At 46.1% G+C, this 208,888-nt stretch overlaps 3 protein-coding genes across 7 annotated transcripts; 1 reads left to right on the top strand and 2 right to left on the bottom strand.

Annotated features, from left to right (window-relative positions):
* The first annotated feature begins 18,558 nt into the window (after positions 1-18,558).
* NDE1 (nudE neurodevelopment protein 1) lies at positions 18,559-41,296 on the top strand. Of its 3 annotated transcripts, none has more exons than XM_038763582.1 (9): positions 18,559-18,619; positions 26,865-26,992; positions 28,991-29,144; positions 31,654-31,802; positions 32,087-32,223; positions 33,259-33,438; positions 34,687-34,778; positions 38,130-38,281; positions 39,611-41,296. In XM_038763582.1, the coding sequence occupies exons 2-9, from the start codon at positions 26,907-26,909 to the stop codon at positions 39,702-39,704; spliced, it is 1,044 nt and encodes a 347-aa protein (XP_038619510.1). In that variant the 5' UTR covers positions 18,559-18,619; positions 26,865-26,906; the 3' UTR covers positions 39,705-41,296. The 3 variants fall into 3 exon arrangements, with proteins under 3 accessions (XP_038619510.1, XP_038619511.1, XP_038619512.1); XM_038763583.1 differs by lacking the exon at positions 18,559-18,619 and adding an exon at positions 23,356-23,456; XM_038763584.1 differs by lacking the exon at positions 18,559-18,619 and adding an exon at positions 23,356-23,456 and having other exon boundaries at positions 26,763-26,992.
* An 840-nt stretch (positions 41,297-42,136) lies between these two features.
* On the bottom strand, positions 42,137-168,084 carry MYH11 (myosin heavy chain 11). 3 transcript variants are annotated; one of them, XM_038762299.1, is made up of 43 exons: positions 168,016-168,084; positions 155,472-155,833; positions 146,378-146,534; positions 123,454-123,481; positions 109,826-109,928; positions 107,911-107,931; positions 104,854-104,946; positions 102,477-102,540; positions 97,568-97,666; positions 97,152-97,295; positions 94,179-94,274; positions 92,354-92,472; positions 91,619-91,771; positions 90,635-90,808; positions 89,471-89,644; positions 84,794-84,908; positions 83,044-83,237; positions 81,905-82,026; positions 81,729-81,798; positions 81,421-81,581; positions 80,347-80,455; positions 79,081-79,212; positions 77,447-77,653; positions 75,651-75,788; positions 74,550-74,673; positions 73,983-74,154; positions 71,669-71,881; positions 69,122-69,266; positions 67,062-67,268; positions 64,719-64,823; positions 64,468-64,620; positions 62,901-63,149; positions 61,574-61,786; positions 60,690-60,902; positions 58,716-58,877; positions 57,600-57,728; positions 55,494-55,582; positions 54,339-54,462; positions 51,905-52,113; positions 49,967-50,075; positions 49,705-49,877; positions 47,529-47,561; positions 42,941-43,023 (listed from the first exon to the last, which is right to left on the bottom strand). In XM_038762299.1, the coding sequence occupies exons 2-42, from the start codon at positions 155,814-155,816 to the stop codon at positions 47,537-47,539; spliced, it is 5,832 nt and encodes a 1,943-aa protein (XP_038618227.1). In that variant the 5' UTR covers positions 155,817-155,833; positions 168,016-168,084; the 3' UTR covers positions 42,941-43,023; positions 47,529-47,536. The 3 variants fall into 3 exon arrangements, with proteins under 3 accessions (XP_038618225.1, XP_038618226.1, XP_038618227.1); XM_038762297.1 differs by lacking the exon at positions 47,529-47,561 and having other exon boundaries at positions 42,137-43,023; XM_038762298.1 differs by lacking the exons at positions 47,529-47,561; positions 107,911-107,931 and having other exon boundaries at positions 42,137-43,023.
* Positions 168,085-179,606: 11,522 nt separating this feature from the next.
* Positions 179,607-194,376, bottom strand: CEP20 (centrosomal protein 20). The gene is made up of 5 exons (XM_038763359.1): positions 194,313-194,376; positions 190,977-191,174; positions 187,510-187,594; positions 182,017-182,156; positions 179,607-179,834 (listed from the first exon to the last, which is right to left on the bottom strand). Exons 1-5 carry the CDS (start codon positions 194,338-194,340, stop codon positions 179,758-179,760), a joined length of 528 nt encoding a protein of 175 aa, XP_038619287.1. The 5' UTR covers positions 194,341-194,376; the 3' UTR covers positions 179,607-179,757.
* Between the last annotated feature and the right edge of the window lie 14,512 nt (positions 194,377-208,888).

Raw genomic sequence — 208,888 nt, 5'->3', positions numbered from 1 at the left:
TACCTTGTGAAAAATTTGGGGGGGGGGGTGTACTCATTTATATTAGAATTAATGCTTTATGATCTACTGAGTGAACCTGGTGAGACAGAAAATAAAAGACTCCGATGGCCATTTTGCGGCTCAGTAGTTCCACCGCTAACTTTGACTAAGCAATTACAAATTTTAGCTCCATAAGACAACACACCAACAGCTATAAAAATACATAAATCAACGAAGAGTCAAGGGCCAGGTTCCCTTCCAGGCCCCCAAAAGGCTCCGAGGGGAAAGAGCCCGGGCTTGGGAGTCAGAGGTCGTGGGTTCTAATGCCAGCTCCGCCACTTGTCTGCTGTGTGCCTCGGTTACCTCACCTGTCAAATGGGGATTAAGACTGCGAGCCCCACGCGGGACAACCCTTGTATCTACCCCAGCGCTCAGAAAGGTGCTGGGCACACAGTGAGCGCTTAACGACTGCCATCGTTATTAAGCGCCGAGGTAGGAACGCGATAAACGGGTCGGACACCGTACTGGGCGATCGTTCCTCGGACCTCTGAATTCCCAAAGAGCCGCAGGCAGGTTTGAGGGGTGAATGTGAGCCGTTGACCCCACTGACTTCAGCCCTAGCTTTATTTATTTATTATTTTTTGGACAGGGAGACGGTCAACCCTGCTCTTTGGAGCCAGACAAGGAGCCACGATGGCAGCTGCCCTTCCTGCCCTCCAGCTGGTGGGCTGCCACTCACCCCTGCCAGGCTGGAAAGTGGCACGGCTTAGTGGATACAGCACCAGCCTGAGAGCCTGGGGGCTCTGGGCCCTAGTTCCGACTCCGCCGCCGCCTGGGCAAGGCACTTTACTTCTCTGGGCCTCAGTTTCCTCACCTGCGAAACGGGGACTGAGACTGTGAGTCCCACGTGGGCCAGGAACGGTGCCCGACCTGATTCGCTGGCACCCACCCCGGTGCTTGGCACGGCGCTTAGGGAAGCGGCGTGGCCCAGTGGAAAGAGCCCGGGCTTCGAAGTCGGAGGTCATCGGTTCAAACCCCGGCTCTGCCGCTTGTCAGCTGCGTGACTTTGGGCAGGTCACTTCATTCATTCATTCACTCGTATTTATTGAGCGCTTACTGTGTGCAGAGCACTGGACTAAGCGCTTGGGAAGTACAAGTTGGCAGCATATACAGTCCCTACCCGACGACGCAACGACGCTTCACTTCTCTGGGCCTCAGTTACCTCCTCTGGAAAATGGGGATTGAGACTGTGAGCCCCACGTGGGACAACCTGATCGCCTTGTAAATTCCCCAGCGCTTAGAACAGTGCTTTGGACACGGTAAGTGCTTAATAAATGCCATCGTTATTATTATTATTATTAGTAACAAATACCAGAATTATTATTTTTTTTGCTGGGACAAGCCAGGGCTCTGGACACTAGCTGGGAGCCGCTTTTCCCTCTGGCCTTGCCAGGCAACCTGGAGGGGCCTCTGGGCACGATCCTCTTGCCTTGCCAATTTGGGGAATGGGCTGGCCCACTCGCCGCAGCCCCCGGCAGATTCTCCACCCTCTGTCACGGGGCTCCGGTGCTGGCTACCCGGGGCATTCCCTCCCTCATTCATTCATTCAATCGCATTTATTGAGCGCTTACTGCGTGCACAGCACTGTACTAAGCGCTTGGGAAGTCCAAGTTGGCAACATCTAGAGACGGTCCCTACCCAACAGCGGGCTCACAGTCTAGAAGGGGGGAAGCCCTGCTCGCCCTTACTGCAGTCCAGGTCTGACGGTTTTCTCTCTTGGGCTTTTAGCAGCCCCCACATTCGTCCCTGGGCTCCCAAGGAAAAGTTTTCCCTCATTCAATCGTATTTATTGAGCGCTGTGTGCAGAGCACTGTGTTAAGCGCTTGGGAAGTACAAGAAGGCACTCCCGCCTTGAAATCGTGCCTCAACCTCAAATACGCCTTTTCGGGTTCTGGCAGAGGGCTGGATTTTAACCACTGCGATTCTTAAAAGGGAAAAAGAAAGCATACACTCCCAGCATCAATCCCCGCAGCTACAGAAAAGCAGCGCGGCTCGGTGGAAAGAGCCCGGGCTTTGGAGTCAGAGGTCATGGGTTCAAATTCCGGCTCCGGCAACTGTCAGCGGTGTGACTGTGGGCAAGTCACAACTTCTCTGGGCCTCAGTTCCCTCATCTGAAAAATGGGGATTAAAACTGTGAGCCCCCCGTGGGACAACCTGATCATCTTGTAACCTCCCCAGGGCTTAGAAGTGCTTTGCACATAGTAAGCGCTTAACAAATACCATTATTATTATTATTATAATACAAAAGCAGCTATCTTGGCATTCCTGAGACGCACATTGGGCAAATTCTTCATTTTACAAATCAATTATCTAGTATCCAGGACAGAGCTCTTAAATGCCTATTCAATTCCAACTTTCTGGCGCCCTGCATTTTTAATTTGGAAGACAACCAGAAAACACTCAATATTTGACTGCTGGTTTTATCTTGTTCGCCACCTGCCCGGGCTCGGGAGTCCGAGGTCATGGGTTCCAATCCCGGCTCCGCCACTTGTCAGCTGTGTGACTTAACTTCTCTGTGCCTCAGTTCCCTCATCTGTAAAATGGGGCTAAAGACTGTGAGCCCCTCGTGGGACAACCAGATGACCTTGTATCCCTCCTAGCGCCTAGAACAGTGCTTTGCACATAGTAAGCGCTTAACAAATGCCATCATGACGATTATTATCTGTCCCGTCTTTTAGGCAGGAATATGATCTGCACTGACTACTGAATTCAACCACGGATGATTTCTCTCCCTATTTCTTGAAAATTGGGACTCTCAGTGGAGGTAGGAGCTAACTTTAATAAGCTTCCCTCCGGTGCACTTTTCAAAGTCCGATCTGCGTTGTGTACACACACTGCTCACAAATATGACAAAAGTGGATTCCAAAGTGTGCCTAAATCCTCTGCTGGCCCTTTCTTAGCGTAAAACGCCTCGGCAAGCTCCGTAATGAGCTCCAAGCCGCAAGAGCGATGAGCTCGATGTGTTAGCAACTTAATAAATGCCATTATTGTTATTATTATTATTATTATTCTTAATGCCACTCAGTGCCACAGTCAAAAGCAGGAACAGAACTGACGAGGAGGATGCTGCTATTTATTAAGCGCTTACTATGGGCCAGGCACTGTACTAAGTGCTGGGGTGGACACAAGCAAATCGAGTTGGGACAGTCCCTGTACCACGTGGGGCTCAGAGTCTCCAAACCCATTTTACAGATGAGGGAACTGAGGACCAGAAAAAAAAATAATAATAATAGTATTCATTAAACATTTACTACATGCCAAGCACTGTTCTAAGCCCTTGGGAATAATAATAATAATAATGATGGCATTTATTAAGCGCTTACTATGTGCAAAGCACTGTTCTAAGCACTGGGGAGGTTACAAGGTGATCAGGTTGTCCCTCGGGGGGCTCACAGTCTTCATCCCCATTTTACAGGTGAGGTAACTGAGGCACAGAGAAGTGACTTGCCCAAAGTCACACAGCTGATAAGTGGCAAAGCCGGGCTTTGAACCCATGACCTCTGACTCCAAAGCCCGGGCTCTTTCCACTGAGCCACGCTGCTTCTCTGGGGAAGATGCAATAATAATAATAATAATAATAATAATGATGGTACTTGTTAAGTGTTTACTACGTGCCAAGCACTGTTCTAAGCGCTGCAGTAGATATACAGTAATTAGGTTGCCCCACGAGGGGCTCACAGTCTTAACCCCCATTTTACAGAGGAGGTAACTGAGGCGCAGGAGTTAAGTGATGTGCCCAAAGCCACCCAGCTGAGAAGTGGAGCCGGGATTAGAACCCACAACCTCTGACTCCCAAGCCTGGGCTCTTTCCCACGTGGGGCTCGCAAGTCTCCAAGCCCATTTCACAGATGAGGGAACTAAGGCCCAGAGAATAGTGATAATAATGGTATTTCTTAAGCGCTTACTAGGTGCCAAACACTGTTCTAAACACTGAGGTGGATACAAGGTAATCAGGTTGTCCCACGTGGGGCTCCCAGTCTTCATCCCCATTTTACAGATGAGGTCACTGAGGCACAGAGAATAATAATAATAATGGCATTTATTAAGCGCCTACTATGTGCAAAGCACTGTTCTAAGCGCTGGAGCAGATACAAGGTAATCCGTTTGTCCCACATGGAGCTCACAGTTTTAATCCCCGTTTTCCGGGTGAGGCAACTGAGGCCCAGAGAAGTGAAGCGACCTGCCCAAAGTCACCCAGCTGACAATTGGCGGAGTGGGGATTTGAACCCAAGACCTCCGACTCCCAAGCCCGGGCTCTTCCCACTGAGCCACGCGCTGGAACATCACACAGTGATAGAAGAAAACGTTTGTTTTCACACTGCAAAAATTTCCAACTTTACAGTTTGGAAAGCCAGATTCGGAGGACGGAGTGGTTAATAAGAAGAAGAATGACGGCATTTATTAAACGCTCAGTATGTGCAAAGCACTGTTCTAAGCGCTGGGGAGTTTACAAGATGATCAGGTTGTCCCACGGGGGGCTCACAGTCTTAATCCCCATTTTACAGGTGAGTTAACTGAGGCACGGAGAAGTGAAGTGACTTGCCCGAAGTCACCCGGCTGGGAAGGGGTGGCGCCGGGATTAGAACCCATGACCTCTGGCTCCCAAGCCCGGGCTCTTTCCACTGAGCCATGCTGCTTCCCCAAATGATGGTGGTTGTTAAGCGCTCGCTACGTGCCAAGAACTGTTTTAAGCGCTGGGGGAAATACGAGGTGATCAGGTTGTCCCATGGGGGGCTCACAGGCTTCATCCCCATTTTCCAGAGGAGGTAACTGAGGCCCAGAGAAGTGAAGTGACTTGCCTAGGGTCACTCAGCAGACAAGTGGCGGAGCCGGGATTAGAACCCATGACCTCTGACTCCTTCCACTGAGCCATGCTGCTTCTCAAAGGAACTTGGGGGTTTCCTGGGGGGAGAGGGCGGCCTGCCCGGGGTGGGAAGGATGGAGGGATGGAGGAGGGAAGCATTTAGAACAGTGCTCTGCACATAGTAAGCGCTCAATCAATAAACTTCCCAAGCGCTTAGTACAGTGCTCTGCACACAGTAAGCGCTCAATAAATACGACTGAATAAATGAATGAATGAAGAAGCGTGGGCTTGGGAGTCAGAGGTCGTGGGTTCCAATCCCGGCTCTGCCACTTGTCTGGTGTGTGACCGTGGACAGGTCACTTAACTTCTCTGGGCCTCAGTTACCTCATCTGGAAAATGGGAATGACGACTGTGAGCCCCGCGTGGGACAACCTGATCACCCTGTATTCCCCCCCCAGTGCTTTGCACACAGTAAGCACTTTAACAAATGCCATCATTATTACTGTTACTTCACTTCTCTGGGCCTCAGTTTCCTCCTCTGTAAAATGGGAGCGAAGACTGTGAGCCTCACGTGGGACAACCTGATCACCTTGTAACCCCCCCCAGCGTTTAGAACAGTGATTCACACATAGTAAATGCTTGACAAATACCATCATCATTATTATTATTACTTCACTTCTCCGGGCCTCAGTTCCCTCACCTGTAAAATGGGGGTGAAGCCTGTGGGCCCCACATGGGACAACCTGATCGCCTTGTATAGTCCCCAGCGCTCGGAACAGTGCTTGGCACATAATAAGCGCTTGAGAAACGCCATCGTTATTATTATTACTTCCCTTCTCCAGGCCTCAGTGCCCTCACCTGTAAAATGGGGATGAAGATTGTGAGCCCCACGTGGGACAACCTGATCGCCTTGTATAGTCCCCAGCGCTTAGAACAGTGCTTGGAACACAGTAAGCGCTTGACAAAAATCATCATTATTATCCTTTTTCCGTCACTTGTCAGCTGTGTGACTTTGGACAAGTCACTTCCCTTCTCCGGGCCTCAGTTCCCTCATCTGTAAAATGGGGATGAAGATTGTAAGCCCCATAAGGGACAACCTGATCACCTTGTCTAATCCCCAGCGCTTAGAGCAGTGCTTGGCACATAGTAAGCGCTTGACAAATACCATCATCGTTATTATTATTACTTCCCTTCTCCAGGCCTCAGTTCCCTGACCTGCAAAATGGGGATGAAAATTGTGAGCCCCATATGGGACAACCTGATCACCGTGTATAGTCCCCAGCGCTTAGAACAGTGCTTGGCACCTAGTGAGCGCTTGACAAATACCATTATCATCATCATCATCATTAATATTACTTCCCTTCTCCAGGCCTCAGTTCCCTCACCTGTAAAATGGGGGGGGTAAAGCCTGTGGGCCCCACATGGGACCACCCGATCGCCTTGTATAGTCCCCAGCGCTTAGAACAGTGCTGGGCACCTAGTAAGTGCTTTATGAAAACCATCATTATCATCCCTTTTCCGTCACTTGCCAGCTGTGTGACTTTGGGCAAGCCACTTTGCCTCTCTGGGCCTCAGTGCCCTCATCTGTAAAATGGGGATGAAGCCTGTGAGCCCCACATGGGACAACCTGATCGCCCTGTATAGTCCCCAGCGCTCAGAATAGTGCTTGGCACATAATAAGCGCTTGAGAAATACCATCATCGTTATTATTATTACTTCACTTCTCCAGGCCTCAGTGCCCTCATCTGTAAAATGGGGATGAAGCCTGTGAGCCCCACATGGGACAACCCGATCACCTTGTATAGTCCCCAGCGCTTAGAACAGTGCTTGGGACATAGTAAGCGCTTGACAAAAAACATCATCGTTATCCCTTTTCCGTCACTCGTCAGCTGTGTGACTTTGGGCAATTCACTTTGCTTCTCTGGGCCTCAGTTCCCTCATCTGTAAAATGGGGATGAAGACTGTGAGCCCCACATGGGACAACCTGATCACCTTGTAACCTCCCCAGCGCTTAGAACAGTGCTTTGAACACAGTAAGTGCTTGACAAACACCATCATCATCATCATTATTATTACTTCCCTTCTCCAGGCCTCAGTTCCCTCACCTGTAAAATGGGGGTGAAGCCCGCGGGCCCCACACGGGACCACCACTTGTATTTCTCAAGCGCTCATTATGTGCCAAGCACTGTTCCGAGCACTGGGGACTATACAAGGCGATCAGGCTGTCCCACGTGGGGCTCACAGTCTTCACCCCCATTTTACAGGTGAAGGAACTGAGGCCTGGAGAAGGGAAGTAATAATAACAACAACGATGGCATTTCTCAAGCTCTTATTATGTGCCAAGCACTGTTCCGAGCGCTGGGGACTATACAAGGCGATCAGGTCGTCCCACGTGGGGCTCACAGTCTTCATCCCCATTTTACAGGTGAAGGAACTGAGGCCTGGAGAAGGGAAATAATAATAATAACGATGATGCTATTTCTCAAGCACTTACTATGTGGCAAGCACTGTTCTGAGCACTGGGGACTATACAAGGCGATCAGGTCGTCCCACGTGGGGCTCACAGTCTTCACCCCCATTTTACAGGTGAAGGAACTGAGGCCTGGAGAAGGGAAGTAATAATAATAACATTGATGGTATTTGTCAAGCGCTTATTATGTGCCAAGCACTGTTCTAAGCGCTGGGGACTATACAAGGCGATCAGGTTGTCCCACGTGGGGCTCACAGTCTTCACCCCCATTTTACAGGTGAAGGAACTGAGGCCTGGAGAAGGGAAGTAATAATAACAATGACGATGACGTTTCTCAAGCACTTATTATGTGCCAAGCACTGGTCGCAGCACTGGGGACTATACAAGGCGATCAGGCTGTCCCACGTGGGGCTCACAGTCTTCACCCCCATTTTACAGGTGAAGGAACTGAGGCCTGGAGAAGGGAAGTAATAATAACAACAACGATGGTATTTCTCAAGCGCTTATTATGTGCCAAGCACTGTTCCGAGCGCTGGGGACTATACAAGGCGATCAGGTTGTCCCACGTGGGGCTCACAATCTTCACCCCCATTTTACAGGTGAAGGAACTGAGGCCTGGAGAAGGGAAGCAATAATAATAACAACGATGGCGTTTCTCAAGCGCTTATTATGTGGCAAGCACTGGTCGCAGCACTAGGGACTATACAAGGTGATCAGACTGTCCCACGTGGGGCTCACAGTCTTCATCCCCATTTTACAGGTGAAGGCACTGAGGCCTGGAGAAGGGAAGTAATAATAATAACAACGATGGCGTTTCTCAAGCGCTTATTATGTGCCAAGCACTGTTCCAAGCGCTGGGGACTATACAAGGCGATCAGGTTGTCCCACGTGGGGCTCACAATCTTCACCCCCATTTTACAGGTGAAGGAACTGAGACCTGGAGAAGGGAAGTAATAATAACAACGATGGCGTTTCTCAAGCGCTTATTATGTGCCAAGCACTGCTCTAAGCGCTAGGGACTATACAAGGCGATCAGGCTGTCCCACGTGGGGCTCACAGTCTTCATCCCCATTTTACAGGTGAAGGAACTGAGACCTGGAGAAGGGAAGTAATAATAATAACGATGGTGGTATTTGTCAAGCGCTTATTATGTGCCAAGCACTGTTCCGAGCGCTGGGGACTATACAAGGCGATCAGGTTGTCCCACGTGGGGCTCACAATCTTCACCCCCATTTTACAGGTGAAGGAACTGAGGCCTGGAGAAGGGAAGCAATAATAATAACAACGATGGCGTTTCTCAAGCGCTTATTATGTGGCAAGCACTGGTCGCAGCACTAGGGACTATACAAGGTGATCAGACTGTCCCACGTGGGGCTCACAGTCTTCATCCCCATTTTACAGGTGAAGGCACTGAGACCTGGAGAAGGGAAGTAATAATAATAACGATGGTGGTATTTGTCAAGCGCTTATTATGTGCCAAGCACTGTTCCGAGCGCTGGGGACTATACAAGGCGATCAGGTTGTCCCACGTGGGGCTCACAGTCTTCACCCCCATTTTACAGGTGAAGGAACTGAGGCCTGGAGAAGGGAAGTAACAATAACAACAACGATGGCATTTCTCAAGCTCTTATTATGTGCCAAGCACTGTTCCGAGCGCTGGGGACTATACAAGGCGATCAGGCTGTCCCACGTGGGGCTCACAATCTTCATCCCCATTTTACAGGTGAAGGAACTGAGGCCTGGAGAAGGGAAGTAATAATAACAACAACGATGGCATTTCTCAAGCTCTTATTATGTGCCAAGCACTGTTCCGAGCGCTGGGGACTATACAAGGCGATCAGGCTGTCCCACGTGGGGCTCACAATCTTCATCCCCATTTTACAGGTGAAGGAACTGAGGCCTGGAGAAGGGAAGTAATAATAACAACAACGATGGCATTTCTCAAGCTCTTATTATGTGCCAAGCACTGTTCCGAGCGCTGGGGACTAAACAAGGCGATCAGGTTGTCCCACGTGGGGCTCACAATCTTCACCCCCATTTTACAGGTGAAGGAACTGAGGCCTGGAGAAGGGAAGTAATAATAACAACGACGATGACGTTTCTCAAGCACTTATTATGTGCCAAGCACTGGTCGCAGCACTGGGGACTATACAAGGCGATCAGGTTGTCCCACGTGGGGCTCACAGTCTTCACCCCCATTTTACAGGTGAAGGAACTGAGGCCTGGAGAAGGGAAGCAATAATAATAACAACGATGGCGTTTCTCAAGCGCTTATTACGTGCCAAGCACTGGTCGCAGCACTAGGGACTATACAAGGTGATCAGATTGTCCCATATGGGGCTCACAGTCTTCATCCCCATTTTACAGGTGAAGGCACTGAGGCCTGGAGAAGGGAAGTAATAATAATAACAACGACGGCGTTTCTCAAGCTCTTATTATGTGCCAAGCACTGTTCCGAGCGCTGGGGACTATACAAGGCAATCAGGCTGTCCCACGTGGGGTTCACAGTCTTCATCCCCATTTTACAGGTGAAGGCACTGAGGCCTGGAGAAGGGAAGTAACAATAACAACAACGATGGCGTTTCTCAAGCGCTTACTAGGTGCCAAGCACTGCTCTGAGCGCTTGCATCCCCCCCAGCGCTTAGAACAGTGCTTGGCACCTAGTAAGCGCTTGATAAATATCATTGTTATTATTTTGCATCCCCCTTTGGCGCTCAGTACAGTGCCTGGCACGTAGTAAGCGCCTGCCGAGGCCCCCCCCTGACGACGCTGCGGATGATTCGGAAGCGCGAAGGGACGAATGAATGAATGAATGAACGAGGGGCTGAATGAATGAGTGAATGGGGGGGCTGAGGGAGGGCCGCGCGCGCGCCCGACTCCCAGGAGGCTTTGCGGGAGGGGAGGCCGAGGGGGCCGCGGCCCGGACCCGCCCCCCCCACAGACACACACACACACACACACACACACACACACACACACACACCCTTACCTCCTCCTCCTCCTCCTCCTCCTCCTCCGGCGGCGCCCCCCGGCCCTCACATCCCGGCCCCGCCGCCCTTTGTTCGGCTTCCCCGACTCCGCGGCTGCCGCCGCCGCCGCCGCCGAGCGCGCCCCGCACTTCCGCTTCCGGGTCGCGCGCCCTGTCGCAAACGGCCGCCGTCACCTACGGCCGCGCCGCGCGCCCCGCCCATCCGTCTGCATTCATTCATTCATTCGTTCCTAGGCACTCGTTCGCGTCCGTTCGCTCTTCCGTTCGCGTTCATTCCTTCGCGTGTCTCCGTTCACGCCTTCCTAGTCATTCCTGCGTTCATTCATTCATCGGTATTCATTCCTGCGTTCGTAGTCATTCATTCATTAGTATTCATTCCTTCGTTCGTATTCGTACGCATTCATTCGTTCCTAGTGATTCGCTCATTCGTTCGTAGGCATTCATTCATTCATTAGTATTCATTCCTTCGTTCCTATTCGTTCGTTCGTTCGTACGCATTCATTCGTTCCTAGTGATTCGTTCATTCGTTCATAGGCATTCATTCATTCATTAGTAGTCATTCCTTCGTTCATATTCGTACGCATTCATTCGTTCCTAGTGATTCGTTCATTCGTTCATATGCATTCATTCATTCATTAGTATTCATTCCTTCGTTCGTATTCGTACGCATTCATTCGTTCCTAGTGATTCGCTCATTCGTTCGTAGGCATTCATTCATTCATTAGTATTCATTCCTTCGTTCGTATTCGTACGCATTCATTCGTTCCTAGTGATTCGCTCATTCGTTCGTAGGCATTCATTCATTCATTAGTATTCATTCCTTCGTTCGTATTCGTACGCATTCATTCGTTCCTAGTGATTCGCTCATTCGTTCATAGGCATTCATTCATTCATTAGTATTCATTCCTTCGTTCATATTCGTACGCATTCATTCGTTCCTAGTGATTCGCTCATTCGTTCGTAGGCATTCATTCATTCATTAGTATTCATTCCTTCGTTCATATTCGTACGCATTCATTCGTTCCTAGTGATTCGCTCATTCGTTCGTAGGCATTCATTCATTCATTAGTATTCATTCCTTCGTTCATATTCGTACGCATTCATTCGTTCCTAGTGATTCGTTCATTCGTTCATATGCATTCATTCATTCATTAGTATTCATTCCTTCGTTCATATTCGTACGCATTCATTCGTTCCTAGTGATTCGCTCATTCGTTCGTAGGCATTCATTCATTCATTAGTATTCATTCCTTCGTTCGTATTCGTTCGTTCGTTCGTACGCATTCATTCATTCCTAGTGATTCGCTCATTCGTTCGTAGGCATTCATTCGTTCGTTCACTCGTATTCACTCATTCATTCCTAGTCATTCGTTCGTATTCATTCATTCATTAGTATTCATTCCTTCGTTCGTATTCATTCATTCATTTGTATTCTTTCGTTCGTATTCATTTATTCATTTGTATTCATTCATTCATTCATTAGTATTCATTCCTTCGTTCATTCATTCATTAGTATTCATTCCTTCGTTCGTATTCATTCATTCATTCGTATTCATTCATTCGTTCATTCATTCATTAGTATTCATTCCTTCATTCACTCATTCATCAGTATTCATTCATCAGTATTCATTCCTTCGTTCATTCATTCATCAGTATTCATTCCTTCGTTGATTTTCATTCATTCATTCGTCCATTCATTCATTCATTCATCAGTATTCATTCCTTCGTTCATATTCATTCATTCATTCCTTCGTTCATTCATTCATTAGTATTCATTCCTTCATTCATTCATTCATCAGTATTCATTCCTTTGTTCATTCATTCATCAGTATTCATTCCTTCGTTGATTTTCATTCATTCATTCGTCCATTCATTCATTCATTCATCAGTATTCATTCCTTCGTTCATATTCATTCATTCATTGCTTCGTTCATTCATTCATTAGTATTCATTCCTTCATTCATTCATCAGTATTCATTCCTTCGTTCATTCATTCATCAGTATTCATTCCTTCGTTGATTTTCATTCATTCATTCGTCCATTCATTCATTCATTCATCAGTATTCATTCCTTCGTTCATATTCATTCATTCATTCGTTCGTTCATTCATTCATCAGTATTCATTCATTCATTCGTTCGTTCCTTCATTCATCAGTATTCATTCCTTCGTTCGGATTCATTCATTCATTCGTTCGTTCATTCATTCATCAGTATTCATTCCTTCGTTCGGATTCATTCATTCATTTGTTCGTTCATTCATCAGTATTCATTCCTTCGTTCGGATTCATTCATTCATTCATTCATCAGTATTCATTCCTTCGTTCGGATTCATTCATTCATTCATCAGTATTCATTCCTTCGTTCGTGTTCATTCACTCATTCATTCGTTCATTCATTCGTTCGTTCATTCATTCCTTCATTCACAGGTATTCATTCGTTCGTTCATTCATTAGTATTCATTCATTCGTTGTCATTCATTCGTTCATTCATTACTATTCATTCATTCGTTCATTTGTAATCATTCATTCGTTCATTCATCCACTCATTAGTATTCATTCGTTCGTTCATTCATTCATTCGTTCGTTCATTCATTCATTCGTTCGTAGTCATTCATTCGTTCGTTCATCAATTCTTTAGTATTCGTTCATTCGTTAGTGTTCATTCATTCGCAGTCATTCATTCGTATTCATTCATTCATTCGTAGTCATTCATTCATTCGTAGTCATTCATTCGTTCGTATTCACTCATTTGTTCGTATTAATTCATTCATTCATTTGTTCTTAGTCTTTCACTCATTCAGCATGGCTCAATGGAAGAGAAGCAGCGTGGCTCAGTGGAAAGAGCCTGGGCTTTGGAGTATATACATATACCTGTATATATGTTTGTACATATTTATTACTCTTTATTTATTTATTTATTTATTTATTTATTTTACTTGTACATATCTATTCTATTTTATTTTGTTAGTATATTTGGTTTTGTTCTCTGTCTCCCCCTTTTAGACTGTGAGCCCACTGTTGGGTAGGGACTGTCTCTATATGTTGCCAGCTTGTGCTTCCCAAGCGCTTAGTACAGTGCTCTGCACAAAGTAAGCGCTCAATAAGTACGATTGATTGATTGATTGGAGTCAGAGGTCATGGGTTCAACTCCTGACTCTGCCACTTGTCAGCTGTGTGACTTTGGGCAAGTCACTTCATTTCTCTGGGCCTCTGTTACCTCATCTGTAAAATCGGATTTCATTCATTCATTGTCAGTCGTTTTTATTGAGAGCTTACTGCGTGCAGAGCACTGTACTAAGCGCTTGGGAAGTACAAGTCGGCAACATATAGAGACCGTCCCTACTCAACAGCGGGCTCACAGTCTAGAAGGACTCGATTGAGATCAGAGAAGCAGCGTGGCTCAGTGGAAAGAGCCCAGGCTTGGGAGTCAGAGGTCGTGGGTTCTAATTCATTCGTTCATTCATTCAATCGTATTTATTGAGCGCTTACTGTGTGCAGAGCACTGGACTAAGCGCTTGGGAAGTCCAAGTCGGCAACATATGGAGACGGTCCCTAACCAACAGCGGGTTCACAGTCTAGAAGGGGGAGACAGACGACAAAACCAAACATACTAACAAAATAAAATAAATAGAATAGTAAATATGTACAAGTAAAATCAATAGAGTAATAAATCTGTACAAACATATATACAAGTGCTGTGGGGAGGGGAAGGAGGTAAGGCAGGGGGGATGGGGAGGGGGAGAGGAAAAAGGGGGCTCAGTCTGGGAAGGCCTCCTGGAGGAGGTGAGCTCTCAGTAGGGCTTTGAAGGGAGGAAGATCTCACCTCTGCCCCTTGTCAGATGTGTGACCTTGGGCAAATCACTTCACTTCTCTGGGCCTCAGTTCCCTCATCTGTAAAATGGGGATGAAGACTGTGAGCCCCACGTGGGGCAGCCTGATCACCTTGTAACCTCCCCAGTGCTTAGAACAGTGCTTTCCACATAGTAAGCGCTTAACAAATACCATCACTTCACCTCTCTGGGCCTCAGTTCCCTCATCTGTAAAATGGGGATGAAGACTGTGAGCCCCACATGGGACAGCCTGATCACCTTGCATCCCCCCCCCCCAGCACCTAAAATGGTGTAAACGCTCAACAAATACCATTACTATTATTATTATTGATTGACACCTTGGCTCAGTGGAAAGAGCCTGGGCTTGGGAGTCAGAGGTCATGGGTTCTAATCCCAGCTCTGCCACTTGTCAGCTGTGTGACCTTGGGCAAGTTGCTTCACTTCTCTGGGCCTCAGTTGCCTCATCTGTAAAATGGGGATGAAGACTGTGAGCCCCACATGGGACAACCTGATCACCTTGTAACCTCCCCAGCGCTTACAACAGTGTTGGGTAGGGACCGTCTCTCTATGTTGCCAACTTGTACTTCCCAAGCACTTAGTACAATGCTCTGCACACAGTAAGCGCTCAATAAATACGATTGATGATTGATGACTGCACCTAGTAAGCGCTTAAAAATACCATTATTATTATTATTATTGATTGATTGCTTGACACCTGTCTACTTGTTTGGTTTTGCTGTCTGCCTCCCCCCTTGTAGACCGTGAGCCCGTTGTGGGGTAGGGACTGTCTCTATGTTGCCGAATTGTGCTTTCCAAATGCTTAGTACAGTGCTCTGCAAAGCCCTACTGAGAGCTCACCTCCTCCAGGAGGCCTTCCCAGACTGAGCCCCCTCATATATATATGTATATATGTTTGTACATATTTATTACTCTATTTTGCTTGTACAAATGTAGAACATATTACTTGTACATATTAGAGAAGCAGTGTGGATCAGTAGGAAAGAGCCTGGGCTTTGGAGTCAGAGGTCATGGGTTCAAATTCCAGCTCTGCCAATTGTCAGCTGTGTGACTTTCGGCAAGTCACTTCACTTCTCTGTGCCTCACTTACCTCATCTGTAAAATGGGGATTAAGACTGTGAGCCCCCCGTGGAACAACCTGATCACCTTGTAACCTCCCCAGCGGTTAGAACAGTGCTTTGTACATAGTAAGCGCTTAATAAATGCCATTATTATTATCATTATTATTATTATTATTATATTTATTATATTTATTTTATTTTGTTAATATGTTTTGTTTTGTTGCCTGTCTCCCCCTTCTAGACTGTGAGCCCGCTGTTGGGTAGGGCCCGTCTCTAGATGTTGCCAACTTGGACTTCCCAAGCGCTTAGTACAGTGCTCTGCACACAGTAAGCGCTCAATAAATACGATTGAATGAATGAATTATAAGTCTTTATTACTCTATTTATTTTACTTGTACATATTTATTCTATTTATTTTATTTTGTTAATATGTTTTGTTGTCTGTCTCCCCCTTCTAGACTGTGAGTCCTTTGTTGGGTTGGGACCGTCTCTCTATGTTGCCAACTTGGACTTCCCAAGCGCTTAGTACAGTGCTCTGCACACAGTAAGCGCTCAATAAATACAATTGAATGAATGAATGAATTGGACGTCTTTATTACTCTATTTATTTTACTTGTACATATTTATTCTATTTATTTTATTTTGTTAATATGTTTTGTTGTCTGTCTCCCCCTTCTAGACTGTGAGCCCGCTGTTGGGTAAGGACTGTCTCTACATGTTGCCGATTTGTTCTTCCCAAGTGAGTAGTCCAGTGCTCTGCACACAGTGAGCACTCAATAAATACGATTGAATGAACTGAATGAATGAATTGTACGTATTTATGACTATTTATTTTACTTGTACATATTTATTCTATTCATTTTATTTTGTTAATATGTTTTATTTTGTTGTCTGTCTCCCCCTTCTAGACTGTGAGCCCGCTGTTGGGTAGGGACCGTCTCTCTATGTTGCCAACTTGGACTTCCCAAGCGCTTAGTACAGTGCTCTGCACACAGTAGGCGCTCAATAAGTACGATTGAATGAATGAATGAATATCATGACAGCTAAGAAGGCCTACGGACGCTTTTGGAGAAATAGTTTAATCTTTTGTAAAAGTGAGTTCAGGTGATAATTTATACTGATGGAAATTTAATGAGGGGTCAAAATGATTTTATGCAAATTCAGTCTACAGTTTGGATTTGGAATGAATTTAAAATTAAAAAAAATGCACATCTTTGGCCAAAAAATATTTTGAAAAATCAGGCTCTTACGAATGATGTTAATTCGTTCAATCGTATTTATTGAAACTGGATTTGGAATGAATTTTAAATTTTTTTTAAAAAATGCACATCTTTGGCCAGAAAATATTTTGAAAAATCAGGCTCTTATGAAAGACATTAATTCATTCAATCATATTTATTGAGTGCTTTCTGTGTGCAGAGCACTGTACTGAGCGCTTGGGAAATCCAAGTTGGCCACAATTCAATTCCACCTGAATAGAAAGTGCAATTCTCAGCCAAATTTTCTGAAAAGAGCGACGTGCTCCTGATTGGATTCCGTCTGATTACAAAATCAGAACAATTTCCATGTCATTCATTCATTCAATCGTATTTATTGAGCGCTCACTGTGTGCAGAGCAGTGTAATAAGTGCTTGGGAAGTCCAAGTTGGCAACATATAGAGACGGTCCCTACCCAACAGTGGGCTCACAGTCTAGAAGGGGGAGACAGACAACAAAACCAAACGTATTAACAAAATAAAATAAATAGAATAAATATGTATAAATAAAACAGAGTGGGCTCACAGTCTAGAAGGGGGAGACAGAGAACAAAACGTATTAACAAAATAAAATAAATAGAATAAATATGTACAAATAAAATAAATAGGGTGGGCTCACAGTCTAGAAGGGGGAGACAGACAACCAAACAAAACGTATTAACAAAATGAAATAAATAGAATAAATATGTACAAATAATATAGAGTGGGCTCACAGTCTAGAAGGGGGAGACAGGCAACAAAACAAAACATATTAACAAAATAAAATAAATAGAATAAATATGTACAAATTAAATAGAGTGGGCTCACAGTCTAGAAGGGGGAGACAGACAACAGAATAAAATGTATTAACAAAATAAAATAAATCGGATAAATATGTACAAGTAGAGTGGGCTCACAATCTAGAAGGGGGAGACACAACAAAACAAAACGTATTAAAATAGAATAAATATGTACAAGTTAAATAGAGTGGTCTCACAGTCTAGAAGGGGGAGGCAGACAACAAAACAAAACGTATTAAAATAAAATAAATAGGATAAATATGTACAAGTTAAATAGAGTGGTCTCACAGTCTAGAAGGGGGAGACAGACAACAAAACAAAACGTATTAAAATAAAATAAATAGAATAAATATGTACAAATTAGAGTGGGCTCACAGTCTAGAAGGGGGAGACAGACAACAAAACAAAACGTATTAAAATAAAATAAATAGAATAAATATGTACAAATTAGAGTGGGCTCACAGTCTAGAAGGGGGAGACAGACAACAAAACAAAACGTATTAAAATAGAATAAATATGTACAAATTAGAGTGGGCTCACAGCCTAGAAGGGGGAGACAGACAACAAAACAAAACGTATTAAAATAGAATAAATATGTACAAATTAGAGTGGGCTCACAGTCTAGAAGGGGGAGACAGACAACAAAACAAAACGTATTAAAATAGAATAAATATGTACAAATTAGAGTGGGCTCACAGTCTAGAAGGGGGAGACAGACAACAAAACAAAACGTATTAAAATAGAATAAATAGAATAAATATGTATAAATTAGAGTGGGCTCACAGTCTAGAAGAGGGAGACAGACAACAAAAACAAAACGTATTAATAAAATAAATAGAATAAATATGTACAGATAAAACAAAATAAAATAAATAGAATATGTACAGATAAAATAAATAGAGTAATAAATACATATATACATATATACAGGTGGTGTGGGGAAGGGGAGAGGAAGGAGGGGGCTCAGTCTGGGAGCGCTTAGTACAGTGCTGTGCGCACAGGAGGCGCTCAATCCACAGGCCTGAATGAATGAATGAATGAGTGACCGGTTGATTGACGGGCGGCCGGAGCGAGCGCCGGCTGCTCGGCGGAGGGATCCGGCGCGGCGCGGCCCGGCGCGGACGGTCTCGCGCGCGCTGCGGCCCTCTAGAGGGGAAAGAAAAAAAAAGTTTCCAAAAGGCGCCCCGAGGCTCCGATTGGTGGAGCCGGGAGACGTCCCGCGGGGCTGCGGCCAATGGGGGGGCGCGGACGGCGAAGGGGGCGTGGCCTCCGGCGTGCGCGCGCAGCCGGGGCCCGGCCCAGGACCCGGAGCGGATCGGAGCGGAGCGGAGCTGAGCTGGAAGCTGGACCGGCAGCCCGGAGCCCGGAATCCCGGTAAGTGCGGACCGGAGCAGGTGACCCCCACTCTCCCCCCTGCCCCTCTGGCTTCCCCCCCACCTCTTCCCCAAGGCCACGTTTCCTCCCTGGCCCTCCCTTCCTCAGTTTCCCCTTTTCATTCATTCATTCATTTATTCATTCATTCATTCAATCCTATTTATTGAGCACTTACTGTGTGCAGAGCACTGTACTAAGCGCTTGGGAAGTCCAAGTTGGCAACATCTAGAGACGGTCCCTACCCAACAGCGGGCTCACAGTCCAGAAGCGGGAGACAGGCAACAAAACAAAACATGTGGACGGTCATTCATTCATTCAGTCGTATTTATTGAGCGCCTACTGTGTGCAGAGCACTGTACTAAGCGCTTGGGAAGCCCAAGTTGGCAACATAGACGGTCCCTACCCAACAGCGGGCTCACAGTCTAGAAGGGGGAGGCAGACGACGTTCATTCCTTCAATCGTATTTATTGAGCACTTCCTGGGTGCTGAGCACTGTACTAAGCGCTTGGGAAGTCCAAGTTGGCAACATAGAGAGACGGGCCCTACCCAACAGTGGGCTCACAGTCTAGAAGGGGGAGACAGACAACAAAACATGTGGACATCATTCATTCAATCGTATTTATTGAGCGCCTACTGTGTGCAGAGCACTGTACTAAGCGCTTGGGAAGCCCAAGTTGGCAACATAGACGGTCCCTACCCAACAGCGGGCTCACAGTCTAGAAGGGGGAGGCAGACAACATTCATTCCTTCAATCGTATTTAGTGAGTGGTTACTGGGTGCTGAGCACTGTACTAAGCGCTTGGGAAGTCCAAGTTGGCAACATAGAGAGATGGTCCCTACCCAACAGCGGGCTTACAGTCTAGAAAGGGGAGACAGACAACAAAACAAAACATATTAACAAAATAAAATAAATTGAATAAATATGTACAAATAAAATAGAGTAATAAATATGTACAAACATATATACATATATATACAGGTACTGTGGGGGGAGGAGGTAAGCCGGGGGGGATGGGGATTCATTCATTCAATCGTATTTATTGAGCGCTTACTATGTGCAGAGCACTGGACTAAGCGCTTGGGAAGTACAAGTTGGCAACATATAGAGATGGTCCCTACCCAACAATGGGCTCACAGTCTAGAAGGGTAGATACAAGCTACTCAGGTTGGACACAGTCCGTCTCTCACACAGGGTTCACAGGCCAGCCCCCATTTATAGGTGAGGTACCCGAGGCAGAGAAGTGACTTGCCCAAGGTCACACAGCAGACACGTGGCGGAGGCAGGACTAGAACCCAGGACCCAGGCCTGTGCTCTATCCACTCCGTTATGCTGCTTCTGAGGTGGAGGGGAATCCCGTCTTCTGCAAGACCCATCCTCCTTGATGTGAGGAATAATAATAATAATAATGTTGGTGTTTGTTAAGCGCTTACTATGTGCAAAGCACTGTTCTAAGCGCTGGGGAGGTTACAAGGTGATCAGGTTGTCCCACGGGGGCTCACAGTTTTTATCTCCATTTTACAAGGGATGCGATATTCATTCATTTCATTCAATCGTATTTATTGAGCGCTTACTGTGTGCAGAGCGCTTACTGTGTGCAGAGCACTGTACTGAGCGCTTGGGAAGTCCAAGTTGGCAACATATAGAGACGGTCCCTACCCAACAACGGGCTCACAGTCTAGAAGGGGGAGACAGAAGACAAAACAAAACAAATGGACAGGCGTCAAGTCATCAGAACACATAGAAATAAAGCTAGGTGCACATCATTAACAAAATAAATAGAATAGTAAATATGTACAAGTAAAATAGAGTAATAAGTCTGTACAAATGTATATACTGGTGCTGTGGGGAGGGGAAGGAGGAGAGGAAAAAACTGTACCTCAAAACTGTGGGTTTTTTCTCGGTGCCATTTCAGAGTGTCAGTAGAATTTAAGGTGCCTTAGATCTCTTCTTCACAGTTTGCCTGAGGAGGCTGGTTCTTTTTAGCTTGGGGACGATGACCTTTTTCATCTTCTTTTAAACAAGTTGGCCTTTGCAGGGGCTGCTGATTTGGAGTTTGTTATGTGTTCCTTTCTGTAGAGTGCATTGGGATGCCACATTGCAGTAATGGGGAGGGTTTTGGGTGATTGACGGGGCTTCCCGGTCTGTTTGTTTTTCCCATTTGCTAAAGAGCTATCTTTGACATCTGGCAGTTTTTCAGTCCAAGGTTTCTCCTCCCCTTGGGCTCTGAAGTTAGTTTCAGGCTTAGATGAAATGTACTTAAGAGTCTTGCTGGGAGAGAGAGAGGAGAGACAGAAGAGAGACAGACAGAGAGGGGAAAGAGACAGAGAGAGACTGACAGAGGAGACAGATGGAGAGGAGAGGTAGACAGAGAGGGGAACAAGGGAGAGAGAGGAGACAGAGAGAAAGGAGAGACAGAGAGAGAGGAGAGAAAGAAACAGGGAGAGGAGAGACAGACAGCGAGAGAGATGGAGAGGAGAGTCAGACAGAGAGAGGAGAGACAGACAGCGGGAGAGATGGAGAGGAGAGTCAGAGAGAGGAGAGACAGACAGCGAGAGAGATGGAGAGGAGAGACAGACAGCGGGAGAGATGGAGAGGAGAGTCAGAGAGAGGAGAGACAGACAGCGAGAGAGATGGAGAGGAGAGACAGACAGCGAGAGAGATGGAGAGGAGAGACAGACAGCGGGAGAGATAGAGAGGAGAGTCAGACAGAGAGGAGAGACAGACAGCGAGAGAGATGGAGAGGAGAGACAGAGGGGAGAGACAGACAGTGGGAGAGATGGAGAGGAGAGTCAGAGACAGGAGAGACAGACAGCGAGAGAGATGGAGAGAAGAGACAGAGAGAGGTGAGACAGACAGCGGGAGAGACGGAGAGGAGAGTCAGAGAGGACAGTCAGACAGAGAGAGGAGAGACCATCAGCGGGAGAGATGGAGAGGAGAGTCAGAGAGAGGAGAGTCAGACAGAGAGGAGAGACAGACAGCGAGAGAGATGGAGAGGAGAGACAGAGAGAGGAGAGTCAGACAGGGAGAGAGGTGGAAAGGAGAGACAGAGAGAGGAGAGACAGACAGCGGGAGAGATGGAGAGGAGAGGCAGAGAGAGGAGAGTCAGACAGAGAGAGGAGAGACAGAGAGCAGGAGAGATGGAGAGGAGAGTCAGGAGAGTCAGACAGAGAGAGGAGAGACACAGTGAGAGAGATGGAGAAGAGAGACAGAGAGGGGAGACAGACAGCGGGAGAGATGGAGAGGAGAGTCAGAGAGGGGAGACAGACAGCGGGAGAGATGGAGAGGAGAGTCAGAGAGAGGAGAGTCAGACAGAGAGAGGAGAGACAGACAGCGGGAGAGTCGGAGAGGAGAGTCAGAGAGAGAGGAGAAACAGTGAGAGAGATGGAGAGGAGAGACAGAGAGGGGAGACAGACAGCGGGAGATATGGAGAGGAGAGTCAGAGAAAGGAGAGACAGCGGGAGAGATGGAGAGGAGAGTCATAGAGGAGAGTCAGAGAGGGAGAGGAGAGGAGAGACAGAGAGAGGGGAGACAGACAGCGGGAGAGATGGAGAGGAGAGTCAGAGAGAGGAGAGACAAACAGCGGGAGAGATGGAGAGGAGAGTCAGACAGAGAGAGGAGAGACAGATAGTGGGAGAGACAGACAGCGAGAGAGATGGAGAGGAGAGACAGACAGCGGGAGAGATGGAGAGGAGAGTCAGGGAGGAGAGACAGACAGCGGGAGAGATGGAGAGGAGAGTCAGAGAGAGGGGAGACAAGACAGTGAGAGAGATGGAGAGGAGAATCAGAGAGAGGAGAGACAGAGAGTCAGAGAGAGGAGAGACAGAGAGAGAGAATGAGAGAGAGGACAGACACAGAGGGAGAGACAGAGAGACAGTGAGAGAGGGGATGGAAAGAGACAGAGGGGAGAGACAGCGACAAACACTGAAAGGAGAGAGAGAAGAGACAGAGTATGGAGACATATGGCAGGGGGGAGAGAGAGACCGGGAAGCAGCATGGCCTAGTGAAAAGACCACAGATCTGGAAGTCAGGAAACCTGAGTTCTAATCCTGGCTCTGCCACTTGTCTGCTGTGTGACCTTGGGCAAGTGACTTCACTTCTCTGTGCCTCAGTTACCTCATCGGTCAAATGGGGATTACAGCTGGGAGCCCATGTGGAACATGGACTGTGTCCAACCCGATTAACTTGAATCTACCGCAGCTCTTAGAACAGTGCCTGGCACACAGTAAGGGCTTAATAAATGCCATTTTAGAAAAAGAGGGGGGGGGAGAACGGCTTTCATGCCCCGCCGGGCCCAGTCAAATGACCCGTTTGGGAAACCACAGCACATCATTCTTCCGGGTATATTATTATGTTTTCACTTGGCTTGGTTTGTCGCTATCCTGAGCGAGGGGTGTTGCCCTCCCATCGCTCGCAAGACTATTTCGTAGGACTCTAAAAGTCATGCGAACAGAAAGCTTGTGCAGATGTTCATCTGCTTAAAGCTTTGGAAGTACACACACATTCGAGTTAGCTTTCCTCCAGAAGCCGGTCTCGCCCGCTCTGAGCACGTTTGCTCCGGTGATATCATTTTTCCAGGATGTGAGGCTTGCATCATAATCGCAAAGCTGCAGGAGAATGTGCTGATGCTCTTTGGCAACTTCTTTTTGGGCGATTCTGTTTTCTCTGCTGGTCAGGAGGGGAGGAGGAGGAGAGGGAGGAGTGTGTAACATCAGTTCCTGTTGGCTTCGTGGGTTTTTGTAATGCCTGAGACTAGCTGTGCTGGCGGATTGCTTGAGCAAAAACCTCAACAAGAGTGTTCTGCTTTTTCTGTGAATTGAAATCAGAAGAACACCCCAAGTGAGTATTTCTAGGGTAAATTTTTTTGTTCTAATTGGCCTTCTGAAAGTGAAACGACAGAATTTTATAAGGGATGTACTTGTCTCCTGTTCGTGTGCGATTGGTTCCAGTTTTACCCCTCCTAAGCTTGCATGTTGGGGCAGATATTTCTAATGCATCCAAACCCATCAATTTTGCGTACGGATTACGTCTCTTTTCGAAGCGGCGATAGAGGGAAGAAGCTGGGACATGCATTTCTCGCTAATCGTGGCCCTGGCAGGCGTGTACCTGAGGAATAGGATTAAAGCCAGGAAAGCAACCTTGCCGAGAACATTTGACTTTGGCAAATGCTGGCTTCTGCCTGAATAAAATATGGGAAAGAGGCAGGTGTGAGTGTCAAGGTGACAAGCTTAGTTGCTTTTTCTTAATGCTGGTCCCTGTTTGCCCCCAGAAGCAGTGGGATGGTAGCAGTAATAATAATTGTGGTACTTGTTAAGCGCTTACTCTGTGCTGGGGTGGATACAAGCAAATTGGGTTGGACATAGTCCCTGTCTCGCCTGGGGCTCACGCTCTCAATCCCCATTTTACAGATGAGGCAACTGAGGCCCTGAGAAGTGAAGTGACTTGCCCAAGGTCACACAGCAGAGATGCGGCAGAGCCGGGATTAGATTCCCAGGCCTCTGCTCTATCCTCTACGCCATATATTTTTCATATATACGAGGAGCAGCTAGAAGAAGCGAGAAAGAGCGTGGCTTAGTGGGAAGAGCCCGGGCTTTGGAGTCAGAGGTCATGGGTTCAAGTCCCGGCTCCACCAATTATCAGCTGTGTGACTTTGGGCAAGTCACTTCACTTCTCTGGGCCTCAGCTACCTCATCTGTAAAATGGGGATTAAGACTGTGAGCCCCCCATGGGACAACCTGATCACTTTGTAACCTCCCCAGCGCTTAGAACAGGGGTTTGCACATAGTAAGCGCTTAATAAATGCCATCATTATTATTATTACATATCCCATTTCAGGTTGTAGGTGCAGGGGTGGGGCTCTCTCTCTCTCTCTCTCTCTCTCTCTCTCTCTCTTTCTCTCTTTTTAATGGTATTTGTTAAGCGCTTACTATGAGGCAGGCACTGTTCTAAACCCTGGGGTAGCTATAAGGTAATCAAATTGGACACAATCCATGTCCCTCATGGGGCTCACCGTCTTAACCTCCGTTTTACAAATGAGGTAACTGAGACACAGAAGTGAAGTGACTTGCCCAAAGTCACATCGCAGACAAGTGGCAGAGCCGGGATTAGAACCCAGGACCTTCCAACTCTCAGGCCCATGCTCTATCCACTAGGCCAAGCTGCTTTTATCTGTTGTTTCCAGTAGAGAGGAATTGGCAAATTGGCAGGCACTGTACTAAGCGCTAGGGTAGATACGTACTAATCAGGTCGGACACAGTCCATGTCCCACAGGGGGCTCACAGTCTTCATCCCCATTCTACGGATGAGGTAACTGAGGCTCGGAGAAGTGAAGTGACGTACCCACGGTCCAACAGCTGACAATTGGCGGAGCTAGGATTAGAACCTAGGTCCTTCTGACTCGCAGGCCTGTGTACGGTTTTTATTTGGACAATGATAAATGTTGTTTTGGGCACCCAAGAAAATACAAACGGGGGAAGGCGAGACATCCAGCCCTCAGGATGTTCGATTCCCAGGGCAAAAGCTTTGAAATGTTTTTAAGGGGTGCTAGAAAACCAAACTAATGCCATAGTTGTGTGGTAGCAAAGTGAAGCTCTTGCTTAGCTCTGCCCCTGAAGTGATGGTTGAATTCTCCTGAAAACTTGCTTTTAAGGTAGAGGCATTTAGTCTGTAGTCAATTCCTTCCCTCCAACATTTGTCTTCTCGATTTAAGTCTTGAGAAATCGTGCTGATTTCCTTCATTCGTTCAATCGTATTTATTGAGCGTTTACTGTGTGCAAGGCAATGTACTAAGCGCTTGGGGAGTCCAAGTTGGCAACATCTAGAGACGGTCCCTACCCAACAGCGGGCTCACAGTCTAGAAGGGGGAGACAGACAACAAAACAAAACATATTCACAAAATAAAATAAATAGAATAAATATGTACAAGTAAAATAGAGTAATAAATATGTACAAACATATATACGTATATAGAGGTGCGGGGAGGAGGGGGAGAGGAAGGAGGCGGCTCAGTCTGGGATAAAGAGGTGAGAGAGTCTGTGTGACTTTCCTTCCTCTCCCCCTCCTTCCCACCTTACCTCCTTCCCCTCCCCACAGCACCTGTATATATGTTTATATGTTTGTACGGATTTATTACTCTATTTTATTTGTACATATTTATTCTATTTTATTTTGTTAATATGTTTTGTTTTGCTGTCCGTCTCCCCCTTCTAGACTGTGAGCCCGCTGTTGGGTAGGGACCATCTCTATATGTTGCCAACTTGGATTTCCCAAGCGCTTAATACAGTGCTCTGCACACAGTAAGCGCTCAATAAATACGATTGAATGAATGAATGAGAGAGGTGAAAGATGAGAGATAGAGAGCAGAGAGATGGAGAGAGACAAAGAGGGAAGAGAGAGATGAAACAGAAGAGAGAAGAGAGACAGAGAGGAAAGATGGAGGCGGAAGAGATGAAGAGGTGAGAGAGAGGTGAGAGAAGAGATGGGTGATGGCAAGCAGAGAGATGGAGAGAGATGAAACAGAGAGAAGAGAGATGGAGAGAGACAGAGAGAGATGAAAGATAGTGAGCAGAGAGATGGAGAGAGACAAAGGGGGGGAGAGAGAGATGAAACAGAAGAGAGAAGAGAGATGGAGTCACCTGCTCTACCAGAGACAGAGCATCCACAGCATTGCTTTAACCTCTTGAAGGCGATCCCGGCTCCGCACCTTGTCTGCTGTGTGACCTTGGGCAAAACACTTAACTTCTCTGGGCCTCAGTGTACTCCTCTCTAAAATGGGGATGAAGACTGTGAGCCCCACATGGGACAACCTGATTAACTTGTATCCACTCCAGCACAAGAATGGTGCTTGACGCATAGTAAGTGCTTAACAAATACCATTATTATTACTATTATTGTCATTATGAATGATCCCCATTATACAGGTGACGTAACTGAGGCCCAGAGAAGCGAAGAGTCCCACAGGTCCTTCTAACTCCCGGGCCACGGCTCTATCTACTAGGCCGCACTTCTTCTCTAATGCTTCGTCACACAAATGTCTGTTTTTTCCCTCTCCCTAGTCAGAACTTCTGTTGTGGGGCTGGTTGTGTCAGGGTATGTTTTGCTTTTTGTTCTTTAATATCGATCCTTTGGCATGATTTCACTTTGAAGGATAAGAAGAACGGGAATGATGTGAGATCAGGGAACCTCATGACTGAAGGTTGAGTTTTTTGGATGTCAGATGTGTACGCCTTTTTGTGCCCCTTCCTTCAGACACCATGAAATGAGCGCCTGAGCTCACTCCACAGTTTCATCATGGAAGACTCGGGAAGAAATAGTTTCAGCCGTGTGGAGGAAGAAGCTAGTGATTGGAAAGACCTGGCTATGAAATATAAGCAACGGTGAGTTCAGCAAATGCCAACCATTCTCCTCCACCCCACCACTTTTCCCCCTGTGGATTTTCATTCAATCGTATTTATTGAGCGCTTACTGTGTGCAGAGCACTGTACTAAGCGCTTGGGAAGTACAAGTTGGCAACATATAGGGATGGTCCCTACCCAACAGTGAGCTCACATTAGATTTCATCAATCAGTGTTTTTTATTGAGTACTTACTATGTGCAGAACCCTGTACTAAGTGCTTGGGAAAGCATTCATTCATTTATTGAGCGCTTACTGTGTGCAGCGTACTGTACTAAGCACTTGGGAGAGTACAGTATTCATTCATTCATTCAATCGTATTTATTGAGTGCTTACTGTGTGCAGAGCACTGTACTAAACTCTTGGGAAGTACAAGTTGGTAACTTATAGAGACGGTCCCTACCCAGTAGCAGGCTCACAGTCTAGAAGGGGGAGACAGACAACAAAACAACACATATTAACAAAATAAAATAAACAGAATAGTATATATGTACAAGTAAAATAAATAGAGTAATAAATCTGTACAAACATATATACAGGTGCCGTGGGGAGGGGAAGGAGGTAGGGCAGGGGGGAGGGAGAGAGGAAGGAGGGGGGACCCATGGCACTCTGCTGGACTCCACTGGGTCTTTAAACTACTGTTTCACCTGTGGCCACTTTGCAGGATGGCAATAAACAGACGCATTCCCTGCCCACAGAGAGCTTACAGTCGAGAGTGGGGAAACAGACATTAATATAAATAAATAAATAAATGACAGATAGATACTTAAGCACTTTGGGGATGGGCCCGGGTGGATGAGCAAAGTCAGGGCAAAACAGAAGGGAGTGGGAGAAGACTGTGAGCCCACTGTTGGGTAGGGACTGTCTCTATATGTTGCCAACTTGTACTTCCCAAGTGCTTAGTACAGTGCTCTGCACACAGTAAGCGCTCAATAAATGTGATTGATTGATTGATTGAGAAGCAGAAAGGAGGGCTTAGTCAGGGAAGGCGTCTTGGAGGAGATGGGCCTTCAATAAGGCTTTGAAGGGAGCGGGGAGAGTCATTGTCCATCGGATTTGAAGAGGGAGGGTGTTCCATGCCAGAGGCAGGACATGGGCGGTGAGATAGATGAGATTGGGGTACAGTGAGAAAGTTAGCGATAGGGTGGCTAAGTGTATATAACAGAATTGGTAGACATGTTCCCTACTCACAAGGAGCTTGCAGTCTACATGTATCCTGTAATCGCGAGAATCAACAAAAGGGCTCTCTCCCCAGGCTCAGCATGGTGGGTTTCTTTAATCATATCTTGTTTTCAGGGTGACAGCACATCAGTGTCCAGACAAGATAGCTTATGGTCTTGAGTTGCCCTTTTTTATTTTTCTTATAACCTCAAAAGCATGGTATCATTCCAGTGGTTTTTTATTTTCTGTAAATATGGATTTCCTTCATTCAATCATATTGAGTGCTTACTGTGTGCAGAGCACTGTACTAAGCACTTGGGAAGGACAAGTTGGCAACCTATAGAGACGGTCCCTACCCAATTAAAGTAGAATAGGATTTGGTGCTACCCCTGTAAGTTATTTTGTATTTATTGTGGTATTTGTTAAGTGCTTACTGTGTGTCAAGCACGATTCTAAGCTCTGGGATAGATCTAGTTAATCAGGTTGGACACAATCCCGGTCCCACATGGTACTCCGAGTTTAAGTAGGAGGGAGAAGAAGTATTGAATCTCCATTGCACAGCTGAGGAAATTGAGGCACAGAGAAGTTAAATGAGCTGCCCAAAGACAACTGGCAGAACCAGAATCAGTACCTAAGTCCTCTACTTACTCGTGCTCTTTCCACTGAGCCTTGCTGCTTCCCAGGAGTTGGGGAAATGAAGCGGGAATTGGGGGAAAAGGGGGAGATTCAAGAAGTGGCATTTTAGAGGGTGTTTATTAAGTTAACCGCAATTGTTCTTGAACACCAGGAAGTAATTTGGGGATCGGGTAATCCGTTTTAGGGCAGAGAATTCAGAGGAGGAACTGCGTGAATTTCAAGAAGGAAGCAGAGAATATGAAGCGGAACTAGAAGCGCAGTTGCAACAAATGGAAACCAGGAACCGGGATCTTTTGTCAGAAAATAATCGCCTCCGCATGGAACTTGAAACAATTAAGGTAAAGGAGACTTGACAGAAAATTGAATCATGCGTGTTCGTGGGGTTCTATCTTTCAGGTGATAGGGCAAGATGTGGTAAGGAAATTTTTTTATGATTTCCTAATTTTTGGTAGGTCAAAGCTACCTGTGTCTAGTTAAAACAGCATCACAGGCAATCCTCTAGGATCGATCAGTGAATCAGCCATATTTATTGAGCACTTACTGTGTGCAGAGCACTGTACTAACGTAACAGAGTTGGTAGACACTTTCCCTGCCCACAGTGAGCTTACAGTCTAGGAGGGAAGACAGACATTAATATAAATAAATTATGGATATGTACATAGGAGTGCTTTAGTGCCTGGAAAGTCCTTGGGCCGGGAGGGGAAGCAACCTTGATCAATTAGTCATAGACTTAATTTTCCCCCTGGGCCTTCAAAGGGAAGCAGAATTGCCTCCATTTCTTCTCCAAGGCTACAGGTAAATAGAAATTTGAAACTATGAAATCCCGTTAAGATGACGGTTATCCTTAGATCATAAACTCCTGCACCTTCCTCTTCCCCTTCTTCCTCCTCCTCCTCTTCTCCCCCCGTCCCCACATATTTATTAATTGCCTGTTATATTCAGCACCCTGTCTAAAGTGCTTTGGGAAACATGCAATAGGAGAAGGCTCAGTCTCTCCCCTCAGCGAGTTTTCAGTCTAATGGATCAGCACTTAGCACATTTTGGAAGTGCAAGCAGTATCACTAATGGTGGAAGATTAGTTCTTCAAAACATCCCAGAAGCTCCTAATTAGGAAAGGGATAGGGAGATACAGTAGCGGAGCAAATTACAGCTGAAAAAACCCTCTCACAAAAATACCCAAACATGTATTAAAAAGTAAGTATCCAGGATAAAAAAGATTTCATTTTAACACGCTTCGTTCCAGTACGCTCCTCAGAGAACGGCTTGTTGACAATTGACTCATTCATTCTGATCCGACTATAAAAGCCTGTGTGGGAAGAGACAGAGAATCCATTGAGACTGCATCAGCTGACGGTTTATTATAATTAACAGAAAACAAAAGCGGAACATCCCAGCGATGGTTTTTCTCGCCCGACTGTCCGAGAGGAGATTTGAAATCTCGAGTGTGTAAAGAAGTCGGATAGCTTTGCTTTCAGGACCTGGGTCTAAATTTAGGTCAATTTTCAAAACCACCCGCTGTGCGTGGCTCATCCACCTCCCTAGGTATTTGATTGCGAGTTTATAGAGAATCTGTAAATAAATGATGTAATACTAGCAAAGCCTTGCCTAGGGCGTCTGGTATGAACATAGGAGTGTTACTGGGAAGTGACATCTCCTCTGCTTCCTTGTTTGGTAGCTTTTTATCTGACGTTGATAGCAGGGTCTCAGGGCCAAGAACCAGAGCTCTGAAGGGAACAAAAGCTGAAAGAATAGAGAATGTATTTGCTGCTCCCTCCCTGTAATTAATATGCAAGTTTCTTGGATTTTTTTTCCATGCTCCAGGACTCTGTTACATCATTTACTGCACTTCCACTGACTGCCTCGTATTTAATTCTACAAATGGCTTTGTTTACACAACCAGTAAAGAAAAGGAGTGGTACTTTTTTAGTTTTAAATTAGACCTTCATTTTCCCAAATGAAAGCCCCTGGTCTGAATAATAATAACAATAATAATAATAATAATAATAATAATAAGACATTTGTTAAGTGCTTACTATGTGTAAAGCACTGTTCTAAGCTCTGGGGGGATACAAGGTGATCAGGTTGTCCCACGGGGGGCTCACAGTCTTAATCTTCATTCTACAGATGAGGTAACTGAGACACAGAGAAGTGAAGTGACTTTCCCAAAGTCACACAGCTGACAACTGGCGGAGCCGGGATTTGAACCCATGACCTCTGACTCCCGAGCCCGTGCTTCAGTCCATTTTAGTTAGACTCCGGCAAAAAATTAATGATATTCTACCACTGATATTTAGAAAAATCTGAGGCAAGATTCTTTTTCTCTCTTTTTAAATTTTTCTTAGTTAACCGATCTGTAATCTGAATTGCTAGTTTCATACAAGTCTTCAGAGGTCATCTTGTTCATTTCTCCTCTTTCTGAACAGATAAATAACCCCCAAGGTTAACCTCCATAAATCATTTTTTATGTTGAACATCTTCCCAACATTGAGCATTCAATACTTCTGTTTCCTTCTGGCTGCGGGGAATATGCTTTTGTTGTCAAGAACACACATTAGAAAGATATGGGGGGAAAAGAATCCAATCAAATAGGCCCATTCCTTGAAATGTATTTTCCAATTAACAAAAATAATGGCTCCATATTAATTGAGTGGGTAATCCTTGAGGTGTCTGGTAAGGTAAGAAAATCTTGTCCTTCTTTAATGGATAGACTCAGTGAGGAGACTCTAGGTAATTCAGGCAATAGCTGGGATCCAGATTTTAATTTTGTGAGGCAAGAGGGAGATTGGGTAAATATGCACATGAGAAATACCGGACCACTCATGTGGCATTGGTTTTACTTTTGATCAGGAAAAGTTTGAAACGCAGCATTCGGAAGGTTACCGGCAGATCTCCTCATTAGAAGATGACCTGGCACAGACTAAGGCAATTAAAGATCAACTGCAGAAATACATCCGAGAGTTGGAGCAAGCTAACGATGACTTGGAAAGAGCCAAGCGGTAGGATGAAGAAGAGAAAGCTTTGGTATTGCAAACTGTAGGCTGGTTGACACTGGATTGGGTGGCAATAGGCAGGCAACGTGAGATGGATGTGCTTTCTGTCCTCATTCTTTCTCTGGCCTCTCCAGAAGAGAGAGTGGCGGCGATTTCTCGAGAAAAGCTAAAACCTTGGTTTTCTCCGAGAAAGGGATTCTTTATCCGCTTTGGCCAAAGACCTTTCCTTTTGTCCTTTGGCACGGTGGGATTTATAGCTTGAACTTCCGGGTCACTCTTCTCCTCCTCAGGGCCACGATCATGTCTTTGGAAGATTTCGAACAGCGGTTGAATCAGGCCATTGAGAGAAATGCCTTTCTGGAGAGTGAACTGGATGAGAAGGAGAATCTCCTCGAGTCTGTCCAGCGATTGAAGGATGAAGCCAGAGGTGGGTGCAGTTAGAACGGCGCTTAAGACAGTATTTGATACATAGTGAGCGCTTAACAACTACCATCATTATTATCATTTAGCTGCTCATACGATCACGCCAGGGATGGGAAGAGGGACCGACTTACTAGGTTGTAGCCACTCAGTGCCATTTTGAGGGTCTGATGAGAGAAACTCTAGGCGTTGGTGCTAGAAAAAGCCTTTTGTAGCTTTTCACGATCCATTCCATTTCCCAGGATGGGGATTCAGATATGGAAGGACCAACTCGGGATGGTGGATGGTCCCTAAATATGATTGAATGAATGAATGAATGATGGATGGATGAAGGAATAGATGGATGGATGAGTGGGGGGGATGGAGGGATGGATGGTGGTTGGATGGTCCCTAAATATGATTGAATGAATGAATGATAGATGGATGGATGGATGAATGGATGGTGGATGGATGGAGGAATAGATGGATGGAAAAGTGGGGGGATGGATGGTGGATGGTCCCTAAATATGATTGAATGAATGAATGATAGATCGATGGATGGATGGATGAAGGAATAGATGGGTGGATGAGGGGGGGATGGAGGGATGGATGGTGGATGGTCCCTAAATATGATCGAATGAATGAATGAATGAATGATAGATGGATGGATGAAGGAATAGATGGATGAGTGGGGGGGGGGATGGAGGGATGGATGGTGGATGGATGGTCCCTAAATACGATTGAATGAATGAATGATCGATGGATGGATGGATGGATGGATGGATGGATGGATGGATGGATGAATGGATGGTTGGATGGATGGTGGTTGGACGGTGGATGGTTTCCCCCTTCTAGACTGTGAAATCATTGTTGGGCAGGGATTGTCTCCATTTGTTGCTAAATTATGCTTTCCAAGCGCTTAGTACAGTGCTCTGCACATAGTAAGCGCTCAATAAATACCATCAAATGAATGAATGAATGAATGAATACCCTTCTCTCCTCCTTTCTCTCTGTCTTTCTCGTTCTCTCGCTCTCTCCCTCTCCCCACCTCCCAACCCTTAAGACTTACGACAGGAGCTGGCAGTTCAGCAGAAGCAAGAGAAGCCCCGAACCCCCGTACACACCTCGCAGGGAGCAGAGAGAACGGACACAGCCGTGCAGGCCACCATGTCCGTGTCTTCGACGCCCGTGGGAAATCGGGGACCTGGCGCCAGTATAAACACACCTGCGTCCCTAAGGAGAGGTAAGAGTCCGAAGAAACAAGCTTCCTGGGCTGGAGAGATGGGAAGCTGCGGGTAGAAAATGATAGTTTCGGAACAGTTGAAACGGCTTTGACGTCGTGGACTAGGCGGTGTTTTCCGACACTGCCTCTACCTGACTGTTGTGACTCCACAGAAGGCAGAAGCCACCCTCTGCCTCGGTTTCCCCATCTTTAGATATCAGCCAGTCAGGTTAATGACAGTCCTGAATAATAATAATAATAACGATGGCATTTATTAAGCGCTTACTTTGTGCAAAGCACTGTTCTAAGCGCTGGGGAGGTTACGAGGTGATGCGGTTGTCCCACTTGGGTTTACAGTCTTAATCCCCGTTTTACAGATGAGTTATCTGAGGCACAGAAAATTTAAGAGACTTGGCCAAGGTCACACAGCAGCAGACAAGTGCCCGAACTGGGATTAGAATTCAGATCCTCTGACTCCTAGGCCTGTCCACTAGGTTACATAGGAAAGCCTCGGTTTCCCCATTTTTGAGACAGAGCTAGTAGTAATAATAATAATAATGATGGTATTTAAGCGCTTACTATGTGCAAAGCACTGTTCTAAGCGCTGGACTCCTCTACTTCCCAGAATTAGAGCGAGAGTAAGCAACAAATAAGATTCTCAAACATCTGCGGATCCTTTTCTCTATTATTAACAGCTTGTTGGCTTTGTAGAGTTTGTTAGACTTAAATGCGAAAGGATACTATGGGAAGACGTGGCTGATCTCCTTAGGAAATGGATCTCGCGCAGAGAGGCCCGCTTCAAATCAACTGTTAGTGGTGGTGATAAGGTTGTGGATCACGGCTTCTGCCTCTCTGGGACCCTACCAAATGCTTAGATACTGAGGCCTGACTGTGTACACAGGACGAGAAGCAGCGTGGCCTGATAGAAAGAGCACAGGCCTGAAGGACCTGGATTCGAATCCCAGCTTCACCATTTATCTGCTGTGTGTGACCTTGGGCAAGTTGCTTAACTCTTCTGTGCCCTCAGTTACCTTATCTGTAAATGGAGGATTAAAACTGTGAGCCCCATGTGGAACGGGGATTGTGTCCGACCTGATTAGCTTCTGTCTGTGTGCCTGACACACAGTATGGGCTTAACAAATACCATTTTTTAAAAAAGGAGGCACTCAGTAAATACCACTGGATGAGCTCTTCAGAATGAAAACAAAAAGGGAAAACATAATTTGGGAACTGAACTCGCCTCCGTTCTTTCCTCGCTCTTATCCGAAGGTTTGGATGAGTCCTGCAGTGGGACTCCTCTGACACCGGCAGCCAGGATATCTGCACTCAACATTGTCGGAGACTTGCTCCGGAAGGTGGGGGTAAGTTCAAGGAGGTGCTTTTCTCCTGCGTTCTTGATGAAATCCCTCCACCCTGTAGGCATTAAATAAATGTCGGATAACAGTACCAGAAATTGGATCTCTGCATGGGCAGATCGATGGAAGGAATTTGTGAAGCTAAGGCTTGGATTTAGCCCTTTCTGCAGCCCATTTTAAATTTATTCCTGCTTCTCACTAATCCAAACAAGCCATTTGGAGGGATCGAACAGTTTAGCTTTGAAAAGAAAGCGGTGCGTAGCATTAATGTAACCATCTCATCGATGTCCACACAGTTTTTGGAAAGAACCAAGTGAGACAAATCTTTACTTCCCTTTGATAACCTGAATCCTGTAGTTTGCTCTGGATCACAAAGCCCTTCTAGCCCTTTGCCCAGTGAGGTTGGGTGGTTTAAGCGTTTCTTCATCCAGATGCAACGTCTTTCCCAAAGTGCATTTTTCAAATGCAACCGACAGATTTTCTCAGTGGAGAAAATGAGGGAGACTGGCTTACCATTTTAGAGCCAGATCCTCTTTACCTCTTTTTATCCATCCAGGGGTTAATTTCATGAACGGAAGCAGAGGCCAATTCAGAGGACTTGACCTTGCAGGTTTGAAATTAACTACAGGGAGGGCTACCTTTGTATTCAGGGAACAATGTAGATATTCTTTCTCATTTTTTATAATGCCCTGAAGGTGATGAAATTTAAGCACAGCCTGTTCTCTCTCATACCAACAGTTAGAGTTTCTTGGAAACTTGGAATTAATGGTTGGTGATGCTGCTTTAATTTATGAAGAAGAAAAAATAACCATCCTCACAACCTTTACTTGTGGATACATTTTTAGTGTCCCGGGTTCTTGGCAGTGTTGCAGAAAATCTGATGCTCTCCGAGTGCCATTTTGCTTTATTTTCACAGAGGCAAAACCTTTGCCTTGGTGAGCCTATTTAAGTTCAGTGGTGGATTTCCTGTAGGCCACAGCCTAGAGCGGCAAATTTTGGAGGAGGAGGCATGGAAATGTCTCAGGGAGAAAAAAGCGAAAGGAAAAAAAAAGGCCGAGCAACATTTACATGAACAGCAAGGAACTGATAAACATTTTTCAATTCATTCATTCCTTCCATCGTATTTATTGAGTGCTTACTGTGTGCAGAGCAATGTATTGAGCCCTTGGGAAGTACAAGATGGCAAAATATAGAGACGGTCCCTACCCAACAAAGGGCTCACAGTCTAGAATTGCAACGTGTGCCTTACAAATGATATAATCATTTTATAATTATGGTATTTGTTACATCCCTGTTATGTGCAAACACTGTTCCAAGCACTGGGGTAGATACAAGTTCATCAGGTCGGATACAGTTGCTGCCCTATAGGGAAGGTGGAGGGAGATCAGGTATTGACTTTCCATTTTACAGATGAGGAAACACGCCCCGGGAAGTTAAGTGACTTGCCCAAAGTCACATTCTTTCAATCATATTTATTGAGCGCTTACTGTGTGCAGAGCACTGTACTAAGCGCTAGGGAAGTACAGGTTGGCAACATATAGAGACGGTCCCTACCCAACAGTGGACTCACATAGGAGCCAACTGCCAACTGTGAGTTGCGTGACTTTGGGCAAGTCACTTAGCTTCTCTTTGCCTCAGTTACCTCATCTGTAAAATGGGGATGAAGACTGTGAGCCCCCCGTGGGACAACCTGATCACCTTGTATCCTCCCCAGAGCTTAGAACAGTGCTTTGCACATAGTAAGCGCTTAATAAATGCCATTATTATTATTATTATAGGTAACATGGCAGAGCTGGGATTAGGTAGAATCCAGGTCCTCTGGAGCCCAGGCCTGCACCCCTCCCAGTAGGCCATGCTGATCTGAGCACTTTTTAAAATTATTTTTTGGGGTGGTTTTTTTAAAATTTATTTATTTGAATTTAAATGCGTACTATTTGCAAGGCACTGTACTAAGCCCTGGGGTAGATATCAGCCAGTCAGGTTAATGACAGTCGTTAATAATAATAATAATGATGGCATTTATTAAGTGCTTACTATGTGCAAAGCACGGTTCGAAGCGCTCGGGAGGTTACAAGGTGATGTGGTTGTCCCGCTTGGGTTTACAGTCTTAATCCCGGTTTTACAGATGAGGTATCTGAGGCACAGAAAAGTTAAGAGACTTGCCCAGGGTCACACAGCGGCGGACAAGCGCCCGAACTGGGATTAGAATTCAGATCCTCAGACTCGTAGGCCTGTCCAGTAGGTTACAGAGCAAAACAGAGGCGCAGGGTCCAATGTGGCAGGATTCCCTCTACAGCTGCAGCGTTTGGGGAGTGAGTTCGGACAGAGAGGCATAACTGTGTGTGCCAGAGAATGCCTTTTTCGTGTAAACTCAGAGTGAGAGCAGTAAGAGTTGAACTCAGAGTGAGAGCAATAATAGTAATGTTGGTTAAGCGCCTGCGTGACAGAATGGCAAATCCACTCCTGTCCATTTGCTTCAGGTGTGGCCTGTGGAAAGAACACAATAATAATAATAATGATGGCATCTATTAAGCGCTTACTATGTGCAAAGCACTGTTCGAAGCGCTGGGGAGGTTACAAGGTGATCAGCTTGTCCCACGGGGGCTTGGGAGTCAGAGGACCTGGGTTCTAATTCCTGCTCTGCTGCTTTACCTGCTCTGTAACCTTGGGCAAGTTACTTAACATCTCTGTGCCTCAGTTCCCGCGTCGGCAAAAAAGGGGATTCGGTACCTGTTCTCCTTCCTTAGACTGTGAGCCCCACGTGGGACCTGTTGATCTTGAATTTACCCCAGCTCAAACTACAGTGTTTGGCACATAGCAAGCGCTTAACAAACACAATTATTATTATTATTATTATCATCATCGTCATCTGGGAGTTTGTTGAAAATGTAGATGGAGACCGAAGGATTTGAAAGGCTGCTCGGCTTATTCCATTATGTGACAGATTCTCACCTCCGCAACCTCCTTCCCCTCCCCACAGCACCTGTCTCTATGTTTGTACAGATTTATTACTCTATTTTACTTCCATTTATTTTGTTAATGATGTGCATTTAGCTTTAATTCTATTTGATGTTCTGACGACTTGACACCTGTCCACATGTTTTGTGGTCTGTCTCCCGCTTCTAGACTGTGAGCCCCTTGTTGGGTAGGACCATCTCTCTATGTTGCCACCTTTGACTTCCCAAGCGCTTAGTACAGTACTCTGCACACAGTAAGCGCTCAGTAAATGCAGTTGAATGAATGAATGAATTGGAGAGCCGATTGAATCCCTTTGGCCAACAAGCACCTGTAGACCTGCCAGCAGATGAGGTTCATTCTTCGAATTTTTTGAACTGAAGTGAATCTATTTCTCTTTAGGCCTTGGAGTCTAAACTGGCATCTTGTCGAAACTTTGTGTACGACCAGTCTCCGAACAGGATAAATGCCTCATTCTCGGGGCGAGGGAGCAAGATCAGAGACAGCGGCGACAAAAGGCCAGCCGGTACCAGCGTGCCTTCGGGAGATAAAGGGTCAGTGCCATCCGACAAATTTCCTTTGTAGCTGTAAGAGAGTTCAGCTTGTATTACAGGCCGTGTCTCTAGTTGTGCTGAACCAAGGTGACAGCTATGGAAAAAAGAAAAAGAGCAAACAGGCATCTTCCTTTTCCACCCGGCTCCACGTGGGTAGTTTTTCTAGTGGCTTGACACTTGCTGGGGACAAGATTTCTTGTTTGTTTGGATAATCCGATTTCTTGTTCGGATAATCCAGTGTGATTCCCTGTTTATAATGGATTTTCTCAGAGCTGGCAGCTGCCACTCCAGGCAGCAAATCCAGCCGAAATCTGCCGTTGATTCTTCAGGCTTCAGACCCTGGTACCTTTTCCCAATAAGTGTATTTTGGGTTTTTTTTAGAGCTTCAGGAAATTGGACTTCAGTGTAGAAATAACGATTGCCGCTCTCTGCCATCTGCTTCTCTTTTCAAACGAAATAAAACACCAGATTTAAGTTGTTTATTCAGAAATGGACTTGCTGCTTGCTTGGGGCAGGATGTTTTGGTGCATCCAGGCCAGATCTTAAAAAACCCAACAAACCAGAGGCTTAAAGTTTTGATTTGTTTTCTTTTTTTTCAAGTCATGCTTAGGTTGTAATTTCAGAATTGAGAAGCAGCTTGGCCGAGTGGAGAGAGCCTGGGGTTGGGCGTCAGAAGGATTTGAGTTCTAATCCCGGCTCTGCCACTGGTCTGCTGTGTGACCTTGGGCAAGTCACTTCTCCGCCTGTTAATTCATCAAAAATTGGTGATCGACTCGGAGCCCCTTGTGGGATAGGGTCTGCATCCAACCAGGTTAGCTCGTATCCGTACAGATTGCCGATTTGTACTTCCCAAACGCTTAGTACAGTGCTCTGCACACAGTAAGCGCTCAATAAATACGATTGAATGAATGAATGAATCCGTCCCCGTCCTTAATTCGGTGCTTGACACATAGTAAGTGCTTAACAAGTACCATAAGTAGAAATTGATAGGAGGCGATAGTTTTCTAACCATGAAACTCTCATAAATCTCTGTCCAAGCATTTATTCGTTCGTTCATTCCATCAATCGTATTTATTGAGCACTTACTGTGTGCAAAGCACTGTACTCAGCACTGCCCGGCAGGAGAACGGCACGTGTTTCCTTTCCCATCCCAAACATGTGGAAATGGACTCCTACAGGTTGAGAATTGTCCCGGGCCCCAAGCTGTTCCCCGCGGGAATGGGGAGAAGGGGTTGCTCTCGTAGCAGACTGCGTTCCTGTCACGTTGGGGAGGGTTATTAATCACCGTCCATCATTTCACCCTCTCACACTGGTCCTTTCCGTCTGCAGGTTGGGCAAACGGCTGGAATTCGGACAGATGCCTTCCAACGGCCCCCCACAGTCGCTGCCGTCGCCTCAGGGGGTGGTTAAGATATTGCTCTGAAAGGATCCCGGGAGCGGAAGGCCCGGCTGTCCGTCCAGTCCCATCACCTTATTTGTAATTGTTGAAACAAAGCGGCGTTTTACAGTCTGAGCAAAATAAGCCAAGCAGCCCCGGTAGCCTAGCGTTCTGGGAGCCGAGAGGAGCCGGCAGAGACGGCTTGGGATAGAGAGCTTCCTCCCTCAAATTCAGTTTGGTGTGCTGGGTTCTTTGCTGACCTGCTTCTTCGGGCGATACCACTGACAGCTTTTCGGCCTTCACTGCGTGTGAAAGTGACTCCAGAATCGGACCGTGACGAAGGCCGGGTTGGATGCCTAAGTTATCCTGGCGGTCATGGAGGCCCCAAGAGCCTCATTCTGATCTAACTGCTCGGTTGCTAGATCCCGCTAGCGGTGATGTTTTTCTCCAGAGCTTCGAAGGGATGGGTGAGCTCACTTTCCTCTCTGCTCCTTCAAGAAGAAGCTTAGCGTAGTAGGGTGCTCTTCCTGGGTTGAGGTAGCTACCCGGCGACCTACCCCCGGAGTCCATCTCTCGGCCCGTCCCGCTATCGAGGTTGCGACTCTCCTGTCCCGACGCTTCTCGTTTTTTCGCTCCTGGGTAAAATTTGTCCTTCGACTACGGTCAGCCAAAGTGTCTTCAGTTCGGCTTAAGCGAATCCCCAGCCTCCCCTGTCCGAATCCCCCGAGGGATCATTTCGGCCTTGAGCTTTGTGAGGTGCCGTCAGGCTAGAAAACTGTGTATGCCAGCCTGTTTTTCTTTCGGTTGTTGGTTTTTTGTTTTTCAGGGAGGGTTTTATATAACAGGGGCCGGCTTTAAACCGGCCCAGCCTTTGAAAAGGGAAGACTTCTTTTTGGAAGCCATCCTAGCCGGCATAGAGAGAGAGAGAGAGAGGCCCCAAGCCACCAATTCCTTCACAGACATTCACAGCGGCCGATCCGTCGCTCTCCCTGTCTTCAAATTGGATGGGGGAAAGAGCACCAACTTCAGGAGCGTCTCCTTAGCTTGATGCGTTGAGAGTTTTGGCCGACAGCCTTCCTTTCGTTATTGAACTTTTAGTGGGAAAAGGGGGAGAGAGGCCCAATCTTTCCTTTGAGTTGGGTTTATGGTCCTTTTTGCTACTGAAATTTTTAAGTGAAAGAATGACCACTGATAATGTTTTCTAACCTAAGGAATATTCTTAACCTGTATCAGAAAGTACTTTATTTTTCTAAAAAAGATTTTTTATTCGAGAAAGTAATACTACAGCTTGTCTCTAAGTAGTGCTGTTTTAAACGCCATTATAGACGTCATACTTCACAAGTGTCACGTGTGATTTAAAGGGTCTTTTTTTTTGTCCTTTTTTTTTTACCAAGCAATTAAGTAGGAAATTTCTGCCGCATTATTTTTTAAAGAAAGCGTTATTTCCACACAGGTAACCTTTTTAAAAACGTGGTATTGGACGGTGGGGGCCCTGATAAGGGGGTTCACGTTATATCATTTTATCTGGGACATTTAGTTTTTATTCTCGGAAGTGACCATTGTCTCTAATTCCCCTCTCTTGAATCTACCATATCTGGCTGAGTCCGTATACCGAATAAAGTTGGATCTGAATGGAATTTGTGTGTGCAAACTGCTCTGTGGCCAACTGATATCCTTAAAGGAATTTATTGCCACCTTGAGTTCGTACCCTCCGCGGACACTGCATCAGCTCCTTTCATGCAGTCGTGTTTATTGAGTGCTGACTGTGTGCAGAGCACTGTACTAAGCGCTTTTAAGTGTTCCGTGGTGCCCAAGCTTGGAGATATGCTTGGAAAATTAGGCACTTCATAGTTTTCAATACTAATAATTATGGTACTTGTTAAGCGCTTACTATGTGCCAGACACCGCACTAAGCACTGGGGTAGATACAAGCTAATCAGGTTGGACACAGTCCCTGTCCCACATAGGGCTTACAGTCTTACTCCCCATTTTACAGATGAGGTAACTGAGGCAAAGAGAAGCGAAGTGACCTACCCAAGGTCACACAACAGTCAGGTGGCCACGTCGGGATTAGAACCAGGTCCTTCTGAAACCCAGGCCCGCGCATCTTCCACTGGACCAGGCTGAAACCTACCCACGTTCAGCTTCTCGTAGATTGTGAACCATCCCCTACCCCGCGCAAGGGGCAGGGACCTTGTGTAATTCCGACTATTTTCTCTTCCAGTGCTTAGTAATAATAATGATGGCATACAGTAAGCGCTCAATAAATACTACCTCTACTCATCCCATCAAATCGCTTGGTCCTAGGCCCTGCCCTGAGGGTCGCCACCAAAGCTTCTTGGGGGACAAAACTTTCCCCCGAGACAACTGTCTCAAATCCCACTCCTCCACCGGCCCCTCAGAAGTTCTCCACGGCTCCTCCGGACTACAGAAATGGCCTCTTGAGGGGAAAAAACAATCAAAACCAAACACTCCACTCTGGTGATTTATAGCCTTTTATTAGTGAAAGTGTCCTTAAGCACAAAGTGCGTATAAAACAGTGTAACGTTTCCGCTTTATTACTTTGAACAAATCATATTTCATTTTTTTTTTAATACACGTGGCTGATGAAGGAAGGCACTTGTTGGTTTGGTGAATGGTGCGTCAGAGGTGTGGGAACCAGAAAAAAACCCAGCTCCGATTAAAGGGCTTTCTCAAGACAAACAAAAGGGATGGAGGCTAGGGAAAGAACTGGGGGGACTGGGCAGAGGCCCCTGCTTAGGTGACTATCTCCCCTCTGCATGTAAACTAAAGCCCAACTGGGATGGAAAATTGCCACTCGTATTCACTGAGCGCTTACTATGTGTGGAGCACTGTACTAAGCGCTTGGGAGAGTACAATACAACAGAATTAGCAGACACGTTCCCTGCCCGCAACGAGCTTACAGTCTAGAGGCGATCCTAATGCCATGTTTGCGTTTGCTTTCTAAAAACTCACATCATTGCACACTTCCAAAAAAAAAAAAACCAAAACAAACAAAAAAAAACCCCCAAACCAAAACACCACATTTTCCCAGGAATGCTTTTCTTTTAGGACATCAGTGGAACACATCAGTTTATGACCTGGGTTGTGATCTGTCTGGTAAGGGTGTTGGGTGTTGTTGGTGGTATGAGAATCGGAAGTTAAATTATACAGTGCTAAATATTGTCCTTTGGGAATTTCTTGGTGCAGTGAGGTACGCAAGCAGGTTGTTTATTCACTGGCTTTGGTTCCATTGAAATCTGCATCTCTCGCATTGGCTTCCTCATCTGAGCCTTCTGCGTTTTCAATTATTCTGCGACCTCCGGATCTTCGAGCAGGAGCGAAAGATGTATCATTCCCTCGCCTGTGGGTTTTAAGAAAATGAACAGATTTGAAAGGAGCTATCTTTCTCAAGTGAGGCTCGTGTTGAAGGGTGGGGGGGCGGGATTAATATAAAACTGTTTCAAGTGGAGAAGTGTATCTTAAAAAAAACTCAGCCCTGTCGATCCAGAAGTAGTCATCTGACTACTCTGGGCTACTGGAATGTCCAATTTATACTCTGAAATAGACCCTTCCTGCCTTTTATGTTAAAGTTGACTTAACTGGGGACTGGTGTTAAGTTCATTAGCCTCAAATTTTCACATTCAATTCCCGTATATGACTTAAAAGGCAAGTCTGCTTTGGGCGAGAATATTTTTAGAAAGGCTTTTGAGTAGAAGCAGAGAAGGAACGTGGCCCAGTGGAAAGAGCCCGGGCTTTGGAGTCAGAGGTCGTGGGTTCAAATTCCGGCTCCGCCACTTGTCAGCTGCGTGACTTTGGGCAAGTCACTTCACTTCTCTGTGCCTCAGTTACCTCATCTGTAAAATGGGGATTAAGACTGTGAGCCCCACGTGGGACAACCTGATCACCCTGTAACCTCCCCAGCGCTTTGAACAGGGCTTTGCACATAGTAAGCGCTTAATAAATGCCGTCATTATTATTAGAAAAAAAATCAATTGTCGACCTCAACTTGGTCTCTAAGCGCACAGTAGCAGGGACGTCTCTATGCAGGTAGTTAATATTTTGGCATCTTGGTTTCCATCCCAGAAACCCTGACGTCCTCCGAAAATGCTGCACTTTTACCCTGTCGGGGCAGGGAATGTGTCTGTTACACTGTTCCAGTGGACTCTCCGATGTACTTGCTATGTGCAGAGCACTGTACTAAGCGCTCAATAAAAACAATTGACCGACTGACTCTGAGGAGGTAGTGGACGGGGGTGGGAGGAGGGCGGGGAGAAATCCGGACAGACAGTGGTAAGGTGGGAGTAAGAGAAACATTGCTTCTGAAGCAAGATAGGCTGCTGAAGCTGCTGCCACTTCCGCCCTTTTCCCTAACATAAAACATAAGAACAGCATGAGCTATTGGGTTTACTATTATTATTAATAATAATAGCACTTGTTAAGAACTTACTATGTGCCGAGCACAGTTCTAAGCACAGGGGTAGATTCAAGTTCATCAGGTTGGACACAGTCCCTGTCCCACAAGGGGTTCACAGTCTTAATCCCCATTTTACAGAGGAGGGAACTAAAGCACAGAGCAGTGAAGTGCTTTGTCCAAGGCCACACAGCAAACGTGGTGGAGCCGTGATTAGAACCCAGGTCCTTCTGGCTCCAAAGCCTGTGCTCTATCCACTAAGCCATGCTGCTTCTCAAACTGGGCTTGTCCACGAGTGTCTCTATTCACAAGTGGAGGCTGCCACAAAACCCAGTTTGGCAAGCGTTTGCGGGCAGGAAAGAATCAGCAGTGGGTCCACTAGGAATGGGCCAGAAGACCTGGCTTACAGAAAATACAAACTCTGTAGGCCCCTAAACCGCATGAATTTCAGCCATTCTGTGCTACCTAAAACCTCTGGTTCCATTTCCTTTTGTTGGGTTGAAAACAAGGCTCTATCCATTTGTAAGATGAAATCTGATTTTATTTTTATTTATTCCCCTCCCCTGCAAAAAAAAAAAAATGGTAGGCTGTGAAGCCCACTTCACTTCCAGGAGAAATCAATAACTACTCCGATGGGAGGGAATGAGTATACTGTGCTCAAGCGGTATTTCCCATCATGTTCTTCCCTGTCCTCAAGGACATGGCCTGCTCTTCTCAGGAAACTCAAGCACGGGCATCCTGGGCCCGGACCCAGGTTCGATTTTGGAAAATGGAAGTCTACCATCCCTACCACTTAGGACACAGCTATGTATTCCGAAAGTTCTCTGAAAGGAGCACCCCAAGAGAGGGAAGACCACAAGCAGAGAGGCAAGGCCCCAAATTCATGATCACTGAGGACGGAGGCACAGAAGTTAGAGACCATAATCACACCAGAATGTCTATGAGAACAGTGGCAAGGAAATTTCACCAGAGTTTGGAACGGAACGGTGTTTTCTGAAGTGCAGCAATCATGACTAAATAGTTAAAGGTGTATCGTGTCCCTGCCAAAGAGACTAGGCCAGTTTCACTCACTTCACCCGGTGTGGGTTTGGTACGCTTTAGATAGCCTTAGAAACTGAAGGGCTCAGACGGGAGGCCTAACCAGCAGTTAGAAGAAAAGGACAGTAACTTTTCTAATGAGGAAAGATTCCCCAGCTTCATGTTTAAATTCTATTAAAACTCTCCCAGGCCCTTTTCTGCCTGAGGCTCCTTTCACCGTTGTTCCCGATAAAGCCATTTGAGTCCCCCAACCCCTTTCAGAGCCTTATTGAAGGCACATCTCCTCCAAGAGGCCTTCCCTAAGCCCTCATTTTCTCTTCTCCCACTCCCTTCTGCAGCGCCCTGACCTGCTCCCATTATTCATCCCACCCTCCAGCTCCACAGCACTTATGTGCGTATCTGTAATTTATTTAATTATATTAATATCTATCTCCCCCTCTAGATTCTAAGCTCATTGTGGACAGGGAATGTTTCTGTTCATTGTTAGATTGTACTCTCCCAAGCACTTAGTACAGTGCTCTGCACACAGTTAAGTGCTCAATAAAAACACGGTTGATGGACTGACTGGAAGAGTCATTACTTGCTAAATTGATGGGCAGGTGGAGAAAATTTCATTTCTAATTAGTAAGCTTTGACTGCCTCCCTGATTACCTGATCTGTTCCTCATTTCCCTAACCTCAGGAAGCCCGTCATGACCCTGTCTGGGGTCATAGTTCATGGAGATTTAAGGAACTAGCCAAATTTGGGTTCTAATATAAGGCATCCAGGTTGGCTGTTCCTATAAAAAGGGAGATGTTGTAACCCCTTAGGTGAATTAACTAAGGATTTAATCCCGGGAGCTCTGTTCTCTAGAGAAGCAGCGTGGCTCAGCGGAAAGAGCCTGGGCTTGGGAGTCACAGGTCGTGGGTTCAAATCCCGGCTCTGCCGATTGCCAGCCGTGTGACTTTGGGCAAGTCACTTCACTTCTCTGGGCCTCAGTTAACCTCATCTGTAAAATGGGGATGAAGACTGTGAGCCCCACGTGGGACAATCTGATCACCGTGTATCCTCCCCAGCGCTTACAACAGTGCTTTGCACTTAGTAAGTGCTTAACAAATGCCATTATTATTCTCTATGAGTCAGTGGCTCAGCCATAGATGGTTTTAATCCTGCCCAACAAGGCAGGCTCATTTTTGGCCAATTTCCAGCACCCCGGCGCCTGGAGGGAGCCCATCTCACTCCTACAGAGCTCACACAGAGTTCCTTTCTCTTTCCTACAAGCTCCAGTATCAGACTTATCCATGGCATGCCAGAATGCCAGGCCAAAGCTGGGTCCTTGAGCCAATCAATCAGCTGTATGTATCGGGCACTCACTGCATCCAGAGCACTGTCCTAAGCGCTTGGGAGAGTAAAGTACAACAGAGTTGGGGGACACGTTCCCTGCCCGCAAGAACCCGTGCGTGGGTGTGCAGGGGAGGATTCTGTAGAATTGGAAAGTGAGATGTGAAACCGACACCAAGGCCCTTCGCCACGACACGATTCATCTTTAAGTATTTGGGTAGCGCAGCGAAGCAGAGAGTTTCCAAAAGAGAAGTTGATGCAAATATTACGACACAGGGGTGGCTTGGCCTCTTCCGGGCTCTGGAAGAAACAAGGCTACCGGGGAGGTCATCACGACAGAGCGTCGTCTTTGCGGGGAATCAGCGTTGTCCTCGCTACCTCTGGAGAAGGAGGGTGCCTAGGCCGTGGCTTCCCTGAAGGCAGGGGTGTCTTCCCATTGTGCCATTTGTGGGCCCGGGGCACAGCTCTGCTGTGAGGCCTGGGTTTAGAAGGCAGGGGGGCTCACTCCAGGGACAGCTATTCTCACGTCAAAAGCATTCTCAGGCTCATGCAGTTCAGACACTCATCAGGTGAGATGTCCATTCTCTCTACTCCATTCAGGCATTCCTGACTGTGCAGCCGTGGCCGTGTTGGAACGCTTTCCTCAGCTAAGACCCCCTTAAACGCTGGGCCTTTGCTACATTCGAGGCGAATTACAGGAGCCAGACAGAGCTGAGGGAATATTTTCCTCCTCGACATAACCGCTGCCTGGTGGCCAAACACTCGGCTTCATCTCAAGGTGTCTTAGCAATGCAGCAGAAAGGACTTCTTCATGCAGATGGGAAAATTCCAAGCAACTCGCTCGACATTCCTAAGCCCCAGCTGTGGAAAAGTGACATCGTAACACTGCTCGGCGTGGAATCACATGCCAGGGTTTTGCCTAGAGGTAGGGGAGGACAGTGACTCGAGGGTGGCGGATAAGGATGTCTTGTAATATTCGCCTCTTTTGATAAAGGACAAATTGGGGTACTGAGATATCCAAGCCTTCAGATTTTGCAGGAATAGAAAATGGAAACTTTGGGCAACATGAATGAGCTGCAAAGTTGAAGGCATGATACCTGTCGAGTCATTGCGGAGGTTCCTGTGGCCCTCTGAAATAGAGAGAGAGAGTCCCTGGTGGTTACCATCAGCAAACGGGAAGGATTCCGTTCAAGCGCGCTACTTTTAAAAAACTTGAAGGCATGAAGTACATCAGTTTACGGATACCCAAGTCCCTGAGGTCATTAGAAAGGAATGCTGATTTTTACATCATTTACTTTCAGTAGCAAAGGCTTGGAGCCAGGAAAGGTGTAGGGGAAGGATGGTTCGGGGCTAGTGAATTTGGGTTCTTAGCTTCACGACTTAAATGGTAGCGTCAGCTATAAACTCTACAAAATGCTTTCCGAAACAACCCACCTTTCCGCTTGGCCACTTAAGGGAAGTATTTGAGTGACCTGGCTTGAAAGCCTGATTTTTGGAGCAGAGATAAAAGCACTCTACTTAGGGATCTATGGTTTGCTACTGAACCTATTCCACCTTGATCTGAGTCCTCTGCGTTAAGAGAATGGCGTATAGATGTCCTTTGCCCACAGTTTAAAGACAATTGGGAAGATGCGATCTTTGTCAGACGACGGCAGAAGGGAGGGGGTCGCAAACCACCACTGTCCACGATCCTCTATTGAGATCCTCCAGCTTGTGAGAAGGTAGACCTCTGTTCCCCTTTGAGGTGACGCCTTTCTCTGGGCAACTGGCATACTTGTGATTTCTGTCATGGACAGGAACCTGGACTCCCCAAATTTCAGGCTTCTGGTTCCCCTTTCACTGTTCTTCCCACCCCCACCTCCACTACAAGAAACCAAATTGGAGCTATTCAGGGAGGAGAGGTGTGGAACATTGCCACACGTCTGTCCTAGGCATTTGTGTTTCAGTTCTTAATCTCCTGGATATTGAACCATTTTGACCAGGTGCTGTCTTTCTTGTCTAGACTCAACTCAGTGTTTCCTGAGGGCAAGGACTGTCTTCTCCCTGTACTGTCCTCTTATTCCATTGTGCTTAGTCTAAGTTCAACACGAGGTACTTTGTGGGCATTCTTGGTTTTTTTTAATGGTATTTGTTAAGCACTTCCTATGTGCCAGGCACTGCACTAAGCGCTGGAGGAGATACAGGATAGTCAGGTTGGACAGAGTCTACGGCCCACATGGGGCTCAAAGTCTTAATCCCCATTTTACAGATGAGGAAACTGGGACACAGAGAAATTAAGTGACTGGCCCAAGGTCAAACAGCGGACCAGTGTCGGAGCCGGGATTGGAACCCAGGTCCTTCTGACTCCCAGACGGATGCTCTATCCCCTGGGCCACGCTGCTTCTCTTACATGTCCATTAACTAGTAAATTGATGTAAAGTAGAAGTAGTAATGGTATTTATTTAGCACCTAAGTACAATGTACTGTCCTAAGCACTTGGGAGCTATCAGTTGATTTCTTCTAGATCAAGAGACGAGGGCTAAGAACTCTTCCAACCAACCATGTGCTACCTCGAGCATTTAAGAAACCGTTACTATTAAGCCTGGGGCGGGTGATCTCTGCTACTTTTGAATGCTCATCTGAATAGCTGAGACTAGCATTAGGCCACCTTGCTCCCTTAGTCTAGGAGTTTGGGCATCTTAAGTGGCAGAGCTGCTCCCAGGGCACTGCTTGACCACAAGAAGGTGAACCATGGTTTGCTTTTCTTCCTGAATGCGGTTGATTCGGAAGCCTGCTCTTCCCTCTCGTCAGTCGGTCACACGTGGCTCCTTCCCGGAACGACCTGAGAGAGCCCAGTTACCAAGTTCACACCCAAGTGACAGCTAACCCCAGGCCCCGCTCTCTGGGGAGAACGAGGTTTTTATCGGAAACGTGGCTAACTCTTTGATGCCTTAGAGTTCCTCACTGGTCAGCACACCTCTTCCTCCTCCTAGAGAATAAGGCGGGGGAATTTCAAAGGTGCAGCAAAGGAGGGAACTCAGGGAATGATAGAGCAGATGGTACTAGTTGGCCATCAAGTAGCTGAGGAAACAAAACGATTACCCCCTCCGCCAGCCCTCCCCTCTCCTTCTCTTTCCCTGAATTCCCTACCGGAAGTATACCTCATCCCTTCCCCTGGGAATGACAGTTCTGGAAGACGGGCTGCCCCTTGGCTTGGGTCCGGTTGGTTGTCTCCCCCAGCACAGAGCCAACAGGACATGATTTCCTCCAATCCCGCCCCCGCATTTTCTTTACCTCAGTTTGCTCTTGAGGGCGGTCACTTCCCGGCCCATGGCCTCATTGCTCTCGGTGGCTTCATCCAGCTCCCGCTGGAGCTTCCTGCGGTTGGCATTGATGCGCTGGGACTCCTCCTCCGCCTCTTCCAGTTGCCTCTTGAGCTGCTTGACCCTGGTGTTGCCCTTCTCGGCCTGAGGGAAGAGGAAGGAGTCAGGGACCAAAGGGACAGTGCGTCAGTCATGACCCCCATCACGGCGGGGAGACCCTGGAGCGGGGTTACCTGTTCTCTGTATTGCTCTGCCTGCTTCCTTTCGTCTTCCACTTGCAACAGAACCTCCTTCAGTTTCTTGTCCTTTTGTTTCAATGACTTGGCTGCTGCCTGTTTCTCTCTGCAAATAAAAGGAGCAGATGGGAAGGGCATTTCCAATCACCATCACCATCATCAATGGTGTTTATCGAGCGCTTACTATATGCAGAGCACTGTACCAAGCGCTTGGGAGAGTACGGGACAACAGAGGTGGCAAATGTGTTCCCTGACCACAATGAGGTAACAGCCCAGAGGGGGAGACAGACATCATTGTAAATGATGTATATATATGTATATATATATATATATATACCTGTATATATGTATATATGTTTGTACATATTTGTTACTCTATTTATTTATTTATTTATTTTACTTGTACATATCTATTTATTTTATTTTGTTGGTATGTTTGGTTTTGTTCTCTGTCTCCCCCTTTTAGACTGTGAGCCCACTGTTGGGTAGGGACTGTCTCTATGTGTTGCCAACTTGTACTTCCCAAGCGCTTAGTACAGTGTTCTGCACACAGTAAGCGCTCAATAAATACGATTGATGATGATGATGATAAATAAACACTATAAAATTTAAAGATGTGTACGTAGGTGCAGATGAGGCTCCGTAAAGCCTGGTTGCATTCGACCCAAACGCTGCCAGGACCTCCCCGCTTGAATCAATCAATCAATCAATCAATCAATCGTATTTATTGAGTGCTTACCGTGTGCAGAGCGCTGTACTAAGCGCTTGGGAAGTCCAAGTTGGCAACATATAGAGACGGTCCCTGCCCAACAGTGGGCTCACAGTATAAAACCATTCCCTTCTGCTTATAGAAATGCTGTAGTGTTTGCAAATCACTCCATGGGGATCGAGGGGAGTTTCAGAAAAAATCTGAAGCAGCGTGGCTCAGTGGAAAGAGCCCGGGCTTTGGAGTCAGAGGTCATAGGTTCAAATCCCAGCTCCGCCAATTGTCAGCTGTGTGAATTTGGGCAAGTCACACAACTTCTCTGTGCCACAGTCACCTCATCTGGAAAATGGGGATTAAGACTGTGAGCTTGAACTGCCCGGTTGGGTGGTAAACGTGTCTTGGAGGCGCCCCCAAATCCCCGGTCATCATCATCATCATCATCAATTGTATTTATTGAGCGCTTACTATGTGCAGAGCACCGTACTAAGCGCTTGGGAAGTACAAATTGGCAACATATAGAGACGGTCCCTACCCAACAGTGGGCTCACAGTCTAAAAGGGGGAGACAGAGAACAAAACCAAACATACTAACAAAATAAAATAAATAGAATAGATATGTACAAATAAAATAAATAAATAAATAGAGTAATAAATATGTACAAACATATATACATATATGCAGGTGCTGTGGGGAAGGGAAGGAGGTAAGATGGGGGGATGGAGAGGGGGACGTTAATAATAATAATGATAATAATTGCGGTATTTGTTAAGCGCTTACTACGTACCAGGCACTGTACTGAGCGCTGGGGTGGATACGAGCAAATCGGGTTGGACGCAGTCCCTGTCCCACGTGGGACTCACAGTCTCAACCCCCATTTTACTGATGAGGTAACCGAGGCCCAGAGAGGTGAAGCGACTTGCCCCAGGAGCCGGGATTCGAGCTCATGGTCCCCTTCTAGACTGTGAGCCCACTGTTGGCTCTCTATGTTGCCAACTTGTCCTTCCCAAGCGTTTAGTCCAGTGCTCTGCACACGGTAAGCGCTCAATAAATACGATTGATTGATTGATTGATCGGCTAAGTGGGGATACGCTCCCCCTGAGCTGACTTCCATACTGTATTGCTTTGAAAGTCTTCTGGGGTGACGGAGGCTTCGGCTACTTGCCGACTTCGGCTACTTGCTGACCGTACAGCGGCGCAGGCTGACCGGTGGGGAGAGGGGCGGCCAGTACCTGGCTTCCTGTTCCACTTGCTCCTCTAGCTGGGCGATCTTGGCCTCCAAGGCAGCGATGTTGGCCTTGAACTTGGATTTGATGGTCCCCTCCATCTCCTGCAGCTTGCTCTTGAGTTCCTTGTTCTGCCTCTCCAGTTGCTGCCGGGCGCTCTCGTTCTTCTGGGCAGCACTGCGCTCCGTAGCCAGCTCGTTGCTGAGCTGTTCCGACTGAAATGGGATGGGGAAGGGGGAGGAGGAGGAGGAGGAGAAGCATTTACTGAGCGCCCATCGTACTGGGCGCTCGGGAAGTACAGAATAAAAAAGTGGCATGTGTTTTTCCCACCAGAAACCTACACTCTAAGAAACTGGGAAAGAGAGAGAGGCGCGGGGCCCTAGGTGAGAGGGAAAGGAAATCAGTCTGATCATTTCGCAGTCCCATCGTAATAATAATAATAATAATAATAATAATAATGGCATTAAGCGCTTACTATGTGCAAAGCACTATTCTAAGCACTGGAGAGGTTACAAGGTGATCGAGTTGTCCCACATGGGGCTCACAGTCTTAATCTCCATTTTACAGATGAGGTAGCTGAGGCACAGAGAAGTAATAATAATAATATGAATGAATGGCGTTTGTTAAGCACTTACTATGTGCCAGGCACTGTACTAAGCGCTGGGATAGATGCAAGACAATAATAATAATAATGATGGCATTTATTAAGCGCTTACTATGTGCAAAGCACTGTTCTAAGCTCTGGGGAGGTTATGAGGTGATCGGGTTGTCCCACATAGGGCTCACGGTCTTAATACCCATTTTACAGGTGAGGTAGCTGAGGCACAGAGAAGTAATAATAATAATATGAATGAATGGTGCTTGTTAAGCGTTTACTATGTGCCAGGCACTGTACTAAGTGCTGGGATAGATACAAGATAATAATAATAATGACAGCATTTATTAAGCGCTTACTATGTGCAAAGCACTGTTCTAAGCGCTGGGGAGGTTACAAGGTGATTGGGTTGTCCCACATGGGGCTCACAGTCTTAATCCCCATTTTACAGATGAGGGAACTGAGGCACAGAGAAGTAATGATAATAATATGAATGAATGGCATTTGTTAAGCGCTTACTTCTAGACTGTGAGCCCACTGTTGGGTAGGGACCGTCTCTATATGTTGCCAAATTGTACTTCCCAAGCGCTTAGTACAGTGCTCTGCACACAGTAAGTGCTCAATAAATATGATTGAATGAATGAATGAATGTGCCAGGCACTGTACTAAGCGCTGGGATAGATACAAGATAATAATAACAATAATAATGACGGCATTTTTAAGCGCTTACTCAGTGCAAAGCACTGTTCTAAGCGCTGGGGAGGTTACAAGGTGATCAGGTTGTCCCACGGACTTTGGAGTCAGAGGTCATGGGTTCAAATCCCGACTCCACCACTTGTCAGCTGTGTGACTTTGGGCAAGTCACTTCACTTCTCTGTGCCTCAGTTCCCTCATCTGTGAAATGAGGATGAAGACTGTGAGCCCCAACTGGGACAACCTGATAACCTTGTAACCTCCCCAGCACTCAGAACAGTGTTTTGCAAATAGTAAGCGCTTAATAGATGCCATCATTATTATTATTAATCCCCATTTTACAGATAAGGGAACCGAGGCCCAGAGAAGTTAAGTGACTTGCCCCAATTCGCACAGCTGACAACTGAGGGAGCTGGGATTTGAACCCATGACCTCTGACTCCAAAGCCCAGGCTCTTTCCACTGAGCCAGTCGGGTTGTACACAGTCCCTGTCCCATATAGGGCTCACAGTCTTCAACCCCATTTTACCAGGTGAGGGGACTGAAGCATGGAGAAGGGAGGGGACTTGTCCAAGGTCACACAGCAGACAGGTGGTGAAGCCAGGATTCGAACCCAGGTCCTTCTGATTCCCAGGCCTGTGATCTAGCCACTAGGCCATGTTGTCTCCCCCTTCTAGACTGTGAGCCCGTTGTTGGGTAGGGACCGTCTCTATCTGTTGTCGACTTGTACTTCCCAAGCGCTTAGTACGGTGCTCTGCACACAGTAAGCGCTCAATAAATATGATTGAATGAATGAATGAATGAATGTTGCCTCTTGTGGGAAAGGCCTCGCAGAATGCTCTGGGAATGGGGAGAGTGGGTCCTAGACCTGGCTCAGCGGAAAGAGCCCGGGCTTTGGAGTCAGAAGTCATGGGTTCAAATCCCGGTTCCGCCAACTGTCAGCTGTGTGACTTGGGGCAAGTCACTTCACTTCTCTGTGCCTCAGTTTCCTCATCTGTAAAATGGGGATTAATGTGAGCCCCCCGTGAGACAACCTGATCACCTTGTAACCTCTCCAGTGCTTAGAACAGTGCTTGGCACATGGTAAGCACTTAATAAATGTCATTATTATTATTATCATTATCAACTCGGGAGCTCGTAGCAAAACTCTCACCTGCTGGGTGGCTTTCCTGGCACGATCACTCATGACCTCCGTGTTACTTTGCTCCTCCTCCAGCTCCTCCTCCAGTTGCGCGATCCGGGCCTCCAGGCGACGCTTATCATCCTGGAGGGTGTTCCTGAGTGACAGGGAGGGGGGAAAAAAACCCATGATCTCTTTCCCGAGGGGGTTTCCACGGCTCCCTCACCATAGGCTGGGAGAGAAACCCAGAAGGGTTGGCTCATCCTGTTGACGACATTAGCCAACAACCTATTTCCCAGCTACTTCTCCCTCTGTCCTGGGGGGAATTTGCTTTTTAAAGGCAAGGCAAACCTCTCTGTCCTCAGAGGAATTTGCTCTTTAAAGGCAAACTGCCAAAGGACACCCCCCACAACAAATTTATGCCCCAAATGATACCCTCTAGACTATCCCCCCTGCCTTACCTCCTTCCTCTCCCCACAGCACCTGTATATATGTTTGTACAGATTTATTACTCTATTATTTATTTTACTTGTGCATATTTACTATTCTCTTTATTTTGTGAATATGTTTTGTTTTGTTGTCTGTCTCCCCCATTGTAGACTGTGAGCCTGCTGTTGGGTAGGGACCATCTCTCTATCTTGCCAACTTGGACTTCCCAAGCGCTTAGTACAGTTCTCTGCGCACAGTAAGCGCTCAGTAAATACGACTGAATGAATGAATGACTATAAGCTTCTTGTGGACAGGGAATGTCACTGTTTATTGCTGTACTGTATTTTCCCAAGCACTTAGTACAGTGCTCTGCACTCAGTAAGCGCTCAATAAACACGACTGACTGGCTGAACGAATGAACGCACATTGCCAAAATCCTCCAAACTGGGCTTGTGATTTGACACGCCAATCGCAGTTGAGGATGTTCCCAGAGCTGGTTTGCTTCGACGGAACCGACTGTGTTTAATTCATTCATTCAGTCGTATTTATTGAGCGCTTACTGTGTGCAGAGCACTGTACTAAGCACTTGGGAAGGACAAGTTGGCAACATAGAGAGACGGTCCCTACCCGACAGCGGGCTCACAGTTTAACGACCCGGGAGGCCTCAGAGGCAGAGTTCAGCAACCGCCCCCGGGGTGGCCTCTTGGGTTTTGATCCCTCTCACCCCCTGACCCCGCAAACCCGCTCATCCCTGCTCACCTCCCGGACACACTGCTGGCCAATTCCTCAGAAAGTTCCTCTTTTTCCAGGTCGGCTTGCTTGCGAGCCCTCTCTGCGGCGGCCAGGTCCTGCGGGATGAAGAAACCGAGAGTGGGACACTGGGGGGTGACGCCTTCAGAGGCCGAGACCCTTCTTCGGATCACCACCCAAATACAGGCACAGTTCATCCAACCCTCACAATTTTTGCTCTAATAATTAATTCACTAATAATAATAATTACTTCCTCATAATAATAATTACTTCCTCTTAGACAGTGAGCCCCAGGTGGGACAGTGACTGTGTCCAACCTGATTGACTCATATCTACCCCAGTGTTCAGAATGCTTGGCATATAGTAAGTGTTTAACAAGTTCAATCAATAATAATAATAATATATATCACATTATATTTTATTATTATATTATACTATTATCATTAGGCTAGTGGAAATGCTTGCTCATTGTTGTTCATTTCACTCTCAGTGAAACCTCTTGGGCAAGAGCCTGCAGGAAACGTTTCCTAGGGTCCAGTATAGTGTTGTCCTTATTTTCAACGCTGCAAGTCGTTACTTAAAAACAGGACATCCCCAAACCCAGCCTCTTAAAAATAATAATAATGATGGCATTTATTAAGCACTTACTATATGCAAAGCACTGTTCTAAGCACTGGGGAGGTTACAAGGTGATCAGGTTGACCCATGGGGGGCTTACATTTTTAATCCCCTTTTTACAGTTGAGGTAACTGAGGCCCAGAGAAGTGAAGTGACTTGCCCAAAGTCACACAGCTGACAGTTGGCGGAGCCGGGATTTGAACCCATGACCCCCGACTCCAAAGCCCAGTCTCTTTCCACTGAGCCATGCTGCTTCTCTTAGAAGGGGGATACATGGAATAGGTCTATCACTTTGAGGGCAGTACTCGACTGTTCTGTACTTTTCCAAGTGCTTAGTACACAGTAAGCACTCAGTAAATAGCAGTGATTGAATATTTCAAAGTCAATTTTAAAATTTCAAGTCAACCTCTTCATTCCTAACAAGGCCAACAACCATGGGCTGATTCAGTAAAGAATGTTGAGTTTCTTGGGCTATATATCTTGCAAGGGAAAGGATGGGAGGTGGGATGGGCTGGGATGCCGGGGGGCAGTGAAACCCCAATCTAACACCAGTTGGAAATTTGTTGAATATCTAGGTGCGGGGGACGACGGGGGTGGGTACTGGGGGATGGAGACTACTGGTAAAGCACAGTTCTGACTGGGTGGATGGATCTTTAAAACACCTCCTGCCCGTTGCAAAACAGAATATGCTTTTTTCATCATGACTTTTAGACAGCTAAAGTGGCATGACGAGAGTTTTGCTCCAGTTGGTACTGGAACTGAGGCCTCCGCTGCTCAGCTCACACTGCTGAGTCACAGGCCGAATGATGGTGAGAAATGGTGGACACCTGCCCTGGACATCCTAAAGGGACAGCGGGACCTGAGGCAGTATAAGGATGAAAATCAAGCTTGGGCCAAATTGTGTCTCCGGGCCAGATCTGGTCCTCCCCACATCCAGAAGCTCTGAGCATCGTGACGTGCAGTGGTGCTACTGGCTTGGAGCCATTTAGGACCCAGGTTGGGAGCAGAACTGTCTCCCACCCAATCGTTCTTGAACGTGACAGCTAGAAGTTCTTCTTCTTCTTAATAATAATAATAATAATAATAATAGTGGTATTTGCCACGCACTAAGCACTGGGGTAGCTACAAGCTAATCAGGTTGGATGCAGTCCCTGTCCCATATGGGGCTCATAGTCCTGATATCTATTTTACAGAAGAGGTAACTGAGGCACAGAGAAGTCAAAAGTCTTGCCCAAGGTCACACAACAGACATGTGGCAGAGCTGGGATTAGAAGCCATATCCTCTGACTTCTGGGCCTGTGCTATTTCCTCTAGGCTACGCTGCTTCTCAGAGGAGGTTTCACTGGCAGTGGGTAGTTCCCAGTTTTCCATCCTGGCATCCATTATAAATTGAGCCCCTTATATTTTGTGAGTGTGGCCCCCAACTTGGGAGCAGATGATCTTTGGCGGACCCACCGACCCCCGACCGAGGATTTTATCCACCCTGGGCCAATATACCTCTTGGAGTTGCATGAGGTCTGCTTCCAAGCTCTTGGCTTTCTTCTCGTTCTCCTTGGAAGTGGCAAAAATCTCTTCCCTAGAGGCCCGGGCATCTTCCAGCTCTCTCTGGTAGTCCTTCATCTGAGCCTGGATTGAGCCAGTGGGAGAGGAGAAAGGGAAATCCATGTGTCCCGGGGAGGACTTGCTCTTCACTTACTCCAGTAATAGTTACTGGCCTCTGTCTTCACCCGGATCCTTCCAGTCTCCCCTCTGTTCTCTCCTGATCAAATGCACCTGTGGCCTGGACCCATCTTCAGTGTGCAACCAAAATGCCATGCTTCATTCACTCAATCACATTTATTGAGAGCTTACTGTGTGCAGAGCACTGTTCTAAGCGCTTGTGAAAGTACAATATAACAAGAAACAGATCCATTCTCCGCCCACAACAATCTTACGGCCTAGAGGGCGAGGTGGACATTAATATAAATAAATTACAGGTACAGACAGAAATGCTGTGGGGCTGGGAGCAGGGATGAATAAAGATAGCACATAAGGGTGACACCGAAGGGAAAGAAGAAAAAAGGAGGGCTTAGTCAGCGAAGGCCTCTTGGAGGAGATGTGCCTTCAATAAGGCTTTCAAGGGGGTTGGGGGGAGAGTAATTTTCTGTCAGATTTGAGGAGGGAGGACATTCCAGGCCAGAGGCAGGACGTTGGCGAGGAGTTGGCGGTAAGGCAGATGAGATTGAGGTACAGTAAGAAGGTGAGCATTAGAAGAGCAAAGTGGGTGGGTTTGGAGAGAAGTGAGATGAGGTAGGAGGGGCCAAGGTGATTGAGTGCTTTAAAGCCAATGGTGAGGAGATCGTGTTTGATGCGGAGGTGGATGGGCTTCCGAGGGGTCCCTTTTCAAGGTCCAAACCCTGTGGGTCTCCCCCCAAGGGCTATCATCTTATACAATCTGCTCTGGGAGGGCCGGGATATGGGCCTTGTCTTGGACTCACCGTTGAAGCCTCTGAGGTGCAGTCCACATCAGACAGACCCTCCCGAGGACCAACGGGACCTCCAGGTTCTCCTCCTCCTGGGCTGGGAGAGGGCAGCAGTGCCCTGATGCCAGGCCGAATGGGGACAGCCACTCACCTGGAGTTTGCGAAGCTGCTTGATGGCCTCCTCCCGCCCCTTGTTGGCCGAGTCGGCCTGCAGCTCTAGATCCTTGAGGTCAACTTCTAGCTTCTTCTTGGCTGCGGCTGCCAGGGCCCGCTGCTTCCGCTCGTCTTCCAGTTCCGTCTCTAACTCGTGGAGCTGCGAGAGAGAAGTGAAGCTCACCTTCTCTCCCGCTAAACTGTAAGCTTCTCAAGGACAGGGAGCGTGTCTTTTAACTCTACTGAACTCTCCCAAATGCTCAGTACAATGCTCTGCACGTAGCAGGTGCCTCAGTAAACACTACTGACTGAGAGATTGCTCCTCCCTTTTAGGTATACATCCAGAATCCCGAGGATCCTGCTTGTGGGATCCTTGGTTCAAGCAGGCCAATCCAGGCCGGAGGCTCCTGCAGCCAGGGAAAGGGAAAAGCCCACGGAGCACCTTAAAGCCTGTAAGGATGGCGTCTAAGCCACGCCACAGAAGGGACTGTCCGAAGATCATCTCTGGCCCTGCCGGCCTCAGTGGGCAATGGGGAAGCAGCATGGTCTAGAGGCTACATCATAGGCCTGGGATTCAGAATTATAATAATAACGATGGCATTTATTAAGTGCTTACTATGTGCAAAGCACTGTACTAAGTGCTGGGGAGGTTACAAGGTAATCAGGTTGTCCCTTGAGGGGGGCTCACAGTCTTAATCCCCATTTTACAGATGCGGTAACTGAGGCCCAGAGAAGTGAAGTGACTTGCCCAAAGTCACACAGCTGACAGTCGGTGGAGCTGGGATTTGAACCCATGACCTCTGACTCCGAAGGTCATGGGTTCTAATCCTGACTCCATCGCTTGTGACCGTGGGCTTCTCTGTGCCTCAGTTCCCTCATCTTTCAAATGGGGGTTAAGACTGATGTGGGACAGGGACTGTGACTATCTTGGATCAACCCTAGCATTTAGAATAGTGCCTGGCACAAAGTAAGTGATTAACAAATACCATAGTAATGGTTATTATTATTGTTCATGGATACATACTGGCAAGGTCACAACTATCCAGCACAGGGCCGTCTAGGTTTGAGAATCAGCGGGGCCTAGTGGATACAGGACAGGCCTGGGATTCAGAAGGACCTAGGTTCGAATCCCGGCTCTGCTGTGTGATTTCGGGCAAGTCGCTGTGCTCCTCTGAGCCTCAACTCCCTCATCTGTAAAACGGGGACTGAGATTGCGAACCCCATAGGGTCTGTGTCCAACCCGATTATCTTGTATCTACCCCAGGGCTTAGTACAGTGCCTGCAACAGAGTAAGCACTTAACAAATCCAGTGCTTAGAAGAGTGCTTTGCACATAGTAAGCGCTTAATAAATGCCACTGTTATTATTATCATCTGTCATGCTGTTGAGTCGTCTCCGACCCGTAGCGACTCCATGGACACATCTCTCCCGGATTGCCCCATTCTCCAACTGCAGTCGTTCCGGTAGTGTATCCATAGAGGTTTCTTGGTAAAAATACAAATACCATTTAAAAAAAAAGAATCCGAAGATCCAGTTTTATGTCCTAATTTTGCTTCTAATGTCTGTATAGGCCACTTAACTTTTCAGAGCCTTGGTTTTCCTGGCCGTAAAATGGGGAGAATCGTAACTGCCTCCCCCTCACCATGCTGTTGTGCAGATAAGATAAAAAGTGCTGTGGAAATATAACAGTTCCGGCTCAAGGAAGACACCCCTGAATGTGAAATTCACCTGTTTCTGTGGCCGAAAAGGCTAATCCTGATCCTGAACAAAACCGCTTGCTTTCGAGGGCATTGAAACAGCTCTCAAAATGGAGCTCCACCCAGGCTGGCCTCAGTGAGCTCAGAGGATGCTTTAATGCCAACGGTGAGCGGCGACGAGATTTTGGCCGGGTTCTGGGGCGGGCACTTGCAGCAGCCCTGGTTTCTATCCGTCCTCCTCACTCTTCCCTCTCCCCCCGGCTTCGGGCACGTTACCTGCTTCTGGAGCTGCCTTCTCTTCTCCTCATTCTGCTCATCCTTGGCTTGAAGGTCTCTCTCAAACTGGCCCTTCAGGGCTTGCATGTTGACTTCCAGTCGCAGTTTGGCATCCTCGGTGGCCTGGAGTTCGTCCTCCAACTCCTCCAGTTGCGTCTTCATCTCCTCCATCTGGGTTTCCAAGGCTCTTTTGGACTTCTCTAGTTCATGGACCTTGCAGGTTGGAGGAATCCAATCACATCATTATGATATACAATACTGCTCCTCAGGCATTGCTTTGGACTCTGTGCGATCCCAATATCCAAGATTCAATCTTTCCCTGGGAGAGGGAGTCACCCCGGCAAAACCTGTCTGCCGAACAACTTCTCTGGAGTGCCGCGGAGCTTGGAGGAGGAGAATCAGGGGTCTGTCTTCCCCTACAAACTTTCCTCCTGGGCCACAGTTCCCCTTCTGCTGCCATCTCCACTCCCTTCTTCCAGGACCAAAGGAGGGACTCAAATAAAATGATGGCTTCAGCGGGGAAGAGTGGTGACCGTGGAGAGTAGGGGCCAAACACTTCTAATAATGACTCCATGCTCATTTTCTCTCACAACTCCCCTCTTCCCCCTCCCCTACCGCCACACGCACATCATCACCATCAATTTCCTCCTGACAGGAAATTATGGGGCTCAATTTAGGACCACTGTGGTCCAGCCAGATTGTAAACCCCTGGAAGACAGGAATCTTGTCTATTAACTCAATTGTGTTCTCTCAAGGGCTTAGTACAGTGTCTTGGCAAACAAAAAGCCCTCAATAAATACTTCTGCTTGATTGATTAGGGGAGTAACCTGTACAGACTGGGTTGGAGGCTATAGAGATACCATGAGCTCTTTAAGGGAACTTACATTCTTGCCCACATCATCCTTGGAGCTAACCAGGTCTTCCATTTCTGCTTTCAACATCTTGTTGGCTCTCTCAAGTTCCTCCTTGGATTCCAAAGCTTCCTCGAGGGCCCGGGCTAGGGACAAAGCTTTAGTTTCTTTTTCTCGTGCTTCCGCCTCAGCTCTGTCCCTTTCGTCTGCATATTTGGAAGAGATGTTCTTCTCCTCGGCTAACAACTGAAAAACAACAACAAATATCGTGGAGGTGAGCCCACAGGAGGAATGTGAGCCATTCGCGGGGGCTATTGGGGGCCATGTTAGTGGCGAATGTTTTCATTTGCTTTAGCAAATTACTCCTAATGGCAGGAAAAATTCCCCCCGGCCACCCTCGGCCTATTCAATTTAAGCATGAATAAATAATTCAGCCAATTGTATACATAATTCATAGGGATTCAGCTTTTGTTTTCTCAGTTGACCAAATTAGAAACCAACAGCAGCTGAATCGGTGTCCACAGATATCCTGAGCAAAGCCAACCTAAAAAAACCCAATCCAGGGGTCTCAGATGTGCCAATATTGACAGTCCCATTGTCACAGAACAGAAGGAAGCTTTGCAACATGGTTTTTTGAGCCGATATATATGGCTAACTGGCATTTTTTTTTGGTCGAGGCCTCTGGATTGGCTGGGGTGTCCTTTGATAGACTGCTGCTCGCTAGAGGACAGGCCCCTGCCATGCCCTGGGGATCATGGAAGGAGAAGAGAGGACAGGGCCAAAGAGGAAGGAACAGTACAAGATGCCAGCCGACCCGTGGGGAGGGAAGACATTAGGAAGGACATATTGTACATGGTGATAGAAACATTAAATTGGTCTGCGTAGTGTGGGCTTTGGCAGCGTTAAGTTGGCTCTAACATTTGATTTGCCCCATGAAAAGCTCGCCCCAGACCAAAGAATTTCCCCAGAATATTCCTTTCCCAAAAAGGCCAATCCCAAACAGAGATGATCTTTGCGTCTGTCTTTCTCAAGTTGGATGGCACATCGTTGCCCGGAATTCTCAAATATAACCGTACTGATGGAACTGTTTTCCCAAGCAGGCCCTCTTTCCATCAACGGGCCTCAGGCTTGAGATGGGTCATGGGTCACAGTACGGCATCTACGCCCTCCGGTCTCACTCCCGGTGACTTCGGGAAGCTTTAGAAGCAAAAGCCGTCACTGGGGGGGGAAAGGCTAGTGGGCAGTCCGTGGCTGCTGGAGAAACACCAAGGAATCTCCCCCGGCAGCCCTTCCCGCTTGACCAAATGGCGGTCCACCATTTCTACCGGGACGCGAAGGTGGGACAGAAGCAGCTCCCTACCTGGTCGAATTTCTTCTGCTTTTTCTCCAGGTTGGATACCAGTTGGCGCTGGTTGTCCAGATCCACGGCCAGGTCATCCAGCTCCTGCTGGAGCCTGTTCTTGGTCTTTTCCAGTTTGTCGTAAGACGCTGCCTTCTCCTCGAACTGCTGGGTGAGGCCTTCGATTTCCTTTTGGAGCTTCTTCTTGCCTTCCTCCAGGTTCTCCACCGTGCTGGCAAAGTCCTGTAGCTTCTTCTTTGAATCGGAGAGCTGATGGAGGAAGTGGGACACGGGCTGAGTGAGTGGGGCGCTTCCCAATCACTCCGATCCCAGAGAAGCAGCGTGGCTCGGTGGAAAGAGCCCGGGCTTTGGAGTCAGAAGTCATGGGTTCAAATCCCGGCTCTGCCGGTTGTCAGCTGTGTGTGACTTTGGGCCAGTCCCTTAACTTCTCTGGGCCTCAGTTACCTCATCTGTCAAATGGGGATGAAGACTGTGAGCCGCCCGTGGGACACCCTGATCCCCAGCGCTTAGAACAGTGCTTTGCACATAGTAAGCGCTTAACAAATACCATTATTATTATTCCCAGCAACCAACCGAGATGTGCTAGACTCCAGTCAGTCAGTCAATCATATTTATTGAGCGTTTACTGTGTGCACAGCACTGTAGTAAGTGCTTGGGAGAATACAACACAACAATAAACGGACACATTCCCTGCCCAAAATGAGCTTCTGGTTTAGAGGGGGAGACAGACATTAATATAAATAAATTACAGATATAATTTATTTTTACATTTCACTCATTCACTCGTATTTATTGAGCGCTTACTGTGTGCAGAGCACTGTACTAAGCGCTTGGGAAGTGCAAGCTGGCAATGTAATTTACAGATATAAATTATTATTCTAATTGATAATCTATCAGCTACTCCAGCCACTGAACTGAAATAGCAATAGTCATCCTGGTCAAGACGTCCAGCCAAAGGGGCCTAGAGCCTCAAAATACAATGCCCGGGCTTAATCTCCAGGTTCTGTCAGGGCGACCTTCCCTCCTCCTCCCTCCGGCCCTTGTGCCTGACCATAAAACCCCAAGGAGCTTATGAGACGCAGCGTGGCTCAGTGGAAAGAGCACAGGCTTTGGAGCCAGAAGTCACGGGTTCAAGTCCCGGCTCTGCCAGTTGTCAGCTGTGTGACTTTGGGCAGGTCACCTAACTTTTCTGGGCCTCAGTTACCTCATCTGTAAAACGGGGACTAATCAATCAACCAATCGTATTTATTGAGCGCTTACTGTGTGCAGAGCATTGTACTAAGCCCTTGGGACGTACAAGTTGGCAACATAGAGAGACGGTCCCTACCCAACAGTGGGCTCACAGTCTAGAAGATTAAGACTGAAAGCCCCACATGGGACAACCTAATCACCTTGTATCCCCCCCGGCGCTTAGAACAGTGCTTTGCACGTAGTAAACGCTTAATAAATGCCATAATTATTATTATTATTAAGACAGGGTGAGTGCGACCTCATCTATTAAACCCACCGGCCTCCTTCCGGTCCCTGCCCGTCACTGGACTCGGGGTGGAGACGTGACCCACGGTACCTGGACGTTGAGAGTTGAGAGGTGGCGTTCCAGATTCTGCTTGGCTTCCTCTTCCTCGTCCAGCTGCTCCTGCAAGCTGTTCTTCTCGTCCTCTAGCTGGCGGAGCTTGGTGGATACGTTCAACTTCTGCCGGGTTTCTTCTTGGAGCAGCTCCTAGAATGAGATCCCCCCCGCCCCGAGCCCCGGTTTGTGCCTCTGGTCAGGGCCCAGGAGTTGGCCCGCTCCCCCTTTGAGAGGGCAAGAACGCTCACCTGGGTATCCTGCAGCTGGGAACTCAGGGATGCGACATCCTTGGCCAATTTGATGGTCTTCCCCTCCGCCTCGTTGAGCAGCCCGGTGACACTCTCCACTTCGTTCTAAGGACGGAGGGCAGAAAGGGCTCTCCGTTAGTTGGGAATTGTCGAATGTCTCCCCACTCCTCGCCCCATCCCCCAAAAAGCAGTTTGGCTTAGGGAAAACAGCCCAGACCGGCCTGGGAGTTAGGGGACCTGGGTTCTAATGCTGGCTCCGCCACTCATCAGACAGTCAATAGTATTTCTTGAGCATTTGCGGTGTGCAGAGCACTCTACTAAGGTCTTTAGGAGAGTACAATATAACAATGAACAGACACCTCAATCAATCAATCGTATTTATTGAGCGCTTACTGTGTGCAGAGCACTGTACGAAGTGCTTGGGCATTCCTTGCCCACAGCGAGCTTACGCTTGCCTGCCGGGCAAGTCAAATAACATCTCTATGCCTGTTTCCTCAATATCCGTTCTCCCTCCCCTTCGACTGTGAACCCCATGTGGTACAGGGCCTATGTCTGACTGTTGCATATCTAGCCCAGTGCCTAGGATGGTGGTTGGCATAGAATAATCACTTAACAAATATTCATTCATTCAGTCGAATTTATTGAGCTCTTAGAGCACTCTACTAAGCACTTGGAAAGTACAATTCGGCAACAATAGAGACAATCCCTACCCAACAACGGGCTCTCAGTCTATAAGTATGACAATTATTATTATTGGTCATCATAACAACTTTTCTCCTCCCCAGATCATATCCTCCCTACTAACATCTTGGCAGTGCTGCACCATCTTAAGACTCCTGGGCCCAGACATTTCTTTCATCTTCAGAATAACCATCCACAACATTTCTTGAGTGCCTATTGGGTGCCAGACATTAACAGTACATGTTTGGGGACATACAAAAGAAGCGAAAAAGCAGTTCCTGCCCGCAAAGAGTTTAGAGTCAAATGGGAAGATGACCAAACATCATGCATTAAGTGGGACAGTCACACCATCTTGGTTTCTGTCTGCCCTGCCAACCATAAAGCATATGTTTGTACTCTCCCAAGCGCTTAATAGAGTGCTTTACACAAGGTAAGTGCTCAATAAGGACTGTCTCTATATGTTGCCAACTTGTACTTCCCAAGTGCTTAGTACAGTGCTCTGCACACAGTAAGCGCTCAATAAATACGATTGATGATGATGATGATGATTAATCACGATACACGTACTCAAAAGGTGCCCTGATGCTTAGGGTTGGAAAAGTGCCCAATCGCCTCAGGCAAGGCAACGGACCTTTCAGGTCTCTGACATCAAAGATAGTTCTGTGAAAGAGGAATAATAATTCCTCTCATTAGTATTAATTAATAATAATAATTAATTATTAATAATACTTAATAATTCCTCATTATTATTATTTCTCTTTCACGATGGTATTTGTTAAGCGCTTACTATGTGTGAAGCACTGTTCTAAGCGCTGGGGGGGATACAAGGTGATTAGCTTGTCCCACGTGGGGCTTACAGTCTTAAGCCCCATTTTACAGATGAGGCAATGGAAGTGACTTGTCCAAAGTCACACGGCAGACAAGTGGCGGAGTCGGGATTAGAACCCAGGACCTCTGACTCCCAAGCCCGGCCTCTTTCTGCTGAGCCACACTGCTTCTCTAATGCTAGGGCTCCATAATCAATGGCATTTATTGAATGCTTACTGTGCGCAGAGCATCATCGTCACTATCATCATCAGTAGCATTTACTGAGAACACTGTACTAAGCGCTTGGGAGAGTACAAAACAACAGAGTTGGTGGACACATTCCCTACTTAGAACGAGCAGGACTGTACTAAGCGTTGGGAGAGTCCAATCTAGCAGGGTTGGTAGCCACGTTCCCGGCTTGGCTCAGTGGAAGAGCCCGGGCTTGGGAGTCAGAGGTCATGGGTTCGAATCCCCGCTCCGCCACTTGTCAATCAATCAATGGTGTTTATTGAGCGCTTGCTGTGTGCAGAGCACTGTACTAAGCGCTTGGGAAGTACAAGTTGGCAACGTATAGAGACAGTCCCTACCCAACAGTGGGCTCACAGCTGAGTGACCTTGGGCAAGCCGCTTAACTTCTCTGTGCCTCAGTTCCTTCTTCTGTAAAATGGGGATTAAGACTGTGATCCCCAAGTGGGACAACCTGATCACCTTGTATCCCCCCCAGCGCTTAGAACAGTGCTTTGAACAAATACCACCATTATTATTATTATTCTTATTGCCGCCGAGGAGCCTCTGGTTCAGAGGCTCCGAAGCCAAATCTCCGGCTCCTCTCTCCGGGCGGGGGCTCGTCCTCACCTGGAGTTTGTGCACCTTCTCGTTGAGCTCCGCCCGGACCCGCTCCCCATCACTGTATTTGGACTGCAGTTCCTGGAGCTGAACTTCCAACTTCTTCTTTTTGTGCTCCACCTCCTGCTTCACTTGGGTCAGGGACCTGAGCTCATTGGCCAGGTCGGCATTGTCCTTCTCCAGCGTCTGCTTATTCTTGTCCAAGTTGGCCTTGGCCTGCAGCAAAAGGAAAGGGGAGATATTACTCCAAAATCCCAAGCCGCCTGCGTCCGGGAAGGGTGTGCCTTCTTCCCGGCCAGGATACGGAGGCGGAGACTCTGGGACCCAGAGCCAGGAGGGAGGGAGGGATACACCAAAACGGAAGCAAATCTGCCTGGAAATAGGAGTCCAAAGCGGCGCGGGACCGTAGGGAGTGTGGCTTGGTCACCTCTAGCTTCCCCCTCCTCTAACGGCTTTCATTTATTCATTCAGTCGTATTTATTGAGCGCTTACTGTGTGCAGAGTGCTGGACTAAGCGCTTGGGAAGTCCAAGTTGGCAACATTAGAGAGACGGTTCCCACAGTCTAGAAGACTTGAGGACTTGAGGTCGTCATCTCTCCATCTCCATCTCTCCATCAACACTTAGAACAGTGCTTTGCACATAGTAAGCGCTTAACAAATACCAACATTATTATTATCATTATTATTATTGTTATTATTATTATTATTATTATATCTCTCTTGCCGTAGCTGGTTCACCTTTCCCCCCAGCTTCCCTTCACCTTTTAGCCAGAAGGAGGGAGAGACCGAGGATCCCACCCAGCCCTTAAATAAATCCATCTTTAATGTGCCCCCTTTTTCCTCTCCTCCTCCCCATCCCCCCATGCCCTACCTCCTTCCCCTCCCCACAGCACCCGTATATTCATTCATTCATTCAATCGTATTTATTGAGCGCTTACTCTGTGCAGAGCACTGTACTAAGCGCTTGGGAAGTCCAAGTTGGCAACATATAGAGACGGTCCCTACCCAACAGTAGGCTCACAGTCTAGAATATATGTTTGTACAGATTTATGACTCTATTTTACTTGTACATATTTACTTGTACTTCCCAAGTGCTTAGTCCAGTGCTCTGCACACAGTAAGCGCTCAATAAATACGATTGATTGATTGATTTGCCATTCTATTTATTTTGTTAATGATGTGCATCTAGCTTTATTTCTATTTGTTCTGGCGACTTGACACCTGCCCCAACGTCTTGTTTTGTCGTCGGTCTCCCCCTTCTAGACTGTGAGCCCGTTGTTGGGTCGGGACCGCCTCTATCTGTCGCCGACTTGGATTTCCCAAGCACTTAATACAGTGCTCTGCACACAGCAAGAGCTCGATAAGTACGATTGAACGCATGAATGGATGTTTGTATGTACTGGCTCAGTGGAAAAGAGCGCGGGCTTTGGAGCCAGAGGTCATGGGTTCAAATCCCGGCTCTGCTGATTGTCAGCTGTGTGACTTTGGGCAAGTCACTTAACTTCTCTATGCCTCAGTTACCTCATCTGGTAAATGGGGATGAAGACTGTGAGCCCCATGTGGGACAACCTGATCACCTTGTATCCTCCCCAGTGCTTAGAACAGTGCTTTGCACATAGTAAGTGCTTAATAAATGTCATCATTATTAGAGAAGCAGCGTGGCTCAGTGGAAAAGAGCCCGGGCTTTGGAGTCAGAGGTCGTGGGTTCAAATCCCAGCTCCACCAACTGTCAGCTGTGTGACTTTGGGCAAGTCACTTCACTTCTCTGGGCCTTAGTTCCCTCATCTCTAAAATGGAGATTAAGACTGTGAGCCCCCCCGAGGGACAACCTGATCACCTTGTAACCTCCTCTGCGCTTAGAACAGTGATTTGCACATAGTAAGCACTTAATAAATGCCATTATTATTATTATTGAGCACTTTCGACGTGCAGAGCCCTGTAGTGAGTGCTCGGGAGAGTACAATACGACAGAACGAGCAGGCCCTGCCCCTGATGAGCCCGACTTCAAGTCGGCCACCCTCCTCTGCTAACCGTCCCCGCTCACGGCCTGATCCCGGAGTTTATTTTACCCTTTTGAACTGCTCCAGCTGTTCGGTGAGCTCCTCCACGGCCTGAGTGTGTTTCTGCCTCATTTCTTGAACCTGGGCCTCATGGGTACGGGTCTCTTCATCCAGAGCCTTCTTCAACACAGTCACCTCCTGTTCCCTCTTGGCTCTGCAAGGCAATAGGATCCGTGAGTCGGGAGCAGTGCAACTCCGTGGCAATTTTGGTTTTTTACGGTATTTGTTAAGCGCTTACTATGTGCCAGGCACTGTCCTAAGTGCTGGGGTAGATACAAGCTCATCAAGTTGGACACAGTCCCTGCCCCACACGGAGCCCACCGTCTGAATCCCCATTTTATTCATTCATTTATTCATTCATTCGTATTTATCGAGTGCTTACTGTGGGCAGAGCACTGTACTAAGCGCTTGGGAAGTACAAGTTGGCAACATATAATAATTAATTAATTCATTCAATCAATCGTATTTATTGAGCACTTACTGTGCGCAGAGCACTGTACTAATCGCTTGGGAAGTACAGGTTGGTAACATATAATATAACAGATAATAACATTATATAACATATATTATATAATATTGATATAATACAATACTATAATATAATATTGATATGCTAATATCAATATATTAATATATTATCAATCAATCGTATTTATTGAGCGCTTACTGTGTGCAGAGCACTGTACTAAGCGCTTGGGAAGTACAAGTTGGCAACATATAGAGACAGTCCCTACCCAACAGTGGGCTCACAGTCTAAATATTATGTTATATAACATATAATAATGATGGCATTTATTAAGTGCTTACTATGTGGAAAGCACTGTTCTTAAGCTCTGGGGAGGTTACAGGGTGATCAGGTTGTCCCATGGGGGCTCCCAGTCTTCATCCCCGTTTTACAGATGAGGGAACTGAGGCACAGAGAAGTTAAGTGATTTGCCCAAAGTCACACAGCTGACAATTGGCGGAGCCGGGATTTGAACCCATGACCTCTGACTCCAAAGCCCGGGCTCTTTCCACTGAGCCACGTAGAGACGGTCCCTACTCAACAACAGGCTCACAGTCTAGATGGGGGAGACAGACAACAAAACAAAACATTCATTCATTCATTCAATCGTATTTATTGAGCGCTTACTGTGTGCAGAGCACTGTACTAAGCACTTGAGAAGTCCAAGTTGGCAACATATAGAGACGGTCCTTACCCAACAGCGGGCTCACAGTCTAGAAGGGGGAGTCAGATGACAAAACAAAACTTGTGGACAGATGTGGGAACTGAGGCCCAGAGAAGTGAAGCGAGTCGCCCAAGGTCACACAGCAGACAGGTGGCAGAGCCAGGATTAGAACCCAGGGTCCTTTTGACTCCCAAGCTCGTGCACTATCCACTACGCCATGCTGCTCCTCAGCGGTAGGAGGGCACTTTTTTGGGACTGTGTTTTCAATTGTGTTGGGTTGGGACCGTCTCTATATGTTGCCAACTTGTACTTCCCAAGCGCTTAGTACAGTGCTCTGCACACAGTAAGCACTCAATAAATACGATTGAATGAATGAATGAACACGGTTTATCAAGGAGGGGCTGTTTGGGCCAATCCTCAACATCAGTAGAACAGCACTCTGCACATGGTAAACGCTCAATAAATAGCACTGATTGGTTGATCAAGGGTATTTACTGAACGTGTACCGTGTGCAGAGCACTATACTAAGCGCTTGAATATCTATCTATTTGTCCAAACGGGGACTTGAACCACGGACCCTCAGATCATCTGATGCTTTCCTTCAGAATAAATACTACCACACATCGTTGGAAACAGGGCAAGATGTTTTCAGATTCATTTCTGTAACGGTCACATTGTATGGTTGTATGTGCTTATATCTATAATTCCATTTATTCTGACGGTTTTGACCCCTGTCCACATGTTCATTCATTCAATCATATTTATTGAGCGCTTACTGTGTGCAGAGCACTGTACTAAGCACTTGGGAAGAACAAGTTGGCAACATATAGAGACTCTGGTCCCTACCCAACAGTGGGCTCACAGTCTAGAAGGGGGAGACGGAGAACAAAACAAAACATATTCACAAAATAAAATAAATAGATAGATATTGTTGTCTGTTTCCCCTTCTAGACTGTGAGTCCGTTGTTGGGCAGGGACTGTCTCTTTATGTTGCCGCCTTGTACTTCCCAAGCGCTCTGCACATAGTAAGTGCTCAATAAATACGACTGAGTGAATGAATGAATGAAAGTCTGCTGCTCTACCAGATGAGTATCTGGGCTATTCTCCTTCTCTGTTCCCGACAGTCCCAAGGCATTTGGTCCCAGGCAAAAGGAAAGTCTGCTGCTCTACCAGATGAGCTATCTGGGCTATTCTCCTTCTCTGTTCCCGAGAATCCCAAGGCATTTGGTCCCAGGAAAAAGGGGGAAGATGGCGAGAGCCTGGAGAGATAGGCCCCCCTTGGCTGCTCTATATCATGGTGATATTATGCCCGGCCGAAAGAGCTAACTGAATCCACTGGGGGAGGACTGGTGCTTCCCATGGAAACGGAATGGGTGTCCGTTCCGACCTGAGTTCCTGTTGCGTGGCTGTGCTGTCCAGTGTGTCCTCCAGCTCCGTCTTAAGGGCCTCCAGCTCCTCCCCCAGGTCTCTCTTCTGCTTCTCCGCTTTGTTCCTGGCCGCCCTTTCAGAGTCCAAGTCCTCCTGGAGGTCCGAGATGAGACCCTCCAGCTCACGGATCTTCTTCAGGGCGTTGTTCTTCTGGGCAATTTCATCGTCGAGTCTGCCAGGGTGAAGGATACACCGTGCTCAACCATTCATTCATTCGTTCGATCGGATTTATTGAGCGCTTAACGTGTGCAGAGCGCTGGACAAAGCGCTTGGAAAGTACAAGTCGGCAACAGAGAGAGACGGTCCCTACCCAACGATGGGCTCACAGTCTAGAAGGGGGAGACAGACAACAAAACAAAATATATTAACAAAATAAAGTAAATAGAATAGTAAACCTGTACAAACATATATACGGGTGCTGTGGGGATGGGATGGAAGTAGGATGGGGGGGATGGGGAGGGGGAGAGGAAGGGGAGGGCTCAGTCTGGGAAGGCCTCCTGGAGGTGGTGAGCTTTTGAAGGGAGGAAGAGAGCGAGCTTGGTGGATGTGCGGAGGGAGGGCATTCCAGGCCAGGGGGAGGACGTGGGCCGGGGGGTCGACGGCGGGACAGGCGAGAATGAGGCACAGTGAGGAGGTGAGCGGCAGAGGAGTGGAGGGTGCGGGCTGGGCTGGAGAAGGAAAGAAGCGAGGTGAGGTAGGAGGGGGAGAGGCGATGGACAGCCTTGAAGCCGAGGGTGAGGAGTTTTTGCCTGATGCGTAGGTTGACTGGTAGCCACTGGAGAGTTTTGAGGAGGGGAGTCACATGCCCAGAGCGTTTCTGCACAAAGGTGATCCAGGCAGCGGCGTGAAGTATAGATTGAAGTGGGGAGAGACAGGAGGATGGGAGATCGGAGAGGAGGCTGATGCAGTCATCCAGTCGGGATAGGATGAGCGATTGAACCAGCAGGGTAGCGGTTTGGATGGAGAGGAAAGGGCGGATCTTGGCGATGTTGCGGAGGTGAGAGCGGCAGGTTTTGGTGACAGATTGGATGTGAGGGGTGAACGAGAGAGCAGAGTCGAGGATGACACCAAGGTTGCGGGCTTGTGAGACAGGAAGGTTGGTAGTGCCGTCAACAGCAACCATCCTAACCCTTAAGAAAAGGTTCTTGGACTTTTGGACCTGCTCCTAGCACTTGGATTTGCACCCCTTATTCACCCTTCCCTCAGCCCCACAACACTTATGTACATAGCTATTATTTATTCATTTTTATTCATGTCTGTGTCCCCTTCTAGCCTGTACACTTGTTGTGGGCAGGGAATGTGTCTATCAGCTCTGTTATATTGTACTCTCCAAGCACTTAGTACAGTGCTCTGCACACAGTAAGTGCTTAATAAATACAATTGATTGATTAATTGACTGATTGATTGATTAGGTCCATCCAGGAAAAAAATGTCTTTTTGTACAGTATTTGTTAAGCACATACTATGTGCCAGGTACTGTACTGAGCTCTGGGGTAGACACAAGCTAATCAGGTTGGACACAGTCCGTGTTCCATGTGGGGCTCACAGTCTTAATCCTCATTTTACAGCTGAGGTAAATGAGGCACAGAGAAGTCAAGTGACTTGCTCAAGGTCACACAGCAGACAAGGGGTGGGGCTGGGATGAAAACCCAGATCCTCCGACTCCTAGGCCCAAGCGCTACCCATTAGGCCATGCTGCTTCCGAAGGCTCCCTTGCAGGCTTTCCCTCCCTGTGCCTAGGGTGCTGGATGAATCCTTTCCCTTAGTCAAGCAGGTTGGCATGAATCGAGTTCTAAAATCTAAGAGAAACCAAGCAGTGGATCGGCAGACGGCTAAGTAAAACAAAAACTGCATCTCACAGCACTTATTTTCTACTAGCCGAGGCCCCTGATGTTCGCCAAAGTCATCTGCAACTCTGGGAAGTGGGAAAAGATCTGGTTGGCTTGGGAAAACTCAGAGAGATAATAATTTATAGCAGTTTTTATAGAGCGCTTTTAGTTTCCCAAAGAACTTTCCCATCGACTATCTCATTGTGTCCGCGCAACATCCTCGGGGAGAAGGAGAGGCATGTATCGTTAGCCCCATTTTGCAAATGAGGAGGCTGGGGACAGAGAGGTTGAGTGATTTTTCCAAGGTCACACAGCACGCCAGGGGCAGAGTGGGACCAGACCCTGAGTCCACCGAGACTCCTAGTCCCCTGGCCTTTCCATAGAGCATGTGCTCGGGGACGGCGTCGAGTGCCGGGGCTATTTTTACGTGTTTGAGTCGGGTACCTGGTCAGAGCAGCCTGCAGCTCCTCCTCCTTTTTGGCAAGTTGCATCTTCAGCTCGGCAATCTGGGCCTGAAGGTCGGCGATCTGCTCGTGGAAGTCGCTGGCTTCTCCCTCTAATTTTCTCTTCATTTTCTCCAGCTCCTGCCTGCTCTTCTCTTCTTTCTTTAGACGGACTGAAAAAGCCAAGAGCCCCGTGGGATGGCAGAACCGACCTCGGGAACCTGGAACTCCCGGGGCGGCTCTGAGGAGCCCTACCGAATTATTGGGGCTCTCACCGAAGGGACAAAAAGGCTGCAGGCTCGGATAATGGATGCGATTGAGTGTTGAGGGACCATCAGCCTCTCCGGGTAAATGTTGGCTGGGAAAACCAAACCTTGCAGGGACCCTCGTGATGATATTTCTTGTTTCTCCCTCTCAACACTCTTTCAGGGCAAGAGTCATCACGAATGGAGTTATTACTCTTAAAAGACATTTTTCCTGACAAAAAGAACCCTCCTTCCCTTTCTGATTTTTTGTATTTAAACAAGACAAGCAGCTCTAAGCCGCTTTTCTTGGTCATCGCGTTTACCTTCCAGTTCTGAAATCATAGATTCATGTTTGTTTTTCAGCTTGGTAAGGTTTTTGGCTTTTTCTTCCTCTTCTGCAAGATTGGTGGTTAAATCGCTGATTCTCTCTTCAAGGAGTTTTCTTTCCTTTGGTAAAGAAAGAGAAACATCACCACCGGGAAGTTGAAAATACCTTAGGGCCTTTATAAGATAAAAGAAAACAGACAGCCTGTCCCAGGGCAACCTGAAAGTTGGAGGGAAAAGGACACCCGTCAGTAACAGACAGCCCTAGGGGAGTTGATTGTCGCCTATTACTGATCAGGAGAGGGACAGAACCACAAGGATAACCTTGAGGAACCTTGGGACTAACCTACGAGATGGCCTTTTTTTTTTAACTACTTGGAGTGGGAACTCAACCACACTGTGCTTTTTGGGGGAAAAATAGCAAACCCTTCAGTTCTACCAGCCCAATCTTAAACGGGCACTGAATTTCCATCCACTTCAACTACACAGTTACCAGTTCTGTTTTTCTTGTAAATATCCTGGATCCATCACAGCTAAAAGCGAGAATATGGTAGACCATCCTTAACCTCAATATTTATTGGAGGCCCTACCGTAAGAGGTGCTTGGGAACATACTTTCGTCTATCTCGCCGCTGTCCTCTTGCCCACTTCCTGCCTCTGGCCTGGAATGCCCTCCCTCTTCATATCCTACACCTGTACAATTACTCTCCCCACCTTCAAAGCCTTATTGAAGGCACATCTCCTACAAGAGGCCTTCCCTAAATCCTCATTTCCTGTTCTCCCGCTCTCTTCTGTGTTGCCCTGATTTCTCCCTTCACCTCCCACCTCAGCCCTACAGAACTTACGGACATAGCCGTAATTTATTTATTTATACTAATGTCTATCTCCCCCTTTAGATTGTAAACTCACCGTGGGCAGGGAATGTTTCTATCATATCGTTATATTGTACGCTCCCAGGCACTCAGCCTAGTGCTCTGCACACGATAAGTACTCAATAAACACGACCGATTGATAGATACATTAGGAATGAAAAGGCCCGGCCCCTATCCTCGAGGACTTAGTCACTCTGTGTTTCTTAGGCAGAAAGCTAAATCCCCTCACTTTTGTTAGCTTGTTGTTCTGGTCATCCATGACCAGAATATCGTCCTCCATTTTCTTGATCTTGGCCTCGGCTGTGACTTTCTCTAGCTGGAGCTTTTGTCTCGCGGCTTCTTCTTCTTCCAGCTGTTCCTCAAGGTCCTTTGGGGACAAAAACAAAAATGGGAAAGCTTTGAGGCTTGCAGATATGGAAGCGGAAGGTCAGATGTTACCCAGTTCTTCTAGGGAGGCCATTTCGGCACCATATGTATAATAATAACAATAATAATGAAAGATACTAGTAATGATAATGGCCCTTATTGACTGCTTAGTAGTGGGCAAGCACCATGTGACGTAACGGTAGACACGAGATAATTCAACCGGACACAAACCCTATCCCACATGCGGTTCCCAACTTCAAGTGAGGGAGAATAGGTAGCTCATCCCCATTTTACAGGTGAGGAGGCTGAGGCTCTGAGAGGTGAAGTGGCTTGCCCTCGCTCACCCTTCAGGTCTCAGTGGCAGACCTAGAACTAAGCCTGGGTTCTCCTGACACTCTTTCCATTAGTCATTACGCCACCTCATCTGCTCAAAATTGGTATTATGAAACCTAAAACTGTTCTTCGAAAGAGTTACCGGCATCCTGGGGGGGTAATCTGGTGAAAGTCGAAGGTGGGAAAAGGGCTAGGGAAGAGATCAAGAAAATGCACTGGCAAACAAAGTATTTTCTAGTTCCTTTATTGCCTCCCAAAATGCCGTATGAATATTTGTTTCAATGGTATTTACTACATGCTTACTAAGTGTCAAACACTGTTCTAAGCACTGGAGTAGATATAAGTGAATTAGGTTGGACCCAGTCCCTGCCCTGTGTGGAGCTCACAGTCTAAGTAGGAGAGAGAGAAGATGAATTGAGGCCCAGAGAAGTTAAGTGACTTGCCCAAGGTCACACAGCTAGCATTGGGCAGGGCTGGGATTAGGACCCAGGTCCTCTAACCCCCAGGTCCATGCTCTTTCCACTAGACCATGCTGCTTCTCTGAGTGTCTGTTTTGAGTATCTACATTTTAGGGGATAAAATTGAATTTAGTTCTCAAGGGAAAGAGCTGTTACAATGGCTAATGGAAGCAGGGGGATAGACTAGATGACTTCTTCAGGTGTCTTCCAAGAGGGACCAAAGGTCCTCTGTTATCATTGCTGCTAATAATAATAATAATAATTATGGCATTTGTTAAGCGCTTACTATCTGCAAAGCACTGTTCTAAGCGCTGGGGAGGATACAAGGTGATTAAGTTGTCCCACGTGGGGCTCACAGTCTTAATCCCCATTTTACAAATGAGGGAACTGAGGCCCAGAGAAGTGAAGTGACTTGCCCAAAGTCACACAGCTGACAAGTGGCGGAGCCGGGATTCGAACCCACGACCTCTGACTCCAAAGCCCGGGCTCTTTCCGCTGAGCCACGCTGCTTCTTCTGCTTCTGCTTCTTCGCTACCCTCTCAGGGCCTGTGATGATATACGTGCGGGGTTCCTAGAGTTCTGAAGCTGCCTGCTCTCGGAAACTTTATGATAATAATAATGGTATTTGTCAAGCGCTTACTATGTGCCGGGCCCTGTACCGAGCAAACGGGTTGGACGTAGTCCCCGTCCCACGTGGCGCTCACAGTCTCAATCCCCCTTTTCCAGATGAGGTAAGTGAGGCCCGGGGAAGGGAAGCGACTTGCCCGAGGTCACGCGGCAGGCAAGAGGCCGAGCTGGGATTAGAACCCATGACCTTGACTCTCAGGCTGGCGCTCTATCCGCTAGGCCGTGCGGCTTCAGGCCTCACCAGCATCTGCTGTGCCATCTTCTTCTTCTCGGCCTGCAGCTGCTGGCCCCGGTCCTCCTCCTCCTCCAGCCTGTTCTCCATCTCGTGCAGGATCTCCTCCAGCTCCTGCTTCTTGGCAGCCAGGCGCACCCTCATCTCCTCCGCTTCCGCGTACAGCTCCGTCTCCGCCTGCAGCTGCTCCTGGAGGAGGTTCTTCTCTTCGGACAGCTGGATAATAATCATCATCATCGTCATTAATAATTGTGGTGTTTGTTCAGCTCTTACTATGTGCCAAGCAACGTTGTGAGCGCTGGGGCAGATACAAGACAATCAGGTTGGACCCAGACCCTGTCCCACATAGGGCTCACGGTCTTTAAGCCCCATTTTACAGATGAGTGAAATGAGGCACAGAGAAGTTAAGGGGCTTGCCCAAGGTATTACGGCAGATAAATGGCAGAGCTGGGATTATAATAATAATAATAATGGCATTTGTTAAGCGCTTACTATGTGCAAAGCACTGTTCTAAGCGCTGGGGATCAGGTTGTCCCACATGGGGCTCACAGTCTTCATCCCCATTTTACAGATGAGGTAACTGAGGCTCAGAGAAGTTAAGTGACTTGCCCAAGGTCACACAGCAGACATGTGGCAGAGCTGGGATTAGAACCCATGACCTCGGACTCCCAAGCCCAGGTCCTTTCCACTGGACCAAGCTGATTAGAGCCCACATCCTCCATGCTGCTTCCCATTAGCAGCGTGGCTCAGTGGAAAGAGCCCGGGCTTTGGAGTCAGAGGTTATGGGTTCAAATTCCGGCTCCGTCACTTGTCAGCGATTAGAGCCCACATCCTCCACGCTGCTTCCCATTAGCAGCGTGGCTCAGTGGAAAGAGCCCGGGCTTTGGAGTCAGAGATCATGGGTTCAAATCCTGACTCGTCCAGTTGTCAGCTGTATGACTTTGGGCAAGTCACTTAACTTCTCTGTGCCTCACTTAGCTCATCTGTAAAATGGGGATTAAGACTGTGAGCCCCACGTGGGACAACCTGATCACCTTGTAATCTCCCCAGCTCTTAGAACAGTGCTTGGCTCATAGTAAGCACTTAATAAAATGCCATTATTATTATTATTATCATCCTCTGATTCCCAGGCCCGTGCTTTTTCCACTAGGCCACGCTGGCTGAGTTCAAGGGCGTCTTGAGGTTAACAGTATTAACGATAACAATAATCCTGATAATAATTGTGCTGCCTGTTAAGTGCTTCCTATGGGTCCAGCACCGTTCTAAGCGCTGGGGTAGATATGAAATAACCAGGTTGGCCGCAGTCCCTGCCCCACCTGGGGGCCACAGGCTAAGTAGGATGGAGAGTGGGGATTGAATCCCCAATTTACAGATGAGGAAAGTGAAGCACAGAGAAGTTAAGCGACTTGCCCAAGAGCCGGAATTAGAAACCAAGTCCTATGACTCTAAGGCCAGCGCTCTTTCTAGTATGCCAGGCTACTCTTTAGGGGTTTCCACAGCCCCAGCTTCTTCACTCCCGCCGGTGCTTCCCACCTGTCCCTGGAAGGCACGAGCACTAAACCCATTAGACTCGTTCTTCCCTATCCGGGCACTGACCAGATCTCCAAACCTTCTTCCCCTTGGGAGTCCGAGTGCTTGGTTACCTGTGTGTGCTTCAGCTCCAACTCCTTCAGTTCGCTCTCGGCTCTCTGCTGCTTCTCCTTGGTCTTCTGCAGCTCATCATCCTTCGCTTGCATTTCTTCTTCTTGACGGGTGACTTGTAGCAGGGGCTTCACCTGGAAAATAGCGTGGGCACGGTCACAGCTACCTGTGATAGATGACGCTCGGTGTACGCGTCGGATTGAAGGCATTGGCTCGCTCTTCGGCAAATTGTCAGAGTGGGTTTAGGGAGGTGGGGATTTGAAGGGGGGAGTGAAACGTGTCAAAGGGAAGGGAGCAAGCTCAGCGGCGGGAAATGCTTTCGGGTGACTTTTTCCACTCTGGCCCTTTCCTGCCTTCCCTGACAGCTATTTTGGGATGAGTGGAACCCCGCTACAGAATAGCCCTGCTTCTTGACATCAACTCCTCAGTCTTCTCTCCCGCCGCCTCCTCCACCATCTTTGACCACTTGCAGGATTGTCTGGTTCCAGGTGGGAGGGCGTATGACAGACCAGGTATTTTCTAGTACTGCAGTCCAAAACGCAATACATCTGTGTCTCTGAAGCCCCACCCAATCTATTTACTTGAGCATCTACTTACTAGGGGGGAAAATTTAATTTAGCTCTCAAAAGGTGTTCTAGTAACCACGAGGATGGGTGAGCTAATGGCCTAGACTCCTTGCCTTCAGATAGCATTGATCAAGTTCAAAGTCCTCTGCCATTTTAATAAGACAAGGACATCCTGCAGCATCCTTACCTTTGGGAAGGGGAGGGACTTATTATCTTTCACTAACGGGCAAAAAGGCCCAGGGAGGCCAAACTGCTTGCCTATGATTGCCCAGAGAGCCAATGTGGCAGAAATGGGGGTTTGAACCCAGGTCTCCTAACTTTTTTTTTTCCAGTATTCATTAAGCGCTTACTATGTGCCAGGCATCGTATTAAGTGCGGGGTAGATACAAGGTAATCCAGTTGGACCCAGTCCAGGTCCCACATGGGGCTCACAGTCTTACTTCCCATTTTACAGATGGGATAACCGAGGCCCAGAGAAGTGAAGTGACTTGCCCAAGGTCACGTAGCAGACAAGTGGCGGGGTCCTCTGACTCTTAGGCCCATGCTCTACCCACTAGACTACTGCTAGAAGTATCATATTGGTCCTGCCCTCTCCCACCCCTGCAATCTACCCCACCTAAACGTGCAGGCCGTGTCTCTTCCCACTCCAGCCCCCTCCGTTTGGATGGTTCTTAGACAAGAGCTGTGGGGGAATCCACTCACTTTCGTAAACAGTCTCCACCACTGCCAGTTCCTCAACTTGAGGTACGCGGCACAATTCCTTTGGATAACCCTCATGGCCGTCAGCTGTTGTTGTCGCTTGGCAAAGGCTCTGCATATGAAGACAAAACAGTTTGCTTTTAAAAAAAGAAGCCGTTGGGGAATGGAAGGTCTGACATGGGGTAGGATACCCTTGTCCAAACAAGGACATCTGGCCTGGCTTTTAAGGCCCATATTTGACCCAAATGCCCGATCCCAAGCATCTTGTCAGTCATAAGCATTGATCGCTTTTGTGTTGCCTGAAACTCCAGATCATAAACTCCAGAGATCATGGCCAATTTAATTCGAATTTTGACAAGCATCATGTGTGCCGGAGCCCTGCACAAACCATCAATCCACCAATCCATCCATTACATTTATTGAGCAACTATGTGTGCATGGCCCCATACTAGGGTCTGGGGAGAGTACAACCCCTGGCAGCAATGCCCTGAACTAAGGGCTTGGGAGAGAGTAATAGAAGCATGAGACACATTCTCTGCCCGCAGGGAGCTCACGTAACCCCTCATAGGCCCTTTTTGAGGGTTATTTTAATCCATGTTCCACTGAATTTGAAAAATCAAACAAGACATTCCACCCCTATCCCCCAAGTTGAGAGAAGAAAGGCTTATCCAGTTCACCAGCTCTTTGCTGTTGGATTTTCTAATTAGCTCCTTGTGGACAGGAATAGCTTCTACCAACTGCCTGTTTATCTGTTTTGATGTCTGCCTCCCCTCCTCTAGACTGTAAGCCCGGATGGGCAGGGATTCTCTCTATTGCTGATTTGTACTTTCCAAGCACTCAGTACAGTGTTCTGCACACAGTAAGCGCTCAATAAATACAGTTGAATGAATGAATACCAACTCTGCCGTACTGTACTCTCCCAAGCACTTAATTCTGTGTCCTGCACACAGTAAGCACTCGCTAAATACCACTGTTGGATTGTAAATGAAATGCCCGAATTCAAATAACTGGGGTTTTTTTTTTGGCAAGGGGTTGCGGAAGGGGAAGAGCAGATATTGAACGGGAAAACATTATTACTTTCTTGCGAGGTATCCCCGACTCATGGCCTGGAATGCCATAATGACATCTGTGATCTTCAAGTCCCGCTCCTCTTCCAGATGTGCCAGGACACCGGTTCTGAAGAAGATTTTACTCTGCCCAATCCTGTACAAGTTGGGGTCAAGCTCCAGCGCTTTGATCTAGGAGAGAAAAATAGCTCATTTTTGTTGACAGATGGTAAGGCAGCTATTTATGAGCAACGCTTCAAAAATGTCCTGCTCCAGAGGCAGCAGCCACCCTTTGGAAACTATATGACCAGGATGGGCCTAGGCAGGAATTCTACTCACCATGAGGATGCAGGCTTGTTTCCCATCCATAAACCCTTTAGGAATGGCACTCGCCGCCAGGATCTCGTAGCTGGAAGTAAAAATGGTGGAAGTCACTTGGAGTTGTTCCTCCAGCTCCCCGTCCCTCGAATTCAGAATCCAAGTGGCTGCCCGGTGAGCAGAGACGGAGGCCCTACCGTTGGCGGAACTCCTGGAAGACGATCCTGTTGGGGAAGCCTTGGCGACAGATCCGGATGCCTTCCAACACCCCGTTGCACCGCAGTTGCTCCAGCACGAGGAAAGCGTCCAGTTTCCCAGACTGCAAAAGTGTGTAGGGATGGGAAGGAGGGATGGAAGGAGAGGGAGAGAGAGAAAGAGAGAGAGAGACAGAGCAAGAGTCACAGAGTGAGAGACACAGAGAGAAAAAAGAGAAAGGTGAGCGTGATGCTACCTCAGAATTTAGGTAACGGGGGGAGCCAGCTACTCCCTCCAAACCATATCTGCTGAGTTCATGTGGCCACTCAAGGCAGTGTCCCATCGAGGACTAAAATACTAGTGATAGGAGTTTTTAGTAGGGCTTGCCTCTGTCCTGTCTCACACCTGCATGGCTGGAAAATTCTCCCATGAAGGCTTCTTCCTCTCCTTTCTACCTTCAGCCCCTGATTAGAGTTGGGCGATAAGAAGGTGGCATACAGAGTCCTCACCACTGACCAGCAATGGGCACAGAAGTGGATGAAAGCTTCTAAGGATGCAGTTAGAGAGTTGTGATCTCTTCCTACTCCAGACCTGCCGGTGTCACTCCCAGACCCTTTCTCGGCAGGGGCTCCAGAGTTTTCTCTCACCCCGCTGGCAGGCCAACTTTGCTATTTTCCTTGTACCTCAGAATCTAATCCCACTTTTCCCTCACGAAAGTTAGAGAAACAGACCCCCTTAACTTGTTTTCAATGAGATCCTCGGGGGCAGGGCTGAGGTTGCTTAGGAAAGGGACCTTGAGAGGGCTTGGGCACGTCTCCTCCAAGAGGCCTTCCCTGACTAAGCCCTCCTTTCCTCTTCTCCCACTTCTTTCTGTGCCACCCTGACTTGCTCTCTTTATTCATCCCTCCTCCCAGCCCCACAGCACTTATGTACATCTCTGTAATGTATTTATTTATATTAATGTCTGTCTCCCCCCCACACAGTAAGCTTGCTGTGGGCAGAGAATATCTGATTATTGTTATATTGTACTCTCTCTAATGCTAAGTACAGGGCTCTGCACACAGTAAGTGGTCGATAAGTACGACTGACTCAGTAAATAGCATTGATCGACTGATTGTGGGGGGAGAGGATGGGGTTTTACCCTCTTCTCATGGTTGGGGATGATACAGCGGACAAAGTTGGGAGTGGTGTTCCGGAGTGTGGTCATCAGCTTCCCGAGCTGCTCCTTGTAGAGCTGCCCCACTGTTCGGAACATGCCCTTCTTGGTCTTGGAGGCGCTCGGCAGGGAACTCTCGGTCATCTTGGCCATTTGGTCCAGGCCCACAATGCGGTCCACTGTTGAATGGACAAAATGGCAGCGTCAAGATCTCCCGCAACCCCAGATCTGAAGGGCTAGTAGTTTCCCTTGCGGGAGTGGAGTGGAGAGTGGGTGAGGGTTTCAGTGAGGAGAATGTGGGCCCGGATCCCTCCTCTCCATCCATTGTCCTGGGAGATGATGAGTTCTCTTTGAAATTCACCTAAAAATTCTGTCCCCATCTACCACGGTCTTCGCACCGTTGGCCTGCCATTGAAGGGAACTGACCCGAAGTCCTGTCCGCGGGGTGGAAACTAAGACGCTCCTGAGGTATGGGCGGGAAGTCAGGAGCAGCGTGACTTAGTGGGAAGAGCATGGGCCCGGGAGCCAAAAGGACCTGGGTTCTAATCCCAGCTCCACAACTTGCCTGCTGCATGACCTCGGGCAAGTCCTTCAACTTCTCTGTGCCTCAGTTTCCTTAACTGTAAAATGGGGATTCAATACCTGTTCTACCTGTTCTCCCTCCTGCTTAGAGTCAATGAGGGAGAGGGACTCTGACTCGGATGATTAACTTGCCTCTTACCCAGTGCTTAGAACAGTGCTTGACATATAGTAAGCACGTACCAAATATCATAATTATCATTATTATTATCTTTGACCTGATTACCTTGCATTTATCCCAGCGCTTAGTACAATTAGTCCAGTGCTTGGCACAAAGTAAGTGCTTTACAAATACCACAATTATCATTATTATTATTATTATTATTATACCATTATATTCCCCCTCTCCATCCCCCCATCTTACCTCCTTTCCTTCCCCACAGCACCTGTATATATGTATATATGTTTGTACATATTTATTACTCTATTTATTTATTTATTTATTTTACTTGTACATATCTATTCTATTTATTTTATTTTGTTAGTATGTTTGGTTTTGTTCTCTGTCTCCCCCTTTTAGACTGTGAGCCCACCGTTGGGTAGGGACTGTCTCTATATGTTGCCGATTTGTACTTCCCAAGCGCTTAGTACAGTGCTCTGCACATAGTAAGCGCTCAATAAATGTGATTGATGATGATGATACCATTACCTAAGGGTTGGCATTGTTCACAAAGGACCCCTTGGGTCAGGGGTTGATGTCAGCTGGGGTCCAGCTGACTCCCTGAATCATTTCAAAGAGCCATGAAAACAGGCACTGGTCTACTGGCCTCTGAAGAACGAGGTTAAGAAATACAAAAACAAAGCTCCTCTGTGGGGCTATAGTTGGTATTTTATATGGTGTTTTGTATTCACTAACTTCCACTGAGTTGACTCAGTAGAGGAAGAGCCAGTATTTCTTCGGAAGTGTCTACGAGGCAGGGCTTTTGACTGATGTTGGCCGGGGATGGTCGTCAGGTCCCTAGGTCAAACCCAAGGATGGCTCTGAGAATCTGGGGCATGGCTGGTCCTGGATGCTGTCTTTCCCTTTCCTTGGGAGGAGAGCCAAAAAGCATGGGCGGTGGGAACAGGTGAACAGATTTTCTGTCTGGGATGGTGTCCGTGGGCCGCGTTGGAGCGGGCGGGGGAAGAGGGATGGGAGGACGCTATCTTATCTCACCATCTTTCCACAAGTCAGCCACAAACTTGTCCGAGGAGGCGTTGAGAAGAGACGTCACGTTGTCGTTCAGGGGGTCCATGTTTTTGGTCAGCCAGGCGGTCGCATTGTAGTCAACCTGTCAGAAGCAGAACCTCTTAGGAGTCCTCATCTCAGGGAATGCCTCTGTCTTCCCCTCAGAGGCCGTAATTATAAAACCGTTAACAATAGCTTTGTTCTCCGCAGTCGAAAAAACCAGGCCGAGAAGAGAAAATTATGCCACTGCCTTGGGTCTAGTTTCCCAGATGGCAGAGAGATTTATGTAGGCAAACCGAAGGCTATGGAGAAAGATTCTAATTTACACATGGGCAGCAGGTAGAATGAAATTAGATGTAAGAATTTCTATCCCCCTGTTGCCTCTGGTGCTTTGCTATCTCCTCCACGTGGCTGTACTAAACACTACTGCAGAATTAGGAAACAGAATAAGTCACACAAACGAGCAAGTAGTGAAGCCAGGATTGGAGCCGAATGGCTTCTTTAAATTCGAGAAGGCCTTCTGCTGCTAATTCTCCCTGTCCTACCTTGATAGAAGCCCATTGATGGGTAAAGACCATCTCTATATGTTGCTGATTTGTACTTCCCAAGCGCTCAGACCAGTGCTCTGCACAGAGTAAGCGCTCAATAAATACGATTGAATGAATGAATGAATGAATGAACATGATACCGTTTCGGAATAAATGGTACTGTGGGTGCATTTTAATAATGATGGCACTTATTAAGTGCTTACTATGTGCAAAGCACTGTTTTAAGCACTGGGGAGGTTACAAGGTGGTCGGGTTTTCCCATGGGGGGCTCACAGTCTTAATCCCCATTTTACAGATGAGGTAACTGAGGCCCAGAGAAGTTAGGTGACTTGCCTAAAGTCGCCCAGCTGACAGTTGGCAGAGCCGGGATTTGAACCCATGACCTCTGACTCCCAAGCCCGGGCTCTTTCCACTGAGCCACGCTGCTTCTCTTAAGAAGGCGCATTTTGTGTTGAAGCAGCAGCCTCAGGGAAAATCTACGCTGGTCCCTTTACCACCAGACCAGAGAAAGTTGGCAGCCCAAAATGGGTGGGTGGGGAGGAATTGCCCAGTTTCCACGCCACCAGAACTTTCCAAGAACCCCTGCTCTCCCTTCTAGACTGTGAGCCCATTATTGGGGAGGGACGTCTCTATATGTTGCCGATTTGTACCTCCCAAGTGCTTAGTACAGTGCTCTGCACATAGTAAGAGGTCAATAAATACGATTGAATGAATGAATGTTCTGCTCTAAGAGAATTAGCAGCAGGAGGCCTTCTCGAATTTAAGCAAGCCATTTGGTTCCAATACTGGCTTCACCACTTGCTCGTTTGTGTGACTTTGGACAAGTCACTTCGCTTCTTTTTTTTTTTAATCTAATGGTACTTGTCATGCCCTTACTATGTGCCAGGGGTAATACTGGTAAAGATAATCAGGTTGGACACAATCCCTAGTCCCACATGGATTCACAGTCTAAGCAGGAGAGAGTAGGATAATAATAATAATAATAATGATGGCATTTGTTAAGTGCTTACTATGTGCAAAGCACTGTTCTGAGCACTGGGGGGGATACAAAGTGATCAGGTTGTTCCCCATGGGGCTCACAGTCTTCAACCCCATTTTACAGATGAAGGAACTGAGGTTCAGAGAAGTGAAGTGACTTGCCCAAGGGTGGAGCCGGGATTTGAACCCATGACCTCTGACTCCGAAGCCCGGACTCTTTCCATTGAGCCACGCTGCTTCTCTAAGGATTTAATCCTTCTAGATTGTGAGCCTGTTGTTGGGTAGGGACCGTCTCTATATGTTGCCAACTTGTACTTCCCAAGCGCTTAGTACAGTGCTCTGCACAAGTAAGTGCTCAATAAATACGATTGAATGAATTTACTTCTTAAATTAAATCTATCTATTTAAATTATTAAATGAAATCTATCTATCAAAATTAAATTAAATCTATTAAATTAAATTAATCTTAAATCTAAGGATTTAATCTCTAAGGATTTAATCCCCATTTTACAGATGAGGTAATTGAGGCACAGAGAAGTTAAGTGACTTGCCCAAGGTCACGCAACACACAATTAGTAGAGGTGGGATTAGAACTCAGGCCCTTTGATGCCCATACTCTTTCCATTTGGCCATATCTCTGTCCCTTCATCTGCAAAATGGACATTAAGTACCTGTTCTTCCTCCTGAAACTGCGAACCCCACTGAGGGACAGGGAATGAATCTGATCTGATTCCACTGTATCTTCCCCAGTGCGTAGCAAACTGTAAGTGCTTAATAAATAGCACAATAATTTTTTTTACTGATTATTTTGGAAGGTTGGGGTTGTGGTGGAGGACATGACTTTTGGAGAAGCAGCATGGCTCAGTGGAAAAAGCATTGGCTTTGGAGTCAGAGGTCATGGGTTCAAATCCCAAGCTCCGCCAATTGTCAGCTATGTGACTTTGGGCAAGTCACTCAATTTCTCTGTGCCTCAGTTCCCTCATCTGTAAAATGGGGATTAAAACTGTGAGCCCGCCACGGGACAACCTGATCACCTTGTAACCTCCCCAGTGCTTAGAACAGTGCTTTGCACATAATAAGCGCTTAACAAATACCATTATTATTATTATTTTGTGACTGTTGGATTTTGAGCCATGAGGAGCCTGATGCTCTGCTCCTCTAGCCACCAAACCCCTTTATTCTTTTTGTTCTTGTCTTTCATGTTGTTGGGGGCTTTTTATTGTTTTATCTTTTCCTATGAAACTGCTGCTAGTCCCCTCTCCCCACTTTATTCTTAGATTGGGAGCCTCTTGAGAACCAGAGACCAGGTCTTTATTCTTAGATTGCGAGCCTCTTGAGAATCTCACACTCCAACACTTGTTACAGTGCTATGCACACAGTAGGAATCTAATAAATCCTCTTACTTCTAAAAATGAACCCCCCTAATTCAGAACTAAGAGAAACTAGATTATGTTTCTCAAGTGCTTAGTACAGTGTGCTCTGCCCACAGTAAACGCTTAAAAAATTATGGTTGAATGGAATGAATGATGGAGAATCTCCTCCTTGATTTTAGGAATGAAAGAGCCCTCAGCCATCTGGGACAGTCAGTCGATCATATTTGTTGAGCTCTTACTGTGTGCAGAGCACTGTACTAAGCGCTTGGGAGAGTCTAAGCATGTCTAAGCAGGAGAGAGTAGGATTTAATCCCCATTTTACAGATGAGGTAATTGAGGCACAGAGAAGTTAAGTGACTTGCCCAAGGATTGAGAGAGTACAACAGAACAATATAACAGACACATTCCCTACCCACAATGAGTTTACAGCTTCATGTAGGCTGGCGGAACTGTGTTGGTCCATTCCAATCCTAGGATTTCATTAATACTCCAATTCTTACTTAAAATGGATAATTGTAGTATACTAGATTATTTTAATTTAGCGGTCCTTAGAAATCTTCTCCTAATCACCTTCCTTTCCCCTAGCATTCCCGCCACCGTGTTGAGTTTGGTAACACTGAGGTCCAAATTGAGCTTTATGAGAAGCAGCCTGGCCTAGTGGATGGAGCACAGGCCTAGGAGTTAGGTCATGGGTTCTAATCCCGGCTCTGCCACTTGTCTGCTGTGAGGCCACGGGCAAGTCACTTCACTTCTCTAGGCCTCAGTTACCTCATCTGTAAAATGGGGACGAAGACTGTCAGCCTCATGTGGGGCCGGGACTGTATCCAACCTGATTATTGCGTATCTATCTCTGCGCTTAGTACAGTGCCTGGCACACAGTAGAGGCTTAACAAATCCCCTTTCTAGACTGTGAGCCCATTGTTGGGCAGGGACCGTCTCTATATTGTTGCCGACATTCATTCATTCATTCAATCGTATTTGTTGAGCGCTTACTGTGTGCAGAGCATTGTACTAAGTGTGTGGGAAGTACAAGTTGGCAACATATACTTCCCAAGTGCTTAGTACAGTGCTCTGAGCTCCCTCCTTCCTCTCCCCCTCCTCCCCCTCTCCATCCCCCCTTCTTACCTCCTTCCATTCCCCACAGCACCTGTATCTATGTATATATGTTTGTACATATTTATTACTCTATTTATTTATTTTACTTGTACATATCTATTCTATTTATTTTATTTTGTTAATATGTTTGGTTTTGTTCTCTGTCTCCCCTTTCTAGACTGTGAGCCCACTGTTGGGTAGGGAATGTCTCTATATGTTACCAACTTGTACTTCCCAAGCGCTTAGTATGGTGCTCTGCACACAGTAAGCGCTCAATAAATACGATTGATTGATTGATTGCTCTGCACACAGTTAACGCTCAATAAATACGATTGAATAAATAATGCCCCGTCCCAGTCCCCTCAATGAGTTGGTGTGTGGTCCCAGACATCCTAGCTCCCTCAGGAAGAACTCCAACCTCAGGAGGGCCCTTATAAGACCCTCCTTATATAAATTATATATATTTATATATCTATATATCTATATATATATATATATATTATATATATTTGCATTCTTTTTTTGACCTTAGTAAGATGGTGCTTTTATTTGCAGGTCCCAGTCTATCTTTCCCACCTCGATAGGGTGGGTTCCTGCCTGGGAAGGAGATTTCCCAAAGATAGAAAAAAACCCTCACAGACGAGGAAAGCTCCACTGGGGCTGGCTGATACCTTTCCGGCATAGTGGATGATGGAGAACTCAGTTTTGTCCTTGATCTGCTTGGGCTTTTGGAACTTGGCACTGTTGGCCAGCTCTGAGCACAGCTTCTCCACGAAGGACTTGTCTGTGGCTTTGGGGAACCAGCACTCCTCATCCAACAGGGCCAGGACACCCGGCGGGTTGTTCTGCAATGCAAGAAAAAGCAGGTATGTCCATTGCACCCGTGTCACGCACTGGCAGTCCATTGCAAAAGAGCATCCGAGCTGGGCAACCTGAAAAAACAACTGCCAACTTTTGTTCTGACTTGACACCTGTCCACGTGTTTTGTGGTCTGTCTCCCCTTCTAGACTGTGAGCCCGTTGTTGGGTAGGGACCGTCTCTAGATGTCGCCGACTTGTACTTCCCAAGCGCTTAGTACAGTGCTCTGCACACAGTAAGCGCTCGATAAATACGATTGAATGAACTTGCACGCTACTTTGCATTCACTTTGCATGTCTTTTAACATCGCGGTGCACAAAAACTCTTCCAGTTTCTATCGCATACGGTTCCTGCGTCCTTGACAGTCTCCCTCTGCTTCCCACAGCCCTTAATCCTTCTCCCAGCTTCTCTCTCTCCAGCCACTGCTGGATCAGGATGCAGCTTGGAAAAAACTTCCAGTCGGTCTCTACCTTTGCGCGTCCTGCTTTGGGTGTCAGGGCCGACAGTCACCCTCAAAGCGGGTTAAGACAAAAACTCCCCCAGACTGCACTATATTGCATGGCACCTTACAAACACGTGGAGATCTGGAGAAATCAGAGACCCTGTCATCAGCCAAACTTTCTGGTTTGGCTTCATAGTTATGGACTTGGGAGTGAAGAGTAGAGCACTGCCTATGGAAGGGCGGAAAGAAGGAACGCCCTAAGGGCATATTGAAGGCGGCATCAAACAATGAGCCATTGCCATGGATTCCTGGGAAACTGCAGCGGCAGGAAGATCCACTTTGGATGCAGCAATAAGAGCCCTCGGCCTTTTTTGCGGGCGACAGTTCAGCCTAAACCCAAAGACGCGTCTTCATGCACAAACAGCAAGGGAAACACGGCTCGCCCTGTCCTCTTCTGAACCCCACCCATTCAGAGGGACCGTAACACTGTCTTCAAACTGGAAAGGCAGTGGGAGGTTCGGAAAGGGACACTCACCGGCCTTTCGATCAGCTCGATGCAAGGTTGAAGGTCGAGGCCAAAGTCGATGAAATTCCACTCGATGCCCTCCCTCTGGTATTCCTCCTGCTCCAGGATGAACATGGTGTGGTTGAAAAGCTGCTGAAGTTTCTCATTCGTGTAATTAATGCACAGCTGCTCGAAGGAGTTGACCTTGAAAGAAGATGGCAGAGTCAGAAATCACAGAAAAAAACCGATGGACTAAGTAAACCCTTTCCTGCTACTCTTTCCCAGTGGATGTAGTTGCTGTTCGGATTTCAACCATTGAGGGAGAAGGCTTGGGGAAGACTTCTAGACAAACGTATGTCATTTTTACTAAGCGTACATCAGAGACATACTTCGATAGGTGCCCACTTGGCAAGAAAACGTGTAAAACTCAACCGGTAATGAAAACTTTGTGACGTGCCCTCTCTGCAAGTCATGCATGAATAGTAGAGTAAATTCAATTGGTGTTCTTTCAAATGTACTCAGTATTCATCTTTCGTTGCTTCCAGTGGGTGGCTGACATAATGTAAGTTTTGTGCTACTCGAATGAGGGATTTGAATACAGAACAAGTATCTTGGATACATCTGTAAACAGACGATCCTAACATGATCTGGAATAACCCCACACTAAAACATCCTGCGTCTCTAAAAAAGAAAGGCCTAAGAACTTTACTTTCTTGTCTTCTTCGGCTTGTCGATGCCTCCTGTACTAGAATGGCAGGATTGAATCACCCTTGAAGTGGGTAAACCTAACTCTTCCCTCCTACCCATGTGAAACAGAGATTAAGTCTGACCTGAAACTCTTGTAGTTACCTCAGCGCTTAGCATTTAGTAAGCATTTAATAAGTACCATGTGAAGCTCACCCCTTAGTACCAACCATCTCAAAATCTGGAATTTCGTCAAAATTCCCTCTCAAGAGGGTAGCCACAAAGAAGGGACGAACAGCTTGTTACACTTTTGAGTCCACACTGCCATACCTCAAAAATCTCAAATCCAGCGATGTCCAGGATACCCAAGAAGGAGGCTCCTTGTCTGTGCGTTTTATCCAGGGCCTTGTTCACCCGGGTGAGAATCCAACGGAAGAGACGCTCATACGTTGCTTTGGCCAACGCTTCTACAGCAAAGTCAGCCTGCAGAGGGGAGAGTTGGAAGCCCACTGTTGGGTAAGGACCGTCTCTATATGTTGTCAACTTGTACTTCCCAAGCGCTTAGTACAGTGCTCTGCACACAGTAAGCGCTCAGTAAATACGATTGATTGATTGGAAGGCAATGGGAGGAAGAGCAGTCCTTTGAGGAAGTTGTGGAGTTGGGCAAAATTTGGGTTCAGGTTTATATTATTTTTCATTCCGAAAACACAACCCCTTAGAAGAAAAGAGAGGGAAGAAGAAATGAAAAAGACAGACCTACAGGGGGGCAGAAGTAGAGTAACTGGTTTTCCATGGTGGGAAGAGAAATACAGAGCGGGCCTAAGGAAGATCATGACCATCTCAATTTTGGTGATTAATTATGTGCCAGAACAGGCTATCAGGGGAAACTGTAGAATCTCCCGTCCTTTAGATCTCTGCCAAGAGAACAGACAACCATTTGTCCAGAGTGGTTTAGGTGAGGCCTGCCTGGGGTCTGGGAGCTGGGTTAGACGATTTCTCAGAATCCCTTCTGGCCTATTAACATTCTGTGGTGCCATAAGAAAACATGCAACCTTATATCATTACCTGTTCCTTGGTCTGGGCTTTCTGAACCACATCCCGTCCAACTTTAATCCGAGGTGTGAGGATTGATCTGGTGAAATCCGTCACATTAATACCCATCAGATGACACACTTTCTGAGCAGCTAAAGGGGACAGGAGGAAACGCTTCTGAGTTTGACACCGGAGTCAATTGGTAAGCGAAACATTTTCAAAGGACAATTTGAGAAGCAGAAAATACGTTGTTATTCTGGTCGTGCAAACGATCACACCCTCATAAACCTAGAATCCTGGAGCAATTAAACAAGGCCTCAAAGAAATTAAGGTGGGAAAGAATCTTGATTAAAATGGAAAATAGGATTTCCATAAGGACGGTTCTGATCTGCTTTCAAGCTCTTGATGCTATTAGGTTACAGCGACAGCTTTGCTTTGCTACAGGGAAGGAGAGGAAAGATGGAGGAAATTTATGGGGGAGAAAAGTTTGTGGATCTATCTTGTAAGGCTGCATTAATTTTTCCCTCAGTACATCTTTGTTTCCTGAACACCTGGCTTAATACTCTGAACACTTTGTTTAATAAATACTATATATTGTTGATAACAGAAACAACAATTCTGAATTCTGAGGCATAATAAAATACACTGGCTGGCTGAAATGACTAAGTAGATTCTTGCCTGGAAGGCAGAATTATTTGGAATTCTCTGTAGAAGTCTAGCCCTAGAATTAAATGGATGAAGCTGCAGGGAACCAAATAGATTATCATTTAAAGGCAAAAAAAAAAAAAAAATCTCCACTCCCCTGTGTTTCTTAATGGTAGAAAAGTTTGCTGCCTTAATCTCACTGTAGTAGGGTAAATGGGGAAAAGGGGGTAATCTGACTGATTTTGTCCCTATTTATAGGAATCACTTGGAAGCCATTTCTTGTAGCCTTAGAGGTGGTATATATTTTGGTGACGAGATGTTTTCACTGGGCCTAAGTCTTGATTAGTACTGTTGCTAGGTGGAGGGGAAATCTTATCTTTACTCATCAAGTAGTGTACAAATTCTTCTTGCCTTATACTTTCCACCTTCAACAGCAGGCAAGCACTCGAGGGTGATTTTTTTTTCCCCGAGAGCTTCCCAGAATGGGGGCAAGCAAGATAATGGGATAAGGGGAACAAGGCTAAGAAACGGCGAAAAAGCCTAAAAATGCCATTTGTCCATAATGGCAGGATTTCCTGTGTGGGCTCTCTGCAGGGGCTTAGATAATAACAATGACAATCATAATGATAATAAATCATTAAATATTCCCTTTGTCTGCTCCTCATCGACCTTTATTTGGGACCAAACGTTTGTTGTGATTGGATCAGTGTGCAGTTCTCTATAATAGCAATATTACCATCAATGGTATTTATTGAGCACTGTAAAGCGCTTGGGAGAGTACAATACCACAGAGTTGGCAGACACACTCCCTGCTCACAGTCAGTTTACAATCTAGCGGGGGGAGACAGACATTAATTTAAGTGGAGAATTTATAAAATATAATTGATAGAGTTGTTCATAAGTGCTGTGGGTGGAGAGGCCATCAAATGCCCAGAGGTTTCCAAGTGCAATATCCTCTAGTAAAGAAGATTTGCGTGGACTCAGACTACGCTTCTTGGACTTTCCACACAATAATCTTTACAAATCAAGAGTTTAAAAGTATCGTCCTCAGAAGAGCAATAATTGCAAGTTTGCAGAATGAAACAGGAAGAGCTGAGGTATCATCTATTCGAAGAGTCAGTGACTAACGATAACCTCCAGGTATTATGATGAAAAATGACTCACTTTAAGAAGCAGATTTTTGCAAAATATATTCAAAGAGCAGCAGAAATACCTGTGTTATCTGGCATGGAAGCCTGATCTGTATTTCTTTCCTTCTTGAAGACAATATTCCCAAGTTGGAGGACGGACGAAACAACCTTCAACATGGCTGTTATTTGAGGGGAACAGACAAAAATACAGAAACACAAAATGAAGACTTCTTGTGGTTTGACATTGTAATAATAATAATAATGTTGGTATTTGCTAAGCGCTTACTATGTGGAAAGCACTGTTCTAAGCGCTGGGGGGATACAAGGTGATCAGGTTGTCCCACGTGGGGCTCACAGTCTTCATCCCCCTTTTACAGATGAGGTAACTGAGGCACAGAGAAGTTAAGTGACTTGCCCAAAGTCACACAGCTAAGTGGTGGAGCCGGGATTCGAACCCATGACCTGTTAACTCCCAGGACTGCGCTCTACCCACTGTGTCATGCTGCTTCCCCAGCTAAGCGCTGGGATAGATTCAAGCTAATCAGGTTGGGCCCATCATCATCATCATCAATCGTATTTATTGAGCGCTTACTATGTGCAGAGCACTGTACTAAGCGCTTGGGAAGTACAAATTGGCAACATATAGAGACAGTCCCTGTCCCACATGGGGCTTACAGTCTGCTTCTGGAATTCGCTCCCACACGCTTACTCCGGTGCTCTACGCAGAACGGGCACTCAAATATAATCCATTGATTGGTTGATTTTTTTTTTTATTATCATCACCACCAGTGGTATTTGCTGAGCATGTACTGGGTGGGAGGGAAGACTAGATTATGACCACGATCAATGATTGCTGTGAAGGAAAGTGGAAGAGGCAGAAGTTCATCCTTCTCATGAGTTCCTCTCCCGCCCTCAATCTCTCGAAGCCCTTGGATGTCTGACGATGATCTCATGGGATGGTCAGGATCAGTAAGCCGTCCCCACCCTCTCCCGCACACCCAGTATGAAGTCAGCCGATGACTCACTAGGGCCCCCAAACCAAATCCATTTTCTTGGCTTTACGCACTTCTCGCCTTGGCATGAGAAATAGTGCCTCTTCAGTGGTATTCTCCAAAAAACTCTCAGAAAAAGCAATAATAATAATAATAATGGTATTTGTTAAACGCTTACTATGTGCAAAGCACTGTTCTAAGTGCTGGGGAGATTACAAGGTGATCAAGTTGTCCCACGGGCAGGGGGGCTCACAATTTTAATCACCGTTTTACAGATAAGGTAACTGAGGCACAGAGAAGTTAAGTGACTTGCCCAAAGTCACACGGCCGGGATTTGAACCCATGACCTCTGACTCCAAGGCCCGCTCTTCCCACTGAGCCACGCTGCTTCTCGCTAGTAATAATAATGCTAATAACAGCATTTGTTAAGCGCTTACGATGTGCTAGGCACTGTACTAAGCTCTGGGGTGGATTCAAGCGAATCAGGTTGAACACAGCCCCTGTCCCACATGGGGCTCAGAGTCTTAATCCCCATTTTACAGATGAGGGAACTGAGGCCCGGAGACTTGCCCAAGGTCACCCAGCGGACAAGTAGCAGAGTCAGGATTAGATCCCAGGTCCTTCTGATTCCCAGGCCCGAGCTCTAGCCACTAGGCCTTGCTGCTATGGAAATGTACTGCTTTAGAGTCTGAATTTAACCCCGGGCCAAACTACAGGTTCTTTTTTCCTGAGGAAACAAAATCCACCACCGGCTGCCCAAGTTTTCACACTTCATCCAAGACAGCCCTATCCACCAGGCAGCGATGAAGGTGGGCAGCAGGTCCAGGCCTCGGGAGGCTGTGGGCCTTTTTCCCCCTTTCAGACTGTGAGCCCACTGTTGGGTAGGTACTGTCTCTATATGTTGCCAACCTGTACTTCCCAAGCGCTTAGTACAGTGCTCTGCACACAGTAAGCGCTCAATAAATACGATTGATGATGATGATGATGTGGGCAGCTCTGGGATAGCCGGTCCTCTAGGATTTGCGGGATCCACATCCCTGAGCCAGGGGAGGGAGGAGACCACGGGTTTAGCTGTTTCTCCCAACGCAGCAATCAATCAATCAATCAATCAATCATATTTATTGAGCGCTTACTGTGTGCAGAGCACTGTACTAAGCGCTTAGGAAGTACACGGTGTCACTTCACCCTAAGGAATCGGACCGTGGTGCCCGTGGACGAAAACCATCTCCACTTGCTCCCTGCTCTCCTGGAAGATTTCAGAAGATTTCTCATGCCTGCTGTGTGACCTTGGGCAAGTCACTTAACTTCTCTGAGCCTCGGTTACTTCATCTGTAAAATGGGGATGAAGACTGTGAGCCCCCCGTGGGACAACCTGATCCCCTCGTATCCCCCCGAGCGCTTAGAACAGTGCTTTGCACATAGTAAGTGCTTAATAAATGCTATTATCATTATTATTATTAAGAAAAATAGTTTCCCCTCTTCATCACACCAGAACGGCATCTGATCTCAGAGCGGGTAACCCTGTAACATCTCATCTTTAACACGAAATAGGAACTGCGGATTTTCTCTTTTCTAATGATCTCATTAACATGGCTTGACTTTTAACAACTGGCTAGAAAAAAATATATTATTTTTCCTAAAGGGAAATACCCAAAGATGAGCCTAGAGGTCAGAGTCCTAATCTCTAGTACACCGGGAATGGAAATCTACAGCATGGCTCAGTGGAAAGAGCCCGGGCTTTGGAGTCAGAGGTCATGGGTTCAAATCCCGGCTCCCCCACTTGTCAGCTGTGTGACTTTGGGCAAGTCACTTCACTTCTCCGTGCCTCAGTTACCTCATCAGTAAAATGGAGATTAAGATTGTGAGCCCCACGTGGGACAACCTGATCACCTTGTATCCCCCCAGTGCTTAGAACAGTGCTTTGCACATAGTAAGCGCTTATTAATAAGCGCTTGTTATTATTATTATTACATTGCTCATAGAGAACGAGAAGTGCCAGGACATTTTCCATCCAGGGTTCTCTCCTGGGCTCTTGTAATAATCTTAGGTTTCAGGGACTCTTACCGGTTTGTTCCTCGATACTGAAACCCATAATCCCCATGGCCTCCAAAGTCTCCTGGAACATCTCATCGTCTTGGGCGGCGGGGATGGGCACAAAGCCGTTGGACAGAAACGTATAGTTATTGAAGCCTTCGAGCAAGAGGTCACCTAAGAGGAGAGAATCGTGGCCAGAATGTGAAAGACCCCAAACTCAGCTTTCAGCAAGTCACAGGACTAATGAAGCCTTCCAGAAAAGTCTCAGACACTGACCAATCATCTCACCCGCTACCTTCTTCCTCACGGCTCCACTCCGTCCCCCGCACACAGGCGAGCCAAGATAAAATCTTTATTGTCTCTCTGGCAGAGACTTCAAATAGCCCCTTTAGGAAGGAAAGTTGGAACCGTTCGGTTAAAAATCCAACCGGAACCTGGCAACTTACTTTTCATTTGATCCTTTGCTCCGGCAATCATGTAATAAAAGATGTGAAACGTCCTCTCATCTCTAGCTTGGCGAATGGCACGTGACTTTTCTAGCAGGTCTGGTTTGGATGAGTCAAGGAATCTAGGCTGGCGAGGGGCAAGAACTTGGCCATTACGATCCAGCCCACAGTGGCCCAAATGTCTCTTTAATCACAGTGGTGGGCCAGAATACTCCTGGCAAGTTGTCTCTCTCTGGAGGGCCAAACCAAGAGTTGACATGATTCCTCTAGCAGTCGGCCCAGCCATCAATTCTTTACAATTTCCCCTATGCCTCTTAGAGGGTCAATCAATTACTAACATTTACTGAGTGCTTCTGTAGACAGAGCTCTGGACGTAAAAACACTTGGGAGAATTCAGTAGAGTTAGAAAACACAATCCCCACCCTCGGTGAGTTTACAATCTAGTGGGGAAGACAGACAATGAAATAAATTGCAGATAGGGAAAGTGATAGATCATGTAAGGTATGTACGGAGTGTTATGGGGTTTGTGGGAATTTAAAGGCTTAGGTGGTGGAGAAAAGTTCAAGTGGCAGTTGGGCGGGAGGAGATTAGAGCGGAACTGGAGGAGATGTGATTTCAGAAGGGCCATTGAAAATGGGGAGAATTGTGGTTTTCCATATATTGGTGCAGGAGGGGAGTTCCAGGCCGAAGGGAGGGTGCAAGCAAGGGATGGGCAAATTGAAGAGTTTGAGGCCCAGTGAGTAGGTTATCTTGAGAGAAACGAAGACTGTAAGCTGGGGTGTAGTGGGAGAAGAGAGTTGATAAGTAGGACACCTATAAAAAGGGCATTCAATACTTGTTCTCCCTCCTACTAAGACTGGGAATCCCACATGGGACAGGGGCTGTGTCCAATCTGATTAACTCTTGCAGTGCTTGACACATAGCTAAGTGCTTAATGAATACCATAATAATAGTGATAAGAGGGAGAGCACCTACTAAGTGTTTTAATGCCAAGGGGTGGGAATTTCTCCTTCAATCAATCATATTTTTTTCAATCAATAGGATTTATTGAACGCTTACCGTGTGCAGTGCACTGTACTAAGTGCTTGGGAGAGTACAATGTAACAGAGTAGGTAGGCATGTTCCCTGCCCACAGCGAGCTTATAGTCTAGAGGGGGAGACAGACATTAACCTAAACAAATAAATTATGGATATGTACATAACTGCTGTGGGGCTGAGGCAAAGGTGAAATAGGGAGAAAAGTCAAGTGGCCCAGAAGGGAATGGGAGAAGATGATGAGGAGAGGAATGGGCAATCACTGGTGGTGCTTAAAGAGTGGGGTGATGTGAAAAATAATCTGGGCAGCAATCAATCGATCAATTGTATTTATTGAGCGCTTACTGTGAGCAGAGTACTGTACTAAGCGCTTGGGAAGTACAAGTTGGCAACATATAGAGATGGTCCCTACCCAACAGTGGGCTCACAGTCTAAAAGAGCGGCAGAGTGAAGAGAGGAGAATGGAAATAAGTCAGCGTACGTATGCCTGGACCAGTGTGGTATGGCTGTCTGTGTGGAGAGGAAGGGATGGATTCTGAAAATGTCCTGGAGGAAGAACAGTCAGGATTTGGTGACTGACTGAATGCGGGGGTTGAGAGAGAAAAGCGAGCTGAGGCTAATGCCAAGGTTGTAGGCTTGAGCCGGGAAGGATGGTGGTGGTGGTAACTGTGATGGGACAGTGAGATGAAGGAGAGGATTAGGGGCAGAAGTCGAGGAATTCAGTCTTAGTCATATTGAGCTTGTGGTGCTGGCAAGTCGTCAATTTAAAAATAAACTGGGGGTTCCTTCCTAGGAATGGAGTCATATCACAAAACAGCAAGTCAATGCCTTAGGATGCTTTGGCTCTGCCTTGGAAGAGCCATGTGTATTTCTAGAAGCAGGAAGAGAACAATCTCAACTCAGATTGTAATTTAGGGCAAAATGTTGGTCTGGGAGTAAGGAGATCTGGGTTCTACACCCAGCTCCATTCCTCTCTCATTGTTTGCCCTCGGAAAATCACTTTTCATTCATTCATTCATTCGTTCAATCAATCATATTTATTGAGCGCTTACTGTGCGAAGAGCACTGTACTAAGCAGTCGGGAAGTACAAATTCGCAACATATAGAGATGGTCCCTACCCAACAACGGGCTCATGGTCTAGAAGGGACTTATCCTCTCCGGCCTTCATTTCTCCATCTGCAGATGGGGAAAGATACTAGCTCTTCTTTCCCATCTCACAGTGATATTGTGAAGACAAGTCAGATTATAGGTATTGCAGAATTTTGAGCTCTTTGGAAAAAAATGGTCTAGGGAATTCAAAGAACTATTGGATTGCTGGACGAGGAATGGTAATGTGGCCATTTGCCTTTAGGGTTGGGGTGGTGGGGAAGAAAAGTCTCTCTTTTCTTTCCATCCCATCCCATCCCATCCCATCCCATCCCATCCCTTCCCTTCCCTTCCCTTCCCTTCCCTTCCCTTCCCTTCCCTTCCTTTCCCTTCCCTTCCCTTCCCTTCCCTTCCCTTCCCATCTCTTCTCTTCCCTTCCCTTCCCTTCCCTTCCCTTTCCTTTTCTCTTCTTTTCTTCCTTCTTTGACCTCAGATCAACAGACTGGCTGTGGACTATGGGTCAGCTTAAATAATGTATGTCAGGCAGTAGAATGAACCATTTTGAACCTAATAAGCAACTTTACTTGGGAACAAGGCAGCGGAGCCATGTTCTAGTTTGAGAAAGAGAGTTGAGAGTTCCTCAGTTAACTAGTTAGGGAATTTATTACTATGTGACAAGTACCGGCAAGAACTAGAAGCTGGGATGGACAGAAAATAATCAGTCCCTGCCCCACGCAGATTTCACGGTCTAAGAGGTGAGGATGGCACAGCTGCCTTTTGCAGAAGAAGGAACAGAGGAACAGAGAAGTAAAGTGACTTGCCCAAGGTCACACAGCTGACACGTGGCAGAGTCGGGATTTGAACCCATGACCTCTGACTCCAAAGCCCGGGCTCTTTCCACTGGGTCAAGATGACTTTTTGACACAGCGGAGTGGTTGGGGCTTTGAGGGTGGCTCAGAGAAGCAGCGTGGCTCAGTGGAAAGAGCCCGGGCTTTGGAGTCAGAGGTCATGGGTTCAAATCCCGACTCCGCCACTTGCCAGCTGTGTGACTTGGGGCAAGTCACTTAACCTCTCTGGGCCTCAGTTCCCTCATCTGTAAAATAAGGATGAAGACTGTGAGCCCCCCGTGGGACAACCTGATCACCCTATAACCTCCCCAGGGCTTAGAATAGTGCTTTGCACATAGTAAGAGCTTAATAAATGCCATTATTATTATTATTATTATTGAGCAGAGTACATTGTAATTGAGAGCAGGTCAAGGCGGTTGAAAGTGATGGGAATTGACTGATTGGTGGGAGATGCAGGGTAAGAAGCAGCATGGCCTAGTGGAAAGAGCACGGGCCTGGGAATTAAAGGACCTGGGCTTTAATCTCCACTCAGCCACTCCTCTGCTGTGTGACCTTGGCCAAGTCGCTTAACTTCTCAAGGCCTCAGCTAGCTCATCTGCAAAATGGAGATAAAGACTGCGAATTCCATGTGGGACGTGGACTGTGTCCAAACTGATTATCTTCTATCTACCCCAGAGCGTAGTATAGTGTCTGGCACATAGTAAGTGCTTAACAAATACCATTTTTTTAAAAAAAGGGTGGAGAGTGACAATTCTCTGCAGTAAACAAGGCTTCTTTTCACCCAGTAAACTGTAGCACGCAAATGATAGAGTAACCTGCATTGGGAAAGTCTTGGAAAACCAGGTCTATGCTTTGCGTAAAGCAGAGTGGGGAGAAATTCAACAGTTATCCAGGAAACTCAAGCAGTGTGGACAAAGATTTGATCATTCAAGCCAAAGGAAAATTCTTTCCATTCTACAGCACTGTTTTGGTTTTCTGTGCCTGAATGACCCAGCTGACTCTCCTAAATGCCTCTGTTCTGTTGGTGGAGACATAGCCATAAAGTCGGGCACCGGATTCCTAGTTTTAGGGTCAGGAAAATCAAAGTGGTTGTGGGTTTTTCCCTCCAAATAAACATGAATTCCATCTGGGGGGGAAATGTAATCAAAATGAAGATTTCTTTTAAAGCACACAGTCACCATTCCTTACCCCTTAGGTACATCAAGGGCTCTCAGGACAAACTTCCAAACTCTGCAGATGATCATCTGGGGCTGGTGTCAGGAGGTCCTTTTTTATTAATATCTGTTTCCTCCTCTAGACTATAAGATTGTTGTGGGCAGGGAATGTGTCTATTGATTGTTCCATTGTACTCCCCCAAGCTCTAAGCACAGAACTCTGCATACGGTAAGCACTCAGTTAATATGCTTGAATGAATGAATGAATGAATCTCTTGAAATGTTATCAGTTTCACCAGAATGTTATTCCCTGGACTCCATTACTATGCACCGCCATTCCCAACTCCCCCAGATTTCTGACTCCAGCTTCCTCTGAAGAAAAGAGAAACCTTTTGACTTCTTAGCACATACCCATCATCCCCATGTAGCTTCCAGTTTGTTGGAGTGAAAATTGGGCCGCAATTTGTTCTCCAAAGAAGATAAATATTTTGGGGAATGTTTTTCAATTGTGGTGAAACCATGTCTGATAGCTGATGTTTACGGGAAGGGGAGGAGAAATCCAATGAGGAGCATTTCTAAATGGAATGAAGATAAATTATGGTCCAGGAGGAGAAAGAGAGAGAGAGATGGATATCTGTGTAAATAATGGCTCATCTCCCTCTTGTTTATGTCATTCTCAGGGCAACTTGGTTTTCTCAGAAATGCAATTGGGTCTGTTTAGGTTACTCCTTTCTGTTCTCTCAAGTTGGGCTACTCCACCAGGTTGGGGCCATAGGAAAGGATACAGGTTTCGATGTTTGCTCCCACGATGTAGCCAGTGACATCAAAGTTGATGCGGATGAATTTACCCTGTAAATGAGAATAAGCTGTTTTAGAGGCCGCCGAATCACCCTACGCAGTTGGGCCCCGCTTGGAAGGAAAGGTTGGAGGCACATTCTCCAAGACTTTTCTTAAGGGAAGAGGAATTTAGTCCAAGTTAAACAGGTCCTGCCTCTCCTCCTCAGATCAAACGACCTCCAATTTGCTGATATCTCACAGCCCTGCTCAACTCTCAGCTGGGCTGACTTGTATCCAGCTAAACGTCCAAATAGTAAGTAACCAGAGGCCCATTCTGTCCCTGAATGGGAGTTCAATAAATTCTGTTGAATCTGTTGTGCTAGATCTTAGTTGATGAGTTAAAAATCTGCCCTCCAAGGGAACCTACATAAGAAGGCCGGGGATAGGTTGGTGGGGAGGAGGGATGTGTGTGTGTGTTTGTGAGAGAGAGTTTATATGTGTGCACGCACGTATCGGGGGATAGGTTTGGAGGGGAGGAAGGTTAGGGTGGTTGGCTCTGTATTCTAGCCTCTACAGTGTGAGGGAAGGTGAAAGGGCTGAGGTGGCTCTTTATTCACTCAATCGTATTTATTGAGCACTTACTGTGTGCAAAGCACTGTACTACTGGACCTACAAGCTGAGCGACTTCAGCAGGACAAACCCGGGAGACAGAATGTGAGCATTCAACAAGGCTTCCTATTGGCTCACTTAATCAGTAGTATTAATTGATTATGGTATTTGTTAAGCTCTTATTATGTGCCAGGCACTGAACTAAGCGCTGGGGGGGATTTGAGCACTTGGGGTTGGACATAGTCCCTGTCTCTTGTGGGACTCACAGTCTCTTCCCATTTACAGATGAGGTAAGTGAGGCACAGAGAACCAAAGTGACTTGCCCAAGGTCTTACAGCAGACAAAGTGGTAGAGCCGGGATTAGAACGCATGGCCTTCGGACTCCGGGGCCCGTGATCTATCCCCTATGCCTTGCTGCTCCAGCGCTGTTTGCAGAGCACTGTACTGAGCGCTTGGGAGAGTAAAATAAAACAATATAAGATACATTCCCTGCCCACAGTGAGCTTACAGTCTTAGGGGAGACGCAGGATGGGTCTGGTAGAGAAAACATTCCTGCTGGAGGGGAGTCAAAGAAAAACAGCCACGCTGGGCTTCCTATCCGGGCCAGGACCAGGATAACTGCTTTTTGGTTTGCCCTGAGGATTGGCCTGTTATGGAAGACTGCTTTGAGAAGCCCTGGAAGTTGACCCTACCTACCTACATTTAGGGCAGTGGATTTTATTTATACATGTTTATTCTATTTATTTTATTTTGTTAATATGTATTGTTTTGTTCTCTGTCTCCCCCTTCTAGACTGTGAGCCCACTGTTGGGTAGGGACCGTCTCTATATGTTGCCAACTTGTACTTCCCAAACGCTTAGTACAGTGCTCTGCACACAGTAAGTGCTCAATAAATACGATTGAATGAATGAATGAAAGAACGGGCTTTGAGTTCATGAGGTATTTTGACGGGTACCTCCTTTCAGACTCTGCACACTGCCACCTAAAATCCCCCTCCAGCCGGCTCACTGGCCCCTATCCTGTCAAAACCCCTTCAACTGATGCAAACAGTGGCTTTCACTGGGATTGATTTAAGGGCCACATTACAGGCAGGAGGGCCCGGGGTGGATTTGTATTTAATCAGTATACCATTCATTCATTCATTCATTCATTCGTATTTATTGAGTGCTTACTGTGTGCAGAGCACTGTACTAAGTGCTTGGGAAGTACAAGTTGACAACATATAGAGATGATCCCTACCCAACAGCGGTCTCACAGTCTAGAAGATCTGGACCATTTGGCTTTGCCTTTAAACAGCATATAATCTGGATTTGCCAGTTTACCATCATGTCAACATTTGCTTACTCATCTCTAGAAAATTTTCATTTCTTGACTTTTCTCTATCCCTTCCAATCTACCCAAGACCACCGGCCCCTTAGTGTCACAAAAGCTCCCTTTCTAGACTGTAAGCTCACTGTGGGCAGGGAACGTGTCTGTTATATTGTTATATCATTATATATTGTTATATTGTTATTGTTATATCAGATTCTCCCAGGTGCTTAGTACAGTATTCTGCGCACGGTAATGCTCAATAAATACGACTGATTGAGAGCCCCAGAGCCTGTGGAAGGGGAAGGAGGGACAGTGAGATCCACCCAAAATATTTGCTGAATTAAAAAGACCACGGCAACCATCTCAAGTTAGACATTCCCATCTCCCCCTCATCCGCTCGCCACACTGTGATCTCATACAATAGTTGCCCATCCCAAACACATCCCGTAAGTACTGGCTACTTACGAATCTTGAGGAGTTGTCATTCTTGACGGTTTTGGCATTGCCAAAAGCTTCCAGAATAGGGTTCGCTTGAAGAAGTTGCTTTTCCAACTCACCCTAAAATTCATTCACATTTAGTTATCACAGAAACAGGGAGAGGCCCCAACTATTCCAACCCAAAAGCCCCCAAGGTGACGCCCAAAAACTAAGAGGCCCAGCTGAATCCTTATGATCCCTACACTTCCAGAGGATTCAAAGGGCTTTTTAAATAGCTCCCTATTCATCTGGGGGCTTCAAGGAGAGACAGTGCAGGCTTCCTCTGTATTGGCCAATAAATGAGAACATAACCCTCTCATACGACTGTCCTCTTCACAGATCAAAGCAAATTTATCTCTGTAACATCATGGTCTCCCACATTTAATGAGAAGGGCTGAAACACAAAAATGTTGGGCTCACGATGCAAAAAACGATGAAGTCCGGAAAAAGCGAAACAAAAAAAATACAAAGTGTGAAGAGTTTTCTCCCTCAGGTTCCAGCCCCGAAGTCTTTATTCCTTCACTTCGGAAATGATGATATAATTAGAAAAAGTTTCTGAAAGTATTTTTAATCTCCTGCTGCACAAAAGCTACAAAGCAGAGTATACCAGCTCCATTAATCATGTTAAAGGCAGCAAATCCCGGCTGAGAACGGAAATGCGCAACGTTTTACCTCGACGATCGCCCATGAACTCCCATGCAAAGATGCGGGCATGTTGTTAATCATGACAAGGAATAGCTGATTAGAAAGTCGTGCCAAGAAAGCAAATATGCGCTTCACAGTTCTCCACACCCAAACAAGGGGACTAAACCAGGTCTGCCTGCCAAGAGAACTGCTTATACATTCTTTCTCCAGCCCTTCTCTGGGAAGCTATTCATCTTCCAAAGGCTTTTCATTACTCTGCCTCCTTATTAGTATATGTGTCTTCTCTTTTTTGGTCTCAAGATCTCCGGGGCCTCTCGGGTGAGCTGAACAGAGTCTCACGGGCTGCCCGAGTTGAGAAGGGTGGCCTCTAGCTCTTGCTCCAACTCTTAGGGCTCCATGCAGATTAATTTGAGGGGAATAAAACAGGTAACTAGCATTTGTTTATGTTTATATCTATAAATACGCTCCTGCTGCAGGACTCTTGGGGGACCTTACACCAAAAAAAAAAGGTAAATAGAAAAAGTCATTTTCATAATAAATGGATTTCCAACAAATCACTGGGGCATCTCCCCAACCTCAGGGGAAACGAAAGGAAGAGACTAAGCCTCCCATTAGCAAATTTTGAAGTAGGAGGTTAGTAGCTCCATTCCATAAAAGTGGAAAAAAGACCTAGTGTTTGATGATAAACACTGTCAGGACTCCTGTAAGCAGCGGCAAGCGCTCCAGCTTTGAAACATGGAACGTCCAGCCCTGAGATGTGTTGGCTATGATCTGCCCAAGCTCAGGGATCATAGGGCTGAGTCCCAGCCAGCCAAAGTAAGCACCGCTTCTTTCTCTGGGATTTTCCTCTTAAGGCAGCCTTCCAATCCTTGCTGAAAAACAGCTATTTCCTTCCTTGGGGGAATCTTTAAACACAGGGTAGGCTCCCCGTTTGTTTAAAATGGGTTAGACGTGGTCCTTCCCGGAGGAATGGGGGTCTAGACTGTGAGCCCACTGTTGGGTAGGGACCGTCTCTATATATTGCCAACTTGTACTTCCCAAGCGCTTAGTACAGTGCTCTGCATACAGTAAGCGCTCAATAAATGATTGATTGATTGATTGATTGATTGTAGACTTAAATGACTTTGGAGGTCCCTTCACAGCCCAAAGATCCCGGTTGCTGTAAGCAACTCTTAATGATGGGCTTGCAGATCCTGATTGTGTGAGACGGCCTCTGGCTCTAGAGCCCAGCCTTTATAAGCTGCCGAAGCTTACACTTTTGGCAATCCTGACAATGATATAATAATAATAATAATAATAATAATAATAATAATAATGGTATTTGTTAAGCGCTTACTATGTGCAAAGCACTGTTCTAAGTGCTTGGGGGATACAAGGTGATCAGGTTGTCCCACTTGTAGCTCACAGTCAACCCCCATATGCATACACCTGTATATACGTATATAGGTTTGCACGTATTTATTACTCAATTTATTTATTTATTTTATTTGTACATATTTATTCTATTTATTTTATTTTGTTAATATGTTTTGTTTTGTTCTCTGTCTCCCCCTTCTAGACTGCGAGCCCACTGTTGGGTAGGGACCGTCTCTATATGTTGCCAACTTGGACTTCCCAAGCGCTTAGTACAGTGCTCTGCACACAGTAAGTGCTCAATAAATATGATTGAATGAATGAATGAATGAAAGATGAGGTAACTGAGGCACAGAGAAGTGAAGTGGCTTGCCCAAGGTCACACAGCTGACAAGTGGTGGAGGCAGGATTCGAACCCATGACCTCTGACTCCCAAGCCCGTGCTTTTTCCAACATATCTGTGAGGCCCAATCTAAGAGGGATGAACTGAGGTAGGAAGACAGGCAGCATGCAGAGGCGTGCTCACACATACACACACACACACACACTACATGCCACCCTCACCCCCCCGCAACACGCACACTGCGTGCACATGGGCATCACTGCAAACGATGAAGCACGCTGCCATCGTGCTGCCCGTTAATCAAGCTGTGAGGCTTCAAGGTGCCTTCACAACAGTCCTAAAAAGTTCAACCTGGTGGACAGAAATCTTTGGATAATTTTCAGTCAGAAGCTTTTCATGGCCAAATTTCAGACGGATTTGCTCTCCCAGGATAGTAGGGAAATTCATTCTTGATTCTTGCCCACAAAACAGAGCGGTAATTCCAAAGAGGAACCTTCATGTGTCACACCGCATCCTCTCCTGATGGAGTCTGACACAGGAAGGGTTGATGCATGTGAGTGTTTTCGTGCTATTGTTGCTTCAAGTTGTGAGTCAAAAGGATCTAAAAAAGTTCTACAATCAACTATCCTGTTGGTGCAACAATAGCATGCAGATCTACACTCTGTGTCTTCCACACACACCCAACAACACTCTAAATTACTCACGTAAGCAAAAGATGGACCTTGCTGTAGTTGAATAATGTGGTATAAAACAAACGTCAATGTTATTTCAATCCTATAGACATTGGGTCCTGGCAGGGGATTTTCCCTAAATAAAAATAACCAAGAAGGATCTTCGGGGAAAATTAGAGGAGGGCAAACTGGAATCACTCTCGCTCGTTTTTTTTTCCCCTTATCTAGCCGATGAAGACACAGTCAGGTGTTTTCAAAGGAACTGCTTTTCAGTACCTACATCTTCCCTTCCTCGTTGGTTTTGGCTAAGTCAAACGAAGGGGATGGTTGGAAGCTTTACATGAAGCTTGCCGGTCAACACAGTGGTGAGCACTTGGCTGGTTTCAGGGTTCAGAAGTCCTTTAATGAGGATGTTCTTCCTTTTGCCTTTGAAAGGACTAAGAACCGAAGGAAGCATGTGGCAAAGAGCCGTATATTTCTGGCAAGTGTCAAGGAGTACAATCTTTCCCAATTGGGCAGCTTAACTCCATGTAGTGGAAAAGAAGGCAGATTTTGGAATGATTCTCCAAACATATCTAAATTATCCAAGGTCACAAGGCCCAGGAGCGTATTACAATTGGAATACTACTACTACTATTACTACTACTACTACTACTAATAATAATTATAGTAATAACTGTGGTATTTGTTGAGTCCCTGTGGTATTTGTTGAGGCACTGTATTAAGCACCGAGTGGATAAAAGATAATTGGGTTGGACACAGTCCCTGTCCCACATGGGGCTCACAGTCTTAATCCCCATTTTGCAAATGAGGTACCTGAGAAGCAGCGTGGCTCAGTGGAAAGAGCCTGGGCTTTGGAGTCGGAGGTCATGGGTTCAAATCCCTGCTCCGCCACACATCTGCTGTGTGACTTTGGGCAAGTCACCTAACTTCTCTGGGCCTCAGTTACCTCATCTGTAAAATGGGGGTGAAGACTGTGAGCCCCACATGGGGCAACCCGATCACCTTGTAACCTCCCAAGTGCTTAGAACAGAGCTTTGCACTTAGTAAGTGCTTAATAAATGCCATCATTCTTCTTATTCTGAGGCCCAGAAAAGTTAGGTGACTTGTCCAAGGTCTCACAGGAGACAAGTGTTGGAGCCGGGATTAGAACCCAGGTCCTTCTGAACTCCCAGGCCTGGACTCTACCCAATAGGCCATGCTGGAATCCCCAAACTTTCACCTCATCTAATAATCCCGTACCGCTCCCACACCAAACCTCTGGCTGGAAAAGCAGACATGACTATAGTTCCAGTCTGTACCTTCCCCGGCTCCGGTTGGCCAAGGGAATGGCCAAAAGGGAGACAGCAGGAAGGAGAAGGAAACAGAAGTGAGGAGTCTCAATAATCCACAAACAGAACAATCAATAGTGGACCCAAAGGGGCTCAATTTGGGAACGGTGTTAGATTCTCCCACCCTTCATCCGGAGACAAAATATGCGGAAATGGAGAGTAGCAAAACCAAAACGCAAGTGACATCGCTCTGAAGCCTTCAGGACTAACTTGTAGCTGTAACCCTCATCCAAATCACCTTGGGTGATGGGATTTCATGTTATTTCGATCCTCTCTAAGTGGATTAGCTGCCAGGGGGCAAACGTTACTTAGGGATTCAAGCTCCTGCAGAAATGATGTGGGTCTCAGTTAAAATTAGACAATAAACATGTTGAAGCTTCTCCTGCAGCAGAGCGCATTTCTATTGTGTGCCGACAGGCCTGTCAAAAAAAACATTCTTTTTCCATCAACATGAAGCAGTGTTTTAAATGTGTATTCTTAATTTGCCGCATTTTTGGCAAGACACTTGGGAACCAAACATTTTGGGCCCACGAAATGACTTTCTGCTACCCGCATCAGTTTAAATACTAGGGTGCATTATGACAATCAGGAATCTTGAAGAGGACTGAGCCACTTACTGTGATGCTAGTGTCCTTTTTCCCCTTATGAGAGGAAGCCACCACAGCCAGATACTGGATAACCTTCTTGGTGTTTTCTGTTTTCCCTGCACCAGATTCCCCTCTGAAAGACATGGGAAGAGTAAACCATTATACACTCTCTCCTTCTCTTGCTCTTTCCTGAAAGTCAAGTTATCAGTAACCGGCGTGACAGTATTTCTCTGCCATAGGTGATGGTTGGCCCTGCCTCAAGCTCCAATCGGAGGCAGGAGATTTGAGGCCCCTCTGAGCAGGGACACAAATCCCAAGCTCTGAGTTCTAATCCTGTCTTCCCCACTCCTGGCCCACACGCTTCCCAAGAGCACAGGTGGAAAGCATCTCAGCTCCTCGTTTCCAACTTGAGTTTGTAATCGGAACCTGGACCAGACTCCGCTGTCACTCTTCTGGGCTGTCTCCCAAGCGCTTAGTAGGGTGCTCTGTACACAGAAAGCATTCAAATACCACTGGTTAATTAACTGATTGATCGGGGAAAGTCAGGGATCCAGGACTGGATGGCAAACCTGAAACAGCGGCTAGTCTCCTTTAGGCTGTTGCTTTCCTTGCCCCGGACCTCAGTTTTTCAACCAGCAAAATCTGACATTTTCTGTCAACCACCCAAGAGAAAAGTGATGAAAGGAATCAATCAATCATACTTATTGAGCACTTACTGTATGTAGAGCACAGCACTAAGTGCTTGGAAGAGTACAGTTATTCACACTAATACCTGACCCTCCCTCTAGACTATAAACTAGTTATGGGTAGGAAATGTGTCTGCTAATTATGTTGTACCGTCTTCTCCCAAGTGCTTAGTCAGGGACCTGCACAGAGTAGGTGCTTAATAAATACAATTGATTCATTCAATGTAACAATATAACATACACATTCCTTGCCCACAACAAGCTTACAATTTAGTAAGCTCATCTAGAAGGAAACCATGACTCTAATTGTTAGCACAGCTGTAATAAACTGCAAAGAGGGCCGTTATACATCGGGCTGAAGAGCCCAAACGCCATCTTATTCAAAAAGGTCTCTGACCTTTATTCTACTTGTTTTATTTTGTTAATATGCTTTGTTTTGTTCTCTGTCTCCACCTTCTAGACTGTGAGCCGGGTAGGGACCGTCTCTATATGTTGCCAATTTGTACTTCCCAAGCGCTTAGTACAGTGCTCTGCACACAGTAAGCACTCAGTAAATGCGATTGAATGAATGAATGAATGGCCAAGTTGCTGGACTCTCTTGGGTCAATGTAGGACGTAGTGTCTACGGAAAGACCCCAAAGTCCCCGCTCTGCGGGGGTGGCACGCTTCTGGGAAGGCACGCCAAATTGTCAGAAGAATGAAACCGAACTGTAGAGAAAACCACAGACCAAAACATTTTATTTCAACGGCTCATCCGGGGAGATTGTTTCACGTCATTGAGACATCGCGAGGTGAAAGGACAGAGAATATAAGTTCACTATGGGCAGGGAATGTGTCTTCTAATTCTGTTGTATTGTACTCTCCCGAGTGCTTAGTGTAGTGCTCTGCACATAGTAAGCACTCGGAAAATACCATTGATTGATTAATTGATGCATCCAGGACCTTTGAAGAAGAAGGGAAGAACCTTCGCCAAGCCATGATTCCTCAAAGGGCTCTAGATAAACCGCAAACTGGTTTGTCCTCTTGACACAGGGAGATGGTGCATCCTTGAACTAAGAAGATTTAAGCCCAGCTATCTGAATTTCCCTCACTGCCCAAACTTCATCTTGCTTTAGAACAAGGGCAGTACAATGAGAAGCAGCGTGGCTCAGTGGAAAGAGCCCGGGCTTTGGAGTCAGAGGTCGTGGGTTCAAATCCCGGCTGTGTGACTTTGGGCAAGTCACTTAACTTCTCTGGGCCTCAGTTACCTCATCTGGAAAGTGATCTGTGAGCCCCCCGTGGGACAACCTGATCACCTTGTAACCTCCCCAGAGCTCAGAACAGTGCTTTGCACATAGTAAGCATTTAATAAATGCCACTATTATTATTATTATTATTATTGCAAAATGCCGAATCTGATGGCAGCATCAAATCCAAACAGAAGCCTTAAACATTAAAGCTAAACAGAGAGAAGCTAGAGGACCCAGTAACCGGGTCCTCAAGGTTTTCTGTAAGGGGGAGGAGAATATCTGCTTGAAGTCTCTCCCTTCTCCAAGCTTCGTGGCTCCGGGCCCGGCCCTGGCTATCTCCCCAGTCTCCTCTGCTGCCCAAGATTGTTAACAAAGACTCTAGAAAAGAATGGCGGTGACTCAGTGCACAAAGTTCAAGGCCACCCTGGAGCTGAAACTGGGCCGCTCAAGCTATCTAATTGTCAGCTGTGTGGCTTTGAGCAAGTCACTGCACTTCTCTGGGCCTCAGTTACCTCACTTATAAAACGGGGATTAAGATCCTGAGCCCCCAGTGGGACAACCTGATCACCTTGTAACGTCCCCAGCACTTAGAACAGTGCTTTGCACATAGTAAGCGCTTAATAAATGCCATTATTATTATTATTTAGGCTCCTTCTCTGATTCCTAATTGGAAAAAGGAGAAAATAATTTTCTCTGCCTAAGGCCCGGGAATAACTGCTTATATTTTTTTAAAAAAGTGTCCGGACTCTTCAGCCCTTTTTCTAGGAGCATTTTTCCCGAACAACACTTGGATTTCTGAGGGCTCCTTGAACCAAGAGTAGCAGGGATAATAATGCTACTTAATAAGCACTTACTACGTACCGAGCCCTGGCCTGGAATGCCCTCCCTCCACACATCCGCCAAGCTAGCTCTCTTCCCCCCTTCAAAGCCCTGCTGAGAGCTCACCTCCTCCAGAAAGCCTTCCCAGACTGAGCACCCTTTTCCCTCTCCTCCTCCGCATCCCCTCCGCCCTAACTCCTTTCCCTCCCCTCCACACTTGTATATATTTGTCCAGATTTATTACTCTATTTTACTTGTACATATTTACTATTCTATTTATTTTGTTAATGATGTGCATATAGCTTTAATTTTATTTATTCTAACTATTTTGACACCTGTCTACATGTTTTGTTTTGTTGTCCGTCTCCCCCTTCTAGACTGTTAGCCCGCTGTTGGGTAGGGACCGTCTCTAGATGTTGCCGACTTGTACTTCCCAAGCGCTTAGTCCAGTGCTCTGCACACAGTAAGCACTCAAAGTGTGACTTTGGGCAAGTCACTTCACTTCTCCGGGCCTCAGTTCCCTCGTCTTTAAAATAGGGATGAAGACCGTGAGAACCACGTGGGACAACCCGATTACTGTGTAACCTACCCAGCGCTTAGAACAGTGCCTTGCACATAGTAAGTGCTTAATAAATGCCATTATTATTATTATTATTAATAAATACGATTGAATGAATGGATGAATAAGCTAACAAGGAAATCAGATCGGACACAATCTCTGTGTCTCCCGAGGGGCTCACAATCTAAGAGTTAGGGAGAGCAGGCAATTTATACCTATTTTCCAGAAGAAGCAGCTGAGGCCCAGAGAAGTTAACTCGCTTGCCAGCAGGCCAGGGGAAGGGCTGGCTCTAGAACTCCACCCTCCTGTCTCCCTGCCCCATGGGACAACCTGATCTCTGTGTAACCTCCCCAGCGCTTAGAACAGTGCTTTGCACATAGTAAGCACTTAATAAATGCCATTATTATTATTATTATTATTATTATTATTATGCTCTTTATACGAGACCATTAGGGACACAGCACGGCCTAGTGGATAGAGTATAGTGGTGGGAGTCAGAAGACCTTGAGTTCTAATCCTGACTCCGCCACTGGTCCGCTCTGTGACCGGGGGCAAGTCGCTTACCTTCTCTGGGCCTCAGAAACCTTAACTGTAAATTGGGGATTAAGACTGTGAGCCCCACGTGGGACATGGACTGTGTCCAACCTGATTAGCTTGTATCTACCCCAGCGCTTAGTACATTGCCTGGCACATAGTAAGCACTTGACAAATACCACAAACAACAGCAACCAGGCTGGGAAGGGCTTCTGTGGGCTTCTCAGCTGGGAACAATGAGGATCTCGTCTCTGACACCAAGGACGGTGGAGAGTGAACTGGCATTTCAGGGGGATGGAGTGAGCGTCCCTTGTTTGAGTGCTGGACAGGACACACCCCTACTTGATTAGACCGTACGTTCCTTTGGGAAATACTCTCTACAATATTAATAATGATAATTATAGTATTTACTGTACTAAGTGCTGGGGTGGATACAAGCAAATCATATGGACACACTCCCTGCCTCCCATGGGCCTCACAGTCTCAATCTCCATTTTACAGATGAGGTAACTGAAGCCCAGAGAAGTGAAGTGACTTACCCAAGGTCACTCAGCATACATGTGGCAGAGCCGGGACTAGAACCCAGGTCCTTCCACTCCAAGGCCTGTTCTCTATCCACTATCCATTCTGTTTTATTGCCTGGATTGTTCTCTCCCAAGCACTTAGTACAGTGCTCTGCCCAAAGTAAGCACTCAATAAACACCATTGATTGATTGAGTTCAGCCCCTTCAAGAACTGACAAAGCCAGGTAACATGCGGTGGGGCCTCTCTATAGACTAAGGAGAAGCAGCGTGGCTCAGTGGAAAGAGCACAGGCTTTGGAGTCAGTGGTCATGGGTTCAAATTCCGGCTCCGCCACTGGTCAGCTGGGTGACTTTGGGCAAGTCACTTCACTTCTCCGGGCCTCAGTTACCTCATCTGTAAAATGAGGATTAAGACTATGAGCCCCACGTGGGACAACCTGATCACCTTGTAGCCCCCCAGCGCTTAGAACAGTGCTTTGTACATAGTGAGCACTTAATAAATGCCATCATTATTATTATTATTAAGGCCCACGGCAAGTCTAACGGCTCCTTTTAAGGTTCCCTATCAGTGCCTGATGGCTGAATCTCTGACTTCTTGCTCCCATAACTCAAGGCCCGATCTGCTTCCACGTCCTTCCCTGGGCCGCATGTGTGCATGTGTGTATTTGTGGGTGGGAGAGATGTTGGACCCTCAGTTTAGAAATCTGCTCCTCCCTACTTGGCCTGCTCAGCTGAAACCCTCCCATAATTTATTGATAAAAATAAAGTGTCCTAGGCAGGCAGCCAAACTAAGCACACCAATTTGCTGTTCCTTTGGAGTTTGCAAATCGATTCCACTGAAAATTTCCTTGGAAAAAGCAAAAACGTTTCTCTCTTGACCCTTCTCCCTCATCCCCCAGTTTATCAAACTGCCCTCTTAATATGGGGTCCCTTCTTTGCACTCTGTCCCTCCAACGACACCGCATTTCCTTTCTCTCAGGGGTCCCCCATGCCCATCTCCTGCCCTTTCCCCTCAATCACTAGGGATGTGACCATATATGGCATCATTTTCCTTGTGTACTGACCCTACCAGACTATAGGGCTTCGGGAAAGCTAATATGGCTTTCTGGCTTATTCCATTTAACCTCTTGCTTCCCCAAAAGTTCACCCAAATTTTCCCATAGTATCTGCGGCATTCTGTTTATTTTTCTGAGGCGAGTGTTCCGGGAGAGAGATAATTATGTGAACTCTTCCCACCCCTTTTCATAATGCTTGAATCCTAGGACCTTGAGAGGTCATTATGGTCACTCTCCTGTCTCTAGGCAAGACTGGATTCAAACCATTCTAGGAACATTGCTGTTTACTCTTTTCATAGACAGGAAAGGCTGTAGAGTCATCTTTCGACTTTTCTCCATTTCTAACAGGCCCGGAAATTCCTGAGACTCTTGGTCAGAGGTGGGACTCCAATAGGTGGGATTTTAGGGCTTTGGAGAATACCTGAAAGACTTTACTAAGGGGTAAAAAATGCAAAATGAGCTTCTATTCCTTCAGCTGTCAGGCAAATTCTGCTCCAGGCTAAATAAATGCCGTTCTGTTAGTTGTCTTAAAGGGCACATTTCCCAAATCTTCTCTCTCATGGTTCTGCCTCTTTGCTCGTTGTGGGCAGGGAATGTGTCTGTTTCTTGTTATATCGTATTCTCCCAAGCGCTTAGTACAGTGCTTTGCACACAGTAAGTGCCCTATGAACACAATTGAATGAATGAAACTACTATTCACTTGACTCAGAAACCCAGGCATATCGTAGTGCCTTGCTGAATGGATCTCCCTTAAATCTCTTCATCCATTGTGCCCTGACTATGGGACCCAAGACTATAGGTGTAGATCAGCTGATATGAAGCTGAACCCAGTTGCATTTAAGGGGGTTCAGACAAGTCACCCTTGGCCTTGCTGCCTTTGTCCCATTGCTGGGCTAAAGAGTGAAGGGGTGGGAGAAAGGAGGCTAAATGTTCATTCACATGTTCTGCTTTGTTTTGAGTCTGTGTCCCACGAAGAAGCTAAGGGAAGTAAGCCAAATTAAAGAGTATTTCCATCTAACCTCATCTTGCTGTTGGGGCTGTCATACTAGAAAAGCCAAGACCACTCTGGCCATGCTGTGGGCTCATCCAGAATCACCTTAGCTATTTAAAGTGGGCCAAGCCACATTTTACTCACAGACCCAACCTGGGCCAGCCTTTAAAAATAAAATTTCAGGGTTCAGTCGGGCCGTGTCCCAGATTTCTCAAGGCCATTTGGACTTGGGCAAAATTGAGCGGGAACACAGAAATCTGGTCTGCGGAAGGCTCTGGCCTCCTAGGTGTTAAAAATGCCGAGCAGCAGAATTTCTCCAGCCCTTTCAGTTCTCCTGATGTCAGAGCATGGCTACGGGGAGAACCACTCATCTCACAGATATGGTTCCTCTGCTTTGGGTCACGCTGCCTGATTGGTTTGCAAGAACAGTCTAGTGTTTCCCAGGCTGTGGACCCTTGCCCTTATTTAACTTTGTCCAATTCAATCCAACACTCTAAGAGAATGGTACTAAAAGCACAATATGTAAACACCAGGCCTACCAGTCCTTTGCCAGGCCTCTTAGATGGCATTTGTTAAGCTTTTACTATGTGCAAAGCACTGTTCTAAACACTGGGGGGGATACAAGGTGATCAGGTTATCCCACATGGGGCTCACAGTCTTCATCCCCATTTTACAGGTGAGGTAACTGAGGCTCAGAGAAGTTAAGTGACTTGCCCAAGGTCACACAGCAGACATGTGGTGGAGCCGGAATTAGAACCCACGACCTCTGACACCCAAGCCCGTGCTCTTTCCGCTGAGCCATGCTGCTTCTCACCTGTCTCCTCTTTCTCTTGACTTACCTCTCCTAGCCAACTGAATAACTTTCATTTTCCTCCATTGCCCACTCTCCCAGTGTTTATCTTGTTTTTCCTTCCCCTTTTTAGTCAGTTCATTTGATCGTATTTACTGAGCAGTTACTGTGCGCAGAGCAGTGTATTAAGCATTTTGGAGCGTGTGATACAACAATAAAAAGACACATTCCCTGCCCACAATGAGCTTTCCCTGCTCGCCACATCCCTTCCCCTTCACGTTGGCCTCTCTCTGAACCCTCCACTCAAGGTGACCAGATGTCCCAGAATTGCAGCGTCTGTCCCATCTCCTGCTTTAAGTTCTTCAGAACACATTCACCCTAACCCCAACAACCTGAAGGAAAAGAATAATCTGGCTGTCTATGGCTCAGATGATGGAGGAGAGGATGAGGGGAGAGATGACGGAGTGAAGGGGAGAGGAGAGGTTGAAGGGAAAGATAAGGGTAGCCAAGGGTGGTCACTGCCGACACTTAGAGATACGGGCCATGCCTTTGCTGATCTGGAAGTACCACAAGTTACACAATGTAACATACTGATCATCATCATCATCAATCGTATTTATTGAACGCTTACTGTGTGCAGAGCACTGGACTAAGCGCTTGGGAAGTACAAATTGGCAACATATAGAGACAGTCCCTACCCAACAGTGGGCTGATGTCGCATGGAAGTTTTTCTGGACTTTCACAAAGCCTAGAGAGCATCCCTGGGGGCCTCCTCCAATCCCTTTGGCCCCAAACTCATTCATTCATTCAATCATATTTATTGAGCGTTTACTGTGTGCAGAGGACTGTACTGAGCGCTTCGGAGGGTACAGTACAACAATAAACATACTGATGCATTCTCTCCCAGATTCCTGTATGAATAAGCACCTCTTCCAAGACACTGGCCTCAGGTGGGAGAGCTGAGGGGAGAGGGAAGCCAGGTGTTTAAAATAAAATAATGGCAGCGGCTTCAGTACACCTGCCAGACTGACAGGGGGAAGTTCACTTGAAAATCAGATGGCTCAGGATAAAAGTGGACAAATGGCCACCTTACCCAAGCCCAGGGTAGGGTGTGGGGCTCGGGCAGCTACGCAGAAGATCACAAGGCCTGGCAGAGGTCTGTGTGAGCTTCCATCCTTCAAGAATTCTCCTCTTCCCCACAGCCCTATCCCACCTCTTTCTATTTCCTCTCAACCCCTTCCCTAATTTTTGCCACATCTCACCTCAGGTGACCAAAATGGTCACCTGATCTCCAGTTCCTGCCGACCAACTTCGGAGAGTGGCGGACGTCAGCTCAGAGGCTCACCGATCCCTCTCAGCCCCCGTTCCGGATACACTTCCATGCCTACCCGGGTCTCCACAGCAACCCAGTTTTCCAAACAACCAGAGGAAGCGAGACCAGCACAACTGCAAAGATTGGGAAACGCTCCAGGGGCAGACTGACATGCAAAGCTCAGCCCAGGAGGAAACAATACCAAATATCTCTTCCCTACTTTGCTTGGCTCTCGTTCCTCCTCCAGTAAACAGCATCCTCCAGACACAAAGAAGGACGGAAATGACTTCCCGGTGACCCAGCTGGGAGGACAGGAACCCACAACTGAAAGCCAAGGATCCAAACAAACTGGGATGGAAGACGACAAATATAATTAGGTCTGTCTTCTCAGATAGACGTTCACCTTTTTGGGATGAGGGGGTTCAGTTACCCAAACTCAGGTAATTGGTTGTTTGATAGCTCAGGTTCATGTGTACTCAGTTCTGCTAGTTTGGTTAGAACGCTGTTAGGGAGTTAGGGGCCATTTGTCTGCTATCGTGAGCCTGACTGGATGCAGCATGCCACAGTGTGGAAGGAAGAGTTGTGAGCATACATTTACTATTCTATTTATTTTGTTAATGATGTGCATTTAGCTTTAATTCTATTTGTTCTGATGACTTGACACCTGTCTACGTGTTTTGTTGTCTGTCTCCCGCTTCTAGACAGTGAGCCCATTGTTGGGTAGGGACCGTCTCTATACGTTGCCAACTTGTACTTCCCAAGCGCTTAGTACAGTGCTCTGCACACAGTGAGCACTCAATGAATACAATTGAATGAATGAATATTGAGGATGCTACCAACTTCATTTCTTTGTACTAATGAAGAAGACAGTGCCATGGAAAACAGAAAACAGCAGATATGAAAATGCCAAGGCAGTAACTTGGCAGGAGGGGATGGGAACCAGTGAGGGCTCTGCACAGCATAGGACTGACAAACAGGTAGGTTTAATAGTTTAGTGGTTTTCCGAGGCCAGTAATAAAATTAATAGTTATGGCATTTATTAACACTAAGGATTGAGATGGAAAAAGGCGAGCAGATCACAGCCCCTGTCGCAACATGGGTCTCACAATTAATCTTCTCCCCAATTTACAGATGAGGGAGCTGAAACCCAGAGAGGTTAAGTGCCTTGCCCAAGGACACACAGCAGACCAGAGGCAGAGCTGGGGTTAGAACCCAGACCTCCTGACTTCTAGTTGATAGAAGGAGGGAAAATCTTAATGACTGAGTAATTAAGAACCAAAGAGATAAAGGGGTTGGGAGGCTAGGAAGCCACAGGAAGGCTTATAGAATCCATTCATAACCTTCCATCTTTACTGGAAGTACATCATGAAAAGGGAAAGCAAGGCATAACCACATCCTAAATGTGAACCAGAGGACTTTGTGGCCCTGGGGTTGCATTGCCAGAGGGGAAGCATTGTAATGTAGGCCTTCAGGAGATGCCTAAGGTCTGGATAGGACTTGTGTTCTGGTTCCAGATTCTCCTTTGACTTAATGTGTCACTTTGAGCAAAGCACTTACTCTCTTTAGGCCTCAGTCTTGCCACCTGTAAAATAGAGGTGATCTCACTGGGGCACCTATCTGCACCTCAGCAACAGGACAGGTCGTTTTCCTCCTGGCCACTCACCTACAGCTTTGTCCAGCCTTGGGGCAGGCAATAAGGTGAAAGGGGTTAGTCCAGGGACCTTTAGGCACTGGGTCATAGGACCATTGATGGTTTTCGGTTTTGTTTTTTTAAATGGTATTTAAGCGCTTACTATATGCTAGGCACTGTACTAAGTGCTGGAGGAGATAGAAGCTAATCAGGTTAGACACGGTCCATGTCCCACATGGGGCTCACAGTCTTAATCCCCATTTTACAGATAAGGTAAGTGGGGCCCAGAGAAGTTAAGGCTCAGTATTTCTTCAGTACTCGCAAACCTCCCGTAGCCCTTTTGTATGTCTCTTCCAATGTACTTGTACATATAATAATTACGGTACTTCCTAAGTACCTAGTATGTCAAGTACTGTACTAATCTGAGGAAACTGGGGTCATCGTGTGGGTTCAAAGAACTAGAGTTGTTCTGCTTGGAGAAGAAAGGGCTTTCAGGAAACCTAAAACCCATCTTCCAAAACACAAAAGCAGAGAAAGCATCTAAACTGTTCTCCCTCCTAATTAGACTCCAGGAGGGAAAAGGATTATGTCTGACCAGATATTCTTGTATCTCCCTCAATGCTTAGTATGGTGCTTGGCTTAACAAATACCACTATCATTATTATTAGAAACTACAGCAGGAGGGATTTGGGTGAGACTAGGTACAAGGACAAAGTTACTGGCCCTGAAGCCTTTTCTAACAGGCTACCAGAATAGGTCCGTGGAGATCTTTAAAAATCAGATACCCACCTATCTAAGGTGATGTAGGTGTCTTTCCGTCTGGAGGCAGGGAGATGGACTAGATGACCTCAGTCCCTTCTGGCCTGAAGATGTTTGGATTTTTAGCAGAACTCACTGCCCTACTTGGTTCCCATTTTTAAAGCTACCGAGACTTCCTAGACCCTGAGAAGGCCTTCTTCTACACCCCACCAAAAATTCAGTAGTGCTCATAAACTCAGGGCCAAATATGAAAGAGTTAAAAAGGCCCAAATGGAAAACTAAAATGAATCAAGAGGGGGCTAGCCCAAAGGGCATTTGAGTCATAAGCGAGGCATCTTGAAAGAGACAGGATTTATCTTGGGAGATGAAGTGCGCGGACAATCTATGGTCCATCAGAAACATTGTTCTCTAATGGGTTCCCCTCTGATCCCCAGAAGATACAGATTCCAGCTGTCGGGTGAGCTATGTCCCAGGGCGGAGATAACCGCACCACTTGCCCCATGATGATGATGATGATGGCATTTATTAAGCGCTTACTATGTGCCAAGCACTGTTCTAAGCACTGGGGAGGTTACAAGGTGATCAGGTTGTCCCACGGGGGGCTCACAGTCTTCATCCTCATTTTCCAGATGAGGGAACTGAGGCCCAGAGAAGTGAAGTGACTTGGCCAAAGTCAAACAGCTGACAAGTGGAGGAGCCGGGATTTGAACCTATGACCTCTGACTCCAAAGCCTGGGCTCTTTCCACTGAGCCACGCTGCTTCTCTAAACTTATATAACTAAACCATATAACTTATATCCATATCTGTAAATTTTTTACATTAACGTCTCTCCCTCTAGACTCTTTCAGTCACTGTGGGCAGGGAATGTGTCTGTTTATCGTTATACTGTACTCTCCCAAGCGCTTAGCACAGTGCTCTGTGCACAGTAAGCGCTCAATAAATACAACTGAGTGAATGAATGAACCACCCCAGACCGGGGCCCCTAGGGCTCCTGATGGAGATCGTGGGCCATTCCTGTCTAAGCCCATGTTCCCAGACAGCTCCAGGGAGCAGGTCGCAGGGAAGGAACCCCAGGGGAGCTTCCCGGGGACTCGGGACAAAGAAACTTTCTTCAGGTTACGATGCCTGTTAATAATAATAATAATAATGGCATTTATTAAGCACTTACTATGTGCAAAGCACTGTTCTAAACACTGGGGAGGTTACAAGGCGATCAGGTTGTCCGACGGGGGGCTCACAGTCTTACTCCCCATTTTACAGGTGAGGTAACTGAGGCACGGAGAAGTGAAATGACTTGCCCACAGTCGCACAGCTGACAATTGGTGGAGCCGGGGTTTGAACCCATGACCTCTGACTCCAAAGCCTGGGCTCTTTCCACTGAGCCACGCTGCTTCTCTAAGATTTGCCTAGGGTGGAGATGACCCTTCCAGGCTCCAAAATAACAATAATAATAATGATGGTATGTGTTAAGCACTTACTATGTGCAAAGCACTGTTCTAAGTGCTGGGAGGCAGGGGGATTTCCTCTTCCCCCTCTAGACTGTAAGCTCATTATGTGCAGGGGATGCTTCTGCTAATTTCTCTTGCATTGCGCTCTCCCAAGCGCTTAAAACAGTGCTCTGCACAGAGTAAGCCCTTCACAAATACCACTGATTGATCGATGCAGGCAGATCTGCATGACCTGGGCTGGGAATCTGGCTCACCCCGGTCGGTAGAATGTGACACTTTCCATCCTCTCATCATCAACAGTAATAATAATGGCACTTATTAAGCGCTTACTATGTGCAAAGCACTGTACTAAGCGCTGGGTAGTTTTGTGCTGAAGACTGTACACTTAGTACAGGGAAATTATAAGTGCAGAATCAAACTGGGCCTTTGCCCTTTGGGGAAATCAGCAAACATAAAACACGGACATATAATTAACTTGTACCTACCCCAGTGCTTAGAAAAGTATTTGACACTTAACAAATGCAATATATAGATAGATAGATAGATAGATAGATCTATCTATCTATCTATCTATATATATATATCATGGAATCGCAAGAACACGGAAAGATCAAGAGGCTTAGCTAAAGCCTCAAGAAGCATTCATTCATTCAATTGTATTTATTGAGTGCTTACTGTTTGCAGAGCACTGTACTAAGCGCTTGGGAAGTACAAGCAGCGTGGCATACTGTATATGGGGAGTCAGAGGTCATGGGTTCAAATCCCACCTTTGCCACTCATCTGCTGTGTGACCTTGGGCAAGCCACTTCACTTCTCTGGGCCTCAGTTCCCTCATCTGTAAAATGGGGATAGAGACTGTGAGCCCCACACGGGACAGGGACGGTGTCCTACCCAATTTGCTTGCATCCACTACAGTGCCTGGTGCATAGTAAGCGCTTTTATTTTGCTATTTATTTTATTTTGTTAGTATGTTTGGTTTGGTTCTCTGTCTCCCCCTTCTAGACTGTGAGCCCGCTGTTGGGTAGGGACTGTCTCTATGTGTTGCCGACTTGTACTTCCCAAGTGCTTAGTACAGTGCTCTGCACACAGTAAGCGCTCAATAAATACGATTGATTGATTCATGAATACCACGATTATCATTAGGCCTCTCCTTGTGGCTGCTGCTGAGTAATGCCCTTCAAGCCAAGGAATCTGCAATTCCGGGATTGTGTCCGTCTCTTTCCTTGCCTCCTCCTGGGCCCACTGCGTAGCTCTGGGGATGGCGTCCCTCGGCCAGAGGACCCGGGAGCAGGAACCGAGAAGGACACGGCCACTCCACTTACGTGCACAGGATGGACTGGTCCTCGCGGTCTGTGAACAGAAAGGGACAAGGACTTGGGGTTAGAATGACGACATTACACTCGAGACCCTGAGTTGTCAAAACCCTTGTCACACCTGACAGCCTTCTGCCCCTTCTCACCCCGGGGGAGTAGCGGGCAGACACTGATGGGCTGAGAGTTTAGAGAAGCAGCGCGGCTCGGTGAAAAGAGCCCGGGCTTGGGAGTCAGAGGACATGGGTTCAAATCCCAGCTCCGCCAATTGTCAGCTGGGTGACTTTGGGCAAGTCACTTCTCTGGGCCTCAGTGACCTCATCTGGAAAATGGGGATGAAGACAGTGAGCCCCCCGTGGAACAACCTGATCACCTTGCAACCTCCCCAGTGCTTAGAATCAATCAATCATATTTATTGAGCGCTTACTGTGTGCAGAGCACTGTACTAGGCACTTGGGATGAACAAGTTGGCAACATACAGAGACAGTCCCCACCCAACAGTGGGCTCCCAGTCTAGAAGGGGGAGACAGAGAACAAAACCATACTAACAAAATAAAATAAATAGAATAGATATGTACAAGTAAAATAGAGTAATAAATATGTACAAACATATATATATATATATATATACAGCAGCGCTTTGCACATAGTAAGCGCTTAATAAATGCCATCATCATCATCACGGGGCAAGTGCTGCGGTTATCTCCTCCCTGGGACATAGCTCACCCGACAGCTGGAATCTGTATCTTCTGGGGATCAGGCAAGGCACATAGTAAGCGCTTAATAAATGCCATCATCATTATTATTATTATTTAGTAAGTGTGGCAGCAGTTAGAGGGCTCTTCTAGCCGAGAGGCGGGTGCTTGTGGCAGGAGGGGGAGGTGGGGTGTTGTGTTTAAGTGGGAGGGACAGTAATAATAATAATTATGGTACTTAAGTGCTTACTGGGTGCTAACACTGTAGATTCATTCATTCATTCAATCGTATTAATTGAGTGCCTACCGTGTGCAGAGCACTGTACTAAGTGCTTGGGAAGTCCAAGTTGGCAACATATAGAGACGGTCCCTCCCCAACAGTGGGCTCACAGTCTAGAAGGACTATAAAAGTTAATCAGGTTGGACACAGCCCCCGTCTCACACGGGGCTCACGGTCTCAATCCCCATTTTCCAGATGAGGGAACTGAAGCATGGAGAAGTGAAGTGACTTGCCCAGGGTCACACAGCAGACTTGCGGCAGAGCCGGGATTAGAACCCAGCCTTGCTCTATCCACTAAACTGTGCTGACAGGGGCCCTCAATCTATATGTTGCCAACTTGTACTTCCCAAGCGCTTAGTACAGTGCTCTGCACACAGTTAGCGCTCAATAAATACGATTGATTGATTGATTGATCACTTCCAGGGCCCCCCACTAGCCCCTCCAGCCCTCTCATCCCCTCCTGCTGGCTCCCTCCCTCACCTCTGCATCATCCAACCAGGAAGTGGTGCTAATAAAAGCAACTTGGGAAGAGGAGAGGTGGGCCGAAATGTAACCATGTTGATGCTGCCAAAGCCTAGATACATAATGATTCCCTTTTCACATCATCATCATAATAATAATGATAATTAGAGTATCTGTTAAGCACTTACTATGTGCCAGGTACTGTACTAAGCGCTGGGGTGGATACAAGCAAATCAGGTTGGACATAGTCCCTGTCTCACATGAGGCTCACAGCCTCAATCCCTATTTTACAGATGAGGTAACAGGTCCAGAGAATTGAAATAACTTGTATATATAATTTGTACAGATTTATTACTCTATTTTACTTGTACATATCTACTAGTCTATTTATTCTGTTAATGATATGCATCTAGCTGGATAGGGACCGTCTCTATATGTTGCCAACTTGTACTTCCCAAGTGCTTAGTACAGTGCTCTGCACACAGTAAGCGCTCAAAAAATATGATTGATCGATTGATCTAGCTTTACTTCTATTTATTCTGACTTGACACCTGTCCACATGTTTTGTTGTCTGTCTCCCCCTTCTAGACTGTGACCCCATTGTTGGGTAGGGACTGTCTCTGTACTTCCCAAGTGCTCCGCACACAGTAAGCGCTCAATAAATACGACTGAATGAATGAATGAATGAAAGGTCACACAGTAGACAAGTGGCAGAGCCAGGATTAGAACCTATGACCCTCTGATTCAATCAATCAATCATATTTATTGAGTGCTTACTGTGTGCAGAGCACTGTACTAAGCACTCGGGAAGTACAAGTTGGCAACATATAGAGACGGTCCCTACCCAACCGTGGGCTCACAGTCTAGAAGGGGGAGACAGAAAACAAAACATATTAACAAAATCAAATAAATAGAATAAATATGTACAAGTAAAGGGAAGGCTGGGTTGGAGAAGGCCTCTTGGGGGAGATTTGATTCTAGTATCCTCCATCAGATAACTTTAGTGGTAAATCAGGAATAGGGGAGAAGAGGAGGAAATCAGAAATACGCAAACGGGGGAAGCAATATCTCCATTAAGCCCATACTCACAAAGGGCGGAGTGAATGGCACGAAGTCTGACTTCTCTGCCTTCCCCAAATCTATCATAAAAACCCACTAGGCCAAAGACTGAGACTCAGGGAGGGAAAAGACTTAGCCCAGAACCGCCCACCAACTTCTAACTTAGGAGGGAAACCGGGATCCTGGGACCAGCCGCAGTGTGAGGGCTTTGAGAAGCAGCGTGGCTCAGTGGAAAGAGCCCGGGCTTTGGAGTCAGAGGTCATGGGTTCAAATCCCGGCTCCGCCAATCGCCAGCTGTGTGACTTTGGGCAAGTCACTTCACTTCTCTGGGCCTCAGTTACCTCATCTGTAAAATGGGGATTAAGACTGTGAGCCCCCCGGGAGACAACCTGATCACCTTGTAACCTCCCCAGAGCTTAGAACAGTGCTTTGCACATAGTAAGCGCTTAATAAATGCCATTATTATTATTATTATTATTATTTGAGCACTCTGGGGAAGGGGTGGGAGGCGGCACACCTGAGGAGCTCCTTGGTCTCTGGGCCACTGGCTCCTGTTGGGCTGTGGCTAGCATCTCTCCTACACTGTAAGCCTGGGCAGTTCCCTTCCTTATTCCCTCTTTAATAATAATAATAATGATGGCATTTGTTAAGCGCTTACTATGTGCACTGTTCTAAGCGCTGGGGAGGTTACAAGGTGATCAGGTTGCCCCACGTGGGGTTCACAATCTTAATCCCCATTTGACAGATGAGGTAAGTGAGGCTCAGAGAAGTTAAGTGAGTTGCCCAAGCAGACGTGTGGCAGAGTCGAGATTCGAACCCATGACCTCTGACTCCCAAGCCCGGGCTCTCGCCACTGAGCCACGCTGCTTCTCTTTACTGAAAGGCTGACTGAGGCTAGTCTGTGAGGTCATTACATCTACAGGGCATATCCACAGTGGGCTGGGCCCAGTATTAACATGATTGACAGAAGTCATCAATCAATCAATCAATCAATCGTATTTATTGAGCGCTTACTGTGTGCAGAGCACTGTACTAAGCACTTGATGCCTGCCCTCCTGGAACTTACACTCTAAGGTGGGGAAACAGGACAGACAGGCAGCTGAGCATTTAACTGCTCCTGCATTTAGAACAGTGCTTTGCACATAGTAAGTGCTTAACAAATACCATTATTATTATTATTATTATTATTATTATTATTATTATTATTATTATTACTGAATGTTTCCTTTCCCCAATCTGATCTTATACCCACTGAGGCAATGAGGAGCCGCTTTAGCTTCCATGGGGTTTAGTTGGCCGTGTGCTTTCAGTGCCGGATTTTCAGGATAAAAAGTCTTTTGTTCTTTCTAAATGAGTTTCTTAGGCAACTCTGACCAGGAGCCAGGTGCGAGAAGACATTGGCCACCGAAGAGGGTTGGAAAGCTCAAAGCTGGGCAAATCTGAACTCCACACTCAGTGGATAAAAGAGGATAAAAGTGGAGTGCAGTGCAGAACTGATAAAAAGTCCTAGACAGAGGGATGGGGAAAATGAGGGCCGGTGGGCAGGCGAGAAGAATCTATAAAGCTGCAAGCCAGAAGCAGAATTGCAACATAGGAAATGGATCGTTTTCCCCCAAACTGGGCCTTTTTGTGTTCTTGCGACTCAAACATTTATATATATACATAAATAAATATATGTAAATATATATAATTGTGATTCAAACATATTCAAATATATATATTCGTGTGATTCAAACATTTATATATATATGTAAATATATATAATTGTGATTCAAACATATTCAAATATATATATTTGTGATTCAAGCATTTATATATACATATATAAATCTATGTAAATATATGTAATTGTGATTCAAACATATTCAAATATATATTCTTGTGATTCAATTATATATATATGCATATATAAACATATGTAAATATATATAATTGTGATTCAAACATATTCAAATATATATTCTTGTGATTCAGACAATTATATATATGCATATATAAATATATGTAAATATATATAATTGTGATTCAAACATATTCAAATATATATTCTTGTGATTCAAATATTTATATATACATATATAAATCATATAAATATATATAATTGTGACAAGCATATTCAAATATATATATTCTTGTGATTCAAACATTTATATATGTACATATATAAACATATGTAAATATATATAATTGTGATTCAAGCACATTCAAATATATACATTCTTGTGATTCAAGCATTTATATATACATATATAAATATATGTAATATATATAATTGTGATTCAAACATATTCAAATATATATTCTTGTGGTTCATTTATATGCATGCATATATAAATATATGTAAATATATATAATTGTGATTCAAACATATTCAAATATATTCTTGTGATTCATTTATATGCATACATATATAAATATATGTAAATATATATAATTGTGATTCAACCATATTCAAATGTATATATTCTTGTGATTCAAGCATTTACATATATATAATATATAAATATATGTAAAACATATACTTACATATATATGTGTGATTCAAACATTTATATATTTACATATATAAATATATGTAAATATATAAATGTTTGATTCACAAGAACTCAAAAAGGCCCAGTTTGGGGGAAAATGATCCATATATATCCATAGATGAATAGATACATATTTTTACAGTATTTGTTAAGTGCTTACTATGTTTCAGACACTGTTCCACGTACGGAAGTAGGTACAAGTTAATTTTATGTTCGCATTTTCTGTTTTCTTGTTTCCTCAAAGGGGCAAAGTTCCAGTTGGATTCTACGCTTATCATTTCCCTATTCACCTAGCACAGTCCCCGGAAAAAAGCTACGCAGTACTACGGATGTTGATGACGATGATGAGTGGACAGGAAGAATCCTATTCTCGGGGTGAGCCAGATTCCCAGCCCAGGTCATGCTGACGGTCGGTCCTTTTAAATGATCAGTGGTGTTTGCTAAGCCAACGCTTCTCAACCAGTGGTGCCAGGATTACCAGCTGGACTTTGGATCTCTCTGCTAGTCACCTCTGGAGGATATACCCCCCGGTGTAAGTGCTTTCTTAAATACGGATGGAGGATTTTTGTGTGTCTTTCAATCGTATTTATTGAGCGCTTACTTTGTGCAGAGCCCTTGGGAAGTACAAATCGGCAACATATGGAGACAGTCCCTACCCAACAACGGGCTCAGAATCTAGAAGGGGGAGACGGTCAACAAAACAAAACAAGACAAGATACCTATCATTAACCCCCAAAATATAAATTAACAAAAATATATAAATAGACATGCTTAGTTTTAACACCCCAAAATGTGTTGCTCAAGAGACCAGAATATTTTAAAGGTTGTCCTAGGAGATTTCCTCACCCAAAGGATTTGTTGAACATTTCACTCATACCTCAGTGAAGAATCGATGGTCAGTAAGTATTTTTTCCATGTAGCAAACGGTAATTTCATCTGCTTCTTTTAGTTTTAGAATGACCCGTAACCTGAACCTAGCAATATTTAAAAGAAGTTTGCCAAAATTCGCATATCGATTAGCTGAAAATATCTCTTCATACTGGCTGATTGTGTGCTGTAGGCCGAGGTGGTTCTCTTGACCAAAGGCCTTCGAGATCACTCCCCAGGAGAGAAAGCCCCCTGATGTTTTCTCGTTAGCGGCTACCACCCAGCATGAGAGTCCAGTGTGACTCCTCTTCCTTGGCTTCAGCCCTATTGTCCCCTCAACTGGCTTCAAACACCTCCCAATGTTCCAGACAGTAGTGTTCCTCGTCTGTATATACGGTCTCCTGGTTCCCAGACCCATTCACTAGCCACTGGGCATGCTCTTAGTGTGGGAGCCTCGTGTTGGGCAGAGACTATGTCTCATCTGATGATCTAATATCTACCCTAGCATTTATTACAGTGCTTGGCACATAGTGATAATGATGCAGTTTCCTGATGAGAATGAAAGGATTACAGTACGTAGTTGTTTGTTTATTGTAATCCGGTTTCTTTCACCCCTGCCCGTCAAGTTCCAGATGGAAGCACAAAGTTGGCACACTTTAGGCGCTTAATAACTACCGTAATAACGACTGCGGTAAAGGGTGTTCCCAGAAATCTGGGCCCAACGAAAGAAATATATGAATTGAATTGATTTATGAATTCAAATTGCGTGTCACAACATCTTCTCCTGCTTGGTACACCTAGCCTTTAGACCGTTTTATTTCCTGAACTACATAAAATCAACTCTGGAAATGTTCGACTTGAAGAACTCAAGATCTATTTTAGCTTGCGGCGGGCAGGGAATGTGTCCACCGACTCTGTTGTACTGTGAGCCCACTGTTTGGCGGGGACCGTCTCTATATGTTGCCAACTTGTACTTCCCAAGAGCTTAGTACAGTGCTCTGCACACAGTAAGCGCTCAATAAATACGATTGATTGATTGTGATCTCCTAAGCGCTTAGCACGGTGCTCTGCACCCAGGAAGTACTCAATGAATACCATTGATGGATGTGGATCCTGACTTCTGGATCGCACTGCCCATTTTGCATCTCACTGGAGAGTCTCTGGTGGTACATAATGGCAGGGGAAGGACAAGCCACAAAACCAAAACAATCGAAAGGCGGGTGAATGAGCTGCTTTAAGCCAATACCGCAGAAAGCAAGGTAATCAGTCTCTCGTCCAGCTAGAGGACTAGCCGAGCCAAAGGGATGGGCATCTGTAGAGTACTCAGGACGGAGAGCCAGGCTGGTCTCCGCATGGGCAACTGAGCAAAGACCGGACATTAAGTACATTTTGCTTCCTCTCTTGTCCGTGTGAAGTTGATCCTCGTTTAGTCCGGCCGGGGTTTTCGGGAGCAACCCTCACTTTTGCAAGAGGACATTTTGACCTCAGTCAGATCTCAGTAGGGGGAAAGATATTTTCATCTTCCTTCTATTCCTGGGCCCTCCAGGAATCAGACCGTGTGACCAAAGGGGGTGGGCGGGGGGTGAAAGATTAATATTAAAGGAGGATTCTGAAGTCTCCCATGGTCTACACCAGGTTCTACCAGCAGGTTAGAAGCGAGTGAGGTTGGACATGAGGGAAGAGAGAGGAATGAGGAAAGGAATGGGGGTAAACTTTCCGTGCTTGCCGACAGGTTTGTCCTGATCAGCGGCTAATCCCTAGAATGACCAACGTGCCCCCGTGAATCATCTCTGCCTTTCTGAGTGACCCCCAGATGGAGGGAGGCAGTGTGGTCAAGTGGAAGAGTATTTGGACCAGGAGTCAGGAGACCCAGATTCGAATCTCAGGTCTGCCACTAGCCTCCTGGGCAAGTCAGGGAACCTCTCTTTGTCTCCGTAAAATGGTAACTGCTCTCCCCAACTCTTAGATTCTGAGCCTCCGGTGTGACAGGGACTAAATCGGAACAGACTGTCCTATGTCTTTCTCAGAGTTTGGCTCCTCTAATAATAATAATAATAATGGCATTTGTAAAGCAAAGCACTGTTCTAAGTGCTGGGGAGGTTACAAGGTGATCAGGTTGTCCCACGTGGGGCTCACAGTCATCATCCCTATTTTACAGATGAGGTAACTGAGGCTCAGAGAAGTTAAGTGACTTGCCCAAGGTCACACAGCAGACATGTGGTGGAGCCGGGATTCGAACCCATGACCTCTGACTCCAAAGCCCATGCTTTTTCCACTGAGCCACGCTGCTTCTCCTCATACTGGCGTAGTGGATACAGCATGGCCCTGGGGGTCAGAAGGCCATGGGTTCTAATTCCGCCTCTGCCCCTTGTTTGCCATGTTACCTTGGGTGAGTCGCTTCACTTCTCTGAGCCTCAGTTACTTCATCTGGAAAATGGGGATTGAGACTGTGAGCCCCAGGTGGGACAGAGACTGTGTCCAACCTGACCAACTTGGGATCTACCCCAGTGCTTAGAACAGTGCTTGGCACATAGTAAGCGCTAGACAAGTACCAGAATTATTATTATTATTTAGAAAATAGCATAGCTATTACTATATGATGATGGTATTTGTTAAGCACTTACTATGTGCCAAGCACTGTTCTAAGTGCTAGGGTAGATACAAGGTTGGTCAGGTTGTCCCACGTGGGGCTCACAGTCTTAGTCCCCATTTTACAGAGGGGGGTAACTGAGGCACAGAGAAGTTCAGTGACTCGCCCAAAGTCACACAGCTGAGAAGTGGCAGAGCCAGGATATATCTGCCTCTTCTTAGTACAGCTTCCAATCTGCTGGATTTTGACGTGCACAGCATACTAGAAATATATCTAAGGGTCCTTGCATTTCCCATCCCTTCCCACCCCTGATTCATATCACCGTGAGGATACGCCAGATGGCAGGGAGCCACAGGAGCCAGAAGAAAGGTTGGATCAGAGCTCAGGATGTGTTCTTATCTTGCCTACATTTCTAAATTGCCTGTAGCCAGATTTCTTTTAAACTCGGCCTAACTTCTTTGGGACCTTGGACCTATGGGCTTCCGTCACTTGGTATGACTGCCCGAAGCAGCCCCTCAGTCATGCTCATTACCTTCTCTAAGAAAGTTTTAAAAATCGATACTACTAGTGTGGCTCAGTGGAAAGAGCACGGGCTTTGGAGTCAGAGGTCATGGGTTCGAATTCCGCTCCGCCACATGTCTGCTGTGTGACCTTCTCTGAGCCTCAATTACCTCATCTGTAAAATGGGAATTAAGACCGTGAGTCCCACGAGGGACAACTTAATCACCTTGTATTCCCCCCAGCACTTAGAACAGTGCTCTGCACATAGTAAGCGCTTAACAAATGCCATTATTATTTTATTTATTCCTAAGTCCATTATAAAGATGAAGAAACTGATGCCAGTGGGGACGGGAATTATGCTAGTGTCACTGAGGCAATGGTTAAATAATCCTGGCATTTATTAAGCATTTACCATGAGCTAAGCTTTGAGGCATTTACAATGATATGAGATAATAATAATAATAATAATAATAATAATAATAATAATAATTTTGGTATTTGTTAAGAGCTTACTATGTGCAAAGCACTGTTCCAAGAACTGGGGAGGATACAAAGTGATCAGGTTGTCCCATGTGCGGCTTTTAATCCCCATTTACAGATGAGGTAACTGAGGCACAGAGAAGTGAAGTGACTTGCCCAAAGTCACACAGCTGACAAGCGGCGGAGCTGGGATTTGAACCCATGACCTCTGACTCCCAAACCCGGGCTCTTTCCACTGAGCCACACTGCCTCTCTATCCAACACAGTTCCAGTCCCACACGGGACACACCATCTATTTTATTCCCATTTTATAGATGATGAAACTGAAGCCCAGGGAGACTCAGAGAAGCAGCGTGGCTCGGTGGAAAGAGCCCGGGCTTTGGAGTCAGAGGTCACGGGTTCAAACCCCGGCTCCACCAATTGTCAGCTGTGTGACTTTGGGCAAGTCACTTCACTTCTCTGGGCCTCAGTTACCTCATCTGGAAAATGAGGATTAAAACTGTGAGCCCCCCGTGGGACAACCTGATCACCTTGTAACCCCCCCAGCGCTTAGAACAGTGCTTTGCACATAGTAAGCGCTTAATAAATATTATTATTATTATTATTATTATTATTTCCCAAGGTCACACAGTAGGCCTTTGGTGAAGCTGGGACAGGAATCCATATTTTCCAACTTTCAGGCACCGTCTCTTTGCACCTGGCCTGACGGTCTGCACATTCATTCTCTAAAAGTTCACTTGGGTGGTGTGAAGCAGCCGAACCTCTCAGGTAATGCCAGTTTGGACCTGTCAAAGCTGAGTAATCAATCAATCAATCAATCAATCGTATTTATTGAGCGCTTACTGTGTGCAAAGCACTGTACTAAGCGCTTGGGAAGTACAAGTTGGCAACATATAGAGACGGTCCCTACCCAACAGTGGGCTCACAGTCTAGAGTAAAGAGAAGTTTGGGGAACCAGTTATCCAACTTATCTGTGAGTAAACCTCTGCAGAGTGGTTCAGTTGAGGAGAAAATCCTAGACTCCCTTTTTCCAATCTCCTGCTCCCTACCTTTTCCATTCTTCCTTCCCCTAGGAAGCATCTACCGGTCCCACAAAACTCTCTGCTCCTGACCCTCCACCAGGAGCAATGGAAGAAAATGAACCAAATGGATAAAAACAAGAAAAAAAAGCCTAGTTTTAAGGCAGCTTGCGAAGAGATAATCTCATGTGGCAGGGATGGTGAGGCAAAATAAGCAACATGGTTATTTTAAGGCAGTGAATATAGAGACAAACAAGCTTTCTCAATCCATTTTCTCCCAGCAGCCAGAAAAGGCTGGGCTGAAAATGCAGGGAAAATACCGGTCGGCGTCAGGCTGCAAGACATTTCGTCACAGGGCCCTGGGAGCAGATGCAGAGGGAAGTTTTGGAACCGAGGGGGTTCAACCTTCAGGGAGATCTCTGACAGGGGAATTCCTAGTTGAAACACACAACTTCCAAGTGTGGGAAGTCAGTAGACCATCAGTTAACCGGAGACACTTATAAGCATGTAGTTATCTTTCCAAGGGGGTGTTGGAGTTAAGGAGGCCAGGAATCTCAGATTTCTCCCTGTTTCCTAAGGATTTTCTTCCCCCAGCTCGAGCTGGTGGGCAGACCATGGGGTTGATGGAAGGGGAATTTAGATTCTCTGCCTGGTTCTGCCCTGTCTTCCTAGGGCACCTTGAGCAAGTAAAGCAAGTGCACGGTGCCCCGGTTTTTTCATCAACAAACTCACAACTCTCCTCATTCTCTGCCAGTAGATTGAGACACTGTATACAAGATGAGCCATGTCATTCGGGCAAAGTTGAGAAATCCAAGTGATTAAAAAGCTTGTGGCCTAATGGAAAGATCTTGGTTTTTGTCTTCCCGTTGTCTTCGAGTTTTGTTACATTTTTCCTCACCTGTTTGTCGCCTTTCCCCGCTCCCTTTTAATATTTTTAGAGTGGGAGCCCCCCGAGAGACGGGGACAATGTCTAATTCCCACCTGTGTTCTCTTTCCCTGGCCCTGGGAGTCAGAGGACCTGGGTTCTAATCCCAGCTCTGCCACTTTTCTGCTGTGTGACCCTGGACAAGTCACTTAAGTCACTTCTCGGTGCCTCAGTTACCCCGTCTGTAATATGAGTTTTAAGGCTGTGTGCCCTCTGTGGGACAAGGACTGTGTCCAATCCGATCGTGACTCGGTGGAAAGAGCCCGGGCTTGGGAGTCAGAGGTCATGGGTTCTAATCCCGGTTCCGCCACTTGTCAGTTGTGTGACTTTGGGCAAGTCACTTAACTTCTCTGGGCCTCAGTTCCCTCATCTATAAAGTGGGGATTAAGACTGTGAGCCCCACGTGGGACAGCCTTGATTACCTTGTATCCCCCCCACAGCGCTTAGAACAGTGCTTGGCACATAGTAAGAACTTAACAAATACCAACATTATCCCCCTTCTAGACTGTGAGCCCGCTGTTGGGTAGGGATTGTCTCTATATGTTGCCAACTTGTTCTTCCCAAGCACTTAGTACAGTGCTCTGCACATAGTAAGCGCTCAATAAATACGATTGAATGAAAGAATCCTGAACTGCCCCAGTCCTTAGTACAGTGCCTGGCATAAATAAATACAGTGCTTCATAAATAAGACACACAAAAAATTAACACTGCTAACTAAATTCATTTTCATTTAAGGGAACCCGCCAAACCTCTTTTCCTTTCTCTGAAGATCCCATACTCAGTGTCTTTCATTCAGTCGTATTTATTGAGCGCTTACTGTGTGCAGAGCACTGTACTAAGCACTTGGGAAGTACAACTAAGCGCTTGGGTGTCCTTTAGTGAGCCGCCATCTCATACGACACTGGCATATCCAGCTCCACAGATCTTTCTGAGCGATTCTTTCCTCCTTGATAAATAGTATTTATTAAGCTCTTACTGTGGGTTGAGCACTGTACTAAGCATTGGGAAAGAAAACACTAGTGGGAATTAGACATCATCTCCATCTCTCGGGGGGCTCCCAATCTAAAAATATTAAAAGGGAGCGGGGAGAAGCGACAGACACGTGAGGGAAAAGGTAACAAAACCTGAGGACAACAGGAAGACAAAAACCAAGATGGGTTGGGTGCTGTGGCTAGAGAAGGGAGAGGCGGCGACAGAGTCTGAGCGAAGATAAGGCAGCTGTAGGGGCAGAACAATGGAGGCTCAGCATCTTTCTCACCCCATTCTGCTCCAGATGTGAACAATCCCCTCCCTCACAACAGCAGGTCGGGAGCATCCTGACTAGGCCTGAGGGAGCCGGAGATGCCTCGATTGCCCTATCTGTGGCATGGCTCTTCCCAACCCCCTTCTCTGGGGGAGCGTTCTAGTCTTGGATTTCTCACCTCCTTCAACACGTCGAAAAACCCCAGGCGGGTGCCGCTGTGGGTGGAAGGGGAGGGTGGGAAGGGGTGGTTTTTCCAGGGGATGAAACGGCCGGATAAACCCCCCTTCCAGCCTGATCTTGGAAGGATTACAGGTCCCCGGCTCCCAACAGACCGGCTATTTCTGCCTGATCGCAAACACGATCTGATGGTTTATCGCTAGGAAGCGGCAAGTTGGCAACCTTACCATAAAAGGACAAAAGCAGAGCAGGGCTGAGAGCAGACACTGATTTACTACCCCTTTACATTTACTCTCAGCCGACTGCCCCAGGCGGACAATTCCCGTGCCAAGCGAGCTGGGGTCCAACAAAGAGGGAGACAATCCGATTTTCTGTATAATTCCCACTCTCTTCAACTCCAGCAAAACACCCCAACTCATCTTGTTTGATCTCTGACTCCTCCCCAAGTTTCTGCTCTTTAGCAGGCTCAGGAAGGTATTCCAACTAAACCTTCTCCCCAAATCCCAGCACCACATCTCGAAGCAGGGAGCTGGATCAGTTGACCTCTGGAGGTTCCCTGCTGGTCTAGGAATCTACGATCTAGAAGAAGTTTGATTTCTTTTTCTGTAAGGACTCTTCTGGTAGAATTGTTGGGGCTTTTTCTATGACACAAGTTTGGCATTAGCTATTAATTTTGGTGTATCAACCTTGTAATTTATTTTACATAAACAGATTTCTCCTCTCTCCAGCTACGCCATTCTGGATGCAAAACTGTGATATTTCCGAGTGAACCCAGAGAGAAGCTTGTACATGGAGGGATATCCGAGGAGTAGAAGAGACACTGAGTAATTCCAAAAGGGGCTGAAAGTCCTCTTAGGCAATTTTTCAGAAAAGCAGAGGTGACGTTTTGAGATGGTGTCAACGCAGCCCAATCCAAAGGTGAAGGGATGGATTAGATGAACTCTTGAGGTCCGGTCAGTCTGAGAATTCATTATTTGGGGTGGGCTTAGTTCAATCAATCGTATTTATTGAGCGCTTACTGTGTGCAGAGGTTCCTTTATTTGGGGGTGGGCTTGTTTTACTCTGGGGGCACAGTTCTCCCCTGCGGCCATGAAATGACCTACACAAAGAAGCAGCGTGGCTCAGTGGAAAGAGCCTGGGCTTTGGAGTCAGAGGTCACGGGTTCAAATCCCGGCTCCGCCACTTGTCAGCTGGGTGACTTTAGGCAAGTCACTTAACTTCTCTGGGCCTCAGTTCCCTCATCTGTCAAATGAGGATGAGGACTGTGAGCCCCTCGAGGGACAACCTGATCACCTTGTAGCTTTCCCAGTGCTTAGAACAGTGCTTTGCACATAGTAAGTGCTTAACAAATGCCATTATCATTTTCTAGACCGTGAGCCCACTGTTGGGTAGGGACCATCTCTATATGTTGCTGACTTGTACTTCCCAAGTGCTTAGTACAGTAAGCGCTCAATAAATATGATTGAAAGAATGTCCATTTCCAGGGCCTGCTATCCCTGGAAAAACCAGCGAGACCCAGGATGGGAGAGGTGTGTCCAAGGGTGTCTGAGGTCACTGTGTTGAGTCAAATGATGTAATCCGCTGAGAGGGGAAATAGGGAAAGGAGGGGGGAAAAAGGATAAATGGAGGAAAGGAGAGGACCAGGGAGCAGCAGGGCAAGGAAAACCGCTGACCTGCTTCCTCTACTGCTGATTCTTTGACTTCTGCCCAGGTACCCCGAGGGACTCTTAGGTCAAATTGAGCCAGTGGCACTGTTTCTGCCTGGGTTTCAAGGCAGACCCTGGCCCTGAATGGACTGACCCATCTTGGACTGTGTGGCTACAGAGGCAGAAGTATGAAATTCATCCCTCCCTCCAGTAGACCCTGTCCATAGGGAGATGGCGGTACTCTCTCAAACACTTACTACAGTGCTCTGCACACGGAAAGTGCTCGATAAATATGACTGAGCGAATGAATGAATAAATGAATGAACAGTACACGAGAATAAAGGAATTGGTAGAAAGTTGACCCCACCCCAAGTGAGAGAGTGGGAAATATCCCTAAGTCTCTGGCCACGTTTTCTTAGACCTTAAAGAAAGAGATGGTTCCAGAGAAGGCCAACAAACCTGATCGAAGGATGGAAAAATAGATGAGATGGTTAGAGGAATTGGCGATGTTTAACTTGGGTGAGAGAAGACTAAATAGTGGCTGAATCACTGCCTTTAAGAATCTGGAGGGTTTTCAGGTGAAGAGCACATTCCAGTTGTTCTCCATGTCCCCAGTGAAGCCAAACAAAAGGAAATGGGGTTAAAGAAATAAAAGCTGCAGAGATTTCTGTTGGTTATCAGAAAGAACATCTTGACCATCAGGGTGCTAAACACTGGAATATGTTACCAAGGGAAGCTGTGGTATTACCATTTCTGGAGAGCTAAAAGGAAAGAATGGACAACAGCATACTGGATGGTTTATTCACGTGGTTTAGAGGACCTTGTTCTGCTCTCTGAGTCTCTAATATCAGCAGGGATGGCTACAGGAGAGTCATATATTTGGGGAGAAAAAAGCGAAAATGATTGAAGTCGGAGTACTTTTCCCACTGAAATCTTGGATTGTTTTATAGGTTCAACTGAGAATTGAGGGTGAAGCGCTGGAGACCAGTCGGGGTGGGTTGGGCCCCGAAACTTATTGGCTGACAAAAGCCTTGATGAGAACATCTTTGCTGGTTTTCCTGCTATCCCATCATTAAGCCCCAGTGAATGGGGAGAGAAAAGGATGCCAGGCTAACAGACTGGGGACTCTATAAAGCCAATTCTGAATTAGCAATTCACCCATTTCAAGCTTGGCATTTAATGTTCACGGCTCTTTTGGTCACTTGTCAAGAAAAGATGTCAGACAGAAGAGAGCCACCTCTGGAGAAGGCATGGAGAATGATGGGATGGTCTGGGGAGTGGGGAGAGTGGATAGGAATTTGCAAAATGGTTCCAAAGACAGGGGAAATTGAGCAAAGTCATGGCCATGATAGGAACACAAGAATTCACTTGAGTGTGCGTTCTTGGGTAAGTCACTTCATTTCTCTAGGCCTCAGCTCCCTCTTGTACGTATTTACTGTTCTATTTATTTTGTTAATGATGTGCATCTAGCTTTAATTCCATTTGTTCTGACGACTTGACACCTGTCCACATGTTTGGTTTTGTTGTCTGTCTCCCCCTTCTAGACTGTGAGCCCGTTGTTGGGTAAGGACCGTCTCTCTATGTTGCCGACTTGTTCTTCCCAAGTGCTTAGTACAGTGCTCTGCACACAGTAAGCACTCAATAAATATGACTGAATGAATGAATGAAGGAATGAAATGACCTGAGAAGACCATGAAGTCTCCTTATCAACTCTCCTGTTGGCTACCAAATGTAGGTAGAGCTAAAGGAGCAGATCACTTTGGTCTGGATTTTCCACTTTAATCTAGCTGGTTTTCAGAAACATCGTCAGAAGACAAATGAGAAACTGGGGAGTTCTGAAACTAGACTCAGTTCATCAGGACTAAGCGCCTCTATAGGACCAGAGATACTGAGTTATGAAAAGGTGAAACTTGATAAAAGGACCCTTAAAGGAATGTGAGTCATGCCAAAAAAAGTGTCTGTTAGGGAGGCTCTGGAGTGGTCATCCCCAAACAGTGTCCCTCATTGACTCAGTTTCCTGGAGATTCTCCAAACCTGGGGTCACAGACAGTGAGGTGCTTCCCCGATGTGCTCTGGGCCTCTGGGACACCCCCTTCTTATATGGGCTTTGAGGGGGATCCAGCAGAGAAGGGGAAAATATGAATCCTCTCCCTAGACTGTTTCCATTTTCAGAGAAAAGGCTGCACTCAAGTCCTGGGAGACTGGGCTCCTGGCCAAAGGCTCAGCAAAAATAAGCACTATGAAACAAATCCGCTGTGGGTGGGAGTCGCTATTTAGACAGCCTATATACACAATATACATCTCCCCCTTATACAGCTAAATATTTACCTTGGGGCATATGTTGGCGTATACAGCAGGGGTTGAATGAATGCTTTTGGCCGCAAGCCCGCACAGACTTTGCCCCCCCAAAACTTGCCCTGTATTATTTCTCGGTATCAATTTGTTGAGCATTGCCAGTGGGGAGACATTGACAGCTCCCTATTTGGCAATGGCCAGGACCGAGAGGTGGTATTTTGGGGGCTTCGTGACGGTCCAGCCGGCTAGGTCCTCACAGGAAAACCAGCATGCGCCTGGGAGTTAGGAGGCCTTGTGTTCTAATTCTGACTCTGCCACTTGCTTGCTGTGTGACTTTGGGCACGTCACTTAACTTCTCTGTCCTTTGGTTACTTCATCTGTAATATGGGAATGAAGAATGGTAGCTCAGTGTTGGACAGGGGCTTGTGTCCAACCCAGTTGCCTCTTTTCTACCCCAGTGCTTAGTACAGTGTGAGCCCCACATGGGACAACTTGTTCAGCTTGTATCCCCCCCAGCGCTTAGAACAGTGCTCTGCACAGAGTAAGCGCGTAACAAATGCCAACATCATTATTATTATTATTATTACAGTGCCTGGCACACAGTAAGTGCTTAACGAATACCACCATTATTATCATTATTGTTGTTGCTATTATTATTATTATTAATAAGGGAAAGGCCCAGAGGTTTCTAGAACAGGGAACCTCCCCCTTCTCAGGACCCCTCTCAGAGGGAAAACTGACTTTGAAGAGCCTGTTGTTGGGTAGGGACTGTCTCTAAATGTTGCCAACTTGTACTTCCCAAGTGCTTAGTACAGTGCTTTGCACACAGTAAGTGCTCAATAAATACGATTGAATGAATGAATGAATGAATGAATGTCAATCAATTAAGGAAATGGGCAAGGCAGTGGGGGATAGGAGAGTGGAGAACCTGTTAGCCCCTGCCAAGCTTCAAAAGGAAGGAAGCGTAATGCTTGTGTTTGCCAGGAAGGTTGAGGATCTGCCAGAGAACTACCATGAATGATTTGTAGAGGGAGGCTCCCAGAAGAGCCACTAAGGGAAGCAGTGTAGTCCAGTGGAGAGAGCATGGGTTTGGGTGTCAGAGGACCTGGTTTCTAATCCCGGCTCCACCACTCGCCCGCTGGATGACGTTGGACATGTCCCTTCACTTCTCTGTGCCTCCGTTACCCCATCTGTGTAATGGCAATTAAACCCTCCTCCCAGTTAAGACAGGGAACCCTCTGTGGGACAGAGACGGGGTCCAACCTGATTAACTTGCATCTACCCCGGGTTCTGGACACACGGTAAGAACTCAAGAGATACCGTAAAAAATGCAAGTAGAGCCGGGGCTTGGAGAGGCCGGAGCCCCTGGGTTTAAATGACGAACAAGTTCTACATGACAGGGAGGTGGTTATTCCAAGATCTGAGATTTGGTTGTAGAACTACTGTAGCTTTGGAACCCCTCAACTGAGTAAACGCTGTCTGTTTATAACCAAAGAGGATGTCCTAAAGGTCTGTGGGTGGGTAGAATGTGATGGTGATGATGATAATGATGACGATAATGATGTTACTGATGATGATGGCGTCTCCTGTTGTAATTCAGGTCCTTGTTATCACAAGGAGGGGGTGGGACGTTTGGCATTCCTCCAAATCTCAGCCTCCATCCCTTACACTGACCCAGTCTTGCAATGAGACACTCTCCTACCTCAATTTCAGACTAACAAGTCACACCAGATCAGTGGAAACAGAAGCTGATGCCTTTCATTTTCCACAAGACTCTCTCCCCTGTACACTTCTGCTCCTGATTTTCCATCTGCCCTTTGGCCTCAAGGACCACAGGGAGAGGAATATCCTACATCCCCCGCTGCCAAAGAAGGTAAAGACCCTTTTACGGCAGCAACTAACCAGGGCAGTTCAAGGCATTACTCAAAAGCATTTAGGCGATCTTCAACCTAGGATGTTTTGAGTTATGACATTTACCACAATTCTATATTTACACTAGGTTTCAGCTTTACAACGTAATAGTATCAACTTTACACTACCCTCCTTTATAATAATGATAATGGCATTTATTAAGCGCTTACTATGTGTAAAGCACTGTTCTAAGCGCTGGCACTAGCTTCTAGGGTTCAACTAGTAGATGGATGGGGATGGAAGGGGCATAAGAACATGGAAATCACTGTCAAGTCATGATGGGGGTAAGAGGAAATGAAGGCAAATTTCAAAGTAGTCATGGGGTGAGAGAAGGCTAGCGGAAAAAGCCAAGAAGTGGACAGGTGTTGGCAGTTATCTGACTGCCAGGTAGACAACTGAGGGGTCAACATGTCCAGTTTTCCTCTGATAAAGTAAAAATTGGCAGGAAGGGAAAAATTGAACTTTTCTGATTCAGTATATCCATGAATTTAGCTGTATTACTCATCTAAAGCTGATTGAGTACTCACTACAAGGTAATTTTGATAAAACTAATAATAATAATAATAATAACAATGTCATTTTATTAAGCGCTTAGTATGTGCGAAGCACTGTTCTAAGCACTGGGGAGGTTACAAGGTGATCAGGTTGTCCCACGTGGGGCTGACAGTATTAATCCCCATTTTACAGATGAGATAACTGAGGCATGGAGAAGCTAAGGGACTTGCCCGAAGTCACACAGCTGACAAGTGGCGGTCGGAATTTGAACCCGTGACCTCTGACTCCAATGCCCGTGCTCTTTCCACTGAGCCACGCTGCTTCTCACTAGGGTAAGAACTAGGGTATCTGACTTTGGTTCAGGAACAAAACCCCATTTATTACATTGTTCTTATGAAAAAAAATGAAAAAAAAAACGAGTATCTGACTTTGGTTCAGGAACAAAACCCCCATTCATTATATTGTTCTTATGGAAAAAAATGGTGCCTCCTTAAATTTCAACTTCAGATGCATGTCTCAGAAACCAGTTGAACTGTAAGCCCAAGAACTGCCTGCAGTTCACGTGTTTTACAGACACAATGGGCACAAATACCGGACTGAGAAACTGGAATTTACAGATGATCCAAGAGGCTCCGTGCCCACATTTTGCTCTCTTGGCTGGATGGAGCAAAATGAGCAAAGCCGTCATAGAGACGGATCCCCACATCCTGGAGGTCAAAATCCTATATTTACAGGCCCAGAGGAGGGAGGGATGTGTGTTTGAAGTCTGTTTCCACAAGAGTCACTATTTAGAGGTAACTGGGAAAGAAGAACATTTCCAGTTGGTAACTTGCTCAGACACTACCGAAAATACCAGTTTCCTTTCCATGGGTCAGAGGGTAATCTTATCTGGCATTCACACCCAATAATGGGGGACGAGGGGGAGTTGGGAGGGAAAGGGCTGCCCGGAGTGACGAGAAAGGCTAATTGTGCTTTCCTTACATCTGCTGCTTCAATTCCTCCATGCCCCTTAGCCCTTGGGGATTGAAAGAGACTGATAGAGAGAATCAGGGGTGTGACTGCTGTCCACCAAAGTTCACGTGGTTTTGGGGACGTTGAGCGAGCATCTGTCGTCACCTGCTCTCAGCTGGAGCCGAGTGTGTGCTGTTGAAGCCGGGAAAACATCAGGGAAAAAAAACCCGAAAAAAAAACCCCACTAGTAGCTAAGCTTCCCTCCTCAGGGAAGAGAGGCAGCTCCAGGCTCTTGGAGCTCAAGGCTTTGGCCAAATTTCCTGGAGAAGCAATAGCCCATCACTGAGTGGGCTAGTCGCGCGGCCATGCAGCTCACGCATCATTTCCTCATCCGTGTGCTGAAGAGTTTCTTTCATTTATCCATTCTAATAATAATAATGATGGCATTTAAGCACTTACTGTGTGGAAAGCACTGTTCTAAGCACTGGGGGGATACAGGGTGATCAGGTTGTCCCACGTGGGGCTCACAGTCTTAATCCTCCTTTTACAGATGAGGTAACTGAGGCTCAGAGAAGTCAAGTGAGTTGCCCAAGGTCACACAGCAGACATGTGGCGGAGCTGGGATTCGAACCCGTGACCTCTGACTCCAAAGCCCGGGCTCTTTCCACTGAGCCATGCTGCTTCTCACTGTGAGCCCGTTGTTGGGTAGGGATTGTCTCTATTTGTTGCCGAATTGTACTTTCCAAGCGCTTAGTACCGTGCTCTGCACACAGTCAGTGCTCAATAAATATGACTGACTGACTGAATGAATGAATCATATTTATTGAGTGCTGACTGTAGGCAGAACACTAAACTAAGCGCTTGGGAGAGTATGATATAACAATAAACAGACACATTCCCTGCTGAGGTGTAAGGATCAGGGCCAATAGCTCAAGCTCTGTGGTTGGACTTGAATTTTACTGTCTTTGCCATCGTTGGGGAACGATGAAAAACAAAATAATGTCCTATGTGCCCAAAGTGCCTTTGAAACCACTTTTTTTTATGGCATTTATTAAGCACTTACTATATGCAAAGCACTGTTCTAAGCGCTGGGGAGGTTACAAGGTGATCAGGTTGTCCCACGGGGGGGCTCACAGTCAATCCCCATTTTACAGATGAGGGAACTGAGGCCCAGAGAAGTGAAGTGACTTGCCCAAAGTCACACAGCTGACAATTGGCGGAGCCGGGATTTGAACCCCTGACCACTGACTCCAAAGCCCGGGCTCTTTCCACTGAGCCACATTGCTTCTCACTTGACCATTACACTTACAGAAGGGGCCATTGCCACTTCCACCGGCTCTCTGAGCAAAAATAGGAGCCCAAACTCCCATTAATCCCAGCTTGGGGCTGTCTGACATGTCACCTTGAGTTCGGAATCCCTTCCCACTCACATGCTAAATAGCACATGAGAAGCAGCGTGGCTCAGTGGAAAGAGCCCGGGCTTTGGAGTCAGAGGTCATGGGTTCTAATCCCGGCTCCGCCACTTGTCAGCTGTGTGACTTTGGGCAAGTCACTTCATTTCTCTGTGCCTCAGTTCCCTCATCTGTAAAATGGGGATGAAGACTGTGAGCCCCCCGTGGGACAACCTGATCACCTTGTAACCTCCCCAGCGCTTAGAACAGTGCTTTGCACATAGTAAGCGCTTAACAAGTGCCGTCATTATTATTATGCTAGAGAAAGGGAGGGGAGGCTCTGTCTTCCCTGGACTCTGGAAGTCCGAACACTCCTGGGACTGAGCTTTTCTCAGGAACTCCTGGAATTTGTCCGGGAGGCACCTCATTTTTGTCAACCAACAAAAAAACCCAACTACACACCTATCCTATTTTCAACAAAATGTGATTTTCTCTTTCTCATGGCCCTACATCTTGTGGCTCAGTGGAGAGAGCTCTGGCTTTGGAGTCAGAGGTCAGGGGTTCAAATCCCAGCTCCGCCAGTTATCAGCTGTGTGACTTTGGGCAAGTCACTTCACTTCTCTGTGCCTCAATTCCCGCATCTGTAAAATGGGGATTAAGACTGTGAGTCCCCCATGGGACAACCCGATCACCTTGTAACCTCCCCAGCGCTTAGAACAGTGCTTTGCACATAGTAAGCGCTTAATAAACGCCATTATTATCTTTTAGACTGTGAGCCCACTGTTGGGTAGGGACTGTCTCTATATGTTGCCATCTTGTACTTCCCAAGCGCTTAGTACAGTGCTCTGCACACAGTAAGCGCTCAATAAATACGATTGATTGATTGATTTAACAAATAAGCAAAAAAAAAAAAAAGGCAGCATGAAGGGTGGCTGAGGAGAAGGCGGAGGTGAAATAGGAGAAACTGAGACAGGATGCCAAGCCGAAGAGTCCTTTATCCCCACACTGAAGAGAGGGACTTCGGCCAACCTAGTGGATCTAGCTCGACTCGAACTCATTAAAGAAGGGAAAAACGCAGAGCTGGGAGGGCTTGGGGAGAAGGTTCGGCCCCATCACTGTGCAGCGGAGGAACGCTGCCTCTGACCGTATTTGCCAAAGCTATTTGCTTCCTGCTCCAGCTGGTCGGTCCACCCGCCTTGGCTGCTGCTGGACAAGGGAGCTCGGGGCTGGTTTTTCCCTTTTTCAGTCAGGCCGTGCGGGGATCCGCACCGCCAGCCAAAGCATTCCGAAGCCTGGCCAGAAGAAGCCCAGAAGGCCCCCGGGCACGAAGGGAGGCATCAGAGCCCCTTCAGTGATGCCCCCTTCCCCGGGAGCCAGGAGAGAGGAGCCGATTGGGGGTGGGTTTGGGGGCTTACCTTGCAGCATGCTCCGGTAGGCCGTGTCCGCAATTGCGTAGATGTGGGGCGGCATTTCGTGTCTCTTCTTTCCTTTGTACATGTCGATAATCTTCTCTGAATAGATGGGCAGGTATTTGTAGGGATTGACCACGACGCAGAACAGTCCCGAATAAGTCTGTGAAAAGAAGACACCCCCCCGTCCCAGGGGATAAAGTCGTTTAACTCTCTGTTTCCTTTCACGGACTGAAAAACCAAACGCAAGTAAGTCGAGTATCAGAACCCCACCTGATTCCTAAGCCCCCAAACTTTGCCTTTCTCTAGCATTTTCATCTTTCTTTGCATAAGGGGGTGAGAGAGACAGGGGTGAATGCACCCATTTCGCAGGAGCAACCGAGGCCCAGAGGTCTTCTGACATCCCCCCGTGGCTCTGGGCACCCCCGGCTTCAGGCTGGATTCGGGCCATTGCAGAAAAGCAGCCTCTAAGGTGGTCGCTGACGGTATCTGTGGGTTCTTAAACTCTCAGATGCCCCTGATATTACGTGGGGTAGTCAGAACCTGCAGCCTAACCCAGTGATGTCACACAGTACATCGTGCAGAAGTCCGCCCGAGCCCCGGCGGTTTCCCCTCGGGGAACCGCTGACTGCTCTTTTGCTCCAGAGCCATTGTGTTCCCTTTCCGAGTCCTGCTGAACATTAGTGTTGCTTCCAAACAACGCGACCCAATAGCAGGAGGTGAGGTTAAAATCAAAATCCTTGAAATACAAGCCTCCTGTGCTGAATAATAATAATAATGATGGTATTTGTTAAGCGCTTACTGTATGTGAAGCACTGTTCATTCATTCAATCGTATTTATTGAGCGCTTGCTGTGTGCAGAGCACTGTACTAAGCATTTAGCGCTGTTCTAAGCACTGGGGTAATAATAATAATGATGGTATTTGTTAAGCACTTACTATGTGCAAAGCACTGTTCTAAGCGCTGGATACAAGCGCTGGGGTAGATACAAGCTCATCAGGTTGGACACAGTCCTGTTCCCACGTGGGGCTCACAGTCTTAATCCCCATTTTACAGGTAATAATAATAATGATAATGATGGCACTTATTAAGCGCTTACTATGTGCAAAGCACTGTTGGTTACAAGGTGATCAGGTTGTCCCACGGGGGGCTCCCAGTCTTTATCCCCATTTTACAGATGAGGTAACTGAGGTGCACACAAGTGACTTGCCCAAGAGACAAGTGGCAGGGCTGGGATCAGAACTCATGACCTTCTGACTCTCAAGTCCATGTTCTAACCACTATATCACGCTGCCTGGGCATGGGGCAAGCCATTGGGAAACTGGACTGTTGGGTATAAAACCACAGAAATCACTCCACTAGTTACTCCGAGAAGCAGAGAAGCTGAGAAGCAGCAGTGGCTCAGTAGGAAAGAGCATGCGCATTGGAGTCAGAGATCATGGGTTCAAATTCCTGCTCCCCCAATTAGCCGTGTGACTTTGGGCAAGTCACTTAACTTCTCTGGGCCTCAGTTCCCTCATCTGTAAAATGGGGATGAAGACCGTGAGCCCTCTGTGGGACACCCTGATCACCTTGTAACCTCCCCAGTGCTTAGAACAGTGCTTTGCACATAGTAAGCGCTTAATAAATGCCACTATTATCATTATTATTATTATTATTATTATTATTATTATTATTATTATTACTCCGCTTATGCACTGGGTTTCCAAGGCTCAGGGGTCTCTGTGGACTGCCTGCAGAAGGCTTTGGTTAGGTTCACTATCATATACAGGTTCAATGCATGCATGAAAGAGTGCCTTTCAGGACTAAGAATCAGGCCCAATTTTGACTCCCTCAGATCTGGGGTGGGCTCTGACTCCACGGGCCCGGGGGCTCTGTTGGGCAGCCAGACCCGGGAGGGGTCCAACCAGGGATTTCCAGCCTGGAATGGGATTAACCCAGGAGTACACCTCCAAGGAATTGACCTGGATGTGGGAGAGGACTGAGAGTTTCCCTGAGCCCCGCTCACCGGTCTGCAGCTAAACTCGGGTATAACCACTGGAGGCCACTTGGCAAGTAGGGTGGCCACTGGAAGCCCTTGGGAATATCAGACCAGGAGTCGGACGCACTAGATACACACCTGCAGTGTTTGCTCTGCCTGTAGTGTTTTCCAGAAGCTCACCAATTAGGTGTGATCCTACATTATTTCTCTATGGGGAACCCTGAGCCCCACCATTCTCTCCAGAGCCTTGAATCTCCCCTCCCCAGCCTGCAGGAACTCCAGATGCGGCCTGAGCCAAAGAACTCGGCAGCAGGAGTATAGTGGAGGGAGGCTCAGCACTAAAAATTAAACTAAAGGACAAAAGAGGGTACGGTGCCATACTGGACAGAGGACAGACTGGCTGAAAACCAAAATGTCACCTGTAAAGCTGTATGAGTTAGGCTTACTGTTTAGACTGTAAGCCCTCTGTGGGACAGGGACTGTGTCCGATCTGATTGTCTTGTATCTAGTGCTTAGTACGGTGCTTGGCACATAGTAAGTGCTTAAAAAACAGAGTAATAATAACTGGGAACACAACCTGGAAGTCACCAGTGGCTTACCATGGATAACTGGTGGCCATCCACTAACCCCCTGCCGCTCATAATGATAATAATAGTATTTGTTAAGAGCTTACTATGTGCCAAGGATGGTACTAAATTCTGGGGTCGATACAAAATAATCGAGTTGGAGTCAGTCCCTGTCCCACATGGAGTTCACAGTTTTAATCCCCATTTTACAGATAACAGAGGCACAGAAAAGTGAAGTGACTTGCGCAAGGTCACACAGCAGACAGGTGGTGGAGCTGGAATTAGAACCCAGGTCCTGCTGGTTCCCAGGCCCGTGCTGTATTCACTAGGCCACGCTGTTTCCTCCTCCTCCTCCTCCTTGGCCCTGTTTTCTCTCACAGAGAGGGCTCCCAGAGGGGACAGAGCTATTCCCAGGGATAAGGTTGAATGGGTGTGCGCTGGGCAAACAGAGGGATGAAAGGGATTCTGCCCGGCCCTGCCCTCCGGAAGAATCTCCTGCCAAAATCAATCTTTGGGAATGGGCGATGCCAGGTTAAGTCGCCTTTTAGATGTAGCAATGACACTTTCTTTTTTAAAATCCGTCTGCCGGAGAGCTCCCATTTTCACCAGGGAACAACGGGAATTGCAGCAGATTTTTTTCTTTTTTCCGTCGTCCCGCTGGGCCTGCAGATGGGGTTAGGCCGCGGCCCCCTCCCTTTGAGTTCTGCCTGCACCATGGGCAGGCCTCATGTGAACCCAGGGATTCCCTCCTGTGACCGTATTAGGCAGCTTGAGTGTCCGCCGAGACTTTATATGGTCAGCCAGCTGAGCCCAGTGCCTCCGCTGCTGGTGAAGCCAACTTGTTCTACACCGTGCTTGGCAGGAGTGCACGGGCCGCCTTTTCAGGGGGCCTCGGCTTTCCTGCCAAGTCCAGAACCACCTGACTCTGAGACGGCTCATCCCGTCCGGGACTTCAAGACAGGGACTCTTCCCCTGGAAGGAGAGCCGCAGTGTGGAAGAACACACTCCCCTCCCTGATCCGCATTTAGAATGGTTAGTTGTCCTGTCTCATTCCGGACAGCGTGGAATTCAGCCGGCCTGTCCCCATCCACTTCCAATCAATCAATCAATCAATCGTATTTATTGAGCGCTTACTGTGTGCAGAGCACTGTACTAAGCGCTTGGGAAGTCCAAGTTGGCAACATATAAAGACGGTCCCTACCCAACAGTGGGCTCACAGTCTAGAAGGGGGGAGATAGAGAACAAAACCAAACATATTAACAAAATAACTGAGCCGCCCCTTCGCATACGGGTCTTTTCATTTCGGCACCGAACCTCTCCCGGTCATGCCTCCTGCCGCCGAGTTGCACGGTTTGGACACTGCACAAGACATCTCCCTGAAAGGGGTGGGAGTGGAGCAAGTTGGGGCATTTACGGGGTCCCCCCGCACTTTGAGAAAGTCAATCTGACCTCACGAATCCACATATTTCCACCAAACGGCTTTTGCAGCATCATTACGTCACTCCGCATGCCTGAAGTAACACGCGTGACACCGCATGAATCTCGTTGTCTGCCACACAGCAGGGCTATCAGTGGCCACCCTACTCCTCAAGCAAAATCAATCTGTGGTATTTATTGAGGGCTTACTGTGGGCAGAGCACTTGGGAAAGTACAATGCAAAAGACCGATAGAGTGAGAAAACACCCTCCTGGGCACGACGGGAAACTCTGACAGAGAATCTAAGAATCCTGGAGCTCGGAAGGGACTCAAAGGGTCAGTTGCTCCAGTCTCTGACATAATAATAATGATGGCATTTATTAAGTGCTTACTATGTGCAGAGCACTGTTCTAAGCGCTGACAAGGAATATAGGAAAGTGACTGAGACATCCCATGGCAAAATGTTGACTATTTCAAACAAAAAAGATTTCCAAGGTTGAAGACTTCACACACTTCCTCAAACAGTTCACCAAGGGGCAGTGGGGATCACCTCCATTGTGTAGCCAATCCTGATATCATTGAGTTGGATTCAGAGGGGCCTCTAAATCAAGACAATGACTAAACTACCCAAGCCAGCTGGTGTTCTCCTTTTCTTTAAGCTACCTGGGGATGAAGACTTTACAACCTCCCTTGGTAGCACAGTCCAGTGTCTATCACCCTGACAAACAAGAATCCTTCTCTATGTCCCTCCTTAATAAAAGCAGAAGAAGCTAAGAAGGAGCCTAGACTAGTGGAAAGCGTACGGGACTGGGCATCAAAATACCCGGCTTCTAATCCGGGCTCTTCCATTTGTCTGCTGTGTGACCTGGGGCAAGTCACTTAACTTCTCTGGGTCTCAGTTTCCTTACCTGCAAAATGGGGACTAAATATTTGTGCTTCCTCTCCCTTAAACTGTTAATCCCACTTGGGGCAGGGATTGTGTCTGATCTGATTGTATTGCGTAAACCTCAGCACTTGATACAGTGCTTGGCATATAGTAAGCACTTAACAAAACTCGTAATAAAAATAATTATTATTTACATCTACTCCCTTGCATTCAATATTCTGGAGTCATGGGGAACTATTTGTCAGCTCTCCATAAAAAGCCTTCATCTTCTCGAAGGCAATCACAAGTTTTATCCTTATTTTTCTGGCTACGTAACCACAATTTTGTTTAATCTTTGCTCACGGCAGTAATGTATGTCAATTTTAAACACCATGCAGTAAAGCAGTGTCACATCTCATCACATTCCTCCTTAGATATAGAAAAAACATAGTGTATTGTACACTCCCAAATGCTTAATATAGTTTTCTGCACACAATAAGCACTTAGTAAATACCACTGCCTGCTATAACAAACCCAGTGGTTTTCCCAGCTTCCCAATGAAGAGGGAGGCGATTATAAGTTTTCAATCAATAATACTTATTGAGCAGCTACTGGGTATAGAGCACTGTACTAAGTGCTCGGGAGAGTACAATAAAATTAGTTTTTTTTATGGTATTTATTAAGTGTTTACCATGTGTCAAGCCCTGGTCTAAGCACTGCAGCTTTATCAGGGTGGACACAGTCCCTGTCCCACATGGGGCTCACCGTCTATCGAATCAGGTGGGAGTAGGATTTAATCCCCATTTTACAGTTGAGGAAACTGAGGCCCAGAGAAATGAAGTGACTTTCCCAAGGTCACACAGCAAGCGGTTGGCAGAGCCGGGATTAGAACCCAGGTCCTCTGACTCCAGCCCCCTGCTCTTTTCCCACTAGGCCACACTGCTTCTCTGTTGACAAAATCCCTGTCCTCAAGGATCTTAGAGACTTAGGATGGGAGACAGACACGAAAATAAAAGACAGACGGTAAAACGTCTTGGTAAATTCATGATAGATAAGAGGAAACAATTCTAATGAGCAGAGTTCACACAAGAAGACTTGCAGGCAGAAAATAACAATAGTTTCAAGAAGAGTTCAGTTAAATTTAGGTTCAATAAATCCACAATTGTTTTTTTTTGGAGGGGAAAGTGAGAATGCTACAGGGTAACACTTTGGTTTTTAGACGGGTCAAGGGTTTTTTTTGTCTTGTTTTGTTTTGATGGTGTTTGTTAAGCGCTTATTATGTGCCAGGCACCAAACTAAGCACTGGGGTAGATATGAATTCAAGTTGTACCTAATCTGTGTCCCACATGGAGCTCCCGGACTTAATCCCCATTTTACAGATGAGGTAACTGAAGCCCAGAGGCGGTAAACCCAGGGTCAGACAGCAGACAAGTGGCTAGAACCCAGGTTCTTCTGTCTCCCAGCCCAAGCTCTATCCTCTAGGCAGCACTGCTTCTCGATGACCAATCCTGGAGGAATTATTAGAGGGAAAGTTTGGGAATTTTCATTCCCAAATGGAATAGAGAATGGAATGGCCCATCTCTATCCACAAGGACGTTGGTCTAAGAGAGGGACTATCCCACCATTCCTCCAACCCCTGTGGGGCACTGTCAGAGCCAGAAAACTAATAATAATGATGAGAACGATAATATTTCTTAAGCACTTATGTGTCGAGCAGTGTTCCTAAGGGTTGGGGTAGATTCAAGATCATCAGGATCTTCTAGACTGTGAGCCCACTGTTGGATAGGGACCGTCTCTATATGTTGCCAACTTGTACTTCCCAAGCGCTTAGTGTAGTGCTCTGCACACAGTAAGCGCTCAATAAATACGATTGAATGAATGAATCAGATTGGACACAGTCCCCTGTCCCACATGGGGCTCACCATCTTTACTCCCATTTTGCAGATGAGGTAACTGAGGCACAGAGAAGTGAAGTGACTTGTCCAAGAACTCCCGGCAGACACGCGGCCTCCCCGGGCTGACCCATTATTTCTTATATCCATTGCTTTTAAGGTAACGTTTACTTCCATTCTTGATTTCCAATGTATTGGCAACACTGTTCAACTTAATATCTCCTGCAGATCTGACAAGCAAGCATGCTCTCAATTCCCTCATCTATGCTGGCATTTGACTAGAACCCTCCAGACTGTGCCTCAGTTCCCTCAACTGTAAAATGGGGGTTCAGACTGTGAGCCCCCCGTGGGACAACCTGATTACCTTGTAACCTCCCCAGTGCTTAGAACAGTGCTTTGCACATAGTAAGTGCTTAATAAATGCCATTATTATTATTATTATTAAGTAGGACACAGTCGCTGTCCCACATGGGGCTCACAGTTTTAATCCACATTTTGCAGATGAAGTAACTGAGGCCCAGAGAAGTTAAGTGACTTGTCCAAGATCGCGCAGCAGACAAGTGGCAGAGCTGGGATTAGAACCCATGTTTTCTGACTCCCAAGCCCCTGCTCTATACACTAAGCCAAGCTGCTTCCTGAGGCATTATCTTTAGGAACAGGAGCAAAGACTGGTATTTTTTCTGCCCCTGATCCTCCGGTGAGGACTTGGAATTTAATGACGTTGCGTGATGTAAGGATGTAAGGATATCTGACGTTTAAGGGAGTTAATAGCTGCCCTCTTTGCCCAGGAACCCATTGATTTTTCATAAAACAGCATCACTGACAGGGTAATTTTTCTCCACAACTCTTTCTAAAAATGTCCATTTCCCAGTTAGAGAATTATTTTTATCTGAAGAAAAAATGAATTCTGTGACTTTGGCCTCTCAGGCTGAACTGAAAATAGAAAACCCCCAATGGCTCAGGGAAATCTCTAATTATGATGGGAAAAAGTTGATGGCCCAGTGAATTTTGTCTTCCTATCCCAGATCAGTCCAACTCTGGGGGCACTTTTTGTCCAACGTTTTGAACAGTGCTTGGCACATAGTAAGCGCTAAAGAAATACCATCATTATTACCAATGGAGTCCAAGGCCGAGGGACTCCATTCTCCAACCCAGAGTGTCCAGATGAACTGGCTGAGTTGGGGGCCCTTCCCACATGGCCTGCGGGATCTGGAAGTTGGAATCTGCTCCTGGAAGCAGTGTGGCTTAGTGGAAAGAGCTCGGGCTTGGGAGTCAGAGGTCATGGGTTCTAATCCCGGCTCCACCACTTATCAGCTGTGTAACTTTGGGCAAGTCACTTAACTTCTCTGTGCCACAGTTCCCTCATCTGTAAAATGGGGATTAAGACTGTGAGCCCCATATGGGACAACCTGATTATCTTGTATTTACCTTAGCGTTTACAACAGTGCTTGGCACATAGTAAGCACTTAACAAATACCATTATTATTGTTATTATTATTAAGGTGGCCCCATGTATGCCAGATAATACCCTGAATTTATAGAGGGATTTAACTTTAAAAAGCCCTTTTACGTCAATCATCTCATTTTTGACCCTCACAACATCCCTGTGAGACAGGGAACAGCAAAGCAGTCTCTCCCCATTTTATATGTGGCAGATCTAGAAAATGAAGCTAAGATACCCGCTCTCTCCCCGGTTTAGACGGTGAGTCCTGTGTGGGACGGGAACTGTGTCTGATCTGAGTATCTTGTATTCGCATAGCACATAAAACATGCTTAACAAATACCAAAATTATTACTATGAGGAAACTGAGGCCCATAGAGTTTAAGTGACTTGCCCAAGGTCATACCTTGGTCATACCAGTAGCAGAGCTGGGGCTAAAATCCAGGTCTCGTGGCTAGAAACCCAGCCCCAGATGCCTTCCAATAGGCCACAAGCATCTCTTATTTGAGATAGATGCTCAGGTCCTCTGAAACAAAGGCCTGCACCTCCAGATTGAGCCTGGGACGTCCCTGAGGCAGAGTCAAGCTTGAATGTCCTTTTCAGGGAGAGCTGAAAAACCTTTTCACCAAGAAGCCGCAGGCCAGCACAGAACTCCAGGGAGGAGTGGCTAATTTTACACATTACGCACCCATTTCTGTACACGACATTCCCATTGCAACTCAACATAACGTATAAGATGTAAATGTTGCTTTTTATAGAAGTTCAAAAAAGAAAACTGAAGAGGGGAACTGAAGCTTCCCAGTTATCTGGGGCTGGTCAGGATATACAGCCAAGGGGATTTCTCCCAGGCTCCTATCTGGGTTTGTTGCACCTTGCCCACAGCCCAAAACCAAACGGCAGGGGAGGGGACGGGTCTCCCTGCCAGCCCAGGCTACTTACGTAAATCAGTCCTGAGAAGTATCTCTCCCTCAGGTTGTGTAACACAGACGCTTCATTGAGGCACGTCAGCTCTGCCATGTCTTCCACTTTGGAGAACTTGGGGGGATTCATTTTTTGGATGTCATCTTTGTTCACGGTGATTTTCTTGCCATTTTCTGCCAGCTCCACGACCACCTCATCCCCCTTCTCTTCCTTGACGCTCGCAGCCTCAAAGCCCTGCTTCTCAGAAGGGACCCAGACTAGCTTTTTGGCCGACCAGTCCGCCTGGGCCATTGGGCTGTTGATGAAGTTTTTGTCCACAAAGAGGAATTTCTCATCGTCGCTGAGCTGGCTTTTCTGTGCCATGTTGACTCAGTGACCACCTGCAGAACAAGGAAAACGGGATCTGAATCAGGTTGGAGTCAAAAGCCAAACTAACCAAAACCTCTCCTTGGGTTGAAAATGGTTTGACCGTTAGCTAGCTCTGTGGTGCTGAAGGAAACGGCACTCACTGTCAGGTGGTCACGAAGGGCTTACTTACCGTTACTGTGGTATTTGTTAAGCACTTACTATGTTCCGGGCATTGCGCTAAGCACTGAGGTGGATACAAGCAAATCGAGTTGGACACAGTCCCTGTCCCATGTGGGGTTCACAGTCTCGATCCTCATTTTACAGATGAGGTAACTGCGGCACAGAGAAATGAAGTGGCTTGTTCATGGTAAGAAGTGTTTACTGACAACCCATATGATACAGGGAGGTCTGGACTCAGTGTTTGAGGTCCAAGTTAAAGACCAGAAAGTGTCTTCTAGAAGCTCATAGTCTAGTTCATTCATTCAATGGTATTTATTGAGTGCTTACTGTGTGCAGAGCACTGTACTAAGCAGTTGGGGAGAGACTGCAAAAGCACAGGCTAGCGATACAAGTGCGTAGAAGTAAATGTTATAGAAATTGCCAACAGATATAACCGCAAGGATGAATTGAGAAAGAGTGGATAAGGGTCACATGTGGTGTCGGTGGATTAGAGAATTGAATAAAGCTCCCTGGAGGAGAGGAGCCAGGACTCCTGGAGGACAGGCTTCAGTAAGTCAGTGAATATTCACTTTGGGACTCTTGGTGTTCGGCTCGGTGAACTAAAGGACTGAGAAAGTTCTTCATTGGCTTTAGCAATCTTTCACTGGTTTGCAAGAAACTTCAAGGGTTCACAAGAAACTTCCTGACATCCTGAAAGAAAGAGGAGTCTATATAGCAAATTATCTGAATATTCAGGCCCCAAAATGATACATTAGCTTCAATTACCTGGCTTTTCCAGGTAAAAGAGAGGTGGGGAGGAGCCTTGAGGTATGATTTTAAAATGGGAAAGGAGACACTAAGGTGGAAAGGAGCAGGGCGGTATTTATGAAGTGTCTACTGGGAGCCTGACATGGAATTATGTGCCCCAGGTCATGGAGTCTCTGAGTAAGATGCCGTCTTAGTCTTCTGGAGTTTATTTTTGGAATCATGGTCAATCAAACAATAAATCAATGGTATTTGGCATTTACTGTGTGCAGAGCACTCTATAAGGACTTGGTAGAGTACAATGCAAGACCATAAGGAACTCAAAGTCTAGATTTGCCTAGAACTTTTCTTCTGAAGACTCAGCTGTATTGTGTTCTCCCAAGTGCTTAGTACAACGTTCTGCACATAGTAAGCACTCAACAAATACCACTCTTCTTCCTGGTTAACGGCTCTGGTTAAATACTGGATGGGGAAAACATGGGTAAAATGAGCTTTGGGATTGACTTGCGGACTTGAATTATCCAAAGATAGTTTCTTCGACCCCACTACAACTGAAAACCAAGAGTGGACCATATAGAAATACATCACTGCTGTCTCAATCAATCAATCATATTTATTGAGTGCTTACTACGTGCAGAGCACTGTACTAAGCACTTGGGAGAGTGCACTACAAAAGAAATGGCGGGCACGTTCCCTGCCCAAAACGAGCTTAAAGTCTAGAGGGGGAGACGGACATTAATATGAAGACTGGTAACTCTCTGCAAAGCATTATTAAATGCTTCCCAGTGGGGTCTAGTGGCATCAGGCAAAAACTCCTCACTCTCGGCTTCAAGGCTGTCCATCCCCTCGACCCCTCCTACCTCACCTCCCTTCTTTCCTTCTCCAGCCCAGCCCATACCCTCCGCTCCTCTGCCACCGCTAACCTCCTCACCGTGCCTCATTCTCGCCCGTCGCGCCATCGACCCCCGGCCCACGTCCTCCCCCTGGCCTGGAATGCCCTCCCTCCGCCCATCCGCCAAGCTAGCTCTCTTCCTCCCTTCAAAGCCCTACTGAGAGCTCACCTCCTCCAGGAGGCCTTCCCACACTGAGCCCCCTTTTTCCTCTCCCCCTCCCCATCCCCCCCGCCCTACCTCCTTCCCCTCCCCACAGCACCTGTATATATGCTTGTACAGATTTATTACTCTATTTATTTGACGTACATATTTACTATTCTATTTATTTTGTTAATGATGTGCATTTAGACTGGGCTTCTAGACTGTGAGCCCACTGTTGGGTAGGGACTGTCTCTATATGTTGCCAGCTTGTACTTCCCAAGCGCTTAGTACAGTGCTCTGCACAAAGTAAGCGCTCAATAAATACGATTGAATGAATGAATCTAGCTTTATTCCTATTTATTCTGATGACTTGACACCTGTCCACATGTTTTGTTTTGTCATCTGTCTCCCCCTTCCAGACTGTGAGCCCACTGTTGGGTAGGGACCGTCTCTATATGTTGCCAACTTGTACTTCCCAAGTGCTTAGTACAGAGCTCTGCACACAGTAAGTGCTCAATAAATACGATTGAATGAATGATGGCATTTATTAAGCGCGTACTATGTGCAAAGCACTGTTCTAAGCGCTGTGGAGGCTACAAGGTGATCAGGTTGTCCCACGGGGGGCTCACAGTTTTAATCCCCATTTTACAGATGAGGTAACTAAGGCACAGAGAAGTTAAATCACTTGCCCAAAGTCACACAGCTGACAGTTGGCGGAGCCGGGATTTGAACCCATGACCTCTGACTTGTCTGCTAGGTGATCTTGGGCAAGCCACTTCACTTCTCTGGTCCTCAGTTACCTCATCTCTAAAATGGGGTTTAAGATTGTGAGCACTATGAAAGACAGGGACTGTGCTCCCCCCTCCCCCCGCCGCCCACCGAATGACTTGACTCTAACCCAGTGCTTTGCACAGTGTGTGGCATGTAGTAAGCACTTAACAAATACCACCCCCCCCCAATAAAATCACCCTTAAGAGGCAATTTGGCCTTGTGAACTCCTCCTGCACATCACCATTTCATGGAGGAGTACGTTAGACTGCACATTCTCCCTAAGTTTCTTTCAGTCCTATAAGTAGTCGATCCATCAAAGATTTTTTCTGAGGGCTTACAGTTTGCAGAGCACTGTACTAAACAATTGGAAGAGTACAACCCAGTCGGTACACATGATCCCTGCCCACAAGAAGCTTACAGTCTCGTTCGTTGATGAAGCCCCAGCTGCTTCCTGGGCAGATGTGTAACAGAGGGGGCTGATCTTTTCTAAGCCAATTTAATTCCTTGGTCCAGAATGACAAAAGTCTCTTCTTTCTAAGTTCCCCACTCTCTTGGACTTTTAACCGTAGGGGTGGAATCTTGTCTGACAGCCTGTTGTGAACAGTTCAGCAGCACATTGCTGCTGTTCAAAACACACTCCATCAGAATAACGACGGCTGTTATCTTACACAGTGATTATTAGGACTCCAGAAAGAAATATTTTGGAGGTTACGGTGAAGGTCGTGGCAATGATTTGGCTTCTTCAAAGTCACAGGAGAAAGTTCCCGATTCTCAGACTTGTCTATATCGTGTGCACTGACTTTGTAGAAGCAGACTAAATAGTCTTAAATCCCCTCACCCCACAGCGGAAGGGGCCCGACTAAGGCATTCATTCATTCATTCATTCATTCAGTCGTATTTACTGAGCCCTTACTGTGCGCAGAGCATCATCAATCGTATTTATTGAGCGCTTACTGTGTGCAGAGCACTGTACTAAGCGCTTGGTAAGTACAAGTTGGCAACATATAGAGACAGTCCCTACCCAACAGTGGGTTAGCGCTTGGAAAGTACAATTCAGCAACCAATCCCTGTCCAACAATGGGCCCAGTCTAGAAGGGGGGAGACAGACATCAAAACAAGTAAACAGGCATCAATATACATAGAATTATAGACATATACACATTATTAATAAAATAAATAGAATAAATATGTACATATATACACAAGTGCTGTGGGGCAGGGTAAGGGGTAGAGCAGAGGGAGGGAGTGGGGGTGATGGGGAGGAGAAGAGGAAAAGGGGGGCTTAGCCTGGGAAGACCTCCTGGAGGAGGTGAGCCTTCAGTAGGGCTTTGAAGGGGGGGACGTGTGCTAGTTTGGAGGATTTGAGGAGGGAGGACATTCCAGGCCAGAGGTAGGTTGTGGCTCAGGGGTTGATGGCGGGACAGGCGAGAATGAGGCCCAGTGAGGAGGTGAGCGGCGGAGGAGCGGAGGGTGCGGGCTGGGCTGGAGAAGGAGAAAAGGGAGGTGAGGTAGGAGGAGGCGAGGGGATGGAGAGCTTTTGCCTGATACGGAGGTTGATAGGCAACCACTGGAGATTTCTGAGGAGGGGGGTGACATGCTCAGCTCCTAGAAAGGGAACCACCTTCAAACAGCAGAACACAACTGTACTTCGCAAAGCCGCTGGCCCAGCCAAAAAACACTTAATCCGATGAGAGAAGCTTGATCTTTTTGAAACAGACAAAAAAAACCAACAAAAAACAAGTCACATAGATCCTTTCGCTGGACAAACTGCAGTAAGAAAAGGGGCTCCTGTTTCCCTGGAAGATCGGTCTGATAAAAGGAAACCATGAATCTTTCCTCAAATCTACGCATCTTTCCTTATTTGCTTTCTGCCCAAACTTCCTGGGAGATCAGGCAGGAAGAGGCAGAAAGGATTTAAATGTGATCCTGCCTCTCCGTAATTTCTGTTTTCTTCAGAGTGTTTTTTCCAGGATCCTAGCAAGGAAAAAGTTTCTCCGCCCTGTCTGTTCTGGAGCCCTTTATGCAGTCCTTATGTTCTTGAAGGGAAAAAACGCCTTGCTTCAAAGCACTCAGAAGCAAATGAGAAAGGCAGAAAAGAACCCAGTAGCCTTTGATCCCAGAGGTTTGCTCTCATCACCACAGAATGCGGTCCCTGAGAGCGACAGCAAAGAGCAGGTTGTTCTCCAAAAAAGGAGAGAAAGACCAGATCTCCTTATAAGAGAACACTGCCTTTCATTTCACCAATGATTCTGACAATTATGACCTGCTAATACTTCTTTAGTCTAAAGAAAAGGAGGGAATGGGGGTTGGAGGGCTGGGGGGCGAGAAGCCCCAAGAGGTACATTTTTCATTGTTTAACTTTTCTCAGGATAACAACCGAAGATAATTTCCAGCCAAAATATCACATTTTCTCTTGTCCCAATCAGTGGTATTTATTGATCGCTTACCATGTGCAAAGCACTGTAATATAACAGAGTTTGTAGACATGTTCCCTACCCACACAGAGCTTACAGTCTAGAGGAGGAGACAAACATTAATATAAATAAATTACAGATATGTACATAAGTGCTGCGGGGCTGAGGTAGGGGTGGATTAAAGGGTGCAAATCCAAATGTCTACCTGTCTGCCTGGCTACTGGTTTTGTTCTGTTGTCTGTTTCCCCGTTCTAGACTGTGAGCCCGTTGTTGGGTAGGGATTGGGTAGGGATATTTTGCCGAATTGTGCTTTCCAAGTGCTTAGTACAGTGCTCTGCACCCAGTCAGCGCTCAATAAATATGACTGAATGAATGAATGAAGTGTGAGGATGACGCAGAAGGGAGTGGAAGGGGGCAAACGAGGGCTTCGGGGGTGAACCAAGCGAGGAGGAGAGGGGAAGCCTCACTTTTATCATCACCAGCAGCAAAAGCGCAGCAGTATTTAGTAATAATAATAATAATAATGGCATTTATTAAGTGCTTACTACGTGCAACGCACGGTTCTAAGCGCTCGGGAGATTACAAGGCGATCAGGTTGTCCCACGGGGGGCTCACAGTCTTCGTCCCCATTTTACAGATGAGGTAACTGAAACACAGAGAACAATAATGATAATAATGGCATTTATTAAGTGCTTACTATGTGCAAAGCACTGTTCTAAGCGCTCGGGAGGTTACAAAGTGATCAGGTTGTCCCACGGGGGGCTCACAGTCTTCATCCCCATTTTACAGATGAGATAACTGAGGCCCAGAGAAGTGAAGTGACTTGCCCAAAGTCACACAACTGACAATTGGTGGAGTGGGATTTGAACCCATGACCTCTGACTCCAAAGCCCGGGCTCCTTCCACTGAGCCAGGCTGCTTCTCTAGTAAGATCTCTGTATGCAAAGCTCTTTCTTATCTCTCCATATTCAAAGCCCTATTAGGCTTATATCTCCTCTATGAAGGCTTCCCTAAGTAAGCCCTAACTTCCCCTATTTGCCTTCCTTTCTGTGTCGCCTATGCCCTTAAATCTGTACCTCTGAAGTGCTTTGATTATCTCCCCACTTCCATAATAATAATAATGGTATTTTTTAAGTGCTTACTCTGTCTCCCCCTTTTAGACTGTGAGCCCATTGTTGGGTAGGGACTGTCTCTATATGTTGCCAATTTGTACTTCCCAAGCGCTTAGTACAGTGCTCTGCACATAGTAAGCGCTCAATAAATACGATTGATGATGATGTGCAAATCACTGTTCTAAGTGCTGGGGAGGTTACAAGGTGATCAGGTTGTTCATTCATTTATTCATTCAATCGTATTTATTGAGCGCTTACTGTGTGCAGAGCACTGTACTAAGCGCTTGGGAAGTCCAAGTTGGCAACATATAGAGACGGTCCCTACCCAAAAGTGGGCTCACAGTCTAGAAGGGGGAGACAGACAACAAAACAAAATATATTCACAAAATAGAATAAATAGAATAAATATGTACAAATACAATAAATAAATAGAGTAATAAATACGTACAAACATATATACATATATACAGGTGCTGTGGGGAGGGGAAGGAGGTAAGGTTGCCCCACGGGGGGGCTCACAGTTTTAATCCCCATTTTACAGATGAGGGAACTGAGGCCCAGAGAAGTGAAGTGACTTGCCCAAAGTCACATAGCAGACAGTTGGCGGAGGCAGGATTTGAACCCATGACCTCTGACTCCAAACCCCGGGCTCTTTCCACTGAGCCACGCTGCTTCTCCAGTAGCACTTATGTAATTTATTTAATGTCTGCCTCCCCTTCTAGTCTGTAAATTCCTTCTGGGCGGGGATTATCTTCACCTCTTTTAGCGAATGATACTCTCCCGGGTTTTTAGTACAGTGCTCTGCAGACAGTAAATGACCAATAAATGTCACCGATTGATTCATTGATTAGTGTTTCAGAATTCATAGTACAAGTTGGAAAAGACAGCCTCTGGCCTTGAGGAGCCTACATATAATGGGGTAGATGTGAATTGTATATATATTCACAATGGAAACAAGAAAATGGATAAAAATGAAAGTGAGCAAAAATGAATAAATAAATAGATGTAATTATTACTTTGTGCCAGCCTGCCTAGCTTTATCTAGACTGTAAGCTCACTGTGGGCAGGGAACGTGTCTACCACACTTAGTACAGTGCTCTGCGCACAGTAAGCACTCAATAAATACAATTGAATGCATACCAATTCTGTCATATTGTTCTCTCCCAAGTGCTTAGTACAGTGGTTTCTTCTAAGGGACAGGCTTCAGTAAGTCAGTGAATATTCCCTTTGGGACTCTTGGTGTTTGGCTCGGTGAACTGAGAAAGTTCTTCATTGGCTTTAGCAATCTTTCACTGGTTTGTTAGAAACTTCATTGGTTTACACGAAACTTCCTGACATCCTGAAAGAAGGAGGAGTCTATATAGCAAATTATTTGAATATTCAGGCCCCAAAATGATACATTAGCTTCAATTTCCTGGCTTCTTCAGGTAAAAGAGAGGTGGGTTTTTTGCCTCAGAGTCATTCAATAATTTCCTGGTGTGGAGCCAATCAAAAAGGTGTCATGTCAATCCAGATGGTTAATTTTCTTTTAATTTTTAGATCAGCATCAGTGTTACTTTCTGACTACATGAGGACTGAGATGTTTCTTTTAGGGTTGGTATGAATGCCAAACTAACAGTGTCCTAAGAGCCAAAGCAAAGACGGCATTCTGCCTCATGTGCCATAGCTGAACACTATCAATCTATCACATTTATTGAGCACTTATTGTGCACAGAACACTGTACTAAGCGCGTGGGAGAGAACAACATAAAACAGAGTTGGTAGACACATTCCCTGCCCACAGTGAGCTTACAAGCTACAGGGAGAGAAAGACATTAATATAAATAAATAAATTACAGATATGCTGTGGGGCTGAGGGAGGAGTGGAAAAGGGGGGCAAATCCAAAGGAAGAGTACCCATGTGGCATGCTTTTCTTAATAATAATAATTATGGTATTTGTTAAGTGCTTACTGTGTGCCAGACACTGTACTAAGCACAGGGATGGATATAAGCAAATTGGATGGGACACACAGTCTCAATCCCCATTTAACAGATGAGGCACTGATCAGTGCTTAGAAAAGTGTTTGGCACGTAGTAAGTGCTAAACAAATACCATTATTATTGTTATTATGGGGTAATAATAATAATAATGACATTTATTAAGCACTTACTATGTGCAAAGCACTGTTCTAAGCGCTGGGAGGCACCGAAAAGTGAAGTGACTTGCCCAAGGTCATACAGGAGACAAGTGGAGGAACCGGGATTAGCATTATCAATAGCATTTATTGAGCATATTCTGTGTGTAGAACATTGAACCAAACCCTTGGGATAATACGGTAGAAATGAAAGGCCCAGTCTCCACCCACAGGGAACTTACAATCTGAAAAGGAAGCAGGGGAAGAAACAGAGATTCAGCTGGTAAGAGCCAGTAGATGCGAAGTCAAATATCTATATAAGGAATTGACCAAGCAGAGTAAGTGATCTGCCATATTTCTAAGTGCTAAGGACAGAGCGCTAAAGGATGACTGGACTTAGGGTGCTTAGAAATTCATTCTTCAGAATGACTCTGCTTTTGACTCGAGAGATACTTAGTACCTGAAAGTATCAGTTGGGGACTTGTCTTGTATTACGTTGTCGAGTTTGGGTACTAGATAAAAAAAAAAAACATAAATAAAGGGATAAGAAACCACCTATCCTACCTGCAAGCAATAAAAAGCAGAGAAGCAGCATGGCCTAGTGGATAGAGCCCGGGCTTGGGAGCCAGAAGGACCTGCGTTCTCCGCCACTTGTCTGCTGTGTTACCTCGGACAAGTCACTTCACTTCTCTGTGCCTCAGTTACCTCATCTGTAAATCGGGGGTTAAGGCTGGGAGCCTCATCTGTGGCAAGGACTGGGTCCAACCTGATCGGCTTGTATCTACCCCAGCGCTTAGAACAGTGCTAGACACATAGTGAGCGCTTAACAAATATCATCATCATCATCCGTTTTGGGGAAAGATGCTGGTACAAGAGATGGCACGGATAATAATGCTTACTGTGTGCAAAGCACTGTTCTAAGCGCTGGAGAGGATAAAAGCTTGCCCCACGTGGGGCTCACAGTCTTAATCCCCATTTTACAGATGAGGTAACTGAGGCACAGAGAAATGTGTGTGAATTATGACCCCTCTTGAAGGCAATGCGGTAGTATCCAGTCAACAAGAGGAGGGGACGTTAGGAAATGATAAACTATCCAGTGTTGGAATTGGGAATCTTTGAAGCAATCAGCTTTGCTCTGAAGGAGGCAATTAGACTCCCTTATCTGGACACTTCTTCACAAGCATCCTGTCCTCAGGAAAGAGTTGAAAAATAAGTCCGTCTCTTCTAAAACCTCCATATTTTCAGCTGCAGTTATTTCTCTAGCAGCCTGGTTGGCGAGAGACGATAGTCTAAGGAGGACTGATTATTTTTTGAGTGTGAGCTGTAATCATATCGGAAGTGTCTTCCCTTTGGAGAGTCACCCCTGCACGAGAGAGCCCGAATGATTTGGAAGTAAAGCCCACTGAATTTGGCGGTTTATGGCTAGGCAGTAACACTGTTGTAAAGAGTGGTTCAAACAGGCCGGAGATGGAAATCCTTCTAGACTGTGAGCCCGCTGTTGGGTAGGGACTGTCACTATGAGTTGCCGACTTGTGCTTCCCAAGCGCTTAGTACAGTGCTCTGCACACAGTAAGCGCTCAATAAATACGATTGATTGATCAGTCTGGGATGGGTTAGGTATAGCCCTGCCTTGGGGGGGGGGGGGGGCTGGGCAATGGACAAGATGACCACTGAAGGAGCTTTCCAAACCCGGGAGTCTCTGCTTGTTTGCAGAATAGCTGGCCAGACAGGAAAATCTCATCAAAATGACATCACAGCAGCAGCGGAGAGCACTTTCCATCAAATGGCATCACTGATCTCCTAATGTGGAATGTTCCAAATCTTGGACTCATCCCCTCCTGAAATAGTGAATACAAAGGGCAATTGCCACCCAATTAATTTCCTCTTCTAAAGCTGGCTGACCATCTCTCATTTTTGGAATTATTCCATCCGGCTGCAAAAAAAAACCCCATTTTTGGACTATCCCAATTCTTTCGTCAAACCCTGTCTTCTCTCTTTCCTTTTTGAAAGAGGAGAATCTCAACTGGCCAAACAAGTCCATTACAAAACGCCCCAAGGGATCCATTATTCAAACTCTGCATATGATGTAGCTGGGGTACTCAGGGCATCGTTTTCCAAGACTATTACGGTCTTTATGGGTTGTGAAAAGTGATGCGGGCGCCACAGAATAATGTTCGACAGTGGGTCCGGCTTCTCTTCCAAAAGGGTACCCATGAAGCAGCCTAAAGTAGGGTTGAACCTCTACTCCTTCTTTTCCTTAGTTGCCTACTTTGGTCCACATCTTTGAGAGAGAACGGGCTTTTTAAAAAGTGAAATTCACAACTAACAAGCCCGAGTATTTGAAAAGAACTCTGGGCGCTGGGCACACACGCTACCATATAAGGACAAGTTCTTCTCAATACTAGCCGTTCCACAAAAATGTAATGATAACAAATTCAAAACAAATACCTTTTAGGGAATAATATTCCTATTACAAATGTGATAATAAGGATGCAGAGCTACATCAAAAGGAATGCCCCGGTAGTGTGGGAGAACGAGTCAAGAAGTTCCAGTGTTTGGTAATTTGTACTTCCAATTCTGTCGTCCTAAATATCAACATAAGCTACATTGCCAAATTACTAATAAAAAAGACTCCTGAGTTTGGGAAACCAATCTGATCTTTCACAACACAAAAAAGATCAAGATTTTTCTTATTTTAAGGGGGTCAAACCAAAAAAATGAGTTTAATCAGCAATCAGGCAAGATACATTTTGGGGGGACCTATCTTCCAATTTGCATTTAGAGGGAGCAACAAAATAATTTAGAAGGATATATTTTATTGTGACAACCCAAGATATTGCTCAAACTACAGTACTGCCATCTACTGTAATGACTTTTTAACCAGTATCTCACTTCAGTATTTCAGTGAGCCCGTTGTTGGGTAGGGATGGTCTCTGTTGCTGAATTGTACTTTCGAAGCGCTTAGTACAGTGCTCTGCACACAGTAAGCACTCAAATAATACGACTGACAATGAATAAATGAACGTTAGTCACTGTTCCCTCTCAGGAGATAAACAGTTTCTCCAAGCTCTTAAATTCACTCCAACCAGTGGAAGACTAGGCAACAAAACAGTTTAGTAACAATCCTCCTTCTTTTCACCCCTATATTTTAATGAAGACCTCACAAGGTTCTGTGCTGAAATATTTTCTTTGGCTACTTTACAATTGCATCTATCGACAACAAATTTCTGGCATCATTGCTCAAGAACTGGACACCTGATAGAATTGCTCATGACTAGCCTTGGTTTAGCCCAAGACTGGAAAACACAGAAATAGCTGCAACCTAAACTAAATAATTTTCATATACATACATACACACACGCACACAAAGAATAGACCAAGGACTACTGAGTAAACATGCTTTATCCATCTACATCATTATTCATTCATTCAATCGTATTTATTGAGCGCTTACTGCGTGCAGAGCACTGTCTACAATTAAGGTCCCACACTGGCAAGAGAGCTTACAGTTTGTAAACCGTCCAGAGATTTTTAAACAGTTACTTTTGAACAAGATTCTAATGAAGATTATGATAACTATAATAACGTCTATGATGATACTGAACATTTGCTGTTCTGCCAGAACGTCAGAGACAGAAAACGGACGGTCCAGATGTTTGCCACTGAACTGATCTGGGTCTCAAAGTGACACTCATAACCAAGTCAACTTTCAAGGATTTGGGTTTTCTTTTCTTTTAAAGCCCAGCGCCTTTGGGAAGCACATTGAGGTAGGATTTCATGTCCAGCCCCTCTGCCCAGGAAGACCCCCCTCCCTTCCCACTGTCCACTCCCCAGCCCCACTTACAGATGCTCAATTAGGGCAAGCAGATGGGGACTTGGAGCCTCCGGAACCTGCACAACTCTGACCCCGGCTGAGACAGTCCAAGCCCCCCGCCTCTGCCTCCTCCCTATATAGTCTCTGCCAAGAGGGAGGGAGTGGGGGGTGCAGGGTAGGAGGGCGGGGAAAGGGGCACGGGGGGCAAAGGGGGCCGGGCGGCCCGCCCCCTGCGCGCCAGCCTCGGTGGAGGGAGCCAGGAGCTGCCCCTGCAAACGGGGGGGCGCCGCTCCGAGGCTCCCACGGGCGCACTCCGAGGCTCCCAGGAGTGCCCCATCCGAGGCTCCCCCACACGTGCCCTCCGAGGCTCCCAGGTGTGCCCCATCCGAGGCTCCCCCGCTTTTGCCCTCCGAGGCGTGCCCCATCCGAGGCTCCCCCACGCGTGCCCCCCGAGGCTCCAAGGTGCACCCAATCCGGGGCTCCCCGACGCGTGCCCTCCGAGGCTCCCCCACGCGTGCCCTCCGAGGCTCCCAGTTGTGCTCCATCCGAGGCTCCCACACACGTGCCTTCCGAAGCTCCCAGGTGTGCCCCATCCGAGGCTCCCCCACGCGTGCCCTCCGAGGCTCCCAGGTGTGCCCAATCCGAGGTTCCCACACGCGTGCCCTCCGAGACCCTCAGGTGTGCCCCATCCGAGGCTCCCAGGGGTGCCCAATCCGAGGCTCCCCGACACGTGCCCTCCAAGGCTCCCAGGTGCGCCCCATCCGTGGCTCCCACACGCGTGCCCTCCGAGGCTCTCAGGTGTGCCCAATCCGAGGCTCCCAGGCGTGCCCCATCCGAGGCTCCCCCACTCGTGCCCCCCAAGGCTCCCAGGTGCTCCCGTCCCTTGGCTCCCACACGGTGCCCTCCGAGGCTCCCAGGTGCGTCCCATCCGAGGCTCTCAGGTGTGCCCCATCCGAGGCTCCCTCACGCGTGCCTTCCGAGGCTCCCAGGTGCGCCCCATCCGAGGCTCCCAGGTGTGCCCAACCTGAGGTTCCCACACGTGTGCCCACCGAGGCTCTCAGGTGTGCCCCATCCGAGGCTCCCACATGCGTGCCCTCCGAGGCTCCCCCATGCGTGCCCTCTGAAGCTCCCAGGTGTGCCCAATCCGAGGCTCCCCGACACGTGCCCAATCCGAGGCCCCCCCACACGTGCCCTCCAAGGCTCCCAGATGTGCCCCATCCGAGGCTCCCCCACATGTGCCCTCCAAGGCTCCCAGATGCGCCCCATCCGAGGCTCCCCCACATGTGCCCTCCAAGGCTCCCAGGTGCGCCCCATCCGAGGCTCCCCCACTTGTGCCCTCCAAGGCTCCCAGGTGTGCCCAATCCGAGGCTCCCCCACTTGTGCCCTCCAAGGCTTCCAGGTGTGCCCAATCCGAGGCTCCCCCACTTGTGCCCTCCAAGGCTCCCAGGTGCGCCCCATCCGAGGCTCTCAGGTGTGCCCAATCCGAGGCTCCCACAGGTGTGCCCTCCGAGGCTCCCAGGTGTGCCCCATCCGAGGCTCTCAGGTGTGCCCAACCCAAGGTTCCCACAGGTGTGCCCTCCGAGGCTCCCAGGTGGGCCCAATCCGAGGCTCTCAGGTGTGCCCAATCCGAGGCTCCCCCACTTGTGCCCTCCGAGGCTCCCAGGTGCTCCCAATCTGAGGCTCCCAGGTGTTCCCAATCCGAGGCTCCCACACGCCCTCATTCCCAGGCGCCGCCTCCTAATTTCACCTCTCGCCCGACCCCGCCGCGAAACCCAGAAAGGGAAGCAATAGTCGGGACTGCGGGAGAAAAGCTCCATTCCGTGAACATTCGTGTTTGGAAAAAGAAAGGCAAGAAGGGGTTGTTTTTTTTTTGGCGGGGGGGAGAGTGTGTGCGTCTCTTCCTTGCCGTTTGCAAACTCGGAGGTGCGGGCCGGTGGGCGGACTTTAATTCCTGGGAAGCAGGATGGGAAGCAGCATGGCTATGGGAAGCAGCATGGTTATGGGAAGCAGCATGGCTCAGTGGAAAGAACCCGGGCTTTGGAGTCAGAGGTCATGGGTTCAAATCCCGGCTCTGCCACTTGTCAGCTGTGTGACTTTGGGCAAGTCACTTCACTTCTCTGGGCCTCAGTTACCTCATCTGTAAAATGGGGAGGAAGACTGTGAGCCCCCCGAGGGACAACCTGATCACCTTGTAAACTCCCCAGCGCTTAGAACAGTGCTTTGCACGTAGTAAGCGCTTAATAAATGCCATTAAAAAAAAAATCCCTGCCTCGGCTCGGGAGAGACGAGGAGGGGGACCAGAAGGGCAGAACGCAAAGTTTAAGGGGGCTTTTAGTGGGGTGGGGGCAAACGGTGGTCATGGAGAAGGCGACCTTCATCTCCAGCGATAATAATAATAATAATAACAATAATAATAATAATAACATTTATTAAGCGCTCACTATGTGCGAAGCACTGTTTTAAGCGCTGGGGAGGTGACAAGGTGATCAGGTTGTCCCACAGGGGGCTCACAGTCTTAATCCCCATTTTACAGATGAGGGAACTGAGGCCCAGAGAAGTGAAATGACTTGCCCAAAGTCACACAGCTGACAGTTGGCGGAGCGGGATGATAATGGGCAGAGCAGAGCTCTCCTGCTTCTCGTTCATTCGATCGCATTTATTGAGTGCTTAGTGCGTGCAGAGCACTGTACTAAACGCTTGGAAAGTACCCGGACTCGGGGACCTCTTAGCTCCGGGGAGGGTCTCGTTTTCCAGCTTCTCCTTCTCTCCCACCCCCTGGACCGGTCCTCTCACTGAAACAGCTGGGGCTTCGCCCCTGCTGCTTGAGAAAGGCCAGCTTGGGGTCATTTTCAAGAAGGAGGAGAAAAATCCTTTTCTCCAGGCACAAGCGCCCTCCCTCCCTCTGTCCATAAAAGGAAGAAGAAAGAAGAAGGAGGAGGAGGAGGAGGAGAAGGGAAAGCAAGGCCAGAGGCAGGCTGTCTCCGGGGGCCTCGTCACCCCCCTCCCATGTGGCCGTCCCCCTCCTCTCCTCCCTCCTTCCCTCTGTGCGGTCCCCGGCAGGGCCTTCCTTCCCCGGGAAAACAGCTCCAGGATGGTGCCCAGGGCCCAACTAGGACAAACCCAAAAAGGGAAAGCCAAGGATGGTCCAGGAATTCCCATCAGCGGCATGCCGGATGCAGGGCGGCCCTCTCCTCTCCCCCTGACTAAATATGGTCCCCCCGGCCTGTCTGCGGGCCCTGTGCGGCCTCCCAGCCCTGGCATCCTGCTGAGGGGGAAGAGGGGGGAATAACCACCTAGCCCCCAGACCCAAGCCCTCCCTTTCCCCCTCGGGCTTGCGGAAAAGGGGGAGCCCCCACACCCTAACTGAGGAAGGGAAAGCTGAGCTGTCTCTTTGGAGGGAATTTATCTCATCACCCCAATTCCCTTTGGCTCACCCTTTTTCCCCCTCCGTAGCCCAGCCCCATGCTCTAGCAGCGACAGAGAGTCAGAAAGAAAAAGAGGGACAGAGAGATTTAAAGAGAGAAACATATGGAGAGACAGAGATGGTGGGGGGGAGAGATGGAGATGGAAGGGAGAGAAAGGGAGCTTCAGAGATGGAGAGGGGAAGAGAGGGAGATAGAGAAATTGAGGGGGAAAGATCCAAGCCCTACTGAGTGCGAGAGAGCCAGAAAGAAAAAGAGGGACAGAGAGATTTAAAGAGAGAAACATACGGAGAGACAGAGATGGTGGGGTAGAGAGATGGAGATGGAGGGGAGAGAAAGAGAGCTTCAGAGATGGAGAGGGGAAGAGAGGGAGATAGAGAAATTGAAGGGGAAAGATCCAAGCCCTACTGAGTGCGAGAGTCAGAAAGAAAAAGAGGGACAGAGAGATTTAAAGAGAGAAACATATGGAGAGACAGACATGGTGGGAGGGAGAGATGGAGATGGAGGGGAGAGAAAGGGAGCTATGGAGATGGAGGGGAGAGAAAGGGAGCTTCAGAGATGGAGAGGGGAAGAGAGGGAGTTAGAGAAATTGAGGGGAAAGATCCAAGCCCTACTGAGTGCGAGAGCCAGAAAGAAAAAGAGGGACAGAGAGATTTAAAGAGAGAAACATATGGAGAGACAGAGATGGTGGGAGAGAGAGATGGAGATGGAGGGGAGAGAAAGGGAGCTTCAGAGATGGAGGGGAGAGAAAGGGAGCTTCAGAGATGGAGATGGAGGGGAGAGGGAGATATAGAGAAATTGAGGGGGAAAGATCCAAGCCCTACTGAGTGCGAGAGAGCCAGAAAGAAAAAGAGGGACAGAGAGATTTAAAGATAGAAACGTACGGAGAGACAGAGATGGTGGGAGAGAGAGATGGAGATGGAGGGGAGAGAAAGAGAGCTTCAGAGATGGAGATGGGAAGAGAGGGAGATAGAGAAATTGAGGGGGAAAGAGCCAAGCCCTACTGAGTTCGAGAGTCAGAAAGAAAAAGAGGGACAGAGAGATTTAAAGAGAGAAACATATGGAGAGACAGAGATGGTGGGAGGGAGAGATGGAGATGGAGGAGAGAGAAAGGGAGCTTCAGAGATGGAGAGGGGAAGAGAGGGAGTTAGAGAAATTGAGGGGGAAAGATCCAAGCCCAACTGAGTGCAAGAGAGGCAGAAAGAAAAAGAGGGACAGAGAGATTTAAAGAGAGAAACATATGGAGAGACAGAGATGGTGGGAGAGAGAGGTGGAGATGGAGGGGAGAGAAAGGGAGCTTCAGAGATGGAGATGGAGGGGAGAGAAAGAGAGCTTCAGAGATGGAGAGGGGAAGAGAGGGAGATAGAGAAATTGAAGGGGAAAGATCCAAACCCTACTGCATGCGAGAGAGCCAGAAAGAAAAAGAGGGACAGAGAGATTTAAAGAGAGAAACATACGGAGAGACAGAGATGGAGGGGAGAGAAAGGGAGCTTCAGAGATGGAGAAGGGAAGAGGGGGAGATAGAGAAATTGAAGGGGAAAGATCCAAGCCCTACTGAGTGCAAGAGAGCCAGAAAGAAAAAGAGGGACAGAGAGAATTAAAGAGAGAAACATACGGAGAGACAGAAATGGTGGGAGGGGAGGGAGAGATGGAGGAGGGAGAAAGGGAGCTTCAGAGATGGAGGGTGAGAGAGGGAGATACACAAATGGAGGGGGAAAGAGAGGGAGAGATGGAGTTGGAGGGGGAAAGAGGAGGTGGAGGGGGAGAGAGGGAGAGACAGATGGAGGTGGATGGATGGAGAGACAGGAATGGAGGAGGCAGGGGAGAGACAGAGATGAGGGAGAGAGGGACACAGAGATGGAGGTAGTGAGAGAGGGGGAGACAGATGAGAGAAAGATGGAGGGAGGGAGCAGGGACAGAGGGGTTGGAGGGGAAAGAAAAGCAGGGGCAGGCCAAGGGGCCCGGCCTCCGGTAAGCCAGCTCATTGTCAGCAGCTCCTCGGAAAGCAATAAATCTGTTTCTGCCACACATGTGCATTTTAACAACATGCACTTTAAAAGGAGTGGAAATTGTTCCCCTGGAGGGAGGGTGAACCCGGGATGGTTCTTCGCCTCTCAAAACAGAGTGCACTGGGGCAAACAGTACTGGCGAGAGATGGAGAAGGGAAGGGAAGTGGGGAGACCAAGGAGAAAAGGACAATAATCCTAGTATTTCTTGAAATTTTTGAAATTAAACTGGATAGCAACTAAGAGAAGAAAGAAACTGTCATGTAACAGCATCGTAAATATATGTCAAGCCAGCATTTTCTTCCCTCATGTACTTGAAATGCACTTTGGGAGGGACCCCCAACTCTAAGGCCTAAATGGTAAAGAACAGTGTGGCCTAGTAGAAAGAGCACGGGGAATCAGAAGACTTGGGTTGCGATCACGGTTCTGCCATTTTCCTGATGTGTAACCGTGGGCGAGTCACTTTTTTATGGTATTCGTTAAGCACTTACTCTGTGCCAGGCACTGTACTAAGCACTGGGGTAGATGCAAGCTAATCAGGTCAGACACAGTCCACATGAGGCTCGCAATCTTAATCCCCATTTTACGAGGTAACTGAGGCACAGAGAAGGGAAGTGACTTGCCCAAGGCCACACAGCAGACAAGTAGGGGAGCTGGAAGTAGAACCCAGGTCCTCTGCTCTACCCATTAGGCCATGCTGCTTCTCATACTTCATTTCTCTGTGCCTCCGCTTCCTCGACTGCAAAATAGAGATGCAATGCCCATTCCCCTTCCTACTTCGACTGTGCATTCCATGTAGGACAGGGACCGTGTCCAAAATGTTTAATTTATTATATGTACCCCAGCACTTCCTCTCAGGGTAGCACCAGAGAGTTTCCAGTACTCTACCAGTCCCAACTTTGGGAGGGAGAGTCCAGCAGAGGCCTACAAATTCCATTTCTACTTTGGGCAGTGGCTTGCGAGGGGGAGGTCAACCTCTATAAATCAAAACTCACCTAAGCCAGGCAGCAGCGGCACGGAAAAGAGTCGAGGGCAGACACTCAAGTTTTCCGTGCGGAAGGAGAAGATGGGAAACCACTTCCATATTTTGACCAAGAAAACTCCATGGATCCACTACCAGATCAACTGCAGATGGACATGGGGCGTTCTGGGAGAGATGCGTCCATGGCGTCGCCATGGGTCGGACGCGACTCGACGGCATATGACAGGACCCCAGCATTTAGAATAGTGATTGACACAAATTGAGCACTTAACCAATACCATTATTATCCTACTGGCTCAAAAGTTAATATTTCTCCCAAAGTGCCTAACCTATCACTAGAAAATACCCTTCCTCACTAAATGGTCGCGAATTGTGACTCATGGCAGAATGTATCTGTTTATAGGTTATATTGTACTCCTCCAAGCGTTTAGTACAGTGCTCTGCACACAGTAAGCGCCTAAGAAATACGGTTGACTGGCCGACTGACCCTTCTCAGTGAGGAAACGCCAACCCAGGTGTAAATTTGGTAACTCAAGGAAGACAACAGCTCTTCTCCAGCCACTAATGGCTTGGCTTCTAGACTGCGAGCCCACTGTTGGGTAGGGACCGTCTCTATATGTTGCCAACTTGGACTTCCCAAGTGCTTAGTACAGTGCTCTGCACACAGTAAGCGCTCAATAAATACGATCAATTGATTGATTGATTGATTGGCAGGGTTTCTGAAAGTCCACTAACTGATATGTGTTAAGTGAATTTGCTGTGAACCCACTGTTGGGTAGGGACTGTCTCTATATGTTGCCAACTTGTACTTCCCAAGCGCTTAGTACAGTGCTCTGCACACAGTAAGCGCTCAATAAATACGATTGATTGATTGATTGATTTAAAATGGAATCATTTCTAGGTTCTTCATTCAAAGAGTGCCAAATTTGGGGGATGGGAGATTTTTGTCTCTGCTCTTAAATGGGCTATTTCAGCGCTACCGTCTCAGCATTTATTTTGGTAAAAAGAGTTGTTAAAATCTCTGACCATTACCTATTACCTTTTCTTACTGACTTGATGTAATCTTCCAACTGTTTCAGTGGAGGCCATTTCTTTTCGTCAGGCCCTTAGCTACTCGAAGGCTAGCTATTTCTAGATTAGCTCTTTAGAAGGAAACCGAAATTTCACCAGATGGTTTTGGGTTTTCTCTTTTGAAACATCAATCAACCGTATTTATTTATTGACCGCTTCAAGTATGCGGAGCACTCTTCTAAGCACTTGGGAGAGTACAGTGTAACAGAGTTGGAAGACCCATTCCCTGCCCACAAGTCTAGAGGGGGAGACAGACATAAATATAAATAAATTATGGACCCGCACAGAAGTGGTGTAGGGTTGAGGGTGGGGTGAATAGAGGGTGTGAGTTCAAGTGCAAAGATGATGCTGAAGGGAATGGGAGAAGAGGAAATGAGGGCTTAGCCGGGGAAGGCCTCTTGGAGATGTGCTTTTAATCCATCCATCCATCGATTGTATTTATTGAGCACTGTGTGCGGAGCATTTACTAAGCACTTGGGAGAATTCAGTATGAGTTGGTAGACACGTTCCCTGCCCACAACAAGCTTACAGTCTAGAAGGGAGCTTACAGCCTACGGGGGAATTTAATAAAACTCTGAAAGTGGGGATTCTTTCTGTCAGATAAGAAGCAGCAGAAAATAGTGTGGCCTAGTGGAAAGAGCACAGGCCCGGGAATCAGAAGGACCTGGATTCTAATCCCTGACCGTCCACTTGTCTGCCGTGTGACCTTAGGCAAGTCACTTCACTTCTCTGTGCCTCAGCTACTTCATCTGCAACATGGGGATTAAGACTGTGAGCCCCGTGAGGGATACAGTTTGGGTCCAAACTGATTAGCTTGCATCTACCACAGCGTTTAGTTCGGTGCCTGACGTATAATAAGCACTTGAAAAATACCATGAAAAAATATGAAGGAGGAGGAAGTTCCAGACTAAAGACAGGACGCGGGTGAAGGGTCGGCAGTGAGATAGATGGAATTGACGTACAGTGAATGGGTTCATTCATTCATTCATTCATTCAATCGTATTTATTGAGTGCTTACTGTGTGCAGAGCACTGTACTAAGCGCTTGGGAAGTACAAGTTGGCAACATATAGAGACGGTCCCTACCCAACGGCAGGCTCACAGAAAATCAGGGAGGTAAGGTAGAAGGGGACAAGATGCTGAGTACGTGTTTTTATTTGAGGCAGATGTGGACGGGCAACCACTGGTTGTTCTTGAGGAGTGGGGAAACATGGACTAAATTGTTTTTTAGAAAAATGATCCGGGTAGCAGAGTGAAGTATGGCCTGGAGTAGCGAGACACAGGAGACAGGGAGGTCAGCAAGGAGCCAGATGCAGTAACCAGAGCAGGATAGGATAAGTGCTTTGATCAGTGTGGTAGCAGTTCGGGTGGAGAGGAAAGGGCAGCAACGTTGTAAAGGTGGACCCGACAGGATTTGGTGACATTGAATACGTGGGTTGGATGAGAATAACTCCAAGGTTATTGGCTTGTGAGACGGGGGATGGTGGTACTGTCTACAGTGGTGGGAAAGTCAGTGGGAGGGCAAGGTTTGGGTGGAAAGATGAGTAGTTCTGTTTTGGACATGTTAAGTTTGAGGTGTCGGTGGTACCTCCGGGTAGAAATGTCCTGAAGGCAGGAGGAAATCAGAGACTGCAGAGAAGGAGAAAGATCAGGGCGGCAGGAGGAAATTGGAGACTGCAGAGAAGGAGAAAGATCAGGGCTGGAGAAGTAGATTTGGGAATCATCGTCATATCGGAGGTATAATATTTGGGCTCGGTTTCAATTTGGTATAACAATTTCCAGTAAGAGATCAATGCCAGAGTCTGTGAATATTACAAATGAAGCATATTGGAATGGATGGTGTAAGGATTTTTGGTAAGGGATCTATGCAAGAGTCTGTGAATACCACAAATGAAGCGTGTTGGAATGGATAAGTCTCTTGCTTCATTTAAAAAAGAATCAAATATCTGTTTACCCTGATGCTGGTAACTTCCTTTGACTTTCGGGAATGTCAGATGGAACTTCAAAACATTTCACCCTTGTGTGTGTTTCAAGATTTCAGGATCTCAAAGGGTTTTCAGGGCTCCAGTGCATCGGCGCTTTTAACGGTGCTTGGCACATAGTAAGCGCTTAACAAATACCATCATCATCATCCCGTCCAAAATCTGCAAAAGTTGCTCTGACTTCATGTGACTACATCAATGCCATCCTTGCCATTGAATACATCTATTCTATGTATTTTATGTAAAATTCTGTAAAATCAATCATATTTATTGAGCGTTTACTGTGTGCAGAGCACTGTACTAAGTGCTTGGGAAGTCCAAGTTGGCAACATATAGAGACGGTCCCTACCCAACAGTGGGCTCACAGTCTAGAAGGGGGAGACAGAGAACAAAACCTAACATATTAACAAAATAAAATAAATAGAATAGATATGTACAAGTAAAATAAAATAAATAAATAAATAAATAAAATAAATATTGTAATAAATACGTACAAACATATATACATATATACAGGTGCTGCGGGGAAGGGAAAATGTATTTTGCAGACACTATTTGAATCTGAAAACTAAACTTTCTTGGAAGCATCATTTGTTGGGAGAGCTGGGGAGGAGTTCATTAGCAAGCCACTGTTGTTTCCTGTTAATACTGTCCCAAGCGCTTTGTACAGTGCTCTGCACATAGTAGGGGCTCAATAAATACCATTGATGATGATGATTATTATGGTATTTTTTTAAGCACTTACTATGTGCCATGAGCGCCGGGGTAGATAAAGGGTAATCAGGTTGTCCCATGTGGAGCTCACACTTTTAATCCCCATTTTCCAGATGAGGGAACTGAGGCACACAGAAATGAAGTGACTTGCCTAAGGTCACCCAGCAGACGTGGCGGAGGTGGGATTAGAACCCATGACCTCCGACTCCCAAGCCCGTGTTCTTTCCACTAAGCCACGCCGCGCTTAGTATGTATTGAGCACTCTTCTAAGGGCTGGGGTAGATACGAGTTTGTCAGTTTGGACAGTTGTCCTACATGGGACTCAGTCTAAGTAGGAGGGAGTAGGATTCGCTTAGTACAGTGCTCTGCACACAGTAAGCGCTCAATAAATACGATTGACTGATTTATTTATTGATTTAATACCTACTTTACGGTTGCTGGGCACACAGCAAGCACTCAATAAACGCGATCGAATGAACGAATGAAGTCCTGTTGGTTCAACCGCCACATCACACGCACAGTACATATCTGTCATTTATTTATATTAATGTCCGTCCCCCCTCTAGACTGTAAGTAAGCTCATTGTGGGCAGGAACTGCGTCTACCGGCGCTGTTTTATTGTACTCTCTCAAGCGCTTAGTTCAGTGCCCTGCACCCAGTAGGCGCTCAATAAATGCGATGGACAGAAGACTGCTTGAACGCTTGAAAGTTACAGGATACGTCTTCCTATTTTGAAATAAAAACTGACCTTTATCCAAAAACTAGTTAAACCAGCAGACATGTATGGGAGAGGCCTTTCCATAGCTCAGCTTTTCGTTGCATAACTGATAACCAATTGGAGGTTGAACAATGCAATCTTTTAAATGGGTAGATATGTTCTGGTTTCTTTTTTTAACTCAAAGCCTGTCCCTTCATGCCTGTTGCTTCACATTCCACGTAGAACAAAACAGCCTCTTTGTTAAAACGCAGAAAATTAAAAGGGCTATTTATTTCTACTTCAATCCCCAAAATTCACTGTTTTAAAAAAGCCCAAGAGGACATTTGTTGATTAAAAAAAAACCTATGCCCCAAAATTCAATTTCTAAAGCAATTTTAAAAAATAGCATTATCTATGAACAATTAGCTACAATATTGGAAAACCATCACTCTTCTGGAATTTTGGGTTAACTCCACTAGTCTTCTGGTTTTTTAACGCACTTTGGACTACTTTTTCTTTTCTTTAACCTTTTTAAATGGAGTTTCCCCAGTACATACATGTTTTTAGCTGAAAGAAGAGGCTTAATATAGTATGTCAGAGGGTATTTGGCTAAATATAGTCTTTTTCCAGAGGAAAGAGGTGAGAGGTAACCCAAAGCATTCTCATTTTCCATCAGTTCTGAGTCCTAGAAAATGGATGCTTTCAAAGACTTAAGCTTTCGGTCAAACCCGGTTAAAGATAGATGATGAGGTTAGGAATTATAGGATTTATTCAGAAGAAAACAGACATTAGCTACAGATGTTCCAGATACTTAAAAAAGCACTGCGGAATACATTTATATGAACTGTTGCTCTATTTTGGTAATTAAGTCATTTCATCTATGTATAAAATGTAAACTGTCATCTGTTCGAGCTCCTGGCGGCGTGTTTATCCTCACCGCTAGAACCTGCCGATCTCCCTTGTTCCGGAATGTTTCCTAAAATGTAAAAGGCACAGCGTTGATGTTAATTATAAACGGAGTCAGCGGTGGCAGAAAGGCATCTCCATATAAATTTTACTAACACCACCACTTCCATTTATAAACCTGATGAGCAATGGAGTTTGGCCTACGAGGAGGAAGTCATACGGGCTTTCCTCTTTCCCTCCACTTCCCCTTATTTTCAACTCAAAATCATTCTTTCCTTATGATATTAGAATTAGAAATGTCATGAAGGATGACAGGCTGGGTCTAATTCTACAGTGTTTTTTAGGCATAAAACCACATATGATGAATGGAAATGAACTCTTCCACCTTGTAACCTCCCCAGTGCTTAGAACAGTGTGTTGCACATAGTAAGCGCTTAACAAATACCGTTATTATTATTACTGAAAGGAATAAGGTTCTAAGGGAAAACCTTATGCAGGGTGTCTTCCTCAATTTTTTTTTAATGGTATTTGTTAAGCACTTACCACGTGGCAGGCACTGTGCTAAGCGCTGGGGTAGATACAGGATAATCAGGTTGGTCACAATCCCCGTCCCACCTAGGGCCCACAGTTTTAATCCCCATTTCTACAGATAGGTAACGAAGGCACAGAGAACTCAAGTGACTTGCCCCAGGTCACACAGCAGACGAGTGGCAGAGCCGGGATTAGAACCCACGGCCTTGTGCCGCCCACAACAAGGGTCTATCACAGCAGGCAACGCTGTTTCTCAGGGATAAAATTCACTGTTATTTATGGGAAAAGCCATTTTCCATCGAAAAATATCGATTTCCTTGCACCCTCTTGTGGTGTGAAGAAAAGTGCTATGACTTTTAAAAGGAGATTTTAATCTCGTTATAAGGAAATACGAGCAAAAAGAAGTCATAATATTTTACAGGACATGTAATTACCATCTTTGCATTATTGGGAAGCCCGCTTAAAAAGAGAAATTTCTGCTTGGATCAATTTCACTCATTTTCCCTTATGACAAACAGGAAGATATAATGTAACATCAAGGGCAATCCAAAAATGAAAAATAATTCAACATAAAGAACGGAAAGTACCACAAACCAAGAACAGTAATGGGGAAAGATAGATGGCATGGATATATAGTAAAGATAGGTTCTTTAATTTTAATGTGCTTTTCTCCTGAAACAAAAACTTCAAAATTAAAAATAGTTAATGGGGGGAGAGGAAGGGAGAAGGCAAAAAAGGTAATTCGGCAATTCAAATGAAAAAATAGGAAACTATCGTTCCAGGAGGTGAGAGGGGAGAGGAGGCTTTGGAGTGAGAGGTCGTGGGTTCTAATCCTACTCCCGCCACTTGTCTGCCGTGTGACTCTGGGCAAGTCACTTAACTTCTCGGTGCCTCAGCTACCTCATTTGTAAAAGGGGGATGAAGACTGTGAGCCCCACGTGGGACAACCTGATTACCCTGTGTCTACCCCAGTGCTTAGAACAGTGCTTGGCACGTAGTAAGCGCTTAACAAATACCATAATTATTATTATTATTATTAATAAGAAATGGAGCCAGACTGCTAGAAAAATAAAGCAACATTTTGGCATAAGGATTTGGATTGTTCCCACTCTAAGTACAAGTTCAGGCAGTTCATATTAGCATTTGACATCAGAATATCCTGGCTTTTTAAGCCACTGGATTCTAGATTTTCACATTTCTCTCTACAGCTGATCTTGAGCTTTAGGCAATTTCACTCTACAATAAAAAAAAATTCACTGTCTTATACAATGAGAATACACTTTTTTACTTTTAGCAAATTATAGAAAACTAATGCCACAGTCATAGGCCATTGACCGACAATGGAAGTGTGTTCTACTTTACAGTCCACATTGGTGGTTTTTACAACTACAGAGTTTTAGAAACCTCTGTCATCTATTAAAAAAATATCTACTGCCGGGATTATTTGCATGCTGCACTTTCTAATCAGAATTTTTTGCCTGATTCTATACACTTTCTTGAATGTGTATATTATACCCCAAAATCTATGAGTTTTCCTGCTAGTCATTTCCTGCATGGGGATCTGGGAAATGATAGGGAATGAAATGCAACTATGACTCAAGAGAGTTGAGAAAAAACTGATTGGTCCGAGGACTAAAATGCATAACGCAGGGAGTTTTGGGTGGGAATAACGGTCAAATTGGCATGTAAAACATAAATCTCCTGAAAAAAAAGATCCATACCCATTTGATTTCTTTCACTGGGTGGTCTGCCGACATTTTGTCTTGGAAGTTGAAGTGAAGATCCTTTCAAATATGCATTTTGGATGCCTTCTTTATCACTCCCATGCAAGAACTGGGCTATAATTCCATATAAGAGAGGTCTGATGCAATAAGAAAATAAAAACAATCAATAAAAGAGGGACATACTGTACAAAGATTACGAAGAAACACATAATACTTAAAAGGATAATCCTGGAATTCAAAGGAGCCACAGGCCCAACCTAATTCTTAGGCTCACTAAAACCTTTTTTGGTCGAAATGTCTTGCAGTCTTTCCATGTTTTTATACAACAGAAGTTAGTATCATTTTGATGCCGTAGGAAAAAATGTAGATTAGACATTTTACCAATTTATATCACATTTTAACCCAAGACCTCCCGTGGTCTCAGTTTCCTGGAGAAGCGGTGTGGCCTAGTAGAAAGTCAGGAAAATCAGTGGGAGTCAGAGGACTTGGGTTCTGATCCCATCTCTTAGTACAGGCGCTTAGTACAGTGCTCTGCACACAGTAAGCGCTCAATAAATATGATTGAATGAATGAATCTCTGCTATTTGCCTGCTCTTTAACCTGGGGCAAATCTCTTAATTTCACTATGCCTCAGTCACCTCGTCTGTGAAGCGCAGGTTAAATACCCGCTCTCCCTTCTTCTCAGACTGTGAAGCCCACGTGGGACAGAGACTGTATCAATCAATCAGTGGTATTTATTGAGCGCCTACTGTGATGATGATGACGGCATTTGTTAAGCGCTTACTATGTGCAAAGCACTGTTCTAGGAGCTTGGGCGAGCACAATGCAACAGAATTAGCAGACATACCGAGCTCACAGTCTACAGTCTCTCTGACCTGCTTATCTTGTCTACACTTCAGCGCTTAGTACAGTGCTTGGCACATGGTAAGTGCTCAACTTGTACTTCCCAAGCGCTTAGTACAGTGCTCTGCACACAGTAAGCGCTCAATAAATACGATTGAATGAATGAATGCTCAACAGATACCATAATGAATTAAATAACTAGAGCCGGGACTCTCCCAAGCACTTCGGGCAGTGCTCTGCATACAGGGACCGTCTTCTATATGTTGCTGAATTGTACTTCCTAAGTGCTTAGTATAGTGCTCTGCACTCAGTAAGTGCTCAATAAATACGATTGAATGAATGAATGCTCAACAGATACCACAATGAATTAAATAACTAGAGCTGGGACTCTCCCAAGTGCTTCGGGCAGTGCTGTGCATACAGGGACCGTCTTCTATATGTTGCTGAATTGTACTTCCTAAGTGCTTAGTACAGTGCTCTGCACTCAGTAAGCGCTCAATAAATACAATTGAATGAATGAATGCTCAACATATACCATAATGAATTAAATAACTAGAGCCGGGACTCTCCCAAGCGCTTCAGGCAGTGCTCTGCATACAGGGACCGTCTTCTATATGTTGCTGAATTGTACTTCCCAAGCGCTTAGTACAGTGCTCTGCACACAGTAAGCGCTCAATAAATACAACTGAATGAATGAATGATGAGGGCTAGCATGTATACAGCCCTGCCCCACATTGGGCCCACAGTTCTCAATCCCCGCTTCGCAGATGAGGGAACTGAGGCCCAATGAAGGGGCTTGCCCAAGGTCACACTGCAGACCAGGCATGATTGGAACCCAGGACCTTCCCACTCCCGGGCCCCTCTTAAAAATCCCCTGGGTTCCCAGACCGATTCCCCTTTTTCCTCTCCTCCCCATCCCCCCCGCCCTACCTCCTTCCCCTCCCCACAGTACCTTTATATATGTTTGTACAGATTTGTTACTCTACTTATTTTACTTCTACGTATTTCCTATTCTATTTATTTTGTTAATGATGCACACCTAGCTTTAATTCTATTTGTTCTGACAACTTGACACCTGTCCACGTGTCTTGTTGTCTGTCTCCCCCTTCTAGACTGTGAGCCCGCTGTTGGGTAGGGACCGTCTCTCTGTTGCCAACTTGGACTTCCCAAGCGCTCAGTCCGGTGCTCTGCACACAGTAAGCGCTCAATAAATACGATTGATTGAATGAATGAATGAGTGAACCATGAAATGGTATTAAGGGGCTGTCGCAGGGCTACCCGGGAGAGGGGAGGATGTCCCACTGTGTGGAGGCCCGGGAAGCCAGGCTATTTGATCCATTTCTCCCAGCACCCTCCCTCCCTGTCCCACCTTTAGGGTGGCAGTTCTGGACACTGGTGATCACCATCATCATCAATCGCATTTATTGAGCGCTTACTATGTGCAGAGCACTGTACTAAGCGCTTGGGAAGTACAAATTGGCAACATATAGAGACAGTCCCTACCCAACAGTGGGCTCACGTCTCTGCCAACTGCGCAGGGGGCCAAAAGAATATTGGCTGGAGGGAGGGAGGGGGGCAGATGGGTTTGAATTGACGATGTGGCTCTGTCGGTGTGGCAGCCGCTCCTGAAACACCACCAAGGGAGCTGGAATGACCTGCACTGGCTCCCTGAATCCCTCGCCACCCCCAGAAGTGGAATAAGGAAAGAAGTGCTGAAGGATTGACTGGAAATAGGAAGTTCAGTCGCTCCCAGCTCCCTTCCGGATCTGTAGTGGTGCAGGAGCCCCGGGGACCTGGAAACGGCAGGAGTCGATATGGTCAGGATCACACCGACTCCTACTTGGCCTTTTTCATTCATTCATTCAATCGTATTTATCGAGCGCTTACTGTGTGCAGAGCACACAGGGAAGTCCAAGTTGGCAACGTAGAGAGACGGTCCCTACCCAACAGCGGGCTCACGGTCTAGAAGGGGGAGACAGACAACAAAACCAGAAATATAAACCAAATAAAATAAATAGAATAAATATGTACAAACATATATACATATATACAGGTGATGTGGGGAGGGGAAGGAGGTAAGGCAGGAGGGATGGGGAGGGAGGGGGAGAGGAAGGAGGGGGCTATAATTAACTACTTCCTCCACATAATAATAATAATAATGATGGCATTTATTAAGCACTTACTATGTGCAGAGCACTTTTCTAAGCACTGGGGAAGTTACAAGGTGATTGGGTTGTCCCATGTGAGGCTCACGGTCTTCACCCCCATTTTGCAGATGAGGTAATTGAGGCACAGAGAATAATAATAATGGCATTTATTAAGTACTTACAATGTGCAAAGCACTGTTCTAAGCGCTGGGGAAATTACAAGGTGATCAGGTTGTCCCACAGGGGGCTCACAGTCTTCATCCCCATTTTGCAGATGAGGTCACTGAGGCCCAGGGAAGTTAAGTGACTTGCCCAAAGTCACACAGCTGACAAGTGGCGGAGCCGGGACTTGAACCCATGACCTCCGACTCCAAAGCCAGGGCTCTTTCCACTGAGCCACGCTGCACATAGAATACTATAATAATAATAATAATCATGATGGCATTTATTAAGTGCCTATGTGCAAAGCGCTGTTCTAAGCGCTGGGGAGGTTACAAGGTGATCAGGCTGTCCCATAATAATAATAATAATGATGGCATTTATTAAGCGCTTACTATGTGCAAAGCACTGTTCTAAGCGCTGGGGAGGTTACAAGGTGATCAGGTTGTCCCGCGTGGGGCTCACAGTCTCAATCCCCATTTTACAGAGGAGGGAACTGAGGCCCAGAGAAGTGAAGTGACTTGCCCAAAGCCACACAGCTGACAAGTGGCGGAACCGGGACTTGAACTCTGACTCCAAAGCCCGGGCTTTTTCCACTGAGCCACGCGGCTCCTCAAGGGAAAGTCTATAGGGCAAGGTCAGAAATCTAGACCTCGGAAATCTGGAATATTTTACAAGAGTTTAAGAAATAACTTGATGCTTGCTTTTGGTCTTCTCTGGCTCCCTTCCTTTGCTCTGTCCTTCTCCGAAGCGGCGGTTACTAATAACTCTTTTCCCCCACTCCCTTTTCCTTTCAGAAACGAGTACTGCTGTTGTTTGCATTAAGAAAGAACACTGCTTGTTCTCACTTGCTTTTGTCCAATTAAAACCAAAACCCTAATGGAAAAAAAAAAAAAACCTAGCGGAATGACAATTTTAGTAGGCTGTTCTACTGTTCTGGAAAACGCATTATTCAGAAATCCCCCAAAATAAAAAACACAGAAACTCTAGCACTGTCCAGGCTACAAAGCGTTCCAGACCTTTCGGTTGTTTGAGATGCAAAAATTATTTAACAGCTAGTTTCTCATTAGCATCACACATAAAATTATACTTCTTCAAAACACGGAAAATTTTGGCTCTTAAACCGAGGGTGTCGTCAACTTCCTGATCAAATTGTTACTTTTGGCTGTATTAGAATTCTCTGCATTGGAAACTATTATTTCAACAGTGGTCTAATGTGGAGGTAGACTAAACTCACTTCAGAAAACTGGAATTGATAGCAAAATGCTTCTCTTTAATAAAACATTAGTACGATTTTTAAAAAAATATATATACGGTTACCTCTGGATAGATCAGTTCTGATGGCATAATTCATCCATGATAACTTGATTACTCTTCAAAACTGGGGATGTGAACACTTTTACTAAAAGGTAATTTTATTGCTGAATGATGCATTCAGCAAAATAATCATTCAGGAGAAAAAGCTTTGTTTAAAAAATGGAAATACAGCTGGCAATTCTTCGATTCCTTTTCCTTTCAGAAGATTAATACCTTTATGGTTCTCAGAACATGTTTCTACAAGCTCACAAGAGACACAGAGCTACAAAATATTCAACCTATATATATACACACACACGATACATATTTTTTTACATAGGGCGTAGTTCCTAGATAAATCTTTAACTTACTTGCACAGATACAAGTTTTGCGCCACACAACTAATTTTCAGAAAATGAATCTCTTTATTTCACAATTTTTTTTAATGAAAATCTCTAATAAATGATATAGGAAAGCTGCATTTTATGGGCAGGAAATGTGTCTCCTAATTCTGTTGTATTTTACTGTTCCAAGCACCTAGAACATTGCCCTGTGCATAGTAAGTGCTTAATAAATACCAGTGATTGACTGATTGATTAATCCTGGGAAATGAAGTGTTGGAGAGGCATAGCTCAACACTTTCAAAAATGCCTGAATGAATGTATTCTGATTTAAGTGATTTTTTTTTGCCAAACGAGTGGTTTGAAATATTATTCTACCTGCATAAATGTTCCAGGAAACAATTCCAATTTATAGCAAATAAAGAAAAAGAAGAGAAGCAGTTGGTCTGGGAAATTTTAGCAAGAACTATGTGGTTGTCTTACAACTGGTTTGCTACGACAGTTGGAAACAAATATTTCCATTTTGGAAGTTTATGATGAAATAACTTTTGTTGACAACTAAATACTGATGGCATTTGTTAAGCGCTTACTATGTGCCAAGCACTGTTCTAAAACAAATGAATAATTTGGAAAATCCTTGTCGGTGCAGATGACGTGTGCTTTGAATATATAAAAATGAAAAAACCTCTGAAATATTGTCTTACATATCTTTCCCAGTTGGATCTTCAACCGCATTTAATTCATTGATGAGAAATTGTCTATCCAGTGGAACTAGGGGTTGACCAGATTCTGAAAAGCAAAGTAGGCACTGTTTTTACTAAGTCCTTAACTAAAAAGGTACAAATACGATTCTGAAAATGGTCTGTTTCACGACACTCAGGCTTTATCATTTTACGAGCATTAGGAAACACACAACCCTGTGTAATTAAACAAAACGTTTTGTTTCCTAAAACCATATATTAAGCCTACTCTCTAAAAGAACGGATACTAAAAATACCATTAAATTCATAAACATATTTGCTCATACATAAGCATTCACTCATTCAATCTCTGTAGCGCTCTGCACACAGTAAGCGCTCAATAAATACGATTGAATGAATGAATGAGTGGGCGATTAATGTAAACATGTATTTTTTTTAGCCTTTGAAACACGGTCATTATGTTTACCCAACCTCACTTAATAAACGATAAGGAATTTGATTCTCTCCACAGTATCCTCTTCACTCTTTAGTTCATGTCTCCCTTGCATTCCTTATAATCGTTTTATAATGTTACGTGTTAGATTGTGAGCTTCTGGAGGGCAGGGATCAAGTCTACCAACTCTACTGTACGACACTCTCTCAAATGTTCTGCGCATAGTAAGTGCTCAATAAATCCCACTGATTGATTTTAATTTACTGTCAAATTACATGAGAAATTAATAGAACAAGGTAATGCAATGTTTCGACTTGGAATCTTTCTTATAGTTAAGTTACCCTACCTGCAAGACTGACCCATCTTGGACTACATACCAGGGTTCATCCTGATACACGTGTTAAAAACAGCTAGCACCTTCAGGGAAACCACCTCCATTCTTTCCACATAAAAGGGACAAAGTGGGATATTGAACCTAATGACACGGTTTTCCAGAATTGGTTTAGGAAAATCAAATATCGAAAAACACTTAAATTCTTCCATTAACACTGCTAATTTAATTTGTAGCTAATATATACATATATATATATATATATTCATGTACAATATATATCCTTTGATCTCATTTTAACACAGCATTTAGAATCCAAAAGCGTTTTTACTGTCGGAGAGGAGGAATACAGTGGGTTCCACTAAAACGGGATATAATAATAATAATAATAGCATTTATTAAGTGCTTACTGTGTGCAAAGCACTGTTCTAAGCACTGGGGAGGTTACAAGGTGATCAGGTTGTCCCACAGGGGCGTTCACAGTCTTAATCCCCATTTTACAGATGAGGGAACTGAGGCCCAGAGAAGTGAAGTGACTTGCCCAAAGTCACACAGCTGGCAATTGGCAGAGCCAGGATTTGAACCCGATATACTTGAATTCAAACTTGCTTTTCTCAGCTAAAATGTCGGTCATCTACCAACTCTACCAACTCTGTTATACCAGCACTTAGAACAGTGTTTGGCACATAGTAAGGGCTTAACAAATGCCATTATTATTATTATTATAATACTGAGCTCCCCCCAAGCGCTCAATAAATACAATTGATTGACTGCATAATCAGACTTGGAGTTTGTTCATTGTTGAGTCTGGGCACCTGTTTTTAAAGCAGTGTGGGCTTCCCCTCACAGCTCTGCTTCCCTGGAGCTAAGCCTCAGGAAGTTAAATTTAAATCGAACAGGAGCGATGAAACCTAGCAGAGGGCTGCTGCTATAGAGGGGGAATCCTCAGGGTAGCTCACACTTTTTGAACTCTCACACTTTTTGAACTCAGGGCTGAGCCAGGAATAGCAGCAGCTCAGTAACTACTTGAGGTGTCTGCAAAGGGAAACTGGGGGAAGATAAAATGCTCAAAAGGGGCCAATGCTACACTAGCCCTCTCGGTAATCAACTGATCCATCAGTGGTATTGATTGATGTGCAGAACACTGAATTAATAACTTGGAAAAGTACAGTAGCGTTGGTAGACACGCTCCAAAACGTCTAATAAAAAGGATCTCACTGTTTTTTTTTTTAATCTAAAGTTTTCTACACGTGATGAAACGGCTAAGATGCTTTTGCTGGGCTAGGGAGAGAAACCAAGAGTGTTGTCGCCAAGTAACCCTTGTGACAATGTTTGGTAATTTGAGTGTCTGTTCGATCGTTGTCCTCTCCCAAGTGCTTAGTACAGTGCTCTGCTCAAGTAAGCGCTTAATAAATTCATTCAGTTCATTCAACCGTATTGATTGAGTGCTTACTGTGTGCAGAGCACTGAACTAATAGCTTGGAAAAGCATAGCGTTGGTAGACACACTCAAAAACGTTTAACAAAAAGGATCTCGTTTTTTTTTTTAATCTAAATTTTTCTATACGTGATGAAGCAGCTAAGATGCTTTTGCTGGGCTAGGGAGAAAAACCAAGTGTGTTGTCACCAAGTAACCCTGGTGACAACGTTTGGTAATTTGAGTGTCTGTTCGATCGTTGTCCTCTCCCAAGTGCTTAGTACAATGCTCTGCTCAAGTAAGTGCTTAATAAATTCATTCAGTTCATTCAATCGTATTGATTGAGTGCTTACTGTGTGCAGAGCACTGAACTAATAGCTTGGACAAGCACAATAGCGTTGGTAGACACACTCCAAAACGTCTAATAAAAAGGATCCTACTGTTTTTTTAAAATCTAAAGTTTTCTATACATGATGAAACAGCTAAGATGCTTTTGCTGGGCTAGGGAGAGAAACCAAGAGTGGTGTCTCCAAGTAACCCTTGTGACAATGTTTGGTAATTTGAGTGTCTGTTCGATCGTTGTCCTCTCCCAAGTGCTTAGTACAGTGCTCTGCTCAAGTAAGCGCTTAATAAATTCATTCAGTTCATTCAATCGTATTGATTGAGTGCTTACTGTGTGTAGAGCACTGAACTAATATCTTGGAAAAGTACAATAGCATTGGTAGACACACTCCAAAACGTCTAATAAAAAGGATCCTACTGTTTTTTTAAATCTAATGTTTTCTATACATGATGAAACGGCTAGGATGCTTTTGCTGGGCTATAGGGAGAGAAACCAAGAGTGGTGTCTCCAAGTAACCCTTGTGACAATGCTTGGTAATTTGAGTGTCTGTTAGATCACTGTCCTCTCCCAACTGCTTAGTACAATGCTCTGCTCAAGTAAGCGCTTAATAAATTCATTCAATTCATTCAGTCGTATTGATTGAGTGCTTACTGTGTGCAGAGCACTGAACTAATAGCTTGGAAAAGCACAATAGCGTTGGTAGACACACTCCAAAACGTCTAATAAAAAGGATCCTACTGTTTTTTTTTAATCTAAAATTTTCTATATGTGATGAAACGGCTAAGATGCTTTTGCTGGGCTAGGGAGAGAAACCAAGAGTGTTGTCTCCAAGTAACCCTTGTGACAATGTTTGGTAATTTGAGTAAACAAGGTAAATCACCTTCTGTTTTTAGGAAGGTGTCACCACGTTTAGGAAAGCTGAAGTCCGGCAGCCAGCTAATGCTTACCTGCTGTAAGGACCGATGCTGTGTACTTATATTTGTTGAATTCCAAGTACTCACGAATTAGTTCATTGATTAAGAGGTTTTCATGAGACAGTGGTGGCCGCGGTTCACTTTGATCATCGAGTGCGTTAAAAACTTCGGCTCGTATCCTCGCTTTCAGGTGTCCTAAAACTCCTCTTTTCTCTAAGGTATCCTTTAAAACTATTAAAACAAAAAAGAGGGGGAAAAAAGTAAAATATATAAACAGTTCAGGATCAAAGAGCACCACCTTTCCGGGGTTTGGCTCTAAAAGTAGCTGACGGCTTTCCTCTCTCTCTTCCTTTTCCCATTTTTTTCCTGGATCATCGTCTTCCCAGTGCTTTTTTCATTATTTCTTTCGGTCGTATTTATTGAGCGCTTACTGTGGACTTTCCTGCGCACCTCCAACGAATCAGACCCCTCGAGTGAAGATGCCACAACTTGCAGTTGTGTTTCGGATTTTCAGCAACCAAATCCCGGGGAAGATCAGGGGCGCTGGTTGGGCCACAGTTTCCCAGTTTCCCGGACACTGATCCGGAGCTGGGCGGATGGGAAGGGAAGCCGTGACCTTAGCTCCTTCTGAGGTCTTGGGGCAGAAAAAAGGCCGGACAGGCCCAGCGAAGGACAGGTTTCCGACCGTGTAGATGTGGATTCCCAGGCCCGTCTTTATCCACTAGGCCATACTGCTGCTCCCAGCAGGTCTTCCAACTCCTGCTTGCAAGCATGGAATCCGCCCTATCCCAGGGATTCATTTCATTCAGTTGTATTGATTGAGAGCTCACTGTGGGCAGTACATGAAAATTGAAAGTGTATAATTAAAATAAATAGAGTTTTGTACCCAGTAGGACACGGGTGGCCAAGTGATGGCTTCCCTGGGAATCGCGGGGCCAAGAATCGTGTCCCTCTGCCCCGTCATCTCTTTGTTTTTTCCCTAGGGACGAAACAGACGTGAGGAGGTGGAAAAGGCGGGTGTTGGGCCCATCTAGTCCAAACGCTCTAAATGTGGACGGAAAATGAATTCATTCATTCATTCATTCATTCATTCATTCAATCGTATTTATTGAGTGCTTACTGTACTAAGCGCTTGGGAAGTACAACTTGGCAACATAGAGAGACGTTCCCTTTCATTCATTCATTCATTTATTTATTTATTTTACTTGTACATATCTATTCTATTTATTTTATTTTGTTAGTACGTTTGGTTTTGTTCTCTGGCTCCCCTTTAGACTGTGAGCCCACTGTTGGGTAGGGACTGTCTCTATATGTTGCCAACTTGTACTTCCCAAGCGCTTAGTACAGTGCTCTGCACACAGTAAGCGCTCAATAAATACGATTGATGATGATTCATTCAGTCGTATTTATTAAGCGCTTACTATGTTCTTACTTCAGAGTCCTGGCAAAGGCTCTCAACTGCCAAGGAAGCGTCTTGGCCACCTCTGACGCATTGCCTCTGCTGAAATCTATCGTGGACCGCATCCCATTTGTACTTCCCAAGCGCTTAGTACAGTGCTCTGCACACAGTGAGCGCTCAATAAATACAATTGAAGAAGAAGAAGGGGAGTCCGACACAACAGAGTTGGTAGCAAAGATCGATCAGTCGTGACTGTGAGCCCACTGTTGGGTAGGAACCATCTCTATATGTTGCCAACTTGTATTTCCCCAAGCAGGTTGTCTCACGTGGGGCTCACAGTCTTCATCCCCATGATGAGGATGGTATTTGTTAAGCGCTCAACAAATACCAATATTATTATTATAAAGTAGAGAAGCAGCGTGGCTCAGTGGAAAGAGCCCGGGCCCTTAGTACAGTGCTCAGCACCCAGTAAGCGCTCAATAAATACGATTGATTGAATGAATGAATGTCCACATGTTTTGTTTTGTCGTCTGTCTCCCCCTTCTAGACTGTGAGCCCGCTGTTGGGTAGGGACCGTCTCTCTATGTTGCCAACTTGGACTTCCCAAGCGCTTAGGACAGTGACCAGCACACAGTAAGCGCTCAATAAATACGACTGAATGAACGAATGAATGAATGTCCACATGTTTTGTTTCGTTGTCTGTCTCCCCCTTCTAGACTGTGAGCCCTCTGTTGGGTAGGGACAGTCTCTATATGTTGCCAACTTGGACTTCCTAAGCACTTAGGACAGTGCTCAGCACACAGTAAGCGCTCAATAAATACGACTGAATTAATGAATGTCCACATGTTTTGTTGTCTGTCTCTCCCTTCTAGACTGCGAGCCCACTGTTGGGTAGGGACCGTCTCTATAGGTTGCCAATCTGGACTTCCCAAGCGCTTAGTACAGTGCTCGGCACACAGTAGGCGCTCAATAAATTCATTCATTCATTCATTCAATCGTATTTATTGAGCGCTTACTGTACTAATTGTTATCGACAAGTAGGGTGCAAAAGAGGTTAACTCGGTGTAAATCGGCCGCAGGGTTCTTGTACCCAGGGTGGTGACACAGATAGGAAAAATGACTCGGAGACATGAGTTCAGATAGAGCAGTAAAGAAGGAAAGCGGCTACCTGCCCGTTCACCTCCCGGGAGAGGTACGAGTGACAAGCAGCCCTGATCCCAATATCACTGTGTCTTTTATTGAGTTACAGCAACATGGGAGCGGAGCATTTGGGAATTTCAGGAATCCAATTAGGACCGGCAGGATGTTACAAATTCTCTTTGTTCTCCGTTCCTACGGCCTTGTGCAAGGTGCTGTTATTTGCCCTATGGCCTTGCATAGATAGGTCTGTACATTCTCGTGAATAGGGAGGTAAATTCTCGTTAATAGGGACGTAAATTCTCGTTATCTTCGGATGGGTGTTCCTTGATGGCCTTGAAGGCATCTGTCGCAGACTTGTTCTCTCAGCCTGTACAAATGGAGCGTTACCGTCAGCATGCACAAAATGGAGTCAGTCATGTCAAGTCCGCTGGTGGACAACACTAAGCGCTTGGGAAGTCCAAGTTAGCAACATAGACGGTCCCTTTCATTCATTCATTCAATCATATTTATCGGGCGCTTACTGTGTGCAGAGCACTGTACTAAGCGCTTGGGAAGTCCAAGTCGGCAACATCTGGAGACGGTCCCTACCCAACAGCGGGCTCACAGTCTAGAAGGGGGGGACAGACAACAAAACAACACATATTAACAAAATAAAATAAATAGAATAGACATGGACAAGTAAAATAAATACAATTGAGTGTATGAATTCATGTGAAGGCGGTTGTTATGGCAACCAGAAGAGGGCAACTTAGGCCCTTTTTTCCTGAGAGGAAGTTGGTCTGGGCCCTCCGTGACCCCGTGACCCCGTGACCCCTGCCGGTGACCTCTACCTGCTTTCAGCTCGGCGACGGACGCCATTTTCCAACGGCCGGCGGGGGCGGCCGCCGCGCTGTGCGCATGTGCCGCCCGGCCCCGCCGCCCTTCGCGACGCGGAACGGGCCCCGCCGGCCACCGTACCGGCGCGCTACCGGGTAGCCCCGCTAGGGGGCGCTTGGCTGAGCCCTGGAGTCAATATCCACTCTTCATTCATTCATTCATTCATTCATTCATTCATTCAATTGTATTTATTGAGCGCTTACTGTGTGCAGAGCACTGTACTAAGCGCTTGGGAAGGACAATTTGGCAACACCTAGAGACGGTCCCTACCCCACAGTGGGCTCACAGTCTAGAAGGGGGAGACAGACAACAAAACAAAACATATTAACAGAATAAAACAGAATAAATATGTACAAGGAAAATAAATAGAGTAATAAATACGTACAAACATGTATACATTTTTACATATACATACATGTATACATATATACATTTATTGAGCGCTTACTGTGTGCACAGCACTGTATGAAGCGCTTGGGAAGTACAAGTGGCAACATACAAGCTAGCAGCAATAATAATAATAATAATGATGGTATTTAATAATAATAATGTAATAATAATAAGGGTGTTGGTTAAGCGCTTAGTAGGTGCCAGGCACTATACTAAGCGGTGGAGTGGATGCAAGCAAATAATGATAATAAGGATAATAAAGATAATAATGATAATAATAATACATCATAATCGTATTTGTTAAGCACTTACTAGGTGCCAGGCACTATACTAAGCGCCAGAGTGGATGCAAGCAAATAATGATAATAAGGATAATAAAGATAATGATGATAATAATAATACGTAGTAATCGTATTTGTTAAGCGCTTACTAGGTGCCAGGCACTATACTAAGCGCCAGAGTGGATGCAAGCAAATAATGATAATAAGGATAATAAAGATAATGATGATAATAATAATACATAGTAATCGTATTTGTTAAGCGCTTACTAGGTGTCAGGCACTATACTAAGCGCCGGAGTGGATGCAAGCAAATAATAAGGATAATAAAGATAATAATGATAATAATAATACATAATAATCGTATTTGTTAAGCGCTTACTAGGTGCCAGGCACTATACTAAGCGCCGGAGTGGATGCAAGCAAATAATGATAATAAGGATAATAAAGATAAGAATGATAATAATAATACATCATAATCGTATTTGTTAAGCACTTACTAGGTGTCAGGCACTATACTAAGCGCCGGAGTGGATGCAAGCAAATAATGATAATAAGGATAATAGAGATAAGAATGATAAGAATAATACATAGTAATCGTATTTGTTAAGCACTTACTAGGTGTCAGGCACTATACTAAGTGCTGGACTGGATGCAAGATGATAATACTAATACTAATACTACTAATAATAATGATAATGGTATTTGTAAAGCGCTTACTAGGTGCCAGGCACTATACTAAGTGCCAGAGTGGATGGAAGCAAGTAATGATAATAGGGATAATAAAGATAATAATGATAATAATAAATAATAATAGTATTTGTTAAGCGCATACCAGGTGTCACGCACTATACTAAGCGCTGGAATGGATGCAAGCAAATAATGATAATAGGGATAATAAAGATAATAATGATAATAATAAATAATAATAGTATTTGTTAAGCACATACCAGGTGTCAGGCACTATACTAAGCACTGGAATGGATGCAAGCAAATAATGGTAAAAGGATAATAAAGATAATAATAATAAATAATAATAGTATTTGTTAAGCACTTACTAGGTGTCAGGCACTATACTAAGCGATGGAGTGGATGCAAGATAATAATAATCTACTAATAATAATGATGGTATTTGTTAAGTGCTTACTAGGTGTCAGGCACTATACTAAGCACTGGAGTGGATGCAAGATGATAATACTAACACTAACACTACTAATAATAATGATAATGGTATTTGTTAAGTGGTTACTAGATGTCAGGCACTATACTAAGAGCCAGAGTGGATACAAGCAAATAATATTAAAAGGATAATAAAGATAATAATGATAATAATAATAAATAATAATAGTATTTGTTAAGTGCTTACTAGGTGCCAGGCACTGTACTAAGCGCTGGAGTGGATGCAAGATGATAATACTACTACTAATAATAATAATAATGGTAGTTGTTAAATGCTTACTATGTGCCAGGCACTATACTAAGCTCTGCAGTGGTTGCAGGATTATAATACTAACACTAATAATAATAATGATAATGGTATTTGTTAAGCGCTTACTAGGTGCCAGACACTATACTAAGCGCTGGAGTGGATACAAGCAAATAATGATAATAAGGATAATAAATATAATAATGATAATTATAATAAATAATAATAGTATTTGTTAAGCACTTACTAGGTGCCAGGCACTATACTAAGCACTGGAGTGGATGCAAGATGATAATACTACTACTACTAATGATAATAATGGTATTTGTGAAGCGCACGCTACGTGCCAGGCACTATACTAAGCGCTGGAGTGGATACAAGCAAATAATGATAATAAGGATAACGATGATAATAATAATAATGGTATTAAGTGCTCACTAGGTGCCAGGCACTATACTAAGCGCTGGAGTGGATGCAAGATGATTATACTAATACTGCTAATAATAATGATATTTGTTAAGTGGTTACTAGGTCCCAGGCACTATACTAAGCGCAGGAGTGGGTGCAAGCAAATAATGATAAAAGGATAATAAAGATAATAATGATAATAATAAGTACAATAGCATTGGTTAACTGCGTACTAGGTGCCAGGCACTATACTAAGCGCAGGAGTGGGTGCAAGCAAATAATGATAAAAGGATAATAAAGATAATAATGATAATAATAAGTACAATAGCATTGGTTAACTGCGTACTAGGTGCCAGGCACTATACTAAGCGCAGGAGTGGGTGCAAGCAAATAATGATAAAAGGATAATAAAGATAATAATGATAATAATAAGTACAATAGCATTGGTTAACTGCGTACTAGGTGCCAGGCACTATATTAAGCGCTGGAGTGGGTACAAGCAAACAATGATAAAAGGATAATAAAGATAATAATGATAATAATAATAAATGATAATAGTATTTGTTAAGCGCTTATTAGGTGCCAGGCACTATACTAAGCGCTGGAGTGGATACAAGCAAATAATGATAATAAGGATAACAGTGATAATAATAATGGTATTTGTTAAGTGCTTAGTAGGTGCCAGACACTATACTAAGCGCTGGAGTAGATGCAAGATGATAATACTACTACTACTAATAATAATGGTATTTGTTAAGCGCTCACTATGTGCCAGACACTATAATAAGCGCTGGAGTGGATACAAGCAAATAATGATAAAAGGATAATAATGATAATAATAATAAATAGTAATAGTATTTGTTAAGCGCTTACTAGGTGCCAGGCACTATACTAAGTGCTGGAGTGGATACAAGCAAATAATGATAAAAGGATAATAGAGATAATAATGATAACAATAATAAATAATAATAGTATTTGTTAAGTGCTTACCAGGTGCCAGGCACTATACTAAGTGCTGGAGTGGGTGCAAGATGATAATAATAATAATAATGATGATAATAATAATAATAATAATAGTACTTGTCAAGTGCTAACTATGTGCCAGGCACTATACTAAGCGCTGGAGTGGACACAAGCAAATAATGATAAAAGGATAATAAAGATAATAATGATAATAATAATAAATAATAATAGTATTTGTTAAGTGCTTAATAGGTGCCAGGCACTATACTAAGCGCCGGAGTGGATACAAGCAAATAATGATAATAAGGATAATAAAGATAATAATAATAAATAATAATAACGTTTGTTAAGGGCTTATTATGTACAGTGCCCAGCACTTAGTACAGTGCTCAGCGCTTAGTACGGTGCTTTGCACATAGTAAGCGCTTAATAAATGCCATTATTATTATTATGTGCCAGACACTATACTAAGCGCTGGACTGGATGCAAGATGATAATACTAATACTAATACTACTAATGATAATGATAATGGTATTTGTTAAGCACATACTAGGTGTCAGGCACTATATTCATTCATTCATTCATTCAGTCGTATTTATTGAGTGCTTACTGTGTGCAGAGCACTGGACTAAGCGCTTGGGAAGTCCAAGTTGGTAACATCTAGAGACGGTCCCTACCCAACAGTGGGCTCACAGTCTAGAAGGGGGAGACAGACAACGAAACGAAACATATTAACAAAATAAAATAAATAGAATAAATATGTACAGAGTAATAAATCCGTACAAACATATATACATATATGCAGGTGATGTGGGGAGGGGAAGGAGGTAAGGTGGGGGAGAGGAAGGAGGGGGCTCAGTCTGGGAAGGCCTCCAGTTGTTCCAGGGGACAAAGAACCCACTTACCTTGCCGCAAATGGGTATTTTCCAAGCGGGTAGGGTAGCTTTGGTGCCCTTTTCAGGGCACCTGAGAACAAAGACTCCACTTGCCTTGCCCCAAATGGGTGTTTTCCAAGGGTAGGATAACTTTGGCACCCATTTCAGTGTCCCAGGGGACAACGACCCCGCTTGCCTTGCCCTAGATGGGTGTCTTCCGAGGGACTAGGCTAGAAAGAACATCGATTCTTTTGAAATGTGGTGTTGGCGAAGGCTTTTGTGAATACCCCGGATTGCCCGAAAAACAAAACAGATGGATTTTAGAGCAGGTTAAACCCAAGTGGTCTTTGGAAGGCCAGATAACTCGACTTAGGTGAGCGTATTTTGGACACGTAATCAGGTGGACTGATTCTCCGGAAAGGACAGTATTGCGAGGGAAAGTCCTGGGAAAATGAGGAAGAGGCAGGCCAGCAGCTAGATGGATAGAGACCACCACGACGATAACGGAAGAACCGTTAGAAAGGTTGCGGATTATAGCAGAAGACGGGACGTTCTGGAGAAAGTATATGCATGGAGTCGCTATGAATCAGAAACGACTCGATGACAATTATTAATAATAATAATAGGGTAGCTTTGGGCCTCCTTCTGGGCTCTGGGGGACAAGGACCCCACTTGCTGTGCCCCAAATGGGTGTTTTCCAAGGGTAGGATGGCTTTGGCACCCACTTCAGTGTTCCAGGGGACAAAGAACCCACTTACCTTGCCCTAGATGGGTGTTTTCCAAGGGATTAGGGTCGCTTTGGTGCCCCTTTCAGGGCACCTGGGGACAAAGACCCTGCTTGCTTTGCCCTAGATGGGTGTCTTCCAAGGGGGTAGGCTAGAAGAACATTGATTCTTTTAAATGTGGTGTTGGAGAAGGCTTTTGTGAATACCACAGATTGCCCAAAAAACAAACAGATGAATTTTTAGAGCAGATTAAACCCAAGTGGTCTTTGGAAGGCCAGATAACTCGACTTAGGTTAGCATATTTTGGATACGTAATCAGGAGGACTGATTCTCTGGAAAGGACAGTATTGCTAGGGAAAGTCCTGGGAAAACGAGGAAGAGGCAGGCCAGCAGCTAGATGGATAGAGACCATCACGATGATAACGGAAGAACCATTAGAAAGGTTGTGGATTATGGCAGAAGATGGGACGTTCTGGAGAAAGTACATGCATGGAGTCGCTATGAATCAGAAACGACTCGATGACAATTATTAATAATAATAATAGGGTAGCTTTGGGCCTCCTTCTGGGCTCTGGCAGACAAGGACCCTACTTGCCGTACCCCAAATGGGTGTTTTCCAAGGGTAGGATCGCTTTGGCACCCACTTCAGTGTTCCAGGGGACAAAGAACCCACTTACCTTGCCCTAGATGGGTGTTTTCCAAGGGATTAGGGTAGCTTTGGTGCCCCTTTCAGGGCACCTGGGGACAAAGACCACGCTTGCTTTGCCCTAGATGGGTGTCTTCCGAGGGGGTAGGCTAGAAAGAACATCGATTCTTTTAAATGTGGTGTTGGAGAAGGCTTTTGTGAATACCACAGATTGCCCAAAATACAAACAGATGGATTTTAGAGCAGATTAAACTCAAGTGGTCTTTGGAAGGCCAGATAACTCGACTTAGGTTAGCATATTTTGGACATGTAATCAGGAGGACTGATTCTCCGGAAAGGACAGTATTGCTAGGGAAAGTCCTGGGAAAACGAGGAAGAGGCAGACCAGCAGCTAGATGGATAGAAACCATCACGATGATATCAGAAGAACCGTTAGAAAGGTTGCGGATTATGGTGGAAGACAGCATGTTCTGGAAAAAGTATATCCATGGAGTCGCTGTGAATCGGAAACGACTCGACGACAATTAATAATAATAATAGGGTAGCTTTGGGCCTCCTTCTGGGCTGTGGGGGACAAAGACCCCACTTGCCTAGCCCCAAATGGGTGTTTTCCAAGGGTAGGATAGCTTTGGCACCCACTTCAGGGTCCCAGGGGACAAAGACCCCACATGCCTTGCCTATCCTGTCCCACATCTAACACTGGAAACTACCAGACAGGTCAAACCCCCTCTCCCCACTTTTATTTTTAATGGTATTAAGCATTTATTAGGTGGCAGGCACTGGGCTAAGCGCCGGGATAGATACAAGCAAATCAGGTTGGACACAGGCTTAATCCCCACTTTATAAATATGGCAGTTGACACACGGAGAAATCAAGAAACGCATCCAAGGCCACAGAGCGAAGTGGTGGAACTGGGATTAGGATCCAGGTCTTCTGATTTCCAGGCCCATGCTCTTTCCTCTTCTTCCTTCTCTTCTTCCTACTTCTTCTTCTTCCTACACTCTTCTTCCTACTCCCATGTGATGGGCTGGAGGAGGCAGTCTGGCCTAGTGGAAAGAGCGGGGGCTCAGAGTCCACCGAGCCAGGTTTACGTCCCAGCTCTGCCACTGTCCTGTTGTGTGACTTTTAGGTGAATCCCTGAACTCCCTCCAGATCGCAGTTTCCTCATTTGTAAAACAAGGAGAAAATAGATGGTGAGCCCTCTATAAATGAATAAATTAATCATATTTATTGACTGCTTACAGTGTGCTAAGTGCAGGGGAGAGTAAAGTATAACAGTTGGTAGACAACATTCCTTGCCCTTGTCCAGAGGGGGATAGATACATTAATATAAATAAATAACAGAGATGTGCCCGAGGGCTGTGGGGCTGAGGGAGAGGGCGAGTAAAGGGTGAAAATCCCAGTTCAAGTGGGACACAGAAGGGAGTGGAAGAAGGGAAAGTCAGGGAAAGTCTCTTGGAGAAGATATGCTTTTGATAAGGTTTTGAAGACGGGGATAGTGATCGTCTGTGGATATGAAGAGAGAGGGTGTTCCAAGCCAGAGGCAGGATATGGGCGAGCAGTTGGCGGCGAGATAGATGGAATAATACCAGCAAAATTTAGGTCTAAAATTCCAGATGTATTTCAAAACTAATCAATCGGTTTGAAGATCGTGGGCGAGAGGTTGGCGGCGATAGGGATTGGGTCCAATCTGCTAACCTTGTGTCTACCGCGGCCTGTGGAAGTAGTTAGTCCTTAAAAAATGCCATAATTTTTACATTCACTCTAGGGGCCTCAATTCAGTTTCTATTTTAATTTACTTGAGTGCACCAAACGCCGTTCCCCGGGCTATAGTTCAGATCAAGTACACTTCCTCAAACATCTCAGGGAAATACTACTTCAGCTGAATGGGCAGGTAGAATAAACAACGGCTAACACCGACCCCTTTGAATTGGTGCCTGTCGGCATCAAGGAGTAGCGTAGCGTAACAACCTTCCTGTGCCACCCAAGCTCACGGAGGTTTTAGTAGGATTTTGCTTTCTTAAGAGAGCGTGAGCTGAAGAACTGCCCACCAGAGAAAGAGTTCTTTTTCCTCTATCTCTTGCTCATTTTGTGGTATTAGGAAAGCCGGTGCTCTGTTGGGCTACTGTTTCCCCATTCTGTAAAATCACAGCGTTCAGTGCTTTGCATACAGTAAGCCCTCAATAGATAGATTGATGTCCTCCCTCAGAGATGCTTACAAAGGAAATTTCCAAGAAAGAGGAGAAGGGCTTATCTGGGAACAGAGGCAGCACTAGGAACAGAACTCAGGAATCCTTGTCCAAATCTACGTTCTGGGCCTTGGCTCACTAGAAGAGGACTTTTGACATTGTTTTTGTTGAATAAAACCTGATATTCACTGGGGACGTGGCCCTAGACAGACCCTTTAAAAATGTGATCGGGGAATACGGTGACGGAAAAATCACACTCTTAAAGGAAACAGAATCGTAACTCGTGAGTCTGTTCCTGCAAATCGCCGATCGATCAATCGATTAATCATATTTATTGACCGCTTGCAGTGTGCTAAGTGCAGGGGAGAGTAAAATATACTCTCAACATTCGTTGCCCACAACAAGCTTACAGTCTAGAGGGGGTTAGAGACATTAATATAAATAAATTACGGAGATGTACCCGAGGTCTGTGGGGCTGAGGGAGAGGGTAAGTAAAGGGGGAAAATCCTAGTGCAAGTGGGACACAGAAGGGAGTGGAAGAAGGGAAAGTCAGGGAAAGTCTCTTGGAGAAGATTTGCTTTTGATAAGGTTTGGAAGACGGGGATAGTGATCGTCCGTGGATATGAAGAGGGAGGGTGTTCCAAGCCAGAGGCAGGATATGGGCGAGAGGTTGGCGGCGAGATAGATGGAATAATACCAACAAAATTTAGGTCTAAAACCAGTCTGGGCTTCCATTTTCCAGATATATTTCAAAACTAATCAATCGGTTTGAAGATCGTGTATAATTTTGGCCAAAATTTATCTTGGGAATAATAATAATAATAGTAATGATGGCATTTAATAAGCACTTACTATGTGCAAAGCACTGTTCTAAGCGCTGGGGAGGTTACAAGGTGATCAGGTTGTCCCACGGGGGGCTCACAGTCTTAATCCCCATTTTATAAATGAGGTAACTGAGGCACAGAGAAGTGGAGGGACTTGCCCAAAGTCACACAGCTGACAATTGGCAGAGACGGGGTTTGAACCCACCACCTGTGACTCCAAAGTCCGGGCTCTTTCCACTGAGCCACGCTGCTTCAATGATGGCATTTGTTAAGCATTTGCTATGTGCTGAGCACTGTTCTAAGCACTGAGCATTGTAACATGTACATCTCTTCTCATTGAGCCACACTGGAAATCTGAATTAATGTGATTATTTTTGGTTCACAAAGTCTTAAGAGAGGTTTCTCATCTCCACCAACCAGTTTGGAAAGTACAGTATATTTAAAATCCCCCTGCATTTTTTAGGTGCCAGCTTTTTTGAAATATAACTTTATCCTTCCATGGGGGCAGAGCTAGCCTCATAATGAGGAACATCACAAATCTGTAGTAGGTTAAATCCTGGGGGGAAAGCAATAAGTTTTTTTTTTAATGGTGTTTGTTCAGTGCTTACTATGTGCCAAGCACTGTTCTGAGCACTGGGGTAGATACAAGGTTACCTCTTGTTTATTTGGGGATTCACCACAGATTAAGGCGTGAATGTGGTACCTGCTTGGTGGGAATTTGTTTTGTTTGAGATTCTAATATCATTTTGTCTCAACATCGAAAATTGCAGTTCACTTGCGTTCAAATGAGTTTCATCGAGACTTGACATGATTAGCCTAAGCTGTCAAATTTCAGATCTTGGATGGGTGCTTCTGTTGTAAAATATTGTCAGAAGCTTCTGAGGGAATAGATAAGGCGGAAGCTGAAGTTGAACTGTATTATATGATCCTGGAACGTTTGGGAAAGTACCAGGAAGCCTTGGATGTTGTCAGAGGAAAACTAGGAGGTAATCATAAAACTTCATTTGTGGCTCCATTGTGCAGTACTTGAGGAAATTTGTTTTGTTTTGTTGTCTGTCCCCCCCTTCTAGACTGTGAGCCCGTTGTTGGGTAGGGATCGTCTCTATATGTTGCCAACTTGTACTTCCCAAGCGCTTAGTACAGTGCTCTGCACACAGTAAGCGCTCAATAAATACGATTGAATGAATGAATGAATAAGAAAGTTATCAATTGGCAGGTTGGAACTTCACAAATTAGAGAACTGCTAGGCACCTGTCAGTCAACGTGTTAGGCTAACTTTCTACATTTGTCTCATCTGTGTTCCAGAAATCTCTATTCCACGAGTGCATGGAGAATGATGACCAATCCATCAGTGGTATTGATTTAGCACTTACAGTGTGCCAATTCTGATGGTATTGACACCTGTCTTCTTGTTTAGTTCTGTTGTCTGTCACCCCCTTCTAGACCGTGAGTCATTTGTCTCATCTGTGTTCCAGAAATCTCTATTCCACGAGTGCATGGAGAATGATGACCAATCCATCAGTGGTATTGATTTAGCACTTACAGTGTGCCAATTCTGATGGTATTGACACCTGTCTACTTGTTTTGTTCTGTTGTCTGTCACCCCCTTCTAGACCGTGAGTCCATTGCTGGGTAGGGACCGTCTCTGTATGTTGCCGATTTGTACTTCCTAAGCACTCAGAACAGAGCTCTGCACACAGTAAGCGCTCAGTAAATGCGATTGAATGAAAGAATGAATAAATGAAATTACTGTACTAGGCACTTGGGAGAGTAGACTACCTGTATATGTCTGTACAGATTTATTACTCTATTTTACTTGTACATATTTACTGTTCTATTCATTTTGTTAATGATGTGCATCTAGCTTTAATTCTATTTGTTCTGACGACTTGACACCTGTCCACATGTTTTATTTTGTTGTCAGTCTCTCCCCCTTCTAGACTGTGAGCCCACTGTTGGGTAGGGACCGTCTCGATGTGTTGCTGACTTGTACTTCCCAAGCGCTTAGTCCAGTGCTCTGCACACAGTAAGCTCTCAATAGATACGATTGAACGAATGAATGGAGTTAGTAGGCACAAACCCTACATCTCCCTCTCCAGCCTGATCTCTCATCCTCGCTGTAGCCTCGCATTTCCTCCTGCCTTTAAGACACCTCTACTTGTATGTCCTCCTATCACCGCCAATTTAACATGTCCAAAACAGAACTCCTTATCTTCCCACTCTTACCCTGTCCTTCCCGTGACTTTCCCATCACAGTAGACGGCACCACCATCCCCTCGCCCCCTCCTACCTCACCTCCCTTCTCTCCTTCTCCAGCCCAGCCCGCACCCTTCACTCCTCTGCCGCTAATCTCCTCACCGGGCCTTGTTCTCGCCTGTCCCGCTGTCGACCCCCAGCCCACGTCCTCCCCCTCACCTGGAATGCCCTCCCTCCGCCCATCCGCCAAGCTAGCTCTCTTCCTCCCTTCAAAGCCCTACTGAGAGCTCACCTCCTCCAGGAGGCCTTCCCACTCTGAGCCTCCTTTCTCCTCTTCCCCTCCCCATCCCCCCACACTACCCCCTTCCCCTCCCCACAGCACCTGTATATATGTCTGTACAGATTTATTACTCTATTTTACTTGTATATACTTATTGTTACTGATGTGCATCTAGCTTTATTTCTATTTATTCTGACGGTATTGACAACTGTCTACTAGTTTTGTTTTGTTGTCTGTCTCCCCCTTCTAGACTGTGAGCCCATTGTTGGATAAGGAACCGTCTCTATATGTTGCCGACTTGTATTTCCCAAGCACTTAGTACAGTGCTCTGCACACAGTAAGCGCTCGATAAATACGATTGAATGAATGAATCCTTCCTGTCTCACAAGCCGGTAACCTTAGTGTTATCCTTGTCTCATCTCTCTTAGTCAATCTACACATTCGCTGTTACCAAATCCTGTCGGTTCAACCTTCACAACTTCGCTAACATCCGCCTTTTCCTCTCCATCCGAACTGCTACCGCAGTTAATCTGGCCACTTATCCTATCCTGCCTTTGATTACAGTATCAGCCTCACTGCAGACCTCCCTGTCTCCCGTCTCTCCCCACATACTCCTCCACTCTGCTGCCTGGATCATTTTTCTACAAAAAACATTCAGTCCAGTTCTCCCCATGATTCAGGAACCTCCAGTGATTGCCCGTCCACCCGTACGGCAAACAGGGACTCCGTACCGTCGGCTTTAAAACACTCCATCACCTTACCTCCCTACTCTCCTGCTGCAACCCAGCCTGCAAACTTTGCTCTTCAAATGCCGAACTGCTCATTTGTTCATTCGTTCAATCGTATTTATTGAGCGCTTACTGTGGGCAGAGCACTGTGATGGTGATGCTGTCTACTGTGACTGGCAAGTCACGGGAAGGACAGGGTAAAAGTGGGAAGATAACGAGTTCTGTGCAGAGCAGCGCTTGGGAAGTACAAGTCGGCAACACATCGAGATGGTCCCTACCCAACAACGGGCTCACAGTCTAGAAGGGGGAGACAGACAACAAAATAAAACATGGGGACAGGTGTCAAGTCATCAAAGCAAATAGAATTAAAGCTAGATGCACATCGTTAGCAAAATAAATAGAACAGTAAATATGTACAAGTAAAATAGAGTAATAAATCTGTACAGACATATACAGGTAGTCTACTCTCCCAAGTGCCCAGTACAGTACTTTCATTTATTCATCCATTCATTCATTCAATCACATTTATTGAGCGCTTACTGTATTTCGATCTCATCTGTCTCACCGCCAACCTCTCGCCCACATCCTGCATCTGGCCTGGAATGCCCTCCCTCCTCCTATCCGACAGACAATTATTCTCCCCAACTTCAAAGTCTTATTGACGGCACATCTCTTCCAAGAAGCCTTCTCTGACCCTCCTCTCCTCTTCTCCCACTCCTCTGTGCATTGCCCCGATTCGTGCCCTTTTTTCCCCACTAACGCACCCCTCTGCCCCTCAGCACTTATGCATGTATCCAAAATTTCACTGTGGGCAGGTAATGTCTTTACTGTTATACTGTATTTTAAGAGCTTAGTACAGTGCTCTGCACACAGTAAGCACTCAATAAATATAATTGAATGAATGAAAAACGAATTTATATTAATGTCCGCCTCTCCCTCTGGACTGTAAACTCATTCATTTGTTCAATCGTATTTGTTGAGTGCTTACTGTGTTCAGAGCACTGCACTAAGTCCTTGGGAAGTATAAGTTGGCATCCTATAGAGACGGTCCCTACCCAACAACAGGCTCACAGTCTAGAAGGGACTAGTCACGGTGGGCAGGGAATATGTCTACCAACTCTGTTATATTGTATTCTGCTAAGTGCTTAGTACAGTGCTTGGTACCCACTAAGTGCTCAGTAAATGATTGATTGATTCATTGATTTATTGCCCACAAGGAATTTATAATCTGGAGGGGGTGGCATTCAAATAAATTGCAGATAGGCGAAATGGAAATGTTCAAAAGTCCTGTGGGGCTAATAATGAGAAGTTCTTAATAGGGAAAAATGGAAGTGCAGAGGTGAATAGGGGAAATGGTTTTTGGAGAAGGTGTGATTCTTAAGGGAGAGGGGGGGTTCCAGGCCAGAGGGAGGATGAGGTCTAAGGGTAAGAAAATCAAAAAGTCAGGGTACAGTGAGTATGTTGGCATTAGAGAAGGCAAATACACAGTTTGGGGTGAGTAGGAGATCAGAGAAGGAAGGAAGGAGAGGGAGAGCTAATTGAATGCCCTAAAACCAAGGGTGAGGAGTTTCTGTTGGATGCGGAAGTGGCTGGCCAACCACTGGAGTTTCCTGAGGAGTGGGGAGATGTGGACTGAACTTTTTTCTAGAAAAATGACCTGAGCAGCAGAGTGAAGTATGGGCTGGAGAGGGAAGAGACAGGAAGCAGGGAAGCGAGTGAGGAAAACCACCCATCTATGGTAAGAACAGAAGAACGGGACATATCAGTCATCATCATCATCATCATCATCATTCGTATTTATTGAGCGCTTACTATGTGCAAAGCACTGTACTAAGCGCTTGGGAAGTACAAATTGGTAACATATAGAGACAGTCCCTACCCAACAGTGGGCTCACAGTCTAAAAGGGGGAGACAGAGAACAAAACCAAACATACTAACAAAATAAAATAAATAGAATAGATATGTACAAGTAAAATAAATAAATGAATAAATAGAGTAATAAATATGTACAAACATATATATATATATATACAGGTGCTGTGGGGAAGGGAAGGAGGTAAGATGGGGGGATGGAGAGGGGGACGAGGGGGAGAGGAAGGAAGGGGCTCAGTCTGGGAAGGCCTCCTGGAGGAGGTGAGCTCTCAGCAGGGCCTTGAAGGGAGGAAGAGAGCTAGCTTGGCGGATGGGCAGTCATATTTGGGTGCTTATTGTGGGCAGAGCACTGTACTAAGTGCTTGGGGGATGGTTTGAGATTGCAGCAGGAAGGATTTAGATTAGCTGTGTGGATGAACCCCCATGAGTTGAGGGAAGCGTCTTGGAAGGGAAGTTGAGAGACTAAGGAAGGTTATGAAATTCCCTTCCCTGGAGACTCATTCATTCATTTAATAGTATTTATTGAATGCTTACTGTGTGCAGAGCACTGTACTAATCGCTTGGGAAGTACAAGTTGGCAACATATAGAGACGGTCCCTACCCAACAACGGGTAGAGATGTTTAAGAGCAGGTTACACCCCTATCAGTCTGAATTAATTTAGGTCTGTGTCTCCCCATATTTTTCTTTTGTTTTGTTTGGTGATTACCAAAGACATGATATGAAGTTTC

Source organism: Tachyglossus aculeatus, chromosome 21 (genome assembly GCF_015852505.1).
Source record: "Tachyglossus aculeatus isolate mTacAcu1 chromosome 21, mTacAcu1.pri, whole genome shotgun sequence".
Lineage (NCBI taxonomy): Eukaryota > Metazoa > Chordata > Mammalia > Monotremata > Tachyglossidae > Tachyglossus > Tachyglossus aculeatus.
Note: the sequence above shows the minus strand (reverse complement) of the source record. Positions and strands in the feature narration are given on the sequence as shown.

What these genes read in the sequence shown, in the direction of transcription:
- NDE1 (XM_038763582.1), top strand. Translation starts at nt 26,907, where the DNA reads ATGGAAGACTCGGGAAGAAATAGTTTCAGCCGTGTGGAGGAAGAAGCT. An exon ending in ACTTGCTCCGGAAGGTGGGG is followed by an intron (nt 34,779 to 38,129) that starts GTAAGTTCAAGG and finishes ATTTCTCTTTAG; the next exon opens with GCCTTGGAGTCTAAACTGGC. An exon ending in GTGCCTTCGGGAGATAAAGG is followed by an intron (nt 38,282 to 39,610) that starts GTCAGTGCCATC and finishes TTCCGTCTGCAG; the next exon opens with GTTGGGCAAACGGCTGGAAT.
- MYH11 (XM_038762297.1), bottom strand. Translation starts at nt 155,816, where the DNA reads ATGGCACAGAAAAGCCAGCTCAGCGACGATGAGAAATTCCTCTTTGTG. An exon ending in TCGAGCTGATCGAAAGGCCG is followed by an intron (nt 89,645 to 90,634) that starts GTGAGTGTCCCT and finishes CTTGCATTGCAG; the next exon opens with AACAACCCGCCGGGTGTCCT. An exon ending in CAAGTGGAACAGGAAGCCAG is followed by an intron (nt 50,076 to 51,904) that starts GTACTGGCCGCC and finishes TTTTATTTGCAG; the next exon opens with AGAGAAACAGGCAGCAGCCA.
- CEP20 (XM_038763359.1), bottom strand. Translation starts at nt 194,340, where the DNA reads ATGGCGTCCGTCGCCGAGCTGAAAGCAG. An exon ending in AGCATCGGTCCTTACAGCAG is followed by an intron (nt 187,595 to 190,976) that starts GTAAGCATTAGC and finishes TTTGCTTTTCAG; the next exon opens with AATCTGGTCAACCCCTAGTT. An exon ending in GATCCAACTGGGAAAGATAT is followed by an intron (nt 182,157 to 187,509) that starts GTAAGACAATAT and finishes TTATTGCATCAG; the next exon opens with ACCTCTCTTATATGGAATTA.